At 37.7% G+C, this 251913-nt stretch overlaps 1 protein-coding gene and 1 non-coding gene across 2 annotated transcripts; both read left to right on the forward strand.

Annotated features, from left to right (window-relative positions):
* The first annotated feature begins 78565 nt into the window (after nucleotides 1-78565).
* Nucleotides 78566-242091, forward strand: LOC150079247 (uncharacterized). The gene is made up of 12 exons (XM_090383000.1): nucleotides 78566-78846; nucleotides 107784-108007; nucleotides 129581-129758; nucleotides 137486-137694; nucleotides 169028-169088; nucleotides 169148-169179; nucleotides 186382-186393; nucleotides 186509-186597; nucleotides 198829-199045; nucleotides 227179-227301; nucleotides 231909-232077; nucleotides 241926-242091. Exons 1-12 carry the CDS (start codon nucleotides 78566-78568, stop codon nucleotides 242089-242091), a joined length of 1761 nt encoding a protein of 586 aa, XP_090239126.1.
* LOC150079248 (U6atac minor spliceosomal RNA) lies at nucleotides 95954-96075 on the forward strand. Its single transcript, XR_016547595.1, has one exon. It is a non-coding gene; the product is annotated as a U6atac minor spliceosomal RNA (small nuclear RNA).
* Nucleotides 242092-251913: the final 9822 nt, after the last annotated feature.

A 251913-nucleotide genomic window follows, 5' to 3' on the forward strand; every position in this document is an offset into this window, starting at 1 on the left:
CACAGAAATGTATGGCTACTGTGTTTTGTTTTGATAGATGATAGCCATTGTTTAGTCCAATGCAGTGATTCTATTGATTGTGATTTTTTTCTGTATATGAAATATCTTGAGAGTGACGTTATTGGTAGGTCATCTGCAAAAAGATATGTTTGCACTGAATTTGGTAGGTCAGTTAGTTGATTAAATCTGAGAACAAAAAAGATTGGGATTTGGTATTAATCCCTGTGATACATATTCTTGTGTATAATGCTTGGAGAAAGTATTTTCATAGTCCTGGCTCATAAAGATCCTGAAGGATTCCATTGTGCCAAGTAGTATCAAATGCTTTTTCTGTATACAAATTACAATTTTCTGTTAAAAATTACATATGGTATAGCCATATGTAATTTTTAACAAATGCATTTGTGAATACTGTATTAGAAGTTACTTTGATCACAAAGTCAAGGGAGGATCTGTGCTTGCAGAAGCAAAATTGAGTGGTGTTTATCAAATTTTAGGTTTCTAAAAGCCAAGTGAATGATCAATTAGGAATGATTGGTTCAAGAGTTTTTCAAGACAGCTGGAAAGCGATATTGGTCAATACTGCTGCGATTTAAAGGGTCTGTCTCTGCTTTTAAAAAGCTACAATTATTGAATAGCTCCAAGAACTGAGGTAAACATTTTCTAGAAAAATACAGTTGTAGTAGTTTAGAAGGCCTCCCAATTGTGCTTCATTGAAGTGTAATATTAAGTTGAAAATTCTGTATGGACCAGCTGCACAATCGCGAGGGCTTTGGACCGTTTCAGTTCTGTAAAGCCAAATAGCTGGTTATAAGGGAAGGGCTTACCTGTATGGACATTCATTTCTTATTGCTCAGTTTGACTATGAATGGTTTGAAAGTTGAGAAGTCAGAAGAATACACTTGTTTTTTGCCTAGTCCAAACCAAAGTAAAGAGGTCTATGTGGCATAGTCCACAATATCATCAGGCAGAAACTTGGTACTCCCAGACAATAAATTCCATAACAGAACAGGGCCCCTGGAAACTACCTCCTGGTTGGACACCATGGGAAAGAATCAAATCATACAGAATAATCCAGACAATTCTCACCAACAACGCATCATTGCAGGAAATCTACATGTCCCTATGGGTAGGGTGGAGGACTCCCGACAGGAGGTCTATTACCAACGGATTGCCCATCTAACCATTATGAGCAAGGTCCTTGAGCACTTGTCTAGCGAGGCTATTATCTATCTATGCAGACAAGGGATTCAGTCCCCCTCTACAATTATGGATTTAAACCAGAATGCTCCACTATTCCTACAATACCAAGCATTTGCAATCCAAAAGCGGGATCGTACTCTACATACGAAGGGTTTCCGAAAAGAAATGGTAACACATTTTTCTCTCGATTTTTAATAATACGAAGTTGAAATTACACACCAAGAAATAAGTGAACATGCACTACTTCTCCACAAGTCCATGCCCACACGCAGTAAACAACATTGCACCACCCTGATGAACTTACTCATCCATGGTGAAATGCTTTCCTGAAAGGTGTTTTTTCAGAGGGCAGAACAAATGGAAGTCTAAAGGTGCTAAGTCTGAACTATAGGGGGGGGATGTAACAGAGTTTCCCAACAATGACGATGCTACCACTCACAAGTGATGTTGGCAATGTGTGGAGTTGCATTTTCATGCAACAAAATCACGCCGCTTGTCAGGAATAATGGTTGTTTGTGTCGAATGTTGGCTTTAAATTTTTCCAACTTTGCAGAGTAAAGCTGTGCATTGATTGTTCCTCCCTTCGGCAAGAAATCCACCAACAGAATGCCTTGGCAATCCCAGAACACTGTGGCCATGACTTTTCAGACACTGGGAACAGTTTTGAATTTTTTGTTCACAGGAGATTGTGGATGTTTCCAAGTCATGGATTCTTGTTTGCTCTCTGGGGTAAAGTGATGAACCCATGTTTCGTCTGCTGTGACTGCGAGCAAGAAAATCGTCCGTCACTATCGCAACAGGTTCTCCAGACACATCCCATGCATTTTGTTTTGTCCTCCTCTGACAATTGTCAGGGTACCCAGCGGCAGCACACCTTTCGAAAGCCAAGGACATCGTGAACAGTCGACTTACGTTCACTAATTTGTGAAATTTCATGCAGCTTCACTCACCTGTTTTCAAGAACAGTGCCCTTAATGCACAAAATGTCTTCGGTCTTTCTCACTGAAGGCCTGCCTGCCCGCCCGATGTCGATCTTCAGAGTCAACATGGCCCTCTTTAAATTCATTGTACTTCTCTGTCATCACCTTTTCGCCATACAGCAGCCAGTTCACGGTGAATGTCACTTGGCGAAACCCTTTTGAAAATAATTTCACGAACACCTGTTTTAGACCACACTCACACAGTAGCCCCCATTTTGCAACTGGAATCTGCTGTGAGGTGACAGTACCATAACACTGCACTGGCGGTCTTTTTGAATGTTATTAATGGGTCTATCTGTCCATCGCATTTCATCTCATTCCCTTTCACCATTATTAAGGTGTGCCTTACTTTTCAGAAACCCCTCGTACATGACAGATTTTCAAGGGGTACTTCGACTCTGTCTAGTAGCCTGATGTCATCAGTTGGGTTAGGGACACTGAACTCATGAGCTCTACAAATGCTTCGACAGCTATTTTGCAAATAGGGGAATCACAATCAAGACCCCGTTCCATCGAATTACAAAGAATATCAGAGGACTCGAGGCTACGTTTTTGGCTTAGCTGTGTGCAACATGGTGCCGGATTAGTTGCTAGGCCACACCTTTGAGCACACCTCCGTGTTTTATGCGAGTGACATTGTTATTCTCGTAAGTGTACCTCGATTGAGAACCAAGCAAATCATGTCATTGAAGCCTTTCCCACATGGGCTTCATTCCGCAATTTGATAATCAGCACAACTAAAAGCATAATACTCTTGATAAAGGGCACTCTTCATATACGAACACATCCATTTCAATATGAAAGGTCAGGCTATAACTGGGCCTAACCCTGAACAGTAAGTTGACTTGCTTACCACATCTTGACCCAAAGAAAATACCTAAGTGCTACCTAGCGATGTTTGCCTCTGTAACCAGGACCAACTGAGGACTTAAAGAAAGAACCCTGCACCTCCTTTACAGTGATATTTCATAGCCAATATACAACTTTCAGAGCCCAAATAATCTGGTTTCGTCATATGGACAAGACCGTCCAACAGCCTAGAACAGATCCAATATCTCTTCCTCAGGCATGTCCAGAGCAAGCTGCACCATATAAACACCTGCTCTCCATGTAATCACAGAGAACTTAGCATTAGCATTAGTAGAGGCATTTGATGCAAGAAAGCAAGCTTATGCAGCATCAGCCAAAAAAAAAAAAAAAAAAAAAAAACCACTTCCACTTCACCCCACTGTTCGTTCAAAATACCTGTCCAGCTAAGCCTTAAACTTATTTAGGCTATCAACCTCCACCATAAGGGATGGAAGTCTGTTCCACCAACCAACCACCCGCTGGCTAAAGGCAAATTTCCACACGTCTATCCTACATCTGTCTTTCCTCAATTTGAATTTATGCCCTCTCAGGTGATTTTTCTGAGCTAGAGGAAGAATCCCATTAGCATTGAGCATGCTTAAACCATTCAAGGCTTTATACACCTCTATCAGATCACCTCGCTGGTGCCTAGTCTCCAGACACTGCAATTTGCAAAACTTAAGCCTTTCTTCGTAAGAGCACCCCTTTGTTCCATTCACTAATCTTGTTGCCCTTCTCTGTACTCGCTCCAGCAGCTCCACATCCCTCCTGAAATGAGGCCTCCAGACCGGTATACAGTACTCTAGGTGTGGCCTGACCATTGCTTTATACAATGGAATAATCACCTCCTTATCCCTGCTGGAAAAATTCCTGTATATCATTGACAATACTCCATGAGCTACTCTTGCAGCCCGTCTGCACTGCTCAGAGAACTTCATATCTGCCTGCACAACCACCCCCAAGTCCCTTTCATTCTCTACCACTGTCAGTGTAGTACCACAGAGTTGATACGTTGCTCTGGGGTTGCTGTTTCCCATGTGTAGTACTTTACATTTGTCAATGTTAAACTTCATTTGCCACCTCTCAGCCCATCTGCTCAACCTTTCCAGATCCTGTTGCAGCAGCATAGTGTCAGTAGTGTCCCTGCCAACCTTTGTATCGTCTGCAAACTTGGACATTAAGCTTGATATACCATCATCAATATCATTTATAAATACAGAAAACAATAATGGACCCAACACTGAGCCCTGAGGGACTCCACTAATAACATTAGTCCACGATGAGCAGTGTCCATTGATTACCACTCTCTGTCTTCTCCCCCTCAACCACCCCTTTATCCATAGCAGCAATTTGCCTCCAATGTCACACTGCTCCAATTTGTGTAGCAGTCTTCCATGTGCAACAGTATCAAAAGCCTTTCTAAGATCCAAGTATATAATATCAAAGTTATTCCCTGCATCCAGTTCTTTTGTGACTGCATCATAGTATCCAATCAAGTTGGTCAGGCAAGACTTCCCCTTAACAAAACCATGCTGTGTCTGAGCTATAACTGAAGTCTTGTCTAAATGATCCTGCAGTGCTTCTTTAACCAGTGCCTCCATTAATTTTCCTGGAACAGAAGTTAAGCTCACAGGTCTATAATTACTTGTGTCAGCCTTTGATCCTCCTTTGTGAATTGGGGTCACATTTGCACATTTCCAGTCTATGGGTACCTCCCCTGAGTCCAAGGAAGCTCTCATAATTATGGCTAAGGGTTTGCTTACTTCCTTTGCTGCCTCCTTTAATATAACTGGATAGATCCCATCCACCCCGGGTGCCTTTCTTGTGTTTATCTTCAACAGTTTCTCCTCCACTTTACTCCCAGTTATTTCAAGATTCTGTAGCTTACTGCTAGAGTTGAATACACCTCTGGCATTCCCCTTGCTGAATAACTCATGTGTGAATGTCGATGCAAAATATTCATTTAGTTTTTTAGCTACCTGAGCAGGATCATCAACAGCTAGTTCATTCAAGATCATCCCCCTAGTTGCCTCCCGAACATGCTGATCTAGAAAACAATCATCCAATAAATCCACAAAAGCCCTGCTAGTGTGTGATTAACCAGCCCCGAAATTTCAGTCAATATCTGGGAAATTAAAATCTCCCATTATAAGACTCTCTGATTTACTGGCCCACTCTATTTTTTTTTTTTTTTTTGGCTGATGCTGCATAAGCTTGCTTTCTTGCATCAAATGCCTCTACTAATGCTAATGCTAATGCTAATTTCCCCGTACAGTTTCTTATCATACTTATCAGAGTCATTAGACCTATAGCACACTTGACCCATCAAGTGGACCAATCTGATTCATCCCCTTCCTTCTAGAGTTTACATAAGTAAAGAACTCTTTGCTGTTTTTCTTTGCATCCCTTGCCAAGGATTTCTCGTAATCTGCCTTCGCCTGCCTAACCCCCTTTGTAACTTGGTTGCATATCAACTTGTATCTATCATAGGCTTCTGTGTCATGTGTTAATTTTTAAGTATCCCATGCATTTTTCTTCTCTGCCATATGCCTCATTAGTTCATCTGACCTCCATTTTGGCCTAAACCTTGAACAATATTTCTTAGTTGGTATGTAAAGCCTAGTAGCTTCCAAGATAAGTTCTTTGAATGCTTCCCATTTTGAATTTGCTGTTGGTAACATCATCAGTTGGTCCCACTGTATAGAATTTAAATACTGTCTCAGTCCATCGTAGTCGCCTTTACGGAAGCAATAACCCTTCCCTTTACCCCTAATGGTAGTTACCTCTTTGAGTAAATCCCACTTCAGAACACTGTGATCACTGCCACCTAGTGGTTCATTTATCTGCACATTCTTAATGCATGAAGAATCACTGCTGATAATCAAATCAAGAGTATTACTCCCCCTAGTTGCCTCCCGAACATGCTGATCTAGAAAACAATCATCCAATAAATCCACAAAAGCCCTGCTAGTGTGTGATTAACCAGCCCCGAAATTTCAGTCAATATCTGGGAAATTAAAATCTCCCATTATAAGACTCTCTGATTTACTGGCCCACTCTATTTTTTTTTTTTTTTTTTGGCTGATGCTGCATAAGCTTGCTTTCTTGCATCAAATGCCTCTACTAATGCTAATGCTAATGCTAATTTCCCCGTACAGTTTCTTATTATACTTATCAGAGTCATTAGACCTATAGCACACTTCTACTCTCAATTTTGATCTCCCAATGTTTATGTCACACCAAACTGACTCAGCACTGCACTGTCCAGCGATGTCGACTGGCTTCACTTCCTTGGTTTTTATGTGTTTCTTAACTAATAGCATAACCCCTCCCCCCTTCCTATCCTTTCTGTAGACGTTGTACTCCCCAAATTGTAGTTCTGCATCGCTTATATCTGTGTGACACCACGTTTCTGATATCCCAACAATATCTGCCTTTGATGTTTTGAGCAATACCTCAAATTCATCAAATTTATTTACTAAACTCCTAGCATTGGTGTACACGCAAGTATACCTGCACCTGTTTCTATTCTTAGCTACCCTAACACAACCCATGTGTTTACTTGTACCGCAATGGCTCCCAGCAGTCTCTGAAATACCATGCATCTTGTTTTTCAGGCTTCTGCTCATTCTAATAGAAGTTATGCAAGAATCACCTTCACCTCTGCCTACGGCTACTGTCAAACTATTAGTCCTTGTATCCCCCCAAGCTATCAGTTTTTCGACCCACCTAACACTGCCTCGATAGCATCAGCAAATATTCTTGCACCCTTTCTATTTAAGTGTATCCCATCCCTGTAGAAGCAGTCTCTCCTGTTAACAAGTACAGTCCAGGCTGAAAAAAATTCTACCCCTTGAGCCTTGCACAATCTTTCCAGGGCCGAATTGATCGACAAGGCTCTCATCATATACTCCCTCCTATCGTGTCTGGGCAGAATTGCAGACAGTTTCAAATTCAACCCTAATTCTCGGCTTTTGTTCAACAGTGACCTGTACTTGTTAAGTAATTCTGCCGGTCTCCTACTCTTAATATTATTAGTGCCAACGTGTACAACTATATCACCTTTTGTGCCCTTAAAAGATGATATTCGCTCTACAACGTCATCAATCTTTGCCCCTGGCAGACATACCCTGGTCCTTTCCCTAGACGTGCACATCGCTTTTTGCAGTCTAACTTATTTTACCAGTAATGATTCCTAGTTGCATTGCACTCGACCTGAAAGTAGAAAAGAAACGTATTTACCAAGAAATGTGTGAGTTTTCTGACAATTTTTCTTGTCTATTAAAGTCTGCTTGAATTTGGGCAAGACGAAATAGTCAGGTGTACGTTCGTTCCAGTGGTAAGGATCTTCTTGTGAAGAGCTGGAAGTATTACAAGAAGGCCTTGTACTCTCTGTCGCTGTCCAACAAGTAATGCTCCTGGAGTTTTGGATTGAAGTTAATTCTGGTAATCAGAATGCAGCGAAGGTCCTCATACAAAGGGCAGTCATACATTAGGTGACTCCAACTCTCCAGAGTGGCAGAGGGGATCATCAATAATTCCAAGACTTGAGATCTTGGCTCTGATGGATCCGTGACCTGTTAGCATGAAAGTTGCGTGCAGGCCGGGAGAGAACCATGAAGGAGACTTGGGACATACCTTGTTGGTATGTGGAATAAATTTCCTAGTGATATCTCCTTTAGTGGAGTTAGCCCATCTATCTTGCCAGGTCTGCTGTAAATGGAGGCTAAGGTGCTTCTTTTCAGCCTTCAAGTTGTTAGTGGGATCAATGGCGTGGTGTGGTCCATGAACGTCACCGATGTGCCTTTTGATAGTTGGTAGAGGAAGCCGCATCGTATCACCTCCGGGTCCAAAGGGAGGGCGCTTGCCAGCACCTGAAGGGCATGGGTGCTGACAGTACGGCAGGCCCTGGTAATGGTAAGGAGGAAGGATAAATCTTTGAATAGTTTCGGGCTTCTTTCCTTTTACTGCTTTTTTGTTCTCGGATACCATATTGTTGCAGCGTATGTAATTGCCGGTAGAAATACTGCTCTCTCGATGTTGTAGAACAACGAGAGAGAGAGAGTGCTGTGGTTGAGGCCCCAATCCCGCCGCATAATTCTGGCGACCAACAATTATAATTCCTTAACTTTGTCTGCAAGTGTTTCAAATGTGGTAGGACTGTAAGTTCTGGGTCCAGGATTATTCCTAGATATTTCAATTCAGTAGTGAAACGTATTGTGGTCTCGTTTATCTTAATTTGTGGACGTCTTCTGAGGGAGTATTTCAGTAATATGGAATTAGTCTTCATTGGAGAGATTTGAATATTATGATCCCTTGCCCAGTTTTGTAATATCGAGAGAGTCTGATTTTCAGAATTTTCTAGTTGCGCTCTGTAGTTTGCCGACACGGCCAGCATCAGCTCATCTGCATAGGCCTGGGGGATAACTTCATTCAGGATAGTGGTGAGGAAGTCATCAAGTACCAAATTCCAAAGAAGCGGCCCCAGTACCGAGCCTTCGGGACAGCCCCTATAAATCTGGCGTTTGACTCTGCAGTATGGGGCATTGACATTTATTTCTCTGGCTGTTAGGTAGCTTCTTATGGTGTTATAGAGGTTTCCGGGAAGACAGGCACGTCTTAGTCGGCTGAGGACGCTCAGCCATCAGAGTGAGTCGAACGCCCAGCAAAGTCTATGGCAGTAATCAGGAAATATTTTCTACTGGAGTTTGTGGCAGTTATGAGGATATTCTGGAGTGCGTCAATTGTTGAGCATCCTTGTATGAAACCATAGTGGCTTGTAGGGGATGAATTTGCTGCATTTTAATATACTGTAATTCTACTGTGTAGGAGGTATTCGAAAAGCTTGCTTAGCATAGATAACAAGGCAATCGGTCTATATGAATTCGGCATTTCTGGAAATTTGGTTGGGTTTTTCAGAATCAGGCCTATGTTAGCTGTCTTCCAATCAGCGGGGAAGACTCCTGTCTGCAGGCAGTTATCGAAGAGGATGAGGTATGGGGTATGCTCCACAGTGTTCTTATAATCTCTGGTTCAAGTAGGTCTGCTCCTGGATATTTATTGTTGCCGAGTCTATTAGTTGCAGTATGCAGCTCCTCAGTAGTGAAGGCGGCTCTTGATGTTCTGGATTGTATATACTGTTGTCCTGGCAGAGTTGCTGTTGTTGACTTGTACTAGGATCCATTGCTGGTTGGATAATAGTATCCAATATGTTATTGATAGATCTATTCCATGAGGTTGTTATATTACCTTGAGGGGCTATGGTTGCTGTCATTACCTCCCCTCTTGGGAGTTTGTTGGTTGTGATTTTATGGACTGATATCCAGGGATCAGTGTTTCCGGTTGTGGAAACTAGGTGTTCCCATGATGTTTGCTTGCGTTTCCTGATAGTAGCCGTGTATATATTTCTGGTCTCTATATTGCTGGCGGAGAATCTCCACCTCCGCAGCTGGCCAGGACCATCGCGCTCATTGGAAAGCCCTTCTTCGGGAATTGACCTCCGCCGGAGGCGCTGGAGTTCTGGGCACCACCACGGGACAGCACCAGAAATGGGTTTCTTCCTAGGAACGGCTCAGTTGCTAGCTTCTATAATTATATGTATGGATTTATAATTATATGTATATATTATATGTATTATATTGTATGGAAGTATATCCACCCCTGGCCTGCAGTATAATGAGACTATATAAAAATTTCCCAGGGAGCTGATGATGTGGGCACGTGCCGTCCAGGCTGTGCATAAATGGGAGATTTTGGTTACAGTTAGGTCAGGATTCATAGTTGCTATTGCATCCCAGGGGGCCTCTTCATCAACTTGATTAATTTTATAGGTGAGGGGATACCCCCTGCCCTGATTTGCACAGGTGTATGGCTCCTATAAGATCAGAATTTTCTCTGGTAGGCAGCAGGATCAGTGGGATGGTAATTATTAACTTGCAGCTGCTGGGCTAAGGAGCGCAGTTTCTCTGCGAAAATGTCCCATTTTGCTCTGGAGATTGCATACCTTTGAGGGGTGAATCTTGGAGTTGGGATCGTATTATCTGGTAAGTTATGGCCCTGTAGTCTGAGGTAGTTCAGGAATCCCGAACGACCCAGCCCACGATGAAGTTTGATATGTTTCTGGTAGCCAACGTGACATCAATTGTGGATTCCCACAGGGTATTACAAAAGGTGGGAAAGGTTGTTCGACCTGTTTAGAACGGTAAGCTGGGAATTCGCTAAACCAAGCAGGCGACCTGCAGTTGGCGTCAGCATCGATGATGATCTCCTCATTTGGGAGAGTTGTGAGGACGATCTCCAGATACGTCGTGTATGGAAGTATATCCACCCCTGGCCTGCAGTATAATGAGACTATATAAAAATTTCCCAGGGAGCTGATGATGTGGGCACGTGCCGTCCAGGCTGTGCATAAATGGGAGATTTTGGTTACAGTTAGGTCAGGATTCATAGTTGCTATTGCATCCCAGGGGGCCTCTTCATCAACTTGATTAATTTTATAGGTGAGGGGATACCCCCTGCCCTGATTTGCACAGGTGTATGGCTCCTATAAGATCAGAATATCGAAGTTGTCTTTATCTGCTTTTATTCTTAGCTGTTCAGCTTCTGCTTTTGCCCGTTGTGCATTTATTTGGAGTATCTTAAGGACGCTGGTGTTGTACGGTTTAAGACGTTGGGCCATCATCGGTCTTTGATCGGTGTAAACTCTTCGCCTTTAAAGAAATCGGACATTTGTTGTCAGGGGCATCTACAAACGTGTAAATCTGATCAGTGACGAAAAATGCATCACAGAAATGACGTCATCCATGGCTTCCCACACTCCAAGCACTCACTAGTAGTGTGATTAGACCGTGTGACGCATTTTTGTGACTACCACGATATCTCAAGTTCTAGAAAATCAATTTCCAAAATTCAAATACCATTCGTTTGAATTTCCTCGAGCTGCATTAGAAAACACAATATAATGAAATAAACATAATAAAAAAACGATGTACATTGTATACAAATGAATGCTGTTTCATTTTATGTGAAAACATCCTTGACATGGAAGAAGTTAGAAAAATCGAAAACAATAGCCCAATTACCCATTGGATTGTAGCCATTTGTTGATTAGTATGAGGACACAATCATACTAACTGCAGTTACTACTGTAGGGAGTATGGTTGTCGCTACTTAAGTAAAACAGCTTTATCTACCCATAAATTCCATCGCATTTACCAAAGTTGGATTAAGTGACAGAAAGGTTCATTTTCCCTCACTTATCGGTGCAGATAAGGTTCCTGAGCACGCATATGGACAATATGGCATTCTGGGCCAAATGATCAGTGTGCCTATTTCAGTCAATCGCTTGACAAAGGATATTGACAATGATAATTGTATAAAAGTGCATATAAAACACAGCAAAATACAAAAATCCAGCTATTTGATCGGGTTAGTGAGAAACTGAGTGATTAAAGGGTGGCTTCAGTATTTGGTCGACACGCCTCTGTATCGATTGTAACAAATCAAGATAGATCAGTCAATCTTTGATGACAGTCACATGGAAATTAATTTGGCTAAATACGATATAAACGGAGCAGTTCCGATCGAGAAAAGTCACATCGCCCAACAGTAAATGTGGAACAAGGATAAATATCTTAAAATCGCCCCAGGAGAAACTAACGTGCCGCAGAGCTTACTGTTTGACGAGCATGTGGAGGAGCTCTCCTTTCCCAGCATTTATCTCGAACAATTCAGAACGTTCAGACAGAATTTACGTGTGACTAAATTCATGATGGCAACGAGGAAGCTCAGACAATTTAACCGACATGGTGTTCTCCGTATTATCTCCTTTACGTAGCAATGAAAATAATGAGATTCAGAACGAGGACTCTTTGACAGTGGCTTTTAAATGCATAGGTAAAGACACTAAATTGACCCACGAGCAAGTTATCTCGCAATCCAATTATCTCGCAATCGTGAACCGGTTCAGGTATTCTTGACCGGCACAGCTAATTGCGGAAAAACGTGTGTGATTCGCCTCTTAATGGAAATGTACGACCACTTCAGCAATACAGTTTGGTATTGTAATGCCCACATTACATGCGCTTCAACTGGTAAGGCTGCCTTTGTGATAACCACTGTGCACGTTGCTCTCATGATATCCACTTTGAGATTTCTGCCTGTCGGTGGAAGTTACATAACAATACAGGTTGCTGTTTAAGTATGTCAGAGCGCTAATAATGGACGAGGTCAGTATGTTATGTCTTGAGCTGTTATCGCAAATGGAGGTGAGGCTAAAACAGATAACTAGAAATGTCGAAACGAGCTTCACTGGACAGGAGTTGTTCCTAAATGGGGATTTAAGTCAGCTGCCTCCAGTTCGCATGATACCGGTATTCGTGTCTGTAAATTGCGTGTGTTCTCTGGTCGATTTGCCTGTTTAGCTGGACGAAAAAACCCCAGTTTCTGGGAGAATGAAACTTGCTATCTACGCCTGAGACCGACTAACTCAGCCACGGAGTGAAAAAAAGCCTACTAAAGTTCTTCGCGTCATCGACGGGATTCGAACCTGGGCCTTTTCCACCCGGTGTGGGGAGGATGGTGACGATACCACTCTGCTACCCGCGCAGACCCCGGTCTATAAACAAATAAAGCAGGGTATCGCTAGCCCCATTCTCTGGCGCTGCCTCAAATACTAGATCTCAATGAAGTTATGCACCAATCAAACGTCGCGTTCTCACCTGCGTTAACCAAAATCGGTAATGGAATTAAATTAGATAAAAATGAGCAAGAACTTATCGAGTCACATATCTTCCCTCGGGATATAGCCGATGGCCTTTGCCCAAATGGAGATAAAAAAATTATTATATTCGATTCCCCCCTAAATGATTACATCTACCCATATACTGTATTCATGTTGTCTGTAAATTGCGTGTTTTCTCAGGTCGATTTCCCTGTTTGCTGGACGAAAAAAACCCCAGGGAAAAAAACCTTGCTATCTAAGCGTGAGACCAACTAACTGAGCCTTTGAGTGAAAAAAAGCTTATTAAAGTTCCTCGCGTCATCGACGGGATTCGAACCGGGGGCATTTTCCACAGTTTTGGAGAGACGGTGATGATACCACTGTGCTACCGGCTAAATGGCAATAGCGCATCGCCTCTGCCCAAATGATTTGACTAGGGTTTGACTAGGGTTTGATTTGACTAGCCAAATGATTTCACTAGGGCTTCTCAAATATACAATTTTTTTCTTCCCAGGAAATTTTACTGATTCCCAGAATCCCGGGAATGGTTTTATTAATTTAAAAAAATTGACTGTTTATGTTTACATATTTAAAAATTAAACAATTTACAGAAAACAACGAAAGACTAGAACATTATATTTCTTATTTACAACTAAAATAAATTTCTTTGGGAAAAAATAACAAAAAATGAACTTTCTTTTAAACAAAAAAAAAAGAAAAAACCTTTTGATTTAATATTTCAACATTTACAATCTAAAATGAATTTTGTTTGGTATGTATTTTGATAGTAACTCTTCAAATAACAAAAAGCGTCAATACTCCTATCACTAAGGCTAGTTCTCAAACTGTGATAAATAACCGACTGCAGACAAATGCTTTTCCTGATTCAACAGATGTCGGTACATCAGAGAGAGCGTGAATCAACTAAATGCATAATGTTGGAAGGCTGTCCCCAGTTGCCTCGAATAGTTGCAATTCTTGCTTCAAAACCAGGGCTAAACACTGTTTGCGCTCCTGAGAAAAAGTTGAAGATTGCACAAGTTTTGTCTTAGATTGAATCGTTGCTTCTAACTCGTCTCTCAATGTTGTCGGACTCATGGGTTGGGCAATTTCTTGATTTTCTTCATCTACTGATTGTGAAGAGTTGGGGCTAGAATGAGATTCGTCTTTGTTGAAAAGCCATCTTAGCAAATTCAAATAATGGTTCTTTGTTTGGTAACGATGGGAGGCCAGGAGTAACTGCAGTATTCACATAATTTTCCCCGGTATTTTTAAATAATGAAGCAGGCCGACTAGAGTCGTATTCCTTCTTTCATTAATCCGTTCCATAGGAGAGTTTTTCATCTTCTTGGAAAATTTTGACTTTTGTTGCAACTCATTAATAATGAAAAGCAAATACTCCTTCAGCAGTTAGCAGAGTTGCATCACGGCTGCATAATTTCTCTGCACCAATTTTTACTGGCTGCAGGGTTGAAACAATATCTTACAGGGCATCAAATTTGCAGTATCTTGCAGGACATAAATTATCAAATTGGCAGGAATTTGGTAATTAAAATTTTCTTTGGTAATAAAGATAAATCATTTGGTATTCTGGTAATAAAAATTGGGATATTTGGTAATAATAAAATAATATAACAAATATGAGATTTTAAATCCTACAAAAAGTCAAATTCATATAAATATTCTTATTCTATTCTTAATAGTAGTACATAATATTTACCCCCAGGGGCTCACATCTGGTGAGCATGGGCTTGGCACACCCAGGGTCCTGAGCTGGATATCATCATTCTTCTCTTTCTTGGTGATTTCCTTCTATTTCTGACCCCCCCTTCTCTCTCTCTCTCTCTCTCTCTCTCTCTCTCTCTCTCTCTAAGAGGTAACTCAGAATTTTTTTTTTTTTTTTGGCTGGTGCAGCAAAAGCCTCAGGCTTCCTTGCACCATATGGCTAATTATAATAATAATAATAATACCCTGACTTACGCGAACTCGGAGTTACGCGGTTCTTGATTTTTTCGTTTGGTGTATATCTAAAATTAGCTTACCAGTGATTTGGAAGTCAAATCATTAAGCTTGGGTGACAGCTTCCGTTTTTGAGGACTGGTTTGGTCACCACTTCATACCCGAAGTCGAACGTTATTGTAAGTCTAAACAGATTCCATTTAAAGTGATGCTTCTTATTGACAATGCACCCGGTCACCCTCCTGCCACCCTAATTAATGACCCACGTGTGAAAGTTGTGTTTTTGCCTTGAAACACAACCAGCTTGCTTCAGCCGATGGACCAGGAAGTCATCAAAACATTCAGGGCCTACTACAAGAGGCGTTCGTTTGCACGTCTGAATGAAGCTATGAGACAAAATAGTGAGATATCTGTTAAAGACTTTTGGAAACAATTCAATGTTTTAGATGCCGGAAGAATCTTGGGTTGAAATTCAGAAAAAAATATTGAGTGGTGTCTGGAAGAAACTTTATCCATTTTTTTTTTTTTTCAAAAACGAGACGAAAACAACGCCAGAAACTGATCACGTCGCTCATGTGATAGAAGAAGTTGTTAATCTTGCCAGGCAATTAAATTTGGAAGTCAATGGTGATGATGTCAACGAGCTGTTGGATTCACGTAGTCAGAAGCTGCGCGTTATAGCTACAAAGCAAGGAATAAAAAAATTATTAGCTTGCTACGAAGAAATTCTGCGTGAAAAAAAGAAGGCGCTGTGTCGTCAGACGAACTGTTAGATTTTATGAAGTCATCGACATAACTTTTTTATGTAACTCATTTATTTTTTTAATACATATTTTGTATTAATATGTATAAAGAACTGCAATTTTATTAAATATTTTTCTTCTAAACTAGTGTTTTTGTTAGTCCTTGGTCCCAATTAAACAAAATTTATATGTATTTATATAAATTACGCGAATTCGACTTAAGCGATTTTCGTCGGACCCACCTATCACGTAACTTTCGGGTATTACTGTAATAGTAATCGTGGCATGTGATGCAAGCAAGCAAGCGTATCAGCTTATGCAGCATCAGCAGAAAAAAAAAAAAAAAAAAAAATTCACACAACCATTCCCTCTAAATGTTTGTCCAGTTACTCCTAAAATTTATTTAACCTATCAACTTCCACAACGACAGATGGAAATTTGTTCCAGCAATTAACCACCACCGGCTAAAGGCAAATTTCCGCACATCTATTCTACAGCTGTCTTTCCTCAATTTGAATTTATACCCCCTTAGGTTTGTAATCTGAACAAGTGGAAGAATACCATCAGAATTCAGCGTGCTCATCCCATTCAAGGCCTTATACACCTCAATCAGATCACCTCGCAGGTACCTAGTCTCCAGCCGGTAAAATTTGCAGAACTCAAGCCTCTCTTGATAAGAGGATCCCTTCATTACCCTCACCAATCTTGTTGCCCTTCTCTACATGCTAAGTTACATAGAAGGGCAACACGTTAAGGCTGACTAACAGTTAGTATTCCTCTTTGCTTACATTAGGATACCGCAATATGTACTTTAACGTACTATGTACATACGTAGTTTTGAATGCGGTCCGGCTGGCAGAGTGAATTCAATTCAAAATATAGGGTTATTCAAAATGATGTCCGGGGTTTCAGAATTTTTTTTTTTGGGAAAGCGCATGTGTCATTATCATTTGTAGCCATCTCGAAAGAACGCATAATATCTCAAGTTTCGTTCCCACGCACGCGATGTTTGATTTGCTGCACGGCTAACCACCAGATGGCGTTGGACGCATACCGCCGTGCAGTCGTTCGTTTGCCTGTGACGCCAATTCTGCTCTGTTGCGAATGGCTTCGGAATGTAATGAGAAAGCTTTTACTGTGTTGGAGTTTCATGTAAGTAAATCTGTTACTGTTGTGCAACGCCACTTTGCTGACAGAGTGATTTTTTCTGATGAATCGACCTTCCATTTGTCGGGGAAAGTGAATAAGCAGAATGTGCGATTTTGGGTGATTTCACTGAAGGCTCTCATATTGAACATTTATGAGGTATGTAAAAAAAATTCATTACTATACTTGCATTCTGGAAATATTTCTTTCTTCCTATGTCTGCTCATGTGTGTACAGGAATTGTTTGAAACCCGGACTTCATTTTGAATAACCTTGTATATATATATGTTATGGATGAAGTGATTAATTGAGCAATGTTCATACTGCCAGGGTACTATATATAAGGACTGGAGATATTGGGCAGAGTGGTAATAATGTGTTAATTTATTATTTTTACTGGGCATTTTAAATAATGATTCATGATCTCCGGGCAATGTAAAGTGAAGTGTAAAGTGTGTTTAGGGTGAAGCGGCAACAGGGGTTTCCCCCATCTCCGCGTAGTTTACATTGTGGGTGAACCAGTTGACTGGAAAAGCCAGAGATTTAAAAGTGTATGGACTTTGTATATATTTGATGCCTTGTACCGTTGTTCATCTGGTCATTTAGCCGCCAGACCCCTACTGAGGCCCGACGTTGTCCCACTTTAGCCCCGTGGAGGCAGACCAGGTACTCACTAGTATATAGTTCACTCTGGCAGGTCCTGCCACCTAATTTCCTAAGATTTCAGTGGCTAGGACCTTAGAAAAAAAAAAAAATCGTGTACGCGTCGCGGGGAGCGCTAGAAGTCCAAAATGTTGGGCAAAATTAAGGTGCTGTGTAGTAGGATTGCAGTAGCGTAGAAACGCCTTGGCATTGGGCCAGGTGCCAAGTACGCCATCAGAAAGGCGCCACTGACAGGACATCTCAGTTCTGTGCCAAGCTATTTCAACACCGGAGGCTAGCTGACGAAACGGCGCACCTAGCTGATGTCGCATCAGGATGAGAGCGGGCAGAGGGTGGGTTAAAAATTAATTTTCGCCAAATGGCGTGTTTACAGAGAGTGACTGAAGTCTGTATGCATCCATAAATCTGAGTACATACTGTATAACAGCATTTTGTCTGCTCGGTAGCACAGTGATATCGTCACCGTCCTCCCCACACCGTGTGGAAAAGGCTGGGGTTCGAATCCCGTTGTTGACGCGAGGAACTTTAATGGGCTTTTTTCACTCCGTGAATGAGTTAGTCAGTCTCAGGCGTAGATAGCAAGGTTTGTCCCCCCAGAAACTGGATTTTTTTCTGTCCAGCAAAGAGGCAAATCGACCAGAAAACACACACAATTTACAGTTAAAATAAATATATGGGTATATTTAATCATTTACAGGGTAAACTAATATCATAATTTTTTTTTTTTTGTATAGCAGCATTTGCCGTCCAGAACGTAACTTTAAAGGGACCATTCAGGCGACCGCTTCATCAGCGCATGCATAACAGTTCCCAATTGATGTATTGTGTCTGCGTGGGTAGCACAGTAATATCTTCACCGTCCTCCCCACATCGGGCCGAAAGGTCCCGAGTTCGAATCCTGTCGATTACGCGAGGAACTTTAATAGGCTTTTTTCACTCGGTGGCTGAGTTAGTCAGTTTCAGGCGTTTTTTTTTTTTTTTTTCGTAGTTGTTGGCGCATCGGCTTCTGTGGCCATAATGCACCTTCCAAGGTTTTTGCAGTACTTTGATCGAAGCCCGAGGCGGGAATCGAACCCGCGACCTTTGGGTTGCCAGGCAGGCACTTTACCCACCCGGCTAGCCTGGTCGGCAGTTTCAGGCGTAGAGAGCAAGGTTTCCACCTCCCCCATAACCTGGATTTTTTTTTCGTCCAGAAGAACAGGCAAATCGAACAGAGAACACACACAAATAACAGACACAAATACAGGTTTATGTAAGAAATTATGGGTGGCCTTAATATAATAATTTGAATTTAAGTTCACGCAGAAGTTATAAATAACGTGTGTGGAGTGTTTTGTGCTTAAAAACAGTTTATCGTGAATATTGTGATTTATAATCAAAATGAAACACCGGCGCCTCCGTAGCCAGGTGGGAAGGAGCGGCAGTGGGTAGCACACGCTTCTTGATTAGACCAGGGTTTGAACCCGTCACCACCAAATACGGAGGATGCGGAAAGATCAGAGAATGACCACCGCATATTCCCGGAGCAATATGGCTTTAGTTGCCAATGCTCCTAAAAACCAAATAACAACAATAAAATAAAAGACCAACCAACCAGAGCCTTCTGTCTGAATGTGGAATACCCTTTGATCTGCCCACTGGCTATGGATACATAGAAAATAGTTGACCAGCTCGACTTCCCGGGGTGTTGGACAGGTAGTTGCCGCACGATTACCTAAATTGCATGAAGGCCAGTTGTTCGAACGATGCTACCCTGTTAAGTCTCTTATATTCGTTATATGGAAAAATTTCTTCGTTTTACGGATACTATTTTAAATGTAATAACCAAGAGGAAATCAAAAAAATTCGCTAGAAAGAAGTTCGTTAAATAGAGGTCTGACTGTATTTATTATAAATTTACCAATTATCGAAAAAAGGCGCGTGGCCATGAATTTTCCAAGTGCGCCAAAAACCTCGTTACGCCTCTGAGTAGGAGTGAGAAGTCCGTTTAAATGCATGTGTCAGTCAGTACGAACTCATAATTAGTGTGCGGTTTTGCTCTTGATTTCGTTTTGTCATGAAATAAAATTTATATTTTTGACGAATACCGTCAAAATTTTAAATTATGGAGCTTTCTTCGAATGATACGAAAAACCGATTCAATAACCGATTACACGAATCGTTAGCAAATAAATACTATATATCACCCAAATTCTTACCAAAGCCGAATACTTTAATCTAGTAAAAAAAGTTAAAGAGGCAACAATGAAAAAATCATCAAAGTCACGAAGAACTCCAACGTTTGCCTAGATATGACGATGTTTCTATCGGAGACTTTGAAAAGTTGATTGTTCCAGTGAAGGAAGGTAATTCTTCTATTAAATATTATGTGCATATAGATGAGGCATTTCAAATACTTCACGAAACTCATATTTCGATCGGTCATGGTGGTAGAAATCGCATGGAAAAAGTATAAAAACAACGCGGAAAATGATTATGATTTACCTAAATTTATGCAAAATTTATCAAAAGAAACAGAAGGTCCCCAAAAACGGTATAGTAGAAAGGCAAATTATCTGCAATGAAATGAATTCCAGATGTCAAGTTAACCTGATAGACATGTAAAGTTAAGGAGATGGAGAATATAAATTTATTCTCGTTTATCAGGATCATCTCACAAAATTTGTACAGCTTCTTCCTTTAAAAACGAAAAGGGACGAAGAGGTAGCATTAGACTCATTCAAAATTTTTGGAGCGCCAAAAATTTTACAGAGTGATAATGGTAGGAAATTTTGCAACAAAATTATTGAGCCAATGTGCATTATGTGGGACGAAATTGAAAAGGTTCATGGAAAACCTAGACATTCACAGAGACAAGGTTCGGTATAAAGGGCAAATCAAGATATCGAGAATATCTTCAGTTCCTGGCTAGAGACTAACAATAACACTAAATGGTCTGAAGGCTTAAAGTTTGTGCAAATAACGAAAAATATAGCTAATCATACTAGTATTATCTGCAGTCCCTACGAAGCCATGTTTGGTTGTAAGTTGAGAATTATTATTATTATTGTTGTTACTATTGTATTATTTCTCCCTGATTGGGGGATTCCACTCCGTGACGGCTACTGCTACCAAGTACACAGGGTGGTTGTAATGTCTCGTGTTACTGTTGTTCGAGGAAATCTCTGACTATCCTACGGGCTTTCACAATTGCGATTTTCTGGAGTTCCTTGTAGGTGTCCTCTGGGAGACCTATTGCTTCTAGACTGCTATATAGGGTCTTTGGCAGCATACCAATGGTTGACATGATGATCGGGATGGTCAATACTGTTTATGCCACATCTCGTAATAATGTTTATGCCACATCTCGTTGACCTCATGTCTCAAGTTCGTGTACTTCCTAATTTTGTTGGGCACTGCTATACCAATCAGGTAGGAAGCCTTTTCCATCTTGTCCACAAGGGTAATGTGGTCTGTTGTGCTCGATGGTCTTATCCGTTATTATGGCGCTTTCCCAGTAGAGCTTGTAGGTTCGGGTCTCTAGTACTGCCTGTTGTTCGTACTTGTAGTATGGTAAACTTTTTTTGGTCAGCTGGTATTTCCTCGCTAGCTTCTGATGTATTATCCTGGCTATCTGATCGTGTCTATGAGTGTACTGGGTGATCACTTTTCACCCAGCGGTGTTGTATTGGATAGTTTCTGAGGCCAGGTGGCATCGTCGACATGTGTCATCTGACATTCCGGGCTCTTTTACGATGTATTTTCTATAGTTTCTGGTGTTGAATACCCGGTCTTGAATGGCCAGCATGAATCCTTCAGTCTCGAGGAAGAGCGTCCCACTTGTGAGCCATGCATTGGAAGCAATGTTATCGATGTGATCTTTATGGAGGTCATTGTAGTGTCTGACATGGGGTGTCTTCTTTGCCCATCTCTCTATCTTCGTTTGTTGTGCCGTCTGGGCGGGAAGGGGTTCCTCGCTTAAGTTGACTGGGTATACCACTTATTTATCTTCCTTATGGCCTGATGGAGTGGTGCTATGTTGTTCTCGAAGTAAACCTTCCGGTTAACTATCGGTGTTTTCTGTTGGTCTATCAGGTCCCTTCCTCCCTCTTTCCAATCTATTATTCGGCTCTCCACTGCTGACTTCGGGTGGTGTTGGCGGCTCTTGGTTATCATTGTCCTTGTCTTTCGCATGATATCTTCTAGCTCGGTGTTAGTCCAATCTATGACCCCGAATGTGTATGTTAGTCTGCAGCTGCATAGATGTTTATGGCTTTAAGTCTGTTCCCTCCGTTCAATTTTGCTTTCAGCAGGCTTCTGAAGTCTCTAATGATATTTTTCGGTCAGGCACTTCTTGATTTCCTTGTGCTCTAACTGCTCAGCCTGCATCATCCCTAGGTGTTTGTAGGTCTCTCCTTCTGTCATAACTTCAATCTCTCTACCAGTCAGCAGCTGGTAGTTTTGGCAAACTAATTTTCCCTCGTGCAGTGTGTGGGCCATACATTTGTCTAGACAAAATTCCATCCTCATGTGCTTGCTGAATTCTTCGGTGATCCGGAGTAGTTTCTGGAGTTGCTTCTCGGTCGCCATGTAGAGCTTGATGTCATCCATGTACATCAGGTGGGGGAGGGTGTACAGGTTCTTTCTTCCTTCTTTGGGATTATATCCATACTTGCTGCCGTTAATCATGGTGGATAGAGGGTTGACTGCAAGACAGAAGCACAGTTGGCTCAGAGCATCTCCCTGAAAGATTTCTCTTCTAATGGGGACTGGTCTGGTTGTGATGTTCTCGACCTTAAAGGTGGTACTCCCTTTCGCCATCGTTGCTGCTCTGAAGTTTGTCACGGTCGGATTGACCTTGTAGACCTTCAGGGTCTCTATTAGTCAGGTACGAGGTACGGAGTCGAAGGTCTTGCGGTAATCGATGGAGGCCGTGTATAGGTTGCGGTGCTTCTTGTAGTCTTGCTTCATGACTGTGGCATCTATGGTTAATTGCTCTTTGCATTCTTTCCTCCTCCACTTGCATCCTTTTTGCTGTCTGCCATTATGTTCTGACTCTCTAAGTGGCCTGATATCTTTTTGCTTAGACAGTATCTTGTACATCGTTGGGAGGCAGGTGATTGGCCTGTATTTCACCAGGTTTCTTGTATCTTCGTCTTTCGGCTTAAGATATGTGACTCCTTCAGTGAGAAATTTCCCGATTGTCTCCTGGTGCCTTATCATTTCAGTGAACGACTTTGCTAGGTGTTTTTGTGTGCAATTGAGCTTTTTGTACCAGTAGTTGTGGATGTTATAAATTCGTGGGTGTTCCAGATCGACAGTTTTACTTCTTCTTCTCGAATCTCCCACTCTCTCATCTTTTGTGTGTCCTTGGTTTTCTTCAGTTCTTCTATCCACGGTGGTCTGCTATTGTGTTTTACTTCACTGCTCCAGGTATTTCCGCAGAATTACTCAATCGTCTTCTTCTCAGGTGGGCCGTTTCCTGCTTTCTCATCTTCTTCCAGTTTCCTGTAGAAGGCTTTTTGGTCCTCATCGAAGATTCGGTTGTTTATTTTCTTCTGGGATCTCTCTTTGTATCGGTGTAGCCTCTTGCTGAGTGCGAGGAGGTTTTGCTTCAGTGTGTCCAAGTATTCTCCTATTCTCTGATTGCTGGTCTCATGTTTGCTCTTGACGCCCTTCTCTCTTGAGGATATTTTTCATCTTTCCAATCAATTTCTTACTTCTGTTACCCTGTTGGTACTAGGTCAACTGACCTATCTTGACTCTTAATTATTCTATCTTATTCTGAATTCTTCCTTCCGAAGCTGTCAGTGCCTTCTGTTTTCGCTTCTTTTTGTCTCTCGTTTCTTTTCCATTAATCCCAGTAGTTACTATGGCATCATAGTATACGGCTGTGTGGATAGCCTCCAGCGTTGCATCATTGTTGTCAAGGTAGTGTAGCATTAAATGCTGATTGTCGTGGTCTGTTGCTCTCCACAGGATTTTATTTGGCCTCTGCTAAGGTATCACGTGGGTTCTTTTCGGGTCCATTCCTTCGAATTCTGTTAGGGCCTTCTTCCACTCGTCTTCTATTCTGGATATCGTGACTTCTTCTCTTTCCACTTCAGCTACTCTGGTTTGTATATCTTCTTCCTCCTCTGGTTCCGTGGTATGCTGTTCCTCCTCTGGTTCCATATTGACCATATTCTTTGTGCTTTATAGTTGATCGCTCACATTCTGATTGATTTTTTCGAAAATGGCAGGAGCTATTAGGTTTTTCGTGACGTTGGTCCTTCTTTGGTCCGGTTATCGCTGTTCGGTGATCTGAATAGCCGGATATTATTCCAAGCGGTATGTAGTCGCTACCTGTGCATTGTCATATCGATCTCTAGCCTGGTTATTTCATAGTATGCTCGTATGATGTACGTATTCATTTCAATGCTCCAGTTCTTGCGTTGGCGTTTTCTTCCTTTCTGGGTGGTCACTAGCAAAGTCGCACAGGAAGCACTTCCAGTTGGTGGGCTGGATTGTCTTGTAAATGTTGGTGAAACTGTAAGGATTCGAGTACCAGATGTAGACCGAGCACGCAGTGATGGAAGAAAAATTTTAGCGTTGTTCTGGAAATTTCTATAAATTGGGCATCAAATATGGAAAATTAAACCCACTGTATTCCAGAAACGAATTTACTATTCGCAAAAAAAATTTCTTCGCCGTTGAAGATGTACCAGACATGAAAATTTCGCTGACAGAATGCTAAAGAATGCCGTCGGTTTCAGGAGGGCAAAGTTACAATAAATGCAACTGCAAAGGTGGCTATAATTTTGATAGATGTAAATGTTGAAAAAAAAAAATATATATATATATATATAATTCCAAATGCCACCAAAGTCTGAATTGTTCGAATAAATAGGAAAAATTATTTGACAAATTTCTCGATTCATTAAAAATAAAAATGAGCTTTATTTGTTTTTAATTCATTTTGCTTTCGATTTTTTGTTTGTAACTAAAGCTATTTTGTTCAATGCTGTAATGTATTATTTTTGTGTTCATTTTAAGAAGACTTGTTAATTTAACGTTAGGATAATGTTTTATTTATATCCAATTTTCTAAAACAAATTCTATATAAAATAAAATAAAAATACTGAGGGGGGCGATTCTCCAACGCGTCACAGCCTAAAAAAATGTGCAACTTGTGAAATGTTTGCCGAACTCTCTGGAACGGAACATGATATTGCCATGGGGGATGTCTTTGTGTGTGCGCGATGTAAGGAGTGTAAGGAAATCAGGCGACAACTCAGCGTTGTTATGGGCCTATATGAGAGTTTGAAGGACAGGGTGGATGCCCTCGAAGGAAATAAATTGAGGGGCCCATCAAGCTCTCAGCTGCCCACATCAACGCCAGAGCTTGCACTGGGTCATCGCGCAACACTGCGGCAAACCCCAAGGCAGAATGCGCTGGTCCCACAGGAACTATTAGTTGTTGGTGACTCTATTGTCAGGGAAACGGGGAACATGCTATGTAAAAAGGATAGGTGGAACAGGACCAGGGTATGTCTGCCAGGGGCAAAGGTTGATGACGTTGTAGAGCGAATATCATCTTTCAAGGGCACAAAAGGTGATATAGTTGTACACGTTGGCACTAATGATATTAAGAGTAGGAGACCGGCAAAATTACTCAACAAGTACAGGTCACTGTTGAAAAAAAGCCGAGAATTAGGGTTGCATTTGAAAGTGTCTGCAATTCTGCCCAGACACGATAGGAGGGAGTATATGATGAGAGCCTTGTCGATCAATTCGGCCCTGGAAAGATTGTGCAAGGCTCAAGGGGTAGAATTTTTTTCAGCCTGGACTGTACTTGTTAACAGGAGAGACTGCTTCTACAGGGATGGGATACACTTAAATAGAAAGGGTGCAAGAATATTTGCTGATGCTATCGAGGCAGTGTTAGGTGGGTCGGAAAACTGCTAGCTTGGGGGGATACAAAGACTAATAGTTTAACAGTAACCGCAGGCAGAGGTGAAGGTGATTCTTGCACAACTTCTATTAGAATAAGAAGCGACCTGGAGCGAGGGGTGTTGGGGGTTTCAGGGACGGATGGCAGTCATCCTGGAATAGTTGGGTATATGGGATGTGTTAGGGTAACAAGGAATAGTCATAGGAGCATGTATGCTTGCATGTATACCAATGCTAGAAGTATAGTAAATAAATTTGATGAATTTGAAGTGTTGGTCAAGACATCAAAGGCGGATATTGTTGGGATAGCAGAGACGTGGTGTCACAAAGATATAAGGAATGCAGAACTGGAATTTGGGGAGTACAATGTGTACAGAAAGGATAGACAGGACAGAAAGGGAGGAGGTGTTATGCTGTTAATTAAGAAAAACATAAAATCAAAAGAAGTGCATCCAGTTGATATAGATGGACAGTGCACTGTTGAGTCAGTTTGGTGTGACATAAGCACTGCGAAAGCAAAAATAAGAGTAGGAGTGTGTTATAGGCCTAATGACTCGAATGAGTACAATGAACAATTGTACAGAGAAATAGAGTGGGTCAGTAAATCAGAATGTCTTATAATGGGGGATTTTAACTTCCCAGATATTGACTGGAACTTGTGGGTTGGTCACTCACACACTAGTCAGACTTTTGTGGATTTATTGGATGATTGTTTTCTGCAGCAGCATGTTCGAGAGGCAACCAGAGAAAGTAATACTCTTGATCTGGTTATCAGCAGTGATCATTCGTGTATTAAGAATTTGCAGATAAAGGAACCACTAGGTGGCAGTGATCACAGTGTGCTGAAGTGGGATTTACTCAAAGAGGTAACTACCGTCAGGGGTAAAGGAAAGGGTTTTTGCTTCCGTAAAGGGGAGTACAGTGGTCTCAGACAGTTTTTAAATTCTGTACAGTGGGATCAACTGACGATGTTACAAACAGTAAATTCTAAGTGGGAAGCATTCAAGGAATTAATCGTGGAAGCTACTAGACTTTTCATACCGATGAAGAAATATTGTTCAAGGTTTAGGCCTAAATGGTTATCAAATGAACTAATGAGACTCGTGTCAGAGAAGAAAAATGCATGGGATGCATATAAATTATCAGGCGACGCAGAAGCCTGTAGCAGATATAAGCTAGTCTGTAATCAGGTCACAAAGGAGGTTCGGCAGGCAAAGGCGGATTACGAGAAATCTTTGGCAAAAGATGCTAAGAAAAACAGCAAGGATTTCTTTACTTATATAAACTCTAAAAGGAAGGGGATGAATATGATTGGTCCACTTGACATCGATGGTTCGACTGTTGATGATCCTGCTCAGATAGCAAACAAACTGAATGAGTATTTTGCATCTACATTCACACGTGAAGAATTATTACAGTTTGAAAATGGAAGAAGGTTATCAAATTGTAGCAGTGTGCTTAATGATTTTGTAATAACTGAGAGCAAAGTGGAGGAGAAATTGTTGAAGTTAAACATAAGAAAGGCACCTGGGGTGGATGGGATCTATCCAGTTATATTAAAGGAGGCGGCAAAGCAACTAAGCAAACCCTTAGCCATAATTATGAGAGCATCCTTGGATTCAGGGGAGGTTCCCACGGACTGGAGATGTGCAAATGTATCCCCAATTCACAAAGGAGGTTCGAAGGGTGACACGAGTAATTACAGACCAGTTAGTTTAACTTCTGTTCCGGGTAAAATAATGGAGTCACTGGTTAAAGATGCATTGCAGGATCATCTAGACAAGACTGCAGCAATAATTCAGATACAGCATGGGTTTGTTAAGGGAAAGTCTTGTCTGACAAATTTGATTGGTTATTATGATGTGGTCACAAAGGAACTGGATGCAAAAAATAATTTTGATATCATATATTTGGATTTCAGGAAAGCTTTTGACACTGTTGCGCATGGAAGACTACTGTACAAATTGGAGCAGAATGGTATTAAAGGTAAGTTGCTACAATGGATAAAAGGATGGTTAAGTGGGAGAAGACAGAGGGTGGTAATCAATGGGTGCTGCTCTTCGTGGACTAATGTTATTAGTGGAGTCCCACAGGGTTCGGTGTTGGGTCCACGGTTGTTTTGTATATTTATCAATGATATTGATGAAGGTATATCAGGCTTAATGTCGAAGTTTGCAGATGACACGAAGGTTGGCAGGGTTGTTAATGACAGTAATGGCAGTGTGCTACTGCAACAGGATCTAGATAATTTGGGCAGATGGGCTAAGAAGTGGCAACTGAAGTTTAACCTTGACAAATGCAAAGTACTGCATATGGGTAGAAGTAACCCCAGAGAAACGTACCAACTGTGTGGTACTACACTTAAGGTGGTAGAAAATGAAAAAAGACCTGGGAGTAATTGTGCAGTCAGATATGAAGTTTTCTGAGCAATGTAGACAGGCTGCTAGGGCAGGTCATGGGGTTTTGTCAATGATATATAGGAATTTTGCTAGCAGGGAAAAGGAGGTGATTGTCCCTCTGTATAAGGCAATGGTCAGGCCACGCCTTGAGTACTGCGTACAGGTCTGGAGGCCTCATTTTAGGAAGGATGTAGATTTGCTTGAGCGTGTACAGAGAAGAGCAACACGATTGGTGAGGGGAATGAAGGGATCCTCTTACCAAGAGAGGCTTAAGTTCTGCAAATTGCAGTGGCTGGAGACTAGGCACCTGCGCGGTGATCTGATTGAGGTCTATAAGGCCTTGAATGGGTTGAGCACGCTGAATTCTGATGGGATCCTCCCACTTGTTCAGAATACGAACCTACGGGGACATAAGTTCAAATTAAGAAAGGATAGATGTAGAATAGATGTGCGGAAATTTGCCTTTAGCCAGCGGGTGGTTAATTGCTGGAACAAACTTCCATCTGTCGTTGTGGAAGTTGATAGGTTAAATAAATTTAAGGAGGAACTGGACAGGCATTTGGAGGGTATGGTGTGATTTTTTTTTTTTTTTTTTTTGGCTGATGCTGCATAAGCTCCTACACTTGCTTTCTTGCATCAAGTGCCACTACTACTACTACTACTACTACTGGATTAGAATGTGTTTGACTATTCGAAATATCATACTTGAAATTTTCAGAATTTTGAAATAATAGCGCACAGAATCTTTACTGAAGGCAAAAATAACAAATATTCACACCAACATAGAAAGTTAAAATCGTTGAAAAATATTCTGTTTCTTAATAGGATATCACATTGCTCAGAGATCAGGAAAAATTATTCATAATGTCCGGTCAAAGTAATAAATTAACACAATTTTATTACTCTGCCCAATATCTCCAGTCCTTATATATAGTGCCCGGGCAGTATTAATAATGTCCAATTAATCACTTTGTCCAAAACATATATATACAGGCAGGGCCGGCGCGACCCTATGTGCCACCAGTAAACGAAATCAAATTAATGTAATGAAACAACAAGCAAAAAATAATCCTGGGGGTTCACATCTGGTGAGTATAGGATTGGCGCACCCAGGGTGCTGAGCTGGATATCATCATTCTTCTCTTTCTTGGTGATTCCCTTCTTTCTCTCTCTCTCTCTCCCAGGGTAATTCAGATTTTTTTTTTTTTTTTGTCTGGTGCAGCTTAAGCCTCAGGCTTCGTTGCACCATGTAGCTAATATAATAATAATAATAAAGTCATTCTGAAATTCTAGAAATAAACTTTAAATTCTAAATCACAGAAGAAGACCACCCGAGAAGAAGACGATTGAGGAGGTCTGAGGAAACATATGGAGCAGGGAAGTAAGACGTAACAGCCGAGCCACCTGGATAGAACTAGAACGCAAGAAACCAAGGACATACAAGAAATATATCTGGTGGGAGATTCGGGAAGAAGAAGTAAAACAGACGATCAAGAACTCTCACAACTGGTGAACTCCTGGAATAGATAACGTCCACAACTACTGGTACAAGAAGCTCCCTTGCACTCACAAGCACCTGGCAGAGCACTTCACCCGATTGATAAGGCACCCAGGGACAATCCCGAAGTTTCTCACTCAAGGAATCACATATCTGAAGCCTAAAGACGAAGATAGAAAAAACTCGGCAAATATAGGCCAATCGCGTGCCTCTCAACAATTTAAAAGATCCTGAACAGCTGCATAACCAGGAAGAGGTAGATGACTTTCATCAACCGGTGAAATACCACCACTTTGCTTATTGGAGGCTTGAAGTGGTGAAACCCATGTTTAGTCTCTAGAGCAAAGTTTCCGGCAACCCCTCCCCCCCCTACTTCTCCTTCAACCCATGCACGGTACTAAGTACTATAGGTTTTGATACCTTTCGTGTTTGGGGTTTTCATAAAAAAAAAAAAAAGACCATTTGAGGAGCCAGAACATAATGGCCGAACAGCAGAAAGAATGCAAGCGGCTGAGCAAAAGATGCAAGGATTAATTAACCATCGATGCCGCGGATATGGAGCAAGCCTACAGGAAGCGCTGCAACATGTACACAGTCTACATCGATTACCGCAAGGCCTTCGGCTCCGTGCCTATATCTGGCTAAATGAGGCGCTGAACATCTACAAAGTCAATCCGATAGTGACAAACTTCCTAGGAGAAACGATGGCGAAATGAAGTAACACCATTTAGGTCAAAAACATCACAACCAGGCTAATCCCAATCAGGAGAGGAATCCTTCAGAGAAATGCTCTGAGCCCATTGTGGTTCTGTCTAGCACTTAACCCTCTATCCACCATGCTCAACAGTAGCAATTACGGATATAACCTCAAAGAAGGAGGGGAAAACCTATACACCCTCACCCACCTGATGTACATGGATGACATCAGGCTCTACGGGGGAACCGAGAAGCACCTACAGAAACAGAAACTACTCCAGATCGCCGAAAAATTCAGCAATGATATTAGGATGGAATTTGGTCAAGACAAATGGAAAACCCACCGATTGCACCAGGGAAAATTAGTCAACCGAAACTACCAGCTGCAGACTGGTAAAGAGATCGAAGCCATGGCAGAGGGAGAGGCCTACAAATACTTGGGAATGATGCAGGCTCAGCAGTTACAACACAAGGAAATTTAGGTCTGCCTGACCGAAAAATACCATAAGAGACTCAGAAGCCTACTGAAAGCAAAGCTGAACGGTGGGAACATAGTTTAGCCTAAACACCAATGGAGTCCCAGTGCTAACGTACTCCTTCGGGATCATAGATTAGACTAACACCGAGCTGGAGGATATAATGAGAAAAAAGGATAATGACGACTAAGAGCCGCCAACACTACCCTAAAGATGCCTTGGCAATTGCCCGGGAAGAAGGAGGAAGGGGCCTGATAGACTTCATTGAGTAACACAAGACAGCGATAGTTAACCTGAAGGATTAGTTCCAGAAACACATAGCAGCACTCCACCAGGCCATAAGGAAGACAGACAAGTGGAAACTCCACTCAACCTAAGTGAGTCTGCGTGGGTAACACAGTAGTATCGTCACCGTGCTCCCCACACTGGGTGGAAAAGGCCTGGGTTCGAATCCCGTCGATGACGTGAGGAACTCTAATGGGCTTTTTTCACTCCGTGAATGAGTTAGTTGGTCTCAGGCGTAGATAGTAAGGTTTTTCTTCCCAGTAACTGGGATTTTTTCCTCCAGCAAAATAGGCAAATCAACCATAGAACATACGCAATTTACAGACACAAATACCGGTTAATGTTTTTAATTACAAGTAACCCTCAAATAATAATTTGATTTTTATTTTAACCTAAGTGAGGAGTTCCCTCCCAGAAACGAAGATAGAAAGATGGGCAGAGAAAAACACTTCGTGGCAGACAGTACAATGATCTCCATCAAGATCATATAGATAAAATTGCTTTCAATGCATGGTTCACGAGCGGGTGCTCTTCCCCGAGACTCAAGGATTCATGCTCGCCATCCAAGACCAGATAATCCACACCAGGAACTGAAAAAAAAAAAAAAAAACTATTATATTTAGGCCACCGAAATAATTAAATTCATCTGCCGTGCTGTGTCTTATGTCTGTTAATTGCGTGTGTTCTATGGTCGATTTGTGTGTTTGCTGGAGGAAAAACCTTGCTATCTACGCCTGAGACCGATTAACTCATCCACCGTGTGAAAAAATCACATTAAAGTTCCTCGCGTCATCGACCGTATTCGAACCCGGGTCTTTTCCACTCGGTTTCCAGAGGACGGTGACGATACAACCTGGTTTCTGTGCTACCCGCGCAGAAACCAGGAACTATAGAAAATTCAACGCCAAGGAGCCCGGAGTGTTCGATGACACATGTCGACGATGCTACCTGGCCTCAGAAACGATCCAACACATCATCGCCGGATGCAAGGTGATCGATCACCCAGACTAAGTACACTCATAGACACGACCAGGTAACCAGGATAATACATCAGAGGCTAGCAAGGAAATACCAGTTGATGGAAGAAAGTTTCCTGTACTAAAATTACGAACCCCAGGTTGTACTAGGGACCCCAACCCACAAGTTCTACTGGGACCGTGCCATAATAACGGATAGGACAATCCGGCACAACAGACCGGACATAACTCTTGTGGACAAGAAGGAAAAGGCTATCTATCTGATTGACAGAGACGTACCCCACACTTGCAACCTGCAGAAAACCCATTGGGAAAAAATCAGGAAATACACGAACCTAAGACAGGAGATCAAAGTGATGTGGCATATGCAACAAGGAACGACCATCCCGATCATCGTGTGAACCACAGGTATGCTGACAAAGACCCTACACAACAGCCTAGCAGCAATAGGTCTCCCAGGGAGCACCTACAAGGAACTCCAGAAAGTTGCAATCCTGAACACCTGTAGGATAGTCAAAAAAAAAAAAAATCAAATTATTATTATTATTTTAAGGTTACCCGTAATTAAATACATTAACCCGTATTTGTGTCTGTAAATTGTGTATGTTCTATGGTTGATTTGTCTGTTTTGCTGGACGAATAAAACCCCAGTTACTGGGGAGAAAAACCTTGCTATCTACGCCTGAGACCAACTAACTCAGCCACGGAGTGAAAAAAGCCCATTAAAGTTCCTCGCGTCATCGACGGGATTCGAACCCAGGCCTTTTCCACCCGGTGTGGGGAGGACGGTGACGATACCACTGTGCTACCCGCGCAGTATAGGACAAAAGTGTAAAGTGTAAAGTGTTCATTGTCTAACGGCCCAAGGGGATTCCCCCATCTCCGTATTGTGTACTCTGTTTGTGAAACACAGAACACTGTGAAGGCCAGAGATTTTAAAAAGTGTAAGGTACATGTTTATGTTGTGTAGTGTCATGTTGTGTTGTTCCTCTGACCTTTTAGCCGTTGGGCCCCTAGTGGGACACCCCCCGTTGCCCACACTTAACCCCGAGGAGGCAGGTCAGGCATAGAGGGATCGCATTAGAAGTAATTACTCTGGCAGGCCCTGCCACCTAATTTCCTGAGATTTCAGTGGCAAGGGCCTAAAAAAAAAAAATAAATAAATAAAATAAAAAATAAAAAATAAAAAAATAATAAAAAAAAATAATAATAAAAAAATAAAATAAAAAATTAAAAAAAAAATAAAAATAAATAAATAAATAAAAAAAAAAAAAAATAAAATAAAATAAAATAATAAAAATAAAAAAATAAATAAAAATAAATAAATAAAAAAAGTAAAATAATAATAAATAAATAAAAAAAATTATAATAAAAATAAAATAGAATAAAATGCATATTTAGTTAGAGTAGGGGTGAAGACTGAGGAAGGGGGGGGACAGATAGAAATATGGGGATGATAGGGAAGGCAACCCCAGAAAGGTCAGTGGAGACTGGCCCCACCAGGAGAAAAAAAAAGGGTGTAGCAGGGAGGGGGAGGAGACAGAAACCCGTCCCCTCCCTCTCCCTACCAGGGGAGGGGGTATTAAAGTGAACCAAGTTAGGGTACATGGTTCGGAATGCTAGTTGGCCAAGAAAAGAAGTTGACATCCAATGGCATGCCGGTGGCGTTGTCAGTCTTTATCTAGGAGATTGTCTTATTGGTCACATCCATGAGAGACAAGTCCAGAAGAATAAGAACCTTTTGTCTTTCTTAGATTGTCTTAATTTGTGGGTTGTCTCTATTCAAAGGTAGTTATTTGGTAGTTATCTTTGGTGGGTGACATTTTGGAGAATGTATAGTAGTTCACACCAATGATGGTAATGCTGGTTAAGTTTAGCTGCCTGGTTCCAGTACCATCAGGGTCCCTGGGTTCATTTAGTAGAGGGTTATCATGTTGCTGCAATTAGTTGTCTTCTCCTCAAGAAAAGCTGCTGTGCATAGTTGGTGAGAGCTTGATACTCTTCCTTAGTATCCAGTAAGTGGTTTTCTTTGCCTTTTGGTATATAAGTCAACTTTGTGATAAGCTGGCAGCGGAGGTCATCGTAGAGGGGGCACTCGTGCATGAGGTGATCCCAGTCCTCAATTCCTCCACAGGCGCATGTTGAGTCCTCTTCTAGGCCAAAGGTTGTTAGTTTTGCCTTTATTGAACCATGGCCAGTAAGCAAATACGTGGCATACAAGCCTGGAGAAAACCATAATGGGGATTTTGGATAGATTCTGCTAACATCTGGGATGAATCTCCTGGTGATTTCCCCCTTGGTTGAATTTGTCCAGCGGTCCTGCCACACCCACTGCATGTGTGCTTGAAGTCTCCTCTTCTCAAATTTTTGGTTGTTGGTAAGATTCAGCTCGAATCCCAAGCAGGTCTGAGACACGCCCTTAGACAGATGATACAACATTCCATTTCTCACCACCTCCAGGTCGAGGGGGAGGGCCCCACCAGGACCTGGAGGGCGTGAGTACTCACAGTGCAGCAGGCACGAGGGATGGAGAGCAGGACCGTGCGTTGAGTGGAATCCAGGATTCGTCTGTTTACTGCAGTCGTAGCCTTGCCAAACCAAATTCCGGCTGCATACGTAATCACAGGGATGAAGATAGCCTTGTAGTACAACGAGAGGGTTCGCTTGCTGAGACCCCAGTCCCGACGGGATATCCTAGCAACCATGGCAGTATAGTTTCTCACTTTGGTTCTGATGTATTTGAGATGAGCTTGGAAGGAGAGTTTTCTATCTAGTACTATGCCAAGATATTTCAGTTGCTCTGACAACTTTATGGTCTTGTTTCCAATTTTAATCTGTGGTGGTCTTGTAATACAGAGAGTTCCTTTAAGAAGCAGAGAGTTTGTTTTTAATGGTGATATGGTCAAGCAGTGTGTTTTTGCCCAGTCCTGGAGGATTTGGAGTGCATGGTTTGCCAATGTCTCAAGCTGGGCCCTGGAATTTGCAGTCACCATCAGGATGAGATCATCAGCAAAGGCTTGAGAACGAACCTCCCCGAGGTCAAGGCATAGAAATTCGTCCATCACCATGTTCCATAAGGTCGGCCCCAGGACCGAGCCCTGGGGGCAGCCACGGTGTATCCGTCTTGTGAGTTTCTGATAAGGTGCATTTACTGTGATTACCCTATTTGAGAGGTAGCTTTTCATGATATTGAACAAATTGTCCGGTACATTTGCTTGCCTGAGTCTGCGGAGGACGCTCGGCCACCAAAGGGTGTCGAACGCTCCCGCGAAATCAATTGTAATCATCAGGAAGTATTTTCTGTCTGCTTGGTGGGCCTCAGTGAGCAGTGCCTGTAGAGCATCAACCGTGGAACGCCCTGGTCTGAAACCATATTGGTTTGGAGATATTAGGTTTGCTTTCTCATAGTGGCTTTGGATCCGTACATGGAGGAGACGCTCTAGGAGCTTGCTGCATACGGACAATAGGGCTATGGGCCTGTACGAACTTGGTAGATGTGGTAGTTTTGTCGGATTTTTAAGGATAAGTTTCATATTTGCAACTTTCCAGTCATCAGGGAAGGTGCCAGTGTGTAGGCAGAGATTGAATAGGTGCAGCAATAGCTCCGCGGAAAGCTCCACAACCTTCTTCACAATCTCAGGCCCTGGACATTTTTTCCCTTTGATAAGAGCTGCTGCGGCTAGGAGTTCTTCATGTGTGAACTGCGGTTCAACTTGTCCAGTCCAATAGGTTTCATTTTCTCTGCAGATCTCATGCTGCTCAGTTGTTGTTGGATTAATGTTTGGAGGAAAAACGTTGTTTAAGATGTTTGAGACTGAGTCCCTCCAGGTGGTGGTTAGGTTTCCCTGCGGGGTTTCTGTAGCGGTGTTCACTTCCCCCCTGGGGAGTTTGTTTGTGGTGATTTTGTACACCACCCCCCAGGGGTCAGAATTTCCCGTGTAAGAGACAAGTTGCTCCCAGGATTGCTGCTTTGATTTCTTTATTCTTTCCGTATACACGTTTCTTGCTGTTCGATATACTTGTTTAAGTTCTTCGACCTCCACATCAGGTCAAGATCTTCTCGCCCTTTGGAACGCTTTTCGTTTGGCTTGTACCTCCTTTCTCATCCTTCGAAGCTCCTCATTCCACCAGGGCACCGCTCCCGGAGAAGGTTTTTTCCTTTTAATTGTGGCATTGCAGACTTGTGTTAATAGGGTGGTAATCTCTTTTTGAAGAAGGTTTGGATTTTGAGTTTGCCTGAATTTCTGCTGCTGTTTTCCCACCATTTACAGCAGGGCACCCCTGAACGTGTCCCAGTTTGTTTTTTCTATTGCATATCTATGTTGCATTACTCTGGAAATTGGTTGTCTATTACAGTTTTTTGTGATCCTGAATGTAATGGCTCGGTGGTCCGAGGTCGTCCAATCATCTTAGACCTTCCAGTCGGAGATATAGCTGGCTGTGTTTCTTGTAGCAAGAGAAATGTCAATGGTGGCTCAGCGCAGTATAGGACAGTCAGAGAGTTCCTCGACCAACAGTTACACCAGACATAATAACAACCAATATTACTTGGTAGCAATATCTGTCACGAGGTGGAACCGCCAATCAGTGAGAAATAATATAAGAGTAATAATAATAATAATAATAATAATAATAATAATAATAATAATAATAATAATAATAATAGCAATATTTCATTAATCATTCCGAGTTACGTAAAACTAGATTTACGTAAGGAGTCCTGGAACGTATCGCTCTCGTATGTTGGGGACTTACTGTACATTGGTGGATGAGGTAGTTCTTTGGTAACCCTAATATGACAGTTTTTTGTTTTGTTTTTCTTTTCTTCATTAATCTATTTTAATACTAAACATATAACATTGCCCTTTTTTTTCTTATCCTATTTTGTTCTGCATCGCTGGGCGATTATCCGCGTTTATTAATATATTATTTCTTTTATAGTTACGTTGCTTTTCTAATTAGATTTTTTTAATGCCTTTGTTACAGGTTATAACTAGTTGTAACCAGTAGAAATTATCTTGGGTGGTATAAAGTGTTTAATTCTGTTAGTTGATTTTTTTTATTTTTTTATTACACCACGTTAGGTTATACTGTATTTTGATTGGTCAATTTATTTTTAAATCCCATTGCGTTTAGTAATGCAGAGGGCACTGCACATCTTTTAAATATACAGTATTTAAATATGATTGTAATAGTTCTGTATTGGGATATATTTTAGGCAGGTTTGATGTTATTATAGTCTCATAAGAATCCTAATCATTGAAACTTCTCTTATCATTTTTGATTTTCATCTTTTCTGTGACATGCTCTCATTTTATTTATCAATATGTTTTGTCACAATAGCTATTATGCTTGTATAATGTACAAATATCTATCAGTTCATTTTTGTTGCATCGATACGTATACCCTATTTTTAATCTCTATTTTATATATATAAATGCCATATATTTAAATATCGCGCGAATTGTCAGCGTTCCTAATCGTCTGAATATGTTGTCGTCACTGTTTATTGGAGTTCCGTTGAAAGTAAGTTATCAACTAGATCAGTGTTTCTGAAATTTTTTTTTATCCGGACCCTCGTTTGTTTCCTAGTTTTAACAGCGGGCCATACAACTCCCTCTCCTCCCCCTTGAAATTTACTCTTTTATATGTAAATTTAAAATATAAAATCCTTTGTTGCGCATTTTGGTGGTAAATGTGCACCAAATTTTAAAAATATTAAAGTGATGTCAGTGTGGATTTTAGTAATTCTTCATTATTGGTTTCATTTTCGATCATATCGTTAATTCAAAACTTTTGTTATAGAGGTTTGGCTAGCCATAAAATATAGTAAAAGAAAGTGTTTTTGTTAGGATTGTAAAGCGAAATCTTCCATACAGTTATCAAGCGGGAATTTAAAATTAGCGGCGTCTGTAGCATCTAATAAAAGACGAGAGAACTCGCGTAACCTTTTGATCCTAAGCGAACGAACAGAAACGCTCCCTGGTGCCATGGGTTGTTTACTTCACCAATCACTAAGGCACACAGGTTTTTCGATTTTGTTCAAGTTTCGCTTGTCGGTAGGGACGGTTACTCCCAAACATGGGCGTTAAAAACGTAATGAAAAGCACGTGTAAAGCCCATCAAAAGGGATTTTAATATAAAAATGGATTTTTTAATTGTGTTCATGACCATTGTAAAATAAAGGCGGCTTCAAAAAACAATTTTGAATTATTTCCTACCCTTATTCCAAGCATAACAGTAGTGAAACTTTCCATAACTCACCCAAAATTTAACAAGGTGTCATCTGTGTAATCCCCAATTTTGTTTTAATTAACAAAAATTAATTTTTAGCTTTTTTACTGAATTGAAAATTGTTATCTGACTGTTTTGAATGATTTACTAAACTGAATTAAAAATATTTTTTGATTGATTGTTTTGAATGATTTACTAAACTGAATTAAAAATATCATGAAAATAAACAAGAGAAACCAATAATGATAATTTTTATCATAGTTTTTAAAATATATGTTCACCGGTTCTCTGGATTCTTGAGTGGCATCTCACAGATGCAACATGGCATGAATATTTATGTTTAGCCAGTGAAATGAAAGGCAAAAAAATTGAATTAACTCCATTCCTTCTAAAACTCCTACTTTATTTCTCACAAAAAAGGTTCTACTGTTTCTCAAATTTCTAGATATCACAAATATTGTTTCCTCTGCATCAAAAAAACTGGATTTCCTTTTCTTCTGGACAACTACTCACTCTCTGTACAAACCCAAATCTACCACACCATAAAAAAGTACCACCCAAAACAGGAAATATCAAAGACAGGATTACAATTTTTATAACATGCAACATGATGGAAACAATCAAGATGAAGCCATTAGTTATAGTTAAGAATAAATTGCCTTGATGTTTTAAAGGAGTTTAAACAGCTGCCTATTGAATATGCCAATAAGGCCAACACTTGAACGACAGCTTCTTTATGGGATTTACAACTGGATAAGAAAAACAAAAAAAAATTGCATTGATTTTGGACAACTGGCCAGTCCATCCAAAGTTGACTTTCAAAAACATTGAATTAGTTTTTGAATCTTAAAATACCATATCACTGATTCAACCTCTTGACCAGGGAATAATAAAAACCTTTTAAGATCTTTTATAGATTGGATATGATGTGAAGAATCATCCAGTTATGGTTTGGGAACATCATCCAATATCGCAAAGCAGATAACTGTTCTAATCTAGATGATCTTCATATGACAATGAGTGCCTGGAATGAATCTCCGAAACATGCATTAGCAACTGTTTCAAATGTGGATTAATTATTCATGATAATTAACTACATCACAATACTGATTATGTTGAAAAGTGTGAAGACATGGGTGAACAGGAGTTTATTGATTGGGTGCACATAGATTACTACAGCTTTAGCAGATGAAGAAATTGCCCATTCTGTTACTGATAATTTTGCCAAGAAGGAGGAAAATGAAGGTGAATCTGAACAAAATCCTATTACAAAACAGCAAACTTGTAAAGCTATAGCCGTCCTGAGGAAAGCGTTGGAAGGAACTGGTGCAAGTGATTGTGAGTATAGACTGTTGTACAATATTGAAAAATCTATAAATAGACTTTGTAGTAATAATTTAAAGCAATCTAAAATAAATGAGTATTAGGGCTTTGTTCCCGGAAATCCAATATCCCACATGTTTTTATTGTTTTTTTTAATTCCCAGGAATTAAGATTCCCGGTAACATTGAATTTATTTATTTTTAAGAAATTTATTTTTTAATATGATGATATGCAATAATGAGTAGTAGTGGCATGTGATGCAAGAAAGCAAGTGTATGAGCTTATGCAGCATCAGCCAAAAAAAAAAAAAAAAAAAAAAATCACTCCATTCCCTCCAAATGCCTGTCCAGTTCCTCCTTAAATTTATTCAACCTATCAACTTCCACAATGACAGATGGAAGTTTGTTCCAGCAATTAACCACCCGCTGGCTAAGGGCAAATTTCCACACATCTATTCTACATCTGTCTTTTCTTAATTTGAATTTATGCCCCCTTAGGTTTGTAATCCGAACAAGTGGAAGGATCCCATCAGAATTCAGCATGCTCAACCCAAACTGAGTTATGAGATATGGATTATGAAAGAGTTATTGCAATTCCCGGCATCTCATCTATCCTAAAGTAACATTTGGCAACTGACACCATGGTTGCCAAGTATCATGTTTGGTGTATTACCAGATCTACCAAGAATTATTACCGAATTCTCAATTTTATTATTAATTACTCAAAAAAAAAAAAAAAAAAAAATATATATATATAATTGAATTCACTCTGCTAGCCGCACCACATGCAAAACTATGTACGTATTGTGGTATCCTAATGTAAGCAAACAGGAATGCTAACTGTTAATCAGGCTTAAGAGTAGAATAAGAATATTTAAATGAATCTGACTTTTTGTAGGATTTAAAATCTCATACTTGTTATATTACTTTATTATTACCAAATATCACCATTTTCATTACTAGAATACCAAATCTTTATTACCAAACATTTTTAATTACCAAATTCCTGCCAATTTGGTAATTTGTCCTTCAAACTACTGCAAATTTGATGCCCTATAAGATAGTTTCAACCCTGCAGCCAGTAAAAATTGGTGCAGAGAAATTATGCAGCCATGATGCAACTCTGCTAACTGCTGAAGGAGTATTTGGTTTTCATTATTAATGAGTTACAACAAAAGTCAAAATTTGCCAAGATGATGAAAAACTCTTATGAAACGGATTAATGAGAGAAAGAATATGACTTTGGTTGGCCTGCTTCATTATTTAAATACCTGGGAAAATTATTTGAATACTGCAGTAACTCCTGGCCTCCCATTGTTACCAAACAAAGAATCATTTGAATTTGCTAAGATGGCATTGATTACACTTTTCAACAAAGACGAATCTCCATGTAGCCCCAACTCTTCACAATCAGTAGATGAAAAAAAATCAAGAAATTGCCCAACTCATGAGTCCCACAACATTGAGAGACAAGTTGGAAGCAGTGATTCAATCTAAGACAAAACTTCTGCAATCTTCAACTTTTTCTCAGGATCTCAATGTTTAACCCTGGTTTTGCAATTATTTTAGGCAACTGGGGACAGAGCTTCTAACATTATGGATTTAGTTGATTCACCACCCATTCCACCAACCTCTGTTGAATCAGAGAGAGCATTTTCTGCAGTTGATTATTTATCACAAAGTTGAGAACTAGCCTTAGTGATCGGGGTATTGATGATTCTTGTTTTTTAATGAGTTATTATCAAAATACAAAAAAAATTCATTTTTTGATTTAAAATTTTGAAATATTAAATAAAAAGGCTTTTTCTTTTTTTTTAAGAAAGTTAATTTTTTGTTATTTTTGCACAAAGAAATTTATTTTAGTTGTAAATATAGAAATATAATATTCTAGCCTTTCTTTGTTTCCTGTAAATTGTTTAATTTTTAAATATATAAACATAATGATCGGCCAGAACACTCATCTGGTGAGTATGGGCTTGGCACACCTAGGGTCATCAGCTGGATATCGCCATCCTACTCTTTCTTAGTGATTCCCTTTTAATTCTCTCTCTCTCACAGGTTAACTCAGAATTTTTTTTTTTTTTTTTGGCTGGTGCAGCAAAAGCCTCAGGCTTCCTTGCGCCATATGGCTAAATATAATAATAAATTTATGCAACCACTTCTGGGATTTCTCTGAAATCCCAGGAAGAAAAAGCTGTATATTTGAGAAGCCCTAGTGAGTATGTATTTTAAATTATAATCATATTACAAAGTGTTATGTTTAATTAATGATTAATTAAGCTATGTACGTAAGTATAAATTTATTTTTATTTTGCTAACCTGTGGTTAATTTGTGCTTAATATTTTTATAGTTTGTGGATATTTGTCAACTTTCGCTTATTAGAATCGCTGTTTATTAGGATCAAAATTCAATTTGCAAACATAACTATAGCCAGTGGCTACTGTATATACAGTCAGACCTCTCTAATGAATTTCCATATAGTGAATTTTTTTGATTTCCCCTTGGTCATTACATTGAAAATAGTTTCTGTATAATGAAGAAAATTTCCATATAATGAACACAAATTTCAAGAAATTCTATGAATTGTTCACACCTCTGGTCTTTAGGCAATAGAGCTGATGCTGTAGAAAGCACGAATTAATAGCTGAAATTATTTCCCTTTCAGTTGGAGGCTTGAAAGCCTTTAACTTTTACGAGCTAAAGGGATTGATTCTTAAGAGCATGAATTAAGAGCTAAAACATTCTGCAATTTACTGTTGCCCTTAAAACCTATACAACCGAAACCTCCAGTGTACCGAGAAGCCATGCTGCTCAACTGCTATCTATGTATTCACAGCCATTAGTAAAGATTAAGGCATGTTTGTGTAGATCAGGGTGTTAAAAAAAAAATTGCTTAAAAATTTGGTATCTTTGCCACTAGTGTCATCCATTTTGAAAAATCGTGTTTCGATTCTCAAATTGTTTGAAGAAATGGGACCTAGTCAGAAGTGTACAAAATTATGCCTATACGATTATTATATGTAGATGAAGCTGTTTTTAAGTGCGTGAAGTTGATTCAAGATGCATGCCAATATCAGGGCCATTAATAAAAAAGAAAATACTATGGAGTATGCATCTTTTCTGGGGCATAAAATATTCCAAGCCAGTTCTGTTTGTCTGGGCAAATTTAAAAAGTGCATTGGCTTACTTGAAAAAGTTACTCTGACAAAAGTGAAGTTGTAATCGAAGAAGACTGTACTCATTGGAAAGAAACAATTTGAAAAAAAATTATGGAGGACTACGAGCCCAAAGACCATATATTCAACATTGATGAAACAGATCAGTTTTTGAAATGTTTGCCAAACAAAACACTGACTTTTAAAGGTGATAAATGTTTAGGTGGTAAAATAGTAAGGAGAGAATTACTGTCATGGTTAGTGCAAATATGGCTGGTAATGAAAACTGAAGCTTTTGGTAATAGGCAAAATTAAAAACCCTAATGTTTCAAAGGAGTAAAGTTGTTAGAGTTGGACTACAACAAAAAAGCTTAAGGTGACAAGTGAAATTTTGAACAGTGGATTTTAAATTTCGGTAGAAAGACGACAAAAGAAAACAAAGATTGTCAACAACTGCCCTGCCCATCTTCACTCGGTAATTTCGAAACTTACAGGTGTGAAGTTTGTTTTCTTCCCTCTGAATACCTCGTCTAAACTACACCCAATGGACCCAGGCATTATCAAGATTTTGAAAATGAACTACCGAAGGCACATACTGAAAAAAATTATACTGAGAATAGAAACCAACCAACTATAGATTCTGTTGTAGATGTGCATATTAGAGTTGGCAAACGTGTGGAGTCAGGATGTAATGGAAACGATTAAGAATTGTTTTGCAAAAGCAGGTTTTGCTAAAATGGCAGTTAACAGCGATGAGAAGGATGAACTACTAGAAGATATTGAGCAATCTTGGGGAGAACTCTAGGCTAGAAGTTTGATCAGTGGAGAAATTGTTCATGATGAATTTTTAGGAGTTGATAATGTCATTGTAGCTGAATATCTGAATGACTCCAACATTTTGTAGACTATTCAAAGGGCTAGTGACAATATCAGCAATGAGTTAGATGAAAATGAGGGCAATATTATACCTACTAAACATCAAATGTTGGCAGCATTTGGAACTTTGCGTCAAGGCCTTCAATGCGAAGAAAATGTGCCAGAAAATATATTTGAGTGTTTAAACAAAACATTTTGATGAGTGATGTACAGTAAAATTCAGTGTACAACAAAAAAAACAACCAAATATTTTACCAAATAATGCTTCAAAGTGTACTAATATATTGTGCACCATCATGTAGGCAGTCATTTCTTAATATGTATGTATTAATAAATTAATTGTTTAAAATGCTAGAAAATTTATTCATTCTCACTTATTTCTGATTTATTTTCCATCTCTCAGCTGACTGGGCTACCCGGGTGGGTAAAGTGCTTGCTTAGTAACCCAAAGGTCGCAGGTTCGAATCCCGCCTCGGGCAAGGATCAGAGTAGTGCAAAAACCTTGGGAGGTGCATAATGGCCACAGAAGCCAATGCGCTAACAAAAAATAAAAAAAAATAAAAAAAATTTCCATCTTTTATTATATTTCTGAATGTTGACAGTATTTTTCATTACTGTAAAGGTCATATTTCTTTTTAATGAAATTTCTGTTCTGTTTAATCAATTTTTTCAAGTGAACGATCAATTTCATTATATAGAAATCCAGCTGTATATCTATCACAGGCTTCTGTATCGTCTGATAATTTATATGCATTCCATGCACTTTTCTTCTCTGCCACATTCTCAATAGTTTATCTGACATCTGTTTAGATGAACAGTATTGAGCTTTGAACAGTATTTCTTTTATTTTTTAAAATCCTAGTAGCTTCTTTGATTACTTCACTGAATGCCTCCCATTTAGAATTTGTTGTTGGTGACATCATCAGTTGATCCCACTGCACAGTATTTAAAAACTGTATGAGACCCCTGTTTTCAGTTGTAACTGTTTTTCACTATTCTGTATTTCAGTATTTAAGAGAATACTTTCCTTGCGTGGCATACTTAATACAAAATCAGTTAATTACTAAATTGCTCAATACAAATATATCTTTAAAAATATCAAAATGCTTCAATTATAAATAATAAAACACAAATTAAGCAATTAAATTACCTGAAGAAACTTCATGCAATATCACAAAAATAAAAACTTGAAACTAAGATAAATGCTTGGCAAATTTTGATCGATTGGATCTCTCTCTCTCTCTCTCTCTCTCTCTCTCTCTCTCTCTCTCTCTCTCTCTCTCTCTCTCTCTCTCTCTCTCTCTCTCTCTCTGGAAAATGCAGAATAAGTTCACTTCCTTGCATCATTTTGTCGTGCTGACACTATGAATGTTGATCAGATTTGTAAATACATACAACAGAAGGTGGAGCTTAATGTCACCATTATTACAAGTTTGCCATCCTTGTTAGTTATGCCACTGGTGATAAAAATGTTTTTAACTATTGAACATGTAATAAAAAATATTACCCAATAAAGTCTTTTTTTTTTTTTTATTATTATTATGTTTGTTTGTTTTTCATGTTCACTTTGATTTTTTTTAAATAGCTGCGCATTCCCTTCAGTCATTGGTCAAAATTCACCATCTTAACATTTCAGTCATATCAGCCACAGAAAAATGCAGCTGACTTTTTGCATTTAAAATCGCACCAATCAAAATTAAAGACACATACTGCTTTGAAATTTTTTAACACCACCCCATATTGGATGATATGCTGCTTAGAGGAATAGAAATTAGTGTTAGATATCCTCACTTTAGGCCTGTTCACATTAACAGAGATAGATGGACATGGTAAAGACAATAGATGCTTATGTATATGTGTTTCGACAATAGGCACATATATATTCATGTATTACCTTTACCATGTCTATTTGTCAGTCTACATGCAACAGAGGGATTTTCACAAAATTTTATATGTGGGCCTTTTAAAAAATATTTGTCATTCCAGATTTCTTTAAAATCAGACAAATAGAAATCCAGGAATTGGTATTCCTTTTTTCCATACAATTTTTGTGTAAAAAAAAAAAAAAAAATAAATAAATAAAAATTCGTAGATTAAACGCAGTTTTAATGTAATGGTGTTAGCTTTAGACAGTCCATGCATGCTTCGTGTGAATTGTTATTCAAGACTTGTGAATGTGGTGTTGCTGAAGATATAATCTTCGTAATTAGTATTAGTAGTGGCAAATGATGCAAAGTTCCCCAGGGGCTCATGCATCTGGTGAGTATAGACTTGGCACACCCAGGGTCCTGAGCTGGTTATCATCATTCTTCTCTTTCTTGGTGATTCTCTTCTATTTCTTTTTTTTTTTTTTTTTTTTTTCCTCTCTCTCTCTCTCTCTTAGGGTAACTCAAAGTATTTTTGTCTGGTACAGCATAAGCCTCAGGCTTCCTTGTACCATGTGGCTAATAATAATAATAATAAAGCATCGGCCAAAAAAAAAAAAAAAAACCTCCCCACATTGCCTATATACCCCCTCCAATAGTTTGTTTGAATTTATTCAAACTGTCCACTTCACAACAACAGATGGAATTTTGTTCTAATAATCAACCACCTACTGGCTGAAGGCAAATTGATGCACATCTGTTCCACTTATCCTTCCTCAATTTGAATTAGATCCCATTTGCTCAATCCATTCAAAGCCTTAAACATCTTAAACAGGGTGCTTTCCAGGTGCCTAGTTTCCAGAACCTGCAATTTGCAAAACAGATGCCTTTCTTGGGAATAACACCCCTTTGTTCCACTTTACCAATCTAATTACCATTCTCTGCACCCATTCCAGCATCTACACCCTTCGTAAATGAGGCCTCCAAACCTGTATGCTGTACTCAGATTTGTAGACTGACCATTGCTTTTTGCAATGGTCAGTCCATCTCTGCTAGTAAAATTTCCACAATATCATTGACAAAAGCCCATAAGCTGCCCTGACAGCCTGTCTGTGCTGCTTAGAGAATTTCATATCCAAGTGCATAATTACCCCCAGGTCTTTTTCATTTTCCACTAACCTTGAGACTGGTTCTGCTACTCATATGCCAGTACCTTGCGTTTGTCAATATTAAACTTCGGTTGCTATTTCTTAGCTCATCTGCCTAATTTTTTAATCTTGTTGCAGTAACCACCCTGTCTTTGAATCATCTGCAGACTTGGACATTAGGTTTGATATTCCTTCATCAGTGTAATTAATAAATGCAGAAAACAAGGATGGGCCAAATACAGAACCCTGGTGACTCCACTAATAACATTAGTCCACAGAGGGCAGTGTCCATTGATAACCACTCTCTGCCTTCTTCCATTCAACCATTCCTTTATTCATAGCAGTAACTTGCCTTTAATGCCATACTCTCCAATTTGTACAGTATTTTACATGCAGTACTATCAGAAGTTTTCTGAAATCCAAGTACAGGGTGGTAAAAAAGTCCTGCACTGGTTTTAACTTTTAATAATTAAAGTTATACAAATAATAGAACCATTTAGTAAAAATTATATGAAAGTTGAAGTCTTATAAAGTTATTTTTATATAATAATTTCATCCATGTAAAGCTGAATTTTCTTGAATTTTCCTGAATTTTCTGAATTTTTATATTTTATCAATTTCTGTTTTATTTGCAGATATTGAATAACATCAAATGGCTATAATTGAAGAAAAAAGTTAACCGCGTGCTTTGGCTTGCAGAGTTAAAATCAATAACAGCTGTGAGAAGAAAGTTCACTACTCATTATAAAAATGGTGCACCCCACAAAAGGCCAATATGTATGTGAATGAAAAATTTTAAAGAAACTGGACCAGTTAATGACAAACAAACCATTTGGGAGACCCTGAATCAGTCAACAATGATGGCAGCCATGTTGAAGTGTAATTAAAAACTGCACTAAGAATAAAACTTTAAGACTTGAACTTTCATATAATTTTTACTAAATAGTTCCATTATTTGTATATCTTTAGTTTTTAAAATTTAAAACCGGTGCAAGACCGATGACTACCCTGTACAGTCAGTTCTGCTATAACGCAGTACATGTGTTCCTAAAAATCTGTGTTGTGGTATTTCATGCATTAAAAACAACAGGGCTTGTGAAAAATAGGGATGGGGCAGAGCACTAAAAAAAAAAATGTTCAGCCTGTTAAGTAAAACACTAAGAAAAGTTAAACCCAATAAAATTGCTAACACAATTTTAAATATCATAAATTTCTAATAAATAAATAAATATTACAGTAAATATAGCACTTTACCTTGACAAGATTTGTTTTGCTTGATTGATATTTCTCCACTGACATTTTATTTTTTTTATTGTAAAATTTAAAACGGTAAAAAAGATAAGCAATCAGTGATGACGAACATGGCACACACAAATTACACAAGTGAGACAAGTTTACGAAGCTTAAAAAATAGGAATGAAGAGAAGGTTCTGAAAATTTATTTTTATGTTTTTTATATGATTGAAGATTTCATGGAAGGGGAAACACATTTCACTATAATAACATAAAAACCCACACAATTCCAGCTATCGGTATTATCGCAAATGCAGTAAGATAGTTTTCTACCCATTTATAATTAATTGTACTAACAGAAAAAAAAAATTTTTTTAATTTGGGTCACCCGTAAATGATTAGATCTACCCATTTATTTATTTTGTCTGTAAATTGCATGTGCCCTCTGGTCGATTTGCCTGTTTTGCTGCACAAAAAAAACCCCTTTCTATCTATGCCTGAGACCAACTAACTCAGCCGCGGAGTGAAAAAAGTCCATTAAAGTTCCTTGCATCATCGACGGGATTCGAACCCGGGCCTTTTCCACCCGAGGTGGGGGGGACAGTGATGATACCATTGTGCTACCCACACAGACTGCACTAACAGAAAAGCCCAATAAACTGGCCACTGCAAATTGTCTTTATTGTTTTATGGTATTGACCTCCAGAAATGTGCTCCTCTGTTCACGCTATTCCACCTCATGAAATTTCTGTTTGAACAGAAAAATATAAGTGCCTGATAATGTGAGTTGGCATACAATATCACATGTTATCTTGTGAATACAGCGAATAACAAGTGTCTCCAACCAATACAACTATAGTAAATGGGAAATATAGCTCTCACACATTTGACTTTTTTTAAGAGAGAGAGAGAGATAATCTTTAATGCCCTTCACGGCCAAAAAGCCAGGGGTTTACATTTTTACAACCTCCCGAAACTTCCGGGAAAATAGAACAATTAATTTACAAAAACAAGTAATTTTACAAAGGAAAACATATTTTATACAAAGGAGAGAACTCCTTACGAGAGTTAGGTCTGATTGAGCTGACTTAACATTGAGATAAGAGCACCAGCTCAATCAGACAGGAACAGATGCAAGGTACACATGTCAATGCTGATTAGTCCTCCTAGACATAATTTTTTTCCTGTAAGTCCGGTCAACAGCGAATTTGTTCAGGTCGGCGTCAAGTGCCTGGGTTTGCTTGAACATCTGCTGAGGGAGGAACCTGTCCGAGAGATGGAGTCGTGCTGAATGCGAGTAGAGCTCGGGATTGGCCCTAAGGGCAGCAGGGGGGATCCTCCAGCCACAGGTATCCCAGAATGAAGGTGTTGCGATTATGCCTGTTATCATCTTGACTGTTGCTAGGAGGCGTTGGTCTTCGACTAAGGTGGGAAGCCGTGGAATCCCGAGAGAGTTGGCGAGCTGCGTGGTATGAATCAGAGCTGGAAGGTTGTGCTTCCTGTTGGCCCACTTTAGGAGCCAGAATTCTGTGGCAAAGAGTGGTTTCTTTATTGATGGTGCCGCTGACGCCCAAATTTCAGCAGCATAGAGTAAAGGTGGAAAGATGATTGCTCTTATGTACCTCACGGTTGTCTTTTTATCTCTGATATGAAGGAGATGCTGTTTTGCTATCCACCGGAGTCTTGAAGCACGTGTGAGGAGCATGTCTATGTGGGCGTTGAATCGAAGTTTGGAGTCGAATACAACGCCCAGATCACGATGGCTGGATGCAATTGGGATGAGGGTGTTGCCGACCGAAGGCTGGAGAGAAGAAGGAGTTTGCTTCAATGAATACACCATGAATTCGGACTTAGCAGGATTGATCTTGAGCCCGAACTGGCAGAGGTAAGATGTGACTGCAGTGAGAGTGTTGTTAATTTCCGTTTTTACCAGATCAAGGTCTTGACCAGGTATGATGGGAGTAAGTATCTTGATATCATCTGCATAGCTCAGTAGACATCGAGAATGTGCAACCAGTGGGAAGATAATAGATGAGAACAGAAGGCCGGAAAGGACCCCTCCTTGTGGGACTCCTGTGGTGACGGATCTAGTAAGGGTGCGATCTCCTGTATGAAGCTTTATAACTCTGTTATTCAGAAGAGAGGAGAGAAAGCTTCGTAAACTTGTATGTATTGCTGCACAGGTCGCTATTCAACTTGGCGCCAAGTTTTTGTTCACCTGGTGTTACTTGCAGACGAAATCATGCATGAGCCAATGCGAAAATCGCATTATACGGCATTGTTCCTTAATATATCAGTTGCATTGGAGTAAATTCGCATTGCAAAAATGCACATTATAGCAGAACTGACTGCATGTGATATCAGAATTATTATTTGCATCCACTTCCTTATTTACTGCATGATAACATCTAATCAAATTAGTCAGAGAAGGATACCCCTTAACAAATTCATGCTGTGACAAGTGTAATTGCACTCCTGTCTAGATGGTCCTGCAATACTTCTTTAACCACTGACTTCGTTATTTTTCCAGTTCCTTTGTGACCACATTTTAGTAACCAATCAAATTAGTCAGACAAGATGTCCCCTTAGCAAACTCATTCGGTATCTGAACTATTACTGTAGTCTTGTCTAGGTGATCGTGCATCATGTCTTTAACCAGTGACTCCATTATTTCCTGCAGAACTGAAGTTAAACTAACAGGTCTATAATTTGTTACCCTTTGTGAATTGGGGATACATTTGCACATCTCCAGTCCATGGGGCCTCCCCTGAATCCAAGGGTGCTCTCATAATTATGGCTAATGGTTTGCTTACTTTTCTCACTGCCACCTTCAATATAACTGGATAGGTTCCATCTGCCCCAGGTGCCTTTTTTATGTTTAACTTCAACAATTTCTCCTCCAGTTTGCTCTCCATTATTGCAAAATCATTTAGCTCGTTGTTAGAGTTTAGTAAACTTCGGTCCGCGCCTTCCTTCCAGATTTCCTCATGCGTGAATGTAGATTCAAGATACTCATTGTTTTTTACCTACCCGAGCAGGCTCATCAACAGTTGAACCACCAACATCAAGTGGACAAATCTGATTCATCCCATTCCTTCTAGAGTACATAAATAAAGAAGTCTGTTTCATTTTGCATCATTTTCCAAGGATTTCTTGTAATTAGCCTTCGCTTGCCTAACTTCCTCTGTGACTTGATTACAGACTAGCTTATATCTGCCATAGGCTTCTGGTTACATGATAATTTATATGCATCCTGCATATTTTTCTTCTCTGCCACAAGCCTCATTAGTTCATCTCACATCCATTTAGGGCGCCTCCGTAGCCAGGTGGGAAGGAGCAGCAGTGCGTAGCACACGCTTCTTGATTAGACCGGGGTTCGAGCCTGTCACCACCAAATACGGAGGATGCGGAAAGGGCAGGGAATGACCACCACATATCCCGGAGCAATATGGACTTAGTTGCTAATGCTCCTAAAATCCAAATAACAAAACAGACATCCATTTAGGTCTAAATCTTGAACAGTATTTCTTAGTTGGTATGAAAAGTCTACTAGCTTCCAAGATTAATTCCTTGAAGGCTTCCCATTGAGAATTCGCTATTTTTAACATCATCAGTTGATATTCCTGTATAGAGTTCTTAAAATCTGTCTGAGACCACTGTAGTCACCTTTACGAAAACAAAAACTCTTCCCTTTACCCTTTGATGGTAGTTACATCTTTGAGTAAATCCCGCATCAGTGCACTGTGATCACTGTCACATAGTGGTTCCTTTACCTGCAAAATCTTAATGCATGAATAATCACTGCTGATAATCAGATCCAGAGTATTACTCACTCTGGTTACCCCTCAAACATGTTGCTGCAGAAAACAATCCTCCAATAAATCCACAAAAATCTTGCTAGTGTGCGAGTGACCAACCCACAAGTTCCAGTCAATATCTGGAAAGTTAAAATCCCCCATTACAAGACATTCTGATTTACTGGCTCACTATTTCTCTGCACAATTGTTTGTTGTACTTGGAGTCATTAGGCCTATAATACACTCCTACTCTCATTTTCCCTTTCCCAGTGTTTGTCACACCAACTGACTCAACATTGCACTGTCCATCCAAGTCTAGATTCACTTTCTTAGATTTTGTGTTTCTTAACTAACAGCATAATCTCCTCTCCCTTCCTACCCTGTCTATCCTTTCTGTACAAATTGTACTCCCCAAATTCCAATTCTGCACTGCTTATATCTGTATGACACCATGTCTCTGATATCCCAACAATATCTGGTCCTGTTCCATCTATGCTTTTTGCATAATATATTCTCCGTCTCCCTGACAATAGTCACCAACAATAACTAGCTCCTGTGGGACCAGCACATTCTGCCTTGGAGATTGCTGCTTTGTTGCATGATGCAGAGGAGTGAGATCTGACGTGGAGTTGGGCAGCTGAGAGCTTGATGGGCCCCCTCATTAATTTTTTCAAAGGCATCTACCCTACACATCAAACTCTCATAGACTCCCATCAGAATACCTAATTTCACTGTCTCTGCACCTAGCACATAGAAAGATATCCTCCTTGGCTAGACCATGTCCTGTTCAAGAAGGTTGCTAACAAACTTTGTAGGGCTGATATCATCCTTTAAGAGCAAAGGGTGATATTGTTGTACACGTTGGCACTAATGATATTAAGAGTAGGAGACCGGTAGAATTACTTAGTGAGTGAAGGTCACTGTTAGACAATGCTGAAGACAATGACAAAGCTGGAAAAAAGCCGTGAGTTAGGATTGAATTTGAAAGTGTCTGCAATTCTGCCCAGACACAATAGGAGGGAGTATATGATGAGAGCCTTGTCAATCAATTTGGCCCTGGAGAGATTGTGCAAAGCTCAAAGGGTAGAATTTTTCTCACCCTGGATTGTGCTTGTTAACAGGAGAGACTGCTTCTACAGGGATGGGATACACTTAAATAGAAAGGGTGCAAGAATATTTGCTGATGCTATCGAGGCAGAGTTAGGTGGGTCGGAAAACTGCTAGCTTGGGGGGGATACACGGACTAATAGATTAACAGTAGTTGCTGGCAGAGGTAAAAATGATTCTTGCACTACTTCTATTGAAATACAATTGAGCAGCAGCCTGGAAAGCAAGGCAATGGGAATTTCCAGGACTGCTGGAAGTCATAGTGGAACAAATAAATACATGGGCTGTGTTAGGGTAACTAAGAGTAGAAACAGGTGCATGTATACTTGCATGTACACCAATGCTAGGAGTATAGTTAATAAATTCGATGAGCTTGAAGTGCTAGTCAAGACATCAAAGGCAGATATTGGGATATCAGAGACGTGGTGTCACACAGACATAAGCAGTGCAGAACTGGAATTTGGGGAGTACAATGTGTACAGAAAGGATAAATAGGACAGGAACGGAGGTGGAGTTATGCTGTTAGTTAAGAAACACACAAAATCTAAGGAAGTGCATCCAATTGATGTGGGTGGACAATGAAATGTTGAGTCTGTTTGGTGTGACATAAGCACTGGGAAAGGAAAAATGAGATTAGATGTGTGTTATAGGCCTAATGAATATGATGAGTATAACGAGCAATTGTACAGGGAAATAGAGTGGGCCAGTAAATCAGATTCTTATAATGGGGGATTTTAATTTCCCAGATATTGACTGGAATTTGTGGGTTGGTCACTCACACACTAGCAAGGCTTTTGTGGATTTATTGGATGATTGTTTTCTACATCAGCATGTTCGGGAGGCAACTAGAGGGAGTAATACTGTTGATCTGATTATCAGTAGTGATTCTTCATGCATCAAGAATCTGCAGATAAAGGAACCAATAGGTGGCGGTGATCACAGTGTGCTGAAATGGGATTTACTCAGAGGTAACTACCATCAAGGGTAAAGGGAAGGGTTTTTGCTTTCGTAAAAGTGACTACGGTGGTCTGAGATAGTATTTAAATTCTATATGGTGGAACCAACTGATGATGTTACCAACAGCAAATTCAGAATGGGAAGCAATCAAAGAATTAATTTTGGAAGCTACTAGGCTTTTCATACCAACAAAGATATATTGTTCAAGATTTAGGCCTAAATTGATGTCAGATGAATTAATTTGATATGTGACAGAGAAGAAAAATGCATGGGATACATATAAATTAATATGTGACACAGAAGCCTGTGATAGATATAAGCTGGTCTGTAACCAAGTTACAAAGAAGGTTAGGCAGGCAAAGGCAGATTATGAGAAATCTTTGGCAAAGGATGCAAAGAAAAAGAGCAAAGAGTTCTTTACTTATGTAAACTCTTGAAGGAAGGGATGAATCAGATTGGTCCACTTGATATCGATAGTTCAACTGTTGATGATCCTGCTTAGGTAGCTAACAAACTAAATGAATATTTTGCATTGACATTCACACATGAGGAGTTATTCAGGGAGGGGAATGCCAGAGATGTATTCAACTCTGGCAGTAAGCTAGATAATCTTGTAATAACTGAGAGTAAAGTGGAGGAAAATTGTTGAAAATAAACACAAGAAAGGCACCTGGGGTGGATGGAATCTATGCAGTTATATTAAAGGAGGGGGCAAAAGAAGTAAGCAAACCCTTAGTCATAATTATGAGAGTTTCCCTGGACTCAGGTAAGCTACCCATGGCCTGGAGATGTGCAAATGTGACCCCAATCCACAAAGGAGCATCAAAGGGAGACACAGGTAATTACAGACCTGTTAGTTTAACTTCTGTTCCAGGAAAATTAATGGAGGCAATGGTTAAATAAGCATTGCAGGATCATCTATGCAAGACTTCAGTTATAGCTTGGACACAGCATGGGTTTTTTTTAAGGGGAAGTCTTGTCTGACTAATTTGATTGGATACTATGATGTAGTCACAAAGGAACTGGATGCAAAGAATAACTTTGATATCATATATTTGGATGTTAGAAAAGCCTTTGATACTGTTGCATGTTGCACATGGAAGATTGCTGAAGAAATTGGAGCAGTGTGGCATTGGAGGCAAATTGCTGCTATGGATAAAGGGATGGTTGAGTAGGAGAAGACAGAGTGTAATCAATGGATACTGCTCTTCGTGGACTAATGTTATTAGTGAGTCCCTCAGGGTTCAGTGTTGGGTCCATTGTTGTTTTCTGTATTTATAAATGATATTGATGATGGTATATCAGGCTTATGTCTAATTTTGCAAATCATAAGAAGGTTGACAGGGTTGTTAATGGCAGTACACTTCTGCAACAGGATCTAGAAAAGTTGAGCAGATGGGCTGAGAGGTGGCAAATGAAGTTTAACATTGACAAATGTAAAGTATTTGTCATATAGGAAGCAGCAATCCCCAGAGTAACGTATGAACTCTATGGTACCACATTGACAGTAATAGGGAATGAAAAGGATCTGGGGGTAATTGTGCAGGCAGATATGAAGTTTTCTGAGCAGTCGGGATGGTCTGCAAGAGTAGCTCATGGTGTCTTGTCAATGATATACAGGAATATTTCTAGCATGGATAAGGAGGTGATTATCTCCTTGTATAAGGCAATGGTCAGGCCACACCTTGAGTACTGTATACAGGTCTGGAAGCCTCATTTTAAGAAGGATGTAGAGCTGCTGGAACGAGTATACAGGGTGTTTCAGTTAAACGTGTCAGAACTTCTAAGAGGGGTAGGGTACATCCTGACAACTCGAAATCATATAGCAATGTGGGGTCGGAAATGCTTTCCTGAAGCGGTGTTGTACACAGAAGCACCATAAAAAGAAAAGAGACCGTAAGTGAGAAATCGTTTTAATAATACATGAAAAGAAGCAAAAGGTACATGGATTAAAGTAAGTGTTCGAAGTTTCTTCAGCCTCGTATTGCTTTCGCACAGTGGTACCTTGGAAAATGTGCTACAAATCCCCTTTTTCCTGCTGAAGTGTTGTTTTCCGATGAGGCATCCTTCACAAGGGAAGGAATTTTCAACACGCATAACGACCATATCTGGGCGGTCGAGAACCCGCATGCAATACGACGTCGTGCAGCACAGATTCGATTTTCGGTCAATGTATGGGCTGGTATTATGGGAGATCACCTCATCGGACCTTACCTGTTACCGTGTCGTCTAACCGGACCTATCTACTTGATCTTTCTGCAGCAAGTATTGCCACAACTTTTGAGAGATGAACAGATTTCTGCATCGACGCAACAGACAATGTGGTTCCAACACGATGGAGCCCCTGCCCATTATAGCGGAGATGTTCGTAACTACCTGGATGTCACATTTGGTCAACAGTGGATCGGACGTGGTGGTCCCGTGCGTTGGCCTGCTCGGTCACCCGACCTATCATGTCTTGATTTTTATTTCTGGTGTCATATGAAATCGCTAGTTTATGACACCCCTGTTGACAATGCTGAGGAGCTGGTTGCAAGAATCGCAGTAGCTGCTGAAGAAATTCGAAATTCGCCTGGAGTATTCCAGAATGTTCGGATGTCCATGCGTCGGAGATGTGAGGCGTGCATTGTAGCCCGTGGAAGAAACTTCGAAAACTTACTTTAATCCATGTACCTTTTGCTTCTTTTCATGTATTATTAAAACGATTTCTCACTTACGTTCTCTTTTCTTTTTATGGTGCTTCCATGTACAACACCGCTTCAGGAAAACATTTCCGACCCCACATTGCTATATGATTTTGAGTTGTCAGGATGTACCCTACCCCTCTTAGAAGTTCTGAAACGTTTAACTGAAACACCCTGTAGAGAAGGGTAACAAGATTAGTGAATGGAACAAAGGGGTGCTCTTACGAAGAAAGGCTTAAGTTTTGCAAATTACAGTGTCTGGAGACTAGGCACCAGCGAGGTGATCTGATAGAGCTGTATAAGGCCTTGAATGGTTTGAGCATGCTCAGTGCTGATGGGATTCTTCCTCTCGCTCAGAATAATCGCCTGAGAGGGCATAAATTCAAATTGAGGAAAGACTGTTGTAGTATAGATGTGTGGATGTTTGCTGTGTTAGTCAGCGGATGGTTGATTGCTGGAACAAACTTCCATCTGTCATTGTAGAAGTTGTTAGCTTAAATAGATTCAAGGCAGAACTTGACAAACATTTGCAATGAGTGCATCATGTGCCTTTGCTAATGCTAACTGAATAAATATTCTGCATGTACATTTATACGTGAAGTTTTTAGGATTGGTATACCAGATGCATACAAATACAGTGGCAATTGAGGTTTCACATTGATAATTCCAAGGTATCAATGTGATAATTTCACATTGATAACTCCAGAATAACATATTATTTGTGTGGTATCACACTCTAGGTGATGGAGAACAAAAGAGGCCTGAAGGTAATTGTACAGCCTGAAGTGAAATTTTCTGACCAGTGAAGAGAGGATGCTAGGATAGGACAGTTCAATGGGTTTTTTTTTTTAGCATTAGCATTAGTAGAGGCATATGATGCAAGAAAGCAAGCTTATTCAGCATCAGCCAATAAAAAAAAAAAAAAAAAAAAAAAAAACAACCACTACTCCCATTTCACCCCTCAATTCGTTCGAAATACCTGTCCAGCTGAGCCTTAAATTTGTTTAGGCTATCAACTTCAACAACAAGCGATGGAAGTCTATTCCACAAACCAACTGCCCGCTGGCTACAGGCGAATTTCCGCACATCTATCCGACATCCGTCCTTCCTCAATTTGAATTTATGCCCTCTCAGGTGATTATTCTGAGCAAGAGGAAGAATCCCATCGGCATTGAGCATGCTCAAGCCATTCAAAGCCTTGTACACCTCTATCAGATCACCTCGGCGATGCCTAGTCTCCAGACTCTGTAATTTGCAAAACTTAAGCCTTTCTTCGTAAGAGCAACCCTTTGTTCCATTCACTAATCTTGTTGCCCTTCTCTGTACTCGTTCCAGCAGCTCTACATCCTTCTTGAAATGAGGCCTCCAGACCTGTATACAGTACTCAAGGTGTGGCCTGACCAATGCCTTATACAAGGGAATAATCACATCCCTGTTCCTGCTAGAAAAATTCCTGTATATCATTGACAAGACACCATGAGCTACTCTTGCAGCTCGTCTGCACTGCTCAGAGAACTTCATATCTGCCTGCACAATTACCCCCAGGTCCTTTTCATTCTCTACCACTGTCAGCGTAGTACCACAGAGTTGATACGTTGATCTGGGGTTACTGTTTCCCATATGTAGTACTTTACATTTGTCAATGTTAAACTTCATTTGCCACCTCTCAGCCCATCTGCTCAACCTTTCCAGATCCTGTTGCAGCAGCATAGTATCAGTAGTGTCCTTAACAACCCTGCCAACCTTTGTATCATCTGCAAACTTGGACATTAAGCCTGATACACCATCATCAATATCATTTATAAATACAGAAAACAACAATGGACCCAACACTGAACCCTGAGGAACTCCACTAATAACATTAGTCCACGTTGAGCAGTGTCCATTGATTACCACTCTCTGTCTTCTGCCACTCAACCATCCCTTTATCCATAGCAGCAATTTGCCTCGAATGCCACACTTCTCCAATTTGTGCAGCAGTCTTCCATGTGCAACAGTATCAAAAGCCTTTCAAAGATCCAAATATATAATATCAAAGTTATTCCCTGCATCCAGTTCTTTTGTGACTACATCATAGTATCCAATCAAATTGGTCAGACAAGACCTGCCCTTAACAAACCCATGCTGTGTCTGAGCTATAACTGAATTCTTGTCCAGATGATCCTGCAGTGCTTCTTTAACCAGTGCCTCCATTAATTTTCCTGGAACCGAAGTTAAACTAACAGGTCTATAATTACTTGTGTCAGCCTTTGATCCTCCTTTGTGAATTGGGGTTACATTTGCACATCTCCAGTCCATGGGTACCTCCCCTGAGTCCAAAGAAGCTCTCATAATTATGGCTAGGGGTTTGCTTACTTACTTTGCTGCCTCCTTTAATATAACTGGATAGATCCCATCCACCCCGGGTGCCTTTTTTATGTTTATCCTCAACAATTTCTCCTCCACTTTCCTCTCAGTTATTAGAAAATCATCTAGCTCACTGCCAATGTTTACTTCACCTACGACATTCCCCTTCCTGAATAACTCCTCATGTGTGAATGTAAATGCAAAATACTCGTTTAGATTGTTAGCCACCTGAGCTGGATCCTCAACTGTTGAACCATCAACATCCAGTGGACCAATCTGATTCATCCCTTTCCTTCTTGAGTTTAAATAGGTAAAGAACTCTTTTCTGTTTTTCTTTGCATCCTTTGCCAAGGATTTCTCATGATCTGCCTTTGCCTGCCTAATCTCCTTTGTGACTTGGTTACAGACCAACTTATATCTATCATGGGCTTCCACGTTACCCATTAATTTGTATGTATCCCATGCATTTTTCTTCTCTGCCATATGTCTCATTAGTTCATCTGACAACCATTTAGGCCTGAACCTTGAACAATATTTCTTGGTTGGTATGTAAAGCCTGGTAGCTTCCAAGATTAGTTCCTTGAATGCTTCCCATTTTGAATTTGCTGTTGGTAACATCTTCAGTTGGTCCCACTGTATAGAATTTAAATACTGTCTCAGACCATCATAGTCGCCTTTACGAAAGCAAAAACCCTTCCCTTTACCTCTGATGGTAGTTACCTCCTTGAGTAAATCCCACTTCAGCACACTGTGATCACTGCCACCCAGTGGTTCATTTATCTGCAGATTCCTAATGCATGAAGAATCACTACTGATAATCAGATCAAGAGTATTACTCCCTCTAGTTGCCTCCCGAACATGCTGGTGTAGAAAACAATCATCCAATAAATCCACAAAAGCCTTGCTAGTGTGTGAGTGACCAACCCACAAATTCCAGTCAATATCTGGGAAATTAAAATCCCCCATTATAAGACTCTCTGATTTACTGGCCCATTCTATTTCCCTATACAGTATCTTATTATACTCATCAGAGTCATTAGGCCTATAGCACACTCCTACTCTCAATTTTGATTTACCTATGCTTATGTCACACCAAACTGACTCAACACTGCACTGTCCAGCGATGTCAACTGGCTTCACTTCCTTGGATTTTATGTGTTTTTTTAACTAATAGCATAACCCCTCCTCCCTTCCTATCCTGTCTATCCTTTCTGTAGACGTTGTACTCCCCAAATTCCAGTTCTGCATTCCTTATATCTGTGTGACACCACGTCTCTGATATCCCAACAATATCTGCCTTTGATGTTTTGAGTAATACCTCAAATTCATTAAATTTATTTACTAAACTCCTAGCATTAGTGTACACGCAAGTATACATGCACCTGTTCCTATTCTTAGCTACCCTAACACAACCCATGTGTTTACTTGTACCGCAATGACTTCCAGCAGTCTCTGAAATATCCTGCATCTTGGTTTTCAGGCTTCTGCTCATTCCAATAGAAGCAGAAGCGGTTCTGTCAATCAGGTACAGGAATTTTGCCAGAAAGGACGAGGAGGTGATTATTCCATTTTATAAGGCAGTGATTAGGCTGCATTTTGGATACTGCCTATAAGTCTGTGGAAATTCATTTTAGGAAGGGTGTAGATCTGTATTAATAAGCACAAAGCAGTACAGCTAGATTAGTTTGGACACAAAAGGGTTATCATACCAAAAAAAAATTCCAGTTCTGCAAATTGCAGCATCTGTGAGGAGACCTGTTTAAGGCATTAAGTGTATTGAATTTAAATGTATTGACACCTATTCTTTCTCAGAAAATATTCATGATTCTTGTAGTTTATTTAATAAAATCTTTAAAAAAAAAAAAAAATTCATTCTCTCTAAGCATGAAAAAAGATTGAGATTGAATGTGGCCGAAAAGCAAGTATAGTACATTAACTGCAGGTTTTCAACTTGCATATAAAACATTACAAATAAAAAGATTAAAATTCAATGTTTTGTATCAAAATATTGATGAAAAATGAAATATAGCTTTCGGAAATGGGATCTCACTTGTAGAGCTCCAAGGCCAGTCTCTCAAAACCACTATAATGGGAGTTTATTATATATACATATACAGTCAGTCCTCGTATAACACGTGTTTACATTACACAAATTCGATCATACACAATTTATAAATAGGGGAACGATATCTTATATAACACGAACCGAATTCGCTTATGCACGATTTGCCTTTGTGTTTACAAGAAATGGCAGTCGAACGCAGAATCACCCCCAACCAAACGCAACACGATAGGAATGAAGAGAAGATTTTGAAAATGTATTTGTTTTTTATATCAATGAAGGGGAAACACATTTCACCATAATAACGTAAAAACCAACACAATTCCAACAATCGGTATAATCGCAAATGCAATTAGATCGAGTTTACTACCAGTTTATAACAGATTCCACTAGCAGAAATGCAACTGGAAATTGTTTTTATTGTTTTATGGTAGTAACCCCTAGAAATGTGCTTTAGTAAAATGTGAGGTGTTAATAGTGTATCTCTGCCTTTACGGTGTTGTTTATTCATTTTCTACACGTGCGCTCAGCTTTGTTTATGTGTATCAAGCGTGCCTCCTTGTTTTGTAATTGTGCTTTATTCCCTAAAAATGAGTAAAATGCTTAAAAGGTGTGAAAAATAAGCGTCCTGGTGAAGACACTGCAGATTCAGAGAGAAAAAGAAAAGCAATATCAATAAACAGGAGGACTGGTTCAAAAATTCTTACCCGGGAAAATTTATAGTGGCCTCATACTATGGTTTATGGCCAAAATCACACCGGCCTCCGGCCCACCAGGGTTTACCCGGTAAGGCTTATGGCCAGTCCGCCTCTGTCGAAAGAGAAAAAATATGAAATTCTGAAACGTTTTGAGCAAAATGAAAGACAATGTGATATTGCAATTGCTACAGACCTAAATGAGGCAACGCCGAGAATTACAAAGAATGCAGAGAAAATAAAAACAACTTTCATAGCAGGAACAACTCAAAGTGTAATTAAAATCCATTAGATTAAGACACAAAGAATTGGAAGAGATGGCTGTCATCTGTTTGGATAGAAAATCAAACAAAAAACAACGATAGAAGTAAAAGCAGTAGCAATATTTTATTACGTAATAGTATTAATAAAATACGTAAGTATTTTATTATCGTAATAAAATACGTAAGTATTTTAAGATTATTTATTGTGTTTGGTAATGTTTTGGTTACAAATGTGGGTTCAATCTTGGGTGGTCGGCACCTAACCCCATTTTTCCCATAGGGCCTGTTGTTTATATTGCACGATTTTGCATTGCACGAGGGTTTCTAGGAACGCAACTATCGTGCTATACGAGGACTGACTGTATTCCAAAAAAGCCCACACGATATGAAGTGTTCATTTGTGTCTCTGTGCACGATTCACAGATCTCGCATGTGAAAATCATATATATATACAGCAGGCCCCCGTTATAACGCGGTTCGCTTTACGCTGATTCGCTATAACGCTGTTCTTATATTATAACCCGTATCTGACTCTAACGCTGTCAAAACTCACTATAACGCTATTTTACTAGCATACAGATTGAATTTTTGGCAAATCTGTCTTCAGTCCAGTCTGTTTTGAGCCTTTTTTTTTTTTTTTGGCAAAAGGAGAAAATAGTCACCATGAAATTAACTACAGTAATTATTTTTATAATTTCTACTCTATGTACAAAATTGAAACTTTCAATATGCTCTATTTTCTTGGTGTGGATAGTTTCAAGGGAGAAATTCTTTTTTAGTACACCAGCTGAAAAAATTTACCATCCAGTGTCATATGCTGTTACGAAGTCTGCATTTTCTGTTCTGACCTGTAATAGAAAGATACTAAAAATAGATTTACTCCCTATCTCTTCTTTTGTTTTACTGTGGGAACTATAACTTGTGAAATGTTTTTCACACAATCAATCCCATGAGTGCTAAATGCGGTGCTGTTTCTTGTACAGTATTCTCTTGTCTTTTGAACTCCTCTGACCTTGTGGTCACCCAAAGTACATAAAATTTGTTTGTTTTACTGTTTTGGAAATTCCATAAACATTCTCCATGACTCACACCATAATTTATTACAGTATTTTCATGCAATAAACAACCATTTGATTTTACTGCACGGTAAAATCGAACTTTTCAGATAAATAAAACATTTGTCACCGTCTTCAGCTCACTTGCCAGAGGAATTCTAGATATCATTCAGTGCATACATACAGACAGTTTACTGTACTCGAACATCGTATCACAATCAGTGCAACGAAGTTACATTTGCAGAGAGTTATGGCGGATAAGAATGAAAAAGCAACAATGTCTGGACGCGGTGCAAAGATTGGAAAGGTAAGAAAAACATTGAGTTTGAAAATTAAATTAGACGTTTTGAAGAGAATTGATTCCGGTCAAAGACAAGTGGATGTGTGCAATAATTTAGGACTGGCAGGTTCAACTGTAAGAACAATCATAAAAAATAAAGAATCAATTTTAGCAGCTGGAAAAACCGCTGTTCCCCTGCAGGCAACTAAATTGACCAGGGCTAGGCCGGCTATTATGATTGAAATGGAGAAACTTCTACATAATTTTATTGAAGACAACATTCAACGTAGAATTCCGTTAAGTTCAATTATTATTAAAGAAAAAGCGAAGAGCCTATATGAAGATTTAAAGGAAGCTCACCCCGAAAAAAATGTGGAACCATTTAATGCTAGTAAGGGCTGGTTTGATAGATTTAGAAAGCACTATAACCTGCACAATGTAGCAATACAGGGAGAAGCTGCAAGTGCAGATCAACAAGGAGCCGAAACTTTCAAAAAAGAATTTGTTAAAATTATTGAAGAGGGATGTTATACTGCTCAACAAGTTTTTAACATAGATGAAACAGGTCTTTTTTGGAAACGAATGCCTAAAAGAAGTTTCATATCGAAAGAAGAAAAAAACATGCCAGGCTTCAAAGCGGCGAAGGATCGGTTAACTTTGTTGTTGGGTGGTAACGCTGCGGGGGATTTTAAATTAAAACCCCTTTTAGTTTACCATTCCGAAAATCCAAGGGCTCTTAAAGGTTTAGCTAAATCAAACCTACCTGTCATCTGGAAGGCTAATAAAAAAGCTTGGGTAACCAGACCGCTTTTCATTGATTGGTATGCTGAGTTCTTCTGTCCTGCAGTGGAAAAATATTGTGCAAAAAATAACATTGGTTATAAAGCTATTCTAATCATGGACAATGTGCCAGGACACCCAAGCAAAGAGAGCTTAGAAGACTTGAACAATCACATAAGTTTTTTACATGCCTCCAAACACTACGTCTCTGATCCAACCAATGGACCAAGGAGTAATTGCCACATTTAAAGCGTACTACATAAGGAACACCTTTTCCCAAGCTATTAAAGCCATCAACACTGAAAATGTACCGAGTTTAAAGGAGTTTTGGAAATCCTATAACATTAAAACCGCCATCTACAACATTTCAAGTGCCTGGGATGAAGTGACTCAGAAAACCATGAATGGAGTGTGGAGGAAAGTTTGGAAAAATTGCATAAAGCATTCCCAGGAACCTGATGATTCCGTTGAAAATGTTAAAACACAAATTGTTGAGCTCGGAAAAGAAGCAGGATTACACGAAATTAACGAAGACATCGTACAAGAGATGATCGACAACGACAGGGATGGCCTCTCTAATGAAGAACTAATGGAAATTTTAAAAGAACAAGAGCTTGCTATTGAGGGAGATGATGATCAAGACACTATAGATGAAGAACCGATGAAGTCGCTGACTGCAAAAGGACTTAGTGAAGCTTTTGAACACTTCGAAAAAATGTGTGATTATTTCCGGGAGAACGACCCTGACATGGAACGAAGTGCCAAGGTAATAAGAAATTTGAAGAAAGAAATGAATCCCTACATGTTGTTGTACAATGAGAGGAAGAAGGCCAAAGCACAACCCAAAATCGACTCATTTTTCAGTCCAAAGATACGAAAACTCGAGAGCACAGGGCCATCGAATTAATAAATTCATGATTTTCGTAAGTTAATTACCTCATAATTATATGTGTATATAATGTAGAATATTTTATATGTACAAAATTTTGAATATTAAGTATTTTTAATCGATATTGGTGCATATTTTCACTACCATTTATTATTGATTAGAAAATATCCTATGGAATAGACCGCAACTCACAAATACATATGTTACCTTATGGGAATATGGTGCTCGCTTAGCGCGGATTCACTTAGCGCTCTGTTTTCCCGGAACGAACTATCAGGATTAAGCGGGAGTCACCTGTATATATATATATACACAATCGAATCTCTTTATAGCGACTCTCTTTTTAATGTTCCAACACATTATGACGTCCTATGTGGTTGGTCCCGGCCAATTTTTCATTTTAAGCTAATGCTATTTTACATTAATTATAACGACCTTGAAAATAAAAGGATTTCTCTATAATGCCCATAAATTTCTACCTCTTAATCTGAATTTTCTCTTTTTTATTAAAACATTCATGTTTAAAAATTACAGAATGCTTTAAATGTATTGAAGTAATTGCAGCCTAACTGCGAGAAATCATTTGTTAAGATTTCCCACACTCTTTTCTCGCAGTGCAGTAATGAAATGAACATTGGCTAGAAGTTCATTTTGTTAGTTATGGTGTGTATGTTTATTGGTATGGCTCCGAGAAAGTGGATAGCTTTGCCAATCACAGATAAAATTAGGATTTTGTAAGCTGTAGATAATGGTGTGCATTCTAAGTTCGACATTGCTAAACAGTTCGGCCTTCCTACGAGTACTCTGTTCACTATTCTGAAAGATCAGAAAAAGATTGAAAGTTTAGAGAAATCTGCTGCACTGGGTAGGATTCAAGCATGAAAGGCAAAGTATTCAGATCTTCAAAAGGCACTTTTGGAATGGCCAGTGAGGATGCATGAAGAAAATATTCCTGTAGATGGCAATCTTTTAAAAGCCAAGGCTGAATTGTTTGTGCATCAAAATGGATATTGAAGAATTTAAAAGTTCAGATGGATGGTTCCAGAAATTTAAGACTTGTCCAGGCCTGTCTTTCAAAAAAGTGTGGCAAAAATGTGGCCATGGATGTTGACGCTACAAACGAATGGAAAGAAAAACTACTGAAGAATGCTATTAAACAAAATTGTGCTGTTTCTTGAAAGCAAAAATCAGTGCAAAATTGACATCCTGTAGGCAGTGTATTTATGGGTTTCTATATATAATGAAGTTGAAAAAGTGATCACCAACTGTTTCAAACATGCTGGATTTACCACCTGAAATGATGCAATGTTTTGCATGCTTCTTTCTGTTATTTGTGAAGAACAGTCCGATAATAGGGAAGAAATATTTGAGTATATGCATCATCACCTATACTTACAGGAAAACTTAAGCCTCAAAGATTACGCAGAAGTGGATGCAGACAGTGAATGTTTCAGGATGTGATCGAATGAAGAGGAACTCATTGCAGATGTCATGGAATCTTTTGTAGTGATGAAGATGAGGAAGTGGGTAAAGTACCTGCCCGGCAACCCAAAGGTCGCGGGTTCGATTCCCGCCTAGGGCTTGGATCAAAGTACTGCAAAAACCTTGGGAGGTGCAATATGGCCACAGAAGCCGATGCGCCAACAACTACCAAAAAAAAAAAAAAAAAGAAGATGAGGAACCTACTGTAGTTGAACAAGAAGTTTCAGTGAAAGGTGCTTTGAAGGAACTTGTACATTGATTGTACGCAAAAGAGAAAACTGCTATTGCACACCTTCATAATTCTATTTTAAAACATGCTCTACCATTGGAACAGTGTGTGTTGACAGATTAGTTTAAAGTGTGAAACAATTCTCATGTTCGGTCTTGATAGATAGTAGCCTATTTAGTGAAACTTAAAATTTAATTGTAACTTTACTACGCTTTACAGTCATAATTTTCTCATTTAACACTGTAGTACATATTTTGAATAAGATTATACTATATTGTATTAGTAGCATTATATTAAAATTTCAAGCTTTTACTTATTTTGTTGTTGATTTTACGAATGATATAACATCCTTCCAGTATAACAACCATTTTTTCTCATTCCCTACAGGGTTGTTATATAGAGCTTAGACTTAGGGAATGGCCTCTCATTTTGTATATACAGGGTGTCTCAAAAATATTGGTACAAACATTTAGGGGAGGTAGGTAACATCCAAAGGAATGTGAATTGCATAGGATCCCATAACTGGAAACATCACGGGAAAGTAGTAGCAGAGGCACAAGAAGCAGAAATGACACAAGACAGTAATTAGTGGCAAACATTTATTTGACATAATATTAACAATGGAGTACGAGATGGATGCATTTCATGATGTTACAACAGATGCTCGAAGGTTCCACCATGAGACGGGATGCATGCGTGACACCGATGCAGCATGGATTGGCTTACGTGGTCGAACACACCTGGAGTGTGTTTGACTTTTTGACATTAGCAGCAGCGCAGACGAGTCTTGCCACGAGATCCATTTCCGTCTCCACAGGCGATTCATACACAATAGATTTGAGGGCCCCACAGAAAGAAATCAAGGCTCGATAAATCAGGTTAGCGTGGGGGCCAGGCAATGGGTCCACCACGGCCAATCCATTGACGCCCAAAACACCTGTTCAAAATGGTCACGAACACACCTTCCATAATGGGCAGGCACCCCGTCATATTGAAACCAAATGTTGCGTCTCACATTTGCTGGAACATCGTCAAGTAACCCTGGTAGAACTTGTTCAAGAAAGATCTGATATTTAGTGGAGTTCATGTGGGATGGTAACGGGTATGGGCCGACTAAGCAGTCACCGACCATACCTGCCCACACATTTATTGTGAAGCAATGTTGTGCCGCATGGGGGGGGCGCACACCGTATGGGTTGTCGTGAGCCCACACAAGAGCATTGTGCTGATTGAATAAGCCTTCCCGAGTGAAATAAGCCTCATCCGTGACCAAAACATAGGCTGGAAATTTCAAGTCTTGAACGCTTTCTTGGAGAAACCACTGCGCAAAAGCCACACATGCAGAATGATCTTGGGGGAGCAGTAACTGAACCCTTTGGAGATGAAAGGGGTGTAAGGAATCGTCGTGCTAGACATGCTGTACACTGCAACGAGACACTCCTAAGGCAGAGGCAACGGCACATGTGCTGGTAGTAGGATTATTCTGGACGGCATTCAACACACTTTCTTCCATGGCTGGAGTTCACGTCGAACGTGGTCTCCCCACACTACTCCTGTTACCTCTAAATGACCCATAATTGCACAAATTTTGATGCACACCCGCAAACAAATGGTGTCCCGGTACATGTCTGTCTGGGAAGCGTTCTTCATAAATTTGTTGAGCGGCTCGTCCATTGCCCTCTGCTAATCCATACACTAGGTGCATGTCTGCCAGCTCACAGTTCGTATATCGATGCATGCTCTTCGTGCAGTGACTACTGCTTGAATAAGTAAACCAGAAATTTTCCCTCTTGCGAACTGATGAAACAGCGCAGTGTACCAACTTATGGTGACGTTTCCAGTTATGGATTCCTATGCAATTCACATTCCTTTTAGATGTTACCTACCTCCCCTAAACGTTTGTACCAATATTTTCGAGACACTGTGTGTGTGTGTGTGTGTGTGTGTGTGCTGACTAAAAGATTAATGTGGTTGCTTGTTTTAAGCTTTTGTGGCATTTATTTCAAAAATTTCTTTGTACTAAAAAGAATCCTTTAATTTTATGGCACGTTACATTTATATAGCTTAAGGTCTTTATGGGAATGGCCTCTCATTTTGTTAATTTATGCCAGAGGTGGCCAACTTAATTTGTGATGCAAGCTACTTTTTTTTTTTTTTTCAAAATGTGCCGTGATCTCAAGAATTTCATTGCACATGGTTAAAAAAGTGAATCAACACATTGAAAAATGTTGCTTATAAATTTTAAAATTAAATACAATTCAGAAAGCTTATTTTAAATTCATACGTTTTTTAATTTATGTGAAGTTCATGTCTTTGTGTCATCTGCCATGCTTTGAAAAGGCCAATTCACATAGATATGGAACTGAAACAGGAACTTAAAAGTTCACTGCATTTTTTTTTTTTTTTTTTTTTTTGTGTACGTTTCTCAGCAAACGTATTTCCAAAAATCTTTTTCTGATGATCTAGCTTTTAGGAAGATGATCTGGCTTTTTCACAATGTAATAATTTCATTTTCAAGTAATATTTTTTCCCTGTGAAAAATCTCAGCGGTTTTTTTTTTTTTTTTTCTGTAATTTGTTTCATATCTAAGTCGACATTAAACGGATAAGAAATATATTGAAAAATGTCTTCAATTGTTTTAAAATCACTGAATCTGATTTCAAATTCATCCATAACTTTCTCAATTTCAGAAATATATTTGTCACTATTAAATTCAAAAACAAGATATTTTTCAAATGATCTTGCATATTTGCAAAATGATAGTGTTGTTTTTTTTTTTTTTTTTTTTTTTTTTTCCTTTGTTGAGATCCTTAGCCATTGCCAAAAATTGATATCCAAAATGAATATCCAGAAAATGGTTTGCAGAAATATTACTAATCATGTCACACAATTTTATTTTTTCCTTGTAATTCCAAATTCAGATTACCTAATTTACTGGTAAAATCTGCCAAAAAAAAGCCAGATCACACAACCACTCCGTATCTTATAGCTACTGATCATCATCTCCCCTTTGATCAACAAATTTAATTTCATTCAGCAAATTTCGAATTCTCTGTAGAAAGTTACCCTGACTCAGCCACCTCACATCTCTGTGGAATATCATATCTTATTCATTTTCATTGAGATGCATTTTGAAAAGTCTCCTTTGAAGAGATTGTCCTCTGATGGAATTCATGATTTAGAAAGCTATGTCCATAACACTTTTAGTATTTAATCTTTTTCTGGCTAACACTTGTTTGTGGATGGTACTGTGGTAACTCAAAAAATCAGTGAATTCATCATCCTTTTGGCACAATACGATGAATCCGTTAAGATGCGCTGTCATTGCTTTAGCTCCATCTGTTGTTATTGATACAAGCTTAAATAGTGGTAATTTAATTTTTTCAATAAAATTTTTTGATGCGTTAAATATATCAAGACCTCTAGTTCTTTCTTTTAACAAAATCATACCCAGCAGTTCTTCTCTAGTGGCAAAATCATCAAAAAACCACCAAAAATGAGCAATTGAGCTGTATCATTCAACTGTAGATTCATCCAGTTGTGAAGAAAAGGATACACAATTAGCAATATGAGCATGCAATTGTTCCCTCACATTTTTACTAATTTTTTCGATGTGTTGCGTTGCAGTATTTAGAGATAATTGCAGATCTTGAAGAGCACTTTTAATTTCATTTTTGTTCTAAAATTTTCGAAAAGAGAATCTTATTTCTAAAAATGCATCTTTGATGAATTGACCATCAGAAAATGCCTTGCATTTTTTTTCAAGAAGATGAATCACTTTAAATGATGCTACTGCTGTAGATTGTAAGTTATGTGTCGCAAAGAAATTTTGTTGTGCAAATAATCTGTATTTAAGTTCTTTTAATTTATTTTTTTCTAAGGTCACTATTAGGCGGAAAATCCGATTGGTATTTACCATGGAGTGCATTGAAGTGCCTTTCTAAATTTCCTTTTTTGGGTCCATGGAAGCATTGCAAATCAAACAATATCATTACAAAAAAGAATTCAAAAAAAGAAAAAGAAAGAAAATGATAAGTTTTACTCCTTTTCATGGTATTCATTTTAAATCAAAGGGTATTAAATTAACGTATAAGCACTCTCCAGTTATTAATATTAAGTAAGCTAAATAAGAATTCGACACATACACTATTCTCTCTGTAATGTAACTACGTGAATTTTCACTAGACAAGCTTAGTGGCTGCGCAGTGACAAGAGTAATCATGTGGTTCAACGGATTTGTAATAAGCGTATGCAGTGGGGCTTATAATAATAACATTTAGATTTTGACTAATCTATTTTTTATATATATTTAAAATTCGTCGTGATCGACTGAAATTAAAGCTGCAATCGACTTGTTGGCCACCCCTGATTTATGCCATTAATTTTATATGCCTTGTGTTATTGTAATTCTTTCAACAGAATGCTAATATATGTTATTACTTTTAGGAAAAACATTTTGAAGACCTTATTTCTGAAGCTTAAATAACTTTGCCAGAACTGAAAGAAGCACTTCAGCATGAAGCGTCCTACAAAAAGCAGGTAATATGAAAATTTAACAACACACAATAGTATAATACTAAGAAATTACTTTTTAATATACATTTTAAAAATTATCTTGGAAAAGTAACAAAACAGGATAATCAGACATACATTTTTATTATGTATAATTATGATCTTTACCAGTGGTTGGCAACCTTGGGTAGGGTGAACTCCTACCACTAGATGAACTCCCATAGATGAACAGCTCGGGCAGTTCATATATGTACCTACAACAAACAAATTTTTGTTTAGGTACACAGACGATTTATTTGTAGCAAATTGCCCCAACTTCCTAGAAGATCATGCCAATATATATCCAGAAGAATTCGCCCTGAAAAAAACCAATTATAATAACCTGGCAGCCAATTACCTTGATTTAGATATAGATCTTAATAATCCTCAGACCACAGTCAACATATACAATAAACAGAAAGCCTTCGACTTCAAAGTCTTTAACGTCACGCATTGGCATTCTAATATCTCCAAAAAGATGCATGCTAATATCATTCTGTCTCAATGTGTCAGAATAGCCACTATATGCAATAGCAAAAAATTGATAGTTAACAATATCAGAAGCCTCTATAATAAGCTTCTATACAACCAGTTTCCTACAGCCTACCTGTATTACCATATCAAAAAAACACTCCTTATTCTCAAATATAAAAAGTTGATTAATTACACTATTAATATCAATAATATCATGGCTAACTGATATTCTATAGCTGCTAGACATTGAACATAATGTATACTCCTAGCCTCTGCTGTCTTACAAACGTAGAAAACTTGTATCCACCAATTGGCTAACCAAGGAGAATATTATTATTTTATTTTTATTATTTTTTTTAACACTTATCTTTTTATTATTTTATGTACCACACAACTGGCTTAAACACTGGACTGCTCATAGAACTTCAGGGTCCTACTATAGGAATGGGAATAGCAACCCCGAACTGCCTGAGCAAGATCTATTTCTGTCTTCTTCCATATTCTTTTTGCTTTCCTACCTTTCTATATATTTTTATTTCTCATGAACCCAGTATCTGCACCTTTTCTGCTATAAACACTGTTGTCGCCTAAACAAAGTTTAGCGGCTATTTAATGCTATTTTGCAAGCTTTTTACTCCTTTCTATCCTGGGACGCATTACTTCATGTGTTTAATACTTATCCCTATTATATATTCGAAATTTAATTTTATTTTATTTAATGTAACTTAGTTTCTAACTGATGACACGAGAGGTAGCAAGCGTAATTTATTTTATTTTAATTTTGATTATTTCCTTAACTTTCTGATTTCTTACACACGGGGTTGCTATCTTATACCATAAATACTTCAGAATAGATTTACACTATACTTTTTTTATTACCCTCCACTGCAGTACAGACCTTCTTTGTGGTTATATACCTACTCGACCTCAGTAAGTATCCTATTTCTTCTTAATCTTTGCATTTTGCCTCTGTCGGGTCAGCCATTTAATATACTTATGCCATACAATTTAAATTTTAACCCTAATCTTCAATACTGAATCCCCATGTGTACCATGTGCTGTGTATATTTCATGTCAGAAACAGAGGCTGTACTTCTTGCCATTTTTTCCCCTTTGATTTCGGTGGCTGGCCCCAGATGAAGGCGCTGAAATCATAGGACACACGGCATTAAGTATTTCTAATTACTTATTATTATCATCTTTCTCTTCTTTGTTCTCCGTAATTACAATTTCAGTTATGTTAGCACTTTGACACTATTTACCTACCTTTATACTCTCTCTCTCTCTCTCTCTCTCTCTCTCTCTCTCTCTCTCTCTCTCTCTCTCTCTCTCTCTCTCTCTCTCTATATATATATATATACACACACAGGTAGGACCCATTTTACGACAGGGTTAGGTTCCAGCAAAACAGGGTTGTAAAATGAAAAGTCATAAAACAAGACCAAATTATAATGTAATTGAATGAGATAGGTTTCAAATTCCCAAAATTTTTCTAAGTATATACTAATTTCTGTTTTTTATACATAATTAAATATTTTAAACATTTAATGCACATGTTTTATTTATACTTATACATAAAACAATTAATAAAATAAAATTTTACTTTGGTCCTGTGAAGTCATCGCTTGATTACGTATTTACTTCACTGATATTTTGTGACAATGACATAATGGGGCGATGTTAATGGGAGGTTCCTGATTGAGGGTCATCGGGTTCTGAGGGTTCCTTTCCCTTCTTTGTCAAGAACTGTAGTATTGACGTCTGGCGTGACTTCCTACTTTCTTCCAAGATGTTATAGTAGGGCTTCAACATCATGTTGACACCTCTTCGGATGCCATGGCTACATTCCCAATCAGAATCATTATCACAAAGTTCATCAAATGCACTACGAATTTTTGCAAGAGCACTTTGAATATGTTTTGTTTTTAATGTTCTGATTGGCTCCAACTCTTCTACTCCATCTGGTGTGTCAGCCTCATGTTGTTGAAGTTGCACAGTCAGTTCCTCCAATTCCTCTCTCGAAAGTGGCTCACATGACTCCAGCAACTGGTCAACATCATCTGGATCAACATTGTCAATGCCAACATCTTAGCCACTTCTGAAACTGGCTCGATACTTGCAAAATCAATCACTGCTTCGGGCCACAATTTACACCAGATGCCATTCATGCAGGACTGTGACACTTCCTCCCAGGCAGAATCAATGTTTGTGATGGCATTCAGGACTGTAGAGGGACTTCCAGTAGTCCCTCAAGTTATATCAGACTTCATAGCCTCAATGTTCTCTTTGAAAGTCGTAGGCAAATAATATGCCTTAAAGGTCACAATTACACCCTGGCTCATTGGTTGCAAAAGTGAAGTTGTATTGGGTGGCAAATACACAACCTCAACTTCCAAATGGTCATTGCGGATTTCTTAGAGGTTGGCTGGGGCATTGTCCAGCACCAACATGCCTTTGGGAGGCAAACCATTTGCTGCACAAAACTGAGCAACCTCCGGACAAAAGTACAAGGTGTACCATTTGCTAAAAATTGTCTGAGTCACCCACGCCTTTTTGTTAGTGCCAAAACACAGGAAGTTGTGTCTTCACCATGTTCTTCATTACACGAGGCATCTCTGAATGGTACACCAACATTGATTTGAGTTTAAATGTATCCGATGCATTGCCACCCAGAAGCAATGTCAACTGATCGTTTGCAACCTTGAAACCAGGGGAAGACCTCTCCTCACAGGCTTTGTATATCCTACTTGGCAATTTTTTCCAATAAAGCCCTGTTTCATCCACATTAAAAACTAAATCAGGATAGTAGTTGCCTTCATCTATTAAGCGTTTAAATTCGGAAGGATACTCTTTTTTTGCCACTGCAACTAACAGCCTCACCAGACACTTTGCATCATGAATTTTAGAACGGTTATTAAATCAATGAAACCAACCTTTGCTTTCCAGTGCTACCAGACTCCTCACATATTTCGTTAAATAACGACTTCACCTTGTCCAGAATTACTGCCTGTGAACAGGAACGTTATTTTGGTTCATATCGTCAACCCACAACACTAACAATTTCTCTGTTTTTTTCCATTGTCTCACTGTGTGAATAAGTTGTTCTGGAGGATGACACACTTGTTAACCCTTTGTGTGTGCGTGCTTTATTTTATCAACATTGTTCTTAGTTGTTGATACAGTAGAAGGTGCAAAACTCAACGGCTTGCACACATCCAACCAATGCTCACCAGACTCCATGTGACAAATCACATCCATTTTCTCCTTAACTGTTAGTGTTTTAAGCTCTTTTTGTGCCCTCCCTGGCACAGACACTGCCCTATGCTTAGAGCTCATGGTTACACAAAAATTTATGAGAAATAGCACTATAATAACACTGTAACCCATTAACAATTGAGGGAAAATTCGCAACGAAACCAACATGGTGCACTGAACATAAACAACTCTTGGCGTCATGATCATTCCACCCACAATGCACCACAAAAAACAAAAATGCCTAGTGCATGTTTGGACTCGCAGGCATTGCTGCGATGTATTACTGAGTTGCGATTTTTTATTTTCAATTTAAATTTTTTTAGGTAATATTTTGTATTTTTAAACAGTCATTAATGTGAAAAGTCTTAGTGTGTGTGTGTCATATAAAAAATGTAATTTTATAGCAAGGCACACAGTAGATGCTGGGAGAAGAAAAGTTAATACCTTATAGAGTAGAACCAGCTTCTGGAACGGTTTTGTGGACCACTTAGCTATTGTAGTCTCTTTTGTGGTATTATTCCCTTGATTAGACTTAAATTTTTATAAATAGTTGTCCAAGTGTATTTACTGTAGATGTTTAGTTTCTCCCTATCTCACTCAATTAGAGATTTAGTAAAATAACTACATCAATGAAACTTGATTGCACATAAGGACATTCACAAAACTAAACATTTTCCTCTGAGAAGGGAACCATCTACTGTAATTTATAGTTGCAATATATTCAGTTACAAATTTTTGTAAAATAACAGCATATGACATTCTTTCAAGAATGAAATCACATTTAGGGTGAGAAAACTGCTGAGTGCATAATGCAAAGCATGACAAACAGTTTGTATAGTTTAACAGTTTGCACTACTGATTACAACTGAGTTGTCTGTAATAATTATACCACAATACTGTAAAAATCACTTTTTGTATTGCCTACAAGCAACACAATCTGTTCTTGTACAAAGCACTTATTTCTGAAGTATCACAATGTAACATTTTAATTTACGTCTTCTCAAGTTAAAACATTACATTGTAATTATTGGTTAAATTTTACACAACTCTATATTCTGAGTTTGAAAGGGATTTCAGAAAGCACCATGGATGACCTCCAAGTGGCAAGCACTGTTAGTGATCACAGCACCTTTTTCCTAATTATTTTCTTGTCTTAACTGTAAATACATTTCTTCTAAGTTTTGCAAATCTGTTAACTCTTGAGTATTTGGATGAATAAGACTAATGATACAGTATAACTTAGGAAGGAAAGACCTTTTTTTAACCCTTTTTATTTTTGTTTAAACTAATCCTTTTTATTTACTTGGATCGCTGGGTGGCACCACTCTTGTCTCCACATTGTGGGGATGGTAACCTAGGAGAAAAAGAAAATCTCTTGGGGCCAAAAAAGAGCATAACATGAATAACCCACAAACTAATTTCTCTCGGCTGTCAGACATACCCCAAACCTCCAAGAAAATAGATTAATACAAAGTTCAAGGGACCTAAATTTTCACATTCTGTAATAACAAGGTTTGTAGTAATGAGGTCCCCCAAAATCTCAAAATTTTACCTTTTTTTTTTTTGTGGGTATATATTATATATCTAAGAATAATAATAAATAATAATATCAAAAATAAAAGACAAAAAATAAATTAATTTAAATTAATAAAATTAAATAATAAAAATAAAAACAAAAGCCTTGTCTAACAATACAGTAATAGGAATAATACATTTTTTAAAGATTTTATTTTATTTGTAAGATAAACTAAAAAAAAAAAAAAAAAATCTAACAAAAATGAAAATATTGCAGTATATATTTTGATATATACAATATTTTAGTATCACAGTAAAAAGAATTACAATCTTAATATAAAAGAAGACATACACACTGTTAACTTTTTAATAAATTAATCTAATTTAAAGAAAGAATCTTATGTTGTTTGCACAGTTTTTGTCCTATATGCATTTTTAAATAAAGACAGACATTATCAAATGCAATAGTTGTTTCTTTATCAACATTACTGCAGGCCAACGCATTCTCTCTTATGCTCAATGCATTTTGGGCATCTTTTTTAGATGGCAATGTGTGCTTTTTCACTGTCACTGGTAACAAAATCATCATCATTTTGCTTGGTGCTCAGCAGCTCTTCTAGTGTTGGCATTGCTGTGGTAGCAACTTCATCATCCACCTTCACAAAGTATTCAAATTCACCAACAAGATCCATATACTCCTTCAAATTCCTTAATGTTGCTATCACATTTGTCTGCTTGACAAATTTTTCAATGATATTCTCTCCAAAGCCACGCTTTCTGAAGCAGTCAGTTATTACACTTGATGCAATACTGTCCCAAGCAATAGCAAAATTATGGATAGCATCCAAGACATTCCAATTTGGCTGCATCAATTAATTACTTTATCAGGCCAGCTCTATATGCTCCTCTATAAATAATACCTTGATCCAATGGCTGCATAAAACTGGTGGTACTGGAAAATAAAAACAACAGCTGTATATTTGTCAACTTAAGTGTCTCGGCAGAATGTGCTATGCAGCAATCTAGAATCATCAAAATGTTCCTTTTTTCTGAAGCCATTCTTCTGTCTACTTTTGATAACCAAGACTGAAAAATTGACTGTAAGTCAAGCACTTCTGTTGGCCTCATAATCACAGGGAATAAGACTAATGAGTTGGGTTAATGTCTTTAAAACATCTTGACTTGGAAAACTTGCCAATTACAAGTGGGCATAGTTTTGTACTTCCATCTGAATTGCAGCATAATAGAACAGTGAGTCTTTGTTTACTTAATTTTCTACCATGACAAGATGCTCCTTGAACAACAAATGTTTTGTTTGGCAGCAAATTATAAAATTAAACTTGTCTCGTCAAGATTAAAAATATCCTTTGCCCCATATTTTTTCAAGAATGGACCGTACAGAACACAACCAGTCTGTAGCTTTTTCTTTGTCGACTAATCCAGACTCTCTGCAAACAATTTGCGAAACCAAGTTATTCCTGTTTTTAAATTTTTGGAGCCAGCCATTGCTGCATTTGAAGTCGCTAATTCCATGTTGCTGAGCAAGATAATTTGCCTTTTCTTGCAAAATTGGACCTGATATTGGCAAATTAGATGGTCACATTTGTTGGTACCACTCAAAGTTTTGTTTCAGGTTCCTCGTGTTTTGTACCACAAATTAATTTCCTGTTTTTTATCACTGCTCCAGTGTCATGCACCACGAATTTGTTTCCTGTTTTTATCCCTGCTTCAGTGTCATGCACTTCAAGTTTTTTCAGTATTGTAGATAAAGGGATGTTGTATTCCTTTGCAATGTCCGTTTTACTTTGATCCATCCTATCAGCCTCTTCTATAATTTTCAGTTTAATTTCCAGGCTTAGTAGTAGTAGTAGTGGCATGTGATGCAAGAAAGCAAGCATATGAGCTTATGCAGCATCAGCAAAAAAAAAAAAAAAAAAAAAATTACAAAACAATCCCCTCTAAAGATTTGTCCAGTTCCTCCTTAAATTTATTTAACCTGTCAACTTCCACAACAACAGATGGAAGTTTGTTCCAGCAATTAACCACCCGCTGGCTAAAGGCAAATTTCTGCACATCTATCCTTCCTCAATTTCAATTTATGCCCCCTTAGGTTCGTAATCTGAAAAAATGGAAGAATCCCATCAGAATTCAGTGTGCTCAACCCATCCATTTATGTTTTGTCGCCATAACACTGCTAGATGAGATTTAATGTAAACAAACTTTAAATTAATTTAAAGACAAGTTCCAAAAAGACATAAGCTCAGATAAAATGGCACAAAAAGTAGATTACTGTATACTGTAGAAAAAGACCCTTTGAACTTTGACTCAATTGCAACTGACATTAATCCCATGGAGAGTGAGGGAGTGTATGTAAACAACTTAGAAAAACTTTTTATTCTTTTGTTAATTTAACAGCTCATCCTTCATAAACATGTTTTTCAGAGTGCAATTACATTGTAGCTACCATAAACTGGTTTTGTGTACACAACAGTAATTTCTAGCAGTTCCTTTGGGAAGCAGGGAACTGGTGGCCAGAGGCAATAATTTGACAGCTGTGCCAAGATTTGTATTTAATAACAGATAACAATATTTATTTCATTCTCACAGTGTAAAAATGAACTTTGTAATACATATTAACCAAATTTTGTAATAAATGAATATATTTACATAGAAAAGCTTATTTTGCAGGAGAATGTTATGTGCTTCATATAAATGAGTACTTCGTATAAACTGAGTTTGTATTAATAAGATTTTACTGTATGACCAACTCAGGAGTGACCAAATGCCAGAAAACTGACTCAGAAATGTGTCCATTTTCGGCTTTCTTGATCATGTACTCCAATAGTGAAAATCCGATTGGCAGAGTATCTCCATTTAGAGTTCAGAAGAAATTGGAAATCTTAGTTGGATCTTCCAAGTCTGTAAAAAGTCTCAGATCAGTATACATCTTCATTGAAACCTCCAGTGCTGAACATTCAGAACAGCTTTTGAATATTAACATCTTTGGTTTTCTTAATGCCATCAGCTGTAATCCAACAGTCCTCAGATGTGATAAAGTATTTGTGTATATCACCAAAAAGATATTGTATGCAGCTGAAAAAGCCATACCAAAATCTTCCTCAATATTACCAGTACTATTATTGTGCTGAGAGGGAGTGTACCATCAACATGTGTGGATGGTACTTTAGGTGTTCCTAATATTTTTCACCACCAGTGTATTTATGGCATTTTAGGCACCGCTTGTCTCTGATTCCCCTTAATGTGTTTGTCTAGTGACAATATAGGACACAGCCTTGTATATCCTGGCCCCTCAAGAATAGTTTTCTATGAGGGGTGCAATTTGGGCTAAAGGCATTGTGGTTACGTCGAAAGTCTAGTTATGCAAATAGCCTGACCCTTGATTCCGCAATTAACATATGTCATATTTCTACTTCTGGTTTGTCTGTGCTGTGGACGCGAGACCTTTCATACACAACCCATTCACAATTTAACATGAATAAAATGACCAAATAAGTTTAAATGGTATTGTAGTTTTACATTAGAACATTTTCCATCTTCCTTTATTTTAACTCTGTGCACAAACTTATATAGAAATATTCCATTTGAATACTAAGGTACTTAAAATATTAAGATACATTAATAGTTAAGACACAAAAGGTATATAAGATACCAACACCAAATACTGGGAAAAAATCCATTTGTCATTATCGTTCCTCTTGGTTAGGAATTAACCTGATTACTTCTATTCATTATTGTTATCTCAGACATTCTCCTTTCATACTTATGGAATCATATTTTATGAACAGGCATTTTTCACTTACCCAACTCACTATGGCATTGGGAAGAAGTTCAGAAGTTCAGTCGGTAGGGCAACAGAAGAACCAGCTTGGCTATCTGGGTGTTGGCGCCCTTTGTCTTAGTGGTGAGCCCCATCGACTTGGATGGTTTCTTCGGCCTCCTCCTCCGTTGAACTCTCTTTCCTCCATTGAGTTCTTTCACTTCAATTCCACTTCCTCAACAACTAAACACTCCACCTTTTTATATCTCGGAAATTCCCCCCCCCTCGGTTAATGGAATCTTAGCTTTCTATTCTACTGTCTGGGACTCTGGTTCCTATCACTTACACAACACGTGATGGTTGCAACACTTACATAATGGATCATTTGATACTAGGAGGTTTGGATATCTATCTCTGATTACAACTGTGCTAGGTGGATTAAATTTCACTGGCCCCTTTTACCTTGGAATGGTGGCATTACTATTTTTAAGACATAGTTAAGAACAAAGCTTCTTGTGGGCTCTAATTACAAATGGAATTAATTTATCCAACTGTACTCTCCTCATTTATCAGTATAAATTTAGTAATTGCTCAAAATACTTGGTTTTTCATTAGTATTAGAACAATACAAGAAAATAGGATTCTGTATAAATCCTTAATAAGTGGGCATTGAATAAGGGAAGTAATTAAATAAATAAGGATTAATTTGTAGTACAAAAAATAGTGAGGTAAGTAAAATATAAAGACAGGAAAAATTAAGTTCATTGCAACAGTACACCCAAAAATATGGAGTGCTGAATGCTGTGCAATTTAAAAAAATAAAATAAATAAAGCTTGGAATAGCTTTTGCCATAGTCCAGCTACTGCTAACCTTATTCAACATAAACACACTCAAGGAAGAATGAGACATGCTAGATGATTCAATAAACAAACTCCTTGGATCCGGTTCAATTCAACCATAAATAAAGCTATCCTTCCCCATAATTTGGAAAACAATCAGAAAAATGGGTAGTAAATTCATACTTTCCCTCTGCCTGTCATGGAATGGAAGGGACGAAGCATTGCTGATTTTACACAAATTGCCAATGCCTTAATGGCTCATGTCCCAAAATCAGCAACAAAAAGTTATATGAAGTTGATTCTTGCACTACTTCTATTAGAATGAGCAGTGGCCTGGAGCAAGGGGTGCTGGGGGTTTCAGGGACTGATGGCAGACATCATGATACAAATAAATACATGGGATGTGTTAGGGCAACTAAGAATAAGAATAGGTGCATGTATACTTTCTTATACATCAATGTTAGAAGTATAGTAAATAAATTTGATGAATTTGAAGTGAAGACATCAAAGGCGGGTATTGTTGGGATATCAGAGACTTGGTGTTACACAGATATTGGGAATGCAGAATTGGAATTTGAGGAGTACAATGTGTACAGAAAGGATAGGAAGGGAGGAGGGGGTTATGCTGTTAGTTAAGAAATACATAAAATCTAAGGAAGTGCATCCAATTGACATTGGTGGATAATGCAATGTTGAGTTAGTATGGTGTGACATAAGCATTGGAAAGGAAAAATGAGAATAGATGTGTATTATACACCTAATGACTCTGATGAGTACAATGAACAGTTGATCAGAATGTCTTGTAATGTGGGATTTTAACTTTCCAGATATTGACTGGAACTTGTGGTTGGTCACTCACACGCTAGCAAGACTTTTGTGGATTTATTGGATGATTGTTTTCTGCAGCAGCATGTTCAAGAGGCAACCAGACAGGGTAATATTCTTGATCTGGTTATCAGCAGTGATCATTCGTGTATTAAGAATTTACAGATAAAGGAACCACTAGGTGGCAGTGACCACAGTGTACTGATTTGGAATTTACTTAAGGATATTATTGCCATCAGGGGTAAAGGAAAGAGTTTTTGCTTCTGTAAAGGTGACTGCAGTGTCTCAGACCATTTTTAAATCCTGTTTAGTGGGACCAACTGATGATGTTACCAAGATTCAAGGAATTAATTGTGGAAGCTACTAGACTTTTCATACCTATTAGGAAATATTGTTCAAGGTTCAGGCCTAAATGGTTGTCAAATGAACTAATGAGACTCATGGTAGAGAAATAAAATGCATGGGATGCATATAAATTATCAGGTGACATAGAAGCCTATGGTAGATATAATCTAGTCTGTAATCAAGTCACAAAGGAGGTTAGGCAAGCAAAGGCAGATTACGAAAAATCTTTGGCAAAGGATGCTAAGAAAAACAGCAAGGATTTATTTACTTATATAAACTAAAAGGAAGGGGATGAATCAGATTGGTCCACATGGTATTGATGGTTTGACTGTTGATGATCCTGCTCAGATAGCAAACAAACTGAATGAGTATTTTGCATCTACATTCACACATGAGTAGTTATCAAGGAAGGAAAATGCCAGAAGTTTATCAAATTGTAATAGGGTGCTTAATGATTTTGTAATAACTGAGAGCAAAGTGGAGGAGAAACTGTTGAACTTAAACATAAAGGCACATGGGGTGGATGGGTTCTATCCAGTTATATTAAAGGAGGCAGCAAAGGAACTAATCAGACCCTTAGCCATAATTATGAGAGCATCCTTGGACTCAGGGGAAGTCCCCACGGACTGGAGATGTGCAAATGTATCTCCAATTCACAAATGGGGGATTTACGGGTGACACGAGCAATTACAGACCAGTTAGTTTAACTTCTGTTCTGGGTAAAATAATGGAGTCACTGGTTAAAGATGCATTGCAGGATCATTTAGACAAGACTGCAACAATAATTCAGACACAGCATGGTTTGTTAAGGGAAAGTCTTGTCTGACAAATTTGATTGGATACTATTATGTGGTTACAAAGGAACTGGATGCAAAAAATGATTTTGTATCATATGCTTGGATTTCAGGAAAGCTTTTGACACAGTTGAACATGGAAGACTACTCCAATTTTGTACAGCCATCTTTTACGTGCAGCAGTATCAAAAGCTTTCCTGAAATTGAAATATATGATATTAAAATTATTTTTTACATTGAATTCCTTTATGACCACATTTTAGTAACTAGTCAAATTTGTTAAACAAGGTTTCCTCTTCACAAACCCATGCCATATTTGAAGTATAATTGTGGCCATGTCTAGATGATCCTGCATTACTACTTTTACAAGTGACTCCATTAATTTCCCAGTTGTTTTTGCGCCAATAAACCCAAAATCAAATCAAATCCATTAATTTCCCTGGAACAGAGTGTTAAACTAACTTGTCTGTATTTACTTGTCACCCTTTGATTCCCTTTCTGAATTGGGGATCCAGTCACACATCTCCAGTCCTCCTTGACCACCACTGAATACAAGAATGCTCTCATAATTATGGCTAAGGGTTTGCTTACTTCCTTTGCTGCTTCCCTTAATATACCTGGATAAAAGAAAATGAATGCAGGTATTAAATTTATCATTTTATAGTAATACTGTGATATTAAGAAAATGATTAAGAAAAAAAACTGTATTGTTTATAATAACTTCAAATAACTGAAAACCACTAAAGGCAAAAGTTAGTTTATGTTGTCTAATCATGTACTATATAAAGAATATCCTTTACACCTAAAATAGACTAACACATAGACTAATACAGTAATACCCCGACTTACGCGAACTCGGAGTTAAGCGGTTCTTGATTTTTTCGTTTGGTGTATATCTAAAATTAGCTTACCAATGATTTGGAAGTCAAATCATAAAGCTTGGGTGACAGCTTCCAGTTTTTGAGGACTCGTTTGGTCACCACTTCATACCCGAAGTTGAACGTTATTGCAAGTCTAAACAGATTCCATTTAAAGTGATGCTTCTTATTGACAATGCACCCGGTCACGCTCCTGCCACCCTAATTAATTTCGACCCACGTGTGAAAGTTCTGTTTTTACCTCCAAACACAACCAGCTTGCTTCAACCGATGGACCACAGAGTCATCAAAACATTCAAGGCTTACTACACGAGGCGTTCGTTTGCACGTCTGAATGAAGCTATGAGACAAAATAGTGAGATATCTGTTAAAGACTTTTGGAAACAAAATGTTTTAGATGCCATAAAAATCATTGAAGAATCTTGAGATGAAATTCACAAAAAAAACATTGAATGGTCTCTGGAAGAAACTTTGTTAATTTTTTTTTTTCAAAAACGAGACGAAAACAACGCCAGAAACTGATCATGTCGCTCATGTGATAGAAGAAGTTGTTAATCTTGCCAGGCAATTAGATTTGGAAGTCAATGGTGATGATGTCAACGAGCTGTTGAATTCACATAGTCAGGAGCTGACAATGAATGAGCTCATAGAGATGCGTGAGCAAAACGTCACTGAAGTATCCAACACTTCAGACCCAGTTCCACCAGAAAAGCACATGACAATTGCAAGCTTGACAGAAGGTCTCAGCTCAATTGAAAAGGGCTTAAAAATGTTAGAAAACATAGACTGCAACGAAGAATGCATTATAACTACAAAGCAAGGAATAAAAAAATTATTAGCTTGCTACGAAGAAATTCTGCGTGAAAAAAAGAAGGCGCTGTGTCGTCAGACGAATTGTTAGATTTTATGAAGCCATCGACATAACTTTTTTACGTAACTCATTTATTTTTTTAATACATATTTTGTATTAATATGTATAAAGAACTGCAATTTTATTAAATATTTTTCTTCTAAACTAGTGTTTTTGTTAGTCCTTGGTCCCATATGTATTTATATGCAAAGTTGTACCCCGACATACGTGAATTCGTGAACAACATTCGTGAACCCACCTATCGCGTAACTTCGGGGTATTACTGTAGTTTAACAATAACCACAAGCAGGGTCCATTGATTCATGCACTCTTTCTATTGGGACATGCAGAGCCTGAAAAACAAATCTTGTATGATTACAAGGCCTGCTTGGGGGTTCCCACGGGAAAAGCAAATACATAGGCTGCATTAGGATTACTAAGAGTAAAAGCAGACACACGTACTTGCTTGTTTACTAGTGTATAGTGATTAAATTTGACAAATTTGAAGTATGGTTAATCATCGAATTACAGAAAGGCAATTTCACAACCAACCTATGGCAAGCAACTGCACTGTGTATTGTGAAGATGTTGTACAAATAAAGGCTAATCAGTGTATTAATGTACATGTATTGTGCTGTTAAGTTATGTTGTTTATGCTTAATGACTGGTGTTTTAGCCCAGGTGACTGCAGAATGTACAATCACCTCGTTTCTGTCCGTGGTATATGGGGCCACATCAGGGTCTACTGTCAGTTGTGTACTGAATCAGTAATACCAATCAACTCTTGTATGGGAAAGAGGAAACACTATAAGATGGAGGGGAAGATTGTAGAATTTTGATACTTTCAGCATTATGTGGTTAACTTTCTCTGAAATTTAATGAAAAGGTAAGAACTAAGTGAACTTTTAATATCATAATTTCGAATATTTCTTCAGTGCTTTTGTAGGTATAGAATTTAATTTAAATAACTTGTAAATAATATTTTATTATGAAAGATTTACTTATTGAGATAACATTCTTTATTTAAAAGTAATGTTGTTTCTTAAGCTTAGATTAATACCCTTTAACCTGTCAGCTGTTTTTCACTGAGCCAGTGTTGAAATAAACAATCAGTGCATGTTTCGCATGTAATTTGTGTGCGTGTGTGTGTAATAGCATAGCTAGCATTATGGACTGAAAGTTGATAGAGAAAGAAAAGAATTAAAAGAAATACATTAGTATTTTAACGATAAATGTAATTATATTTTTATGTCTTACTAAGAAATTTCAGATAAATACTTAATGTAATTAGCGTTTTATTTATTTATTTATTTTTATGAAACCCCCAAACACGAAAGGTATCAAAACCTATAGTACTTAGTACCATGCATGTTTTGAAGGAGAAGTATGGGGGGAGGGGGATGCCGGAAACTTTGCTCTAGAGAGTAAACATGGGTTTCACCACTTCAAGCCTCCAATAAGCAAAGTTGTGGTATTTCACCGGTTGATGAAAGTCATCTACCACCTCTAAAAGTATTAAATTATTTTAATAGTTTCATACTTATCACATTTTCCACATAGTGTGAATATTTTTGGAAATCCTTGTCCCATTCCTATTAACTATACATACAGAGATTTTATTTACCACAGTTATGATTTCCATTTAGGATGATTAAATTTCTTCTAGGTCTGGGATTTCGTTTTAACCAGCCATGTTGCTTGTAAGTTAATATGCCCTCTTGTTAAAGCCTATCAGCAACAAGCCTGCAAGTGGAGATTCCCAGCAGTCACACCAACAAGCCCATGAGCAGAGGTTCTTGGCAATTGCGCTAACAAGCCCACGAATATAGGTTCTTGGTAGTTGTGTTAACAATCTCATGAGATGAGATTCTTGACAGTCACACCAACATATGGGAGGTTCAAGTGACTGACTATTGCTTACCAGGCAATCAGGGCAATTACTGGCAGTAAGTTTGGCATATGTAGGTTTCTTTTTCAAATGAATGTATTGAAGGAAGAGACTATAGCCTGAAATCTCAGAGTTCTAAGCCAGTTGCCAGAAACATTCCTTGTGGGTTCCATGCAATCTGTCAAGTGCATGGAGAAGTGGTTGCCCCTATTTAGTTGTCAAGTTTTCACAACAGAGAAGAAGCAAATAAGACAAATTATAGATGAATGTTGAAAAACTGAAAATAATGCAAAAAGCAGACCATAATCCTCACATGAAGTGTGGATATTGTGCAGAAGCTGAACATGTGTTCATTTATACTCAGTATGATAGTGTCTAAGTAGAATAAAATTGAAGCAATGTTCAAATATGGAGTAAGTGGCAAGAGAAAGCGCGTGTATAAGGACAGCATTCAGAGCTCGAGGAAGTGTTGTTGAAGCAGTTCAAACAGGCACATGTATTGAATATACCAGTAGACAAAGCCAGGTGGGCAGGAGCAGCAGTGCATAGCACACGCTTCTTGATTAGACCGGGGTTCGAGCCCGTGCCCACCAAATACGGAGGATGCGGAAGGTCAGGGAATGATCACCGCATATCCCCGGAGCAATATGGTCTTAGTTGCTAATGCTTCTAAAAACCAAATAACAAACAACCAGTAGACAGAAGCATGATTCAGACAGAGGTAGCCAATTTAGCCCAATAGATGAGGATTATGTTCAATAAATCTATATGCAACTCTGCCTAATGATTGGTTGAAGTCTTCATTTAATTCATCCCTCTTCCAAAGAAGAACAGCATTATCTCATGCAACAGTTTTCGTCTTATTAGTCTGATGAGCCACATGTTGAAGCTGTTGCTACAGATAATCCAAATAGGATTTACAAAAAAATGTGAATCGATAATCTCTGACACCCAGTTTGGATTCCGAACTGGACTAGGCACAAAAGAAGCTCTCCTAGGTATGAATGTGCTGTTAGAAAAATGTAGAGAATGCCAGAAGACAGTGGTATTACAGACATTGCCAGAGCACCTGCCCACCCACCGATGATAGGCCAATAGCTTTGAAACAGTGCCGTCTGGGCGGTGGTACTCACTGAGAAAAAGTAACAGTAGTCTTTTCTATTAGTGAAGCGTTACTTATTCGAGGTAGTGCAATACCATGGCAGCTCGTTGCGAAGGAAGAGCACAAGGAGATACAGAGAAAATGATGTCTCCCACACTACCATTGTAGTTTCTTAAGAGTTATCTATGGTGTATCTACACCGATATCATATAGATATTAAACTCTTACTCTTAACGTATTATGCCTTGTGCATTTAGTTAATTTTAAATTGACAATCTATATAAAAGTTCCCATGGGTCACTATTTCCAACTGTAGACACCAATGACCTCCAAGCTCTTACTTTATGTTCATATATGGCCTTATGATATTTCTTTCTTTTATTCCTAAACAATTCTTTAAAATAACTGACTTCAGCTGCATTCCAAGATTTATGCTTTTGGTATTGTTTTCTTAAATGAAATACTTCTCTACGTAATTAAAATAAAAAATTGGACTATGCCAAAGTACTTTTTTTTTTTTTTTTTTTAAAGCAATTTCCTTCTCTTGGCTGCATACAGTAAAGCCCTATAAAGTGCATTCTGCACAAATAGAGCATACTCTGATGTGTTTAGTGTCAAATGCTTATTATTCCCAAAGTCTAGATTAGTGGAATGCCTGAACTTTTTCCAATTAATGTTTTTGTACAAAAATCTAAGTTGCTCCTTAGACTTCAACTCATTACCCAAATCTTTCCCTCCTAGTCTTAAATGAAATAACAATGACCTATGGTCACTATTAGTCACCTCAGTGTCCACATACCAATGACATATTCTATTAGTCACATTATTAGAGCTCAATGTCACATCTATATTGGACTCGCCATTGGTTGTACTGAATATAAAAGGTTGGTTTGGAACATTTATCACAGTTAAATTATTAGAGATTATAAAATCTTCAAAACTCATTCCCCTAGAATCCAAAATTGGACTATGCCAAAAATTAGAGTCCATTGTAAATGTAACATTACCATAGCCAATTCTTAATAACACATTATCCATGTAAGGTAATATATTTTAAATTCTACAATGGTGGGCAATAAAGTGATACCAAATTGAATGAAATTTAAGTTGTACACACACACACACACACACACACACACACACACACACACACACACACACACACACACACACACACACACAGCTATACTTGAACATACTGCTAATAACAATTATATTCAAATGGTTGCTAAATACTTCTGTAGCAGCCTTTGTTCTTCTTTCTGCTGTCACATTAACAATTCTGACATAACTGGAAATCCTACTACTTTAAATTTCTGATCTATCTGCATTACATATGGTTCTTGTAAACATAGAATATCACACCTTGTCCTGTGCAAAAACCCTAGCCTCATCCATTACAACCCTAGACTGTTGTCCATTTAAATGCAATATATTCAAATAATCAATTAACTCACCATTATGAGAACTCCAAAAGTCATTAGAATTTACTGAATTATCCATAATGAATCCTCATACTTGCTATTTCTAATGTCTTAACATATTCCACACATTTTACATCTCTGACTGAGTACTGGTAATCCCTGAGATTTCTTGGCTGAAAAACATCTGCAGCTGGTGGATCAGCTGAGGACCTTTCTCATCTTGCCCAGGACAGTGAGAGATACAGCATGGTGATTGCCAACCTCCAATAAGGAGACTGCATCAAAAGAAGATGAGGATAGAGATTTTAAGGCATTGAATGGCTGAATAGGAAGATTTAAGAAGGTACCCAATCCTGTGTACCATTGTGTATATGGTGAAGGTGCTAGCACAAGTGTAGAGATGGTGGATACATGGAAAAAACACAACCTGCCAGCCATCCCTGAAGAATATTTTCCTGAAAATGTTTTTGATTCGGGTGAGACGGGACTATTTTTCTACCTTTTATCCAATAAAACAGTGCACTTCAAAGGTTAGAAATGCAAATTGAGCAACGTATTGTTTACAGTCCTGTTACACCACAATGAAAGTGGAACAGAGATACTTATACCATTGGTTTTAGGGAAAGAAAAAATCTGCACAAAGACCTAATTCTTCAACAACTAATGACTGAACAACTCAATAACTGAATCATTAGGTCTTTATGCATTTTAACTGGATAGAATTAGGAATTCCTCTTGCAAAATTAGGAAAGTTTGAAATGTGCTAGTTGAAAAGAAAGATTTTAATGTGTTCTATTTGCATTTTTAATTTTAAGAATGTACATACCTTTTCTTGCACTTATTACTCAAACACTAAGGCATAGATAAAGTCTCCCATTTTTCAAACTTTTTATGAGCCAAAATGGAGTCAACTGAAAATAAGAGAAAAATTTTACTTATCCCTCAGATATCTGTGGTATGAAAAAGTGGTATTCCTCCTGGCCAATTGTATGAGTCAACTTCAGCCCCTTGAACAAAATGTAATTTGAAGCAAAATTATAGACAGAAACTCATAAAACCAGCTGGCTTTTGTACACACCATGCAGAAGAAAATACCAGTATTGGGTGTGATGTGCTTCAAAAATCTGCATGGGATTCTGTTCATGCACACAACACAAGGAACTGTTTCAATAAAGTGGGCCATTGTCATATGCTTCCTGATGGCGCTCTAGTAGCAAATACATTTATTTATTGGTGTGCGTGTCCCCAACCAAACTATGGCAACTCCTCTTGGTATATGTGAAGATACCATACGGATAAAGGTCAGTCAGTGTAGTGATTAGGTGTATCATAGTGTAGTGTCAGGGTGTGTTTGATGTATTGTATGACTGGCCACTTAGCTTAGCTCACTGCAGCAAGCTAGTTTCCATCCCTGGCATATGGAGCCAGGCCAGGGAATTACTATCTAGCACAGGTAGTGAAATACCTAGCTCATAGAAGATACAGACGATTACATGATAAAATCAGTTGAATGGCAGTAAATTGCTGGAAATGACATTTGCTTCAATGATTATGTCAAGTGTGACAACAGCATTACCTCTAAGCCTTCATTGCTATGAGAAATGAAGCAGCACTAGGCATAAAGAAGAGTCGATGATGATGAAGAAAAAGAGCTCTCACCAATTCTGATTCTGTCAAAAGTCTTAGAAGTCATGGACATAATGTGTTCTATTTGCATTTTTAATGTTGATAAGGACATCATTAATCATTTATCAAAAATGTGCATGATTATTTACAAATTAGGCCAGAACAATAAGAAACAAAGCCCTTTATTACAGATATGTGTTTTAAAATTTTTTGTTAAATAAAATAATTCTCATAAGAATTTTCATTAGTATGTTTTCATTCTTTTGACAATGTTTTTTTTTTTTTTTTTTCTGGTCCCCTAGTAAACATAATAATGAGATTCCACTGTATGAAGTTTTAAGTGGTCTTTCAAATGTATTTTTGATAAAAGGGAATATAGTATATTTTATTTATGAAGTCATGGATTATTATACTTCTTGCTAAAGTAATATTTCTTTATAGTGTTATTAAGGATAAAGAATATATATTTTCTTATGCCTGAAGAAAGTAAGGTAGAATCCATTTAATTTATCATTAGGTCTTTAAGCATTTTAACTGGACTGAGTTCTTTATGCATTTTGACTGGATAGAATTAGGAATTCCTCTCCCAAAATTAGGACATTTTGAAATGTGCTAGTTGAAAAGAAAGAGCATTAAAGCATATTAAATTGTGTGTAATACAATATCTTTTTTGTTTAGTATATTGTTAAAAATATATTTAACAATTTTATTCATAATTTATTGTAAACTCCTGTGACCTGGTGGCTGTTGTGGAGTATAAACAAGACCAGTTACTTTGAAATGCTACTTAAGCATAACAGTTATGTGTAGGAATTAAAAGCACATTTCTGTTATAAACTCTCTTTGTATGAAGACTGGTTGCCTTCTACTGTAATACTAATGCTTTTGAGATATACTGTACTTTTTTTTTCTTTAACTTTTCTTTTACCCCACTCTTGATTCAATTAACCTCCCAGTCTAACCAATATAATTTTTCCGCAGCTGCATGTGTTTTTGTAAATAACACGTCTGTGTCTAGGCTGGAAAATCATTACCTCAAAAAAATTATGAACTTTATTAGCGTAGGCATATGATGCAAAAAAACAAGCTTGTACAGCCTCAGCCAAAAAAAAAAAAAATCCTATTTCATGCATCCATTTGCTCTACAAGTTTGCACAGTTCTTTCTTGAATTTATTTAAGCTATCAACTTCCACAACGACAGATGGAAGTTTGTTCCAGCAATCAACTACTTGCTGGCTAAAGGCAAATTTCTGCATATCTATTCTACAACTGTCTTTCCTCAATTTGAATTTGTCTCCCTCTGGCTTGCAATCTGAGCAAGAAGAAGAAGAATCCCATCAGCAATGATAATAATATTGATTATTAATAGGTTTAAATACTACATGAAGTCAGTGCTTTTTACGTCATGTGATCCAGGAGCTAGTATATGATCTGGAACATGATAGTCTTAATAAAGGTAATTATCACAGAATAACTGCATCTTAAATTGTAGTTATCTCTTAATAATCATACCAGTTTATAATTCTTAATAAGTTATGAATTATGTCAAACAAGTGAGTGTAGACTGATAATTCCACAAAAGGGTTACCACATATATTCAAGTGTACTGAATGTTGTCCTGAATACATCGCTATCACCAATCAGTGTACTGAATGCTGTCAATAATAGTTTCTAAAATCCAATAATTGCTTGGTACACCTGAGCAAACTAACAAGAAACTTTTCATTACCATGAAAAGCACTCAAGGTTCCAGAATAATCTAAATGTTATTCTTAATTTCTTACTGATGATAAACTGTTCTGTTTTTGACCTAACATACTGAACAAGCATTATCATAAGCAGGGCATTTCATACTTCATACAAAGTGAGATGAAGGATGCTTTCTCTTAAGACAATTTATTTAGACAGGATTTTCATTCTGTGTTGTGCATTCATGATAGACATGATCTTCCCATGCACAGTGTGAGCAAACTATTTCATTGCTATAGCAATGGTCGGCTAAGGTAAAGAAAGCCTGCACGAGAATGACAAGAAACGTCGGATAACTTATGCGGAAATTTAGTTTCCTGACACCGGACTCTAGCACTGCTCACTCGGTAAACAGACGGTAGGTGTTATCGATCTGGAGCAGAAATTGAGAAGGATATATTGATTGACAGGTAGGTGTGGCAAACGATGAAATGATTGGTGGTGGGTGTAACAAATGACAAGCTACTGTATAGTCATTGGTTGGCATTATGATGTGTATTTACCAGTAAAGAATGATGCATAATAGTTTTGTAAAGAACAGTGAACAGGTAATAGTACCGATGAATCTTTTAAAGTGCTGATTGATGTTATGATATGTGTGTATCCGCACGAGTGTCTTTAAAAATAAAAAGTACAGTAATAAAAAAATTAATATTTTGTTAATAAACAATTTGTGTTAGCCTACCCATGATTCTAAAGAAAAAAAGGTAAGGTTACCCCTCCATTTCGGGAGGGGTTCAAGCTCCCATGGGATTCAAGTGGAGTAACTTGACCTTTTTTCACCATTATGGCATATTATTGAACAAGAAAATAAAAATACTGTCATAAAAAAAATTTTTTTTTTTATGAATGTATTTCTAAATATGACTGATTCTGAAGAAAAAAGGTTAGGTTACCCCCTCCACTTCGGGAGGGATTCAAGCTCCCATGGGATTCAAGTTGAGGTAACGACCTTTTTTCACCATTACGAAATACTGTAATGGTGAAAAAAAGGTTAGGGCATGTGCGATTAGGACAAGTTACCGTTAGTGCTACTAAAGTGATACTAAACCGATGTTATTGTGTGTTATTTGCGCACCAATCAGCACATTGTTTGCCATGCCTACCTGTCAATCAATATATCGTTCTCGACTTTGCTCCAGACCGATAACACCTACTGTCTGTTTACCGAATGAACAGCGCTAGAGTGCCGTATCAGGAAACTAATTTTCCACATAAGTTATCTGACGTTTCTCGTCGTTCTCATACAGGCGTTCTTTACCTTTTGCCCAATGGTCATCTGTGTGGCCATAACCTGAAAAAATAGCAAAAAATGAACCAAAGTGTCCAGATAGAATTCTAGCTCATAATTTCCAAGGTCAGATAAATTCCTGATATAAATTTCCTTTAGTATTGTAAATCCTTGATTTTATGGACTAATAGAGGGAGCAGGATATATGTTACTATCCATTAAAATGTCCATTAAATCAATTTTTTTCCCCTCAGATACACATGCTTTTTCTTTGACTAGTTTTCTTTGAGGACAGAGAAGTTGCACTGTTTTCACTCTTAGTAACATAACCCTAACACAGCCTATCTTTGCTTATCCCATGAGGACCCCAAGCAGGCCTTGTAATCCTATACAACTTGTTTGTGTGGAATTACACGGTTTGCTGTCAAAAGCTGATATAAAAAACTCTCAGCAGCTATTCCCATGTTAAGTGCCTTCTTCTGCCCACCCATACAAAAAAACAAAAGCAAATCGGTAAAGAAAATTCTGCTGCCACCTGTAACCCAAAAACAAATTGATGTTTATCTACCAAACTTAATTAATGGAATTGCCACAAACATTGCCAGAACTTTGATGATATTAAGTGCTCTCCTGGTTAAGCACGAGCCAATTCTCCCTTGTCTACTGAGACTTACTTAAATAAAACAGATAACCTAACCCCCCTAAGAACTGTACGATCATGGGGAATTTGGGTGTGATTGCCCATAGTTGTGGGCAGTCATATCGGAATTCAGCAAATTTTGATTACTGATTGCTGGTCCCGGGTTCCAAGTGTTCCATGGCCAAGTGATTTCTAGTGCGTTTTGAAAAGCATTTTCTACAAAGAGAACTTGAGTGAACATATTCTATTTGTTGTTTCAGAAACTGTTTTCTTAATTTGATTTGTATGTCAGAGTAGCACTTTCGCTCTACAAGCAATAAGCAGAGGCCCAGAAAGGGAAACCACCTTCCTGTTTATTTTTTTCTATAAGTACTAATTTACTAACTCAGCCACTGGCCACCGCATGGCACTGCTCCTGCCTCCCCATGGTGGGGCCTGTAACTTAGACAGTAAAGATAAACCCCCAGAGCCAAAAGGAGCTATCATGGATTCTAACAATTTTCCACCCTTAGAGCCTTCAAGCTCAATACAAGAACTCTGTCATGATAACATCATAGCCATTTTCAATCCACTGCAGGATGAAGGCTTCTCCAGCAACTTTCCAGTTCCTTCTGTTTTGTGCAATGGCCATCCATTTACTACTCACAAACTCATGAATTTTATCTGTCCATCTCTGTTGTTATCTTACAGTTTTTCTTCTAGCTCCTCTAGAGTACCATTCTGTTATTTTCTTAGTCCATCTGTTATCATGTCTTCGAGCTACGTGTCCTACCCGACCATTTTAGTTCTTTAGTTTTGATAAGAATGTCCTTTACTTGAGTTTACTGCCTAATCCATGTGTTTCTCTTATTATCTAGCAGTCTGATTCCCAATATAATTTGTTCCATTCTTCGCTGTATCGTTCTCAGCTTCCCTTCCATTCTTTTGGTGGGTACCCAAGTTTCACTTCCATAAGTCATGGTGGGGTGTATACATTGATTCATTATTTCATGTTTCAGACAGATTGGGATATTGCTCCTTGGTGTGTGACTATATTTCTTGAATGCTATCCATCCAAAATTTATTCTTCTCTTGATTTCCAACCATTTATCATTCTTACAGCCAGTGACTTGTCCCAGATAAGTATATGACTCCACCTTTTCAATTACTGCTCCTTCAATCATTATATACCTTTCTATGGCATACTTGTTCATCATTATTTTTGTTTTAGCCATATTCATGTTTAGTACAAAATCCTTACTAACTCTGCATAACTGACTAAGATTTTCCTCTAATTCTTTGGGATCGTGGCTTATGACCACAATATCATCTGCAAATCATAAATGGTTTAGGTACTCTCCATTCACATTGACTCCTTTCTGTGACCAGTCTAATCTTCTGAAAGCTTCCTCAAGGGCAGCTCTAAACAACTTTGGAGATATTGTCTCCTTGTCGAACTCCTTTCTCAATTTTAAATTTCCTACTATTTTTGTCTAGTCTAATTAAGGAGGTAGCGTTCTCATATATTTTCTTCAAAATCATAATATATGGGGTATCTATGCCTTGTCTTTCCAATGCCTGAAACATTGTCTTATGCTGTATGGAGTCAAATGCCTTTTCATAATCCACAAATGCCAGGCATAATGGTGTTTCATATTCATTTGCTTTCTCCATTAGCTGTGATATTACGTGAAGGTGATCCATAGTTGAGAATCCTGTCCTGAAGCCAGCTTGCTCTTTCGGTTGATTCTCATCAAGTATTCTTTCTAATCTGTTAGTAATGACCCATGTGAACAACTTGTAAATGTGGGATAACAAGCTAATTGGTCTATAATTTCCAATTTCCGATTTATCTCCTTTCTTATGCAGCAAAACTATTATTGCATTATTCCACTTCTTAGGCCTCACACTTTTTCTAATGCATTTTGTGAAGAGTCTTGCCAGTTTTTGTGTCATGTCTCTTCCTCCCAATTTTAACAACTCTACAGTAACTTCGTCTTCCTCTGGGGCTTTCTGATTCTTCATTTTCTTCAACGCATGTTCTACCTCATCAGGAAGGATATCGGGTATGTCGTATGTGATATTAATTTGCGATCCATCTTCCCCACTGCTGGCGGTCCCGAGTGCCAAGCGATTTTCCTAAGTGATATATAGTGCTCTTTCTCAGTGATTTCGTTTTATTTTCTTTCTAGTGCTATTCTCATTTCTTTGTAAGTAGTTCTGTACTTAACAGATCCTAAGTAAGTTGTATGAAAGGAGAGAAGGTTAGCACTCCCCTTGATAAGGATGGACTGGCCTCTGGGCCTAATACATATAAGGTTAAGGCACCGCCGCTTACTTCGCGGCACTTAACCAATTTTTTGGGCCTGACATACCCCAGTGGTCAGGAGCGAGAGTGCATAGCACGCATTCCTTGAGTCGACCGGGGTTCAAGCCCCTGACTACCAAATACGATAAATATTTGTATCTACGATTTATTGTAAACTCCTACCGACTTGGTTGTCGTTCCAAAGTATAAAAAAAAAAATTTTTTTTTAGGCCTGATGTAGCCCAGTGGTCAGGAGCGAGAGTGCATAGCACACGTTCCTTGAGTGGACCAGGGTTCAAGCCTGTGACTACTTAATACGATAAATATTTGTATTAACTATTTATTGTAAACTCTACTGACTTGGTTGTCGTGCCGGAGTATAAACAGAAAAAAAAAAAAAAAAAAATAAGAACCCAGAAAGGAAAATTGCCTTTCTTTTCCTAGTATATCTATTAATTTTTGCACTAACAAACTAACCTCTACAACCGCTTGGCCACTAGGTGGCACCGCTCCTGCCTCCACGTGGCTGGGCCGGAAATCTGGGAGGAAAAGCTCTCACCTCCCAAGGCTAAAAGGAGCAACAATGGACTGATGCATGGCCACCACTAGAGCCAACAGGCTCTCAACATACTGAGACTCGCAGAATGGAAGACGATCCCAATCTTCCAAAAATAATGAAAAAAAAAGACTAACAAATCAGAACCACCAGCTTTTCTGATTATACATCCTTTATCGACTCAGCCGCTAAGCAGACTCTCTCCCTTTGTCATCCAGAGATGTCTGGAGAATGCAGCAGGTACACCAAAAATGGTGAAAAGGCTCCAATCAGGAGATCTTTTAATTGAGACCACTCAAGCAAGGCATTCAGAATTTTTACTAAAAATGTCATCTATAAGCGGAATCCCAATCAAAGTCTCACTGCATAACACCTTGAACTCCTCAAAAGGAGTAATAAGTGAGTGGGATTTGTTGAACGTAACCGAAGAGGAATTAGTCATGGAATTACTAGAACAGAAAGTAATTCAAGCAAGAAGAATTATGATAAAGAAGGATGACAAACTTGTTGCCACACGTAATGTTATATTGACTTTTAGTACACCGAATTTGCTGACCTCAGTTAAAGCAGGTTACCTAAACTGCCGTATCCACCCATACATTCCAAACCCTTTAAGATGTTTCAAGTGCCAAAAGTTTGGTCACTCCCAGACAACATGCAGAGGCAAAATCACTTGTCCTAACTGCGGGTCAAAAAACCATTCACAAACAGAGTGTACTGCAAAGGCTCTGGAATGTCCAAATTGCAAGAACGACCATCCAGCATACTCAAAATCATGCGAACTCTGGAAAATTGAAAAAAGAATACAAAAGTTCAAGATCGAGAATAAGGTCACATATCAAGAAGCAAGAAAGCAAATAAAGTCAACTATCCCCAAAACCACATATGCTTCTGTTACACTAAAGTGCCAAGCTGTTTCAACCCAAACTGAGGTATCAATTCCGCCCAATACATCCATTGCAGAATGGGCATGATCTGTGCTGTCAACATCTCAACCTACCACCAACCCTGTTCTAGTTGATGAAATAAGTAATACCCCTATCACAGTTCCGCCTAAAATGAAATCATGTGATAAAATGTTAAATAAATCACGAAGGCAACAAGCCACTGAATTACAAAAGACAAACTCAAATAGAATGGGCTCTGAAAATATAGCTACACACGATGAAACAGTCCTTGCATCTTCATGCAGAAGATGATATGGAGACTTGATTTTCATCAGGTCAAACTGATGACGTAGAAGAGAGTACAGATCCCGGACGTCCCAATTTTCCTAGAAAAGATAAAATGAAATATGACCGTCAAAAGCAAACCACTCACAAGAAACAGACACTCACCTTCCCTCCTCAAACCCCGATAATGCAGAACATTGTTCAATGGAATTGTAGAGGTTTACGCAGCAATACCAATGACATCTATGATTTAATCTCCCGATATGGTCCTATAGCCGTTTGCATACAAGAGACTAATCTAACTCCACAAGTAACTCCATTGATCAGACATTTTACAGAAAAGATAGAAACTCCTCATTATCCACACGTGGAGGCGTCGCGATTCTAGTTGACTGTAAAATACCTTCTAGAAACATTCCGCTTCAAACCCACTTAGAAGCTATTGCTGTATGTGGTGTATCAGTTGGGCAAATTCTAACTCTAGTATCTCTGTACCTTCCACCTAACAAGATGTGCACATTTAAAGAACTAGGATACCTCATAAGACAAATACCACCACCTTTTTGTATCCTTGGTGATTTCAATGCGCATCATCCATTGTGGGGATCAGACCACATGGACAATAAAGGACACTTGATCGAGACGATACTAGACCAACTTAATCTAATCCAACTTAATCTTATAATCACCTTCCCACTGGATCTATGTCAGCAATTGATTTAACTCTCTGTTCCCCCATATTATATCCCAATATAGAATGGACAGTATTAAGCGATCCACACAATAGTGATCACTTTCCAATCATATGCAGAATCCAAATGCTTCAAAAATCATACCCTGATAATTGCTCAAAATGGAAATTCTCCAGAGCAGATTGGAAAGAGTTTTCAACCCGTCTTTCTTTTGATAGCCAATTGATCAGACTACAACCCATTGATGATGTCACAGAGCATATTACCAGGCAAATACTGACCATTGCTCCTGAAGCAATACCTTAAGCCTCCACATGTAAGCACAAAAACCTTAAACACTGGTGAAATGAAGCTTGTACCAATACCAAAAAGGAAAAAAATAAAGCTTGGAATCTGTTCCGGAAGTTCCCAACTACCAACAATCTAATTCAATATAAAAGGCTCAAGTCAAAAGCTAGACAAATTAGAAGAAAAGCCAAAAAGGAATCATGGATACAGTTTGCCTCCACTATTACAAAGGATACTAACAGTCATCTCATCTGGAAAAAGATTTGGCAATTAAATGGGAAATATCTACCTCTTCCTTCTCCCATCTTAATCAAAAATGGACAGGAAATTTCTTCTTCTGAAGGAATAGCTAACACCCTTGCAGAGAATTTCTACCAAACATCTGCCATGTCAGCATGTGGCAACTCTTTTCTTAAAATCAAAGCTTTGGCTGAAAGGTACAAAATAAAATTCCATACTACCCAATATATTGCCAATAATCAACCATTTAACCTATTTGAACTGCAAACAGCATTAAATAGATCACCCAACAGTGCAGCTGGACCTGATGGTATATATTATGTAATGCTGAGACATATAAACAATATGGCCTTGAATTTACTATTAATGTTCTATAACCGGATTTTTCTTGAAGGTACATATCCATCTTCCTGGCATCATTCCTTCATTTTAGCCTTTCCTAAACCAGGAAAAGATCACTCACTTCCAGAAAATTACCGACCTATTTCTCTAACCAGCTGCCTAAGTAAAATCCTAGAAAGAATGATACACAGACAGCTTACCTGAGTTCTTGAAACTAAAGCACTGATGAACAACAATCAGTTTGGTTTCCGATAAAACAGATCCACTTTGGATTTAATGGTGAAAGCCGAGACTAACATCCGCAATGCTTATGTCAAAAATGAACATCTTGTAATGGTAAGTCTCGATATAGAAATGGCTTTCGACACTACCTGGAGGTATGGCATATTGAGAGAACTTCATTCCATAGGATTACGAGGGCACTTACCAGAATTCATTAGAAATTTTCTTCAACACGGAACCTTTCAGGTCCGCTACCAATCTGTACTTTCTCGGTCCTACACTCAAGAAGGTGTCCCACAAGGATCAGTACTGAGCTCTACCCTTTTTCACTTAGACTGAACACCATAACACACAACATCCAAAATACTGTAGAACTATATATGTATGCTGATGATCTTACTTTATCTTGCTGTTCACAAAATATTAACACCATTGAAAGGCAGCTGCAACTCTCCATAAATAAGTTGGAGACATGGGCAATGCAGAATGAATATCGTTTATCAGAACAAAAAAAGAATTGCAGTTCACTTTTGCAAAAAACGTAAGCTACACCCAGAACTGGAACTCAGATTAAAAAACCATTTGATCCCTCTCACCAGTAATCTTTGTTTCCTAGGTTTAATATTGGACACCAAACTGAACTTTGTTTCACATATCACATACCTCCGAACTGTTTGTCTAAAGAAACTTAATATACTTAGGTCCATTTCTGCTATGACATGGGGAGCTGATAGATACTCCTTAGCTGATAGATAGATAGATTACATTTGTATCGTGCTATTATCAGATCTCATTTAGACTATCTTGCTATTGTATATGATTCAGCTAGGAAAAGTGCATTAATCAGACTTAATACCATCCAACACAGTGACCTTCATACTGCTTTGGGTGCATTTAGAACATCCCCTGTTCTGAGTCTGTATGTAGAGGCACACGAACCTCCACTTCACCTTCGAAGGAAAATGTTGCTTCTAAATTATGTAGCTAAAATTCAAAGCCTTCCAGACCATCCCGTTCGACCGTTGCTTTCCAACTCTGAGTGGACAGCATTCTATAACAGTAAACCTACTGAAAATAGATAGAGCGGTGCCTCTGTAGCCAGGTGGGAAGGAGCAGCAGTGTGTAGCACACGCTTCTTGATTAGACCGGGGTTCGAGCCCGTCACCACCAAATACGGAGGATGCGGAAAGGTCAGGGAATGACCATCGCATTTCCCGGAGCAATATGGCCTTAGTTGCTAATGCTCCTAAAAACCAAATAACTAACAAACTGAAAATAGACCAACGGGCATTAGACTAAAAGATTTGCTTCACACCTGGAATATTGATTTGGATAACATACTTCAAGAGAGCAATATTCCTGATCCACCTTGGTCTATAAATCTTACCTCACTGTGATATACACTTTCAGCAATGGGGAAAGCAATCTCTGGCAGATGAAAATATCAAACAACTACATAAAGAACATGCCCTCAACAATATACAAAGCTGCCAAATATATATATATATATATATATATATATATATATATATATATATATATATATATATATATATATATATGGCTCAAAAACAGGTTCTGCCGTTGGTACCGCAGCTGTCTTTCCGTCTTTTACAGTCTCCATATCACTACCAGTTGAATGTAGCAGTTATACTGCTGAGTTATATGCAATCAAACTAGCCTTACAGAATATTAACACTACACAATGCTAGCAGTATAATATACACTGATTCATTGAGTGCAGTGTCTGCTTTGGGCAATCAATTTTCAATATCACAGCCAATCAAAAAACAAATCATTTGCTGTTTGAACCATCTACGAAGTATTAGCATTAGTAGAGGCATTTGATGCAAGAAAGCAAGCTTATGCAGCATCAGCCAAAAAAAAAAAAAAAAACCCACTTCCACTTCACCCCTCTGTTCGTTCAAAATACCTGTCCAGCCGAGCCTTAAACTTATTTAGGCTATCAACTTCCACGACAAGGGATGGAAGTCTGTTCCACCAACCAACCACCCGCTGGCAAAAGGCAAATTTCCTCACGTCTATCCTACATCTGTCTTTCCTCAATTTGAATTTATACCCTCTCAGGTGATTATTCTGAGCGAGAGGAAGAATCCCATCAGCACTGAGCATGCTCAAACCATTCAAGGCCTTATGCACCTCTATCAGATCACCTCGCTGGTGCCTAGTCTCCAGACACTGTAATTTGCAAAACTTAAGCCTTTCTTCGTAAGAGCACCCCTTTGTTCCATTCACTAATCTTGTTGCCCTTCTCTATACTCGTTCCAGCAGCTCTACATCCTTCTTGAAATGAGGCCTCCAGACCTGTATACAGTACTCTAGGTGTGGCCTGACCATTGCCTTATACAAGGGAATAATCACCTCCTTAACCCTGCTAGAAAAATTCCTATATATCATTGACAATACACCATGAGCTACTCTTGCAGCCCGTCTGCACTGTTCAGAGAACTTCATATCTGCCTGCACAACCACCCCCAGGTCCCTTTCATTCTCTACCACTGTCAGTGTAGTACCACAGAGTTGATACGTTGCTCTGGGGTTGCTGTTTCCCATGTGTAGTACTTTACATTTGTCAATGTTAAACTTCATTTGCCACCTCTCAGCCCATCTGCTCAACCTTTCCAGATCCTGTTGCAGCAGCATAGTGTCAGTAGTGTCCTTGACAACCCTGCCAACCTTTGTATCGTCTGCAAACTTAGACATTAAGCTTGATATACCATCATCAATATCATTTATAAATACAGAAAACAACAATGGACCCAACACTGAACCCTGAGGGACTCCACTAATAACATTAGTCCACGACGAGCAGTGTCCATTGATTACCACTCTCTGTCTTCTCCCCCTCAGCCACCCCTTTATTGCCTTTTATGATTCAAAGACATCTGGAATCTATCGTAGGATCACCAAAAATAGTGAAGCGACTATAATCTGATGATCTCCTGATTGAAATAGCCACCTCCAAACATTCGGAGTGACTATTAAAGAAAACTACATTTTGTGGGTTGCCAGTATCTGTTACTTCCCACAATACCTTAAATTCATCAAAAGGCATCATCACAGAATGGGACTTAATTCAGTGTCTGAGGAAGAATTAGTTAAAGAACTTAGCAATCAAAAGGTAATAAGTGCGAAAAGAATAATGACAAAAAGAGATGAAAATCTCGTTCCATCATTTTAACTTTTAGTACTCCTGATTTGCCATCCTCAGTAAAAGCTGGATATTTAAACTGCCGAATTCGTCCATACATCCCAAATCCTCTTTGCTGTTTTAAATGCCAGAAATATGGCTATTCACTGCAGGCATGCAGAGGTGATGCCATCTGTCCTATTTGTGGATCAAAAGACATACACAAGCAGATTGTCTAGCTACAGTTCCCATTTGCCCCAGCTACAAAGGCAGTCACCCTGCATTTACTAAATCATGTGAAATGTGGGAGACAGGTAGGAAAATCCAAAAATGCAAAGTAGAACATAGTTACATATCCTGAGGCATGCAGACAAATAATGTTGACCATGCCTAGTCCATCTTATGCCTCTTGCATCTGAAGTTTCATACATTAGCATTAGTAGAGGCATATGATGCAAGAAAGAAGCTTATGCAGCATCAGCCAAAAAAAAAAAAAAAACATTTCCATTTCATCCCTCCATCTGTTCGAAATACCTGTCCAGCTGAGCCTTAAATTTATTTAGGCTATCAAATTCCACAACAAGAGATGGAAGTCTGTTCCACCAACCGACTACCCGTTGGCTAAAGGCAAATTTCCGCACATCTATCCTACAACCGTCTTTCCTCAATTTGAATTTATCCCTTCTCAGGTGATTATTAAAGAAAACTACATTTGGTGGGTTGCCAGTATCTGTTACTTCCCACAATACCTTAAATTCATCAAAAAGCATCATCACAGAATGGGACTTAATTACAGTGTCTGAGGAAGAATTAGTTCTGATTATTCTGAGCAAGGGGAAGAATCCCATCGGCATTGAGCATGCTCAAACCATTCAAGGCTTTATACAACATCTATCAGATCACCTCGCTGATGCCTAGTCTCCAGACACTGTAATTTGCAAAACTTAAGCCTTTCTTCGTAAGAGCACCCCTTTGTTCCATTCACTAATCTTGTTGCCCTTCTCTATACTCGTTCCAGCAGCTCTACATCCTTCTTGAAATGAGGCCTCCAGACCTGTATACAGTACTCAAGGTGTGGCCTGACCATTGCCTTATACAAGGGAATAATCATCTCCTTATCCCTGCTAGAAAACTTCCCGTATATCATTGACAAGACACCATGAGCTACTCTTGCAGCCCGTTTGCACTGCTCAGAGAACTTCACATCTGCCTGCACAATTACCCCCAGGTCCTTTTCATTCTCTACCACTGTCAGTGTAGTACCACGGAGTTGATATGTTGCTCTGGGGTTGCCGTTTCCCATATGTAGTACTTTACATTTGTCAATGCTAAACTTCATTTGCCACCTCTCAGCCCATCTGCTCAACCTTTCCAGATCCTGTTGCAGCAGTATAGCATCAGTAGTATACTTAACAACCCTGCCAACCTTTGTATTGTCTGCAAACTTGGACATTAAGCTTGATATACCATCATCAATATCATTTATAAATACAGAAAACAATAATGGACCCAACACTGAACCCTGAGGGACTCCATTAATAAGATTAGTCCACGATGAGCAGTGATCATTGATTACCACTCTCTGTCTTCTCCCCCTCAACCATCCCTTTGTCCATTGCAGCAATTTGCCTCCAGTGCCACACTGCTCCAATTTGTGCAGCAGTCTTCCATGTGCGACAGTATCAAAAGCCTTTCTAAGATCCAAATATATAATATCAAACTGCAGTTCAAACAGAGTGCAACTGTACAACTGCAGTTCAAACAGATGTGTCAATACCACCCAACGTCTTGCTAGCTAATTGGGTTAAAGAAACTTTATCAACCACTGGAAAAGATAATTCTAAAACTAAAACCAGCAATGCCACAAACACCCCAATTAGTACCCCAACTTATACTCTGACGGTCTCGAATGACACTGAAAAATTGAAACCTACTAAAGACTAAGAAAACTGAACCACCCACCAACACTATGGAAGTGGATACACACCCAGATTATGAAGAACCTATCCTAGTACTCCATACCAACAACAACACTATGGAAACCGGATGCCCATTATTTCCAAAAAAAGACCGGAAAAAATGCCCTGCGTACAAAAAACAGTCAGATGAATCATGCTCAGCCAAACTAAAATAATGCATAACATCATGCAGTGGGAACTGCAGAGGACTAAGCAGCCATTCTGATGACTTAAGGGATTTAATCTTTCAATTCAATCCCATAAGTATATGCTTACAGGAAACTTTCTTGTCACCCCAAGTTTTGCCGAAATTCTCAAATTATATGATGTATAAATGATATAGGAACCCAGAGTCTGCTGCCCATGGAGGAGTAGCCATCCTTGTAAATTCTAACATACCATCTAGACCGATCCAATTAAGAACCACCCTAAAAGCTGTGGCAGCTCTGATTGCAGTTGGTATTTCAGTTACCATTGTTTCCATTTATATTTCACCATGTCTACCGCTTATCCGTTCTGAACTTGACAATCTCATTACACAACTCCCAATTCCAATTTGTCTTTTTGGTGACTTTAATGGACAACATCCATTGTGGGGCTACAATGGACAGAAGAGGCAAGTTGATTGAGGAATTTATAAATAATAATGATCCGAATTTATTCAACTCTGGATCTCCTAATTACATCCACGTACAACTACAGGATCTACTTCTGAAATTTACTTGTCAATTTGCTCACTATCCATATTTCCAATCATGACATGGTCTGTATTAACCAGTCCTTTTAACAGTGATCACTTTCTGATTATTTGCTCCTTACAAACAGGGGTAACTCCAAATCCTGATAAACGATCCACTTGGAAGTTTAAAAAGGCGAACTGGGATGGCTATTCTGCTCAAATACTTCTAGACAGACTTTATCTTCAAAAAGAACCTATTGATGATGTAAATACAGCAATACCTTGCTTAGCACGGCTTCAAACAGCAGGTTTCACTATAACACGGTTTTCAATTAAGTTTAAGTCTGCGACAAGGCCTTTTGGTATCAGGTTCTATAATAGTCATAAAAAGTTTATTGTTTTATGACTATGTTCCATCACCCCGAAAGCTCCTGTTTGTTTATATTTTTATATCTTAACTTATAATAAATTTATTAGTTTTCAGAGGAAGCAATAAACTTTGACTAAGTTTAAGTCAAATTTACAGTAATAGCCTAGACACGTACTCCATGCATATGCTGCATTGTCGCAGCCTACATGTACATATATGCTGTGGTGCCAACTCTATTGTCTCACATGCACATGTGCCAATAGCTCTCCTCAGGCAGCCAGCGGCAACAGTGTTCAGTGTTTCATCCTGACGAGATAAAGTAATAGCTTTTCAAACTTTTTATTTCACAATTTATTTTTTACTCGTTTAATTACAAAACAATGAGTCAAAAAAGGAAAAGTAATGAAAGTGGTGGAGCTACTAAACGTAAATGGATTACATTACAAAAAAAATTTATTATGAACTGCCATGAAGATTGTGCATCGTATGCTAAAATTGTGCGTGAAAATGGAATGAATGAAGCATCAGTGCGAACGATTATTTGAAAAGAAGGATCAGTATAAAGAGCAGGGAAAAAAATTTATTATGGAACATCTTTTATTTATATGGATAGAAGATTGTAATCAAAAGAGAATTCCTTTGATTCAAAACATCGTTCAAGTGAAAGCCATGAGCCTTTATAACACACTGAAGGAAAAAGAAGAAAATGAAGAGGAGACAAGAAATATTTACAGCCAGTCGTAGTTGGTTTTTCAGATTTAAAAACAGTGTTGGGCTTCACAATGTTCTCATCTCAGGTGAAAGTGCAAGTGCAAACAAAGATGCTGTTGCAAGATTTCCCAGTGAATTGAAAAACGTCAATGAGGAAGGTGGCTACAAGGACGAACAAACTTTCAACATTGACGAAACTGGACTGTTCTGGAAAAAAAGTACAGGTTAAGTACAGGTCAGATCTTCCATTTCTCACCCTTTTCATCAAGAGGAAGGGGTTGTTCCCCATGGTTCTGTTTTAAGCGGAACACTCTTCACTATCAGAATAAATTCCGTCACAAGTCAGCTGTGATGGAATTTTACCTTCTGTCATAATTAGTATCTTCTGTCAAATTTGCAATATGAGAGTAATTGAAGGACAGTTGCAACAGGCTATAAACCACCTCATTAAGTAGACTTTAGTCAGTAGATTAAGGTTTTCATCACAGAAGATACTCTCTCTCTCTCTGTGTTCACATCTGTCATAAGCAAAACCTTCACCTCAGTCCAGAACTGAAGCTAAATGGAAACTCTATTCCAGCCAAAGTTGAAGTTTAATTCTTCGGGATTATATTTGATCGAAAGTTGACCATTCTCAATCACATTCACTAGTTGTGGACAAAATGCTTGAAAGGCATTAACATCATCTGTTCCACAAGCTCCACCACCAACCAGCACTTTACTTCATTTATACTCTGTGCTGATCCAGTCTAAATTAGACTATGATATACTTCAACAAGGATCAGTGCCCTTCATCGGCTTTGCCTGATTCACCATTGTGCCATTTGCATCACTACTGGTGCTTTTTTTGTACTTCTCCTGTATAAAGTTTGTATGTTGATGGCATCAAACTATTATGTTTATTTTGTTTTAAAGAAGTGTTACTTGTTTGTAATGTAACATGTCGGCAACTTGTGGTTTTAAAAAGCACTTTACCTATGTTATTAAAAATGGATGCAAGTCCTATAGATGTAACTTTTGTGTAATTTCTTAACATAAGTAAAATCTTCATGTATCAGTGATACTGTTAGATCTATGCCCTGTTCAAACATATTACAGTAAATGCAGAATTTTTAAATTAAATTAAAAAATAACTTGTCTATATCAGATAATAAAATTAATTATCTAATATATTTAGCAGTTAGTTTATTATCGTATGCAGCAAAGAGCTGTTCTTTTGTTTTATTTTTGCTGTTGTTTTAATGTGTAAAATTAAAAAAAAAAAAAAAAAAAAAACTTTCACAGTCCTTTGTAAGGCCCATAAATTAATACTATGAGCAGTTCTTATGGTAAATAAATATTACCCAATTAAATCAATTACCAAAATTTACATAAAATTTTTAGAGTTTTGACTGAAGAAGAAGAAGAAAAAACACAAAATAGAGATAATGAGTGGAAAAGAATGAGACTCGAAGCAAGTGCTGGTTGCAGTAGACATTCTCTAGAGTGGGCAGATGATGAGGAAATAAACACTGACAAAAATAGCAGTAATGAAATCAGCATATTAGTCTCTAAAGAAAAAAGTTCTGGTGATACTTTGCCTGATTTTCATCATGAAAATTTGGAAGGTAAAAATTTGTTTATTTCAATAAAAATAAAAAATTAGATTTTAGTTAGTAACTATTTGTAATTATTATTATTTTTAACTTTATGCCAAATGTATTTGAGAAAAGCAGTCTGCTTGAATTTTTATTTTCTTTAGGAAGGGTGAATTGATATATTAGTTGTGCTAATTTTACTGAGAGTGTTTCCTTGAAGTTTATAATTTTTATTGACCAGTTATACTATTTATTCTGGTACAGCATAGTTACTTAGCCCTTAGAACTAAAAGAATAAATAAATTTTGATGAAATCTGAGTAAAGCATTACCTAGACACAAATGTTGTATCTAGTGTATGTAGAAAGCAAACATATCTAATGTGGTATAGGGTGTGTTTATTATTACAGGTGCTGGTACAGACTTATTAGTAAGTAGGAAAAATTAATGTTGAAAAAATACCATGGTTTGAAGAGTACAATACATTTTCAGTATAACTAGCACTGACTGTGGAAAATGTACACCAAAGTTAAAACTTCATTTATTGATAAGATCAAGGTAACCATCAAATTTTTAAAAATGTGTACTGTAAAAGTCATAAGTGTGAATATTTGCAACAACTCTTCCAAGAGTGAGTTGTTGAATGTTTGGACTTTGGGTAGTACATTTTCTGATAGGGACTGGCTCTGTGGAGTGAATTTATTCATGGAATTTTGAAGTTGAATTATAAATGTTTTTAAATATTCTTATTTCGATTTTACCCCAGTAATAACATTTGGGTTTAAAGTTAATTGTCAAAAATCAAATCGTAATTTTTAAAAAATATATGTTTAAAAAAACTTAACTTTTTTTTTTATTTGATACAATAATGTCCTCTACATCTATTTTTGTATCACTTGATTCAATTTCATCAGTCTCCAGATCTGAATTCTTCAATGTCTGCTTGCATGAGCCCAAATTGGATTACTAAGTCTAACAATTGTGATCTGTTTTCAAAGCTATTTTTGCACTTTCATCTATTATAAAATGCATTTAACTTAACTGTGATATATTAAATTCATTTAAAATGCATTTAATATATCACAGTTAAGAGATCAAAGCATGTAGTGGAAGATTTCTAGACAGTTCACCCACTAATGAACACTAGTCATGAACACTTCAAGGCTAGCTTCAGGTAGGATCACATTTGAGAACTGTTAAGTGGAACTTTCTGTATTGCTTAAAAATTATTGGTTTTTGTTATCTTTTGTTTAAAATTAGTACTGTGGTTATTGTTCGTGCTTAACTGATTAAGTTGGTGAATTTTTTTTTCTTTACTTGGCCTTTAAAGGTGCTTGAAAAACAAAAGTCTGTTCTATTCCCATTGTGTAACTTGTGATATGAGAACATTCTAATTCTGCTGCCATTGATACAGTATTGATATAGGAGTGATATTCTTGAACTATTGGATGATTTTCTATGTTATTTTATAGGAGTGTAATTAATATTAGAAGTGTTTTTTATTAGGTCCATTAACAATAAATTTGTCAGTACAAATATGGTTTTATAATGTAACCATATTGCATATTACATGTAATTTAAAATAGCATATTTTATACTGCCCTCAAATAAGTAGGATTAGTGTACTGTTATTATTTTTATATTTCTTAGTTTTTAAATTAAAAACTTACTTTTGACACTCTAGTGCAGCAATGCAATGAGTTTAAAGCAGTGGGAATAGGGGTAGTTCTATATGTGCTATACTTGTTTCCTTTTTGCAAGGCTCACTTCAGTATGGCATAACTGGTGTGTGTGTGTGTGTGTGTGTGTGTGTGTGTGTGTGTGTGTGTGTGTGTGTGTGTGTGTGTGTGTGTGTGTGTGTGTGTGTGTTGTTCATTTTTTTGTTGCAAAGAGCATTAGGAGATTAAGCACAAGTCAGCATTTGATGGGGTCTTGAAGCCCTTGAAAGATTAAAAGAAAGGGACCCATTGAAAACACAATTGCACAACCCAAAGCTAGAGCCCATTCTTTAGCATTAGTCAAAACAACTATCATCCACAGCAGAGATCTGTGGTCCTGCAGGAACTAGCTATCAAAGTGTTCGACTTTGATTGTCAGGATTGTTGCATTAGCATTAGTAGAGGCACATGATGCAAGAAAGCAAGCTTATACAGCATCAGCCAAAAAAAAAAAAAAAAAAACCATTCCCATTTCACTGATCCATTCCATTCCAAATGTTTGTCTAGTTCTGCCTTGAATTTATTTAAGCTATCAACTTCCACAACAACAGATGGAAGTTTGTTCCAGCAATCAACTACCTGCTGGCTAAAGGCAAACTTCCACACATCTATTCTACAACTGCCTTTCCTCAGTTTGAATCTGTGCCCCCTCAGGTTTGTAATCTGAGCACGATGAAGAATCCCATCGGCATTGAGCCTGCTAAATCCATACAAGGCCTTATACACCTCAATCAGATCGGCACGCAGATGCCTAGTCTCCAGAAGTTGCAATTTGCAGAACTTAAGCCTTTCTTCATAAGAGCACTCCTTTGTTCCCTTCACTAGTCTTGTTGCCCTTCTCTGTACCCGTTCTAGCAACTCTACATCCTTCCTAAAATTAGGCCAGAGTAGGTCACAAGACCCCATGACCTACTCTGGCAGCTTGACTGCACAATTACCCCCAGGTCTCTTTCATTCTCCACTATCCTGAGTGTAACACCACATAGTTGGTACATTTCTCTGGTGTTACTACTATCCATATGCAGTATTTTGCATTTGTCAATGTTAAACTTCAGTTGCTACTTCTTAGCCCATCTACCCAGCTTTTCCAGATCATGTTGCAGCAGTATACTGCCATTACTGTTATGAACAACCCTGCCAACCTTTATATCATCTGCAAACTTTGACATTAAGCTTGATATACCTTCATCAATATCATTGATAAATATACAAAACAATGAGCCCAACACTGAACCCTGAGGGACACCACAAATAACATTAGTCCACGTATAGCAGTACCCATTGATCACCACTCCGCTTTCTCCCACTCAACCATCATTTTATCCATTGTAGCAACTTTCCCTGAATGCCATACTGCTCCAATTTGTACAGTAGTCTTCCATATGCAATAGTATCAAAAGCTTTTCTGAAATCCAAGTATATGATATCAAAATTAATTTTTGCATCCAGTTCCTTTGTGACCACATAATAGTATCCAATAAAATTGGTAGGCAAGACTTCCCTTTGACAAACCCATGCTGTGTCTGAATTATTATTACTGTCTTCTCTAGATGATCCTGCAATGCTTCTTTAATCAGTGATTCCATTGATTCCTCATCTCTTCCATCATGCAGTATGACTGATGACTTTTGAGGTTATGATGAACGTCATGGCGGGATCAAATATGCCTTACATTTCGAGGGTACAGCTCTAAAACGGTGTTCGCAGGCCAGCCGCTAGTTAGTACACCGGACCGAACCTATTGGTAACTATTTAGTAGGCTTCCAGATCAGCTTGTGTATAATCTTGCTACCTCTACTCTGCCAGATTGTGACTGGAGGGAGTCAGAGTAGTGTGTATGCGGGGACATTGTCGAGGCCATGTTATGTCAAGGATCTGGGTATATTCTTAACACGTGCATGCCATGTTCAAAAATTTCATTACTTCATACAGCATGTCCCCCTCCCCCACTTTTTCTTACTGTTGAATACACCATGAATTGTTAAACTAATAGAGTAAGCTTATCTGCGAAAAGATCTAAACCTCACAAACGCTTCCTAGTTCATTTCACAAATATATGTGATCTCAATTCTAATCTCAACGATGTCCATTTCCACTTGCAGTCTGCCAAACCCCATGTACTTTTTCTCACTGAATCTCAGTTATTGGTTGATTGAACTACTGCTCATCTTAGTTGCCCAAATTATTCGCTGTACGATTCCTTTCACCTCAATGGTGGTACTTGTGCATATGTACATTCCGATATTCCCTGTCAGAGATTTGGTAATTTGGAATCTCTTCTTGATCTTCTCTGGCTTAAAATCTCTACCCCATTGTATCAAATTCATCTGTTGTCTCTACTGTTCTCCCAACTCCACTAATCACTTGGAGCTCTTTAACCTCCTCTCTTTGCAACTTGACTTTCTCCGTCCAACTTTCCTAACAGTGAGGTAATTTTCCTTGGTGATTTTAATGTTCACAACTCCAGCTGGCTTCCATTTTCTAGTCACACTGACCCAGCTGGTCGAGATGCTGAGGCTTTTGCAATTACTAATGACCTTGCACAGATTGTTCAATTACCTACAAGAATGCCTGACAATCCTAACCATACAGCCAATACGCTTGATCTTTTTCTCTCAAATAACCCTTCTAAATACACGATCGAAGTGAGTGGTCCTTTAGGCACCTCAGATTACAACTTGGTGATTGTCTCTTCTCCGATGGAGCCTTTATCTCATGGCTATTCTAAACCTCTTGTTGTTTGGCATTACAAGAATACAAAATGGGATGACCTGCGAGATTTCTTTTCCATGGTCGGATTACTGTTTCAAAAGTTCTGATGTCAACGTTTGCTCAGATCGTATCAGTGAAATTATTCTTGTAGGAATGGAATCCTTTAATCCACACTCCACTTGAAAACCTCGTCCTTTATCTAAACCTTGATTTTCCAATAAATGTGCTAAGGCTGTTCAAGAGAAGAATGTTGCATATTGTAATTGGCTTGTTTCCAATTTTCAGTTTCATTTTCTGACTACACCGAAGCTCACAACAATTGTGAAGCAGTTATTAATCAGTTCAAACTAGATTTTGAACAGGCTAAGAGTAGAAAACTTGCTTCTTGCCGTAATGGTAGTCAAGCATTCTGGTCTCTTGCCAAAGCTATTGGCCACAACATTTGCCCATCTTTGCTCCCACCTCTGTCAAAACCATATGGTTCTGTTGTCACTTCGGCCAAGGATAAAGCTGAGCTGTTAGCATCCCGTTTTTCTTCCAACTCATGTATTAATGATCTTGGTAAAACACCTCCCACCATTCTCAACACGCTCCATTCAATGCCTCCTGTGGTCTTCCATCAAAAGGATGTCAAAAGGATTTTGACGAATCTCGATGGTAAGAAAGCTACAGGTCCTGATGTCCACTTATTCTCAAAACCTGTGTTCCTGAACTTACTCCTATTCTTTGCTGCTTTTTTTGCTTTCTTATTCGAAAGGTTTTTTCCCTTCTGCTTGGAAATTTGCTCATATCCAGCCAGTTCCTAAAAAGGATGACAAATCATCCTACCCATCCCGGTATCGTCCCATTGCAATTACTTCTAATCTTTTTCCAAAGTAATGGAGAAATCAATTAACCGCCAACTCCTAAACTACCTTGAAACCTCCATCTGATCAACGATCGCCAGTATGGAATTCTGTCAGAGATCCACTGGTGATATTCTGGCTTATGTTACCCATCTATGGACAAATTCAATGGAAAAGTTCAGTGAAACACAAACAGTTGCTCTTGACATCTCAAAGACTTTCGATCATTTTTGGTATAAAGGTCTTCTAAACAAGCTTTCATCTTATGGTTCGCCAACTGTATTTTGTAATTGATTATCCAGTTTTCTCTCTGATCACTCACTGAGGGTGTGATGGTAGATGGCTCTGTCTTCTAACTTCTCCACCAATGCTGGTGTGCCCCAGGGTTCAGTTCTTTTCCCCACTGTTTTCTTTTTGTATATTAACAACCTTCTTCCATTGACTGGAAATCCTATCCATAGTTTTGCCGATGATAGCACATTTCATTCCACTTTCCATTTTGAGAAACCTTGCCCTGCTCAATTAGCTTCAACTTCTCGAATATCTGTTACCAATTCCTTAAATGCCGATCTTCAGGGAATTCTCCAGAGGGGCAAAGACAACTTAGTTGATTTCAATCCTTCTAAAACTCAATCATGTCGTATATCTCCCAAAAAGGATTCATCTGCTCCTATGCTTACCTTTGATGACATTCCAATTTCTAGGCAAATTGATATATCTCTTTTGGGGATTACCCTGACTTCTAATATCTCTTGGCACAAACACATTACAAATATTGCTTCCTCTGCATCCAAAAAACTTGGTTTTTTTCTCTCGGCGCTACTTTTCTTCCAAACAGCTGTTCAATCTGTACAAATCGCAAATCCGACCTACCATGGAATATTGTTCCCACATCTGGAGCGGTGCCCCCAAAACCTCTCTCAGGCTTTTAGATTCCATTCAGAAGAGGGCCAGTTAGGTTAATTAATGACTCTTCTTTAACAGAGTCTCTCCACTTAATGTCTCATAGATGTACTGCTTCTGCTGCATGCCTTTTCTACAGATACTTCCATGGGCTCTGTTCTTCTGAATTGGCTTCTATTATTCCCACTCTCTCTTTCAAAGCAGACCGAGCACATGCCGTCACCAGCCAACATCCATTTACTGTCCAACTTCAAACTCACAGAAGCAACTTTTTAACTTCCTCGTTTATTCATTCAACTGCTGTTTTCTGAAACAACCTTCCTTCGTACCTATTTCCTGAAAATTACCATCTACAGAAGTTCAAGTCTAATCTCAACAAATATCTTCTTTCATCTTCGCAACCTCCAACCCAAGCTCGGTATCAAGTACTATAGGTTTTAATACCTCTCGTAGGTTGTAATACCTCTCGTGTTTGGGGTTTTCATTAAAAAAAAAAAAAAAAATATATTTTCCCTGTTAAAGAAGTTAAACTAACTGGTCTGAATTACTCATGTCACCCTTAGATCCCCCTTTGTGAATTGGAGATACATTTGCACATCTCCAGTCTGTTGGAACTTCCCCTGAGTCCAAGGATGCTCTCATAATTATGGCTAAAGGTTTGCTTACTTCCTTTGCTGCCTCCTTTAATATAACTGGATAGATCCAGTTATATTAAAGCCCTTTCATCCTTGAATAACTCCTCATGTGTGAATGTAGATGCAAAATACTCATTTAGTTCGGCAGCTATCTGAGAATGATCAACAGTCAAACCAGTGATATCAAGTGGACCAATCTGATTCATCCCCTTCCTTTTAGTTTATATAAGTAAAGAAGTCTTTGTTGTTTTTCTTTGTATCCTTTGTCAAAGATTTTTCATAATCTGCCTTCACTTATCTAACCTTCTTTGTGACTTGATTACAGACTAGCTTGTATCTACCATAGGCTTCTGTGTCACCTGACAATTTATGTGCATCCCATTCATTTTTCTTCTCTGCCACAAGTCTCATTAGTTCATCTGACATCTTGATCTGACCCTAGAGCAATATTTCTTAGTTGAACCAAAAAGCCTAGTAACATCCAAAATTACTTCCTTGAATGCTTCCCATTTAGAATTTGCTGTTAGTAACATCATCATCAGTTGGTCCCACTGTAAAGTACCTAAAAAATCTCTGAGACCACTGCAGTTGCCTTTACAAAAGCAAAAACCCTTCCCTTTATCCCTGATGTTAGTTACATCTTTAAGTAAATCCAACATCAGTACACTGCCACCTAGTGGTTCCTTTACCTGTAAATTTTCAATGCTTGAATAATCACTACTGATTATCAGATCAAGAGTGTTGCTCCCTCTTGTTGCCTCTCTAACATGCTGCTGTAGAAAACAATCATCCAATAAATCCACAAAAGCCTTGCTAGTGTGCAGGTGACCAACCCACAAGTTCCAGTCTATATCTGGGAAGTTAAAATCCCCCATTATAAGACATTCTGATTTACTGGCCAACTCTGTTCCTCTGTATAATTGTTCATTGTACTCATCAGAGTCATTAGGCCTATAACAAACTCCTACCCTCATTTTTGCTTTCCCAGTGCTTATGTCACACTAAACTGACTCACCATTGCACTGTCCATCTGTGTCAACTGGATGCACTTCCTTAGATTTAATGTGTTTCTTAACTAACAGCATAACACCTCCTCACCTTCCTATCCTGTCTATCCTTTCTGTGCACATTATACTCCCCAAATTCCAATTCTGCATCCCTTATATCTGAGTTGCACCATGTCTCTGATATCCCAACAATATCTGCCTTGGATGTCTTAACAAACACTTCAAATTCATCAACTTTACTCCTAGCATTGGTGTATAGTAAATAAATGTGATGAATTTGAAATAATGAGAGTCTCAATTAATTCGGATCCTGGAGAGACTTTGCAAGGCTCGAAAAATTCAACGTGTGGTTGAATTTTTTTTTGGCATGGTCTGTGCTTGTTAACAGGAGACACTGTTCATTGATGCTAACAATGAAGTGTTATGTGGTAGCGTTAACTGCTAAACAAGGGGATACACAGAGTAATATGTAAAGGGGATACACAGATTAATAATAGCGGCAGGCAAAGGTGTAAGTGATTTTTGTACTTGCACCTCTGTTGGAGCATGCAGCAGCCTGAAAAGTAAGGCATCATGTATTTTAAGGACTATTCAGGGATCTCATGTAAAAACACTAGTACTAGGAGCATAGTAAAAAAAAAAAATTGCTGAATTTGAAGTACTAGTTAAGTCATCATGTTGGATTTTAATATAGGAGAACAGTTTGTACAGAAAAGACAGGACGAGAGGGGGGGAATTGTGATCTTAATTAAGAAGTACATAAAATCTAAGGCATGCATCCACTTGATATGAGTGGACAGTGCAATGTTGAGTCTGTTTGGTGTGATGTAAGCACTGGGAAATCAAAAGCGTAGGAGTGTGTTATGTGCTTATATACAGTCGAAGCTCTTTATAGTGATCCTATTTTTAACATCCCAACACATTATAACATCCTGTATGGATGGTCTCACCCAATTTCTCATTAACCTAATGCTATTTTACATTTAGTATAACGACATTGAAAATAAAACGATTTCTCTATAATGACCATAAATTTCTATCTCTTAATCTGAACTTTTAATTTTTTGTTACAATATTTGCATTTAAAAACAACAGAATGCTTCAACTATATTGAAGTAATTGATGAGATTGCAGCCTGACCCTGAAAAATCAGTTAAGATTTCCCAAGCTCTTTTCTTGCAGTGTGGTTAATGAAATGAACATTGGCTAGAAGTTAATTTCATTCGTTAGAGCATATGTGTGTTGTTATGGCTCCAAGAAAGCTGATAGCTTTGCCAATCGTAGATAAAATTAGGATTTTGCAAGCTGTAGATAATGATGTGCATTCTAAGACTGACATTACCAAACAGTTTGGCATTCCTAAGAGTAGATATTATAGTTCACTACAATAGATAATGCTCACTATTCTGAGAGATCGGAAAAAGATTGAAAGTTTAGAGAAATCTACTGCACTGGGTATGATTCACGCACAATGGCTGAATTATCCAGATCTTGAAAAGGTACTTTTGGAATGGCTAATGATAATGCATGTAAGAAACGTTCCCATAGATGGTAGTATTTTAAAAGCTAAGACCGATCATTTGCACATTGATTGGATATTGAAGATTTAAAAGTTCCAGAAATTTAAGACTCGTCATGGCCTGTCTTTCAAAAAAGTGTGACGAAAGTACAGCCATGGATATTGATGCTACAAAGGAGTGAAAGGAAAATCGTTTAAAAAATGTTTTGCTGACATATGGTTACAATGACATCTTCAATGTTGATGAAACTGGTCTCTTTTAAATTGCTATTGGATAAAACACTTACATTTAAAGACGAGAAATGTAGTGGCAGAAAAAAGGCCAAACAATGGATTACTGTTTTCGTAGTAGCAAACATGTCTGCCACAGAGAAGCTTCCTCGTTTAATCTTTAAAAAAGCCCAGAAGCCTCGATGCTTTAAAATTTGAAAACATTGACTATGTATCGAGCAAATCAAAAGACATGGATGACATCACAAATCTACGAAGAATGGATTAGAGACTTAAATCGCAGGACGAGTAAGAAGAAATAGAAAAATTTTGCTGTTTGTTGATAACTGCACCCCTCGTTAAGTAAACCACCAAATATCAAGAAAGTTCTTTAGCCACTTGATCAGGTTGTAATCCAGTGTTTTAAGAAAAACTACCAAAGAATGCTATTAAACAAAATTGTGCCATGTCTTGAAAGCAAAATTTAATGCAAAATCAAAATCCTGTAGGCAGCGTATTTATGTGTTTCAGCGTGGGATGAAGTTGATGAAAAAAGTGATCGCCAGCTGCTTTGAACATGCTGGATTTACTGTATTGAATGATGCCATGTGTGAAGTTTTGTATACTTTTTCCTCTATCAATTTCAAACAACAGTCCGATAATAGGGAAGACATATTTGAGCTGCTTCACTTAAGCTTCAAAGATTATGCAAAAGTGGATGCCGACACTGAACATTTCAGGATATGATTGAATGAAGAGAAACTCATTGCAGACATCATTGCAGACATCATGGAATCTTCTGAAATTTGTAGTGATGAAGATGAGGAACCTACTGTGGTTGAACAAGAAGTTTCAGTGAAAAATGCATTGGAAAAAAAAAAAAAAACTTGGCGCCTCCGTAGCCAGGTGGGCAGGAGCAGCACATGCTTCTTGATTAGACCGGGGTTCGAGCCTGTGACCACCAAATACGGAGGATGTGGAAAGGGCAGGGAATGACCACCGCATATCCTCGGAGCAATATGGTCTTAATTGCTAATGCTCCTAAAAAAAACCAAATAACAATAACAATTGAAAAAACTTGTACATTGATTTTTTTTCAAGCACAGTCTAGCTGCAAAAGTGAAATAACTGCTAATGTGCACCTTCATAATTCTCCTTGATATATAGCCTATATAGTGAAATTTACAGTTTAATTGTAACCTTACTGCACTCTACAATCAATGCAAAATTTACAGCCATAATTTTCTTGTTTAATAGTGTATATACAGAGGATTTTCATCTGTTGTTGAGGCAGATCCCAGGTTCCCCCCCCCCACACGATTAGCTGTTGTTATACATCTTGTGTAGAAGCTTATGCCAAAACCGGCCATTTTTATGTAGTATGTTGGATGTGTAAGTGTTATGTTTTCAGCCGGTACCTGGCTCTTAGCAGATGGGAAGCAGCAACACCTGGTCACCACATCCCACTCCCCATCCCTGCCACGCGGAGGCAGCCAGGATCTATTATCACCTGCTGGACTAACCTAGAGCAAAAGACCCGAGAGAGCCCAAATTAGGATGAAATGAAAATGCTATAGAAGGAGAAGTTTGGGAGCTGGAGAGGTAGGAAAGAATAGAAGAGAGGAGGATCAAACAGAGAAACCCTTCAATAGTTAGAAGGTAAAAGAAATAAAGCAAGGCTTAAGGAAATAGAGGTGGAGAAGTGGACTGACTTCTCAAGCTATGGGAAATAATTCCATGGAGGATCCCATCATGGATGCTAGGATCAGCAAGATTTTTTGAGCTATAATTAAATGTAATCTCTTGTAGACATTGCGCCAGACACTTCCTCGAAAAACGAGGTTTTTTTTTTTTTTTTTTTAATTTAATTTATTTATTATTATTATTTTTTTTTTACCCCAATCACACTATAAATAGGTTCCACATCTTCTGTATATACGGTGTAAGGTGTAAGGTATGTTAGTGTCTAACGGCTCCTGGGATTTCTCCCATCTCCGCGGGTATACATTGTATCGGGCCAGAGATTTGAAGTATGTGGGGGTCATGTGCTGTATATTGTGTTGTGCCCTTTGTTCCTCCGGTCTATTAGCCGCCGAGCTCCTAGTGGGACCCGACGTTACCACACCGTGCCACGGGGAGGCTGACCGGGTGCACCACTGATGATAGAGTACTCGGATCCTGCCACCTACTTTCCTGGGATTTCAGTGGCTAGGACCAGATTTGAGAATGAGATGATCGCTGTTTCTTGAGCAACGGTTGTAATTTTAACAGAGCGTAGGGTTCTTCGCTGATAACTTGTTCTAAGGCCAAATAGGTCGGGCAATAATTTTGATGTATTTAGATTTAGACCTGTGGGGCATATATATATATATATATATATATATATATATATATATACACACACACATACATAAAAAAAAAAAAAAAAAAAAAAAAGTTGTGCAAGAGAAAAGTAAGGGAGGTAGGCAGAAGACTGGAGGGTAGGAAACAGAAGAAGGGGGCCGACAGGGAAGATGGCCCCTAATGACAGTGTGGCATGTCCTGTGCCTCACCAGAGAGGAGTGGGGTGGACAAAAGCAAAAAAAAATCCACCTCACCACAAAAAAAAAAAAAAAAAAAAAAATGATTGTGTAAGAGAAAAATAGGGGGAGGGAAAGGAAAGATGGAAGGAAACAGAAGAAAGAAGCCAAAAAAAAAAAAAAAAGAGAGAGAGAAAGAGAGATACCCCGCAAGTGCAGGGTAGGTACAGCTAGCACGGCCGGTCAGTTGGAGCCAACACTTGGTGGGAATCCAGCAGTGTGCTGCTATAGTGGATGGGTCATGTTCAGGAAGGTTATTGGGACTCCATTTGGTGAGTCTGTGTCGCATCCAGACTGAAGGCTGGTCCAGTAGTCCATGATAACGAACAGTGGGGGTGGTCAAAACTGGGAGTCCAAGATATGATGGTTAAGTCCAGGGATCGATGGTAGGTCTCTTCTTGATAAGATGTGTCACGTCTGGTCGGGAGAAGTAGGTCCAGGAATCAATGATGAGGAATTTGTCAAGGTATGTGTGGACCCTGTCTTTGATTGCGCTGCTAGTATTGTCCCAACCAAGTGGGGAGACCAGTTGACTACTTGAGATGTGAATGATCAAGTTGGGTTCTGTACTCCGGATGGTTTGTTGGTCAAGTCTTATTGATTCAGATGCTAAGGTGGTGGTAGCGCTTTTTGCCTGGTAAATAGGTCCATTGCAAATTGAGTCAGGGCTCTGTAAGTTTCTTCATTCTGTAGGGTGAGGTGTTCTTGATTTTGGTAGTTGAAGCATAGTCTTGTTATTAGGATCCTCCTGATGTCCTCGTAGATTTCACAGCTGTGGGCAAGGTGCTCCCACGTCTGATCCTCTCCACAGTGACAGCGGGGTGAGTCTGAAATTCTGAAGTCATGTAGTTTTTTCTGGAAGGAGCCATGTCCAGTGAGGAGGTAGGTAGCATGGAGTCCCGGTGAAAACCAGACAGGTGTGAGGGGGTAGGAGGCCCTGACATCTGGGAGGAATCTTTTGGTGACAGCGCCTTTAGTTGAGGTCTGCCATCTTTCTTGCCAGGTGTCTGTTAGATGTTCATTAAGTCTCTTCTTTTCAGCATTTCTATTATTTGCTGGGTCAGTGGTGAAACCTGCGCAGATAACTGCTCTTCCTTTGGCTATTTGATAGAGCAACCCATGACGGTATTATATTACAGGCGACCCCATCTTAACGCTGATAATTTGTTTGTGAGAAAACAGAGTGCTAAGTGAATCAGCGCTAAGCGAGCGCCATATTCCTATAAAGTAACATATGTATTTGTGAGTTGCGGTCTGTGCCTTAGGATATTTCCCAATCAATAATAAATGGTAGTGAAAAGATGCATAAATGTCGGTCAAAATATTTAATGTACAAAAATTTTTACATATAAAGTATTCTATATTACTTACATATATAATTATGTGGTAAGTAACTATATTATGTATCAAAATTAAACTTAAAATGTCAATTAAAATAATGAATTTATTAATCTGATGGCCCTGCGCTGTCGAGTTTTCATACCTGTGTGCTGAAAAATGTGTCAATTTTGGGTTGTACTTTGTCCTTCTTCCTCTCGCTGTACAAAGTCATGTAGGGTTTCATTTCTTTCTTTAAAAAGTGTTCAAAAGCTTTACTTTTTTTTTTATAGTCAGTGACTTTATCAGTTCTCTTTTGTTGGATCTTGATAATCTTCTCCCTCAGTTGCAAGCTCTTGTTCTGTTTTGTCATTTCCATGAGTTCTTCATTAGAGAGGCCATCTCTGTCATTGTCAGTTGTCTCTTGTACGTCTTCATCATCAATATCGTCCAGTCTTGCTTCTTTTCCAAGCTCAACAATTTGCACTTTAACTTTCTCAACCAAATCATCAGGTTCTTAGGAATCCTTTATGCAATTTGTCCAAAATTTCCTCCACACTCCATTCATGGTTTTCTGACTCACTTCATCTCAAGCACTTAATGTTGTAGATGGCAATTTTAATGTTGTAGAATTTCCAAAACTCCTTCAGGCTCGGTACATTTTCACCAGTTTTGATGGCTTTAATAGCTTGGGTAAAGGTGTTCCTTATGTAGTAAGCTTTAAATGTGGCAATAACACCTTGGTCTTTTGGTTAGATCAGAGATGTAGTGTTTGGAGGCATGTAAAAAAAATTTTATATGATTGTTCAAGTCTTCTAAGCTCGGTTTGCTTGGATGTCATGGCTCGTTGTCCATGATCAGAATTGCTTTGTAATCAAGATTATTTTTTGCACAATATCTTTCCACTGTAGGACAGAAGAATTCAGAGTACCAATCAACATCGCCGACCGGGCTAGCCAGGTGGGTAAAGTGCCTGCCTGGCAACCCAAAGGTCGCGGGTTCGAATCCCGCCTCAGGCTTGGATCAAAGTACTGCAAAAACTTTGGGAGGTGCACTATGTGCCAACAACTACAAAAAAAAAAAAAAAAAAACCAATTAACGAAAAGAAGACTGTTTACCCAGACTTTTTTATTAACCTTCCAAATTACAGGTAGGTTTGATTTAGCAAAACCTTTAAGAGCCCTTGGATTTTCAGAATGGTAAACTAAAAGGGGTTTTAATTTAAAATTTTCTGCAGTGTTACTAGCAATAAAGTCAACCGATCCTTCACCGCTTTGAAGCCTGGCATGTTTTTTTTTTCTTATTTAGATATGAGACTTCTTTTAAGCATTCGTTTCCAAAAAAGTCCTGTCTCGTCTATGTTAAAAACTTGTTGAGCAATAACATCCCTCTTCAGTAATTTTAACCAGTTCTTTTTTGAAAGTTTAGACTCCTTGATCTGCACTTGCAGCTTCTCCCTGGATTGCTATGTTGTGTAGGTTATAGTGCTTTTTAAATCTATTGAACCAGCCCTTACTAGCGTTAAATGGGTCCACATTTTTTTCGAGGTGAGCTTTCTTCAGATCTTCATATAAGCTAATCACTTTTCTTTAATAATAATTGAACTTAACAGAATTCTGTGTTGGATATCTTCAATAAAATTATTTAGGGGTCTCTCCATTTCAATCATAATAGTCAGCCTGGCCCTAGTCAATTTAATTGCCTTCAATGGAACAGCTGTCTTTCCAGCTGCTGAAATTAATTCTTTATTTTTTATAATTGTTCTTACAGTTGAACCTGCCAGTCCTAAATTTTTACACACATCCACTTGTCATTGACCAGAATCGATTCACTTCAAAATGTCTAATTTAATTTTCAAACACAACCTTGTTCTTACTGCGACCAGACATTGCTTTTTGATTCTTATCTGCCACTATTAACTTTTCGAAAATGTAACTGCATTGCATTAATTATGATACAATGTTTGAGTAAACTGTCCATTATGGATGATGTCTAACACTGTACTGAGTGATGACTAGACTTTGGATAAATGCAAATAAGACAAATATTACAAGCAATACTGAATATTCCTTAACTTGATCATTTTTTCAAATGTTGATCTTGGAACTACGTAACAAGTCACTGGGCGGCTGCAATTAATTCAGCATGAGAGAAAATTTTACTGATCATAGGAAATGTTTTAATGTTTTGCTATTGACTACATCAGATGAAACGTTTTCGTTAAACGTGCCAAAAATTCAATCTAAATGTTAAACATTCGAAAAACTCAACCTGTAAAAGAATTTAATTCAAAAATTCAATCTGTGCACTGGTTTTTGAATAGTGAATCAACATAAAGTGAACCGCATTATAATGAGGACTTAATGTATTATATAGTACATATTATAAATAAGATTATACTATATTGTATTAGTAGAATTACATTAAATGTTCAAGCTTTTACTTGTTTTGTTGCTGATTTTATGAATGATCGATATAATATCCTTCAGATATAACAGCAGTTTTTCTCATTTCGACTGTATTAACTTTCCAGGTATTAACTGAAACTTGACGGTTGGTCATTAACTCAGCAGCAAGACTTTTGTGGATTTATTGGATGACTGTTTTCTACACTAGTATGCTGGAAAAGCAATGAAAGAGAGCAATATTCTTGTTCTGATTATCAGCAGTTTAACCGTTGATGATCCTACTTGGGTTGCTGACAAACTGAATAGATCTTTTGCATCTATATTCAGATACAAGACTTTTTTTTTTTTTTTTTTAGAGATAATGCCAGAAGTCTGTCAAATTCTGAGAGAGAGAGAGAGAGAGAGAGATAAATGATTTTGTGATTACTGAGAGGAAAGTGAAAGAGAAATTGTTGAAGCTAAAAGCTTCAACAATTGGCTAGATACCATCCACCTGAGATTTATCCAATTATATTATGGGAGGCAGCAAAAGAGGTGAGGAAACCTGTAGCCATAATTACGAGAGCATCCAAGTGCATCCATTCACATATCTCCAGTCCAGGGGAGATCCCTATGTAAGAGAAGAATGATGATATCCAGCTCAGGATCCTGAGTGTAGCTGGATATCATCATTCTTCTCTTTCTTGGTGATTCCTTTGCATTTTCTATCTCTGCGTAACTCAGAATTTTTTTTTTTCTTTCTTTTTGGCTTGTGCAGCAAAAGCCTCAGGCTTCCTTGCACCATATGGCTAATAATAATAATAAATAAATATAGATCTGTTAGCTTAACTAAGAAGTTCCAGATTAATTGACGAAGTCACTGGTTAAAGAAGTAATGCAGGAACATCTGGACAGGAAAGTTGTACTGCTCTCACAGCATGCATTTGTTAAGGGGAAATTTTGTCCAACCAGTCTGTACAGTAACAAAGAAACTGGATGCAAAAATAATTTTGACATCATGTACTTAGATTTTAGAAAAGCGTTTGATACTGTTGCACAGAAAAGGCTGCTCTATGTGGAGCAGTCCACCACTAAGAGCAAATTACTGCTATAGATAAATGGATGATTTGGTGGAATAAGACAGATTGGTTATCAATGAGCTCTATCGACAAATGTTAATGGACTCCTAGGTTTAGTGCTGGCCCATTGTTGTTTTTTACATTCATTAATGATATTGATGAAGGCATATAAGACCTAATGTCTAAGTTTGCAGATATGAAGATTGGCAGGATAGTTAATAACAGTAATCAGGGTATGCTACTGCAGCAAGATTTAGAAAAATTAGGCAGATGGGCTGAGAAGTGGCAATCAAAGTTTAACATTGACAAATGTAAAATACTGCACATGGGTAGCAGTAATTCCAGATTATCATACCAAATATGTGGTACTCCACTATACTGGGTGCAGTATAAACTTGTGTGGTAATGCACTCAGGATAGTGGAGAATGAAAAAGACCTGTAGGTAATTATTCAGTTTGTTTTTAAATTCTCTGAGCGGTGCATACAGGCTGTCAGGGCAGCTCATGGGGTTTTGTCAGTGATTGTAAAAGACAGTGAGGCCAAATCTTGAATACACTATATAAGTCTGGAAGATTTTAGAAAGGATGTGGATCTGTTGGAATGTGTGCAGAGAAGAGCACTGTTTGTTGTTTGTTATTTGATTTTTAGGAGCATTAGCAACTAAGGCTTTATTGCTCCAGGGATATGCAGTGGTCATTCCCTGACCTTTCTGCATCCTCCGTATTTGGTGGTTACGGGCTCGAATCCCAGTCTAATCAAGAAGCGTGTGCTACGCACTGCTGCTCCTGCCCACCTGCCTACGGAGGTGCCAAGAGTACTGAGCTTAGTGAGGACAACAAAGGACACTCTTACCAAGAGAAATATTTCAATCCTGCTGATTGCAGCATCTAGAGACTAGGCATTTGTGTGGAGATCGGATTAACTTGTTTGCTTCTGGAATGCAAATTTGTCGCAAACTACAATTTTTTTTTTTTGTCTTAATGCAAATATGCATCCATTCAACTGTAGTCAGTAAATGAGCACTGTAAAAGGAAAGGGCACATGAAATGAACAGGCGAGCTATGAGTCACGGGCTATTGCAGTATGCCTGGGATTTTGCGCAGTGTCAATTTCACTGTCTGGAGAGTGAAATTGACTCTCCAAGCAGTGAGTCACATTTTCATGTGATTCATAGTTTCATATATATTTTTTTCTTATGTTTAAGTTATTTTATCAAGTTTTTTCCATAAAAAGAAAATAATTTTTTGAAGACTATGCTTGCTGAATTTTAATTCTTTAGTTCATGAAAAAACAAAACATCCTTAGTGTGTATCTACTGATAAAATTTGGTGTAAAACGTGTTTTCCTATAAAATTTTATCTTAAAGGGTTGTTATAATGGATTCACAGCCTGGCACATCAGGACTAAAAATAAACAGGGATGGACAGTATGATGGAGCTGACTACATTGAATCAGTTCTTCATAATATGTCATTTGATTTTGAAATAGAATTCTATTGAAGCGATCTGGATTCTGAACCTTGTTCAAATGCATCTGTTGATGTTAGAATGCTACAAATAACAACAGATGCAGCATTATTTGAAGTGATGTTTCTTCAGATTAAATCCATTTTACTAAAAAGCACTACCTACTTGTTCCAGCACCCTTAGAGAAGCACTCAAGGCTCATATAAAATATTCTTGCAAATATAAATGGCAGTGAATGTGTTAAGGTGCTTAAGGCCTTGATGCACCCTTCTCTTGCTCAGACTAGACATATGAGGGGACATAAATTCAACTTGAGGAATTATGTTTGCAGGAGAGAGATGTGTGGCAATTTGTCTTCAGCCAGCAGGTAGTTGATTGTTAGGACAACCTTATATGTGTGGTGTCGTGGAAGTGAGTAGTTTGAATAAATTGAAGAAGGCCAGATAAACTATTAGATGGGGCGAACAGGTGATATGGGAAGTGGTGGTGGTTTTTTTTTTTTCATTTTTTGGTGCCACAAAATCTTACTTTTTTGCATCATTTGCTGATTATTTTTATAATAATAGTTCTAAAGTTATTTGCAGGGCATTTTGAAATTCATTTAAGCAATATTCACTAAAAAAAAAAAAAAAAAACTCCTTTAAATGCTTTAAAATCATTGATGCACCTAAGATATATATATATTTCATATATCTCATACCACACTTAATAAAAGGCAAAAGTTATTTAGATATTCTTTTACTAAAATTTTACATAAGGTATTGGCCCCTCCGTAGCCAGGTGGGCAGGAGCAGCAGTGCATAGCACTGCTGCTCCTGCCCACTTCTTGATTAGACCAGGGTTCGAGCCCGTGACCACCAAATACGGAGGATGGAATGACCACCACATATCCCTGGAGCAATATGGCCTTAGTTGCTAATGCTCCTAAAAACCAAATAACAAACAAACATAAGGTATTCAGAGCTTTCTTTGTGTTGTTTATTCCATCTATTTAAAAAAAACTCGAATTTTCATACTCTATTCTGCACCTCCACTGTGTTTTTGAGAATGACTTTGTCGATAATAATGAAGCAGATTTTTTAAATTTTCCATCCAGCTGTTTACGTACATTTATCTATTTTTCTGAAGCTGTGCGAAAATATCATTTGCATATTGTATAAAAATACAAGCGTTACAACACATTGAGTGACAGTTCTCAGCAGGGTTATAGGTGGTGGACTTGCATAAGCTTAACATGTTCACTGCCACCTGAACGTGAGAAATCCCACTCAATGTGCCATAATTTTTGGAATGAAATCAGACCAAAAAATCAACATTGTGACATCTATAGTATTACAAAAATTAATACATAATAATTGAAAATTAAAAATCTGAAATTCATTGCTAAAAGCAACCACTTATGTGCTGAGCTGTAAATCAGAACAAATCTTAAAATTTTATAAGAAGTTTATTCATATACACAAACTAGCATCAACACAAGCAAAGAACAAATAAAACTGTGTTCCAAAGGTATAAACAAAAGCCAAGCATTACTGCAAGGTATTCCAATCAGTGTGCCAATACTGAGTAGGTGTTAATTTCATGTGCCTTTAGGTTTACAGCACTCGTTGGTCAACTGCCTTAAGAATGCTTGTTCGTATGCGTTAATATATATAGTTTGTATGGAAAAATAAATTTATAAATTAAACACAATTTTAATGCAGTAGTTTGAGAGAGAGAGAGAGAGAGAGAGAGAGAGAGAGAGAGAGAGAGAGATACTTAAAATCATATCTGAATGGTTGTAAAGATGCTAAAATAGTGCAAGATTGTGCAAAAATGCTAATAATGGTATCCTGGATTGTTTTTGTCTACTTTTCAAGTGGAGTCAAAAATATTACTTAAGTAAATAACTTTGAAATGTTATACATTCACCTCATTGTCTAAAAAAAATGAAACTGTTATTCATAGTTTGGCCACCTTTTGCCTGAATTACAGCTCGTACCTGGTGTAGCATGGATTCCACTAGGTACCTTAGGGAGTCTAGCTCCAGATTTGACCATTCTTCCATCAGGATATTTGTCACTACTGTATTTTGGTAGTAGAGCTCAAAAGCCAAACTTACCTTTCCGATGTATCCCAGACATTCTCAAGTGGATTCAGATCTGAAGAATTAGGTACCAGGGTAGATATTGGAAATCTTGGGAATGTTTTTTCAAACCATTCAGATGCAATTGTTGCATGGTGGATATTTGCATTGTTGTCTTGAAAGAATCCATTGCAATACAGATAAAAACAAAGCATTGCTGGGTGAAGTTGGTCCAGTACAACAAAGATATTTATTAATTCATCAGAGGTAACATGACCTTCTAATGGTATGAGCAGACCCAGTCCATACCACGATACCCCCCCCCTTCAGCTGCTTGAGTGGTGGACATGAGTGTCAAAATTGTAAATCGACTCTTGAGACCATATGATCTTGTTCCACAGTCCAGTTTTTGTGTTAGCTGCACTACTCTAGTGAAAGCTTTCAATTCTTTACAGAAAGAAGTGGCTTTCATATAAGTACATGACTGCCAAATCCCAGATTCTTTAGTTCCTGCCACATAGTTCAGTTGGAACTATATGGCAGGAATTGAATTAGTCTTTCTTTGCCTAAGTTAAATTTTTCAGTCATTTGCTGCCCACTGAACCTTTTATTCTGATGCACATTCACTCTAAATTCGTGCAGTCTCATTCTTGGAGTACCAACTTTATTTCTTTCTTTTATAGCTGCATTCTCCTTTCATCTTCCACTCAGTGTATACTTTTGAGATGGTTGCTTTGATCACACCAGTGATCAAAGACAGATTTTCAGATCAGATCACACCAGTGATCTGATCTGAAAATCAGAAAGATGACCTGTATTTCTCATGACTGGATCAATGAAGAAGCCCCAGTAAAGTGTACAGTATTTATCTGATACCAAGGAATTTGTGATTGTACCATGTGTCAATGTATAGTATACATTTAATTATCTGCTGATGCCTACTGCTAAAGCTTCTAATTTTTTGGCCAGCATGTATAAAGTATGTAAACTCACTTTTGAAGGAGGAAAAAAAAAAAACATTTCAGGACTCTGAGCATATTGTCTGTATTGTGAGGAGTCGTATTGTTATACATACAGTTCACCATTTTAATGCATTAACTTTCTTTCTTTCTTTCTTTTTTTTTTTTTTTTTTTTGTACATCATCATTACTATTTTTGAAGAGGCAAAAGAAAATTCTCAAGATTCATCTTTACAGCCACCTGTGATTGAAAATGGAGAAAACAAAACAAACTGGAAAGAGCTACTTAGGCATTGTGAACTGACAGTTACTTCTTTAGAAGGCCATAGTGATATGATATTATCTGTAGCAGTTGAGGGTAATTTGGTGTTGTCTGCAAGGTAAGTCCAACTTTTCTTCATCATGTCATTGTTTCCAAACATTTTAATGTTAGTGTTGACAGAATGTTGCATGCAAAAAACAAAAAAACTTTATGTAGCATCAGCCATTAAAACACACGTGCACCATGTGGACACACACACTCACACTCTCTCTTACTAAATATAACACACATAGCCTTTGTATATTTCTTCTCAAAAATTCATTCCTCGATCAGTTCACTCTTTAAATTTATATTGTCTTCCCGCTTCAGGGGTGCCTCCGTGGCCAGGTGGGAAGGAGCAGCAGTGCGTAGCACATGCTTCTTGATTAGACCGGAGTTCGAGCCCGTCACCACCAAATACAGAGGATGCAGAAAGGTCAGGGAATGACCACCACATATCCTGGAGCAATATGGCCTTAGTTGCTAATGCTCCTAAAAACCAAATAACAAACAAACATCCCGCTTCAGGTATCACTCCGTGATGGTAGAGTAGATTTGCCACATGTGCTTGTTTGGAGAAGTCTAGGTTCAGATCCCACTGTACATCGCAGGAATTCTTAAAGGCATCTTCAGTCAGGGTCGTTAAATGATCTTGTGCAGAGGGAGTAGAGTTTATCCTCTTGAGTTGTTTGAAATGTTTCAGCCTACACAATAATAAAATTAGCCTATAAACACATACAATGCAATGTGGTTTTAGATGTCCTATATAAATAACAAAAATAACTTCCATGACCATGACAGGTGATATAGTGACCAGGCAATTTTCTAGTGCAACCTAGCTAGTGTTTTTTTTTTTTTTTTTTTTTTTTCCTGGTATGTGCACCAGCCATTATAATTTCAAAAGTTCTGCTTGCAGTGTACTTCCATTTTCTGATAGCATACTGCCAGTCACTAGCAATGTAATGCTGTTCACTAATGACATACTGCTATTTTCATTCCCGCTTGCTTGGTCACTGGTTGGCATTGCTCCAGTCTCCACCTGGAAAGAAATGTTCCTTTTCCAGGAGAAAAAAAAGAAGCAAATGGATTCTGTAAAAAAAACCATAATCCATTTTAATCACAAAGTCGAAACTTCATGGGCTAAAGATGTGAGGAATCAGATTCTCATGCAAAGAGACAAATAAATAGACATAAAGATTGAGATATCTCATTTTCTCATATTGCAGTCTACTTTTGACAACCCTCACTAAACTGTATCCTTTTATCAAAAGAATGAAAAGCAAAAAGCATCAGCCCCTACATAAATAAGTCGAAAGTCCAGCTGAAACGGAATGGTACCTTCATTTTTATAGTAATACTGTTAAAGATGTTGCTCGATATTGTCTACTTGCCTTTTGTTTACAAAAAAAAAATCTAATACTGCAAACCAATGCTTTAATTAATTTGTATGTTATATAAATGTTTGTAAAAATTACCTCTAATTGTTACAAACACAAGGCTGAGTGCAGTAGGTTCTGATAGGATTCATTATTTCTAATTCAGCTTAGCAAGGAAACACTCTTCATATGGTACTGCTCTTCTATATTTGAATATATAGAATATTTACAGAAAATGCTTTTCCAGTAAACTGTTGTCAAGCCAGCTCTACTGAAGCCAGATAATGATCTCATAATCCCAAATAATTATTGCCATAGTACATTAACTAGTTGCATGAACAAAATAGTACAAAACAATGATAAATGCACACTAACCTGGTTTTTAACTAATTTGAATTTGCTAAATTCCTTGCTTGTTAGATCTGAGTATAGGAAGATCAGTTCTGTATTTATTGATACAAAAAAAAAATTGCAGTTGTTATTTTAATAGCACTAGAACTTGTCACTCATCTGTATAGAGTGTTTGTAGACCGATTTGCATGTCATGAAGGAAAAAGGAGTAGGCCCCTCCCCCCATTAACTCATGGGGAAAATATCCTACTCCTTTTGCCTCAGATAAGCTAGCTACAACCTTAATTGAAGAAGACTTCATAAATTACTTTAGTAATCGATGGAAATTGAACACAGACTCCTCCGAACAGTGGCAGATGTATCATGCCAACCAAGCTACCACAGAGGATGACTTAAATGATAGAGGCGCAGGATAATGTACAAGATATATTAGAAAGGAATACAGTGGATTCCAGTTATTTGGGCCACCGGTTAATTGGGGAAGCCATTCATTTGGGACAAATCTTAAAGAACAGAACCTAATTGAGAAAATAGCTAGGGTTTTCTTTGCTTAATTGGGACAACATGCCATTTAATCAAGGCATTAGACTGTAGCACTCGAGATTACTCCCTGATTGTCTCCGACCGGACCACGTGGTCCCATTGTAAAGTGAAATAAGTAGGTGCCAGTTAACATAATCACTGATTAGAAGAATCAGCTGCTTTATAGAAACAAATTTCAAAAAACCAATTCAAATCATTAAAATGCACTATGTTTTCATCATTATCATATGTTCAGTTATAAGAATCAATTTTGAATGCCTTTTTCTGATATTTTTCTAAAGCATATTTCTGGTCAGAACCATAAAACAATTTGCAGTTTCTGGTGTATTGGGATTTTCTCTTAGTGCAATCTATTATAAACGGGTAGTAAACTTGATCTTATTGCACTTGCGATAATACCAATAGCTGGAATTCTGTGGATTTTTGCATTATTATGGTGAAATGTTTCCCCCTTTCATGAAATCTTCAATCATATAAAAAACATAAATAAATTTTCAGAATCTTCTCTTCACTCCTATTTTTTAAGCTTCGTAAACTTGTTATTCTGTATCTCATTTGTATTGTGTTAGTTGCAATTTTTGCATGCTGTGTTCTTTGTTATTGATTGCTTATGTTTTTTATTTTTACTGTTTTAATTTTACAACCCAAAGAAAAATGTTAGAGAACAGAAATATGAGTTAATTTGTATGTACATATTACAGTACTAATTAAGCTATGTACATAAACTTAATTTTAGTTTGCTAACCTGTGGAAAATATTCTTCCAATTTTCATGTATAATTTAATTTTGTTAATTGGTAAGGTGTAAATTTGTGCTTTATATCTTTACTTTTATAGCGTGTGGATAATATTTCTCCTACTTTCACTTATTAGAATCGCCGTTTAATAGCATTGGTAGAGGAATATGATGCAAGAAAGCAAGCTTATATAGCATCAGCCAAAAAAAAAAAAAAAAACCCTTCCCGTTTTACCCATCCATTCACTCCAAAAGTTTGTCTAGTTCAGCTATGAATTTATTTAAGCTGTTGACTTCCACAATGACAGATGGAAGTTTGTTTCAGCAATCAACCACCTGCTGGCAAGGCAAATTTCTGCACATCTATTCTACAATTTTTCTTTCCTCAATTTAAATTTATGCCCTCAGGTGTGTAATCTGAGCAAGAGGAAGAATCCCATCAGCATTCAGTTTGCTGAAACCATTCAGTGCCTTAAACACCTTGCAGGTGCCTAGTCTATAGACTCTGCAATTTTCAGAATTTAAGCTTATCTTGTTAACAGAACCCATTTGTTCAACCCACTAATTTCATTGCCCTTATCTGTACTTGTTCTAGTAGCTGGGTGCCTCTGTATCCAGGTGGGCAGGAGCAGCAGTGCATAGCACATGCTTCTTGATTAGACCAGGGTTCGAGCCCGTGACCACCAAATACGTAGGATGCGGAAAGGTTAGGGAATGACCACCGCATATCTCCGGAGCAATATGGCCTTAGTTGCTAATGCTCCTAAAAAAAAAACCAAAAGTTCTAGTAGCACAATATCTTTCCTAAAATGAGGCCTTCCGACCTGTATGCAGTATTCAAGGTGTGGCCTAACCATTGCCTTATACAAAGAATAAAATTGTATAAGGCAAATTTTAACTCTATTCACGTGTGTGAATAGAATTAAAATTCAATTCACAAACGCGATCACAATGACCGGCACTTCCTACATATCATAGAGTAAATGGTATTTTATTATGGAAAGTCCATCATAACATGATTTGATCATACAGTGAACCAATTGTAAAGAGGGGGTCCAGTATTTTTAACTATTTACACGAAACTTTGCATAATTGGGGCAGCTGCTTAATCAGGCCAAAGTGCACTAGTCCCAATGCGTCCCAAATAACTGGAATCCACTGTACCTATTTACTTTGACATTGAAGAAGTGCTTCATACAGTATGACATTATGAGTGATACAACTGAGAAAATTCTGAACTTATTCAATGTCAGACTTTTCAGGTATGCATACAGAAGCGTCTGTCTTTCAACTTTGTGCAAAGACTACTCACAAGGATCAGTTCTTAGTGCTGCTCCCCTTGCCATAAAAATAAATTCCATAACACAGCACATCTTTTCTGCTGTTGCTGTGACACTGTATGCAGATGACCTCAGCCTCTACCAGCACTCTCCTAACATGCATATGAAAAAATGGCAGCTTTGTGCAACAATAAACAGTCATTGCCTGCCCCGAAATTTTGTTGCAGCCTAAAATACAATGGATTCTCATTGATTTTATTCTTTTTTCATGGTCAATAATTTTTATAAATACTGTAATGGCAGTACAAGAAAAAAATATTTAAATGTTTTAAAAAAAATTTAAATTAAACAAAATAACTAATTTATTTATAATAAAATAACTTATCTTTATAGTGCTTAGAGATGGTTTGATAAAAAAAAAAAAAAAAAAAACTACTCTGTCACATTACAATTTTTCTAAATGAAGTGCGGCAATTGTCTGACACCCTGGTAAGTGCCAAGGCAGTTTTTGCATCTTTCACTCCTATGGCCTCATTACTTATAGCATGGAGTGCCTTTGTTGCTCAACTCTGTGCCATCAAGTTAGTCCTGGACTGAGTTGTTGAACTTGTTATCTTGCCTTAATTAATTCACCCCTTAATTTCCTTAACTTCCACTGCAATTCCTTACAGCAGAAACTGCACTCATCCTTTCGGTTCAGTTTCTGCTGTAAGTAATTTCACCTCTCCTCATTCTAAACTGAAAAGCATCCTCTCTCAGTTACTCTCGTATAATGAAAACAATCACTGTAACATTTTGCTAGATCATCCCAGCAACTAGTCTATTCTAACAACTTAGAAAATGAAAAAGTAGACCTCTGCTACTAAACAACTCCATTCATTATGCAACCTCTCATTTTAAAGTGCCTTATATCAACTTTTTTTTTTTTTTAATGAAATCCCCAAATGCAAAAGGTATAAGAACCTCTAGTACTAACATGCAAGTACTATGAACTTCTAGTACCATGAATCTCTAGTATTTAATACCTTATGTGGAAGGCTGTAAAGACAGGAGATATTTGTTGATATTAGACTTGAATTTCTGTAGATTGTAGTATTTTGAGAAATACACATGAAGGAAGATTGTTCCAAAAAACAGCCGTAGAGGGGATAAAGTAGGAAGAGGAAGAATTGGTTCTGTGAGTTTGGAGTTAGACAATGAATGGATGTTGACTGCTTCCAGCATGTGTTCATGGCTATTTCGAAACTGAATGTGTCTATGAAGCAGACTGTGGAGAGAATGTAAGGTAAGGTATGGGTCATTAATTAATTAATCCAACTTCCCTCTTTTGAATAGTGTCAAAAAGCTTGAAAGCTATTATATTTTGACATCACATATAATAAATCCTCACTTTAGTATACTTCAGAAATAATGAACAGTTTTCTACTGAATCAAGCTTTTTGTCTGTAGTCTGTATGAGACCCAGTAATGTAACTGCATCAGTCCATAGTCAAGTGGTCAAGCACAAGGGTACAAAAGTGTGTGCTTTGAGTGATCAGTGTTGAAGCTAATATGACTACTAAATACCATATAGCATTCTTATGAACTCCTCTGACCTTATGTAATTATCCCAGAGTATAAAAAGAAAATATATTTATTTGCTCTGAGTTAAAATAATTTCACTGCCAAGGAGTGTGGATTTCCCTCATTACTTTTGAGCTGCCTGTCAAGTAGTCAGACATCAGTAGGAGGTCATCTGAGCCTCTAGTTGTGGTGCTTGATAGCTCTTCATTCTGAATAAGCTTTAGTCAGTTTTCACAGTTGCTATATTATATGCAAAATTTCAAGCCCTTCTACTCTATGCAGCTGGTTAGTGCAGTAAAGTCAAGTACAGTATTACACTTAATGTTTTTTGTTTCATAGTACATTGCTTTTTTCATAATATTCTAGCACCTTTAGTGATTGTATATATTTATTTTAATGACATATTTATTTATTTATTTATTTATTTATATATTTATTTCAGCTTTATAGGACCAGACTTACTCCCATATAGTCCACTAAAGTAAGCCTTTATTGTACTTATATTTCAGTAAAGCATCCCAGATAGAAGCCTACCCAGTAGATAATCCATCCTACTTATTGGGCAGGCTTTCCTGTTGTTATTGGTATTAGGCTAAACGACACAAGGGCTACTGAGGCCAAATTGCATCTGTTCACCCATTCCTTCTACAAAACAGTGGCCAGTTGAACTATTAATATGGAACATATTGGTCTAGCCACCACCAGACATTGTATTTCATCCCATAAGGTTCAAATTGGGACTATGTGCTGGCCATTCGAACTTTTGTGCATTTACGTCTATGAACCATTCTCAAACAGCACCAACAGTATGGCATGCATCATTACCCTATTGAAAAAAATGTGGGTCTGTACCACTGAACTGTCACATTGTGTGGAGCATGAAGTTATCCAAAACGTTAAGGTTGGCATCAGTAGTCATGGTTCCCTGCACAGCCACCGTTGATGGCTGTGTAGAGAACCAAAGGAATGGAGTGTAGCAAGATTTATCATTCCATAGAACTGGTTACCCTGGTCTGTGGACTATATACATCATTAGTTGTACCATGAAGGTGATACTGCCAATTGCAGTCAGTGATGTTTACACCATAACCCTTCCTCTTCTGAACATCATTGTTAGCACAATGCAGTCCAACAGAAGACATTCTTTTGGCATCTTTACCTCCCACCTATTTCATGGATTTCCATGAGATGAGTGTAGTATGATTTGTCATTTCATAGAACTGGTTTCCTCAGTCTATGGACCATTTACATCATTCATTGCACAGTGTAGCTGAGACCACCAGTTGCAATGGTTGTTTGGCTTATATACACAGCTCTCCCATAAAATTGAGGCTGTGAATTCTACATAATGTATTCATACAGACCTCAACCCCACTGATGCTTTAAACTCCTGGTTGATGTTTTGCAGGGATAGCTTAGGAGATTGTCATACGGCCCTTCTGAGTATCCTCTCATCGTTCAGAGTGAGCATATGTGGCCTTCCTGTACATTCTGTCATATCTTTGTGCTGAATGGTGATGGTACTGCTATTTCCATTTCATGATAACATTGCTGGAATTTTACTTTGGATGGTATAGGCTGTCAGCAATTGCATGAATTGACAAACCAGAAGTGTTACGTAAGACAATAATACTCCTTTCTGAATTAGTTAGCTCGGCTCATATGCCTTCTTTATATACTGGTCTGAATCACTTCTTTATTTGGGAAGATCCATTGTACTCTGGAAACAGTTGTCTTGATACTTTTTGGAGGGTAGAGTATTAATGATAAATATATTAAAAAAAAAAAAAAAAATGGAGGAAGGTAATTAATTCCATATGGAAAAACACAGTAGGAGTTAAAATGTAAAATTGTCATAAAAATTGAGGCACCTCATTACTTATAAACATGACTGTATATATTTATTTATTGGAATTGTTAATTGCATACATACAGTGAGAAATATTTACTTTCTCCAGTCAAGATACAACTGTAAAAGTGTGGGATGTGGAGCAGAAAAGTGAAGTCTCAAGCTTTAGAGGACATACAGATTCTGTTAGTGCTGTACTGCTTTTGTCAGAGAGAGAAAGTTTATTGTTAGCTGCAAAACTTAATATCCATTATGTGAAAAGGATGGTAATTACAGGATCTCTTGACTGTTCTGTACGGATGTGGTCATTTCCTGAAGGTATGTTTTAAAATTTCTTGGATTATAATTCATATTACAACTGATATCAGATTATATTACATTAGCCAGAGTACACTGCTTTGCATGTGTTACAGCAGCCAGAATTGATACTAACAAATTGTGTAGGCATATAGGACAGGACTCAAGAAATATTTTTAAATCTAAGTGCCACCTGCAAAACTTAACATTGAATTTCATGTTTCAGTTTTAAAAGAAATATGTTAAAAATGGTGTTAAAAAATGGCATTCTTAAAAAAAAAAACAAGTTACGTAATGTATGGACAATGTGACATTTCAAGCATGTTTGATTTTTATTCTTAAATTAATTAAATTTTTTTCTGTAATTAATAGAAGTGAAAAGCAAATAATTAATCTTTTTACTCATAAATTACTGATTTATTAACTAAGAATTATATATCTCATGATGTAATATTCATTGAATGTTGTTTAATACTTACTTATTTCTTCTTGGGTTTTAAATACAAACTGAAATGCAACATGTATCTCAGCTAGTATTGTGCAGTCAACATTTTTGTAATGTACTTTATTTCCTCCTGGATTTTAATGACAGTTGAAACATATTTAATATTTTTGCTATGATTAATCTAATAAACAAATGATAGTAATTCATGATTAATATATTTAGTAAATTGATAACAAAAAATCTCTATTATATGCATATTGCTTAAACTGAGAACATTTCCTCTTCTGCATGTTCACAATTTTGCTTATTCATTCCTCCAGCCAGACATAGCAATAAACACAATATCCCCAGTGCATGAGCTACAATATTCAGTATGTGGATAGTCTAAGCCAGTGTTTCTCGAACTTCAGTTATTTGTGTACCACCTTCACGACTTCTGTCATATCTTTGTGCAACTTGCGCTTCTATTTACTTAATATTTTTATTTAAATCTACTGACTTTAATACATGAAAAGAAGACAGTGAAACATGAATTAATGAAAACAAAACAATGTTATTTAATTTTTAAAAAATTAATAAAAAAATAAAAATTAAATGATGAATTATAAGCAATAATAAATCTATAATTGAATTTCGAATTACAAAAATGCATACCTGAAAATAAGTTTCTCAATCAGAATAATGGAACTGTTTACTATTAATCAGTAATAAAGGGATATCCAGCTTGATGTTGCTTAGTTTAAGATGAAGATGAGGTTCTATGTCAGTAAGACAATACTGTGTTTTAGTTTTGATATTAACCAGCACTGAGAATCCCAACTCGCATATATACTAGGGTGGTTCAATAAAGAATCACACTGACCTAGCTGCAGAGGTGCTGGCCTGTTGATTCTTGGCACAGGTTTTAGTCCTTCTCTACATAGCCACTCTGCAGATTTACACATTTTTCCCATCGATGGATGAGGCTACGGATACCAATTTGTAAAAGTGGTGAGGTTGATCTTTGAACCATGACTCTGATGCAGAAATGAGTGTCTCTTTGTCAGGGCGAGAAATGATTTGAGGGAAGGAAACAAGAAGTCCGATGTTGCAAGATTGAGTGAGTAGGCTGGATGGGGCAGTATTTCATATCCACAAGTGGCCGCTTGTATTGTTGCAATTTCAGAAGTGTGAACTGAGGCATTGTCTTGAAGCATGCCATGCCTACATGGTTAAATTTTCTCCCATAATTTTGTGAGTAAGTTGCCATAATAGGCACCTGTAATTGTTCTAACTTTTGGCAGGTTATCAGTCATTATTACACCTTTCTCATTCCAAAACACTGTCAGCAAGACCTTTCCTGCTGACAATTGGACCCTTGCCTTCTTGGGGGGTGGGGAACCATGACGTTGCCATTCTATGTATTGCTTTTTACTTTCAAAGTCAAAATGGTGTATCCAACTTTCATCCTGAGTGGTTAGACAAGAGAAAAAGTCTTCCTCATTTTTTTGGCACAGGGCTAACAACTCTTGTGATTTCTGTTGCCGATCAGCCTTCTGGAAACCAGTCAATAATCAGGGAATTCATCTTACACTCTGGCACCTCTGTAGCCAGGTGGGCAGGAGCAGCAGTGCAAAACACTGCTGCTCCTGCCCACTTCTTGATTAGACTGGGGTTTGAACCCATGACCACCAAATACGGAGGATGCGGAAAGGTCAGGGAACTACCACCGCATATCCCCGGAGCAATATGGCCTTAGTTACTAATGCTCCTAAAAACCAAATAACAAACAACAACAATCTTGCACTCAATTTCTGTAAATGGAGTTAGTCATGAAGGACTGTTTTAACAGAGCCCACACTAATCTTCACCTCCTGAGACAATTCATGCACAGATATCTGGCGATCTTCCATGATTAACAACTCCACTTTTCTGATCGTGCTGTCATCAATGGCTGAATGGGGACGACTTGGAATGGGCTCAGATTCTACCGATGTCCGACCACACCTAAACTGTCTATGCCAGTGCTTCACAATGCCATAGGTTGGGTCTTCATCTTTATATATAGCAGTCATCTCCTTGAGGATTTCTTTAGATTTCCTCTTCAAGAACAGATACTGGATTACAGCTCTGGCTTCAACTTTGTCCGTGATACTACTTCGTCACACTTTCAGCTCTGTAAGAGAAAAACAAATTAAGACACAGTGCTGAAATTTTACACCTTTAGTACAGAGATATGTATGATGCTACACACAAAATATCATGACTCTGCAGTATGTGGAAGTAGGTGAGGGCGATTCTTTATTGAACCATCCTCGTATGTACTTGGAAAGGGCAAAGATATTTAGTTGCCTTCTCTGATAGGATTGGATACTGAGAAATAATTCTTAACCAAAGTAATATGTGACTTTTGTTTCAAAAAACCATCTGAAGTGATCTCCAGAATCTGTTCTTCTTATTATTTTATCAAGTAATTTGGTAATGTCCACAAAGTAATGGAAAAATGTCTCTTCAAAATACCTCAATATTTTGAAGAGATTTTGAGTATTTCAGTGAGCCCTTCAGATGAGATGATGAGACCAGGTCATTCAGAAATGAAAAGAATCAAACTCACCAATAAAGCTATATACCCCATAGCTCCAGTTTTGTGATCATTGCATTCACTTTGTCTTGCACTTGGAATCCTGATCTAAGCTTTCTTTGTAAGGATAAATTTCGGTTCAAACCAGCATGCTATCTCACAGATTGATGTTTGTTACAGAAAGAACTCAAATTCTTCTCACAACTTGAACAGAAAAGATCCTCACTTGTCTATTCAAGTGAAAACTTTTTCTACTACTGCTATTTCAACTAGTATTTCATACTGAAGCCAAAAAGCTTCAATAAGCTTCAATAAGCTTCAATAAAATACTAGTGGTGAGAATATACTTGACATCATCATTAATCATGAATTAGACGAAATTACAGGTCTTAAAATACAAGGACCATTGACAGGTAGCGATCATGTGATCATTAGTTGGAAGAAAGATGTTGCAGTAGTTAAAGTTAATGGCACAGGTTTCAATTTCAGAAGAGGGGACTTAGACAGTTTAAGGCACTATATGACATCATCACAGAGCGAGTGTGAATACACTTGAATTATGGAATACTTTTAGAGCAAAATTCACAGAAGCCATGCACGTATACATACCATTAAGAAAATATTGCAGGAGGAGGATGGAGGATGCTGACATGGATGAATTCAGAGCTGACCAGTTAAATAGAATAGAAAAAAATAGCATGGAACAGTTACAGAGCAATGAAAAGTAGTGAAGCCTACAACAGCTATAAGTTGATTGGTAATCAGATCGGCCTTGTGCACTGGGTGTGGGAAAGTCTTAGACAACCAGGTTGATGTTGTGGATGAATTGAACAGGTACTTGGCATCTGTTTTTACTGAAGAAAGACCCTTCATGCTGAGAAGAGGCTGTGCAAGTAAGGCTGAGTCATATGAAATTAGTGATTTTGAAATTACAGATGACTGTTTATTAGAAAAACGTTCGTGCATAAAGGCAAGTAAGGCTCTTGAAGTTGACATATACCCAGTAATTTCGAGGGAGGTTGCCAGGGAGTGTACCAAACCACCGAAGTTAATTATGGGGGCATCTTTGGACTTGGGGAGAGATCCTACTCCTTGCCTCTAAAGAGGGGAGCCTTGACATCCTCAAGGCAGGGGGATATCCTAAGTAGGTTGCCCCCCCCCTGCAGTCTAATTTAGGGGCTGTTAGAACAGCACACGCTCTTCACATATGCTGATCACTCACTCACCTGTCACACTTACCAGATAACCCCCCTTTTTTTTTTTTTTTTTTTATGCTTAACACATTTTAAAGCAAACAACAAATTGCAAATGTTTCTTTCTCTCACTCATTTACCACCTTACATCCATCATTTTTCAACCAGACATGACAAAATTACTGCCTAAATATAAACATATACTAAGACACTTTTTTTTTTTTTTTTTTAATGCTTATACCTATTCAGGTTACAATTTAAGACATATTAGACACTTAATGAATGTAATGTATCCAGTTGACCTGTACAAATCAACTGGATACTTACCTACTTGAAGATTGAAATGTAGCATAAGGTGTATTTTCTTATCTGCTTCTTCCTTCCTTCCTTTTTTTTTTTTTTTTTTTTTTATGGAGCCAGTGCAGCAAAAGCCTGTGGCTCTCTTGCACTTAATACTAATAATAATACTAATACTAACTCAGCTGCTTGATCACCTTCCAGCACTTCCTGTGGCATCGCCTGAAATCTGGTGGTAAAGCTAACCCCTGGGCTCAAATGGAGAAAAATGTGGACTGCGACAACTTTTCATTGACCAAGACTACAAATCCAAATTCCATGGATATGCATCAATCCAATAATGACAATAAACCTAAAGAGACTGAAGACAGATGCTCCCTGAGTAGAATATCCAAATTTCCTGATTCTATATTCTTATCAAACTAGTACATAGGCAATCAATCACCATTTCTCATACAGAAATGTCTTGAGAGAGTAGCTGGTTCCCTGAGAATGGTACGAAGACTTAAATCTGACGATCTGCTTATTGAGACTACTGGCCACAAACACTGAGTCTCTTCTCAAACTTGCCTCATTTGGTGGAGTTCCAGTTAAGGTGTCACCACATGCCACACTCACTTCCTCCAAAGAGGTGATTTTAGATTGGGACCTATGAATGTCTCAGAGGAGGAATTTATTTACAAACTTTGGGGACAGAACGTCACAGGTGAAAAGAATTATGCTGAAGAAAGATGGCAAGCTTATTCTAACTTGCAGCAACATACTGACATTTAGTTCACCAAACTTACCTTCATTAGTGAAAGCTGGGTGTTTGAACTGTCGGTTTTCTGTACATTCTGAATCCAGTAGCATTAGTAGAGGCATATGATGCAAAGCGAGCTTATGCAGCATCAGCCAAAAAAAAACCCACGTCCATTTCACCCCTCCGTTCATTCGAAATACCTGTCTAGTTAAGCCTTAAATTTATTTAAGCTATCAACTTCCACAACAAGGGATGGAAGTCTGTTCCACCAACCAACTACCCGCTGGCTAAAGGCAAATTTCCGCACATCTGTCTTTCCTCAATCTGAATTTATGCCCTCTCAGTTGATTATTCTGAGCAAGAGGAAGAATCCCATCGGCATTGAGCATGCTTAAACCATTGAAAGCTTTATACACCTCTATCAGATCACCTCGCCGGTGCCTAGTCTCCAGACACTGTAATTAATTTGCAGAACTTAAGCCTTTCTTCGTAAGAGCACCCCTTTGTTCCATTCACTAATCTTGTTGCCCTTCTCTGTACTCGTTCCAGCAGCTCTACATCCTTCTTGAAATGAGGCCTCCAGACCTGTATACAGTACTCTAGGTGTGGCCTGACCATTGCCTTATACAAGGGAATAATCACCTCCTTATCCCTGCTAGAAAAATCCTGTATATCATTGACAAGACACCATGAGCTACTCTTGCAGACCATCTGCACTGCTCAGAGAACTTCATATCTGCCTGCACAATTACCCCCAAGTCCTTTTCATTCTTTACCACTGTCAGTGTAGTACCACAGAGTTGATATGTTGCTCTGGGGTTGCTGTTTCCCATATGTAGTACTTTACATTTGTCAATGTTAAACTTCATTTGCCACCTCTCAGCCCATCTGCTCAACCTTTCCAGATCCTGTTGCAGTAGCATAGCGTCAGTAGTGTACTTAACAACCCTGCCAACCTTTGTATTGTCTGCAAACTTGGACATTAAGCTTGATATACCATCATCAATATCATTAATATATACAGAAAACAATAATGGACCCAACACTGAACCCTGAGGGACTCCACTAATAACATTAGTCCATGATGAGCAGTGTCCATTGATTACCACTCTCTGTCTTCTCCCCCTCAACTATCCCTTTATCCATAGCAGCAATTTACCTCCAATGCCACACTGCTCCAATTTGTGCAGCAGTCTTCCATGTGCAACAGTATCAAAAGCCTCTCTAAGATCCAAATATATAATATCAAAGTTATTTCCTGCATCCAGTTCTTTTGTGACTGCATCATAGTATCCAATCACATTGGTCAGGCAAGACTTTCCCTTAACAAAACTGTGCTGTGTCCGAGCTATAACTGAAGTCTTGTCTAGATGTTCCTACAGTTCTTCTTTAACCAGTGCCTGCATTAATTTTCCTGGAACAGAAGTTAAACTCACAGGTCTATAATTACTTGTGTCAGCCTTTGATCCTCCTTTGTGAATTGGGGTCACATTTGCACATCTCCAGTCTATGGGTACCTCCCCTGAGTCCATGGAAGCTCTCATAATTATGGCTAAGAGTTTGCTTACTTCCTTTGCTGCCTCCTTTAATATAACTGGATAGATTCCATCCACTACTTTGATGTTTTGAGCAATACCTCAAATTCATCAGGTGCCTTTCTTGTGTTTATCTTCAACAATTTCTCCTCCACTTTCCTCTCAGTTATTACAAGATTATCTAGCTTACTGCCAGAGATGAATACACCTCTGGCATTCCCCTCACCGAATAACTCCTCATGTGTGAATGTTGATGCAGAATATTCATTCAGTTTGTTAGCTACCTGAGTAGGATTATCAACAGTTGAACCATCGATATCAAGTGGACCAATCTGATTCATCCCCTTCCTTCTAAAGTTTACATAAGTAAAGAACTCTTTGCTGTTTTTCTTTGGAGCCTTTGCCAAAGATTTCTCGTAATCTGCCTTTGCCTGCCTAACCTCCTTTGTAACTTGGTTACAGATCACCTTATATCTATCATAGACTTCTGTGTCACATGTTAATTTATATGTATCCCATGCATCCATTTAGGCCTACACTTTGAACAATATTTCTTAGTTGGTATGTAACGCCTAGTAGCTTCCAAGATAAGTTCTTTGAATGCTTCACATTTTGAATTTGCTTTTGGTAACATCATCAGCCGAAACCACTTTATAGAATTTAAATATTGTCTCAGACCACCATTGTCATCTTTATGAAAGCAAAAACCCTTCCCTTTACTCCTGATGGTAGTTACCTCTGAGTAAATCCCACTTCAGCACAGTGTGATCACTGCCACCTAGTGGTTCCTTTATCTGCAGATTCTTATGCATGAAGAATCACTACTGATAATCAGATCAAGAGTATTACTCCCTCCAGTTGCCTCCCGAACATGCTGATGTAGAAAACAATCATCCAATAAATCCACAAAAGCCTTGCTAGTGTGTGAGTGACCAACCCACAAATTCCAGTCAATATCTGGGAAATTAAAATCCCCCATTATAAAAACCTGATTTACTGGCCCACTCTATTTCCCTGTACAGTTTCTTATTATACTCATCAGAGTCATTAGGCCTATAGCACACTCCTACTCTCAATTTTCATCTCCCAATGCTTATGTCACACCAAACTGACTCGACGCTGTACTGTCCAGTGATGTCGACTGGCTTCACTTCCTTGGATTTTATGTGTTTCTTAACTAATAACATAACCCCTCCTCCCTTCCTATCCTGTCTATCCTTTCTGTACACATTGTACTCCCCAAATTCCAGTTCTGCCTTCCTTATATCTGTGTGACACCATGTCTCTGATATCCCAACAATATCTGCCTTTGATGTTTTGAGCTATACCTCAAATTCATCAAATTTATTTACCAAACTCCTAGCATTGGTGTACACTCAAGTATACATGCACCTGTTCCTATTCTTATCTACTCTAACAGAACCCATGTGTTTACTTGTACTGCAATGACTCCCAGCAGTCTCTGAAATATCCTGCATCTTGTTTTCCAGGCTGCTGCTCATTCCAATAGAAGCAGTGCAAGAATCACTTTCGCCTCTGCCAGTGGCTACTGTTAATCTATTAGTCCTTGTATCCCCCCCCCCAAGCTAGCAGTTTTCCGACCCACCTAACACTGCCTCGATAGCATCAGCAAATATTCTTGCACCTTTTCTATTTAAGTGTATCCCATCCCTGTAGAAGCAGTCTCTCCTGTTAACAAGTACAGACCAGGGTGAAAAAAATTCTGCACCTTGAAGAATCTTTCCAGGGCCAAATTGATCGACAAGGCTCTCATCATATACTCCCTCCTATCATGTCTGGGCAGAATTGCAGACACTTTCAAATTCAACCCTAATTCATGGCTTTTTTTTCAACAGTGACCTGTACTTGTTAAGCAATTCTGCCAGTCTCCCACTCTTAATATCATTAGTGCCAACGTGTACAACTATATCACTTTTTGTGCCCTTAAAAGATGATATCTACCCTACCTCATCAAACTTTGCCCCTGGCAGACATACCCTAGTCCTCTTTCACCTATCCTTTTTACAAAGCATGTTCCCCGTTTCCCTGACAATAGAGTCACCAACAACTACTAGTTCCTGTGGGACTAGCCCATTCTGCCTTGGGGGTTGCCACTGTGTTGCATGATGACAGAGTGCAAGCTCTGGCATTGATGTGGGCAGCTCAGAGCTTGATGGGCCCCTCAATTTAGATCCTTTGAGGACATCCACCCTGTCCTTCAAGCTCTTGTATAGGCCCATAACAACGCTGAGTTGTTGCCTGATTTCGTTACACTCCTTGCATCGCGCGCGCACACACACACAAAGATACCCTCCCCATGGCAATATCATGTCCCGTACCCGATTGCTCCACAAACATCATGCAAGCAGTGCATTTTAAAAGGCTGTGATTTAGAGGACAACTGCCTCCCCCTCAATTCTCCCCTGAGACACAGCACTCCCATTAGCTTGAGCCTTTTGCTTTGCTGATCTGGTCTGAGTCATGATTTCAATTTAATTTCAATAAAATTTCAATTTGAGTACAAAATTATAACCCTAAACTTGTATCCCAACACAGTTATAATGCTATATATATTTTTCAGTATTGATTATTATCTATGAGTTCCGTTTATATAACTTCCGTATCAAGTTATGTATTAATTATGTTAAGTTTGTAATCTAAGTCATTATATGTATTTAGTTAAAAGTACAATTTAATTGACCGTGAAGTTTAACAAAATTAATAGATTTTACTGATTAATTGACAATATTATATTATATACTGTGCTATACTAAGCTTACGCTATCTAGTTCGGGATATAACGTTGTGCCGTATAACAATGGCGGCAAGTTACGAACGGTAAATCTACGGACACTTATGCATTAATTAACTTTCAATTTTCACTGTCTCAATTCAGAATAAACTAAGGATCCTGACTAGGTCTATAAGCTACTTATAGAAAATAATTTGATGTAACAATTGGTCAATAAAGCGGCTAAATATGGCTAAAAAACTTCTCGTTCAGCGGAGCTGCAACTTGTAACATGTGGATTTGATACCCTTACCGATAGTTTTATGCAATTACAAGGCCGAGTAAGGAATAAATACACCAGATTGATCAGAAAATCACAAAATAATGCTATACTACTAAATTTAAATCAAAAGTTTTAGAAAATCAATAATTTCAAATCAATAAATAAGAAAATCTGCTTAGCGGCTTTGAACACTTCTGACTCCCAGTAGCCTCATGTCAAATAATGAAATAATATTTTAGGTGTCAAAAATTTGGACACTTCCATATGGTCTGTCGAGGTGACTCAACATATCCAAACTGTGCATTGAAGGAGCATGCCTAAGCTCTCTGTAATGCACAGACTTTGTTTTGTCCCAGTTATAATGGCAATTATACTACCCTCTCTAAAACTTGTGAATAATGGAAATACGAGAAAAAAATCCAGAAATGCAAGTTAAAGAAAATCTCATATTCAGAAGCATGAAAACAGTTACAACAACACATACCAAGATGTACATATGCTGAAGCCTCCCAAATATTTCATTCAATATCAGTTCAGACTGATATATCAATTTCACCACGCATCTTTATTTCTGAATGGGCTCGATCTTTGCTCTCTTCTACACCTCTATCTTCAAAGTAACACACTACCAATATTGGAAGAACTAACAATACACTATTCTCAATACCACTGCTGCTCATACAACTCCTGTAAGACCTGTCCAAACAGAAAACTCACATTCTGTTAGGAGGAAACATGCTAACTCCTTCCATTTGGATACCACTGAAATTTACAGCCAAGACGAAACTATTCTGGTGATCCATCCAGAGGATGTTATAGACACATCCTATTTTTACAGAAAGAAGCAAAATGAAATTTGACTGCCTCAAGCAGACTTCTAAAAAGCAGACACTCAGCTTCATTTGAATCAAAACAATGAACATTGTCGTCCAATGGAATTGCAGAGACTTTCACAGCAATATTGATGGCAGGTGCGGTGCTAGGGTTTTTGGCATCCCTAGGCAGAAGTGTATTTGGTGTCCATGAGATACTTTCATTAAATATTATTATAATAAAAATTTTGAATTTTGGTGCTCCCAGACATTAGTGCCTCTATGCCTTGATTACCAGGCTTGCGGTGTTCCACCAGCCCTGATTGATGACATCCATGAGATAATTAAGCATCGTAATCCAGTTGGCATCTGCTTGCAGGGGACATTTAACACCTCAGGTATCTCCTTCCATAAAAATTATACTCTCTACAGATCTGTTACACATAATGCTCACAGTGGAGTAGCCATACTCCTAGATTCATGAGTCCCTTGCAAATGCATGCCTTTACAAACCTCCATTGAAGCTGCTAACTTATAGTGATTGGTATTACTTTGACACTTTGACAATCTACCTGCTGCTCAGTCATCCTTTTACCATACATAAATTTGAAGATCTTATTCTGTGGTGCCAACCCTTTCTGTTTATTGGGCAATTTCCATTGTGGGGAATCTCCCAATGCAAATGGATGAAGGCAGCTCATTGAAATACAAAATCTAACTCTACTAAATATTGGCTCACCAACTTGCATCCATTTTCCTACAGGGACAACCTGTGCAATAGATCTGTCTGCTCTCTGATCCTCTTTCCTGGTATCGAGTGGATAGCTTTTGATGATCCACTTAATAGTGATCATTATCCATTAATATGTAGAATTCAAACATCACACTCCATAACTGCATAACATGGAAACAGTAGCATATCCAGGATTTTTTGTCAGCAGGTATATTCACAAAAAATGTACCTGCTGACCCTACTCTCGTTATACCACTGCACGGAAATTTTCCAAGGTGGATTGTTCAAAGTACACTTCCCACATCTTTTGATGATCAGATCATCAAACTTTGCCTATTGACACAGTCACCAATCACATAATGAACAAATACTAACAGCTGCATCTGATGCCGTTCCACAGTCAAGCAACCATAGAACTATTAATTATTGGTGGAACAAAAACTGTAAGAGTACACAAAAAAAAGAAAATAACAATTATGGAATCTATTCTACAGAAACCCTAACACCACCAATCTTGTAGATTATGAGACCCAAGGCCCATCACATAAAGAAGAAAGCTAAAACACAAAAGGTCATCACAAAAAGAAACCTGGATTAGATTTTGCATCCTCAGTTAATAAAAATACTTGCATAAGAATAATGTGGAGAAAAGTAAATGGCAAATTTTCTCGATTAGCCTCACCACTTTTAATTTGGAATGGGCAGTAGCTTTCTACTCCTGCAGAGATTATGAATTCCATAGGGCCCATATTTTCATAATTGTCTACTTCAACTGCATATGATCTATCATTTCAGAATATGTAAAGCTTTAGCTGAAAAATCCAAACTGAACTTCTGCTTGAACTTCAAGGAGACATATCTATGTCAAAGAACAGTGCTGCTGGTCCTGATGAATATATTACGTAATGCTCCAACACTTAGATAATACAGTCAAAGCTCTTTATGGCAACCCTCTTTTTAATGTCCCAACACATTATAACGTCCTATGTGGTTGGTCCCAGCCAATTTCTCATTAAGCTAATGCTATTTACATTCAGTATAACAACCTTTAAAATAAAAGGATTTCTCTATGACGACCATAAATTTCTACCTCTTAATCTGAATTTTTACTTTTTTATTGCAATATTTGCATTTAAAAATGACACAACACTTCAAATATATTGAAGTAATTGCAGTATAAAACTGTGAGAAATCATTTCTTAAGATTTCTCACACTTCTTTCTTGCAGTGCAGTAACAAAATGAACATCGGCTAGAAGTTCATTTCATTAGTTAGTGTATGTTTATTGATATGGCTCCAAGAAAGCAGATAGCTTTGCCAATCACAGATAAAATTAGGATTTTGCAAGCTGTAGATAGTGTGCATTCTAAGACTGATATCACCAAACAGTTCGGCATTCTTAAGAGTACTCTGTTCACTATTTTGAAAGATCGGAAAATATTGAAAGTTTAGAGAAATCTGCTGCATCAGGGTAGGATTCGAGCACGAAAGGCGAAGTATTCAGATCTTCAAAAGGCACTTTTGGAATGGCCAATGAGGATGCATGAAGAAAATATTCCCGTAGTGGCAATCTTTTAAAAGCTAAGGCTGAATCATTTGCACGTCAAATGGATTTTGAAGAATTTAAAAGTTCAGATGGATGTTTCCAGAAATTTAAGACTTGTCTTGGCCTGTCTTTCAAAAAGTGTGGCAAAAATGTGGCCATGAATGTTGATACTACAAATGAATGGAAGGAAAATTTTTTAAGAAAAACTACTGAAGAATGCTATTAAACAAAATTGTGCTGTTTCTTGAAAGCAAAATTCAATGCAAAATCAACATCCTGCAGGCAATGTGTTTCAGCGTGGGATGAAGTTGAAAAAATGATCTCGAACTGCTTCAAACATGCTGGATACTTCTTCCTCTGTTAATTGCAAAGGACAGTCCAATAATAGGGACAAAATATTTGAGCATGTGCTTCATCATCTAAACTTACAGGAAAACATAAGCTTCAACGATTACACAGAAGTGGAATGCTGACATTGAATGTTTCAGGATGTGCACGAATGAAGAGTTAGTTAGTTAGTTATTTTGGTTTTTAGGAGCATTAGCAACTAAGGCCATATTGCTCCATGAATATGCGGTGGTCATTCCCTGATCTTTCCGCATTCTCTGTATTTAGTGGTGACGGACTCGAACCCCGGTCTAATCAAGAAGCGTGTGCTACGCACTGCTGCTCCTTCCCACCTGGCTACGGAGGCGCCTCTCACGAATGAAGAGTAACTCATTGCAGGCATAATGGAATCTTCTGAAATTTGTAGCATGAAGATGAGGAACTTACTATGGTTGAACAAGAAGTTTCAGCGAAAGATGCTCGTCAAGGATTGGAACTCGTATGCTGATTTTTTTTTTTTTTTTTTTTTTCAAGTGCAGCTTAACTGTAAAAGCGAATAACTGCTTTTGCACACCTTCATAATTCTATTTTAAAACATGCTCTACAATTGAAACAGCGTGTTTTGACAGATGATTTTAAAGTATGAAACAATTCTCTTGTTAGGTTTTGATAGGTATGTAGCCTATGTAGTGAAATTTACAATTTAATTGCAACCTTATTGCACTCTACAAACAGGCGCCTCCGTAGCCAGGTTGGCAGGAGCAGTAGTGCATAGCACACGCTTCTTGATTAAACTGGGGTTCGAGCCCGTACCCACCAAATACGGAGGATGTGGCAGGTCACTGAATGACCACCGCATATTCCCAGCCCGGATAAAGGGTGAGGGTTGGCGTCAGGAAGAGCATCCGGCTGTAAAAATTGCATGCCAAAACAATAAAAAAAAAAACTCCGACCCCATATAATAATGGGAAAAGGCGAGGATAAAAAAAAAAAAAAAAAAAAATTGCACTCTACAAACAGTGCAAAATTTACAGTCAGTTTTCTTGTTTAATACTGTAGGACATATTATAAATAAGATTATACTATATTGTATTAGTAGCATTACATTAAATTTTCAAGCTTTTACTTGTTTTGTTGCCGATTTTATGAATGATCGAGATAACAGTTTTTCTCATTCCCCTACAGAGTTATTATATAGAGCTTCGAATGTACATCATTATACTTGCCGCTGACTATCCACAATTGTGTAAGCTTGTAATGGAGCATATTCTTGTTGAATATACATTCATGCCTAGCAAGTTGCATTCAGTTTTCTACCAAATCTTAAAGAACCTTTGACATTTTGCCATATCATAGGTAACAATGCAAATCTGCTGGAGTTTATTTTTGCTTTCTAAAACGTGCAATTATGTGATGATTTCTGACTGTCCTCAATCCAGTCACCATGTATAGCTTCCATATTGTTGATAGGCTCAATCTGGCTTATGTAGCTCTTGCTCCAGAAATAACAATAATGCACTGTGTGAGGAAATGAGTGATTGCGTATGTAGCTGTTTTTTTTATGTATAAGTACACTGGTTTTCCTACAAAGCAGTTGTGCTTAAAGAAGAATCAAGTTTTCTTGCATGGTAGTAAAATATGCACCTGCATAACAGAAAATGCAAAAAGAGAAACAGTACTTTTCTGAACTCTGCGGCCTACTGATGATTTGGAAATACCTTGAATGTCACTTTACAACATGATAGTCCCATTTCTGTTGTGCGACTCTTTACGGATCCTACATGATCATCTTCTAAATCAAATTGTTATCTCCAGAATATGAGAGACATATTCTGGAGAGAACATTTTGGTGAAGTGTGGTTCACACCATATATTCAGTTGCCTTCACTGATGAAAAATTTCTGATTAAAATCTGGTTTGTCCAAAACTATTTCTTTATTGGTAGAAACCATAGCCATGGGCAACAACCTTTCCTGCCTTCTTTTATTTCTCATATAAAAACATCTTAAGTTTTACTTTTTCGTTATGTACCCCTTGCAGTCTGCCTATCATCATCAGCCATATTCAGTCCACTGCAGGATGAAGGCCTCTACAGCAGCTTTCTGGTTCCTTCTGTTTTGTGCAATGGCCATCCATTTACTACCCACAAACTCGTGAATTTCATCTGTCCATCTCCATTGTAGTGTTCCGGGTTTTCTTTTAGCTCCTCTTGGGTAACATTCTCTTATTATCTTAGTCTATCTGTCATCATGTCTTCGAGCTATGTGTCCAACTCAAGACCATTTCAGCTCTTTCGTTATGATAAGAATCTTTTACTTGTGTTTGCTGCCTAATGCATGTGTTTCTCTACTTATCTAACAGTCTGATTCCTAATATAATTCGTTCCATTCTTTTGGTGAGTGCCCAAGTTTCACTTCCATAAGTCATGGTGGGTAGTATACATTGGTTCGTTATTTTACGTTTCAGAAAAATTGGACTATTGCTCCTCAGTATATGACTATATTTTCTGAATGCTATCCATCTGAAATTTATTCATCTCTTGACTTCCAGCTATTTATCATTATTACAGCTAATGACTTGTCCCAGATAAGTATATGGGTCCACCTTTTCAATTACTGCTCCTTCAATGATTATAACCCTTTCTGTGGCATACTTGTTCATCATTACTTTTGTTTTAGCCATATTCATCTTTAGTCCGAAATCCTTACTAACTCCTGCATAACTAATTAAGATTTTCCTCTAATTCTTTGGGATTGTGACTTATGATCACAATGTCATCTGCAAATCGTAAATTGTTTAGGTACTCTCCATTCACATTTACTGCTTTCTGCGACTAGTCCAATCTTCTGAAAGCTTTCCTAAGGGCAGCAGTAAACAACTTCAAAGATATTGTGTCTTCTTGTCGGAACTCTTTTTTTCAATTTTAAATTTGCTACTGTCTTTGTCTAGTCTAATAAAGGAGGTAGTGTTCTCATATACAGTAAACCCCTGCTATTCGCGGTATCTGTATTTGCGGTCGCTGATTTAATATAAAATGAAACCTGAAAAAATGTGAATTTTAAAGCGCTGTGAACATTTTCTGCCATAAAAAAAACATGGACGTGGCTAAAATTATCTTTCCCGATCAAAAAAGCGCTCGGCGGGTGGGGGAGAGGGGTGACAAAATCGCGAGTGTGGATGTTTCTCGCTAATCCTTGTTCAATATGTGTTATGCGTTTGTCATGGAAGGTTTCGTCATTTGCTTTTAATTTATATGCTTATAAATTGAATAAATTTATAAATTGATATGCTTACAAAAGTGATAACTCTACCATTTTGCAGTGTAAAACAGACTTTTTTCGAGTGTGTTAACAGAAGAAAGTGACTTTATTGTGGACAAGTTCTTTCTAACCCGTACAAAAATATGGCTACAAATAACAAGGGAAATGTGAAAAGATCAAAGGTGATGACATTAGCAAATAAAATTGAGTTATTAGACAAAATTTCTAATAGTGAAAGTGTCTCCTCAGTGGCAAAACATTATAAAATCAATGAGTCAACGGTACGATCAATCAAGAAATCGGAAGAAAAAATCTGCCGTAGTGTCCGTGAAAACGCGCTAATTGCTTCAAAAATTTGCTCTGTAACTCGTGATATTAAATTAGAAAAAATGGAAAAAGCTTTAAATCTGTGGATAGAAGACCGAACTCAAAATAAAATTCCGTTAAATTCACTCATCATTTGTGAAAAGGCAAAACACCTTTATCAACACTTTAGCAAAACTAGTGATAGCACTGGCGGGATAAGTTTTTTGTCTATCAAAGATGCTTGTTTGAAAGATTTGTTTGAAATTTCTAATAAATATTACATTTAATATTAAATTGTTTCTTATTTTCATTTCGATGCCATATGCTTGCATTTCACTATGTACTGTCTATGTACATAGTCATATTATGAAGGTACATATAATACATACATAGACAAAATTTTAGACTAGTTTTTCTTATATATTTCATACTTTGGAACGGAACCCCTTTATTACTATGGGAGCCATAACTCAGTTTTCGGTATTTGCGGCATTTCTCAGGAACATAACCCCCGCGAATAGCGGGGGTTTACTGTATTTTCTTCAAAATCATAATATATGGGGTATCTATGCCTTGTCTTTCCAGTGCCCAAAACATTGTCTTATGCTGTATGGAGCCAAATGCCTTTTCATAATCCACAAATGCCAGCCATAATGGTGTTTTTTATTCATTTGCTTTCTCCATTAGCATGAAGGTGCTAATGGAGCTTCATATTACATGAAGGTGATCCATAGTTGAGAATCTTGTCCTAAAGCCAGCTTGCTCTTTCGGTTGATTCTTGCCAAGTATTCTTTCTAATCTGTTAGTAAAAACCCTCGTGAACAACTTGTAGGGTGGGACAATAAGCTAATTGGTCTATAATTTCCAGTTTCTGATTTATCTCCTTTCTTATGTAGCAAAATTATGATTGAATTATTGCACTCCTTAGGCGTCACGCCTTTGCTAATGTATTTTGTGAAGAGTCTTGCCAGTTATTGTGTTATGTCGTTTCCTCCTAATTTAACAACTCTACGGTAACTTCATCTTCACCCAGGGCTTCCTGATTCTTCATTTTCTTCAATGCCTTTTCTACCTCATCGGGAGGATATCAAGTATGTTGTATGTGTTGCTAATTTGTGGTCCATCTCCCCACTGCTTGCATCATTTCCTCACTCCTTATATAATTCTTTATAGTAGTCTTCTGCTATTTGAATTATGCTTTCTCTGCTATTTATAAGTACACTATCACTGTTTTTCAGTTTCAGTATCAATTGTCTTTCTGTATTACTGCTCATGATTGCTGATCTGAGTCCTTTGTTTTCCCTTAGCTTGTTCCACTTTTCTTGTGTTAAATCTTATGTGCTCTCTGTGTCTCTTTCTAATGGCTTTGCATAACTCAGTGTACTCAATTTTGTCCTTCAGTGTTTATCTTGCTCTTCATTTGTCATCTTCAATTCATTATGACAAGTGTTTTTTTGACAATTTTTTTTTCCTTTGGATTTCTTTTTACCTATAGGTTTCTCAGGCTTTATCACTTTCAGAAAATTGTATTCCTCATCAATATCTTGGGCCTGAAAGGTCTTCAGAAGCTCAAACTTGTTAAGTTCCAGTACACACTGCTTTTTTTTCTCATCTTCTATTATCTCAAAAACCTTTTGTTTTATTTATTCAAGTCAGTTTTTTCCTTTCTTTTCTTACGTCTATATCAAGTGTGCATCTTACCATTCTGTGATCACTTTCAACATTTACATTGTTCAGAACGGTAACATCGTTCACAATATATCTTCTGTTAGTGAGGATGAAGTCAATTTCATTAGTTGTTAATCCATTTGGGCTGTTCCATGTCCACTTTCTGTTCGCCCTTTTCTTGAAAAAAAAAGTGTTCATTTCTGACATTCTTCAAGATTCTGCAAATTCCACAAGTCTCTCACCTCTTTCATTTCTTTCATTGATTCCAAAATTTCATTTAGTTTCCCTTTCTGCACTGTTTTGTCTCTTTCCAAGTGCCTATACTTTTGTCTCTTTATGCTCATTATCTAATTGCATGTGTATATTAAATTTCAAAAATGCTGGTGCAAAATAGTTGATGTGGGTAGCTGAAGCCACACGTTTCTTAAATGATTGACTAAGTGATTTTATATTAGCCACACTTTATTTTGTTTGTAAACCTCAAAATAAACAGAGAATAGTATAGTGCTTTATTGACGTAACAAATGTGAAAAATGCACTGTACTATTCTCACACAAAATTAGTCATGTGTTATCATAAATTTTTTTTTTTTTTTTTTTTTTAATTTTAAAATATTTTATTAACAATCTGTATTATATTTAAATTGGAAAACTTTTAAATAAATACTAGCAAATGTTAAGCACATTTCTGTATTAGTATGGTCATGGAGAATATTCTCTTCCAATTAAAGGTTATTTAAGCTTGATTTTATGACCACCTTAGACAGGTACCACTATCCACAATCCACGACTCAAGTTAAGTTGCCAATATATTTTTAAATTGCACATCATGATAGGTGAATCCACCATTTAAAGATCAAAGACACTGCCAGGAGAGCTGTTTCAAGGCTTACTGAATTCTCATCATAGCATTGTCCAACAGACAAATCCATTAGTTGTTTGAATAGAATTTTTTTTTTTTTTTTACAGAAACTGCTTGGTTCACTCTTTTGCCATAGGTAGAGACCATGCGTAAGCTGATGAGACATCAGTAAGTCTCATCAGCTTACGCTTCAAAACAGCTTCAAAACAGCTGTCCTGTCATCTCTGATAAATGCATAGCAGATTCGCCTATTTGGTGATGTTCGGTTTAAAAAAAATCTGGCTCATGTGCCAAGCACATGCGGTAGATAGCTTTATGTGAAACATCCTTTGCGTTTCTTTTAGGTAATTTGATTTGTATAAGAGGTGCTACCCAAAAGTTCCCAAAATGTATTTATAAAATAGATTACTCACCCTAGGTCTTATTCACCACAGTCACCTTTGAAGTAGTACTCCTGAGACCGTAAACATCCCAGCACTTCTCCCATGATTTGAATGCGTTCTGAAAGTCTTCCCAAGAAAGAAGAGGAAGCCGCAGAGGGAAGAGGAAGCCGCAGGGGGACTGTCTGGGGAATAAAGGGGGGGGACGATTGTCATGTTGGATGGCAAAAACTGCACCACAGCGAGGGATGTGCGGGCTGGTGCATTGTCATGATGGACCCAGTTTTTGAAAGGCGTGTATGTGTACATACATTGGTATATGCTCTGGAATTCAATTAATAAGCACAGTTTCCATATGTAACTCTCTGCATATGTAACATTCACAGAGTATACATTCTGCTAATTTTATGACTACAGCACTAGTCCGTAACCCACCAGTCTGAAAATGTGAATCACACAAATAAATGTCTGCTGACGAGGCTAGTAGGGGCCAGACGTGTTCAAAGCCGCTAAGTGGATTTTTCTTATTTATTGATTTGAAATTATTGTTTTTCTAAAACTTTTGATTTAAATTTAGTAGTATAGCATTATTTTGTGATATTTCTGATTAATCTGGTGTATTTATTCTTTACTCGGCCTTGTAATTGCATAAAAGTATCGGTAAGGGTATCAAATCCACGTGTTACAAGTTACAACTCTGCTGAACGAGAAGTTTTTTTTAGCCAAATTTAGCTGCTTATTGAATATTTTTTACATCAAATTATTTTTTGTAAGTAGCTTATAGACCTAGTAAGGATTGTTGGTTTATTCTGAATTGGGACAGCGAGATTTGAAAGTTAATTAATACTTAAGTGTCCATAGATTACCGTTCGTAACTTCCGCCTTTGTCTTTGTCATACGATCGTTATATATCGAACCTAGATAGCGTTAGTATAGTATACGTTATAATATTTTCAGCGATCGGTAAAATCTATTAAACTTGTTGAACTTCTTTGGCATTTAAATTGCACTTTTTAACTAAATACATATACCGACTTAGATTACAAACGTAACATAATTAATTAATACATAACTGATACGGAAGTTATATAAAGGGAACTCTGAGATAATTAATACTTGACTGATTGATTAATACTTGACACTAAAAAATATATATCCCGTTATAACTGTGTTGGGAGATAAGTTAGGGTTATAAACTGAAATTTTAATTAAATTAAAAGTAATCATGACTCAGACCAGAGCAGCAAAACAAAAGGCTCAAGCTAATGGAAGTGCTGTGGCTCAGAGGAGAACTGAGGGGGGCAGTTGCCTTCTGAGTCACAGTCTTCTAAAATGCACAGCTTGCATGATGTTTGTGGAGCATTCAGGTACGGGACATGATATTGCCATGGGGGATGTCTTTGTGTGTGCACGATGCAAGGAGTGTATCGAAATCAGGCAACAACTCAGCGTTCTTATGGGCCTATATGAGAGCTTGAAGGACAGGGTGGATGCCCTCGAAGGAACTAAATTGAGGGGCCCATCAAGCTCTCAGCTGCCCGCATCAACGCCAGAGCTTGCACTTGGTCATCGTGAAACACAGCAGCAACCCCCAAGGCAGAATGCGCTGATCCCAAAGGAACTAGTAGTTGTTGGTGACTCTATTGTCAGGGAAACGGGGAACATGCTTTGTAAAAAGGATAGGTGGAACAGGACCAGGGTATGTCTTCCAGGGGCAAAGGTTGATGACGTTGTAGAGCAGATATCATCTTTTAAGGGCACAAAAGGTGATATAGTTGTACACGTGGGCACTAACGATATCAAGAGTAGGAGACCGGCAGAATTGCTTAACAAGTACAGGTCACTGTTGAAAAAAAGCCGTGAAATAGGGTTGAATTTGAAAGTGTCTGCAATTCTGCCCAGACACGATAGGAGGGAGTATATGATGAGTGCCTTGTCGATCAATTCGGCCCTGGAAAGATTGTGCAAGGCTCAAGGGGTAGAATTTTTTTCAGCCTGGACTGTACTTGTTAACAGGAGGGATTGCTTCTACAGGGATGGGATACACTTAAATAGAAAGGGTGCAAGAATATATGCTGATGCTATCGAGGCAGTGTTAGGTGGGTCGGAAAACTGCTAGCTTGGGGGGATACAAAGACAAATAGAGTAACAGTAGCCACTGGCAGAGGTGAAAGAGATTCTTGCACTGCTTCTATTGGAATGAGCAGAAGCCTGAAAAACAAGATTCAGGATATTTCAGAGACTGCTGGGAGTCATTGCGGTACAAGTAAACACATGGGTTGTGTTAGGGTAGCTAAGAATAGAAATAGGTGCATGTATACTTGCGTGTACGCCAATGCTAGGAGTTTAGTAAATAAATTTGATGAATTTGAGGTATTGCTCAAAACATCAAAGGCAAATATTGTTGGGATATCAGAGACTTGGTGTCACACAGATCTAAGGAATGCAGAACTGGAATTTGGGGAGTACAACGTCTACAGAAAAGATAGACTGGATAGGAAGGGAGGAGGGGTTATGCTATTAGTTAAGAAATACATAAAATCCAAGGAAGTGAAGCCAGTGGACATCGCTCGACAGTGCAGTGTCGAGTCAGTTTGGTGTGACATAAGCATTGGGAGATCAAAATTGAGAGTAGGAGTGTGCTATAGGCCTAATGACTCTGATGAATATAATAAGAACCTGTACAGGGAAATAGAGTGGGCCATTAAATCAGAGTCTTATAATGGGAGATTTTAATTTCCCAGATATTGACTGGAATTTGTGGGCTGGTCACACACACACTAGCAAGGCTTTTGTGGATTTATTGGATGATTGTTTTCTACATCAGCATGTTCGGGAGGCAACTAGAGGGAGGAATACTCTTGATTTGATTATCAGCAGTGATTCTTCATGCATTAAGAATCTGCAGATAAATGAACCACTAGGTGGCAGTGATCACAGTGTGCTGAAGTGGGATTTACTCAAAGAGGTAACTACCATTAGGGGTAAAGGGAAGGGTTATTGCTTTCGTAAAGGCGACTACGATGGACTGAGACAGTATTTAAATTCTATACAGTGGGACCAACTGATGATGTTACCAACAGCAAATGCAAAATGGGAAGCATACAAAGAACTTATCTTGGAAGCTACTAGACTTTACATACCAACTAAGAAATATTGTTCAAGGTTTAGGCCTAAATGGATGTCAGATGAACTGTCAGATGAGGCATATGGCAGAGAAGAAACATGCATGTGATACATACAAATTAACACATGACACAGAAGCCTATGATAGATACAAATTGATCTGTAACCAAGTTACAAAGGAAGTTAGGCAGGCGAAGGCAGATTACGAGAAATCTTCAGCAAAGAGTTCTTTACTTATGTAAACTCTAGAAGGAAGGGGATGAATCAGATTGGTCCACTTGATATCGATGGGTCAACTGTTGATGATCCTGCTCAGGTAGCTAACAAACTAAATGAATATTTTGCATCAACATTCACACATGAGGAGTTATTTAGCGAGGGGAAAGCCAGAGGTGTATTCAACTCTAGCAGTAAGCTAGAGAATCTTGTAATAACTGAGAGTAAAGTGGAGGAGAAATTGTTGAAGATAAACACAAGAAAGGCACCCGGGGTGGATGGGATCTATCCAGTTATATTAAAGGAGGCAGCAAAGGAAGTAAGCAAACCCTTAGCCATAATTATGAGAGCTTCCTTGGACTCAGGGGAGGTACCCACAGACTGGAGATGTGCAAATGTGACCCCAATTCACAAAGGAGGATCAAAAGCTGACACAAGCAATTATAGACCTGTGAGTTTAACTTGTGTTCCAGGAAAATTAATGGAGGCACTAGTTAAAGAAGCACTGCAGGATCATTTAGACAAGACTTCAGTTATAGCTCGGACACAGCATGGTTTTGTTAAGGGAAAGTCTTGCCTGACCAATTTGATTTGGATACTATGATGCAGTCACAAAGGAACTGGATGCAGGGAATAACTTTGATATTATATACTTGGATCTTAGAAAGGCTTTTGATACTGTTGCACATGGAAGACTGCTGCACAAATTGGAGCAGTGTAACATTGGAGGCAAATTGCTGCTGTGGATAAAGGGGTGGCTGAGGGGGAGAAGACAGAGAGTGGTAATCAATGGACACTGCTCGTCGTGGGCTAATGTTATTAGTGGAGTCCCTCAGGGCTCAGTGTTGGGTCCATTATTGTTTTCTGTATTCATAAATGATATTGATGATGGTATATCAAGCTTAATGTCGAAGTTTTCAGACGATACAAAGGTAGGCAGGGTTGTCAAGGACACTACTGACACTATGCTGCTGCAACAGGATCTGGAAAGGTTGAGCAGATGGTCTGAGAGGTGGCAAATGAAGTTAAACATTGACAAATGTAAAGTACTACACATGGGAAACAGCAACCCCAGAGCAACATATCAACTCTGTGGTACTACACTGACAGTGGTAGAGAATGAAAGGGACTTGGTGGTGGTTGTGCAGGCAGATATGAAGTTCTCTGAGCAGTGCAGACGGGCTGCAAGAGTAGCTCATGGTGTATTGTCAATGATATATAGGAATTTTTCTAGCAGGGATAAGGAGGTGATTATTCCCTTGTATAAGGCAATGGTCAGGCCACACCTAGAGTACTGTATACAGGCCTGGAGGCCTCATTTCAAGAAGGATGTAGAGCTGCTGGAACGAGTACAGAGAAGGGCAACAAGATTAGTGAATGGAACAAAGGGGTGCTCTTACGAAGAAAGGCTTAAGATTTGCAAATTACAGTGTCTGGAGACTAGGCACCAGCGAGGTGATCTGATAGAGGTGTATAAAGCATTGAATGGTTTGAGCATGCTCAATGCTGATGGGATTCTTCCTCTCGCTCAGAATAATCACCTGAGAGGGCATAAATTCAAATTGAGGAAAGACAGATGTAGGATAGACGTGCGGAAATTTGCCTTTAGCCAGCGAGTGGTTGGTTGGTGGAACAGACTTCCATCCCTTGTCGTGGAAGTTGATATCCTAAATAAGTTTAAGGCTCAGCTGGACAGGTATTTTGGATGAACAGAGGGGTGAAGTGGTTTTTTTTTTTTTTTTTTGGCTGATGCTGCATAAGCTTGCTTTCTTGCATCAAATGCCTCTGCTAATGCTAATAAATATAAATTTTTTATTTATTAATAACCGTATTTTAATCAACGAGTTATATCAATGTATGCAGTGAAAGGAAATAAAAGTGAAAACAATGCTGATATGATGTTCAAAATTTGGTAAAAACCCTTTGGGATATGACCTGATAACCAAAGGAAAGCTCTGCTGTGTGTAGTTTCATTTGTCACTTTACAAGTCAGTTGTTTAATTTTTTATGTCATTTTTTTTTTTCCACATCAGAAGGCATGCCATTAACAAGAGCTTGTGCAGGCCACAAGTGACATATGCGCCATGGGTCAGCCACCCTTGAGCTATACTGGCATCATGAGTATGCAAAATTGCATTATTGCATGTGCCATATTTGCATGCTTTACTTGTAGTGTAGGAGTAAATAATATTGTTTCAAAGCAGAATGTGATTATAATTATATACAAACTTTATTTTATAAAAACAAAAAAAAACTGCTGGGATGCAAATCTGCAACTTGGTCAGAAGTTGCCATTGTATGACACTCCATTTTAAGAAGATTAGTCATCGATTGGGTATAGGACTTTCTCAGCTCTTTCAGAAAGGCACTATAAAGAGTTTCAGGAGCTAACTGATTGAATAGCATAATGCAAAAGAACCAGATGACAATACAGAAAAGAGTCCACATGAAAATCTTGACAATGGCATTTTTATCTCAGATCATTACTGAATGTAATGAGTTAATATAAATTGTCTTGGAGAATGATTTGGACCGAGCAATGTCCAAATCATTTTCCAATGCTAGCAATGCCATCACAAGTACCATTTTGCAAGTTAACTCCTGCTAGCAAGAGATGCATCATAACTATTTGGCTTTCTTATTGAAGGCCAAGAAATGTACCATTTGTACCTTCTTCAACCTTTCCTGGAGTATGTTCATATATACAGTAGACTCTCGATTTTCCGGATTGATGGTAAAAAACAAATCCCGGATAATCAATTTCCCAGTTAATCTCAAAATACAAAATTCCCCGACATACATAAGAGATGCGTTCCAGGACTTCGTTGAGATTTATGTAACTCGGGAATGACTAATAACATATTGCTATTATATTATTATTGACAAATGTGAATTCCACGGGATACTTGTTAATGTTTGGCCATTTTGATACATCCTTATTATAATGATTCCTTAAAGATTTAACAGATGCACCATTTATGATGGCGCCTCCGTAGCCAGGTGGGAAGGAGCAGCAGTGCGTTGCACACGCTTCTTGATTAGACCGAGGTTCGAGCCCGTCACCACCAAATACGGAGGATGCGGAAAGGTCAGGGAATGATCACCGCATATCTCGGAGCAATATGGCCTTAGTTGCTAATGCTCCTAAAAAACTAAACAACAACAACCATTTATGATGCAAACTTTTGAATAATTTTAAGTTTTTGTTTAACTGAAAACGTAACTCTTTTGCATTTACCCATCATTTTTGCGATTTCTAAACAAAAAAAAAAAATTTTTTTTACTGTAAAAAAAATTGACATCCCTGACATAACGAAACAAAATTTGTCCTTTTGCGCTGCAACAGAACACAACAATCGATGCGACACACTAAAACAAACTAAACATTTGGTCTCTCTCTCTTTTTTTTTTTATTATTATTATTTTTTTTTTGAGCGGTGGGTGTGAAGACAGTGGGGATTGCAAGATAATAAGTACACTAATCTCCCACTGACGACTTACAATGACGCTTGTCGCTTATTTACAACTTGCAAAATATCTGTTTATACCTATTATAGTTATTACTTGAATTTTTTTTGATTTCTGGTTTTTTTTTTTTTTTTTTTAATTTGTAGTCTCGAAGTGTCCCGGTTAATCGAGAGTCTGCTGTACATGTTTTTCATGTGTGAGCCCTGAGGAGTAACATACATATATACATACCTATATCTTTTTTTTTTTTTCCCAAGTCATTTCAAGTGCATTTCAATTAATGTATCCATTTATGTACGAATTGTGTGGAAATCATCTAGTACATGCTGCGATCTGATATCTGTGTTTTCAAATAATTGTAGACAAAGTTTATAACAGGTTGCAGCATGAAAATAGTTTTTAAAATTAGGAGGAGATTACACATCATCCATCATTGTTTTATTTAGACTTACAAAAGCTAAAATTCTCCAGAATTCAGATCCAGAAGTTGAATTAAGTGATAGATAAATATATGTAGAAGATTTTATTTCATCAAAAAAATAATAATAATAAACGACAAGCTGTTCTTTTAGGCTTTTTCTTACTTTTTTTATTAATGGTTTTTTTTTTTTTTTTTTTATTAATTCTGATTTAATTTTTGACAGTAGTTTCACTCTAATTTTGGGAATCCAATTCAAAATAAGAACATTAATATTTAAAAGCATTTATATAAAAGATTTTAGCTACTCACAGCCCAGGACTCATGCATGCATGTTTGCTCACTCTTGAAAGGATTAAGAAGTTATCTGATTTGCAGCTACAGAAGCCATAGCAGTTCAACCAGAAGTGCCACTAGGTCTCACTAAAACTCTGGCCTCCACACAGTTCTGTGTCACTTACAAAGAATACAACGCGGAGATGGGGGAAACCCATGGTGCCGTCAGACAACTAACACACTTTACACTAAAGCTGCTTGCATGTTGCTCTAACATTAACCTCCCACCACTACCAAATTAGAATAGCTTAAACCAAAAGGCAAGTGGTGTTCAATAAAATGAAAGTTTCAACAATTGTGGTAAATTACAGTATTTTTAATGTTTTTTATTTTTATTAAATACAGATTCTTTTTCAGCTATATGCATGTAATTTATAATCTTTATTACATGTACTTGCATTTTATTTTTATTTTTTTAAGTACAGGAATCCCTGCTTAGTGCTCTTAAGTGAGGGGTATAAGAATATAACAGTATTAAATATAGCAGAATTTAATTAGCATTAGTAGGGCATATGATGCAAGAAAGCAAGCTTATATAGCATCAGCCAAAAAAAAAAAAAAAAAAACACCATTCCCATTTCACCCATCCATTCACTCCAAATGTTTGTCTAGTTCTGCCTTGAACCTATTTAAGTTGCTGACCTCCACTACAACAGATGAAAGTTTGTTCCAACTATCAACCACCTGCTGGCTAAAGACAAATTTTCGCAAATCTATTCTACAATTGTTTTTCCTCAATTTGAATTTATGCCCCCTCAGGTGAGTAATCTGAACAAGAGGAAGAATCCCATTAGCATTGAGCTTGCTCAATCCATTCAAGGCCTTATACACCTCAATTAGATCACCTCGCAGGTGCCTAGTCTCCAGAAGCTGCAATTTGCAGAACTTAACCTTTCTTGGTGATAACGCCAACCTTTTGTACTGATTTCAGCAGCTCTGCATCCTTCCTAAAATGAGGCCTCCAAACCTGTATACAGTACTCCAGATGTGGCTTGACTATTGCCTTATACAAGAGGACAATCACCCCCTTATCTCTGCTAGCAAAATTCCTGTATATCATTGACAAGACACCATGAGCTACTCTTGCAGCCTTTTTGCACTGTTCAGAAAACTTAATATCTGACTGCACAATTACCCCCAGATCCTTTTCATTCTCCACTATCCTGAGTGTAGTATCACTCAGTTGATATGGTACTCTGGGGTTACTGCTACCCATATGCATTACTTTACATTTGTCAATGTTAACCATCAGTTGCCACCTCTCAGCCCATCTGCTCAACTTTTCCAGAAACATTTAAACCTTTGAATATAAATTTTAAATACATAAATTATGCAATAGAACGTATATACAGTAACTGTTCAAGAAAATGCAAGAAATAAACTTAACTTATATGTATACTGTATATATGTTGTTTACAATAACAGCTTCAATACTGTTAATTTTCCGATTATTTAAAATCACTAAATGTAATGCAAATCTAGTCTTTTTAGAATGCCTAATTTAGTTTCCAATAATAAGTTTTTCTTATAGCTTTTCACCTTCTTTGTGTTATTAGCATTAGCTAACTTACTTAATCCCTTTCAGGCCATTTTAAAAATAGAGAGAATTGACACTACTACACTAAACTAAAATCAATCACCTGGACACAATGTATGTAAACAATACATAAACCAGAACTGACTGGAAACCAAAAGTAAATTGAAAACAGCATTGCTGAGCAGTGCTGTTACACAGTGTACAGCTAAAAGCAACTCACTGGCAGGAAACAACAGATCCTAAAAAGAAGATTTATAATGAACACTTCAATAAACTTTAGTTATTAGAACCACGGGACAGGTGCTCCCTTTCCCATAACACTGTTGGGCCAAAGATATATAAAGTGTGTGTGAGATGTACAAGAAATGGTGCACTTAACCCTAGCATTTTACAGCCATGGACACAGGAAACTTGTGCTAGTATTAATAACTATAGAAAATTTTAACACAAACAGGTAAATTACGCTGGGACAATAAACAGGCACTTTCAAAGGGTCTCCTTGGAAATGTCCATTTCCGAGGAAGACCCTTTGGAGAATTCAAAATTGTAAATGTCTTGCTGCATTTTGGCTTCAGCAGTTTTCCCATTCATTGCATTATCAGCTAAAACTCACTTGAAATCAAAGAAAACATGTTTGAAGGTGAGCACTATGAATTTCAGTTGATTGGAAAATCAAATTCAAAATCAAAGCTGCACCAAGCAGAGCACCTTTCTCCATAAAAAAAATAACATAAATTACTATAACTGATTTCTCTGACTAGTATTTTTGGACAAATTTAAGAAACAATTTAAATGTAACAGAAGCATTTAAACCTTTAAAAATTCATTAGCAGATGACTTCCCTCCCCTTTTTTAAACATCAACAGATGTGTATTGAGGGGGAGGTGACAGATACTCATAATAAATCACAGGCTTATGGTCCTGGTATTTATGAATATTTCCCATTAAATTGTTTCCCCAGGCTGATAATTTTATAAACATTATAATGCTAAAATGTCATATTCATAGGAGTAATGGTTATTATTTTTTTTTTTACTACAAGCAAACTTTCATAACATAACTTAAAAATGCTTATTTAGGCACTTAGAGTAGCAACCAATAAAGATTTCTGCTTGAAAATTTTATTATTTGGTCAAAAATGCACATTGAAGGAATGTTCTGTAATAATACTGTTTTCAAAAAACAGCCCTGTAAGTTAGTTTCTGTTAGTTTTAGGTTGTGCAATGTTAGCATAGGAAAGACTCAAAACTGGAACACGTAGTGCAGCTGTCAACTGCAATATGTTTGAAATTTTTTCTTTTCACTTGATCAAATACACATTGGTGAAAGATGCTGTAATAGTATTCTTTTCAAATAACTTGTTATGGTAAAAATAAAGGGCAATTGAATGTAGTGTTTTATGCTGTAGTACCTTCTGCTCAAACATTGAATACCCATCACATTTTACAGCTGTGGACATGGGAGATAACAGTAATTGGATGCACAGTAGCCATAGGCATAATAGTGGCTGACAGAAACTTGAGTTTCTGTACTCAACATCTGCAGCTAATTAATAATAGAGTATGCCATAAATTACCCTTTGGAGGTCAGGGACAATAACAGAGACAGCTTTCAAACGGTTCCCCATGCCATAACTTTATTTAAAACTGCTAAGTTAGACCTATCACTTCAGATTTGGACTACGGATTAGCTGTTTAGAGAGAGAGAGAGACTCTCTGCTTGCTAATTATTGGTTAAGTATTGAATTTTTCATGCCATGACTGGTCATGCCACTGTTTTTCAAAATACCACCTGTGTAACCGGTTAAATGGGGTAAAAAGTTACTCCATATATAATTTTAAAAATTGGCAATAAATAATTCAAAATTATTCAATTTTTGATTTCATCTTTATTTTCAATCTCTTATGAATGTGACTGTAAAAAATCTGTTTTTCATATTAAAAACTTATTTTTAATTATTTTCAAAATAAAGGTGCAATCAAAAAGTGAATAAACCATCAGCATTTACCTGGTGAACAGTGCTATACTGACCAAGTGGTGATCAAACTGCACAGTAAAAGGGGACACTAAGCATTTAGGTTAAATGTAGTGGGTTGTATTATGGCCAGTGCACAACTGTAGTTTAAATGTGTGAGAATGTAAAGCTCTAAATTCATCAGTTGCCATAAATTTGGAAGGCATTTTGGCTTTCTTTCTCCCCCCCCCCTCTATTTTAGTTCTTTTACACTCCAGAACTCTGCCTGCTCACAGTGATTTTCAAGAGATCTTTACTTGTTTCTGCATTAAAAATTTAAGTGCCTCCTTCAGTAATGAAACTGCAAATATTCTGCCTTTCCCTGCCCATTAACAACCATGAAAAAATCAACCATTGGCCTCTGACTCCTGCCACCTTGTACTAAATAGTTTTTCCACTGATTGTTGAAAAGGAGTTAAAATGGTTATCGTGCAGCTATGAACACATTTGGAAATGACTTCAATGTGACAATGACATGTTAGGTAGAGTATTTAATCTGGCATATTTTTTGTATTGTTTATGATAATTGTAAATTATATTTTAAAAATTTTCTTTTTCAGTATGTCTGAAATGTAAAGTTACTCATTATTTTGAAATGGCTGATATTAGGTTATCTCTGCTGTAGGAAATCCACTGAAATGTATCTATGCTTTTAATGGTATAACTTGCATTGGATACAGCAGTGAAGATTTTTGTGTTATAATTGGCACAGGTAAGATGATTAAAAAAAGTAATTTTTTTTAACAGATTTGAAATATTATCATGTAGAACTACTCATAACTGTCAAACTGATAAATTAGGGGCATGTTTTGTTTTTTTTTAAAAGAAAAATTAAAAATTCTGACTGATTTACAGTAAGGAAGCAGTATAGTTTAGTTTACATTACAAAAGAACAAATTGACCAAAATTTTAGAGCCAGGTAAAATTTTTAAGAGCCCAGCATAAAATTATTATGCAAAATTTGCTTCATTTATTAGCACATTTTTGTCAGATTCATTCTCTTGATTTTTGGTAGCAAACTGATAAATTAGGGGCATGTTTTGTTTTTTTTTAAAAGAAAAATTAAAAATTCTGACTGATTTACAGTAAGGAAGCAGTATAGTTTAGTTTACATTACAAAAGAACAAATTGACCAAAATTTTAGAGCCAGGTAAAATTTTTAAGAGCCCAGCATAAAATTATTATGCAAAATTTGCTTCATTTATTAGCACATTTTTGTCAGATTCATTCTCTTGATTTTTGGTAGCTGAAAGGTAAAATCAGGACGTTCCAGGACCAAATTTTTATCTAAATCATTATATTTATTGATAATTACACATTAAATTGTTTAAAATAATGACTGACTATTTACATGTTCTTTCCATTGGTTATATAATTGCAGAAAAGCTTCTTTGAAGTCTGTTTTTGAAAGTTTCTTCATTGTGTTTGTTACCTGCCATAACATTTGCTTAAGAAACAAAACTTTGACTCTGAAAGTCTAAATTGAAACAATTTCTCATTGAGGGCCCCATGTCCTGTGACTAGATAGGAGGTTTCCATCTTGAGAGTAAACCATTTCGTAACAGATTTTGCCATTGCAAAGGTAACATCCAGTATGAAGTTTTTTGTGGCTAGTCCCTTGTTGATTGTGTCCCATCACTTCTACCCTATATGAACTGGCTCATTATAGCAGTGCAGCTTCTCTCTTTTCACATCCGTGTCTAAGTTAAGGTGGATGCCTAGGATTGCTGCAGGAATCCTCCTCCATATTCTTTAGCATAGCCCTATAAACTACAAAGAGGTCCAATGGAAGAACTCCTGCAATGACTTGTGTTGCTGCTGTGGACACTGTTCTGCAGATCCAATGGGTGGCCGGGAGAAGTCCCCGTTGGACAGAGTTCAGCTTCTCTTTAATTTTACACTTAATTGTTCAGTGAAACCATGCCCCTTCAGCGAATGTGACTATGGGGAGGAACACCACCTTGTAGTAAAGGAGTATTGTGCGCTTGGAGAGTCCCCAGTCACTCCTGAAGATCCTGACTATTGAGGCTGAGAAGTTTCTTACTTTTATGTTGAGATTCTGAAGGTGAGGGAAGAAAGTAAGTCTATGGTTAATGATGACCCCTAGGACTTGGGTTTGGGTCACAAGAGGTAACTGCGTGCTTTGGATTTTAACTTGGGGAGGCCTTCAAAGGTCGAGTTTGGCTCCAAAGGTCATATTGGTTTTTGTTGGATTGATTCGGAGCTTATTGGTTTGAGTCCAGACAGCAAGGTCGTCAAGAACGTGGTTTGCAGTGGTCTCAAGGGCTCACCGAGAGCAGCCTGAGAAGATGATTAGAGATCGTCTGCGAATGCAATGATCTTGGTACTGTCGAAGCTGTGGCAGAGCCAGTCCTGAAGAACCAGGTTCCAGATTAAGGGGCCCAATACAGAGCCCCGTGGGTATCCTCCTTAAATTGGTTGTGTTAGTTGCCTATGTCTTGCCTGTACTGTATAACAGTTCTGTCAATGAAGTAGTTTCTGATTAAAACAGTTATTTATTATTATTATTTATTATAGTCTTTGGTGGCCCCTAGACATTTGTCCAAATCCACCTAATATCACTAACTTTATTATACTTAAACAATCCTGGTAAAGTAAAAAATAAAAAAAAAGTGTTAGGTTTGTGTAATGTGTAAATGTGAGTTTGTTATATACAGGACACCCAGCCACTAGAGAGCAGCCACCACCCAGGATAACTGCTACCCAATGCCCGTGGAGCCAGGCCTGGGTCTACTATACTGTCTGTGCTGACCGCACAAAATTCCCACACCCTCCGGTAGAAGTGCTAGACCGGTAGAGGTGCCAGCATTCCTGCCCCCAAATTGCCCAAGCCTGGGAACAAACAAAAAAAAAAAAAAAAAATATATATATATATATATATATAAATAAATAATTAAAAAATATATATAAAAATACTAAATAAGTAATAATAACAATATATCTTTATATATAATAAAATAAAATAAATCTCTCCTCCTCGCACAGACATTCAGGAATCAGTCTCCTACTTCTGTGGGCAGAGAAAAAAAAAAAGACACCATCCTGGTCCATAATTCCGCACTCAGTTACTTACATAGTGTCAGTAAACACAAAAGGAAGGGGGGAAAAATAAAATAATAAATAAATACTAAAAAAAAAAAAAAAAAAATGAAGACCAGGGTGGTTAGGGGGGGGGAAATATATATATATACACACACATAATAAATAAATAAAATAAAATAAAAAAAAAAAAAACAGGACAAGAATAGGATGGGGGGGGATCTATACAGTGAACAGTTATTAGTTTACAAATATCCAGGCTGATAACTGTCTTTTTTTTTTAGAAATACAGAAATAGCAAACCTTTGAAAAGCAAAAAACTTATTGTAATCTGACAAGTAGCTATTTTCATTTCCATACCTCAAATCACTAATTACATTCTTTAATTCAGCTCTGTAATTCTCATACAACAAACAATCATATAATACATGGTACCAGGTTTCTTCATCACCACATACACAATAAGGGTTTGACTTTAAACCAAAATAATATAATTTACTATTCAAAGAACCATGCCCTGTTAACAAAAACAGTTAAAACAGAGTTAGCACTGTGAAAATCAGTGGGTATGTCATTTAGGGTATGGGGAAGCTATTTGTAGAAGAAAAAAATTAGTTCAAATTTCTGCCACAAGGAGAAAACGGCACTGCACATATGTAAAAGTTGTCATTTACTTCAAGACAAGCGGCTTATGCAAATCTATTCTAACATGCTAACATCCTGTTAGATAAAAGCAAAAATGCCAATGCCACCGACAATAACCATTATGGCTCTTACAAAAAAGGAACGTGCTCTTTTAGTAAAACTGTTCTACCAGAATAATAGTAATGCTAATGCAGCATTACATGAATGTGAATATCGGAAACTTAAAGGCTTGTGTAAAGGACCTTTGACGTCAATGGGGCTTCAAAAACTAATAAAGAAATCTGAAGCAACGTGGAAGTTAGGTGTAATTCCAAGCAGGGGATGACCACTATTGTAATGGGGGTAGTGGATGAAGTGGTAGTTGCAATGGTCAGTAGCACAAAACACTTCTTCTTCTTCTTCTTCTTTGGTCCTTAGCTGGCAGCTGGGGGAGGCGGTTGGCCACGCAACCAGTATGCTGCTGTAGGTGCCGCAGGGTTTCGGACTTGCTCTGTGATGTTCTTCCATACCTTACGATCCGTGGCTTCAGTCCTGGCCTGGTTAAGGTCGAGACGTCGGCTCTTCAAGTCATCTTCCACTTGCTTGGCCCACGTTTTCCTAGGCGCGGTCCGTTGGATGCTCCATTGGGTGGGTCGTTGTCTCCAAAGGAGTGTGGATGGTATTCTGTTCGTGCCCATTCTACATACTTGGCCAAACCATCTGAGCCTTCGCTTCTGGATTTGGTCGGCAATGGTTGGTTGCTGTTGGCATCTGGCGCGGATGGTATCATTAGTGATGCGGTCGCGAAGAGAGATGCCCAAGATCTGCCGCAGGCATCGCATTTGGAATACCTCAAGTTTATTCAAATCTAACTTGAGACAAATCCATGTTTCCGATCCGTAAAGAAGAATGGGCAGGATCAAAGTCCGGAAGAGTCGGATTTTAGTCTTTGTGGAAATGTTGGTCCTCTTCCACAGACACCATTTGAGCGAGGCGAACGCAGTGGCCGCCTGTCCAATTCTGTTGTGGATTTCCATGGTGGATGCAACTTTCTTCTCCTGGACCAGCGACCCAAGGTATTTAAAGTCCTGCACTTGCTCGATCTGGACGCCTTCGAGATAGATGGTGGCTTGCGACCCATCTGTTGTCAGGGCCTTTGTCTTACCAGCATTGATCTTCAAACCGTATGGCCGGGCAATGCGGGCAGTGTCGTAGAGGATGTCCGTGGCTTCAGCGTCGTTACTGGCAAGGATAGCACTATCATCAGCAAACATCAGGTCAGTCACATAGTGATCCTTGTCATATTGTATGCCCTGTCTGTTTCTGAATGCTTGCCTCATAATGGCGTCAACCACGATGTTGAAAAGCAACGGGGAGGCTACATCCCCTTGGCGGACTCCAGTTTGGATGGTAAATTCCTCAGATAAATCGTTCTGGATGCACACCTGGCTGGTTAAACCGTTGTAAACACTACCAGTCGGTAGTGCCAGAGGTGTGTCAAGGGACTTGAACTTTCCTTGGTCTACTGTACGTAAAGTGCTTCGAATAATTTTATGTTGGTTCATGTACAAGATTCACATAGTGCAAGAACTAAAGTTGTGATCAGCAACAATGAATAGACTTTGTTCTACGATTTCTGGCTTGTATGGAACTTGACGATATGTGGGCTCAAATGATCTTGTGGTCTGATGAGGCACGTTTCACTCTTCATGGGGCTGTAAATGCACAAAACTGCTGAATATGGAGAACTTCTCATCCATCTGCTGTGCATAAAAGACCACTACAAAGTCTATATGTTACAGTATGCTCTGCTGTAGATTCACAGCAGAGTTTATAATCAGATCATTTTTCTTTGAAGAGTCTACACCTCATGGCCTTGTAAGGGTACGGTAACTAGTGCACGGTACTGTGCTCTTCTAAGAAATCACATTATTCCCGCTCTGCAAGAAAGGCAATGCTTGGTTAGTGTTCACGCAAGATGGTACCCCTCCCCACGTTGGTCGACAAGTGAAGGAACTGCTACGTTCAACATTCGGAAATGATCACATCATTTCTAGAGACTTTTCGCAGTTCTGGCCAGCCCGATCAGCAGATCACAATCACTGTGATTTCTGGCTATGGGGATACCTGAAAGACAGAGTTTACCGCTGCAGCATACAAATGCTTGTTGATTTGAAAGCAAGCATTAAATACATGTCGCCAACATCCTCAATGTAATGCTATGCGAAACTGTCCTCTGTTGCACGTAGTCCTCTGTTTTCAGAATGTCATCTCAAGTGAAGGAAAGTGCATAGAACAATATCTGTAGATTTCTAAGTTAAGTATTCCATCTTATGTTTACAGTGCCAATTTATCCTTTGGCAGCAGAAATTCTAACTAATTTTTTTTTTTCCTACAAATCACTTCTCCATACGCTAAATGACATTTTCACAGATTTTCACAGCGCTATCTCTAACCGTCGGCACTAGGGTCTCCTGAATAGGGAAACTTATTTTATAACCACCCGGTATTAAAGTATTATTTATATAATATTAAGCCAGATGATCCAAAGTTATTATTGGATCAGTAATTTTAATGTATGGTTTCCTTATAATTTTGAAAATGCTTAAGCTAAATAATGATTTTCGCATATAGGAAATTCTACATAATGTTAAGGTTATATTCTACGATGAGATTAATAAATATTCTGGTAACTGTGTCTTGATGAGAATGAGGGTTACTTATCAATGAAAATTACAAGCTCTGATTAATAAGGTATGAGTTAAAAGATGTATATTTTTTTATAATGGCTTCCAAATGTTGTTCAACCTGATCTGTTACTTTAGGATTTACAGGTGGAGGTAGGTAATAAAGAATTATTATACAATACAATTAACTTGCTAAAGAATAAATTGTATCTAAAGCCCTTCCAGTTCATCTAATATTTTGTATCTTTTAATTAACTATGTAAACACCATAGTTTACCCATAAATTTGAACTATGTGTGTAGTGTAAAAAGCATTGTTTTAATAGTATCTCATATTGTGGGTGCCTTCACAATGAGATAGCTGGTATTGCACTACTTCAAATAAATAACGATTCTCTAGTAGAGAAGACCACTGTTATTTATTTTCAGTGGATACCACCAATCAGACGATAGTTAATTACCTAACCCATGCATTTCATCTTCTAATACAGTATCTTTTGATGTACAGAGATGAATGCTATAGACCTCCCCTAGAGTCTGTCTTGTCTTAGTAAACTGTAGCCTGGGGATAAGAATTCCCCATCCAATATAGTATTGTTAAACCAAGTTTCAGTTAATAAAATAATATCATAATCACTTAGTGCTGTATCATTTTTCAGTTTGCTTAGATGCAAACCAGCACTTTGACAGTTTTGATAGTAAATACTAATATAATTATTTTTCCTTCCTTTTTTCTAGCTTTTAATTGTATGTTTTGGGGTTTTTGTTGTTCTGTAACATTTTGTATTCATCTTTGTATTCTAAGATTACTGTTCCATATGGCCAGTGACCTAAAACTCTTAGTTCATGAACATCTTGTTCCAAATATGTTACACAATACCTAATATTTAATGCTTCTTAAAAATAATTTGATATTTTCTTCTGACACATTTGGTTGCAGTTTTGAATTAAAGTACATTTTGTTTACTGGAATGGCCAGCAAATGATTTTTTTTTTTCCCCTGTTGTAGTGAAAGAATTGTGATTGGTTAGAAGAAGAAATTTGTAAGTTTAATTTTTCTGGAGGTATATTTTTTTTTAAAAATTTTATTTTTATTATTATTATTATTTTTTTGCATTTTTGATTTTGAGTTTGAAGGGGTTCCTTTTATTTTCTTCTTTGTTAGAAGTAGGAATATCCTTAGTATAAGTTAGTGGAAGAAAATCAGTTGAATCTCACAAAATTTCTACATGGGATATTAATTTTGATGGATTACCCATCATTTTGCTATGGTTGTCTTTTGATGACTCTTTTTGCTAATCTGTATCATTTATTATAAACAATACAGGTTGGAGTAAGTTCGTATGTTCAAAAGTAACTGTATTATTAGTTTTTTCTGAATTATGATTTTTCTCTTGGACTTTCAATAGTACATCAGTTATATATTAATTGGGATTTGTCATTCTACGTCATATACCTTGGACAGTATCTGAAGCATATCTAGGTTATCATAATTCTTTGTGCATTTAACAAATCTTGATTGATTTTTTTTTTTTTTTTTTTTTTAACTGGTTTTGAGATAAATGACTCGTGCTATAAGGTATGCAAAGAATTAGGATTACTATCTACACTTTTGGTTTATTTTTTTTTTATCCATGTTTAAATTTAATTCATTTCTGTCAATTAAGTTAAATTTTTAAATAATAAGTCCATTAACCAAATGTGAAAGTTCTTAATAAATCCTATTTCAGACTTAAAGGATTGATTTTTTTTCATTCTGCAAGTCCATCACTGCTGTATGTAATGTCTTTTAATTATAAAAGGATATTGCAAAATTGTCCATAATCACTTGGTAAGATGTTAATACCTCATTGTCACTTGTATGCAACTGTGTTTTAAATTCTGACAGAAGATTACCTGCAAAATCTGTTAAAAATGAGGCAAGCAATAAGTTTACTGGCAGGATTTGATTATCATTCATTTTATTAGTTTATAACAGATCCTGGGATAAAGTTGAAGTGATTGTTATTCTAACTGACCTGGACTACTACGTGTGAAGGTGGGCACAAGTAGCCATTTACACATAGAACATTTGTAAGACTGTTTCTCCTTGACTGCACATCTTGTATGTCTTCAAAGGAATATTTTTACATTTTATGCATATTCTTTGATCGCATAACAAGCAACTGAGAAATTCATTGATTTGTAGATTACAAGGCATATGGTTTAATATCTATAGCCATCCTTCAGTTTGAAGTGATTGCAGGATTATTTAATATAAATCAGAAGAGGAATAAGAATTAAATAAACACTTAATCAATACAACATGAATACCACTGTCTTAAATATGGTATATCATCAGACTTCAATTCAAAAAAACTAACTTTTTATGAAAGAAAAAATCAAAATACAATTTAAATTTATTTGAAATATTCTGTGATTAATCAGTAGTTTATATGGTAGGAAGTATCTCCAATTCACAAAAGGGGAACAAAGGGTGACACGTGTAATTACAGACCTGTTAGTTTGGCTTGTGTTCCAAGGAAAATAATGGAGTCATTGGTTAAAGAAGCATTGCAGGATCATCCAGACAAGACAGAAGTAATAATTCAGACACAGCATGGGTTTGTTAAGAGGAAGTCTTGTCTGACCAATTTGATTGGATACTGTGACATGGTCACAAAGGAACTGGAAGCAAAAAATAACTTTGATATCATATACTTTGATTTCAGGAAAGCTTTTGATACTGTTGCACATGGAAGACTACTGATAAATTTGAGCCATATGGCATTAAGGGCAAGTGGCTACAATGGATAAAAGGATGGTTGAGTGGGAGAAGACAGAGTGGTAATCAATGGATACTGCTCTACATGGACTAATGTTATTAGTGGTGTCCCCCAGGGTTTGGTGCTAGGCCCATTCTTATTTTGCATATTTATCAATGATATTGATGAAGGTATAACAAGCTTAATGTCAAAGTTTGCAGATGATACAAAGGTTGGGAGGGTTGTTGATAACAGTAATGACAGTATGCTGCTGCAGCAGGATCTGGAAAAGTTGGGCAGATGGGCTGAGAAGTGGCAACTGAAATTTAACATTGACAAATGCAAAGTTTCTTCCTCTTGCTCAGATTTAAAACCTGAGAGGGCATAAACTGAAATTGAGGAAAGACAGTTGTCAAATAGATATGCGGAAATTTTCCTTTAGCTAGTGGGTATTTGATTGCTGGAACAAACGTCCATCTGTCATTGTGGAAGTTGATAGCTTAAATAAATTCCAGGCAGAACTAGACCAACATTTGGAATGAATGGATGGGTGAAATAGGAAGGGGTTTTTTTTTTTTTTTTTGTTCTTGCATCATATGCCTCTACTAATGTTAATGTTTCTACCATAAACTTGTACTTAACTGAGGCATTTGCATAATGTTCACTTGTAAAATTTCTCTAGAAGAAATAGCAGTCATCTAAATAAAGAAATTAAAAATCCAAATAATTCAGGAAAGATGGCTACCCAATTAGTGCATAGTTAGTCAAGCCACTTAGTGCATAGCTGAACATGCAACACCAGTGATGCCCCAGGTGCAAATTTAAACATCAAATTTAAAAAGTTCAGATGACAAATAGCTTAAACCTTGAGAGAGAGAGAGAGAGAGAGAGAGAGAGAGAGAGAGAGAGAGAGAGAGAGAGAGAGAGAGAGAGAGAGATGGCCGTGTTTTAATTGAAACACCCTGTATACTCTCTAAATGCTGTTACTGTCTTAATAGATCTTCTTCCTCTTACAGTATCTTGAAGAAATATGGTCTTAGATAACTCACATCAGAGATAATTCATTTTATGCCCTTGTTAGGGAAAGATTGTTTCTACAGGGATGGGATACAGTTAAATAGAAAGGGTGCAAGAATATTTGCTGATGCTATCAAGACAGTGTTGGTGGGGCAGAAAACTGCTAGCTTGGGAGGATTCACAGACAAATAGATTAACAGTAGCTGCAGGCAGAGGTGAAAGTGATTCTTGCACTGCTTCTATTTGAATGAGCAGCAGCCTGGAAAGCAAGGTACTGGGGGATTTCAAGGATTGACAAGTAAATACATTGGTGTTAGGGTAACTAAGAGTAAGAATAGGTGCTTGTACACCAATGCTAGGAGTGTAGTAAATAAATTTGATGAATTTTAGGTGAAATTTGATGAATTTCAAGACATCAAAGGCATATATTGTTAGGATATCAGAGATGTGGTGTCACACAGATATAAGGAATACAGAATTGGAATTTGAGGAGTACAATGTATACAGAAAGGGAGAATAGGTCATGCTATTAGTTAAGAAACATAAAATCTAAGGAAGTGGTGAATCCAGTTGACTTGTATGGACAGTGCAGTGTTGAGTCAGTTTAGTGTGATGTAAGCATTAGGAAATCAAAATTGAGAGTAGGAGTGTGTTATAGGCCTAATGACTCTGATGAGTACAACAAACAACTGTACAGAGAAACATGGATGATTGTTTTCTACAGCAGTATCTTCGAGAGGCAACTAGAGGGAGTAATACTCTTGATCTGATTATCAGTAGTGATTCTTCATGCAATAAGAATCTACAGATAAAGGAAACACTAGGTGGCAGTGATTACAGTGTGCTGGTGTAGGATTTACTTAAAGATGTTACTACCATCAGAGTAAAGGGAAGGAAGGGTCTTTGCTTTCGTAAAGGTGACTACAGTGGTCTCAGACAGTTTTTAAATTCTATATTGTGGGACCAACTGATGATGTTACCAAAAGCAAATTCTAAATGGGAAGTAATCTTGGAAGATACTAAGCTTTTTTTTTTTGTCTCAACTAAGAAATACTGTTCAAGGTTTAAGCCTAAACAGATGTTAGATGAACTAACAAGATTCGTAGCAGAGAATAAAAATGCATGGTACGCATATAAATTGTCAGGAGATACAGATGCCTATGGTAGATATAAGATAATCTGTAATCAAGTCACAAAGGAGGTTAGGCAAGCAAAAGCAGATTACAAGAATTTTTGGCAAAGGATGCAAAGAAAAACAGCAAAGAGTTCACTTATGTACATTCTAGAAGGAAGGGGATGAATCAGATTGGTCCACTTGCTATTGATCGTTCGATTGTTGATGAACCTACTGAGGTAGCTGACAAACTGAATGAGTATTTTGCATCTGGATTCACGGATGAGGAATTCTGTAGGGAAGTGGAGGCCAGAAGCTTATCAAACACTAACTGGGAGTTAAATGATTTTGTAATAACTGAGAACAAAGTGGAGAAATTGTTGAAGTTAAACATAAGAAAGGTAACTGGTGTAAATGTGATCTATCCAGTTATGTTAAAGGAGGCAGCAAAGGAAGTAAGTAGGCTCTTAGCCATGATTATGAGGGCATCCTTGGACTCTGGAGAGGTCCCTACAGACTGGATATGTGCAAATGTATCCCCAATTCACAAAGGGGGATCGAAAGTTGACACAAGTAATTACAGACCTGTTGGTTTAGCTTTTGTTCTGGAGAAAATAATGGAGTCACTTTTTAAAGAAGCACTGCAGGATCATTTATACAAGACTGCAGTTATAGTTCAGACCCAGCATGGGTTTGTTAAGGGGAAGCCTTTTTTGACCAATTTGATTGGATACTATGATGTGGTCACAAAGGAAATGGATACAAAAAATAATTTTGATACCATACACTTGGATTTTAGGAAAGCTTTTGATACTGTTGCACATGAAAGAATACTGTACAAATTTGAGCAGTATGGCATTAAGGGCAAGTTGCTACAATGGATAAAAGAATGGTTGAGTGCAAGAAGACAGAGTGGTAATCAATGGACACTGCTCTTCATGGACTAATGTTATTATAGGAGTTCCCTAGAGTTCGGTGTTGGGACCATTGTTGTTTTCTGTATTATCAATGATATTGACATAGCCGAGTGGTCAGGAGAGAGAGTGCAGTGGCACGCGCTCTTTGAGTGGACTAGGGCAGTGTTTCTCAAAGGGTGTGCCGCGTCACATTAGTGTGCCGCAAAATTTTCCAAGTGTGCCGCGAAATTTAGAAATTTCTTCTTCTATGACTACGTAGGTGTGCCGCAAAATTTTTTTTCTTTGGAAAATGTGCCACGAGAGTAAAAAGATTGAGAAACACTGGACTAGGGTTCAAACCCGTGATCGCTGAATATGATTAATGTTTGTATTGATGATTTTTTGTAAACTCCACTGACCTCGTGGTTATGCCAGAGTATAAAAAAAAAAACATTTTTATATTGATGTGGGTATATCAGGCTTAATGTCCAGGTTTGCAGACTGCATGAAGGTTGGTAGGGTAGTTGATGACAATAAGGATGGTATGCTACTGCAACAGGATCTAGAAATGTTGAGCAGATGGGCTGAGAGTTGGCAACTGAAATTTAACATTGACAAATGCAAAATACTGCATATGGGTAGCAGTAACCCCAGAGTAACATACCAACTCTGCAGTAGTACACCTGAATGTAGTACCAACTGTGCAGTACTACACTCAGGGTAGTGGAGAATGTAAAAGACCTGTGGTTAATTGTCCAGTCAGATATGAAGTTTTCTGAGCAGTGCAGACAGGCTGCTAGAGTAGCTCATGGGGTCTTTGAGTACTGCATATAGGTCTGGAGGCCTCGTTTTAGGAAAGATGTAAAGCTACTGGAAAAAGTACAGAGAATGACAATGAGATTAGTGAGTGGAACAAAGGGTTGCTGTTACCAAGAAAGGCTCCAGTTCTGCAAATTGCAGTCTGGAGACGTGGCACCTGTGAGGTGATCTGATTGAGGTGTATAAGGCCTTGAATGGTTTGAGCAAGCTCAATGTTGATGGGATTCTTTCTCTTGCTCAGATTCCACACCTGAGGGGCCATAAATTTAAATTGAGAAAGACAGTCGTAGAATAGATGTGCAGAAATTTGCCTTTAGCCAGAGAGTGGTTGATTGTTGGAATAAACTTTCATCTGTCATTGTGAAAGTTTACAGCTTAAATATATTTAAGGCTGAACTAGACAAATGTTTAGAGTGAATGAATGGATGGCTGAAACAGGAAGGTTTTTTTTTTATATATATGTGTGTGTGTGTGTATATATACATTTTTTTTTTTTTTTTGCTGATACTATAGAAACTTGCTTTCTTGCATTATATGCCTCTAGTAATGCTAAGAGCTTCCATTATTTATTACTAATTGATGGATGCAAATCTAGCAGACCCAAATGAATAAAAAAACTCCTACAAATAAAGCATCAACCATAAGCATGGAATTTTAGCTTCCAGTAAAACAGTATTGGGAAAGCTTGCCTTTGCTTGGATGTGCATCAGGAAATAACATAACATTGGAAGTGCTCCCCCGGATAACTTTGCCCTTTCCCTGATATTGAGCAGATCATTATATGCTTCTTGACACTTTCACTGCTGCAACACACAAATGCATTCAAAATGTACCCAAGTGGTGCCATAACACATACTACAGTCATTCTTAACTGATCAGCCACTGATTGCCGCAAATGTAAAGGCATATGAAATTAACAGCTAGTCAATGTTGCCACACTCACTACATTTTTCAGTAATTCTTGGCATGTTTTGGATGATTGTTTTCTACATTAGCATATTTGGGAGGCAACTAGAACGAGTAATACTCTTGATCTGATTATCAGTAGTGATTCTTCATGCATTAAGAATCTGCAGATAAAGGAACAACTAGGTCGCAGTGATCACACTGTGCTGAAGTGGGATTTACTCAGAGGTAACTACCATCAGGGGTAAAGGGAAGGGTTTTTGCTTTCATAAAGATGACAACAGTGGTCTGAGACAATAATTCTATACAATAGGACCAACTGCTGATGTTACCAACAGCAAATTCAAAATGGGAAGCTACTAGGCTTTTCTTACCAACTAAGAAATATTGTTCAAGATTTAGGCCTAGTCAGATGAACTAATTAGACATGTGGCAGAGAAGAAAAATACATGGGATACATATAAATTAACTGGTGACACAGAAGCCTATGATAGATATAAGCTGGTCTGTAACAAAGTCACAAAGGAGGTTAGGCAGGCAAAGGCAGATTACAAGAAATCTTTGGCAAAGAATACAAAAAAAAAAACAGCAAAGAGTTCTTTACTTATGTAAACTCTAGAAGGAAGGGGATGAATCACATTGGTCCACTTGATATCGATGGTTGAACTGTTGATGATCCTGCTCAGGTAGCTAACAAACTAAATGAATATTTTGAATCTACATTCACACATGAGGAGTTATTCAGGAAGGAGAATGCCAGAGGTGTATTAAACTATGATAGTAAGCTAGATAATCTTGTAATAACTGAGAGTACAGCGGAGGAGAAGTTGTTGAAGATAAACATAAGAAAGGCACCTGGGGTGGATGGAATCTATCCGGTTATATTAAAGGAGGCAGCAAAGGAAGTAAGCAAACCCTTAGCCATAATTATGAGTTTCTTTGGACTCAGGGGAGGTACCCATGGACTGGAGATGTTCAAATGTGACCCCAATTCACAAAGGAGGATCAAAGGGTGACACAAGTAATTATAGACCTGTTAGTTTAACTTCTGTTCCAGGGGAATTAATGGAGGCACTGGTTAAAGAAGCATTGCAAGATCATCTAGACAAGACTTCAGTTATAGCTCAGACACAGCATGGGTTTGTTAAGGGTAAGTCTTGTCTGACCAGTTTGATTGGATACTATGATGCAGTCACAAAGGAACTGGATGCAAAGAATAATTTTGATATCATATTTGGATCTTAGAAAAGCTTTTGATACTGTTGCACATGGAAGACTGCTACACAAATTGGAGCAGTGTGGCATTGGAGGCAAATTGCTGCTATGGATAAAGGGATGGTTGAGTGGAAGACAGAATTGTAATCAATGGACACTGCTCTTTGTGGACTAATGTTATTAGTGAAATCCCTCAGGGTCCATTGTTGTTTTCTGTATTCATTAATGATATTGATGATTTTATATCAGGCTTAATGTCCAAGTTTGCTGATGATATCAAGGTCGGCAGGTTTGTTAATGACACTAATGACAGTATGTTGCTGCAACAGGATCTAGAAAAGTTGAGCAGATGGGCCGAGAGGTGGCAACTGAAGTTTAACATTGACAGATGTAAAGTGCTGCATATATGCAAAGCAGTAACCCCAGAGTAACTTATCAACTGTGTGGTACTACACCAATGTAATGGGCATAATGTTGGGGTCGGGCGCCACCTGTGGTTTCCTCCATCTGCGCCATATGTACACTGTGAAGAAATACAGAACACTGTGAATTCCAGAAAAAGTGTAGTGTGTTGAATATGTAGTATTGTGTTGGGTTCTGTTGTGTGTCCTGGCATTTGACTGCAGGATCCCTGATGGAACGCCGACCGGGCTAGCCGGGTGGGTAAAGTGCCTGCCTGGAAACCCAAAGGTCGCGGGTTCGAATCCCGCCTCGGGCTTGGATCAAAGTACTGCAAAAACCTTTGGAGGTGCACTATGGCCACAGAAGCTGATGCGCCAACAACTACAAAACAAAAAAAAACAAAAAAAAAAAAAACCTGATGGGACCCCATGTTGCCTGCACACACCACTAGGAGGTAGCCAAGCTGCCCATTATTCTCTGGCAGGTCTCCATCAGGGTCGCTTGAGCTTCCTGAATGGAGGCCAATCTAAAAAATATATATAATGAAATAAATAAAAAATTAAAATAAAAGTAAATTAAATTAAAAATAAAATAAATAATAAAAAATAAAAATAAATAAAAAATATGGTAGAGTACAGAAGATGGAGGATGAAAGTAAAGTAAGGGGATGTAGGTGAAGGCATCCCCTAAATTGACAGTGGAGCGTATGCCCCACCAGGAGAAAAGGGGAGGGGATAACTCCAGAAGGGTAGAAAAGCCACTCAGCAAGAGTGCTGAGTGTGATTTATATTTTGCGGTGGAGTGGTCAAGACCACTGGAGCCTACCCAACCATGTGGGTGAGTTAGCAGATAATACTACCCTGGATGTTCCAGGATTAGCAAGTCGATGCTGGTAAAATGGTCAAGTAGAGATTTTTTATTTCTGATTTGAGCAAGTCCCTCACAGGTGTGTATCCCTAGCTTCAGTTGGTTGTAGAGTCCTGCACCTAGCAAAGAGGTTCTGTGCATACTCCATTAGTAATTTGTAGTGTTCATCAGAGATGAACAGGTGCTCCTGTCCTTGAGGTATGTGTTGGAGTCTGGTGTACAGTGTTCCTCGAAGATCGTCATAAATTGGGCAGTTATAAAGAAGATGGTCCCAATCTTCAATTTCTCCACATGTACAGTAGGGGTTATTGATGATTCCCAAGGTAGTCAACTTATGATTTATAGAGCAGTGTCCAGTTATAATATATGTACAGTAGAGGCCAGGAGAGAACCAAGCTGACGACTTTTTTATAAACAAGTTTGACATCCGGGATGAATTTCTTAGTTATTAGGCCCTTCTCCATCTCTTCCCATCTTGTCTGCCAGATTTGTAGTAGCATGGCAGCTAGTTTCTTCTTTTCTTGCTTACAGTCAGTGCGGGTTTCGATGGTATGTCCAAAGATGGTAGCTGCGATTCCCGGTGACAAGCAGTAGTGCAATCCTTGACGGATAACCTCCAAGTCAAGGGGAGAACACACCTGCAAGAACCTGGAGGGCCGGAGAGCTTATTGTGCAACAGGCCCTGGTAATGGTGAACAATATACTCCGCTGAATTGTTTCTAGTTTGTGTTTATTGCGAACAATTATTGGTACGAACAGTGGTAGAGAATGAAAAGAACCTGGGGGTAATTGTGCAGGCAGATATGAAGTTTTCTCAGAAGTGCAGACAGTCTGCAAGAGTAGCTCGTGGTGTCTTGTCAATGATATACAGGAATTTTTCTAGCATTGATAAGGAGGTGATTAGCCCCTTGTATAAGGCAATGGTCAGGCCACACCTTGAGTGCTGTATACAGGTCTGGAGGCCTCATTTTAAGAAAGATGTAGAGCTGTTGGAACGAGTAGAGAGAAGGGCAACAAAATTAGTGATTGGAACAAAGGGTTGCTCTTATGAAGAAAGGCTTAAGTTTTGCAAATTACGGTGTCTGGAGACTAGGCACCTGCCATGATCTGATTGAGGTGTATAAAGCCTTGAATGGTTTGAGCATGCTCAATGCTGATGGGATTCTTCTTCTTGCTCAGAATAATCACCTGAGAGGGCATAAATTGAAATTGAGGAAAGACAGTTGTAGGATAGATATGCGGAAGTTCGCCTTTAGCCAGAGGGTGGTTGATTGCTGGAACAAACTTCCATCTGTCGTTGTAGAAGTTGATAGCTTAAACAGATTCAAGGAAGAATTAGACAAACATTTGGAGCGAGTGGATGGGTGAAATGAGAAGGGGAATGTTGTGTTTTTTTTTTTTTTTTTGGCTGATGCTATATAAGCTTGCTTTCTTGCATCATGTGCCCTTGCTAATGCTAATTTGTTCATAGACTTAGTACACAGTTTTAGTTATTTGCTTGTGTTGAAGTTCATGTACTTAAATAAATTTTTTATAAAATTTTAAGATTTGTTCTGATTTACAGCTCAGCATGAAAGTAAATGTTTGCTTTTAGCAACAAAAATTCTAAACTTTTAATTTTAAATATTAATCAGTTTTTTATGCAATTTCTGTATATAATAATTTTATATTTTTAATAAATTTTATTGTAGATGGCGGAAAGTTAGAATTATGGGATCTTCTTTCGGAAAGAAACCTTCACTCTGTCTTTGCACACGAAGATTCTGTTACTTCACTAAAGGTAATTTTGTCACTTGCAGAGTGAAAATTTGGCAAAACATACATTCCCTGTTTTATTTATGTTAGACTATATGTACTTATATATAACAAAATCTGGTATCATAAAAGAGCAATTTCATATACACTAGGGCCTTGATTATCCAAGGTGAACCGAAATGAAACTGTGTTAAATAACAGAAGTTTCAGATAATAGAAATTCTGCTTCTGTTTTTTTTTTTAAATAATTTGGTATTCATTTGTTACTCTATAATATATGTACTTTTAAAATGTGTACTGTAGTATACATTTTAGGCAATCCTAAAATGACTTTCAAGCTTTGAGGTCTTATTCTCTGAAAATGCTTGATAGAAAGGCTTAATATTGTGCAATATTTTCTCTCTCTCTCTCTCTCTCTCTGTGTTAACATTAGATCTGCATACTTTTTAAATTTTGATAATGACACATTTGATAAGTATGTTTCATGTCAAGTATTATATGAAAAGCCTTCTGTATTATGAATAGAGATATGGAAGCTGTGTTCCCTAGCAATACCCATTGTATTTCTGAACTACTGCCCCTCTACAGTAGTAGTAGTAGTGGCAAATGATGCAAGAAAGCAAGTTTACATAGCATCAGCCAAAAAAAAACAAAAAAAAAAACCTACACACTCCACCAATCCATACCTTCCTTGAATTTTTTTCAAAACATCCACTTCTACAACAACAAATGGAACCCTTTTCCAACAATCAAACACCTGCTGGCTGAAGGCAGACTTCTGCCCATCTATCCTGCAACCATCCTTCCTCAACTTGAATTTATATCCCCTCATGTATATAGTCTCAGCAAGAGAAAGAATGCCATTACACTTCAGCTTACTCAATCCATTCAAGGCCTTAAACACCACAATCAAATCACCCTGCAGGTAACTAGTATCGAGATGCTGCAATTTGCAAAACTGAAGCTTTTCTAGGTAAGTGCACCCTTTTTGCTCTGTTCACCAATCTGGTCGCCCTTCTTTGCACCCGTTCCATCAGATTGACATCTTTCCTAAAGTAAGGTCTCCAGACTAGGGCTTACAATACCGGTCAAAATCTTAATACTGGTATTTCGGTATTTTTAATTTATGAAACCGGGATACCGGTATTCCAAAAACAAACGTTTTTCTCAATAAATTTTGATGACAGTTAGGTGCAATAAAGTAAGGAAAAAACAAGTACTGTAATTACTTGAATTAATGTTTTAAATAAACATTTATTGCAATAATAAATATTCTGAAAAAAAATCATTAAAAATACAGTTATTCTAAAAAACAAAAAAATACATATTGTTGCTGCAAAGTTTAGTTATGTTTAAGCATCCACACTACCTGTCCGAATAAAGTGAACTCTTAAGAAACATAAGCAATCAATAGTGTGATCATTTAAAATGGATCTAATTTTGGTACATACAGTACTGTATTTGATTAGCGGCAGAAAATGTCCTTTTGGATTCTATTCTTGTACTATTGTACTGAGATAATCATAGACTATCTCAGTCCATATTTTCTAGGCTTTGAACTTTTTTTAGCAAAAATAGTTAAAAGTATTTCATTAATTTCTGACTCAAGTTCATCTTTTAAAATCTCATTGGAGTCGGGCAATTTCTTATTTTGGAAAGAATTTTTGGAACACTGATGTTCTGTTCCATGTTGGTCTTCCATGGTTGAATTATGTTCATCATTTTCTGAAGGAGAAAGACGTTTTATTCAGCAAAGTATAATTTTCACTATAGTATCTTGACTAAGTTTGGGAGAGAGAAAAGAGTGGGGATAAGGAATAAAGAGAGCAAAGAGGAATTCTTCACATATATAAATGCAAAAAAGAGAAGGACGAATCAGATCAGACGCATATGTAATTGCGTGGGATAGTATTAGATGTAAATATCGATGCAAAGTAACTCGACAGTTACTTTGCATCGATATTTACAGAAGAAAAACCCTTCACGTCAATGAGAAATTATGGGTGTGAAGTTGAAAAAATGTAATTAATGATGTTGAAATTTCACATTTTCATTTAATGAGAAAACTTTCGCGCCTACAGGCGAGTAAGGCTCCTGTGGTTGATGGCATATACCCTATAATCTTAAAGGAGGCAGCAAGTGAGTGCATTGAACCATTAAGGCTAGTTAAGAGCATCGCCGGACTCAGGAGAAATTCCATTTAATTGGTGTAAATTGGAACGTAAAGGCTGTTCTAGGAGTGTAACGGGAAATTACCGACTGACCAGTCTAACTTCAGTAGTAGGGAAAATCATGGAAGCAATGAACAAGGGTGGAATTCAGGGTCATTTAGATGGAAATGGAATTCTGTAGGATACACAGCATGGTTTTGTAAAGGGAAAATAATGTTTAACAAATCTTGTTAGCTATTTTTGATGGGGGTCATTCATGAGCTGGATTTAGAGAATAATTTCAACATTGTTTATTTGTAGATATCAACAAAGCATTTGACTCAGTCCCACACGAGCAGTTACTTTATAAGTTGGAGCAGGCTGGAATCATAGGGAAAATCGTTAGATGGATAGCACAATGGCTTGAGGGCACCAGGCAGGGGGTTGTGATAAATGATTATTCCTCAGATTGGGTTAATGTAAGAAGCAGGGTTCCCAAAGGATCGGAATTCGGACCACTGTTGTTTTTGATTATCTTAAATGACATCTATGAAGGGATATAGGGTGTGATGTTTAAACTTGATGATGATGTTGTGGGGGGGATGAATAAATATGATTAACTGCTTCAATTCACTTATCTCTACTGACGTTTTTAACAGCCCCACAAAATGCAAATCTGACTGCAATTTACAGAAAATTCCAAATTCTAGGGTGTATAAAGCAATGTGTTAGCAGAACATTAAAGACACACATTTATTTACAAACCTTTAATGAGCAATTAAAGACAACATTTACATAAATACAATATTTACATAAAGGAAACAAATAATTACATACCAGCATACCAATTTCCATATACATATGTAAACCATACTACAGTGTATATTACACTATTTCTCTCTCTCATCAACTATTCTTAATTTACGAATTATAAACATCAGTTTGTATCAGTCATATTTTACTTAATTTGAATCCTCTGATTACTCAATCATTCTCTTACATTACCAATTTTTTTTTATTTCTTACATCAGTAATATTTACTTCAGCCCTTATTACTCTTTTGGAATATTTGTTTCTAGCCTTTAGCACATGAAATGATTTTACAACTGGTATCCTCTTACATCAGTAATATTCACTAATAATCCCTCATTCTACCTTAATTACTCTTTAGTTATCAGCTTAGTCATCCCCTTTACCACTCTTACATTATTTCATAATCATTTACATTCATAACAAGCTATCTCAACCTTAATACTAACTTGCCTATTTCAAATTTAACTTCATTAGAAAGAACTGTCGATCAGTTTCTTACAGGAGTTCAGATTGAGTCTGAGAGTTTGAGGTTCAATAAAAAACAAGGAACAGACTTACATTCCGAAATGGCCGCTGATCCCACATTCCTTGCGTTCGGGCTTCCTTCTGGCTGACAGGCTTACTTCAATTATGTGGCATTCTGGGTTTCTCCATGGCGAACAGGCTTACTTCACTTATGTGGCTCTCTGGGTTTCTCTCATTTCTTGGGCACTCTGCTTTCCTTAGTGGCGGACAGGACACACCATCTCAGGTAGGCTATATAGGCACATGTGTCACACTTGGCTCATTCTCTACGGGTGGGAGCTGGAACCCATGAGCAGTTCCTTCGTGAGCTACTCTTCAGACTTTTTCTACAAGTCCTACATTACCAAACTCGCCTACCTCTACTTCAACCTGCAACTCACGACCTTCTCTCCTTAGACCACACCACACAGAATTCAGATACAGAATGGACACTTCTCAATTTTTCTCCCCCTAAACTTTACTCTTTCCCTCAAGTTTGGAATGCCTCCCCCCAAAGACTCCAACCAATCCCCATTTTCTGTTTAATTTTCCATTCCTTTCTATTTGCCAAAACAACTCTCCCCAGCTGTCTCCCTATTGCACAAGCCAACCCTTCACTAGAAATTTAATTTTTTTCACATGGCAGTATGGGGCGCCTCCGTAGCCAGGTGGGAAGGAGCAGCAGTGCGTAGCACACGCTTCTTGATTAGACCGGGGTTCGAGCCCGACACTACCAAATATGGAGGATGCAGAAAGGTCAGGGAATGACCACCGCATATCCCGGAGCAATATGGCCTTAGTTGCTAATGCTCCTAAAAACCAAATAACAAACAAACAAACACGGCAGTATGACCCTTTCATGTTTGCCGGTAACCTCCAAAAACACTAATTTTCATGTTCACACTTTCTTTCTAAGATTTATCAGTCACCCTGATGCCGTTTTATTTTGATGGGAACACTGGACGTCCCCTCATTTCCTGTTTAGTTTCTAACAGTGGCTTAGATCAAAAGAGATGCTTCCTAAATCCCGTTTCGTGTCCTATTGTTCTTTCCCTCCGCAACCCTTTCACGCCTGTTCTCAAATGACACCCCTTCTCTAGTCATTGCACTGTCTCTGTTTGTTCTCCTGTATTATTTAAATTACTTGTTTATCTTTTAGCCACTATTTTAATTCCCAACCTAAAACTGTCCTTTACTAATTCCAATGTTCTTCAAACTTTAACCTTATTTACAGTAAAACTAAATATCTAATCTTTATACTTACTATCTTTAACTTAATACTCGGGCATCAATGCTAATTCTTACTTTCCATTGCCCCACCTGGATTTATTTAGCAAAACAACTATTTCTGTTTTAATTTGTAAGACCTACATCTTACAATGTAAAGATCAGTAGAGTTAATGATTGCTGCCAAGCAGAGCTTCTTCAGAGTGACTTAGATAGACTTCCAGTATGGTCAGAAAAGTGGCAGCTATATGCTTTAATTCAGCAAAATGCAAGGTCTTACACCTGGGAAACAGCAACCCCAAAATAACTTATACATTTGGTGGAGTTGAACTAATCTTTGTCAAGCCCCTGGCCTCCTAGCTGTGGCGGGCACATTATTGTATCTATAGTGTACAATAAAGATTCTCTCTCTCTCTCTCTCTCTCTCTCTCTCTCTCTCTCTCTCTCTCTCTCTCTCTCTCTCTCTCTCTCTCTCTCTCTCTCTCTCTCACGCCAGTAGTGGAGGAATTGGACATGAAGTTGTCTGAGAATTGTGGACAAGTTGCAGTGTTGCATTGTGTCCTATCGATGATTTATCGAACATTTGCTAGTAGAGATAAGGATGTTATAATCACATAAAGGTGATTTTTGTAACCTTTATGTCATTAAATTATAAACTTTTTTTTTTAAAATTAGTACCAAAAAAACCGGTACTTGAATACCGGAAAAAAATTACCGGGATCTCGGTATTGTAAGCCCTACTCCAGACCTATACACAATACTCGACATGCGGTTTAACCATGGCCTTGTACAAGGGCCATGTATTACCTCAAAGTTTCTGTATATCATTGACAAAATCCCATGAGTTGTGCTGCCAGCATGTCTATACTACTTAGAGAATTTCATATCTGACTGCACTGTTACCCCCATCTTTTTCATTTTCCATTACCCTGAGTGTATTATGACATATTTGATAAATTACTCTGGGATTACTATTAGCTATATGTTAGCTATGTGCATTTGTCAATGTTAAACTTCAACTGCCATTTCTTAGCCCACTGATCTAATTTTCCTAGACCTCGTTGCAGTAGCTCAACTTGATTACTGCCGTTAACCACCTTGCCAACTTTTGTATCATCTGCAGACTTAGACATTAAGCCTGATGATATACCTTCTTCAATATTATTAAAGATTATTGAAAATGACAGTGGGCCCAGCACTGAACTCTGGGAGACTCCACTATAATAACATTAGTTAACCACAAAAGTGCAGTGGCCATTGAAAATCACTGTCTTCTTCCTCTTAACCAACCCTTTATCATCCATAGCAGTAATGTGCCCTTAGTGCCAGTCTATACAGCAGTCTGTGCAATAGTATCAAATGCCTTCCTGAAATCCAAGTATATTTTATAAAAATTATTTTTTTCATCAAATTCTTGGTCACTTCATCATAGTAACCTGTGAGATTGGTTAGACTCTCCTTAACAAATCATTGCTCTGACTGTAGTATTATTGCATTCCTGTGCGGATGGTCCTGCATTACTTCTATAACCAATAACTCCATTATATTATTTTCCCTGGAAGACACTAAGCTAACAGGTCTTAATTCTCATATCGCCTTTTGATCCCTATTTATGAATTGGTGATACAGTCACACATCTCCAGTTCATAGGAACCTCTGTTGAATCTAAGCATTCTTTCATAATTATGGCTAAGGATGTGCTGCCTTCCTTAATATGATTGGATCGATCCCATCCACCCCATAGTACTGAACACCATGCATGTGTTGAATGCTTGTCAACAAGTATCACTTTGTTGACAAGCAGCAAGATGGTACTTGTTGACATTAGACTTGACTTTCCGTAGATTGTAATTTTCACGAAATACTTATGAGGAAGGTTTTTCCAGAAAATGGAAGTTGAATGAATAAATGAAGAAGGTTTTTCCAGAAAATGGAAGTTGAATAAATAAATGAAGAAGGTTTTTCCAGAAAATGGAAGTTGGTTCTGTGAGTTTAAAGTTGGACAGTAAAAGGATGTTGACTGGTTGTGGCACGTGTTCCGAATGATTTGGAAGAGAGGGCAGGCATTATAGAAGCCAATTCCGAAGAACAGTGACCATGGAAGTATCTATAGGAAAGGCATGCAGCAGAAACTGAACATCTGTGAGAGAGAGAGAGAGAGAGTGAAGAGACTCTGTTAGACATAAGTCATTAAATTAATCTAACTGCCCTCTTTTGAATGGAATCTAGAAGACTGAGATATTATAGGGCGCTGTCCAAGATGTGGAAACAATATTCCATGGTAGGGCAGATTTGGAATTTGTACAGTGTGTAGCTGTTTTCAAGAAAATCAATGCCGAAAGCGAAAGGGAAAACCCAGTTTTTTCAGAGGAAGAAATATTTGTAATGTGCTTATGCCAAGAGAGATTAGAAGTCAGGTAATCTCCAATATAGATATATAATCTTGCCTAGAAATCAGTATCATGCACAATATGGCCTGTATAGTACTTGTGCCAGAAACCCCCACAACAGTGTCATCGAAGATAAGCATAGGGGCAGAAGAATCCTTCTTGCAAGATATAAGATAAGACTGAGTTTTAGAAGAATCATAATTAATTAAGTTATCTTTACGCCACTGAAGAATTACCTGGAGATAAGCATTTAAGGAATTGGCAGTTGGTATTCAAGATGTTGGATCTGTTTGTGCAGGGCAAGGTTTCTGAAACTGTAAGCTGTAATGCAATGTGCTATTGTCAGCAAAACTATGGATAGGATTTCCGGTCAGAAGAAGAATGTCATTAATATAGAAGAGGGAAAGAGTGAGAGAAAGAACTGAGCCTTGAGGAACACCAGCATTAGACCAGAGGGCCATCTACCATCACCCGCAGTGAGCAGTCAGAGAGAAAACTGGATACCCGATTACAGAAAACACTTGGCAAACTGTGAGATGGAAGCTTATTTAGAAGACTTAAGCCAAAAATGATCAAAAGTTTTGGAAATGTCAAGAGCAGCTGCTTGAGTTTCACCAAACTTTTCCATTGAATTTGCCCATTCATGTTCTTTTAATGAATTAAAAGAACATGAAAACAATTTTTCCAATAGTATTTTCTGCTTGCCCACATTTTGCCACAACATTCTTATCTGAATGTTGTTTATTCTTTTTCCATATTAGGTGTTTTATGTAAATCTGTGAAATGAAAGCATCACTGTATATGGTAAAAAATTTGCCACTGGTGCATTATTGGCAAGCTAGCAAATAATTCCAACATGCTTTTACTCTGTGCATTCACATTAACTTGCATTTGTCATTTATGCTGTTTGTCTGTGTCTGTTACCATAAGGCCAACAACCTGCATTCTCTGTGTTCCTTTAAGGTAGGCACTTCTGTATATCATTTTGTCAGTACTAATAATGAAAGGTTAGATATTATTAGCTATTGTATCCTTACCATATATGGACATACTTGCTGGTCACCTGTTTTTAATTCTTGTCAGTGATGCAATTATGTATAGTACGTTTAAAGACTTGTGCACCTCTCTTTTTACTCTTAACATTTCCATACTAAATTCTACTTTCTTGTTCTATTATTTAAGGCTTTTCCTTTAATTACCCCCCAAGGGCTGACGTCTGGTGAGTATGGGCTTGGCACACCCTGATGATATCCAGCTCAGGGTCCTGAGCTGGATATCATCATTCTTCTCTTTCTTGTTGATTCCCTTCTACTTTTCTCTCTCTCTGGTAATTCAGAATTTTTTTTTGCCTGGTGCAGAATAAGCCTCAGGCTTCCTTGCACCATATGGCTATTAATAATAATAAGACGGTCTCCCGAGCCTTGCACCATATGGCTAATAATAATAATGAGACAGTCAACTGAGCAAGACAGTGGAGCAAGTGGCACTGGCTACCACAAGAGAAGGGCAAGACCATCCAGCCCCACTAACTGGAAGTGCTTCCTGTGCAACTGCACTAGTGACCACCTAGGAAGGAAGAAGATACCAACACATGAAGTGGAGCATCGAAAATGAATATGTACATCATGCGAGCCTAGTACGAAATAACCAGGCTAGAGACAAATATGACAATGTACAGGTCGCGACTACATACCAAGTGATTGGAACTATTCCCGGATATTCAGGTCACCGAACAGTGATTAGAAAGACCATCATCACAAAGAACCTAATAGCTCCTGCCGTCTTGGAAAAATCAAGCAGGATGTGAGTGGTCAACTACAAAGAACAAAGAATATGGTCAATATGGAACCAGAGGAGGAAGAGCAAGAAGAAATACAACCCAGAGTAGAAAGAGACAAAGTCATGATATCCAGAATAGAAGGCGAGTGGAAGAAGACCCTGACAGAATTCGAAGGAATGGACCCCACGTGATACCTAAGCAGAGGCCAAATAAAATCCTGTGGAGAGTAACAGACCACCTCAATCAGCAAATAATACCACATTACCTTGACAACAATGGTGCAACGCTGGAGGCAATCCACACAGCCGTATACTGTGCTGCCATAGTAGCCACTAGGATTAATGGAAAAGAAATGAGAGACCACCAGCAGAAGAACCAAAAACAGAAGGAACCGCCAGCTTGGAAAAGAAGACTTCAGCAGAAAATAGAAGAATTAAGAGTCAAAATAGGTCAGTTGACCCAGTAACAACAGGATAATAGAAGTAACAAATTGATTGGAAAGGTGAAGAGCATCCTCAAGAGAGACCAATGTCCACAGCAAACATTAGACCAGAAATCAGAGAATAGGAGAATACTTGGGCACACTGAAGCAGAACCTCCTTGCACTCAGAAAGAGACTACGCCAATACAAAGAGAGCTCGCAGAGAAAAATATACAACCGAATCTTCGATGAGGACCAAAGAACCTTCTACAGGAAACTGGGAGAATATGAGAAATCAGGAAATGGACCATCCAAGAAGAAGACTATCGAGGAGCTCTGGGGAAATATCTGCAGCAGTAAAGTAAGACATAACAGCCAAGCCCCCTGGATAGAAGTAGAACGGAAGAAAACCAAGAACATACAAGAGATGAGAGAGTGGGAGATTCGAGAAGTAATACAGTCGATTAAGATCACCCTCAACTGGCAAACCCCAGGAATTGATAACATCCACAACTACTGGTATAAGAAGCTCACTTGCACACACAAGCACCTAGCACAGTAGTTCACTCGAATGATAAGGCACCCGGAGACAATCCTGAAGTTTCTCACTGAAGGAGTTCCATATCTGAAGCCCAAAGATGAAGCTATAAGAAACCCGGTGAAATACAGGCCAATCACCTGCCTGCCAACGATGTACAAGACCCTGACCAACTGCACAACCAAGAAGATATCAGACCACTTGCAGAGTCAGAACATAATGGCCAAACAGTAGAAAGGATGCAAGTGGAGGAGGAAAGGATGCAAGGAGCAATTAACCATAGATGCCACAGTTATGAAGCAAGCCTACATCGATTACCTCAAGACCTTCGACTCCGTACCTCATAGCTGGCTAATAGAGACCCTGAAGATCTATAAGGTCAATCCAATAGTGACAAACTTCCTAGGAGCAACAATGGGGAAATGGAGTACCACCATTAAGGTCGAGAACATCACAACCAGACCAATCACCATCAGGAGATACTCTGAGCCCACTATGGTTCTATCTAGCACTCAACCTGCTGCCCACCATACTTAACGGCAGCAAGTATGGATATAACCTCAAAGAAGGAAGAAAGAACCTGTACACCCCTCATCCACCTGATGTACATGGATGACATCAACCTCTGCATGGCAACCGAGAAGCAACTCCAGCAACTACTCTGGATCACTGAAGAATTCAGCAAGGACATAAGGATGGAATTTGGTCTAGACAAATGCAAGACCCACGCACTGCACCAGGGAAAATTAGTCGGCCCAAAGAAGTATGTTAGTACTGGAGCTGCATAGGTGTTTTTGGCTTTAATTGTGTTCTCTCCGTTCAATTTTGAAAGCAAAATTGAATGGAGGGAACACAGTTAAAATTTTCAAATTTTGATGTCTTCCTCTCCCCCTCCCCCCCAATACTTCAAATAGAAGAATAACAATGATGACCAAGAGCCACCAACACCACCTGAAGTCAGCAGTGGAGAAACTAACAATAGCTTGGAAAGAGGGATGGAGGGGCCTGATAGACCTGATAGTGAAGCAGAAAACAGCGATAGTTAAACTGAAGGATTACTTCGAGGACAACACAGCACCACTCCACCAAGCCATAAGGAAGATAGATAAGTGGTATACCCCACTCAACCTAAGCAAGGAGCCCCCCTCCTGCCCAGACGGCACAAGAAACAAAACTAGAAAGATGGGCAAAGAAGACACTACAGTGACCTCCATCAAGATCACATCAATAATATTGCTTTTAATTCATGGCTCACAAGTGGGACACTCTTCCCCAAGACTGAAGGATTCATGGTGGCCATCCAAGACCAGGTAATCAACACCAGAAGCTACACCACAAAGGAGCCCGGAATGTCAGATGACACATGTCGATGATGCCAACTGGCCTCAGAAATGATCCAACATATCGTAGGGAGATGCAAGGTGATCACCCAGACTCAGTATAGTCATAGACACGACCAGGTAGCCAGGATAATACATCAGAAGCTAGCAAGGAAATACCAGTTGACCAAAGAAAGTGTACCGTACTAAAAGTATGAACCCCAGGGAGTACTAGAGACCCCAACCCTCAAGCTTTACTGAGACCACACCATAATAATGGATAATACCATCCCGCACAACAGACTGGACATAACCTTTGTGGACAAGATGGAAAAGGCTACCTACCTGATTGACACAGTGGTGCCCAACCCTAGCAATATCCAGAAAACCCATGAGGAAAAAATTAGGAAGTACACAAACCTGAGACATGAGGTCAAGTCCGACATCCGTGATGTGTCAACACGGTCTGATGCCAAGCTACTACATAGGTGCTTGGCAATAGGTCTCCAGGAACCTATAGTTGATGATAGGACTAGATTCAATGATGATATTTTTCGAGGAACTCTAACTGTCGCAATCCTGAACACCTGTAGGACAGTTAGAGTTCCTCGAAAAATATCATCATTGAATCTAGTCCTATCATCAAACTATAAGATTGGAGATATTACAACCACCCTGTGTACTTGGTAGAAGTACACATCACGGAGTGGAATCCCCCAATCAAGGAGAAATAACATAACAGCAACAATAATAATAATTACTTTAATCATCTTCCAGCTGCTTTCTGCAAGGAACATTTTGGGTTTGATTGAATTCAGCCTCTGTTTTTGGTTACTTTTGGAGTTCTACTGGTTTGATCTCTGATCTTTTATTATTTAATATATACAGTGAATTGTTTGGTTAAATGCATCCTGCAACAGATTCCTTAAAGGCAGATATGATAGTCATCTTAAGATTAGAAATAAATATATACAGTAGAAAACAGGTGGAACAATTGATCAAGGAATTTTGGAAATACACTGTAATTTGTTGATAAATGTAGTTTATTTTTTGTACAGGTGCTCTCCTTGCATGAAACGTTTCTGTATCACATAATATTATATCTTTATATTAGGTAGATGGACGCCATTTGTACACGGCTTCAATAGATAACAGTATAAAAATATGGCTGTTAGAAGATAAGGCGATTCAGCTTGTTTATTGCTATAATGACAAAAGAGATCTTCTTCCGGAGAACTCTGAAGAAAAGATGTTTCTTGATCATTATAATGACAAAATCTGCTTGGCCACTGAATCTAGTGCAATCATCAAACTATTGGATTGGAGAAAGGGTAAGTTTTAATTAATTTATTGTCACTTCTCGTTTCATTGATGGTAGTACAGGCAGGCCTCGCTTAACGCGAGTTCGATTAACACGGTTTTCAGTTACCGCGATTGGAAAAAATGATACCACTTTTTACTTTACGCGATGCAAATTTCCAGTTAACGCGATCTTTTATTTCTGATAGTTGAAAAAGATTCGAATCGCGCACTAAATGTCTGACTGCCAATAAACAAGCGTTTGTCCGCTTCCCGCCTCAGTGTGTTCCATCAACTAAGTAGACGTGTTACTTGTTTGTCTCCGCCTAATAAAGTCACGTGCAGACGTATTTAAAAATTCTAATTTTCTACCCCTGTTAATTATGGATAAAAGAAAGAGTGAAAAACAACGTGATTGTAATAAAAAAAAAACGAAAAGTTATTACTTTAGCTGATAAACTTGAAGTTATTAAAAAACATGAACGTGGTGCAAACCATGCGAAAATCGTAAGAGATCTAGGATACAGTGAATCTACCGTACGAACTATCTTGAGCCGTAAGAACGAATATAAAGAGAAAGGTAAAGTTTCATCATCTTCTTTTGTCTTACAAAATACCAGAAACAGAACTCTAATAATGATTGAAATGGAAAGTCTTTTATCAATTTGGATAGAAGATTGCAATCAAAAAAGAATTCTATTATCTAAGGACAATATTCAGAGCAAAGCTATTAACCTTTTTACTAAGCTCAAAGAAACAAAATATCAAGGGGAGGCTGAAATGTTTGTCGCTAGTTCAGGGTGGTTTGGACGTTTCAAAAATCGAGCACGACTGCATAATGTTAAAGTAACAGGGGAAGCTGCTAGTGCTGATGAAGATGCTGCAGCCAAATTTCCTGCAGAATTGCAAAAAATCATTCAGGATGCTGAATACGACGATCGGCAAATATTTAATGTAGACGAAACGGGCGTATTTTGGAAACGGATGCCAACTAAAACTTATTTGGCTGCAAATGAAGCATCACAACCTGGGTATAAAGTCTCAAAAGATCGACTAACACTTTTATTAGGAGGTAACGCTGAAGGTGATTTTAAATTGAAGCCCATGCTTGTGTACCGTGCACAAAATCCTAGGGGTTTAAAAGGATACAGCCATCGCACTCTTCCAGTCATTTTTCGTTCAAATAAAAAAGCATGGATGACCAAAGCCCTATTTGAAGACTGGTTTACGTCTTATTTCTGTCCAACAGTTGAAGCCTATTGCAAGAAAAATAATCTTACTTTTAAAGCTCTGTTGCTTTTAGATAATGCACCTGGACATCCTTCTGCACTTGGTGACTTAAATGAAAATGTGAAAGTTGTTTTTTTACCGGCGAATACGACTTCGTTATTGCAACCCATGGACCAGGGGACAATTGCAACTTTCAAGGCTTACTATCTCCGCAGAACCTTTGCACAGGCACTTGAAGCTATAACAGGAGATAATGCAATTTCTGTACCAGAATTTTGGAAAAAATATAACATACGATTGGCCATTGAAAACATTCATGCAGCATGGGAAGAAGTGACAGCCAGCAATATGAGAGCAGTTTGGAAGCATCTTTTACCCCGCGCAAACGATTTTACTTGCTTCAAAGATGCAGTTCAAAAAGTTATTGAAGACATAACTAATATTGGTAATGACCTTGGTTTCAAAGGCTTGGATGCGGCTAACGTTCGAGAATCACTGAATTCGCATTTAGAACAGCTAAGCGACAATGATCTCCTTCAAATAAAGCAACAGCGTGCGCACGAAGAAGCTGAAGAAAAAGAGTGTGAGCCAGATGAAAATGTTACCTCAAAGGAGATAACGGTAAAAGAACTAGGCGAAATCTTTCGTATCGCAGAGAACCTTAAACAAAAGGTAATGGATGTTGATCCTAACATCGAAAGAAGCATGTTATTTCGCCAGGGCCTAGAGAAGCTTGTTGTCGGCTATCGAAAATTGTATGATGAAAAAACGAAAGCCAAAACTGTTCAAACGACTGTGTTCAAATATTTCTGTAGCAAATAGTTAGTTTCTCCATTATATATTTTAAGCAATAAACATTTAATTCTATAATTTTTATTATCTTTTACATGGCATGCAGTTAAAAAGTTATTTAAAAGGTATTTTTAAAATTCTTTATTCACATTCCAGAAGGTCAAGGACCAATTATAATTTTTCCTATTGGTTATGATATTCGATTAACGCGTTTCCGTTTTGCGCGATGCGCTCGCGGGACGAATTAATCGCGTTAATCGAGGCCCGCCTGTAAATTGCATGATCACAGGCCTTTTCAAATTTTGATGTATTCTTCCCCCCCCCCCCTAATACTTCAAATAGAAGAATAACAGTTGATAAGCATTTTCTTTATCCTATTTTCTTATACTGCATAATATTAAAATGTATATTATTAAGTGCATATTTTTGTGATCTACGGTGACTGTTAATTTTTGATAGTCAACCATCACTGAAGGAGTCGCAGATATGCGACTGATGTCATATGCGACTCCTTCATTATTAATACTAATTACTTAATTCTAACTTTATTAATAGAATTAAGTAATTAGTATTAATAAAGTTATTATTCGAGGAAACAAAGTCTACGTTGTATCAGCCAAATTTTAAAAAAAAGTCCATTTTGTATATATGTAAGCTAGTAAGTTTTTATCTGAGTATAAAACCTAGCATTATCATTAGTAGAGGCATATGATGCAAGAAAGCAAGCTTATTCAGCATCAGCCAAAAAAAAAAAGACACAACCACTACTCCCATTTCACCCCTCCGTTCGTTCGAAATACCTGTCCAGCTGAGCCTTAAATTTGTTTAGGCTATCAACTTCAACAACAAGTGATGGAAGTCTATTCCACAAACCAACTGCCTGCTGGCTAAAGGCAAATTTCCGCCCATCTATCCGACATCCGTCTTTCCTCAATTTGAATTTATGCCCTCTCAGCCGATTATTCTGAGCAAGAGGAAGAATCCCATCGGCATTGAGCATGCTCAAGCCGTTCAAAGGCTTATACACCTCTATCAGATCACCTCGCCGGTGCCTAGTCTCCAGACTCTGTAATTTGCAAAACTTAAGCCTTTCTTCGTAAGAGCAACCCTTTGTTCCATTCACTAATCTTGTTGCCCTTCTCTGTACTCGTTCCAGCAGCTCTACATCCTTCTTGAAATGAGGCCTCCAGACCTGTATACAGTACTCAAGGTGTGGCCTGACCAATGCCTTATACAAGGGAATAATCACATCCCTATCCCTGCTAGAAAAATTCCTGTATATCATTGACAAGACACCATGAGCTACTCTTGCAGCTCGTCTGCACTGCTCAGAGAACTTCATATCTGCCTGCACAATTATCCCCAGGTCCTTTTCATTCTCTACCACTGTCAGCGTAGTACCACAGAGTTGATACGTTGATCTGGGGTTACTGTTTCCCATATGCAGTACTTTACATTTGTCAATGTTAAACTTCATTTGCCACCTCTCAGCCCATCTGCTCAACCTTTCCAGATCCTGTTGCAGCAGCATAGCATCAGTAGTGTCCTTAACAACCCTGCCAACCTTTGTATCGTCTGCAAACTTGGACATTAAGCTTGATATACTATCATCAATATCATTTATAAATACAGAAAACAACAATGGACCCAACACTGAATGCTGAGGAACTCCACTAATAACATTAGTCCACGTTGAGCAGTGTCCATTGATTACCACTCTCTGTCTTCTGCCACTCAACCATCCCCTTATCCATAGCAGCAATTTGCCTCCAATGCCACACTGCTCCAATTTGTGCAGCAGTCTTCCATGCGCAACAGTATCAAAAGCCTTTCTAAGATCCAAATATATAATATCAAAGTTATTCCCTGCATCCAGTTCTTTTGTGACTACATCATAGTATCCAATCAGATTGGTCAGACAAGACCTGCCCTTAACAAAACCATGCAGTGTCTGAGCTATAACTGAATTCTTGTCTAGTATCTTATGTAGGGCAGCTCCCAAATGCTAGTTAAATTCTGCAAAAAGGCCAGAAGTGTGTGCAGCGCTGCATATGTGTTATGTTGTTTCTGGCCACTTTTCTACCAGGAAAAGTTCATCCTGATTGCTGTCTATGCCACGAGGAGGCGAGCCCATAACTGAGCACGAAATGCAGAAAACCTCGAGTGTAATGTAGTGAATGTCCAAACCATTCAAAAAATGAGCAAACAAAATAAAAGGAATTAAAAAAATAAATAAATAATATAATCCCACACCAATGCAAGGCTGGTGCCAGCAAGGGCAAACACAATAGAGGAAAGAATAAAAGAAACAGGAAGGAAGAATAAAAATTAAAAAAGTAAACACTTGATAGACAGATAAAATGAAAAGACATGAAAAAAGACAGAAGACAGGAAAACTGTGATTGTTCAGCATTGTACAAGTACGATTGGTCCCGGTGCCAAGCAATAGGGACAAGCAATTTTCTCTGTGATATATAGAGTGCTCTTTCCAAGTGATAAAGTTTCCGTTCTTTTCTAGTAACTTTTTCTCTTTTGTTCACTTCTTTACTTCAAGTATTAAAGTAAGAACTCGGAAAAGAAATCTACCTTTCTTTATTTAGTGTATATATATTTTAAGATTAAATGCACAAGGTATAATATGATATGGGTTTAAATTAACTATATAATATTGGTGTAGATACACCATAGTTTACCCATAAATTAAACTACATATGTAGTTTAATTTATTGGTAATATAATTTAATGTATGTTAGGCCAACTGCTTTGAAACGGTGCCATCTGGGTCGTGGTATCCACTGAGAATAAATAACATTAGTCTTCTCTACTACAGCAGTATTACTTATTCGAAGTAGTGCAATACCTCGTATCTCGTTGTGAAGGTAGCCACAATATGAGATATAATAAAAAAAGATGCCTTTCACACTATGCACGTAGTTTAATTTGTGGGTAAACTACATGCATAGTGTAACAGAATCGTTTAGATTTTATCTCATTTGTGCATTTAGCCATGTGCATTTTATCTCATATGTGCATTCAGTCTTCAACATATTATCATTATCTTCACCATTTGGCATTTGTCATATTGTGGGCGCCTCTGTAGCCAGGTGGGAAGGAGCAGCAGTGCGTACCACACGCTTCTTGATTAGACCGGGGTTCGAGCCCGTCACCACCAAATATGGAGGATGCGGAAAGGTCAGGGAATGACCACCGCCTATTCTGGAGCAATATGGCCTTAGTTGCTAATGCTCCTAAAAAACCAAACAACAACAACAAAATCTCATATTGTGGAATTAACTTTGCAACCGTGATGGCATGTCTGCATTATCAGGGTACCTGCCTGCACACTGATGAGTGAGCCAAACAAGCTTCAAAACGTGTCTGTTTGGTGGTGCCCACTGAGAATAAATAACAGTAGTCTCCTCTACTAGAGAAGCATCATTTATTTGAAGTAGTGCAATACTGGTATCTCGTTGTGAAGGTAGCCACAATGAGATAAAATCTAAACGATGCTGTTACACTACGTATGTAGTTAAACTTATGGGTAAACTATAGTGTATTTACACCAATATTATATAGTTAATTTCTACCCATAACATATTATGCCTTCGGCATTTAGTCTTCAACATTGTGTGTGTGTGTGTGTGTGTGTGTGTGTGTGTGTGTGTGTGTGTGTGTGTGTGTGTGTGTGTGTGTGTGTGTGTGTGTGTGTGTGTGTGTGTGTGTTTATAATTAACAACAAATTAACTTCTTCAATTCGTTTGGTCACTGCTCCTGCCTCCATGTGGTGGGGCCAGTAACCGGGAGAAGAAAATCACTCTCCCAGGGCTAAAAGGAACAATGATGGACTTAAATAATTTTGCCCCTTTAGAGCCATCAACCTCAAGGACAGACATATCTGCCAACCAACCTAAAAGGCTTCGAAAAGAAGCAATGTCCTAACCTACCAAACTTCCTGACTTCTTGATAATACACTCTCTGTCCACTCAGCCTGTGGGCAAGTTATCACCATTTATGATCCAAAAATATTTGGAATCTATTGCTGGATCATCAAAAATGGTGAAGCGACTAATCCTGAGGCCTCCTGGTTGAAACAGCCACCTCCAAACATTCTCAATGGCTGTTAAAGACAGAGACATTTGGTGGGCTGCCAGTATCTGTTACTCCCCACAATACCTTAAATTCATCGAGAGGCATGATCACAGAGTGGGACCTACTTGCAGTGTCTGAGGAGGAATTCGTACAGGAACTTAGTAATCAGAAGATAATAGGTGCAAAACGAAAATGATTAAAAAAGATGGAAATCTCATTCCAACTCGATCCATCATTTTAACTGTCAGCACTCCTGATTTGCCAGCCACAGTAAAATCTGGCTATTTAAACTGTCAAATTGGGCCCCACATCCCAAATCTTCATTGTTTTAAATGCCAGAAATACGGCACTCTCAGCTGGCATACAGAGGTGATGCCATGTGTCCTATATGTGGATCCAAGGGTCATACACAAGCAAATTGCTCATCCTCAACTCCTGTTTGTCCCAACTGCAAAGAAAGCCACCCTGTATTTTTAAATCATGCAATATGTGGAAAACTAGAAAGAAAATTCAGAGATACAAAATAGACCATAAAGTCACATATCCTGAAGCATGCAGACAAATTATGTTGACAGTGCCTAGTCTATCCTACACGTCTCGCACCCCAAGCTATCTTTCAACTGCAGTTCACACAGATGTGACAATACCACTGAACACCTCTCTGGCAACCTGAGTTAAAGCAACCTTATCAGCCTCCGTAAAAAAATACTCCTAAAACTAAGATCGGTGAAGCAACTAACACTGCAATTAGTATCCCAACTAATACTCAAACCGTCTCACATAACAGTGAAAAATTAGAAAAAATTAAAGACAGCAAGAAAACTGAATCGCCAACCAGTAGTATGGAAGTAGATGTATACCCAGATTATGAGGAACCCATACTAGAGCTTCATGCAAATGACCCTATGGAAACTGGACACACCATATTCCCAAAAAAAAAACAGAAAAAATGTCCTGCAAACAAAAAGCAGTCAGATGAATCATCCTCAGCCAAACCTAACCTAAATAATTCATAACATCTTCCAGTGGAACTGCAGAGGACTAAGCAGTCATTCTGATGACTTAATAGATTTACTAGCTCACTTTAATCCTATAGGGAAATGCCTACAGGAAACATTTTTGTCACTGCAAGTTTCGCCAAAATTTTCAAATTATACGATGTACAGACGAGATAGGAATTCAGAGCATCCTTCGTGTGGAGTAGCCATTCTTGTTAATTCTTATGTGCAATCCAATTAACAACCAAAGGCTTAAAGCAAAAGCAAGGCAAATTAGAAGGAAAGCGAAATGCGATTCATGGATTGCTTTTGCATCAACTGTCACAAAAGATACCAACACACAGATCATCTGGAGAAGGATACAAACAGTAAATGTCAAATTTGTTCAGCTTCCCTCTTTGATACTTCACTGGAAAGGGAACGATGTGTCTACTCCTGAAAAAGTTGCTAATGTGCTAGCAGAATCTTTTGCCACAATTTCTGTTTCTGCCTCCTATGCATCCTTCTTCCAGAGCATTAAAGATGGTGCAGAATGGTATGACTTCTTCATGCATTGCTCCTTCCCATACAACCAACCCTTTACATTAATAGAACTGAAAGAATCGTTAAAGAGATCTCACAACAGTGCTGCAGGCCCAGATGGTATTCATTACATTATGCTGAAGCATTTAAGTGAAGAGGGCTTGTGTACCCTGTCGATTTTCTATAATTGAATCTTCTCTGAAAATACCTATCCTTCTTCCTGGTGCCATTCGTTCATTATTGCCATAAATTCAAAATTATAGGCCAATATCTCTCATGAGCTGCATAGGAAAAATTTTCAAAAAGATGGTTCATACAAGACTCACTTCATCCTGGAGTCACAATCTCTTTCCAGACCATCAGTTTGGCTTTTAGAAGAACAGATCAATGCTAGACATACTTATCAAAGCTGAATCTCATATTCGGAATGCCTTTGTCACGAAACAACATCTAGTTGTGGTCAGCTTAGATCTTAAAAAGGCATTTGACACTACTTGGCTTCATGGTATTATAATGGATCTTTACCATTTAGGTCTAAGTGGGCAGTTGCCTGAAATAATTCAGAATTTCTTGCTGCTTCATTCTTTTCAGGTACTGAAAATATGATGTGAGATGTAAAAAAATATTTTCTACATCTCACATTCAGGAGGAAGGCATACCACAAGATTCGATACTTAGTCCAACACTATTTGCAATTCGAATTAGCAATATGACACAGGATATCCCAAAAACCGTTGAAACTTGCATGTATGTGAACAACCTTACCATTTCTTGTCAGTCTAAAAGTATGAACCATTGAACGGCAACTCAAACTAGCCATAACCAAAATAGAATCTTGGACTTCACAGAATGGTTATTGACCGTCAGAAAATAAATGCACTGCCATTCACTTCTGCAAGCTACAAGATCTCCATCCTAATCTTGTTAGGCGCATTATGGCCATGTTGCTCTTAAGCCGTAAAGCCCACACTCGAACAAACAAACCTAATCTTGTATTAAAAATAAACAAAACAACACAAATCCCACTTAGCATTAGTAGAGGCATACAATGCAAGAAAGCAAACTTATGCAGCATCAGCCAAAAAAAAAAAAAACACTCCCATTTCATCCCTCCATTCGTTCCAAATGCCTGTCCAGCTCAGCCTTAAATTTATTTGGGCTATTAGCTTCCACAACAAAAGATGGAAGCCTGTTCCACCAATCAACTACCTGCTGGCTAAAGGCAAATCCGCACATCTATTCTACAACCGTCTTTCCTCAATTTCAAACTGTGCTCCCTCAGGTTCTTAGTCTGAGCAAGACGAAGAATCCCATCAGCATTCAGCTTGCTCAACCCATTCAAGACCTTATACACCTCAATCAGATCACATCGCAGGTGCCTACTCTCCAGGTGCTGCAATTTGCAGAACTTAAGCCTTTCTTGGCAAGAGCACCCCTTTGTTCCCCTCACCAATCTTGTTTCCCATCTTTGTACTCTTTCTAGCTACTCTACATCCTTCCTAAAATGAGGCCTCCAGACCTGTACACAGTACTCTAGGTGTGGCCTGATCATTGCCTTGTATCACCTCCCTGCCCCTGCTAACAAAATTCTTATATATCATTGACAAGACTCCATGACCTGCCCTGGCAGCCCGTCTGCACTGCTCAGCGAACTTCAAATTTGGCTGCAAAATTACCCCCAGTTCTTTTTCACTTTCCACTTCCCTGAGTGTAGTACCACCCAGTTGTACATTTCCCTTCAGTTATTGCTACCCATATGCAGTACTTTTCATTTCTCAATGTTAAACTCCAGTTGCCACTTCTCAACCCATTTTCCCAAGTTATCTAGATCCACTTGGAGTAGCATACTGTCATTACTGTTATTAACAACCCTGCCAACCTTTGTATCATCTGCAAACTTGGACATTAACCTGATATACCTTCATCAATATCATTGATAAATATGCAAAACAACAATGGGCCCAACACTGAACCCTGGGGAACTCCATTATTAACATTTGTCCACGAAGAGCAGTGTCCATTGATTACCACTCTCTGTTGTCTCCCACTCAACCATCCCTTTATCCATCGTAGCAGCTTACCCTTAATGCCATACTTCTCCATTTTGTACAGCAGTCTTCCATGTGCAACAGTATCAAAAGCTTTCGTGAAATCCAAGTATATGATATCAAAATTATTTTTGACATTCAGTTTCTTTGTGACCACATCATAGTAACCAATCAAATTGGTCAGACAAGACATCCCTTTGACAAACCCATGCTGTGTCTGAACTATTACTGCAGTCTTGTCTAGATGATTCTGCAATGCTTCTTTAACCAGTGATTCCATTATTTTCCCCAGAACACAAGTTAAACTAACAGGTTGTAGTTACTTGTGTCACCTTTTGAACCTGTTTTGTGAATTGGTGATACATTTGCACACCTCCAGGCCATGGGGACCTTCCCTGAGTCCAAGGAAGCTTTCATAATTATGGCTAAGGGTTTGCTTACTTCCTTTGCGGCCTCCTTTAATATAACTGGATAGATCCTGTCCACCCCAGGTGCCTTATGTTTAACTTTAACAATCTCTCCTCCACTTTACTCTTAGTTATCACAAAATTACTTAGCTCCCTGTTAGCATTTGCTAAACTTCTGGCACTCCCCTCATTGAATAACTCCTCATGTGAATGTAGATGCAAAATACTCATTCAGTTTATCAGCTACCTGAGCATGATCATCAATAGTCAACCTATCTATGTTAAGTGGTCCAATCATCCCTTTCCTTCTAGAGTTTACTTAAGTAAAGAACTCCTTGCTGTTTTTCTTTGCATCCTTTGCCAAAGATTTCTCATAATCTGCCTTTGCCTGCCTAACCTCCTTTGTGACTTGATTACAGACTATTTATACCTGCCATAGGCTTCTGTGTCGCCCATATTATATGCATCCCATGCATTCTTCTTCTCTGCCACTAGCCTCATTAATTAATCTGACATCCATTTAGGCCTAAACCTTGAGCAATATTGCTTAGTTGGAATGAAAAGCCTAGTAGCCTCCAAAATTAAGTCCCCGAAGGCTTCCCTTTAGAATTCACTGTTGATAACATCATCAGTTGATCTCACTGTACAGAATTTAAAAATTGTCTGAGACCTCTGTAGTCACGTTTACGAAAGCAAAAGCCCTTCCCTTTAGCTTTGATGGTAGTTAATCTTTAAATAATTCCCACATCAATACATTGTGTTCACTGTCGCCCAGGGGTTTCTTTATCTGCAGATTCTTAATGCATGAAGAATCACTGCTGATAATCAGATCGAGTATTACTCCCTCTGGTTGCCTCTCGAACATGTTGCTGTAGAAAACAGTCATCCAATAAATCCACAAAAGCCTTGCTAGTGTGCGAGTGACCAATCCACAAGTTCCTGTCAATATCTGGAAAGTTAAAATCTCCCTCTATGAGACATTCTGATTTACTGGCCTACTCTATTTCTCTGCACAATTACTCATTATACTCATCAAATTCATTAAGTCTATAACACACACCTACTCATTTTTCCTTTCCCAGTGCTTATTTCACACCAAACAGACTGAATACTGCATTGTCCACCAGCACTTCCTTAGATTTTGTGTTTCTTAACTAACAGCATAACTCCTCTCTTCCCATCCTGTCTATCCTTTCTATACACATTGCACTCCAAATTCCAACTCTGCACTGCCTATATCTATGTGACACCATGTCTCTGATATCCCAACAATATCTGCCTTTGATGTCTTGACTAGCACTTCAAGCTCATCAAATTTATTAACTATACTCCTAGCATTGGTGTACATGCAAGTATATATGTTCCTGCTCCTAGCTACCCTAACACAGTCCATGTATTTACTTGTTCCACTATGACTCCCAGCAGTCCTGGAAATCTCCATTACCTTGCATTAGCATAAGCATTAGTAGAGGCATATGATGCAAGAAAGCAAGCTTATTCAGCATCAGCCAAAAAAAAAAAAAAAAAAAAAACCCTCTCCCATTTCACCCCTCCGTTCGTTCGAAATACCTGTCCAGTTGAGCTTTAAATTTGTTTAGGCTATCAACTTCAACAACAAGTGATGGAAGTCGGTTCCACCAACCAACCACCCGCTGGCCAAAGGCAAATTTCCGCACATCTATCCGACATCCGTCCTTCTTCAATTTGAATTTATGCCCTCTGAGGTGATTATTCTGAGAAAGATGAAGAATCCCATTGGCATTGAGCATGCTCAAACCATTCAAAGCCTTATACACCTCTATCAGATCACCTCGCCGGTGCCTAGTCTCCAGACTCTGTAATTTGCAAAACTTAAGCCTTTCTTCGTAAGAGCAACCCTTTGTTCCATTTACTAATCTTGTTGCCCTTCTCTGTACCCGTTCCAGCAGCTCTACATCCTTCTTGAAATGAGGCCTCCAGACCTGTATACAGTACTCAAGATGTGGCCTAACCATTGCCTTATACAAGGGAATAATCACCTCCTTATCCCTGCTAGAAAAATTCCTATATATCATTGACAAGACACCATGAGCTACTCTTGCAGCTCGTCTGCACTGCTCAGAGAACTTCATATCTGCCTGCACAATTACCCCCAGGTCCTTTTCATTCTCCACCACTGTCAGTGTAGTATCGCAGAGTTGATACATTGCTCTGGGGTTACTGTTACCCATATGTAGTACTTTACATTTGTCAATGTTAAACTTCATTTGCCACCTCTCAGCACATCTGTTCAACCTTTCCAGATCCTGTTGCAGCAGCATAGCGTCAGTAGTGTCCTTAACGACCCTGCCAACCTTTGTATCATCTGCAAACTTAGACATTAAACTTGATATCCCATCATCAATATCATTCATAAACGCCGAAAACAACAATGGACCCAACACTGAACCTTGAGGAACTCCACTAATAACATTAGTCCACGTTGAGCAGTGTCCATTGATTACCACTCTCTGTCTTCTGCCACTCAACCATCCCCTTATCCATAGCAGCAATTTGCCTCCAATGCCACACTGCTCCAATTTGTGCAGCAGTCTTCCATGTGCAACAGTATCAAAAGCCTTTCTAAGATCCAAATATATAATATCAAAGTTATTCCCTGCATCCAGTTCTTTTGTGACTACATCATAGTATCCAATCAAATTGGTCAGGCAAGACCTGCCCTTAACAAAACCATGCTGCGTCTGAGCTATAACTGAATTCTTGTCTAGATGATCCTGCAGTGCTTCTTTAACCAGTGCCTCCATTAATTTATCTGGAACAGAAGTTAAACTAACAGGTCTATAATTACTTGTGTCAGCCTTTGATCCTCCTTTGTGAATTGGGGTTACATTTGCACATCTCCAGTCTATGGGTACCTCCCCTGAGTCCAAAGAAGCTCTCATAATTATGGCTAGGGGTTTGCATACTTCCTTTGCTGCCTCCTTTAATATAACTGGATAGATCCCATCCACCCCAGGTGCCTTTTTTATGTTTATCCTCAACAATCTCTCCTCCACTTTCCTCTCAGTTATTACAAAATCATCCAGCTCACTGCCAATGTTTACTTTACCTACATCATTCTCCTTCCTGAATAACTCCTCATGCGTGAATGTAGATGCAAAATACTCGTTTAGATTGTTAGCCACCTGAGCAGGATCCTCAACTGTTGAACCATCAATATCCAGTGGACCAATCTGATTCATCCCTTTCCTTCTCGAGTTCAAGTATGTAAAGAACTCCTTTCTGTTTTTCTTTGCATCCTTTGCCAAGGATTTTTCGTAGTCTGCCTTTGCCTGCCTAATCTCCTTTGTGACTTGGTTACAGACCAACTTATATCTATCATAGGCTTCCATGTCACCCATTAATTTGTATGTATCCCATGCATTTTACTTCTCTGCCACATGTCTCATTAGTCCATCTGACAACCATTTAGGCCTAAACCTTGAACAATATTTCTTAGTTGGTATGTAAACCCTGGTAGCCACCAAGATTAGTTCCTTGAATGCTTCCCATTTTGAGTTTGCTGTTGGTAACATCATCAGTTGGTCCCACTGTATAGAATTTAAATACTGTCTCAGACCATCATAGTCGCCTTTACGAAAACAAAAACCCTTCCCTTTACCTCTGATGGTAGTTACCTCCTTGGGTAAATCCCACTTCAACACACTGTGATCACTGCCACCTAGTGGTTCATTTATCTGCACGTTCTTAATGCATGAAGAATCACTACTGATAATCAGATCAAGAGTATTGCTCCCTCTTGTTGCCTCACGAACATGCTGATGTAGAAAACAATCATCCAATAAATCCACAAAAGCCTTGCTAGTGTGCGAGTGACCAACCCACAAATTCCAGTCAATATCTGGGAAATTAAAATCCCCCATTATAAGACTCTCTGATTTACTGGCCCACTCTATTTCCCTGTACAATATATTATTATACTCATCAGAGTCATTAGGCCTATAGCACACTCCTACTCTCAATTTTGATTTCCCTATGCTTATGTCACACCAAACTGACTCGACACTGCCCTGTCCATCGATGTCAACTGGCTTCACTTCCTTTGACTTTATGTGTTTCTTAATTAATAGCATAACCCCTTCCCCCCTCCTGTCCTGTCTATCCTTTCTATATACATTGTATTCCCCAAATTCCAGTTCCGCATTACTTATATCTGTGTGACACCACGTCTCTGATATCCCAACAATATCTGCCTTTGATGTTTTGAGCAATACCTCAAATTCATCAAATTTATTTACCAAACTCCTAGCATTGGTGTACAAGCAGGTATACATGCACCTGTTTCTATTCTTAGCTACCCTAACACAACCCATGTGTTTACCTGTAACGCAATGACTACCAGCAGTCTCTGAAATATCCTGCATCTTGTTTTTCCGACTTCTGCTCATTTGAATAGAAGCAGTGCAAGAATCACTTCCACTTCTGCCAGTGGCTAATGTTAATCTATTAGTCCTTGTATCCCCCCCAACTAGCAGTTTTCCGACCCACCTAACACTGCCTCGACAGCATCAGCAAAAATTCTTGCACCCTTTCTATTTAAGTGTATCCCATCCCTGTAGAAGCAATCTCTCCTGTTAACAAGTACAGTCCAGGCTGAAAAAAATTCTACCCCCTGAGCCTTGCACAATCCCTCCAGGGCCGAATTGATCGACAAGGCTCTCATCATATACTCCCTCCTGTCGTGTCTGGGCAGAATTGCAGACACTTTCAAGTTCAACCCTAATTCACGGCTTTTTTTCAACAGTGACCTGTACTTGCTAAGTAATTCCGCCGGTCTCCTACTCTTAATATCATTAGTGCCAACGTGTACAACTATATCACCTTTTGTGCCCTTAAAAGATGATATCCGCTCTACAACGTCATCAACCTTTGCCCCTGGCAGACATACCCTGGTCCTATTCCACCTATCCTTTTTACAAAGCATGTTCCCCGTTTCCCTGACAATAGAGTCACCAACAACTACTAGTTCCTGTGGGACCAGCGCATTCTGCCTAGGGGGCTGCCCCTGTGTTGCCTGATGACCAAGTGCAAGCTCTGGCGTTGATGTGGGCAGCTGAGAGCTTGATGGGCCCCTCAATTTATTTCCTTCGAGGGCATCCACCCTGTCCTTCAAGGTCTCATAGGTCCGCTTTCCAGTCTACTTCCCATTCTAATAGAAGCAGTGCAAGAATCACTTTTGACTCTGCCTGCGGCCACTGTTGACCTTTTAGTCTGTGTATCCCCCCACGCTAGCAGTTTTCCAACCCACCTAACACTGCCTTGATAGTATCAGCAAATATTCTTGCACCCTTTCTATTTAAGTGTATCCCATCCCTGTAGAAACAGTCTCTCCTGTCAACAAGCACAGACCAGGCTGAAAAAAATTATACCCCTTGAGCCTTGCAAAATCTCTCCTCGGCTGAATTGATTGACAAGGCTCTCATCATATACTCCTTCCTATCGCGTCTGGACAGAATTGCAGACACTTTCACATTCAACCCTAACTCGCGACTTTTTTTCAAATTGACCTGTACTAGTTGAGTAAATCTGCAGATCTCTTATCTTAATGTCATTAGTTCCAACGTGTACAACAATATCACCTTTTGTGCCCTGAAAAGATACCTGCTCTACGTCATCAACTTTTGCCCTTGGCAGACATACCCTGGTCCTGTTCCACCTTTCCTTCTTACATAGTATATTCCCCGTCTTTCTGAGACAATAGTCACCAACAATAACTAGTTCCTTTGGACCAGCACATTCTGCCTTGGAGATTGCCTCTGTTTTGCCTGATGCACAACAGTGAGATCTGTCATTGAGCTGGGCAGCTGAGAGCCTGATGGACACCTCATATTAATTTCTTCGAGGGCGTTTACTCTACACCTCAAGCTCTCTAGAGACACCCACCAGAACGCTGAGTTGGTGCCGAATTTCTTGACACTCCAGACACCTAGCACACACAAAGGCATCCTCCTTGGCTAGATTATGTTCTGTTTTAGAAAGGTCGGCGAACATTTCACATTTTGCAAATTTTTTGAGACTGTGATGCATTGGAGAATCGCCCCCTTTGTTTCTTCCCCAAGCTGCAGCACTCTCGCTAGTCTGTGATCTTTGCTTCTCAGCTCTAGTCTGGGTCATGAGTTCCATTTAACAATGAAATTTAATAAGATTAATAATATTTTTGATTAATTGATAATACTATAATAAGCTAATAGATTCCTAATACAGTGCTTCGTATTACGCTATCTAGTTTTACTTTATACCTTCGCTATCAGTTCGCGATATATATAGACGTTAAGCTATTTCTTATCGACTACAATATGATGGCTAATTCAACAATATTGGCGCCAACACCGGGAGTCATAACTTCAAAAAATTGCTGGTTAAATTCAAAATAAGAAGCTAACGAACGCTACTTAACCTATTTAATGTCTCCGTAAACACAATGTGCTACAGTAGACTCTCGATTTTCCGGGATAGATGGTAAAAAACAAATCTCGGATAATCGATTTCCCGGTTAATCCTAAAATACAGAAGTCCCCCGACATAAGTAAGAGATACGTTCCAGGACTTCTTACTTTGTTGAGTTTTACGTAACTATGGAATGACTAATAACATATTGCTACTATATTATTATTGACAAATCTGAATTCTGCACGATACTTGATTATTAGTTTAATTTTCTGATCCAAATTGATCGCTTTCCTTTTCTTGGTAGATTTAGTAGTAGCTCTCTCACTTATTCTCTTAGTTGGCACCATGATAACGGTCAAAATGAATTTTCTGTAACAAGCTTCACAGGGTTAAGGCGAAAACTCACTATTATCACCCTGCATGAGCTCACATTTTACTAAAGCACATTTCTTGAGGTCACTACCAAAAAACAATAAAAACAATTTGCACTTTCCGGTTAGTGGACTTTTCTGTTAGTGCAGTTCATTATAAACGGGGCAATTCATAGTAAACTTGATCTTATTGCATTTGCAATAATACCTTCACTAGTCATATCATGGTGAAATGTGTGTCCCCCTCACTGAAATCTTCAGTCATATAAAAAGAAAACCCATAAATAAATTGTAAGAATCTTCTCTTCTTTCCTATTTTTTTTGTTTGTTACTCCGTATCTCACTTGTGCAATTTGTGCATGCCGTGATCGTCGTTATTAATTACTAAACATTATTTTTTTTTTCTTTTAAATTTTACAATCCTAAAAAAAAAAAAAAAAAAAAAAAAAAAAAATGAGTGAAAAAAATTTACGTAAGTCTGAAGTTGCATAAGTCAGGGACTAACTGTATCGAAAAATGTTCAGCAACCTATGTAAAAAATATGGCGATAGATAAAAAAACTTACTACGTACTACTTGCATGTCCAAAAGTTTTTGTTTAACTGAAAGCGCAACTCCTTTGCGTTTACCGATCATTTTTGAAATTTCTAAACGAAAAAATAAAATTATTTACTATAAAAAAAATTGTCATCCCTGACATAAATAACGAAACAAAATTTTTATTTTTGCAGTGCAACGGAACACAACAATCAATGCAACTCACTAAAACAAACTAAACGTTACTTCTCTCTCTCTCTTTTTTTTTTTTTTTTTTTGAGCAGTGGGTGTGAAGACAGTGGGGCTTGCAAGATAATAGGTACATTAATCTCCCAATTACGAATTATAAAGCCGCTTCTTGTCTCTTATTTATGACTATTTTAGTTAGTATTTGAATTTTATGATTTTTGGTTGGGTTCTTTTTAATTTGGAGTCTTGAAGTGTCCCGGTTAATCCGATCCCGGTAAATCGAGAGTCTGCTGTATGTTAAATAACGAAGAATACCTTAAAAAATTAAAAAATACTTATCCCTTTACAGCAGCCAAAAATCCACCGTCCATACTGTTCTACGATCCCAGTGCCCTCCTAAATTATGATACTTGTTAATACTGTTACTCTTAACTAACAAGTTAATACTATTAGATTTCTTGGACTGATATTGGACATCAAGCTCAATTTCCAAGCTCACATCACTCATTTAAGAATTACTTATCAAAAGCATATGAATATACTTTGATCAGTCTCGTCCATGTCATGGGGAGCTGATTGGTATATCTTACTACACCTCTACAAGTCTAATCCGTTCATGCCTAGATTACAGTTCTCTAGTATACGACTACTAGAATAAGCACGTTAGAATGGCTAAATATCATCTAGCACAGTGCTCTGAGAACAGCCTAGGGAGCTTTCAGGACTTCTCCAGTCAAAAGCCTTTATATTGTATATAAAGTTGTAATGGCTCATGATCTGCCATTACAACTTTGCAGAAAAACATTGATGTCTTGTTGTGCTGCTAAGATCCAAAGTCTCCCAACCCATCCTTGTTGGGAGTATCTATCCGACAGAATTCCTTTTATGAGAGTAAGCCACGTGTAAACCAACCTGCATTGCTCAGACTTAAAGAACTTCTTCATATTTGGAACCTTGATCTAAGTGACATTTCTGAGGACACCACTCTACCTGTACCACCTTGGTACAGATAGATTGGTGAGACTACTTTCTCCAGTGGGGGAACGATGTTTTAGCTTCTCCCAATATCAGACAGTTGCATGCAGCCCATTCCAATCTCAACTGCAGTGCTTGTGCAATATACACTGACTGATCAAAAACTGACAAATGCAGTAGGTGTGGCAGCAGTTTTCCCATCACTTACAGTTACAGCCTCATTACCAGCCACATACAGTATCTTCACTGCTGAACTATGTCATAAAGCTTGCACTTGAACAGATTTTTGAACATTCCATTTCACTAGTCCTATTCTATACTGACTTTCTCAGTGCCGTCTTTGCCATAAGGGAGAATTTCTCTTCCTGTCATCCTACACTGAAAACTATTCACTATCAGTTACTCTCCTGCAAAGAGTCCAATCAATCAATCAGTAACATTTTGTTGGATACTGGGGCGTTCTGGAATTCTGGGACATGAGCCTGCTCATCTTGCTGCTAAACAATCTCTTACCACATTCTCACAGCACCTTCAGGTTCCATATATGGATTACAATCCTGTAATTTGCAAGGTCTGTTATGAAAACTGGTCACAAATCTGGAGGAGTAATACCAACAACAAACTTTACCAGATCAAACAAGAACCAAAGTTGTGGTTCTCTGGATTCAGACGAAACAGATGAGAAGTGGTATTGGCGAGACTGAGAAATGGGCATACTCGTATTACACACCTATTTTTATTATTGGAAGAAGATCCACCCCAGGGTACATCCTGTCACATCCAACTTACAGTTTGCCACTTTCTTGTAGACTATCCTCTTTATTTATCCATCCTTTCTAGAACCTTCCAGTCATTCAGCAAATTAAACGAAGCCCAGATTTTATCCCATTTTCTTAGAAAAACATGCAGACAGAGAAGAACTCTTAACATGTTTAAATTGTACTGGCCTATACGCATGTATATACTTTAATTGTTAAAAGATATAAGAAATAAACTATGGACTGACACAATTTGGCCTTACTATTCCTTGTGTTATTAAACTTAATAACAACAAAGGCTGGACAAAAAAAACCAAGTTTCCGGTGCATCAATATAATTCAATAGATCTCACATATTAAATACACAATGAAACAGACACAATTTGGCCACAGTAGTCATTGTGTCACTGAAAATTATTCCAATGACAACAAGTAAGATTAAGAGGTGTTGAAGATGATACTTGAGCTAAAGATGGTGGTAGAGTATCACAAAATGGAGGTGATGGCGTGGACTGTAAATGGAGTTGAAATAGGAGTAGTTCCCAGAATCAAAGCACTAGTGATGAGTTGCCCGTGTCTGGTGAAAGCTTTATGTGCAAAATCTTGCAGAAGATTGAATTTTTCTTTGGAGACCAAGAGAGATGACGCTTTACCTGGAGAAAATGGTTGACACACAACAGACAGAGGCTAACAAAGATCCAAGTAGTATGGACAGGTGAAAAGAACATGCTGCAGTTTTCTGGGCTGTCATAGTTACAGAGCGGAGAATTGGGCATATTAAACAAAGTTTATCTTGAAGGGAACCATGGCCGGTTAGAAGAAAGAGTATAAACTTGGACAGAACCATTTTAGTACAGAATTTTGTAAGGAAAAAAGGATACAGATGGAATAAACTTTCTTGTGATCATACCTTTTGGAACAAGAAGACCACTGATCTTGCCTGAGTTGGACTAGATGGTTCCAGCAATGAGATTTTTTGGTTTTAAAATCACAATGGATATTAAGAGTTATGTCTGAAAAGTAAACGTAAATGGCTGTCTAAGATAATAGCAAAAACCTTGATAAGTGATTTGGAGGTCCAGAGGTAAGCAGCCATTTAAAACCTGTAGTGCAGCTGTTGACAGTGTGATAGGAATGACTCATCATTAAAAGCATACAGAGAAGGCTATGAAAATAGCCAATTTTTGGATATTATTCTAGATTGTATGTCTTTGAATAGAGGAGAGTTTCTCTTGAACAGCAAACTTCTTAGTGTTCCAAAACCAGGTGCCAGCACCATGTATACAAATTGGTACAAACACCACCTTGTACAAAAGACGAAGAGTACGGTCGTTAATTCCCTATGTTTAATGCAACAGATGGACAAGAATAGAAGTATACTTGACTATTTTGTCATGAAGGTGCAAGGTATGTTTTTAAAGTTTAACTTATGATCTAGAATAATACCCAAAAATTTGAGTCAACCATGGAGAGAGAGAGCGAGAGCGAGCGACCAAAAAGTTTAATAGTTGGAGGCCTGGAAATGTGAAGGTTTCCCCTAAGATAAAGGAACTTAGTCTTGTCTGGAGAAATGAGAAAATGTATTACTAATCTACCAAGAGCACAGATCATTCATGATGTCACTGGTATTACTTTCCAAAGAAGAACGAGAATTACCAAGGACAAGAAACATTAGTTTATCAGCATATACAATTTTAGAAGCATTGGGAGTTGAACCGAGAAGTCGCTCATCTAGAACCAAGTCTCAGTGAGTGGACCGAGCACTGAACCTTGTAGGCATCCTCGAGAGACAGGCGACTCAGTTGCTGAGTACCAGAAATGACTTGGACAGAACGGTGGAGAAAGTAGTTGCAGGTTGAGTTGTGAGGAGCATTGAAAAACCCTGAGGCATGCAATAAAGCTGTCCCACCAAAGGGAGTTAAAAGCCCCAGAGAAGTCTACGAAAATAGCCATAGCATATTTAAACATGTAGTTGTTTACTCTGGAAAGAAGTTCAACCAAAGCCTCCTCATTTCCATGACCTGGACAAAAACCAAAGTAGTCAGAGGACTTTAAAGCACATTCAACAAAAAGACAGTCTAGATGGGTAACAGTAAGTCTCTCAAGGATTTTACCCAAGTTCGACAATAACGCAATAGGACAATAGGTCTTAGCAGAAGTAGGAGTACCAGGTTTGGAAATTAATTTTAATAATGCCTTCTTCCAAAGTACAGGAAAAGTTGCCTTGTTCAGACATTTATTATAGAGTATAATAAAGACAGATTGATACAATTTGTGTAGTCATTTGATAAAAATCTCTTCTAGGTTAAGTCCAGGACAGCTATTATTATTGATTTTAGAGATTACATTGCCAAATCAACCTCTGCCTGAGTGAAGCAAGGAGTGGATTCAGAAATAATGTAGGCCATGTTGAGAAATCTAATTTGTTGATGAATAGGAAGGTCACAGCTGGGGTCATCTGAGGGAAGAAGTGTATTAAGTATGACATTGACAGTCCAAGTCAGAGTTTCGGTATTGTGTGAGTCAGCAGACTGGTAAATTTCTGGAGGGTGAACCTTGTTTCTAGAGAGATGATGAACCAAACCCCCAAGGGTCAGAATTATCTGCAATTAAAACAAATGTTCTCCAAGTGGATCTTTTATTGCCTTTTCAGGTCGCGATATTAATTTTTATGCTACTCAATGTCTGCGGTCTACCATCTTGTATGATGTTGAAAGGACCAGCAATCATGAAAAATAGTCAAATCATGATTCTACTACAGGTCTTGGATGTTTAAGCAGCACTTTCCTCTTAGCAGTACAAGAGCAGGCTTTTTGCACAATTACAGTATAAGAACGAAAATATCATTTTTGTTCTTTTTATACTGTAATTGTGCTTTATTCCCTAAAAATGAGTAAAATACTTAAATGGTGTGAAAAGGAAGCATGCCGATGAAGATACTGCAGGTCCAGGGAGAAAAAGAAAAGCAGCTAAGATAAAGAAAGCCAACAAGAGAACTATGGGAAACTATGGGCACTTGCTGGACAAACTGGTTTGACACTACCACAGTTTCACCCTGCATTCTTAGTAAACAGATGGTGCATGTTATCAGTAATGGCAGTAGAAGTTGAACGATATATTGATTGACATTCGAGAATGAATGTCAATCAATATATTCGGCATGACAGACAATGTTAGGAAACCCTATTTCCTAACTTAACCTTTAAGGTTATAGGAAATAACATAACCTAACTGCTGAGAACAATTAGAAGAATGCAGAGAAAATAAAAGCAACTTTTATAGCAGGAACAACTCAAAGTGTAACAAAAGACACAAAGAATTGGGGCGCCTCCGTAGGCAGGTGGGAAGGAGCAGCAGTATGTAGCACATGCTTCTTGATTAGACTGGGGTTCGAGCCCGTCACCACCAAATACAGAGGATGCGGAAAGGTCAGGGAATGACCACCACATATCCCGGAGCAATATGGCCTTACTTGCTAATGCTCCTAAAAACCAAATAACTAACTAGCTAACTAACAAAGAATTGGAAGAGATGGAACGTCTGTTATCTGTCTGGATAGAAGATCAAACAAAGAAGAGATTGGAAACAAGTTTGATTACGTAAAAATCTCAATAAAATACGTATTTTATTATGATTATTGTGTTTGATAATGTTTTGGTTACAAACGTGTGTTCAGTCTTCAGTGATATTATTAACTGGAGGGTGAATGATCCCAGAAAATCCTAGAAACCCCTCGTGCAATATAAATAACAGACAATAATGCCTGTTATTTATATTTATAAATAACAGGCAATAATGCCTGTTATTTATATTGCACGAGGGTTTCTAGGAACACAATTACCGTGTTATACGAGGACTGACTGTATACGGTCAAGGTAAGTGGTCCTCTAGATCAGCATTTTCCAAACTTTTTTTAGTTCATGGAACACTTCATCTCAATATATTTGCAGAACACATATTTATGGAACACAAGTTTAGCTGGAGCCAAAGAACTGTTTGCTAATATTTTATTACATACGATGCACTGTGAATCACAAGCATCTTTATTTCCAACACATGTAAAGCCAAAATTCAAATAACTGTCATCATACTTGCGTTTTGGTCTTTATTAGTTGGTTCCTGTTTTTTCACTTCAGATTTTTGGGGAACAAAAGGCTGCGATTGTTCATCCTCACTTTGAAGCGTGACAATATTGTGTTCATTTTCATCGACCACACTTGCAATACTAGAAGTCCTTGCTTCTCATTTTCAAGTTCCTTTTTTCAACCACAAATCCATGGTCATTTATTTTAATAATAATATTTCAAAATACTGATAATTATAAAAAAAAAAAAAAAAAAATTATACAAGGAAGTGAGTTTTGTTATGATATCGGTTCGCTTCCCCTCTCCTTCAGCCTATGTACACCAGGCTAAATCACATATAAATGGCATATTAGATTACTACATTGCTAGTTTTTCATAGATGTCATTACCTCTATGTGTACTTCTCTATGCAAAAGCCCTCCAAAATAATGTTCCAACATCTGTTTGATTATTAGTCTATGCCTTGATTATTAGTCTATTTCTAGTATATTAATAACCGAAAAAAAAAAAAAAAAAGTTAAAAATTATAATGGTACAAAAGTGGTGTACATTACAAATATGCAAAATTTATTTATTTTATTTTTTTAATTATTAATTAAAATTTTTCATGAAACACTAGTATTCCGTAGAACACAGTTTGGGAAACATTGCTCTAGATACTTCAAATCACAACTTGCTGATGATCTCTTCTGCAGTGGAGCATTTCTCTTGCGGCCACCCTCAAATTTGTGTTGTCTGGCATTACAAGAATGCAAAATGAAATGATCTGCAAGGTTTCTGTTCTGCTTTTCCTTGATTGGATTACTGTTTTAAATCTTCTGATGTCAATGTTTGCTCAGATCATTCAGTGAAATTATTCTTATAGGGATAAAATCCTTTACCTAAACCTTGGTTTTCCAATAAATGTGCTAAGGCTGTTCAAGGTAAGAACATTGCATATCGCAATTGGCTTACATCCAAATCTCCAGGTTCATTTTCTGCCTACACCAAAGCTTGCAACAGATGTAAAACTTGAAAGAGTTTGTTTATGCATGGGCAACGCGCACACACACCATTTCTAACAAGGTAGTTTTGATTATATCTCATATTGTGAATACCTTCACAGTTATATAAAGCACAGTTATATATAAAGCATGAAGGAATTTGTTTATGCATGGGTAATACACACACACACACATTATTTCTACTACCAAGGTAGTTTTAATGCATCGTTTTAATTATATCTCATATTGTGAATACCTTCACATTGAGTTGGCATGGTATTGCACTATCTCGAATAAGTAACGCTTCACCTATGGAGAAGACTATTGTTACTTATTCTCCGCAGATACCACCACCCAGACGACACCGTTTCAAGGCTTTTTAGCTCCTCTACGGTGAGTGGGCATGTACCCTGTTGTTGCAATAGTGACAACCCAGTTATGAAGTATAACTCCGCACTATGAGAGATGTCTGATGGTATGCGTGGTTTAATCTAAAAGATATCAGGGCAGGAGGCAGAGGGTTGTGATAAATGGCTATTCCTCAGATTGGGTTGATGTAAGAAGTGGGGTTCCCCAAGGATCAGTATTAGGACCACTGTTGTTTTTAATTTTCGTAAACGACATTGATGAAGGGATAGAGGGCGTGATGTCTAAATTTGCAGATGATGTTAAAATTGGTAGAGTAGTTAATGATCACTGTCAAGCTGAGCTTCTTCAGAGAGACCTAGATAGACTTCAAGAATGGTCAGAAAAATGGCAGCTGTGCTTTAATCCAACAAAGTGTAAGGTATTACACCTGGGAAACAGTAATCCCAAAATAACTTATTCACTTGGTGGAGTTCAACTAAACCCAGTACTGGAGGAAAGGGACTTGGGTGTTACGATACGGTCAGACATGAAATTCTCTGAGCATTGTAAACAGGTTGCAAGGAAGGCCCATGGTGTCCTATCGATGATCTATCGAACTTTTGCAAGTAGAGATAGGGACGTGATAATCCCATTATATAAGGCCTATGTTAGACCACACTTGGAATACTGTGTTCAAGTATGGAGACCGCACCTAAAGAAAGACATCGAGCTTCTTGAAAGGGTGCAAAGAAGGGTAACTCGCCTGGTGAGATCGGCAAAAGGGCGTCCTTATGAAGAAAGACTTCGAATATGTGGGTTGCAGAGTTTGGAAACTAGACACCTTAGAGGAGATTTGATTGAGGTGTTTAAGGCTCTGAGAGGCATCAGTAAAATGAATGAGGACAAAATTTTCAAGATTATAAATGATGCTAGAACTAGGGGACATAAATTCAAGTTACGCGGGGAAATGTTTAGATTGGACTGCAGGAAGTTTTATTTTAGCCAGCGAGTTATAAATTACTGGAATAAGTTGCCTTCATGGGTGGTAGAGGCCGACAGTTTGGGGAAATTCAAAGGTCATCTGGATAGTACTTTCGGGTAAGGGAAGCGCATAGGATGATAGGATTAATTTCCTTTTTATTTATTTTTTATTTCATTTTATTATTTTTATTTATTTATTAATTATTATTATTTATTTATTTATTTAATTTTTGTTTTTATCATTGTTTTGTTCGGATTTTTTTTTTTTTTTTTTTTTTGGCTGGTGCAGCATAAGCCATAGGCTTTCTTGCACCATACGGCCGTTACTAATACTAATATTTCTTGGCTAAATGCCTAAGAGTATGAAGGAGTTTGTTTATGCATGGATAATGCACACACATCATTTCTACTACCAAAGTAGTTTTAATGTATCGTTTTAATTATATGTCATATTGTAGTATATATTAGTAAATTAATAAGAGGAGTTTACCTCAATATTGAGTATTACAGCTCTGATTCATACTATCTAATGTCATATTGTGAATACTTTCACATTGAGTTCCCATAATATTGCACTACCTCGAATAAGTAACACTTCACCTATGAAGAAGACTATTGTTACTTATTCTTGGCGGATACCACCATCCAGACAGTACCTCTCATGCTGTCTGGATGGTGGCATCTGCCCTACTTCATAAGTGGGTTGTCACTATTGCAACAACAGGGTGCCTACCTGCTCACCAAAGAGGGGCCAAAAACCCTTGAAACAGTGATAATATTCAACCTAGTTAGAAAAACAAAAACTGAGTTCAGATCTTCTCTTTTTGTAAGGCTTTGGAAATCCTCCTTACAGGCAAGTCTAGACAGCAGGGCCATTATTATGAACAAAACTTTGACTTTTCTGAATAGGGCAGTCTGTAACAATAGCAATCAGAAGCAAACAGTTTCTTTTGCAATCAGGATCAATTGATGTCTAATATAATATCCAACAGAAATCCAGACAGAAAAATGTAAGCTAATGCTTATAATCATACGGTATTGAGAAACAGTCCTGTGACTGCATTTTAATGTATATATTGCTAATGAAATTTAATTTTTAGTGCAGTGTGGGCTTTAAAAATATAACATTGCTTTTTCTAAAGAATATCCTGTTTTTCACCCATTATGATCCAAAAACTTCTTGTTTTCCTCCTGCTTACAAAGCATATCTCCACCTCTTAAGTCAGGAGTCGGTAGCTATGGCTATTGTATGAATTTAAATGAGCAGTGAAATCTAAGTGAGAAGCATCAATCAGATTGCTACAATAAGAAGTGCATTACCTATAACAGCTAGCCTAAGCTGCTTCAGTTGAAACATACATGTACATAGACATTGTACTGAGTCACAAATTTCTCTTCTCAAGAAATGCAACAATGACAAATAATAGTTGTCATTGTTCTTTATAGTTTTTCCTGTGTTTATTTCAATTCCATCTTTTTAATATCTAATATTAATAAATATTAGATTTATTAATATTGTTGTAATTTAATATTAATAAATAGATATCATTTTGGCAAGAAAAATATTACAATAGGGGTAATACCCCAAATATATATCCTGTACAGGGATAACCAGGATTTACAGGTGGAAGGATACACAAGTAGCATTACATCAACATTTGTATTCATTGTACAGAAATAACAAGCATAAATAATTACAAACTAAGAATACAAAGGGGTAAAAATAATAATGGGTAAATTATCAAAGATCACGGTTCCATTATCTCAAGTTGCATGAGAAAATAGAATTTGCAATATCATTTTTGTAGTCAGAGCAAAATAATATCTATTTTTGAGTGATCTACTTGGGTAAGGGAAAAATCTATGATGCAACAAGATTTTAAAGAAGAATCAAAGGTTTGAGCCTGGTGTTCCTTGGGGGATGGGGAGGGATATGCCAACTTACTTTTTTCCCAATGGAAGAGCCTGCCAGAAGTTAGAGTAAAGTTTAGAAAAGGCATACAAGGATTTAACATAAATCAGCATCCCAAGGAAGAGACCTTTTGAGGTTCTTGAGAGACCTAGAAGTAGGAAAATCGTAACTGCATTTATGGTTGGTTCATGTCAAAATCTGAAACTTAACCAAAAGAAATCCGGTTGAAGTGAGATGGAGCAGCAACAGACCAGATTTCGGAGCCATAACTGGAGAACAGTGTTTTGATCTGAGACATGAAGAAGATTCTGGCTTTCAGAATCTGCATTTTCTCTGATTAATCTGATTTTTAGCTGATTGATACTGTTCTGGAACAGCAACTTTGAATCAAAGTGTATTTATTTTTATTTCAACTTTGTCTTTTTAGTATTGTAAATGTGGTAAGAGTACCACTGACATTAAAGAAATAGCTATTACACATGGAATTCTGACATTAGATTCTTATATTATAGGTGAGGTTAAGATTCCACATTACAGAAGCAGGGAACCAGAGATAACAGAAGCACTTTTTGTGAACAAAAACTTGTTACTTTCGTCATCTTATAATATGCACCATTCTATCGGCAGTGTCAATGGTAATGTAACTTTCTTTGCTTCCTTGGAATTACAGGAAACATTTCAAAATGCTGTGCTATTTTTAACCATATTAAAATAAAAAAGTGAATTTAGATTATTATTCATGCATCTTGTTTTTGACATAGTTTAACCATTCTTGATGAGCTGTTGCTATTATTATAGCATTATCCACGAGTAACAGTCTGTGAAGGTTTTCTGTACTTGAGAGGAGGGAATCTATTTGCATTACTGAAAACAGGCAAGCACCCTTTCATGAGGAGTTTCTACTAGAAATTCAATACACTGTAGTGAATTTCTGGTAGTAGCAGGTTCTGTGGCACCTCCGTAGCCAGGTGGGCAGGAGCAGCAGTGTGTAGCACATGCTTCTTGATTAGACTGGGGTTCGAGCCCATGCCCACCAAATACGGAGGATGCGGAAAGGTCAGGGAATGACCACCACATATCCCCGGAGCAATATGGCCTTAGTTGCTAATGCTCCAAATAACAAACAGGTTCTGTGGTGCGAGTTTTTTAACTTTGTGGAATTTTTAATTTTATTAAAAATGAAAGGCTTATATATAAATTCTTTAAAATATTAATATTTTCTTAATTCAATTAGCATTAGTAGAGGCAAATGATGCAAGAAAGCAAACTTATATAGCATCAGCCAAAAAAAAGAACCCTTCCCGTTTCACCCGTCCATTCACTCCAAAAGTTTGTCTAGTTCGGCCTTGAATTTATTTAAGCTGTTGACTTCCACTGTGAGAGATGGAAATTTTGTTCCAGCAATCAACCACCTGCTGACTAAAGACAAATTTCCACACATCTATTCTACAACTGTCTTTCCTCAATTTGAATTTATGCCCCCTCGGGTGCAGAATCTGAGCAAGAGGAAGAATCCCATCAGCATTGAGCTTGTTCAAACCATTCAAGGCCTTATACATTTAGATCACCTCACAGGTGCCTAGTTTCCAGACGTTGCAATTTGCAGAACTTAAGTTTTTCTTGTTAACAGCAGCCCTTTGTTACACTCACTAATCTCATTGCCCTTCTCTGTACTCGTTCCAGCAGCTTTACATCTTTCCTAAAATTAGGCCAAAAATTTAGGTATCGATAATTAGGTTACTAAATTTAGGTATCGGTGAAATTCCTGAAACGTTACCTTAATGTATAGTAGTTTAGGCGAATAGCTTAGCAAACTGTATTATTAATTTCGTGTGGTGTAAGAGTGGTATTGAATATAGTAATAACCTTAATGGAAAATAACTGCATAACATCCTTCCTTCTTTTTTCTTCTATAAAGATAAAAGAAAAATTAATTTTCTTAATTTTTCTTTTATCATAATTACGTAATTTTTCAATTTATTTTACATGGTAGTAGTGAGTTGCTATGCTAACGTGCACTTATGCTGCCCTCTATAGCCTAATTTCTGTTATATATTTCGGTTTCAACAGTGATTTTGTCAGTGGTATTGGTATGGAGTTGCCATGGGAGTGCTAGGTTCTGTTCTATTATAATTTTTCACTGCATAAGGGCCACCATTATTCAAATCCATTGCATCCACAGATCAATCAGTGTATTGGTTCATGTATGCATGGATTTGTCTAATGTTCGAAATGCAGTGATTTCCTGACCATTATTGGCCTTATGGTTGTCAAAATGGGTCATAATGGTTAGTCTATTTTACTTTACTTTATTTATAATTTTGTGGTCCAGTATTGTAGTTGGTTTCCGTTCGAAGTGATAATTCACATAATTTGGACCTGGTGCTAGTCAGGGTGCCGCTAAATTTCATGTAATTGGCACATTCTAAAATATTTTTCCTTATTTGATATTGTATTTTTTGGCTCTTTCAAAATTATTTTAGAAACATTCCCTTCTGCAATACTCTTTACTTGATCCAATCCCCAAACTCTCCTCCCCCATTTGTTTTGTTATGTATGGTTTATTGTATTTTCACTCTACTGGTTTGCCATGCCACTGGCAAAACCATACATGCCACTGGCATGTATGGCAAAACTATTTTTTTACTGTTTTTCTTAACTGCTCATTATTTTAATTTATATATATATATATATATTTTTTTTTTTTCCAGGTCTGAAACTGACCACACTTTGGCACTGTAAGAAACTGCAGTGAAGTGGCAGTAGATGATGTCATTTGTAATGGGGAGAAAGCCCAAACCCTGTCACTGGAGGGAACATGTCTTTCTCAAGACAGCAATACAGATAAATATAACATAGTGAAGCATGTTAAATATAACATAGTGAAGCATGTTTAATATAACATGATAAATATAACATAGTGAAGCATAGTGACGAAAATGTACAGTATTATTAAACTTGCATATTCTTTGTACTTTGGTTGCATGATTGGTAATCAGGACAACACTTCGATTCCACATACGAGCTTTATTACTTGCACCACAGATCTGAGGATGTGGCTATCTACCCAGAAAAATTAAAAGTATTCTTTTTGCCATTCCTCTGATGTATTGAGAACCATGCAAGCACGGCATCAAACATCCTAAAGTATCATTTGCAATAAGGCCTGTTTCATATAATGAAGGTCTGCAGCTACCAGATCCCCAAAATCATAGGATAAAGGAAGAAGTTATGAACATAGTGAATATTCCTGTGCTGTGGACTTTTATAACACACCTTACTTAATTAAACAAGAAGAGTTGAATTGAAGTTCATGATTTAACTTGCCTAAAGCACAAGTAGAACTACTTGGTTCTAGGTTACAACAGTGGAAGTTACGCGAAGCAAGAACTAAAATTACAAAATCATAAAGTGTTTTCAAAATACTTCATTATTAAAGCTAGTATGTGTTTCTATAAAGATACTATTGATCTGAACAAACTGGGCATTGAACAAAATCCTAGTGAATGGAATATATTTATTGATGCCACAAAAATAAGTTTAAAAGCAGTTTTCCTACACAACAGAAATGCATTCCCCCCAGTTCCTCTACTTCATGCTGTTGGCTTCAAAGAAACATATGAAATTATGTCAAGGTCCTAAGTGCAGTAAAGTACCATTACTCACTTGGAATATCTGTGGTGATCTGAAGATAACTGGATTACTCACTGTCCACAAGGAAGTTTAACAAAATACTGTTGTTTTTTGAATTTATGTGGGACAGTTGTGCTACACAAAAACATTATATTCTACAGTAGTAGAAAAAGATGGAGGAATTTTTACCAGGAAGAAGTATATAAAATATGTTCCATTGGTTGAACCAAAAAAGGTTCTTCCACTTTGACATATAAAGCTTGAATTAATGAAGAATTTTGTTAAGGCTCTGGATAACAAAGGAAGTGGATTCTGCTACCTAAAGGAAATTCCCATTTCAACAGATGCAAAACTGAAAGAAGGAATTTTAATTGTACCTGAAATAAAGGAACTCCTTAAAGATGATGTGTTTAAAACAAAATTATAGGATACTGATGGATAATGATCATCAAGCTGCTAGTTCAGGATACTGTACCAGCAGCTTCGTGGTCATTTAAAGCAGTTATTTCTTGGAAGAAAGAAAGAAGATAAGTATGAATTTCTGTTGTCAGCTTTACTGCAATATAATAAAGATATTGGCTGCTGAACGTATTTGAAAATTCATTTTCTCCATTCCCACTCAGTTTTTTACCTTAAAATTTGGAAATGTAATGTTGAATAAGTTGAAATAAGGAAATGAATTTGGATATGATGGGTAAGGAGAATACTTTCATCAGGAGATATTCACAATGGAAAAGCAGTACCAATGTTGCTGTGATACTGCCATGATTGGTAGATTACTTCTGGTTACTTAAGAGGGAAAGCAAAGTGGACTATAAGAAAAACTGAGTGGCAAACTTTTTAAAGGAAATAAAATGTATGTAGTATATTATATATTTCATTAAAGTATTTCAAAATGTATAAGACTCATTTTTAAGATAGCATATGTATTGTTGTATGATATTGATCATTCATTAAGTTACTAATATTTCAATGGAGACATGGTAGAGACATAATTTTGGTGTTTTTGAAATTAGAGGATCAATTTCCTTTAGAATCTGCAACTTTTGCTCTGGCCAGTATTTTATTAAATGACTCGTTTTCCAAATAAATGAATGGATAAACAAGGATTAGTTTCTTGTTTACCAATATTCTCAATAGTCTCAATATTCATTCCATTAGATTTTTGTCTATTGGATGAGAGGAGTGCATACTCCGCAAAAATGGTATTACCACAACGGTTAAATGGAAGAATACAGAGGCTATAGCTATTCAAGATATGTTGATATATGTATGGAGCCACAGTTGAATTACTCTTTGGATGTGTGCCAAGCTCTAAGCAGAATTCATGTTGAAATAATATACCCAAAATAGAAAAATAAAGTTTTAAAAATAATAAAAAATTAGTTATCTGAAAGTTTTGTGTATAGCATTCAGTAAATATTTAAATATGAAATATCAGCATTCTTTTGTGGAAATCCTATACTTCAGTGCATTTAAATTTTTTTTTTTTTTTTTTGGCATTAAATAAAATTAAACAGACTGTGAAGAATAGAATTGATAGTGAGTGGCTGAATATGTATTATCTGTCTTCCTGTATCGTTTATTACCTGTATTTTTATTTCTACAGTATGGTTCATCCCAGAAAACAGTTATATATGTACCTTAACTGGAAAGGTACAGCATATTTTGAGTATTGTCTGCAAAGAAAGGGAGAATGGCACTCTTCGCATAGTAACAGGTGGAACAGAATTAACAGTTTGGGATTGCACTTCATCCAGCATTTCTTCTTCCAAGAGGTTAGTATTTCAAATTTATTGCAGTTATTTAGTATTGATTTAATAGACCTCAATGTTAATGGACTTCGAAAATAAATGATAGTTATTACTGAGGGCCATTGAGCCAAACATTTTGTCCATACAGGTCTCAACAACTAACTGTCTGTCTGAGTGTATTTACCATCAAGTAAAACATTTCAGTTAACAATAAAGCAAATTTAACTTATATGACAAGGCTGGACTTGCTTTTGTTTATCAATACCAGTATCAGATAGAAAACCAAAATACTGTGTGAAGCATTTCTGCTTCTTTTATGACCATTGAAGTAATTTGAAATGCTGTGCCTTAAGTTGCATTTACTGTTCTTGCTGCTATGAAAAAACTGTAAAAACAACCAAAATCGGATGTTCTGCATTGTTTACAAGATTCACACTGTAGAGAGAGAGAGAGAGTGAGAGAGTGTGTGCAAGGATAGTAATATAGTAATAGCCATATAATGCATGGATCCACAGGCTTTTGCTGCTGCACCAGCCGGAAAAAAAAAAGTAGATAAGAAAATACAAATTATTTATCCCCCCCCCACACACACACACAGGTAACTATCCAGTTCACCTTTGAATTTATTCAAACTGTCAGCCTCAGCTACCTGTGAAGGCATCCTGTTGCAGCAATCAACAACTGCTGTCTAAAAGGAAACTTTCTACAGTCTTGACTAAACCTCTTCCCCAATAATTTGAATTTATGCCCCCCAAGTTCTGTAATTCTCTGCAGCAGTGAAAATTTTTATTTTTACAGTTTCTTTCATTTTGCTAATTCCTCTCAAAGCCTTATACACCTCAATCAGGTCATCTCTGATTTTGCCTGATTTCCAAGCTGTGTAGCCCACACATACGGAAGGCCTGATGAAGCTGAGTGATCAGGAGTGCAGTGTAGTAGCACGCTCTTTGAGTGGACCAGGGTTCAAGCCCATGACTGCTAAATACAATTGACATTTGTATTGATTGATTTATTGTAAACTCCACTGACCTGGTGGTCGTGCCAGAGTATAAACAAGAACATATACTGAGTCTTTCATCATATGGTTGCCCTTTTGCCGATCTCAAGAAGCTAAATGTCTTTTTTCAGATGAGATCTCCATACTTAAACACAGTATTCCAAATGTAGTCTTACAGTTACCTTATACAGTGGGATTATGATCTCCATATCTCTATATGAATGTGTTCGATAAAGAATCAATATGACATCATGGGCTTTCCTGGCTGCCTGTTTACACAGCTCAGACAACTTCATATCTGCCTGTATTATAACTCTCAGATCCCCTTCTTCCTCTACTGTTTTTAATTCAACCCCACCAAGTATATAATTTATTTTGTGGTTGCTGTTTCCCAAGTGTTAATACCTTGCATTTTGCTACATTAAAACATAGCTGCCATTTTTCTGACCATTCTTGCAGCCTGTTTAAGTTGTTCTGAAAGCATACTCCATGATAGTGATCATTAACTACTCTAGTTGTTCTGAAAGCATACTCCATGATAGTGATCATTAACTACTCTACCAATTTTAACATCATTTGCAAATTTTGACATTGTCTTCTATCCCATCACCAATGTTGTTTATAACAATCAGAAACAACAGCAGGCCAAGAACTGATCCTTGGGGTGGGGGGGGGCACTCTGACATTATACCAATCTGAAGAGTATCCATTTACCACAACCTTCTGCCTTCTGCCCTGCAGTACCCAGCAATCCAACTTAGAATATTGCTAGTAATCCTAACATGTTCAAGCTTATACAATAACCTCTCATGAGGGACTGAGGCAAATGCTTTGCTGAAATCTAAATAAACTATGTTGAAATTGTTCCCTACATCCAGCTCATGAGTAACTGTCAAAATAGCTTACTAAGTTATTTAAACATGATTTTCCCTAAACAAAACCATGTTGTGTTTTATTCAGAATGCATATATATCTAAATTTCCCTGGATTGCACTCTTAATTATTGCTTCTAAGATTTTTTTTTTTTTCTACTGCTGAAGTCAGACTACCTTAACTGGTCTGTAGTTACCAACTTTGCTCTTAGAATGGCCTTTATGTATTGGTGATATGTTGGTACTTCTCTAATCCAAAGGAATCTCTCCTGAGTTCAAAGATGAAGTCATAATTAACTTTAAATGGTTCAATACACTCCCTGGCTGCCTCCCTCAATATTACTGATTACATGCCATCAACTCCAGGTGCCTTAGTTGCCTTTATGCTTAAAAAATTTTCTAATAAATAGTTATTTGTAATTTCAAAATCACCAATTTCTTATCACTCAGCCTCACTTGCAGAACCTCTTCTCAGCATGAAGGATATTTCTTCAGTAAACACAGATGCAAAGTACCTATTTAATTCATCCACAAGATCAACTAGGTTGCCTAAGACTTTCCCACACCCAATGAACAAAGGTCTGATCCGATTCACTTTTTGATTCCTTCTATTTACATACATAAAGAATTCCTTGTCCTCCATTCTTTGCTCTCCTTGCCAGTGCTTTCTCATATGCAGCCTTGGACTCTCTAGCCTTATCTGTGATACTATTACAAATCACATTAGTAGCTGCTGTAGGTGTCAGTACTTTACATCACTCTGTGACTGTCCCATGCTATCTTTTTCTGCTCTATAACTAGCCAACTCTGCATTCATCCATTTCTGCACCCTCCTCCTGCAATATTTTCTTAATGGTATGTATGCATTTGTGGCTTCTGTGATTTTTTTTCTTTAAAGGTATTCCATAATTCAAGTATATTCACCCTCACTCTGCAGTCTGCACAATTAATAGATGCCATATAGTGCCTTAATCTCTAAAAAGGCCCCTCTTTTGAAATTGAAACCTGTGCTTTTAATTACTGCAACATCTTTCTTCATCTTCCAGTTGACAACTACATACTCATTACTTTCCAATGGTTTTGTATTTTAAGCCCTGTGATGTAATTTGTAAGTAATGAGGTCAAAAATATTCTCAACCATGGTATTATCTTTGACATGCTGGTACAAGTAATAATCATCTAGTTTATTTAAAAAAATTTCTCCACGGTGAGTTTTCCTCCAACTTATTCCAATCAGTCTGGGGCAAATTGAAGTCATCCATAATAATAATAATCATTTGCACTTGCCTGCCCATTCCATTTGCATGTAAAAATTCTCATCATATTCTCCCCAATCTATAGAATACTCCCACTCTCATTACACCTTTCCTTTCAAACTCACACCACACAGATTCTATGCTGGCAGATGTAACTTCAGTCTCATCAAAAGCTCTTTCCGCGCTCAGGCTGCTTTTGATAAGAATTGACACCACCACCCCTCTTACAAACCATAATGGAACTCATCATCCCCAATTTCCAGGTAGCACCATGTTTCTGTTAGCCTTATTATGTCAGCATTAGTTGTCCTAACCAAGAGTTCAAATTCAGCCATTTTATTGATAGCACTCCTGACATTACTGTAGCCACAGTTGACTAAGCATTCTTCTATAGTTTACTACCCTGACACACCCCTTGAAGTTATTTACGCTTGTTTCCCTATCTTTCTCATCCCGCTCATTTGAAACGTTGCTACCCTCAGAACATCTGAACATCTGAATACTTGTCTGTTGCCACAACCGGCTCTTGTGGCAACAGACAAGTATTCTTGAGGTGAGTGCAAACATTACTTTAACTGATATTATCAGATAAATGCAGATCTATATTATCCCCCCCCACAACTAGCAGTTTTCCTGAACCCTTAAGGTATCCTCAGTGATACTGACAAAAATTCTAGCCACCCACCTTTGTTCAAATGAATGCCATATCTATCATATCTTGATAGATATAGTGAAATATGCTTACACTTCCATGGAATCTTGAATCATATAAAAAAATTAGTTTTCAGAATCTTCTCTACATTCCTATTTTTAAAGCTTCGTAACTTGTTACTCCGTTCTCACTTGCACATATCGTGTTACTTGCAGTTTGCATATGCCGTGTTTTTTTTGTTATTGATTGCTTATCTTTTTACTGTTTTAAATTTTAACCCCTACTCACAAATGTCAGTGAACAGAAATGTCAACTAGTTTGTATGTACATATTACAGTACGTATTAATTATTTCGATTATCACGTATATTCTTCTGATTTTCACGTATCATTTAATTTTTTAATTGATAAGGTAATAAAGGGTAAATTTGTGCTTAATATATCTTTACTTTTATAGCATGTGGATAATATTCCTCCTGTTTTCACTAAGTAGAATCGCTGTTTAATAGAATTAAAATTCAATTCACAAACGTGATCACAATGACCGGCGCTTGCTACACATCGTATAGTGAACGGTACTTTACTGTGGTGAGTCCATCGTAACGTGATTTGATTGTACAGTGATCCAATTGTAAAGCGGGGGTCCACTGTATTTTTAACTAATCGCGCGAAACTTCGGATAATTGGGGCAGCCGCTTAATCGGAGCAAATGCACTAGTCCCAATGTGTCCCAAATAACCGAAATAGACTGTATTACTAAAATTCTTCTAAGAATAATATTGATGAGGATAAGGAATAAAATAAGGCCAGAGATAGGAGAAGAACAATGTGAATTTATGCAAAATACTGGAACAAGAAATGCTATCTGTGCGATAAGGATAATGTCGGAGAGCTCCTGAAATGCAGAGAGACCTGTTTGTGTTTCATTGATCTTATGAAGGCATTCGACAGGGTGAAACATGAAGAACTCTTCAACATTCTAGATTGTTTAGACATAGATGGGAAAGACATGAGGATACTCAGAAACTTATACTGGGAATAAACAGCCAGCCTGAGAATTGGAAAAGACAGGGGTAAGAACATAAGAATTCTGAGGGGTGTAACACAGAGCTGTATTTGCTCTCCAGACCTATTTAACCTCTACAGCGAGGAAATTATGAGAGGAACACATGGAATTGGAGGATTCACATTTGGTGGACAGAATGTAAACAACATCAGATATGCAGACAACATCGCTGTCATTGCCAAGACAGAAGAAGAACTACAGGAACTTCTAGACAAAGTAGTGGAACAAAGTAGAAGGAAAGGCTTAACAATAAACATTAAAAAAACAGAGTGCATAGTTTTCAGCAAAAAGAAGATTGTGCCCAAATGCATACTGAAAATAGGAAACAACAGCATAAGACAAGTAGAGAAATACAGTTATCTCGGGAATTGTGTTACACAGGATGGACGATCAGATATTGAAATCAAAAGACTGATTGGTATGGCCATGACCAAGTTTCAGAAACTGGGCAACATACTAAAAGATAGGAAATTGTCAATGAAAACGAAAAACAGAATTTTGAACTGTTATGTTATAAATGTCCTCACGTACAGTAGTGAATGCCGGACAATCTCCCGAGAAATGGCAACGCATTTAGAGGCAACAAAAATATGGTTTTATAGACGGATGCTCAGAATATCCTGGACTGAACACATCATGAATGTAGAGGTACTACAAAGAGCAGGAACGCAAAGATCATTACTGAAGAACATAAGAGAAAAGCAGCTGAAATTTTTTGGGCATATCATGAGGAAGGAAGGTTTGGAGGAGATGATCATGACAGGCAAGGTGAATGGAAAGCAAAGCAGAGGAAGACAAAGAATAAACTATATTAGTAGTTTGACCAACTGGATGAATGTAGAGTCTAGACCTGCCGAAGTCAACAGATGTGGAAGACCATGATCGCCAATGTCCTTAACGGACACAGTACAGAGAGAGAGAGAGAGAGACTAGTAGTAGAGGCATGTGATGCAAGGAAGCAAGCTTATGCAGCATAAGCCAAAAATAAATAAAAAAACCCATGTCACACATTCATTCCCTCTAAACATTTGTCCAGTTCCTCCTTGAATTTATTTAAGCTACCAACTTCCACAACCACAGATGGAAGTTTGTTCCAGCAGTCAACTATCCACTGGCTAAAGGAAAATTTCTGTACATCTGTTCTCTAACTGTCTTTCCTCAGTTTGTATTTATGCCTCCTCAGGTTCATAATCTGAGCAAGAGGAAGAATCCCATCAAAATTCAGCCTGCTCAACTCATTCAAGGCCTTATACACCTCAATCTTGCCAAGCCTTTCTTGGCAAGACCACCCTTTTGTTCCCCTCCCTTGCAATCTTGTTGCTCTTCTCTGTACTCGCTCAAGCAACTCTACATTCTTCCTAAAATGAGGCCTCCAGGCCTGTACACAATACTCAAGGATTGTCTGACCACTTATACGTAGGGATAATCACCTCCTTTTCTCTACTAGCAAAAGTCCTGTATATCATTGACAATACCCTGTGACCTACTCTGGCAGGCTCTCTGCACTTCTCAGAATATTTCATATCTAACTGCACAATTACTCCAAGATTTTTTCCTTTTTCTACCACCCTCAGTGTAGTTCCACACAGTTGGTACTTTTCTCTGGGGTTTACTTCTACCCATATGCAATATTTTGCATTTGTCAGTGTTAAACTTCAATTGCCACTTCTAAGCCCATCTGCCCAAATTTTCTAGATCCTGTTGTAGTAGCACACTGCCATTACTGACATTAACAACCCTGCTAACCTTTGTATCATCTGTAAACTTCAACATTAAGCCTGATATACCTTCATCAGTATCATTGATAAATATACAAAACAACAGTGGGCCCAACACCATACCCTGGGGAACTCCACTAATAACATTAGTCCATGAAGAGGCAGCATCCATTGATTACCACTCTCTGTCTTCTCCCACTCAACTACCCTTGTTTCCATTGTAGCAACTTACCCTTAATATCGTACTGCTCCAATTTGTATAGTAGTTTCCATGTGCAAGTGTCAAAAGCTTTCCTGAAATCCAAGGATATAATATCAAAATTATTTTTTGCATCCAGTTCCTTTGTAACCACATCATAGTATCCAATCAAATTTGTCAGACAAGACTTTCCCATTATAAACCCATGCCGTGTGTGAACTATAACTGAGGTCTTGTCTAGATGATCCTGCAGTGCTTCTTTAACCAGTGACTCCATTATTTTCCCCGAAACAGAAGTGAAACTAACTGGTCTGAATTACTCGTGTCACCCTTAGATCCCCCTTTGTGAATTGGGGATACATTTGCACATCCCCAGTCTTTGGGGACCCCCTGAATCCAAGGATGCTCTCGTAAGTATGACTATGGGTTTGCTTACTTCCTTTTTGCCTCCTTTAATATAACTGGATAGATCCCATTCATCCCAGGTGCCTTTCTTATGTTTAACTTCAACAATTTCTCCTGCACTTTAATCTCAGTTATTACAAAATCATTAAGCACCCTGTTACAGTTTGATAAACTTCTGGCATGTGTGAATGTAGATGCAGAATACTCATTCAGATTGTCAGCTATTCTGAGCAGAATCATCAACAGTCGAATCATCGATATCAAGTGGACCAATCTGATTCAACCCCTTTCTTCTAGAGTTTATATAACTAAAGGAGTCCTTGCTGTTTTTCTTAACATCCCCTGCCAAAGATTTCTCATTATCTACCTTTGCTTGCCTAACTTACTTTGTGACTTGATTACAGACTAGCTTATATCTATCATAGGCTTCTGCGTTGCCCTATAATTTATATGCATCCCATTCATTTTTCTTCTCTACCACGAGTCTTATTAGTTCATCTCACATCCATTTAGACCTTGAACAGCATTTCTTAATTGGTATGAAAAAACCTAGTAGCTTCCATGATCACTTCCTTGAATGCTTCCCATTTAGAATTTGCTGCTGGTAACATCATCAGTTGGTCCTACTGTATACAATTTAAAAACTGTCTGAGACAACCGTAGTAGCCTTTACGGAAGCAAAAACCCTTCCCTTTACCACTGATAGAAATATCTTTAAGTAAATCCCACATCAGTTCACTGTGATCACTGCAACTTGGTTGCAGTGATCACAGTGTACTGATGTGGGAATTGTATTGCTCTTTATCTTCAAATTCTTAATGCACGAATAATCACTGCTGATAACCAGACCAAGAGTATTACTCTCTCTGGTTGCCTCTCTAATCTGTTGCTGTACAAAACAATCATCCAATAAATCCACAAAAGTCTTGCTAGTATGCAAGTGACCAACCCACAAGTTCCAGTCAATATCTGGGAAGCTAAAATCCATTATTAGACAATCTGATTTACTGGCCCACTATTTCTCTGTACAGTTCTTGTACTTATCAGTGACCATCTGTGTCAACTGGATGCACTTCCTTAGATTTTGTGTTTCTTAACTAACAGCATAACACCCCTCCTCCCTTCCTGTCCTGTGTATCCTTTTTGTACACATTGTATTCCCCAAATTCCAATTCTGCACTACTTATATCAGTGTGACACTGTCTCTGATATCCCAACAATATCTGCCTTTGATGTCTTGACAAGCACTTAAAATTCATCAGATTTATTTACTGTTCTCCTAGCATTGGTGTACATGCAACTTTAAAGTAGGTAGCAACTTTATATTTTTGCTCTGTAGATTAATTGCATAATTTCTATTTGATAACAGTAATGTAGAGGCAGGGACAGTCTTCAGATATATTTAGTTTATAGTTCAGATATACACTGAATGATCACTGAATAATGACCACCCTTATGAAAAGTGAATGCGACTGGTTGACCACGTAAGATACGAGAGTGCGCAGTAGTCAACCTATGTAGCATAGATAAGGTGTCGGTGGTTCGGTAGGTAGTAAAATTCTAAGCATGATGGGTAATAGGAAGGATTTATCGGACTTTGATAAAGGACAGATTGTGGGATCTGGTGCCTCGATTTCCCAAACGACTGAACTGGTGGGGTGTTCAAGAGCCGCCACAGTTAGTGTACTAGGACTGCCATCAAAGTGGTCAAATAACGACCCAACGGAAAAACTGAAAAGGTCAGCGAAAGTTTGATGTTAGATGTGAATGCCGGGTCCAACGACGCAAACAGGTACAGCACCGTTGAAGAGTTCACTACCCAATACAACATGGGCCAACCCGGAACAATATCTGGCATGACCATGCATCACATGCTTGCACGTATGGGCTATACCAGCAGACGACTCCTACAGCATCCTCTCTTAACCAAGGTTCATCGGCGTAAAAGACTTGCCTGGTGCAAAGAGCTTGCAAGTTGGATGTTAGAAGACTGGAAGGTGTGCTGGTTGAATGAGTCACATTATTTTCTCTCCACACTGTCGATGATCATGTACAGATTTGGTGTCGACAACATGAGGCTCTTCATACATGGTATCAAAAGTGCAGGCTGGTGGAGGTGGTTATATGGTGTGGGGCATGTTTCACTGGCAGGAACTTGGAACCCTGATGCACGTGGAACAACGTATTACTGGTCTTCGCTGTCATTAACTGCTTGCTGACTGTGTATACCCCGCTATGTTACACTTTTTCCCGAATGGCGATGGTGTCTTTCAAGATGACAATGCACTGAGCCATTGGGCACTTGTGCAGGAATGGTTTGAGGAACACAGTTCTGACTTCCAGCATATCGATTGGCCTCTGAACTCCCCAATATCAATCCCATAGAGCACTTGTGGGACACTATGGAAAGGCATATCAGGCATCTGGATAAACCAATCACCTCCATACCTACATTGCTGGCCGCATTACACACAGTTTGGTTGGACCTACCTCCCAAACGCTTCCAACGTCTTGTTGAATCAATGCCACGTTGGATAGCTGCTGTAGGCAAAATGAGGACCTATGAAGTATTAGGTAGGTGGTCATAATTCAGTGATCACTTAGTGTATGTAGTATATAGTATTCTTTCACTGAACTTCTTCAGTTGATAAAATAATTTCATGGTAAAATTGGTGTGACGTGTGATTAATATTTTCGTTATCTTCTAGGGACCAAGATGTATTTCGTATAGATACATTGCATTACCTTAATGAAGATTTGCAAGGTGACAGTACTGAGGACAATGTAAATTCAGATTTTACTAATCTTCAAAAGTTATTTTATCAACAAATACCTAGAAGACTTGGAATTCTGAACTGGTGTACTCTGCTGTGATATATATATATGATACACACACATATGTATGTATGTATGGTATGTATGTATTATAGTTAGATTTAATCCATTCTTAACACACATTGCACAATAATATCTCCAGTGTAAATAAACTTAGTGAATTATCAAGAAAATATTCAGATAATTGATAATTGTTATCAGATTTCTGCCTCCTGAAAAATGTCACATAAAGCAACTTTTTGGTTTTCTCTATGTGACTGTTATGTACATTTGTTTTTGTATGTGTGAAATAGGCATTTCTTAGTATTTATGTGTCTGGAATTGTTCATATTCTCTATCGGAAATGGGAATATCAAACTTAATAAAAAAAATCTCATCCATTTTGGAACTGCAGGATAAATTCATCATAATATTATAATACAAGTATACAACAAAATCACTCTGTAACCATTTTTGCAGAGATGCTTTTAAATTCAAATTCTTTGTTCCTTACAAAAAAAAGAAATATATATATATATATATATATATATATATATATTAATTTGGTTTCTCAGGAACATTGCCATATTACAGGTCCCTAAGTACAGTAAACCCTTGCTGATTTGGATTAATTGGGGGAGAAGTCATCTGGATTAAGTAATAATCCAGATTAGCAAAACAAAAGATAGCCCTAAAAGACAAAAAAACTTAGAACACAAATAAATGAAAAATTTAATGATATAGGTAGTGCTGATGAAAATAAATTTAAAAATTATCACTGTAGAGCCTTTATTTAAAAACTATAAAAAAACAATACATATGTCCATCGATAGAAGACTCAAAAGTCATACTTGTTTTTGAATGTAATAATGCAGGTCTGAAGAAACTGTCACCTTTTTCTGAACAGACCTCTGCTGCTATTATTCTTTAGTTAGGATCTCCCCCACAGTTCTTAGGTATTCATAATACCCCTGTAATTTTTGATTTGTTGAAGAGTCAACATAAATGATTACTGCATCAATGCCATCCCTGCCACATTTTGCCATTTCATGGTCTTCGTTTCTGAGCTGTCCATTGTGTGTTTGAAGCAGTTCAGTGACGTCAGTTGTAGAAACCTCAAGCTGCAATTAGTTTCATTTTGTACGATCTCTGCTGGTTCTTTAAATCCTTCAAAATTATCAATAAACTGATGACAGAGTTTATTCCAAACACACCCTTCATGTTCTTCTCTGTAATTTTGTCCCAGGCTCATTTTATTTTGATTGCATCTAAAATATGGAATTCTTTCCAAAATTCTTTAAGAGATAAACCACCCTCCTTATCTCTGCCTGAAGAAATAAATGCACACACAGTAGTAATGTATTGTATAGCTATGTGTGCAGTTTGAAATACCTTGTTTGCGAATGTTTAGCATTTATTTATCGCAATTAATGTTCATATTTTTGATTCTGTTGATACTTGATATTTGAAAAAAGAACCCAGGAACTCGTAAAGCAAAAACTCATAAACAGGAACTGCCTGTATTTGACAATAAAAAAGACCTGATTGTATTGTTATTTCATTTAATTTTTTTCTAAATGGCTCAACTCCTTCAATATCACCACTTAGGACTTCACCACAAATTTTTCTATTAGTGATATTGTGCATTTGTCTAAATTGCCACAACCATTCTGAACTGCAAGTAAAATTGTGTAACTTCAAATACTTTGCAAGCTTTTCTGCTGCTGCCTTTAGCTCAACACCACACATGGCAATGCCACTTGGTGGTTGCTGTGATTACTACTTAAAAACAAATTGCTGCTGGAACGCTTCTTCCAGCAAAACTTCTTTTTTCTTTTTTAATGTCTGTCTATTTGATACCTGCTTTTATCACTCCCCACATTGAATTTTAATGCCTTTATAGATTCATTTTGTTTTTTAATATCTGACACAGTCTGTTGGCCAATACCAAATTCTTCAGCAGTTTTTTTTTTTTTTTTTCCCAGGAACACCATTTTCAAGTTATTCTATTACTTTGAGCTTGTTAATGATAGTTAGAGTAATCTGTTTTCTTTTTATTCCACTTTTCAATTCTTTAGAACCCATAATTACCATATTTGTTGGCTTATAAGAAACTGCGGCATGGAAGACACACCCTAATTTTGGAACAGTAATTTTAAGAAAAAAACTTTTGAAAAAAATTTATTGTTAATACAATAGAAATTTAAAATTCAATAAAAATAAAAAGCCAATAAAGAACAGTATAGGATTACTACTCTTATCATTTTGATATTATTCAACTTCAGATTCATTACTCAGGTAATATTGAACTACTTTTAGCTTAAATGCAATAGTATAATTTTGCCTTCTTGATGTGTCTGCGATTTATTAGGGCTTAAATGTATAACTGGAATTCACTTGTTCTCCAACAGTTGTTTGAATAAAACAATTGTTTTATTCTGAAAAGTGTCCTAATGTACAGCAGTTAACTATGCGTTAACTCTCTGTTTTGTGCATGTGCTGTGTTGCCACTTTCAACTTCTAGGGCTATACTAGATGAGCGCTCGAAGCGCAGCATTGGTAACACCTTCCAATGCCCAGTTTTACAGGCATGTTACAAGTGCGTACACCTTGGCGTTTGCATAGCCTGAGGAGACATTTTCCCCATGCATCAGGTGGTTGGCCTTAATTGGTTTGTTTATTATACTTTGGGGAAGATGATGTTTGACACAAAGGAGTTTATTTGTGAGGTGGAAAGGAGGCCTCCCTTGTACAACACATCATAAAAGACTACTCTAGCAAAGAATTAAAGGCAAAGTGTCGTATTGAAATTGGAAAATAAATGTTTCCGAACTGGGATGAACTATGTAATGATAAGAAGAATCAGAAAGCTCAGTTCTGAACCTTATATTTATTGTAAATATTACTTCTATTTTAGTACTAACGAAATACAAGTTTGTTCACTTGCAGAGACAATTTATTGGTAGATTCTGAGTTATCTGTGTATGGAATCACGAATGTACATAATTTAAGTCTATAAAGAACCTTATTATTATTAAATAAGATGGAAATAGTAATCAGAAAACTGCTGAAGAACATCCACTGGAACAGTACAACTAATGTCGGCGTTAACAAATGAGAATCACGTGCTGTCGCCATCTTCTTCCAAAATAAATTTTGAAAACCTTTCGTTTCAAACATAACTTCGGTGTTTTTCTTTTTTGAAAAGTATTGTGAAAGCAATGAAAGTAAGCAGTAAGCCACAAAATACAGAGTCATTGCCAGCATGATACGGTGGGGGGAAAGATAATAAAAATAATGCATGCAACTGTTTCTTGGCATAAAAAACATGACTGAAAGAATTGCAACAGATTGTTTTTGAAAAACGAAAAGATCGTCCTTTGTATCTTCAATGTGTATTGCATCTACTAACAAAAAATCGAGGAAATTCATCCATTGGAAGCCACACTGGAAACGAGAAAAACTGGTGTAAAACTGATAACACTGCAATGCGCATTTGATTAAAAAAAAAGTTTGCTTTATTGTAATTGTCTTCAGAGATCGATATCAGTACAGCACCTTTTCTGGATGTAAGATCTTCTAACGAAATTTCAAGAAAATATTTCTGTTGATATCTAATTTACAAATTTCAAACTGGTGTCTTCTCATGAACATTTGTAAAATCAAACAACACTAATCCTTTATTGCACGAAAAGTACCCCAGTGTGGGTAGTGGAGAATGTTTTATGCTTCAAAAGAATGGAAAGTACTCGTCAATATTCCATCTGGAAATAATGTCAAGTGGTAGAAAGACAGTAACAACAGTTGTTTTATTCTGAGAAGTCCCGTACGGTAAAATCAAACTCGAAGTTACCCTTTATGTAAAACCTTAATCTTTGAATAAGAATAGCGGGTAGAAATAAAATGATTTTACAAACAAAGAAAACAACATTTCAGAAATATTTCAATCAGTGGGAGTTGGCCTGTCAGTCCAGCATATAAAGCATAGATGTAAACATCAGTATTGATTTCTGCATCATGATATCAAATTTTGTCCCTTTTTTTTTCACTAATTGACATTAGAAGTTCATCAAAATTCTGTATCGACATACTGTAAAATAAAAATAAAATTCTCGGGAGACTTCCTGTGTTGTGGCAAGCATAATATAAAACTTTTTTTTTTTAACCTATTTGAATTTGCTGGATGAATCCACCATCATCATTTTCTCTTTCTACTTGCAATCAACACTACATAAATATGCAGTACATCCATCTTGAAACTGGTGATATCCAATGAAATGTTAGAACTGCCCTGTCTAGCTTGAAACGATCTGACGTTAGGAGTTCTACTGTACTTTGCTGTGTCGGAGGCATTCACAACTTCAAGTGCTCGTCTAGTATAGCCCTAAGACACAGGGCGATTTTTTAAAGATTTTTATAAGAAAAAAAGTGCGTCTTATAAGCCGACAAATACAATATATAAAATATGTTAACCTATGTACATTTATACGTATAAAGAAGTACATAAATAAAGCGATATAAGCAAAAAATCCATATGACTCAGAGTCAACACTCATACCGAACAACACGCAAGACAATGTAATGTACGTTCTCTCTCTCTCTCTCTCTCTCTCTCTCTCTCTCTCTCTCTCTCTCTCTCTCTCTCTCTCTCTCTCTCTCTGTCTTTCAAAGTACTCAACTGTGAACAGAATTTTTCATATTTCGATCCGGATTAACTGTAACCAGATTAACAAAGGGTTTACTGTATTCCCCTTTTTTCTGAGAATGGCCTCACCACTCTAGCAGTTTCATTTCTGATGTCTTGTTTATTATATGATTGTGTGTTATTCTGTAAACTTGAGTTGCCATCCTGATAATTGTAGTTAAAAAAAAATTACCTGGGACTATCTCACATATTTTTAGGTTTAAGTGATATGCCATTTAGACATGTTTTTGTCATATTGCTTACTGAAGTTTTAAATTTTTTTTTAAATTAGGTCAAGAATTACTATTTTTATTTCATGATTTCTTACTTTAAATTCTGCCTAATCAACTCCTTTTTTATGTCTGGAAAAATTATTCCCCCTAGCCTGGAGATACTATTGTTAATCAATTTTATTTGCATTAAAAACACTAAATCTTGCTTTTGTGCAGAATTGTTTTTTCTTTGTACAGAGATCATTTCAATACAAATGCAGCTATGCAAGTAGTTAAGGGTAGATCATGTCTAACCAATCCGATTAGCTACTTTGAAGTTGTCATAAAGGAACTGGATGCAAAGAATACTTTAGACATCACATACTTAGATTTCAGTAAAGCTTTTTATATTATTCTAGAAATACAACCTGTTGTATAAACTGGAGCAATGTGCCATTGCTCCAGTTTATACAACAATTTATACAACTTACTGTGACAGTAAAGGGAAAGTTAAGTGATAGAAAACAGATTAATTAAAAATGGCCACTGCTCTTCAAGATACATAATTACTTCCAGGTAATTATGTATTCTGATGTTATAAGTGATGTGGGTTCAATGTCCACTTATACTGTTTTTAATGTTAATGTTTTTCAAATTTAATTGCTGATGATACAAAGGTGAGGAGGGGTGTTAATTGCAATTATGGTATGATTGTAGTATGCTACTTTAAGACTTAAACTAAAGTGATAGGGTGAATAATGGCATTTGATGTTTAATGTTGATAAATACAAAGTACTGCATTTGTTAGAAGTAATTCCAGATTAATATATTTGGATAGCCAATAATGAAAAAGGCTTGGGAGAAATTATGTATTCCAACATGAAGTTCTCTGAGAATTGTATAAGTACCCTGCTAGAACAGCTCATGGGGTTCTCTTAATCACATAAGAGATTTAGTGGAAGGAGATGATTATCTCCTGTTGTATAAAGCCTAACCATTGCTAGCTTTCAGTGACCTTTTTTTTTTTTTTATGAAACCCCAAACACGAAAGGTATCAAAACCTATAGCACGTAGTACCATGCATGGGTTGAAGGAGAAGTATGGGGGGGGAATCCATACTTGCATTGCCATCAAAGGTCAGCATAGGCCCAGGGAAAAAGCCTTACTGCCCTTTCCCCCCCCCTTTCCTTCCAGTTCTTCTTTTCTATAATTTGGTAATGGGTGGATATGGATGGACAGAAACTTCAGATTTATCTGTGAATTTGATCTAGCACGTGGACTTGCAATAATACAGTGCATCCTCAATATAACATGATCTCGATAGGACAACTTTAGACCCACATTAGAAGTGAAGGACATTATAGCCAAAAATAAAATTTACCAATTTTTTTTTTCACATTTTTCGCACTTTTTTTTTGTTTGTTTGTTTTATTTACTATTTTGCTGTCAGTGGACAAAATGGGTCAAACATTCTAGATGGCAAATGCACCATTATTGTAGGTTTGATGTTTAAAATATCTTTAGTGGGATTAGTTGAATTTTTGCATTACAAAAAAAAAGTGGAATAACATAATATTCGTGTTACAGGGATGGTAGAATGAATTCAGTTTATTATGTTCAAACAATTCAATAGCTATTTTATTATTATGGTTAAACAATTCATCTATTTATTTAACCATAATAATATACTGACGAACAAGTTAGTGCTATGCATCATTTCTGTACATATTAAAATTAACCAAAGTTATTTACAAGGCATTGTTTTGTTGAATCTCATATTGTGAACGCCTTCACAACGAATTGTCTGTCATTGTAGTAACTTCAAATAAGCAACGTTTTCCCCAATATAGAAGGCTATTGTTACTTGTTCTAAGTGGATACCACCACCACCACCACCAGCCAGACGGCTATTCAGGGCTATTTGGCCCTTCATCCCTACCTACCTACCCACCCTACCTTCGGTTGGTCGGTCGGTGGGTGGGTAGGTGGGTAGGTACCAGGTGGTATAGCAACTGCCAACCCAGTTGTATATCAACTGCCAAAAAAATTCCAAATGGTGTAATAGTTTAAACTAAGTCAAAATTAGGGCCAAAAGACCTCAGACTACAACATGAGATTCAAAAACTTGTAAATAACTTTGGTTATTTTTAGTATGTGCAGAAATGATGTATAAAACTAACTTATGCATCAATAATCTTTTCCATAGTCTAAGGATTTTTTAGCCCTAAATTTTGACTTAGTTTAAATTATCACACCATTTGGCATCTCTCATATTGTGGAGTTAATTCACACTAGTTGTCAGTCATTATAACACTGGGCACCTACCCTCCCCCCAATGATGACGGGCCAAATAGCCTTGAAACAGCTGTCTGGGTGGTGGTATCCATTCAGAATAAGTGACACTAATTTTTTCTATTGGGGACGCATTGCTTATTCGAAGTAGTACAATGACAGGAAACTCGTGAAGGTATTCACAGTATAAGATTCGACAAAACACCTTCGACACCTTGTAAATAATTTCAGTTATTTTTACTAAATACAGAAATGATGCATAGCACTAACTTGTAAAATTCCGAGACTTCCATTAAAAAAACCCCAGCCCAATTTATGTAAGAATATCACCAACATAAGAACAGAAATTAGAAGAAGAAAATCCCAAGACTTCCTGCTTTTTGTCTAAAACTGCTGTACAACATATGAGACAATATCTTGAACGAGACAAAAATTTTTACAAATGGTTAATATTTAAATCCCCAAACAAATTTTGTTGCTGTGTTAGTATTAAATTATAACAAGACCTATAAAGAAATTAAAAGAAAAACTGATGATAATCCACTTGGATACACCTACAATGTATAATATAAAATGGATTTGAAACCAGTTCCTGAAAATTCATATGAAATACTTCAACAAGAATTCCCTATTAGGGTTGAAAAATATTCAATGTTTGTAATACTTGTCACATTTCTTTAAAGAAGTAATGCATACTTATTATGTCAACATTGAATGGTTTTGTGTATCCTGTATATCCTAGTAATTTCTTCAATTGGATTTAGTGACAGAGCATTTGATTTTGCCACAACTACCATTTATGGTACGAACATGGACAACATAGCATTATGGGAAAAGTTATAAACGTACCAGTCAGTGTTAATATATAATGGTTCATCAATTACCTAGAGAATTAGATAATGATTATGCCATCAGAGTGTACACATTAAAAGAAAGCTTATACATAAATCTTCGTATCTAGAAGGATGTGCCCAAAGAAACTGTGAAAGACGGAGGAACTTTCATTTCCAGGTGAGATGCTGACACCATGATTGCTGTAAGAAAAAAAATAATAATATTAAATAAAAATATATATATTTTTTTTATTTATTAAAACAATCGTGGTGTCATGATCTAAAGACGTTTTCAACGTTTTTTTTTTTAAAAAAAAACAGTGTACTTAAAATAAAAATAATAAACTGCAATGCTTCATATATTTAAAAAAATTTAATTTAAAAACTGAATTTCTTATAACAATCCCATACTTCCAAATGAGATGTTTACAAGGTATCCAATTTAGTGTCTATTGTGAAATTCATGTTGCTATTAACTGCATTATTTATGTCTAGGCATGGTATATTGAGGTTGCACTGCTCTGTACAAATTGGATAGGATTTAAAATATTTTATATGTGATATGTAATATCTGTAACTTTGGAATATACTTTATTAAATATATTTCTTTATTGTGGTTAGTGTTAGTATTTATGAAAACTAACAAAAATCATATAGAAGTTCCCAACCAAAATGAAAAGAATATGCAATAAGCAATTTTTTTTTTTTTTTTACTAGTACATACTAAACTGACTTATAACGAAGCATAACAAATAAAAAAATATAAACATCAGATGCTATGTATTCAGATGCCTTAAATAAAAATGTATTTATTTTTATAACCTGTACAGCAGTTACAGCCAGGAGGGGGTGTATTTTTTGTGGCACTATAGGCTTGATCTCACGATGTATGTACCAAAATGTTATCTGAGGATTACGGCCAGCTCCAATAATGCTGGTCAACATTTAAAATTTCACCCAGATACTACGAGATATGTCCAGGAAAATCCAAATGCATGGTAATCCTGTGAATACAGATGATGTTGTTATTAGCATTAGCATTAGTAGAGGCATTTGATGCAAGAAAGCAAGCTTATGCAGCATCAGCCAAAAAAAAAAAAAAAAAAAAAAAACCCACTTCCACTTCACCCCTCTGTTCGTTCAAAATACCTGTCCAGCTGAGCCTTAAACTTATTTAGGCTATCAACCTCCACGACAAGGGATGGAAGTCTGTTCCACCAACCAACCAACCACCCGCTGGCTAAAGGCAAATTTCCACACGTCTATCCTACATCTATCTTTCCTCAATTTGAATTTATGCCCTCTCAGATGATTATTCTGAGCTAGAGGAAGAATCCCATCAGCATTGAGCATGCTCAAACCATTCAAGGCTTTATACACCTCTATCAGATCACCTTGCTGGTGCCTAGTCTCCAGACACTGTAATTTGCAAAACTTAAGCCTTTCTTCGTAAGAGCACCCCTTTGTTCAATTCACTAATCTTGTTGCCCTTCTCTGTACTCATTCCAGCAGCTCTACATCCTTCTTGAAATGAGACCTCCAGACCTGTATACAGTACTCTAGGTGTGGCCTGACCATTGCCTTATACAAGGGAATAATCACCTCCTTATCCCTGCTGGAAAAATTCCTGTATATCATTGACAATACTCCATGAGCTACTCTTGCAGCCCGTCTGCACTGCTCAGAGAACTTCATATCTGCCCTCACAACCACCCCCAAGTCCCTTTCATTCTCTACCACTGTCAGTGTAGTACCACAGAGTTGATACGTTGCTCCGGGGTTGCTGTTTCCCATGTGTAGTACTTTACATTTGTCAATGTTAAACTTCATTTGCCACCTCTCAGCCCATCTGCTCAACCTT

The sequence above is a fragment of the Mastigoproctus giganteus genome, chromosome 10 (genome assembly GCF_048544385.1).
Source record: "Mastigoproctus giganteus isolate SK-2022 chromosome 10, ASM4854438v1, whole genome shotgun sequence".
In the NCBI taxonomy this organism is placed as follows: Eukaryota; Metazoa; Arthropoda; class Arachnida; order Uropygi; family Thelyphonidae; genus Mastigoproctus; species Mastigoproctus giganteus.

Excerpts from the sequence above, each read along its gene's own strand:
- LOC150079247 (XM_090383000.1), top strand. The coding sequence starts at position 78,566 with ATGTGTCCATTTTCGGCTTTCTTGATCATGTACTCCAATAGTGAAAAT. Across the intron at positions 129,759-137,485 it reads AATTTGGTGTTGTCTGCAAG|TCAAGATACAACTGTAAAAG; the intron begins GTAAGTCCAACT and ends TACTTTCTCCAG. Across the intron at positions 232,078-241,925 it reads AGCATTTCTTCTTCCAAGAG|GGACCAAGATGTATTTCGTA; the intron begins GTTAGTATTTCA and ends GTTATCTTCTAG.